At 36.7% G+C, this 288358-nt stretch overlaps 1 pseudogene; it reads right to left on the reverse strand.

Moving 5' to 3' along the window:
- Window positions 1-90204: 90204 nt before the first annotated feature.
- LOC110213540 (actin-related protein 2/3 complex subunit 1A pseudogene) lies at window positions 90205-91295 on the reverse strand (annotated as a pseudogene).
- Window positions 91296-288358: the final 197063 nt, after the last annotated feature.

The raw sequence follows: 288358 nt of genomic DNA on the forward strand, positions 1-288358 counted from the left end.
GACAAACTTCTTTGAAATCCTTCCTGAGATTTAGGAGGCTTTACTGACATTTAGAGTATCTGGTCCACTGCCCTATAATCATGGCAGGATTTGCATATACCGAGTCATTCCTTCCTTCTTCTTTTTCCTTTTTACTTATTTCATTCCTCATTAACCTAAGTATATAAATTTACTTCTTTCCATTTTGAATCCTCACCTGTGGGGGGGGGGAGATGTCATATGTTTCAATTAAATTATATAACTTAATTATGGGTAGCTAGGTGGCGCAGTGGAGCTCCTGACCTCCAGTCAGAAAGGCTCACCTTCCAGAGTTCAAATCTGGCCTCGGACACTTACTAGCTATGTGACCCTGGACAAGTCACCTAACCCTGTTTGCCTCAGTTTCCTCACGTGTAAAATGAGCAAGCCACTCCAGTATCCTTGCCAAGAAAACGCCAACTGGGGTCAAGAAGAGCTAAACACTATTGAAATGATTGGACTAGGGATATAAGGACAAAAATAAAATCCTTGCCTTCAAGAAGCTGATCATCTAATAGTAGAGATATGACATACATACAACTATGTACAAAGTAGAGAAGTGATAAAGGAGTGATATAGGCAAAGAACTTAGGAAAAAATATGAAGGGGGAACCATCAGTTTCACATAGGGAGAACAGGAAAGGCCTTCGAATGAAGGTAGCACCTGAGCTGAGTGTTGAAGGAAAGGGACTTTGGCAAGCAAAGATGAGGAGGCAATGTGTCCCAGGCATAGCGTAAGCAAATACATAGATGCTGGACAAAAGCTGGGAACAGATGGCAGTCCAGTTTGGAGGCAGTAGGGATCAATAAGTGTGTGAAAAGAAGTAATGTGAGATAAAGCTACAAGTATAGGATGGAGCTAGAAGCACATCCCTCTGGGCTACGTAGTGACTTATACAACCACAAGTTAACATTACCTATGCTGTATTGTATTTTTTATGGTGTTAAACATTTCCCAATTATATTTTCATCTGGTTTGGCCTGCACTTAGGAGTTTTGCAGCCTGTAGGGCCATGAGTTTGACAGCTCTGCTGTATGCAATATGGAGCCACTAAAAGTATTTGAGTAGTAGATAAAAACAGCCAGATATTGTGAGACATATGAATTAGGACTATTATATTTTGAGTTATCTAAATCACTGAATAAAGAGAAAAAGATACTTAAGGAAGGGCAACTAGTTAGGAGGCTATTATAACTATCTAGGCAAGAGTGATGAGGACCCGAACTAGAGTGATAATAGTATGACCGGACAATAGTAGATGGATATAAGAACAAATATTTTCAAGGTATGATTGTCAGGACCTGACAGCCAGGTAGAATGAGAGAAAAAAGAGAAAGGGAAAATTCAGTGATGATAGTGAAGTTTTGGGCCTGGTTGATTGGTTCCATCAAAAGAAATAGGGAACATGGGCATAAAGGCAAGTTTATCAGAGAAGATGATGAATTCCACGAGACCTTTTTTAAGTTTGAGGTTCCAACATATTTTTCAGCTAGGAAAGTCCATTAGGCAATTAGAGATACGTAAGGCTTAGGGGAGTGGTTGGGGCTATTGTTCTTGGGTCATTTTTCAGTCATACCTGACTCTTTGTGACCTCATTTGGGGTTTTCTTGGCAAAGATACTGAAGTGATGTGCCATTTCCTTCTTTAGCTCATTGTACACATGAGGAAACTAAGGCAAACAGGGTTAAGTGACTTACCCAAAGTCACACAACTAGTAAGTGTCTGAGGCCAGATTTGAACTCAAGAAGACAAATCTTCCTGACTCTAGGCCTAGCACTCTATCCACTGCACCACCCAGGTGCCGTGTGATTGGGGCTAGATATATGGATAAGAGAGGCCACTACATAGAGATGATAACTGATGCTATGGTAGTAAATTAGAGCAACAAGGCAGAAAGTGCTTGAGTGAGTTCTGAATATATATATGTGTGCGTATATATATGTTATATATATGTGTTTATATATATATATATATATACATAATATATATATATATATAATATATATATATATATATATGTATATAGGTCACACAGCTTGTGTCAAGTGTCTGAGGCTTGATTTGAATGTGAGTTCTGAATATTAAAGGAATTAGGAAATGCTTTGCAAATACTAAGAAATTCATATAAACTATAAGATGACAGGGAGATGTCTCTCTATTGTCTCTGTGGCTCTGTCTCTCAGTCTCTGCCTCTCCTGTCTCTATTTCCTATTCCCTTCCCTTGTTAACATAATGGTAAGAACACTAGATTTGAGCCAGAAAATTATGGACAAATTATTTTCCTTCTCTTATCCTCTTATCATCTGTAAAAATGAGTATGTTGAATTTCATGAATTCTAATTAGAATCCCTTCCAATTAAAAACTCCCACATTCCTTTCTGTCCTGACTTCTCCCCTCTGCCCCCAATGCTCTTTAGCCTTTCCCATGCATTTGAATTTCCCACAGACCTTCCACGGTGAAGGTGCTTGGCCCTTATACTTCTACCTAGACCTTGTTAGTCAAATATTTTCATGTAGCCAACATGGCAATTCACCAAATGCCATTTTGCCAAATTAGAGTGACATTGCAGACTGGACTCGGGTTAAGAACATCAAGGTTCAAATTAATGTCACCTAATAGCTGACAACTTTGGATAAATCACTTGATCTTCCTGAGCTTCTACATAAGGATGATAATACATTTTCAACATGGCATGAAGGATTGTTAGCCACCTCACAGCTACGAAGGCTGAGTTCAAGTCTGCCTCTGTACTAACTGTATGACTCTGAGAGATCACTTAGCATCTCAGAGACCTAGTAGCTCTAATAATTTTACAGAGAAGGTGCCAACTTGCATTGGTAGAGAGGTTTTTTCCACCCAAGGAGTTCTCTATGCCAATGAAATTATGGAATCACAGATCCTATCCGTGATTACCTGTCTCATAATACACATACTACTTATTTCACAGAAAGATGATGGTCACTTAAGATAATGTAGGTGAAGAGCATTGTAAATTACAAAGTGCAAGATGAGTGTTAGCAAACAGCTTTAAAGAGAGCAAGAGAAGATTGCTTCTGCTAGGGCTGATGCAGTGGAGAGAAGTTCCTGGAGGAAGTCGACTGGTTCTCTATCTTTCCTGAGTGAAGAGTGAGAATCGAAGGATGCTCATTACTCCTCTTCCCCACATAGAAAAATAAATAAATAAATCCTTAGTTCCCCATAATCTAATTACACAAGACTTCTTTTGTGTATAGATTAACCTTTCTAGATTCTATGCTACTTTTCAAATTCCTCATTCTGCATTATCTCTAGGACTTTTTTATGTTTATTGCTTCCCAGCTCACTGCTGCATATCCTCAGGTAAACTAGTTACAAAATTTTCCGAGTGGAAACTTATTTTCTCCTTTCCCGCCTACTTCTTTTGGCCCATCAGTCTCACTTCTCTATGTTCCCTCATGTTTATAGTACCTCCCCATTTGGTAGCATCTGCACATTTCATGAATATGTTTCTGGTTCCCTCATCCGGATCATAAATAAAAATGTTAAATAGCATGGAACCCAGCTCTGTCTCCCGGGGCACTCCACCAGGCACTGTGCCCAAATGGAAATGCTGCGGTCTATCATTATTCTCCCTTAAATTCCCTGAATGAAGTATGAACATGCTTCAAAGGTCATATGGATTTTGTTAATGGTCATCCTAGTAGTTGTTACATTCAAGATCATTCCAAACAATTGTACTCCCTTTTCTTGGCGTCCAAATATCAACATACCTAGTCTGTCTGAATGTGGTTCCCAACCCTACTTTTGGCTGCAGGAAATTTGAACTGCTTCCTACAATACAACAGACTATTAAATTTTTACTACATGCAGAGTACCGTGTTAGGTCTCTGGTCTCTAGTCAGTGGCAGTTAGATGTTACAGTGGATAGAGCATTAGGCTTGGAATGGGGAAGATTTATCTTCATGAGTTCAAATCTGGCCTCAGATGCTTATCAGTTATGTGGCCCTGGGCAAGTCACTTAACTTTGTTTGCCTCAGTTCCACTTCTATACAATGAGCCAACATCTTTGCTACAATGAGTCAGAAACTACTGCAAAATAACTGAATAATAACAAAGGCAATGCAGTAGATAGAGTGTTGGCCTCAGATTCAGGAAGACCTAGGTTCAAAACCAGTCTCAGATACTTCTTAGTTCCATGACCCTGGGCAGGTCATTTAACCTCTGACTGCCTCAGCTTCCTCAACTGTAAATAATCCCTATAGCTTCCACCTCACAGGGTTATTGTAAGAATCAAATGTGATCACATTTATAAAATGCTTAGTACAGTGCTTAACATATGCTTGTTCTTCCCCTCCCCCAATCTAGTAGGAGGATAAAATATCAACACAAACTACAATATTAGTGTCACTGACAATCCTGTTTCAGGCTAGTCCAGTGGTTTAGGTTTGGGACTGGAACAAAAGGAGACATTCACAGGCCATGCAAACCTTAACAAAAAAGTTTATTTAATAGCATGGAAGGGATACTCAGCCAAGAGACAGTACTAACTCAGCTATATAAAGTCCCACTTGTCTCCATATAATTAGGGTTACTCATAGAATGAAGACATCCAGTTCTAGAAAGGTATACATTCTTCATGAGCTGAACTTTGTTATTGTCTAGGCAACTGAAAAGCCAGAGCAATGGCTTGAGTCCTAGTTCACTGGTCCAATCAGGTCTCAGGACAACTTATCTACTTTTTTGAAGTAAAAATAGCCCAGCTCACATGGCAGAGACCCTAATAGGTAATAGTCCAACTACAAGATTAAAGTGCTTGAAAAACCACTAAGCACTATAGAAATGAAGGCAGTAATAGTGGTAGGAAGAGGAGGAGGAGTAATAGTAATAAATGTTATTGATAAGGAATTCAGAGTACCCTAAGAATGCTTCACAACTGTAAGTTTGAATAGCCTCTAGAATAAGATGCCCTCCTAGCTTCTATGCTCTTTGTTCTGGGTATTTGATACTGTTTACCACTGTCTCCTTTCTGATTCTCTCTCTTCCTTGCTTTCAATCACAATGTTCTCTTATAGTTTTTCTACCTCATTGGACTTTCTTTCTCAGCTTCTTTTGTCATTTTCTTATTTGTTTTTATACTGGGCTACTCTGGTAGATTTTCAAGCTTCTCAAGAGAAAAGACTGTTTCATTTTTGTCTTTGTAGCTTAGCATTGATGCCTTGAACACAAAATATGTTAAATAGATGGTGAACTTCACTGAACTGAATTCTGCTAATTCTGCACTAGAACTTACATATTCAAAGATTACATAAAGGGATGCTCTTTATCCTGATGTCTTTGGCCCCCTTCATCTTTGAGTATGAACATTTGAGTGAGCAACAGTTAGTCAAGACACATCAGCAGTTTGGCTATAGAGAGATGAAACTTTCATGTTCTATAATTCTCTAAGACCATTTGCTAAGCCATGGAAGAGTCATGATCTGCTTTGGTGGAAGAATTAACCATATTGGCTGAAATCATAGATCCTTTGTGCATTGATAATATTTCATCATCTGTGATTTCATTAGTAACAATAGCAGCTAATGTTTATATAGCACTTACTATGGGCCAGACACTGTACCGAGCGATATACAAATATTATTTCATTTGATCCGCAACAACCCTGGGAAGTAGGTGTTATTATTATCCCCATTTTAGAGATGAGGAAAGTAAGGTAAACAGGTGAAGTAACTTGCCAAGGGTCACACAGTTAGTAAATGTCTGAGGTTGGATTCAAGCTCAGAACTTCCTGATTTTAGTCCTGGCACTCTATCCACTACATCACCTGAAAAAGTAACTCCTTCCGTGACACATGGCAAACTATTACCACATAGATCAGTCTCACACAATTGCCTAAAGCTCAGAGAGATTAGGTGACTTGCCCATAGTCACATTTCTAAAACAATGAAATTGAATTATATGATGTCTAAGGTATTTTTTAACATCTTAATATATGATCCTATAAAGTGTCACAGGCAAGATTTGAATCCAGGTCTTCCTTGTCCATAATTGAGTACTTTATCCATCAAACTGTACTACTCCTGTTACTACTTTACTATTATTTTAGTAATTACTAATATCAAAGTATATCTAATAGATAATCATTAATATGGATATTATTTAAATTTATAGCACTTATAAGTACAGATACATATGTATTACATACATATATACATACCATATATATACATACATACATACATATATATATGCATATACATATATGTGTGTGTGTGTGTGTGTGTGTGTGTGTGTGTGTGTGTATATATATCTCATACCATTGATTCTCACCACAACCTTTTGAAGTAGTGTAGGTCAAGCATTTTCCATCTGAAAGAGTTGAGGTTTAGAAAGAGTAAGTGATTTACCCTTTGCCACAACATTCTGTAGCTGCAGGTCAAGGATTTAAATCCAGATTTTCTGGCTTCAGATTCTATATCATTTTACCACATTACCTAAGATAAATGGATAACCAAACATTGCTTCTGCCTTCATTTATGCCACCAACTAAATGGCCAATTTAGATCAGCCTAAACAATTAGGTCAACTCAGCCTAAAATATAACAAATCACATGCTAGTAAGCTCATTGTTATCAGACCAATAATCTAAAATAAGCAGTCAATCTTGACAATGTGATGTTCACTGTTCCAGAGACTGAATTTTGCTTGATGCCAATCAAAAAATCAATCCAAATCATTCATCCCAAATAATATCTCAAGGTCCAGGTCAGCAAAGAAAAATGTAGGATTATAATATAAACTTAGGGGAAAGAACCTATCAATTCTGGGACTATGATTCCTAACATAACCTCTCCTTTTTCAGTCATGGTGCCTCTACAACCAATAAAGATGCTGAGCATAAGAAGGATACCATATTTCATAGTATCACAGTGTCATAGATTTAGAAGCAGAAGTGATCTTAATCTCCTCCTTTTACAGATGAAGAAATTAAGTGGAGTCCAACGAGTGAAATGACTAAAATTATGTAGTGGCAGTCAGATGGACACAAATCTAGGTCCTTCAACTACAAGCCAAATATTTGCCATGGTACCATGTTACCTAAGGGGCAGCTAGGTGCTGCAGTAGATAGAGCACCAGGCCTGGAGTCAGGAAGATCTCAGTTCAAATCCAGACTCAGATACTTTGTGACCCTGGGAAAGTCACTTAGTCCTTATTTGCCTCAGTTCCTGATTTGTAAAATGGGGGTACACTGGGGAAGGAAATGGCAAACCACTCCAGTATCTTTCCAAGAAAATCCCACGGACTCGTCATGAAGAATCGGACATGACTGAATTACTGAATAACAACCATGCTTCCTTAATATAATAATATAGAGACTGGAAGGGATCTAGTCCATGGTTTCCTAACAAACAGTTGGTCACAGATCAATTTTTCATAGTTCACAGAGTTTCACAACTCTTCACATCTTAAAATCTATAATCTTAAAAAAAAACCACAAACAAAAAACTAAGTGTTCCTTTTTCCTTGCATCCTATACCTTCTGGCTTCTTCCTTCTCTCCAGCTACCTGTCTGACCCTCTGAAACCCAGACCTACTTTGCTGAAACTGTGGAAGGCAGAATAGTTTAAGGTAAAGAAATAAGACATTTTATCCGTCCTTAGTGCAGTTTGAGTCAGGAAATGCAGATTAAGTTCAATTTCTTTACTGATACTCAGAAAGGAAAAGTGACCTGCTCAAAGTCACACAGCTGATTAGTGACCAAACTAGAAGGACAATCCAGACCGCCTGACTCCCACTGTATGGCTCCTTCCTATACACTACTCCACAATGAGAAATGACTAAACACTGGCTTCCTTTCTCAAGCATCAAATATGAGGACACAGGAATGCTTATTTTCAAGGGGAATGGCCTCATCTAGGAAGAAGAAAAAAGTCCTTCTCAGAACCCAGAGCTGATGTGAAGTCTAAGAAAATTGTTCTTTGATGACTTCCTTCCTCATGTCTTTGCATGTTCCCTATATCTCCAGGCCAGAACAGGGGTAGCCCTTCTCAAGAAAGGCAGGCCTCGTTTATGGCACCACATTTCACAGGGCAGCCGCTGAGGTCCAAACCTCTGGTTTACAAACCAAAGAAGGTGGACCAAATGCTCCAAGGCTGGGCGAACATCCAGATAAACATCTGAACCTCAATGCTTTCAGTGCGGGGCCATTCCTTAATTGGGATTCCACTCCTTACCCTGTTTCTCTCCTTGCCTCCTTCCCCCATCAGATACACTAATTAAATGTCTGTTCTAGAGACTTGGATTTTACCCTCTTCTGGAGAATATGCCAGACCGAATAAAGAATTGAGAAGACTATAAAGAACTTCACAATAATCACTGCCATTTAGGATTGTTATCCCAAATGGGCTGGGGAAGTCGGCTCTGGTGATAGGATAGATTTGACGCACATACATGCTGAAAGCCCATATCTTTCTACAGTTAAATCCTATCTAATGAGCTTACAAATGCAGCCCATTTTCCTTCCTGTGGTGCAAGCATCTCTGGCTGCTGCCTCTGTATCAAACATCTGTGGCACTTGTCACTGTGACTTGTTTAGATAATTTCCCCTTTCTAACAAGATTTTACTCTTGAGTAAAATAATTTTTACTCAGTGCGTTTTTAGATTTTTTTATGACTGTAATCAGTTTTCATTGGAGAGTGTATTTTTTTCCACATTCAGAAGTAATTTATATTAGGCGTTTAAAGAGGGAAAACACAGACACATTGTTTTCTATTAAAAAAAAAAAAAGAAAAGAAATCCAACAACAACTTGGAGTAGATTTACAGTTCCTCAGCCTTTGCTCTTGCCCTGGGGCCTGATGGGACTCTGGTGTCCTTGGAGGAAAGGCAGAAGGAAATGCTAGGGGCCAATTGCTGATTTTATCATTCAAACACAAAATTTGTTACACCACTTTATCGGTCACAGGGAAAGCAATTATATTGTGGTTCAATTTTCCACTCAATGGCTGTACTGGGGATCAAAGTCAGTTTTTATGATGGGAAAAATGTTTTCCTATTTTATTTGTTACTTAAAATAAAATAAAAAATGGCACCACAAGTATAGTTAGTACAATACATTCTGAGGGTAGTTTTCCCCTTTCATGAGATACACTTGATTATTTTGGCTCTCTCCCTCCCTTTGATTAAATAATCAGTTTTCTTCCCATCCTCTGACTAGAAGCACAGTGTTATATTGTAATTGGCATGGTTAAAGGTAATACAATATCAGAACCAAATCACAGAGACTAAAGATGGAATCTCCTCCCATACCCTCCCCACCCCCATTCAGCACCATCTTCTGTCCTCTGAGGTGGTAATTCTTCTAACAGAAGTAGGAGTTAAAATGCCCATGTTTACTCATATATTCATAATCCCTGTGAAACAATTAACAAATGCTTTTATTGTAATTAACTGCTTTATTAATGCATAAAACATGTAGTAGTTGGAGGAAAAAGGGGAAGGGAGAGAGTAGCTCTTAGATAAAAACTAGACATTTTAGTTATTTTCATAAACAAAATCCTCACCCTCAATTGTGTCATATTTTTTCCTCTAATACTACTTCCAATTTATCTTTTTTCACATTTTCAATCATTAGAGGAAACAAAATAGAAGATAAGAGAACACACTGAAAAAAAAAGATACATTGTCTTTAGACCATACTAGATTGCATCTATAACCTGACAAAACATGTGTCATTGGCATCACCTTCAAAAACATGGAGGTATCTACATGTCATGATGAAGTCTGAACTATCCTTAGTTCAGTTCTTGGAAAGCTCTTTGGTCTCAGTGATATGAATATTCCCATCAATGACTGAGATTGAAGCCCAGGTTCTGCTGCAGTCAACTCCTATTTCCATGTAAGAATCAATTATTAAATTTTCAGTGTGAGCACGAAAATAAGCAAATGATATAAGTGCCTCATGGAAATCAGCAAGTGACACAAATCACAGCTTGAGTTATTGTTTTTAGTGGTTGTCTAGACTTAAGAAAGTGATAGAGAAAATGTTAATAACTCAGATTAAACTTTAAAATGTGTCAGATGAAAGCTAGTTGTTAAACATTTACCAGCCATGTCCCCATGGCTCATTGATATTTGTTCATTGTGTTTGACACTTGTGTGTACCCACCCATAAGTTTTCTGCAGGGGATCAATCTAACATGTAGGGAGCAGAGATTCAGTGAGTTCTCCTGAAACTGAAGATACCAGTGGAACACATAGGTTGTAAAAGACTATTGTTATATGACTAGCCCATCTTTAAAAAAAATGTATTATTATATGTTTCTTTCAAGTTATTCTTTACACTGATTCTCCACCAACTGGCCCTGGGAATAGTAAATGGTCCAGTCTGGCTAGAATGTTGCATGAGTAAAGAAGAATACAAGGTCATCTCAACTGAGATATCACAATAGGACTTTATTGTGGGTATTACTAAAATCTTTTCTTAAAAGTTAAATGTTAATATCTTCTTTAAAATGGGGATGCAGAAGAAGAATGGTTTCACGTAGCAAATGCAGCATATGTATTCATTGAGCTAAACCTATCATTACAAATGGTTCTTTGATAATTAACCACAATGATCCCTTAATTGGATATCTCAAAAGGAAGCCACATCTCACAGGAGAAGAAGTCATTCATTTGAAACTAAGGTTTTTATTTCAGTGTGATATAGTAGAAGAACACTTGACACAGAGTAAGAAGACTTGGGTTCAAATTCTGACTTTTCCATACACTGGTTACGTGACATTTAATCAGCCAATTTACCCTTTTTGATCTAGTTTCAATTAAATTAGGTAGTTAGACTATTTAGTCTCTAAAGTAACTCCTAGTCCTGAAATTAATTCTACAGTTTCATGATTATTCTGTTCTGAAGAACATTCCATTCATTCCTTTCTGTGTCTATTCTCAACATGAATGCTGCCATCTTGAAATCTTGAATCTCCCAAATATAAATATTTCAATTAAAAGATTGTTGCAATGCCCAGGTGCAAAGCCCTAAATCATATTATTAAACTATTAATCTGATTGAGTTTCTTGGCTAAGATAACTGTACAAACCCATTTCATGTTCCTCTTACTTTGCTGGTTAAAGTGAGCCAGACTGCCCATGTGGTGATCTAATCAATCACTTGCTGATTTACCTGTGAATGGTCAGTCTAACTGGCCTGACAACCCCAGCCACAGGCAAAATGACCTGATGTCGGTCAGGCCGTTGAATCAGTAATTGGAGTGGGAATAAGTTTCCTAACTTCCAGTTCAACATGACCCTTTTGAAATAGAACTCTCTGAATGAAATGTGGTGAACACAATATTAAGCATAGCACCAGGCTCCCAGAAATTGCTTTATACATATGTATTGGTTGGTTTTCATAATGATGCAATATTTAATATGTGGTTTTAAATGAAGTCAGTTAGAAGAATCTATACTACGTTTAACCTATGTACTATTTCTACTAGGTTGCTTTCAAATAATATTTCATTTAATTTTCTTTCAAGAGCAAATTAAGTTCATACCTGGAATCCATTAAATATATTTTCCACTGAAGAATTTTATGGGGACTCAAAGGTAGAGTGGATGCATGTCAAACCACTGTTCAAGTCTGGATAAGTGTGAAACAATACAGTTGTACTCCACTTTAAGAAAATTGATATATTAAAAGATCTAAATTTTAAGAATAGGGGACAGTAGGGGGTGATTCCCTCACAAAGGAATTTTTCATGCCACCAAAATGTTTCTAATAGCAAATTTTCCATAAACATTTGAGATGTAATTAGATGTATAAATATTCTTTTTATCTTTGCTTTTCTGGGGAATAAATCCTTATGTACACTGATGTTTATACCTTAACATATATAAATACATGCATATGCATATATATATATTCACATAAAACAAAAGCATATTTTAATTTTATATGGATACAACCAGTTTTCATTACTTTTATTATTATAAACTTAATAATACTTCATAGTTTTTCAACTTTTATGTAAGAAAAAAATCCATCAGAAATCCAAGCAAGATCTTTTGCTAAATTCATTCTAATCTTTTCCTCTAAACTGTCATATTAGAAAAGATATGTACAGTAATTTCCCCAAAAGAATATCATGGATCCAGAGTCTCTCTAGAGTTTCTCCCTCTAAGAGGATTCCTGTGGTGTTACAGGGGGAGAGAACAAGGCCAATCATTTTCTCCTACAGTTTTCAAAGCAAATGCTTCCATGTTATTTTCTCCCTGGTGGGGGAACAGAGAAGGTACCAAAAAAAAAAAATTTACCACCCAGAATGTTTCAGAAACCCTACAATAACAAACCTCTGTTTACGGACATTTGATTTCAAGTAATGTGTGAATTCCATTTCAAGTTAAAAAGTAGAACTGGTGAGAGACATGATAATTGCTTAAAATATCTGAAGGGGTTGAAAACTAAAGTGAAGAAAGAATTATTTAGAATAACTAACCAAGAAGAAAGGTGGAAAGTGTAGTGGGAAAATACTGTGAAACTAGAAAAAGGAAAATCCCAGGCAAAAGAACCCTATTTAAAAGGTCCTCAAAGTTTCTTAGTAGTATATTGCACTATGTGATTGACTTTAATAGAAAGTGGTAGGGAAAAATCATGAGAATTTAAAGAAAATGAAACAGTGTCAAGGACAAAAGAGAGGTATGAATAATGTCATACAGACAAGAGAAATGATTATTTTTCCTTTGTAAACCTGAGATTTCAAGATGTATAAATGCCAATGTTTGTCTCAAATTGATTTTAGGATAAAAGAACTAGTTTTATTAGCTTGATTTTCAAGAGACTATTAAAGTTGAATTCCTCCTTAGCATGCACAAATGTGATAACTAGTCTACACACACACACACACACACACACACACACAGAGTAGCACTTTTTGTGTGTGAGTGAAGAAACTAGGGTTAGCATCATGTCCAAGCTAAGCACCCTGTATTCTACAATAGTAACTGAATAAATACAACTCATTGTCCTTGGATTTTTTTATTTCTAAAATCAATTTCCCTCTAATATATAAGCCTACTTAGAGTGAAAGAAGAATAAAGATTCATTACTTTTTCCTCCCTAACCATAAAATCCCCAAGATGCTTCAGTCTGACAAATTTAGATGAGTTGAAGGCTTCTCCCACATGGGAGTCTGTAGCTTTGGCCTGTGGTCAGAGATAAATTTTTCAGTGAACCTGCACCTAGGGTGATGAAAGAAAGCCTCCTTGATTTTTTCCCCTTTCTCTTTTTCTCAGGCTGCAGAAGAAATAAGCACTGACTTTCCTTTTCCTTTCAATTCCCAAAGGTGTCATGTGGGAAAAGGTCAGTGACTTGAAGTAGCAGCTAGAGAGATAGACTGAAAGAGGTTTAGAAGTCTATGAATGTGAGCAGAGCAATGGTATTCATCCCTGTGCCACTGGCTAGTTAGATCTGCCTCCTGACCCTGAACCTAATAATATCCCATTAAAATGAAGGCATTGATGATGAGACTGGGTAGAAAGGGACCAAATAGATTGACTTGTGAACTTGAAGGGAAGGCTTCTACTAGGTTTCCATTCTTTCCCATGGAAAGAAATAAATATAATCCATTCTCTTTGAATTATATATTTTTTTCTTTGTCTGGAATCCAGCTGTCTGTACCAGCTATCTTTTGAAACCATGTCATGTTTTCATTGTTCTCCCTGCTTCCTCTTATAGGTTTTTATAAAGTTCATCTTATTTTCTTTATATGCTTACCTGAGTTCTGTCTCTTTATGAACTGAATTAAATTAACCAGTTCATTCAATCAACTAATTAGTTAAAAGCCCAGTCAGACTGACTATACTCATTTTTATTTTCGGTGGTTGATTCTGCAAGAACTGTTAAACTGATTGTACATGTGTACAGTAGACTTTCTTGGGTCTATTATTATCAGGGTATTACCTAGCCACACTAATTGGAATGGGTTATTTAGGAAGGAAACAAGCATTTATTACATGTCTACCATGTGCCTGACACTATGCTAAGAGTTTTACATATATTATTTCATTTGATCCCTATAGCAACCACGATCTCACAGCAAAGTTAGGTACTATTATTATCCCAATTTTACCACTGAGACAGGAAGAGGTTAAATGATTTGCCCAGGATCACTTCAAACCCAGTGCTCTATCCACAGCATCAATAAGATGAATAATTCAAGCTCCACATCCGTCTTTCATCTGAAGATGAAGATATTTGAGAAAAAGCCTAGATTATTTAGCTAAATATTTTAATCCTTTCTTTTACTTTACATGACTAGATATTCTGTCTTTTTATGCTTCCATGCTAATGTAGGCTTATGTGGGTTCCATGGTAAGGATGCTTTCTTTATATATGAAGAGATTAGGAGGTAGCATGTGAAGTCAAAGTCAAACTGCCACCACTACCTCAACTAAATCCTCCCCTCAGACCCAGATGGAAACAGCACAGGACCTTGGGCAAATGAGCTGCAAGAACAGCAGCATAGTCTCCCCATCCCCATGACCCAGACCACCACCCCTGCTTTCATAACAGCCAAAACAGTCATCCTCCAGGGAATCAACCTTTGTGGAGATGTGGCCTGGAAACGGTTTCTGCAGGTTCTGCAGAACTTTTCTTCTCAACCACCATAGGTATTGAAGACCTGAAAAAGAAAGCACTTGTCATCCAAGTTCTCAGCACTGTCAGAAAGACAGACAGACAGACAGACAGACAGACAGACAGACAGACAGACAGACAGACAGATAGATAGATAGATAGATAGATAGATAGATAGATAGATAGATAGATAGATAGAAACAGATAGCTAGAGGGCTGGATGCATGATAGAGGGACGGATGAATGAACAGATGTGTGGATGGGTAGGTGGATAGATGGGTGGGTAGATGAATAGATAGACAGATAGATAGATAGATAGACAGACAGACAGACAGATAGATAGAACAAGTGAGAGAGGCATTACGTGCTGAGCACTATACTAAGCACTAGAAATACAAATATAAGAAAGCAAGATAGTTGCTGCCCTCAAGGAATTTACAATATATTGGGGGAAACAACATGTATTCATGTAAATAAAAGGGCAGCTAAGTGGCCCAGTGGATACAGTGCCAGGTCTGTAGTCAAGAAGACTCACTGAGTTCAAATCTGGCTTCAGACAATTAATAGCTGTGTGACCCCAGGCAAGTCACTTAACTCTGTTTGTCTCAGTTTCTTCATCTGTAAAAATGAGCATCATAATAGTGCCATGAGATAGAGAAGGAAATAGCAAACACTTCAATTTCTTGGCCAAGAAAACCCCAAATAGGGTCATGAAGAGTTGGACACAACTGAGAATGAGTGGACAATATAAGTAAATATAGAGCATATACAGTTTTATTGCAAGTCATTTCTGAGCAGACTAACTGAGGGGAATCAAGAAAGACTTCATGTAGGAGGTGGCATTTGAGCTGAACATCAAAGGGAACTAAGGAATTTTTAAAGGTGGAAGTGAGGAGGGAGTACATTCCAGACATGGAGGACAGCCTGTGCAAAATCATGGCTCAGAGGCCAAGACTGTCAGGTATGGGGATTAGCAAACAGGCCCATTAGAACAAAAAGTGTATGACCAAGAGTCAGACTGTGAAGGACTTTAAACATTGAATAAAGGAGGTTGTATGTGATTCTAGAGGCAACAGGGAGCCACTGGAGCTTTGGTCACAGGGGAACCCGGTGAAATGCGTCAGTCCAAACCTATCGTCACAAAGGGAGACTCAGCTCAAAATATGTATTTCTCTAACGGCCCATGCTAGTGGTGGGTCATTAGGATCTTACTTACAAAGGAAGGGAATTAGCAGAAGAGAAATCCTCAGATTTCAGTTACAGTCTGTTCAGAGTTTAGTGAAGCCATAATCAAAAACTGATATAAAGAAGTCTTATTTATGTAAATTAATAGTTATAAAATGTCAGAGCTAGCAGGGTCCAATTCCCTCCCTTCTCTTTTTTTTTTTTAACAGATGAAGAAACTGAGGCCCAAAAAGTATAGTAACTTGCCCAAAGTTATCCAGCTACTTAGTAGCAGAATCAGGATTTCAATTCAGGTCTCCTGGCATATCTTCCAGTCTTTACCATGACTGGAGGAGAGACTTTCCTATCTGTTTTCCAGGAGATAAGAACTTCCCTCTACTTCATAAATAGTAGAGATGTGTTTCTCTAGACCAACGTCAGAAATTAAACTTCCTGCAAGACAGAAATGTTAGTTGTATTTGGCTGCAATTCCAAGGTACTGGAATGCTCTTCACTTCCTGTTATGAGAAAGAGAACATAGAATTATAGTATCTGTTTACTGGCCAAGATACAGGTAGGAAAAGTTCTTTTGGTTAACATAAATAAACTCCTCCACAGCCCTGAGGGCCCTTTTAGTATACTTAAGTCTTTGGTAAATGATTCCCAGGAAACATTCATTTACTAAGGTAAAGAAAAAATAACAGTTTATATTTCTATAGCACTTTACATAGTTCTTTTCCATACATCATTACAATAGTCATTATGCAATAACTGACATTTATATGTGATCTTAAGTTTTGCAAAGTGCTTCATATGTCATTTGGACCTCATGACAACCTTATGAGGTAGATACTATGGGTATTATTAACTCCATTTTACAGATGTTGAAACTGAGGCTTAAGTATGGGTAAGTGATTTACCCATGATCACAGAGCTAGCAAGTTTAAGATGCAATATTCCAAATCAGATCTTCCTGACTCCACGTCACACATGCTATCCTGCAGGCCAAATACCTTCTCATGATTTTGTTTGACCCCACAACAACCCTGCAAAGAAGAAAATTCAGGTATATTAAGATCTCCATTTTACAGATGAGGAAATTAAGATTCTAAAAAATTATATGTATTACACAAATTCACAAAGCTAGAAGGTGACAGAAATGGGTCTTTGTAACAAAGCTTTTATGGTCCAGTCAAGTGGTCTTTGCTCTCTCTGTCTCTGTTTCTCTCTGTCTCTCTCTGTCTCTGCATTTCTGTCTCTGTCTCTTTGTCTCTGTCTCTGTCTCTGTCTCTGTCTCTGTCTCTCTCTCTCTCTCTCTCACACACACACACACACACACACAAACACACACACGCGTGCGTGCACGTGTGCACACTTTCAAATAGCTTAGCAACATCATCTCTGATCAATTTTCCTAAGTTACATGGAATAATGGAAGACAAACAGGATTTTTTTTTGGCCAGGCCCTTGGTTCAATTTATCTCATGAATGTGAATCAAAATAACGCTTCCAGAAATTCAAAAGCTAGGAAATCAATTCAGTGTCGTATCAAACTAGTGACAATAACTTAGTAATAATAAGAATGCTTTAAAATCTTGAATTTATCTTACAAATGTTACCTTCTTTTATCCATACAACAGCCCTGGGAAATAAGTGTAATTATTATTCCCATTTCATAGATGAGGAAACTGAGACACAGAGAGGTTCAATGACTTTCCTAGGACCTCACACCTAGCAAATGTATAAAGCTAGATCTAACAACCTCTTTGCTTTTTGACTCTAAGTCCAACACTTTACCTACTGCATCACCTAGCTTTACTTCAAACCACTATTCACACACACACACACACACACACACACACACACACACACATATGTATAATGAGTAGAAGACTATAATACTATAAAATTCTTCTACGTGAGCTCTTCTTTTCCTAAATAAGAATTGGAAAGTGTTTAGCACCATTTGGGGACCAGCTTACTTTGAATAAGTTAAGGCATTATTTCAAATCAAGAGGGGATAATTCACCCACCAACCCTACAGCTAGATGGCACAGTAGATAGAGTATCAGGCCTCGAGTCAGGAAGACTGATCTTTCTGAGTTCAAATCTGACTTCAGACACTTACTAGCTATGTGACCCTGGGCAAGTCACTTAACTCTGTTCGCCTCAATTCCTTATCTGTAAAATGAGCTGGAGAAGGAAATGGCAAACCACTCCAGTATCTTTGCCAAGAAAACCCCAAATAGGGTCACAAAGAGTCGGACATGAGTAAAACAACTAAACAACAACAATACCCCCTAAATACGATGATGGAATGCATCCTATGTATATCAAGACCACCAGACAGGGAAATATCAGTTCTAACACTCCAATCAATCCACAAACATTTTATTAAGCACCTGCTGGGTTTTTAAGTTACTTCAAAATGTGTTTTAAGAAATGAAAGGTACCTTTCAATATAGCATCATTTTATTCTCACTATTTACAAATTATACTTACAAGTTCCTTCCCTGTAACAAAAGTTTTGCCACTAGAATTATTACTTTGGAAGTCATCAAATCATCCTGCAAATGTGTAGAGATGAAGAGTTAAGAAGGACACGCAGTGCTACAAATAGTATCTTGGCTTTACTAATCACAAATTCCTTCTTTGCACAATATAATCTCTCTCTCTTTTTTACTACTCCCCAGGCTGCATTCTATACCTCCTCTATAATACCTCATCTCTTCATTCTGAAGCCTCACTCTAGCCCTGGGATTCATACACTGGAAATACCTTCTGAGCCTGGGACCTCTCTGTTTGATTTGACAGCTCTCCCAAAACCTACATTTAAACAGGGCACTCAGGCCACATCTCATTTATCTCCAGGCTACACAATGGGTACATCCTACAATTCTCCTGCCCCCAGTATCTTTCCTTTCACCTTCTCCAGAATGTTCAGTTTTCTTTAATGTCCTCCTGCATTAGAATGTAAGCTCCTTGAGGGAAAGGACTGGATGTTTGTGTGTATTTGTGTGTGTGTATGTATGTATGTATGTGTGTGTATATGTATGTATATATATGTATGTATATATATATATATGTATACACACACACACACACATATATATATGTCCCCATGGTTATATTTTTGTATTTCTTGTGCTTCACATAATGCTTACACAGTTAGTGTCAAATAAATGTTCACTGATTGACCCAAATGTCCTACATTTTCCTTGAGGGTTTTAACATCACTTTCACTATGTGCCAGGCATTGTGCTACATGCTAATGATACAAAGATAAAATGAAAACTGTCTTTCTTTGAGGACTTACGTTTTATCTTTATGAAAGAGAACTGGAATAAATGATGTTACCAAAGAAATATATGTGTGCCAGAAAAAAAAAAAAGATGGACTGGCCACATGGTGAGATTGACCTGGACAGCCTATTGTTCCCATTATTTCCTTGGGTGAAGTACCTGTGCAGCCCACGAGTTGTGCATGCCCATATGAATGATTCTAGGGCAGGCACTGACAGATCTTTTTGAAATTTTGTACGCCTTTCTCCAAAGATAACTGTTTCATGCCAGGGGTATAAAAGGAGAAGAAGTCACAAAGCTGGCTGTTCTTTTCTTTGAAAAGAGGGAGTGCCAGAATATATCCCAGAAAATACACAGAGTGAAGGAGTTCTCCCACTGGGAGCAAGATAACTTAGCTCAGTCACGATAGAGGTGCCAATCTCAACCAAGGGGAATTTCCCTGACATCTCTAGGGAGAGAAATTGGAAATCTTCAACCTGTTGAGGGGCTGGATTTCCCGAATATGTTTGTCATTTTCCAAAGTATTTTTTTCTTTCTCTTCGTGGGTTTCTCCCTGAAATCTCCCAGATTTCTCCCTGGATCCATGTGTGTATCTAAGATACATGAATGATCAATGGATAAAAGTGGTACAAAATGCTATAAGAGATCCAATGAAAGAAACATAACTTTGAATTGGGGCTGTGAGTAGTCAGAGAAGACTTCTTGGAAGAACTGACATTGAGCTGGGTATTGAAGGATGGATGGGTAGTATTTCAATAATTGGAAATTGTAGGTCAGTTATTCTAAGCATCAGTGTGAACATGGGCAAAGGCATGGAGGTAGAAGAGGGTCAGATGTGTACAGGACTGCAGTACTTATGATGTGAAATAGTGTGGGATAAGGCTACAAAAAGTAGGGTGGCCAGATAGTAGAGGACCATGAATGCCAGGATAAGTTATTCAGAGACATGCTTCAGTCTGGCCTTTGCGTTGCCAACGGGGTTCCCACCTCCGCAACTTTGCTCGCATATCATTCATTCACTCCACCCGAATGATCTCCCTCCTTTCTGTTCACTTAATCCAAACCATGTCCAGTTTTCACCTTACTTCTTTCCTGAATTTTTCTGACTATCTTGGCCTACCATGACTACTCCTTTCCTGACTTCCCATAGACTTTGTTGTCTGAAACACCCATTTTGGCCCTCAGTTAAGGTCTCTCTTGTATCATCCTCTAATTAAATTTTTTTTTTAAATAAATGCTGGTCTCATTTCCCCCAACTAGCTAGAAAACTCCTTGTGGCAGGGAACGTATCTTATACTTGCACTAAATCCCCTAAAGTATCTTCTTAGGATAATACATTTAATAACGATAAAAATAATAATAATAGCATTTATATAGCAGCCTAAGGTTTGCAAAATGCTTTACAAATATTATCTTTCTATCTTCACAACAACCTTGGGAGGTAGGCACTATTATGATCCCCAGGAAATTATTTAAGAAAGATACAGGTAGGGGCAGTTAGGTGGTATAGTGGATAGAGTACCAGCCCTGGAGTCAAGAGGACTTGAGTTCAAATCCAGCCTCAGACAATTACTAGCTGTATGAACCTGGACAAGTCATTTAATTCTGATTGCCTCCCAAAGGGAACAAAAAGAAATCTATAGGTAGTTAAATTTTTTTATAGGTAGTCAGTTTTTTTCCCCAAAATAATTCTATTCACTATACTTTGAAAGGAGGAAAGAATAAATATTTGTAGAGCACCTACAATGTACTTCACTGTGCTAAGGAGGTACTTTCATAAATATATCATGTGATTCTCACAACAACCTTATGAGGTAGCTGTTATTATTATCCCCACCTAACAGTACAGGAAACTGAGGCAAAGGAGGGTAAGTGACTTGCTCAGGGTCACACAGCTAATAAGTGCCTGAGGCAGGATTGAACTTAGATCGAGGTGACTAGAGAATGAGTGTTCTATCCACTGCACCTCCAGTTGCCTCGGAAGAGAAAGCTAGACTTTCCTTTTCACTAAGATTAATATTCAAGGCCATGGGAGAATCAGTGGCCTGTCCTTGAGATATCTCTAATCACATTGCATTCATGCAATTTCAGAAAGTCATCGTGCCATACTTATACTATTGATTTTTGTACAGTCATTTCAGTTATATCTAATTCTTCATGACCCCATTTGGGTTTTTCTTGGCAGAGATTCTGGAATAGTTTGCCATTTCCTTCTCCAGCTTATTTTACAGACTAGGAAACTGAGGCAAACAGGGTTAAGTGACTTGCCCAGGGTCACGTAGCTAATAAGTGTCTGCGGCCAGATTTGAACTCATGAAGATGAGTCTTCCTGATTCCAAGCTTGGCACTCTATCCACTGTGCCACCTTAGCTGCCCCTTAGATTATTGCAATAGCCTTTTAATGTCTCCTTACATCCTATCTCTCCCTTGTCAAATCCACACAGCTGCCAAATTGGATATTCCTTGAACTGCTTCATTCTCTCGCTCAAACAGGGAGCTTCAGTAGCTGTTTAGGGTCTGTTCCAGTATAATAACAACAACAATAATAATAATAGGTATTTATATAGCTCCTTAAAGTTTTGCAAAGCATAAATATTATCTCACTTTAGCTTCACAACAACTGGGTGCTTTTATTCCCATTTTGCAGTTGAGGAAAATGAGGCAGATTAGAGGTTAAGTGACTTGCCTAGGGTCACAAACTAATCACTGTTTGAGGCTGGATTTGAATTTAGATCTTCATAACTCTAGTTCAGTGCTCTATCCACTGAACCAGCTAGCTAGAAGAAAATTTAAAAGTCATTGAATTTAATTCTCCATTTTTACAATAGAGAAAGTGTACCAAAGAAGTGAGTTATTAAAAATCACACACGTAGTAAGCACTCAGATTTGAACCTAGGCCTTAAGATCATAGATTTAGAGTGAAAAGGATTTTAGAACCCTATCCCATCCAACTCTCTTATCTTAAAGGTAAGGGAACTGAGACTCAGAGATATTAACTAACTTGTCCAAGGTCACACAAACAGTAAATGGCAGAGCTGGGATTTGAAGACAAGGGGCAGCTAGCTGGCACAGTGGATGGAGCACCGGCCTTGGAGTAAGGAGAACCTGAGTTCAAATCCAGTCGCAGACCAGACACTTGACACTTACTAGCTGTGTGACCCTGGGCAAGTCACTTAACCCCAATTGCCAAACAAACGAACGAACGAATGAATGAATGAATGAATGAAATGTTTAAAAAAATGAAAGACAAACGACAAAAAATAGGGGAGACAATATAAACTTTGAAAAATAAATATAAAATATATAGCAAGTAATTTGGGAGGAAGGTTTATTGCGGAGGGGTGGTGGAATTGAGATCTAACAAAAAGAGGTAGCAGCACCTAGGTGGTGCAGTGGATAGAGCACCTGCCCTGGAGTCAGGAGGACCTGAGTTCAAATTCGGTCTAAGACCAGACACTTGACACTTACTAGCTGTGTGACCCTGGGCAAGTCACTTAATCCCAATTGCCTCTCAAAAAAACAAACAAAAAACCAAAAACAACAAGATACAGAAAACATCCAACAAACTCTAGCAACTTATTTTAAAAGTTCCATTACTTTCTACTTTGGGGTAATTTGGATAGAAAAACGTAATGTAGTACAGTAGAATGTAAGCTATGTGAGGGCACGGATTTTCATTTTTGTCTTTGCATCCCCATCACCTAATACAATAGCAGAGCACAGGACAGGCACATAACACATGTTTGATGAATATAAAGAGCACACAATTCTCCAAAATTAGGAGGGCAAGGTCAACGAATCCTCCTAGTGAACCAGCTCTGAGTCCTTTTCAAATTCTCATTGGATCATAGATTTAGAGATGAAGGAGAACTTCAAGGTCATTTATTCCAACCTCCTCATTTTACAACTGAGGAAATCTGTATAGATGATAAGTGGCAGAGTCAGAATTTGAACCCTGCATCCTTTCATTGCAAATTTACTATTTTCGGTGACTGCTGCCTAAGAGACACAAGTGCTTCTGCCACTGTGAGATCATTAGGTAACTCATGCTACTAACCTAATTTAGAGTTAGTGGCTTGGTTTGTACTTTTGTCTATTTTTTTAGGGTTTTTTGGTTTTGGTTTTTAGGGAGGTTTTGTTTTTCTTTCTGTTTTTTGTTTGTGTTTTTGTTTTGTTTTTGCTATGCTCCAAGGAATGCTCCAGATGGTGCTCCAGGGAGGTTTTTATCAAAGCCACAAGTAGTTGGCTGCAAGGGAATATTCAGAAAAGTCTTGGGAGACAATGTTTTTCTCTTGTGTTACTACGTAGTTAATCACATATTCCTTTAGTAATTTATGATCAAGAAGGATGTTGCAATAATAGCTCACATTTATATACAAAGACTAGTCGTTCTGTTATGAGGCAGAACAGCCTAGGAGGTCCCTTAGTCCTTCCTCTGCTATTGTCATGGTTTGGAGGAGGGCCAAGGGTCCTTCACAGGCTTTTTTTTGGTTTGTTTGTTTTGTTTTGTTTTCACCTTCGTTTCTTTTTTTGCAACACAAGAAAGCAATAAGTCCTTTCAGCACTGAGCCACCAATTCTTCAGCCCTAAATGACAGGCATACATGAGGTTAGCTGAAAGCAGGCAGGGAATGTGTGCTCCTTCTCTGTATAACCAACATTATATAGCACTTTAAGAAAACTTATTTAATGTTCTATTTTCCCCAATTACATGTAAAAACAATTTTAACATTCCTTTTTTCAAATTTTGAGTTCCAAATTCTCTTCCTCCCTCCTCCCCCTCATTGAGAAAGCAAGCAATTTGACATAGGTCATACATATATGTAGTCATACAAAACACATTTCCATGTAAGTCATTCTGTGAAAGAAAATACAGAACAAAAAAACTAGAAAAATAAAGAAAGTAAAGAACAAGTATCTTTGATCTGCATTCAGGCTCTACAAGTTCTTTTCTGGAGACAAACAGCACCTTTCATCATAAGTCCTATAGAATTGTCTTGGATCATTGTTTTTCTGAGAATAGCTAAGTTATTCATAATAGATGATCATACAATATTGCTGTTACTATGCACAATGTTCTCCTGGTTCTGCTCGTTTCACTTTGCATCAGTTATTCTAAGTCTTTCATGTTTTTTCTGAGAGCATCCTGCTCATCATTTTTTTAAAGCACAATAGTATTCCATCACAATCATATACAACAACTTGTTCAGCCATTCCCCAATTGATGGACATCCCCTCAATTTCCAATTCTTTGCTATCACTAAAAGAACTACTATAGATTTTTGTGTACATAGGTCCTTTTCCTTTTTTAAAAATCTCTTTAGGATATAGACCTAGTAGTGGTGTTGTTTGGTCGAAGGGTTTTGTAGCCCTTTGGGCATAATTCCAAACTGCTCTCCAGGATGTCTGAATCAGTATACAGCTTCATCAATAGTACATTAGTTGTTTTTTTTTTTTTAATTTTCCCATATCTCCTCCAATATTTATTTTCCTTTTCTGTCATATTAGCCAATCTGACAGGTGTGAGGTAATAGCTCAGAGTTGTTTTAATTTGCATTTCTCTCATCAGTAGTGATTTAGAGCATTTTTTTACATAACTATAGATGGCTTTGATTTCTTTGTCTGAAAACTGCCTGTTCATATCCTTTAGCCATTTACCAATTGGGGAATGACTCTTATTTCTATAAATTTGAATCAGTTTTCTACGTTTGAGAAATGAAATCTTTATCAAAGAAACTCACTGTAAATTTTCACAGTAATGATTACCAACTATATATTTCCCTCTATCCTACTCTCCCCATTTATGTTATCCTCTCTCTCTTTTTACCCCTTCTATTCTGAAAAGTTACTTATGACTTTTACCTCCCCAAAACTGCCCTCCTTTCTATCAGCTCCCCTCCCTTTTCTCTGATCCCTTTCCCTTCCTGCTTTCCAATATGGTAATAGATTTCTACACCCAATTGAGTGTATATTTTATTCCCTCTTTGGGCCAATTCTGATGAGAGTAAGGTTCATGTGCTTCACTCATTTTCCCCTCCACTGTAAAATCTCTTTCAGGCTACTTTTATGTTAGATAATTTATCCCATTCTACCACTTCCTTTCCCTTTCTCCAAATGCATTCTTCTTTCTCATCCCTTAATTTTAGTTTTTTTTAGATTACTATACCATCATATTCAACTCATATCTATGTATATTCCTTTTAACTCTTCTAACAATGACAAAACTTTTAGGAGTTATAAATATTATTTTCCCATGTAGGAATATAACAGTTTAACCTTATTGAATCACTTATGATTTCTCTTTCCTGTTTACCTTTTTATGCTTCTCTTGTATGTGAGAGTCAAATTGTCTATTCAGCTCTGGTCTTTTCATTAGGAGTTTTCATTTTGGGATCTTTTTCAGGAAGTGATCTTTCCATTTTTATTTTACCCTCTAATTCTTGAATATCAAAACTGCTTTCCTTGATAATTTCTTAAAAGATGATTTCGAGGCTCTTTTTTTAATCATGATTTTTAGGTACTCCAATAATTCTTAAATTATCTCTTCTATATCTATTTTACAGGTCAGTTATTTTTCCAATGGGATATTTCACATTTTCTTCTATTTTTTCATTCTTTTGATTTTTTTTTGCTGTTTTATAAAGTCATTAGCTTCTACTTGCCAAATTCTACCTTTTAAAGAATTATTTTCTTCAGTGAGCTCTTATATTTCCTTTTCCATTTGGCCAATTCTGCTTTTCAAGGAGTCCTCTTCAATAAATGTTTGCATATTTTTTTTTCCAATTTGGCCAATTCTGCTTTTCAAAGCATTCTTCTCTTCAATGGATTTTTGTGCCTCTTTTACCATTTGACCTATTCTGTTTTTTTAAGGTGTTATTGTCTTCAGTATTTTTTGTGCCTCCTTTATCTCCTTCATTTTTACCTGTTAACTCTTTTTTCATGATTTTCTCACATTACTATAATTTCTTTTCCCAAGTTTTCCTCTACCTCTCTTACTTGATTTTCAAAATTCTTTTTGAGCTCTTCCTTTGCCTAAGACCAATTCTTTCATGTATATGTATATGTATATGTATATGTATATGTATATGTATATGTATATGTATATGTATATGTATATGTATATGTATAGGTATAGGTATAGGTATAGGTACAGGTATAGGTATAGGTATAGGTATAGGTATAGATATATGTATATGTATATGTATATGCATATGCATATGCATATGCATATGTATGTGTGTATGTATATATATATATATATGTATACGTACACATGTATGGATGTACATATGTATGTGTGTATGTATGTATGTATATGTGTATATATGTATGTATATGTACATTGTGAGTATATATATATGTGTGTGTGTATATGTGTGTGTGTGTGTATACACACACATATATATACTCACAATATACATATACATACTTTTTTGGACATGGCCAATACTAGAATTTCATTCTCTTGACCACGCATGTCTGTTACAAGGGATTTTTTTTCCCTTTTGATTTAATGGGGAAGGGAAGAAGGAGAATCAGAAAATAAAAGCTGTTTTTTAAATAATTATTTTTTTAATTAAAAATAATAGTTTTTACATAGAATAGGAGGTGGAACACACGAAGCTGCTTGTTGGCAATGTGTGTATTGCTATCAGTCTGTCTTCATTGGCTCCTTGTGTATTGCTACTAAGCTTTGATGTGGTTAAATTGACTGTTGTGAAGATCAGTTATATTTCATGCTCTAAATTGGAGACTTAAATATGGAATAAGGAAATTTCATGAAGTCAGGGTATTTTCTTTGCCACAAGTGCCCAAAAATGTATGTAAAAAAGAGAGTGCATTTCCTTTCTTATTTTTAAAGCAGAAACTCTTGAGATGAATCCAGTGGAATGTGTTTCTCAAGGGCCCCATATCTACTGGACCCTGGATTCTTAGACTCCTCACCAATTTTTACTACCCTTCCCCCCACTTCATGTGATGAAGACAGAGGACATCATTGATTGTTTTCATCGTGGCTGATATTGGAGCAATTAAAAAAAATTCTTCCTGAAGCCATCTATTCAAAAAGACTTCATTTGCCCCTGCCCCAGGTCATGTTTGGTCAAGGCCTGAAAACTTTCAGGATAAGGTAGGTCTGATGTTCGCCAATGCGGTTGAGAAACTCAGGAATTAGATGAATATGCAGTGAGAAAGCTTCAGTCAGGGAACAGTTTAAATATCTCAGTAAGCCAACTCATGTTCCTCCATGATGGAAATGTACCCCCCTCCTCATCTCTGTCTCTTAGAATTCATAGTTTCCTTCAATGTTCAGTTCATCTTCTACTAGAAGCACATCCTTGTTCCCTTAATTGTTAGTACTTTCTCTCTTTTCTTAAAATGAATTATCTATTTACTTGCTTGCTTTACATGTTACATTCCAATGCCCCTCTCCAATGTAAGTTCCTTAAAGAAAGGGGGTTTTTCATTTTGTCTTTTTACATGCAGTAAAAAACATAGTGCCTGACACATAGTAAGCATTTAAAAACGCTTCTTGGATTAGATTGGATGGATATCCCTAGGTATTCATTTTATTTCATTTTGGTTCCTTCGGTTCTATCTGGCTCACCCATAAAATCACTATGTAATCTCAGATTACTGATCTTCTCTATCCTTCAATCTTCTTACTTGTGAAATGGGAACATTAGACTAAACTAATAGCTAAGTGGCATTGGCAGTAGCTAGGTAGTGCAGGAGATAGATTGTTGGACCCAAAGAAAGGAAGCCCTGAGTTTAAATCTGATCTCACACACCTACTAGCTATGTGTAACCTTGGTTAAGTCACTTAATCTCAGTTTTCTTCAGTTTCCTGATCTGTAAAATGGGAATAGTCCCTACTCCCTCAGGTTGTTATAAGGATAAAATGAGATCATATTTGTAATGTTCCTTGCAAAGTTAAAACGGCATATAAAAACTATTGGAGCAATTGATCTTGAAGGTCCCAATGACTGATATTCTATGATCTAAGATTATTTATTCCATAGAGTATAAAGTGTTAGATCTATATCAGGAAAATCTAAGTTCAAATCCTGTCTTAGATACTTTCCCTGAGATCTTGGACAAGTCATTTAATGTTTCTGTGTCTCAGTTTTTGCTTTTGTTTTTTGGGGGGGTTTTTTTGGGTCTGTAAAATGGGAATAATAACAGGGCTTACTTTACAGGGCTATTATGAGAATCATATAGGGTAGTGAGGTGGTGTAGTAGATGGAGCAACCAGCCCTGAAGTCAGGAAGACCTGAGTTCGAATCTGACTTCAGACACTTGACACCTACTAGCTGTGTGACCCTGAGCAAATCACTTAACCCCTATTGCCTCAAAATAAAAGGGGGAGGGAAGAATCATATGAAATGATTTATTAAAGTACTTTGCAAACTATATATGAACTGTTATTATTTTTGAGGGAGATAATAAGAACATAGCTCATCCTGTATCTACTCCATATTATTCTGTAATATTATTACAGTCATGATAGCTGCCCAACAAATCTCAGACTTTATCAGAAATACCAGGACTTTATCTTCTTGGTAAAAGAAGAAAACAATATATGTAAATAATCTAGCCATTTTTGAAAGACCGCTTCAAGTTCTATCTCTTCCATGGAGTTTTCTTTGACTAGTCCCATTCACATTGATAATTGGGCCTTACATTTATGAAGTTCTTTGGGATTGTCAAAACACCTTCAATATTTCCATACTTCCATACTTTCTCATCTGATCCTCCTAAGAGCCCTATGATGTAACTAAGAAAAATATTATTATCCTCAATTAGGAAATAAAGAAAGCATGTTTTAGAGAGGTTAAGTAAATATCTCTAAGTCATACAGATAGTGTAAGAGACAGGTCTCTAATTCAGGTCTTTTAACTTCAAGTCCAGTGTTTTTCAAGCCTCCCCTCCTTTGAATAACTATATATAAAACTTATTTGTACCATTCATTTAGCACTTAGTCACATATGTCCTTGCAGTGGCTCTAATATTATTGTCTAGCATTACTTTTTCACTCTGGACTTGGTGTCTGTTATAGTAGACTTTTTAGGTCTCTGTCTTTGCCTGCTGATCTCAGACATGTAAGACATCCCATCTTCCTGAATTCAAATCTGGCCTCAGATACTGATTAGCTGTGTGACCCTGGGCAAGTCACTTTGCCCTATTTGCCTCAGTTTCATCATCTGTAAAATGAGCTGGAGAAGGAAATGGCAAATCACTCCAGTATCTTTGATAAAGAAACCCCAAATGAGGCCATGAAGAGCTGGGCACAACTGAAAACGATCAAATAACAAATGTATGGGATATTTAACAAAAGTTCTGTGTGAAAATTTTACTGCACCCGTAGAGCATGCTTTACAATTAGGAGACAGGAAAGGAAAGGGTTAATTAATAAATCCAGTCCATAAACAAACCCAATGGCACTTTTAAGCTTTTTGTTTTACTTGTCATTTACTAATCATTAATTTCTTGAACCACAAGATCTCTCACCAAACTCTCAAGAAATTATAGCTATACAGATAATGGTCTCACTATCTATGTGACTGGTCAAGTCACTTAACCTTTTAGCGCTGTAGGCAACATTCTAAGATAGTGATTTGAAGAGAAGGTACCAATTTTCATTGGCAGAGGAAGCTCTTCACTGGAGCCCACCCATACAAATTAAATTGTAGGTATAATGCTTAATTCATTCATATGTAAAGTTGGGCTCACAGACTCTGAGAAATTAAAAAAATAGAAAAGTTGCATAGACTCCAGCCAAAAAATATGAGACTAGGCACAAAAACTTTGCAGTAAAGTTAATTATGGTCTGAATTAGAATGTTATCTTCTTTTCCCCCCTCCTTCCTTGATACCTCCCCCAACTAATTGTAATGTTCAAATATCCTAAAGCATAGAATTGGGAGCTGAGTCAACAGATAATGTGTTGTTTCCCCTCTAATCATTGTCCTAGAACCTCTGAGAAGAGTCAATAGTCAATAAACATTTATTTAGCATTGACTATGTGCCAGGCACTGTGCTCATTGCTGGGTATACAAAGAAAGACATAAGACAGTCCTACATTCAGGTGGGAAATGGCACGAAGAGGTACAAATTTGCAGATTGATTTCATTTTGTGAAACGATGAGTTTCTGGAGATCATGAAGTCCAGGAGGTTAGCCTGGTAGGAAATTATAAGGTGAATAAGAATAGAACAGAACTGGTGAACCTTTTTTGTTGTTCAGTCTTTGTTGTTTGGTCTTTGTGACCTCATGGACCATAGCACATCAACACTGTCCATGGGGTTTTCTTAGCAAAAATGCTGAAGTGGTTCTCCAATGGATAAAGGCAAACATAGGTTAAGTGACTTGACCAACGTCACACAGCTTAATAAGTATCTGAGGCCAGATTTGAATTCAGGTCTTCCTGATTCCAGGCCCAGGACTCTATCCACTGAAGCACCTAGCTGCCTCTTTTTTCTCTTTGTTCATTTGTTATGTTTGTTTTTGTGAACATTACTAGACTTCATAAAGGGGGATCTTCCTTTAGATGGTAGGAATGTTGAGATGCCACTACTGTATTGTTGCATTTCATGAAATAATATGATGTACCTATATGGGGCTGCACAAATAGTTGTCGTAAGTCTCTTCTACATGAGGAAGGCCCAAGGCATAATTGTCATAGGAAAAAAAAACACATTTAAAATTATTTGGATTATGGCCTTTTTGAGAAACAATACATGGACCACAAGTACAGCATGTCCTAACGCAGTTTTAAGCTAGTAAAGCTTAAAACTGCACTAGGATCTTTAGGACACCTATATTTCTTCTTTATTGCATCTAATCATGGCCACAAAAGCAGAATTAGCTCACTATCAATGATACTGCAGTACAATTGCATAAATGTCTTGTTTTTTATTTGTTGTACACCTGTGCCAATAAAATCTGATTCTTGGTTGACAATAGTCTTAATAAAAGTTAGATTACAGAAGTTGTAGTAAAACCCATCAAGCATGATTAAATATGGAAAGCAAATTAACATGGCATTGTTTTGATGGGGGAAAATTTCTTGGGTTGAACTGGAATCAGTGAACTTCTATACATTTCCAGTTAAGTTGCTTTTTTATGGCATAGAGTAGACAAGGGAATGTCAAACCTTGGAAAACGAAAGCGGGAAAGGCGTGTATGTCTCTGTGAGCACAATGTAATATGTTCATCATTCTTTTAATCAAATAGAAAATACATTGTGAAATGCTACGGTTGTAGCTCTGCATACTTTAGATTTCTTTCAGAGGTAGGTTGATAATGGAGTGCTTTGATTCTGGGAAAGCAGGATTTTGGCACATTTTCCAAGAAAGAATGCTAGACTATGAAACTAAAACCTACTTAAAGTAAAAATATCCATAAACACATAGACACCCACACTTTTTCTTCGCTGGCCTGTGAATGACATTGTGGTGCAAGGGACAGTGTGCTAGAAGGAGATCCATGACACATGTTCTCATCTGGAATTTGCCATTAACTATCTCGGTCCCACTAGTATAGGTTACCCCTCAACCCCAATTCTCTCATCAATAAAAAAGGTTTGAATAGATAATGTAGAACATCTTTTTTAGCTCTAACATTTTATAATTCTGTAGTAGCCATGTGGTAGTTGCAAGCAAAGAGACACAAGTCTTATGTAAAAGATAACAGGATATGCCAATTGAAGGCAGAATTTATTATAACATATCTTGGAATGATTAAAAACCTGTGCATAAAATTTATTGCTAAATCATTTTGGGGGACTCAATAATTTTCCAATTACTTATGCACCACAGTAATTAATGATGGGAGGGGCAAAGCCTGAAATTTACATGTAATGCATATGCCAGTTACCTAGAAATGAATTAAATTGTAAAGCTGCCGCTTCCTCCCTTTTATGGTTCAGCAGTTATGCCTTACACTCTACCGTAATGCAAGCTTTCTTTTTTTTTCTCTTTCAATTTAGACTTTTCTATTCCATTCCTGAAATGCATTGATCAAATAATCTCTGGCATCCATACATTTTTTGTTGTTCAGTTGTGTCCAAATCTTTGTGAACTGATTTTGGGGGGTTTTCTTGGCAAGGATACTGGAGCGGTTTGCCATTTCCTTCTCCAGCTCATTTGACAAATGAAGAAACTGAGGCAAACAGGGTTAAGTGACTTGCCCAGGGTCATACAACTAGTAAATGTCTGAGGCCAAATTTGAACTCAAGAAGATGAGTCTTCCTGACTCTAGGCATGGCACTCATTTCACTGTGTCACTTAGCTGCCCTTGTTATCTACCTAAGGTAATATCAGAACCTACATCATGGAATATTTCAACTCAATTTATTAGTGGGAAAATGTAAAATATCTTTTATTACATTCGCATCCTTAATGACTTGATTTATATTTATATTCATTTATTTTCCTTTGATTTATTTCAATAAGCAGGTCTTTTCTGGGATCTGTGAGAAAAGTGACAACCCAGGTTTAAGATCTTTGAAAAAAAAAGTTTTCATGAGTCTCCTAACCTGACTAATCTCACATTTTAGTCTGATTCATATTTGTGATAATAGCAAAAGATAAAGAGACATTTCATTTAACTGCCCAAAAGTTCATTGGAGACCTTTTCTGTTTGGCTTAGGGCTTAATCAGCCTGAGGCAACATTGGGAGGTATGTAAAATTTTGCTTTGGATAAGAAGACTACAGAATGTTATCTCTAGACATTCTGCCCTATCACTGGATCTTCAGCCCCCTCTGCCATTTTCCTCCACAGACTTTCTCAACACAAATACATTTCAGACCTCTAGAACCTTCTCTTCTCTCCTCTCTCCCCCATCAAAACCTTCTCTCAAGAGGAGGAAAAGACTCATTCAAACCAATATATAAATAATAAGGTCTAATGTATTTCCTTTTCTGAGGTTACTTGATTTTTTTCCCCCAGACCTGCAATTTGATCATAATAGGGGATTGTCAGTATGGAAACTTTCCCCACCAATGCAGATCTGAAACTACTCTGTTACATCTAGCTTTGGAGAGTTGCCTTTGGCAATGGAGAGACTTGTTCATGGTGACACTGCTAGCATGCATTAGAGGTGACACTTGAGACTGTCCTCCCAGCTCTCAGCTTGTCCTTCTATTGGTTCACCATGCTATGCTGCCTCTCATCTACATTTTAATCGAGACAAATATCTTCACTGTAGGCTGGAGGAAAGGGTGTCTTTATGCAGCATGGCCATCAGCTCTACCTACAAGTAAGGTCAATTACTGTCCAGAAGATATTACTTCAAGAGAGAGGTATTTGAGGCCAGGTATAGGGTAGTAGCAAAGAATTCTTCTGGCCATTTTTCTTTTAGTTTTATTTTGTCCCCAAACCTGACCTTAAGAAGAGATAGTAAACTCAGCATTTCCTAAAGAGGTGAAATAGCTGAGCTTAGCTTTCCCAGCCACTAAAGAAAAGAAAAAGGTATCCTACTTGTCCCAGCATTCCTTACTGCCTCCAAGGGATTCAGTGAAGGTTTTAATGAAAGCCAAGGGGGGCCCTTTAATCTGCACAGAGATGGGTGCTATGTAAACATGAAGTTCTATTATCTCAATTATCATCATCATCATTATTATTATTTCTGAACCATCAAAAAGGTTCTATTCAAACTGAATTCCAACTTGAGATTACAATAAGTCTCTTTTTAAAAATAAACTCAGAACTGTGGTCATCCTTTTCCCTAACTAACTTCTAGTTGAACTGATTCCACAAAATGTTATCAAGGGAAGGAAGAAAGGAAAGAAGGAAGAAAGGAAAGGGAGAAAGGAGGGAAGGAGGAAGAAAAGAAGGAAGGAAGGAAGGAAGGAAGGAAGGAAGGAAGGAAGGAAGGAAGGAAGGAAGGAAGGAAGGAAGGAAGGAAGGAGGGAGGGAGGGAGGGAGGGAGGGAAGGAAGGAGGGAGGGAGGGAGGGAGGGAAGGAAGGAGGGAAGGAAGGAAGGAAGGAAGGAAGGAAGGAAGGAAGGAAGGAAGGAAGGAAGGAAGGAAGGGAAGGAGGGAGGGAGAAAACACTTTTCTCAGGTGCCAGACACTGGACTAGGCACTTTGTAAATATGATCTCATTTAATCTTCACAGCAACCCTGTGAAGCAAATGCTATGATCTCTATTCTACAATTGAGGAAACTGAGGAAGTCAGAGGTTAAGTGATTTACCCAGGGTGACACAGCTAGTAAAGTATCTGAGGCTAAATTTGAACTCAGGTCTTCCTGACTCCAGGCTCAGCACTCTATTCACCATAGCACCTAGCTGTTCACTTTACAGCTGAGGAAATTGATTCAAAGTGAAGTTCAAAATCTTGTGGCACTTCTTGATATTTATCATTACAAATTAGAGAGTTGTTCTTTGGGATTGAACTCTTTTGTTCCTTTTAAAATGCCTCAGTACCAGTCTTGGAACATATGTAAGCTCCTTTGATTTCACAACCATAACCCTGCCCTAATGAAAAGCTCCTTAAAAGACAGGGTCATGTCTTTCTAGAGATTATGCATTGAGTGCATATGACCTTAATACTCAGCAATCATAGTGACTCAGTTTCTCAGTATAAAAATATAATTGAGCAAATTGTGTAGGGAAAATAGAAGTCAGATAAATGCTCAGTTGTTTTTTAATTGCATCCAACTTATCATGACCCTATTTGGTGCTTTCTTGGCAGAGGTACTGGAGTGCTTTGTCATTTCCTTCTCCAGCTCAGCTCACAGATGAGAAACTGAGGCAAATAGGGTTAAGTGACTTGCCCAGGGTCACACAACTAGTAAAAGTCTGAGGCTAGATTTGAACCCAGGTCTTCCCGACTCCAATCCTAGTGCTTTATCCACTGTGCCACCCACCTGCCCCTGATAATAGTCAAATTTTATATAGTGCTTACTATGGGCCAGGTACTGTTCTAAGCACTTTACAATTATCTCATTTTACCCTCACAACAATCTCGGGAGAGAAATACTATTATTATCCTCATTCTACAAATGAGGAAACTGAAGCAAACAGGGTTAAGTGACTTTCCCAAGGTCACAAATCTAATAAATGTCTGAGATCAGATTTGAAACCAGGTACATTGAGTCTTCTTGGCTCCAAACCTAGCGCTCTATCCACTGCACCCACCTAGCTGCCTCACAGCTCTTATTATTTATATAGCACCTTCCTCACAGTACCCTTTTATACATATAATCTTTTGACACAAGAACAAAATGGAACTTAGATTAAATGACTTATTCTGGTCACATAGTTAATAATAGAGGCAAGACGTGAACCCAGGTCTTTTGATTCTGGATTAAATGCTCACGTCGTAACAGAACACAGCACTCTGTCATTCAAGAAATACAGAATATTACTATTAGGAGGCACTTTAGAAATGGTTAAGTCCACACTCTTTATTCTACTGATGTGGAAGACAGAATCAGATAAGGAAAGGGACCAGTAAGTCAAGAACTGACATTTTTTTTTCTTTCCAAAGCATTGTTTCAACAAGTACAAAAGAAAGCTCATTAAGCCTGATTTACTGTCTTCTGTAAATGAGTGACGAAATCTGTCTGTCTTTCTGAGGGAAGGAGAAATTGCCTACTTTTTCTTGCTGTTGTGCAAAGCAGAATCACACTATCTTATTGAGATGTGAGTTTTACATCAGCATTTCAAGAGGGTGACTGGAGATAGGAGAAGTTTTGTGGCCAAATTCCTTTGAAGAAGCCAACTAAAAATATTTATTTTTGCATACTGAATTTCTTTTTTGAAAATTTTATTTATTTGATTCTGAACTTAAGAAATAAAATAAGCATTTCCATAGAGTAGAATAAAAAAAAAATAAGTGTACATGAAACTGCAAATCTATTATGTGCAATTTGTTATTCCTTTAATATATGTAATAAAGTTGTCATTTGACTTTTTTCCCTTTTTTTCCATCCCTAGACTCTCCTCATCCCCACCTCCACCCCCACCCTAAAGATGGCTACCATTAAACACAAATGTGTTAAAAAGTTGAGAAGTGGGGCAGCTAGATGGCGCAATGGATGAGAGCTGGCCCTGGAGTCAGGAGGACCTGAGTTCAAATTCAGCCTCAGACACATAACACTCACTAGCTGTGAGGCTCTGGGAAAGTCACTTAATCCCAAATGCCTCATCAAAAAAAAAAAAAAGGAAGGAAGAAAGAAAGAAAAAGTTGAGAGACAGGTTCCAGTAGAGGCTGAGTGTTCCTTTAGTGCTTCTTTTCATTGGTAGCCTGGATACCTTAAGGAGACCAAAAAACAATTAGGAGTATGTCCTCTCCTCTCTGGCCCTCTGCAGGGGTGGGTGGGATGCCAAATAGGATATAAGATAAGAAATGCCAGAATGAAGAGATCAGTTTAAGGCAGCCTATCACCTAGCCATGGCCTCAATTCAGTAAAAAAAACTCATTTAGAAATAGAATATTTCTCTAGACCACAGAAGGCTCAAGTTAGTTGTAATCTCCAGCAAGGTTAAAGGATTCAGTCAAGAAATCTTTGTATGCAGAGAACTTATAAAGTAGCAAGCAGATTATTCGAAATCCATTCTGTAGCAAAAATTGAGCTACTCACCATAGAGTACAGAGGGCTTTCAGCAGAAAAGATGCCACGAGGAAAATGCACTGCAGCCACTTAATACCTCAGTCAGAGGAAAGAACAGCAGAGATAGCCCTACAAATATTAAGAAGAGGGATGTTTCTAGGTGCAGAGATACTACCTATGCTTAATAATAGCTCTGATGATAATGACTATATTCCAGCAAATGATGTGGGAGGTAGGAAAATCAATAAGCTTCCAGCAAAGTAAAGCCTTTGGATTTGTGAACATGTGTTTCAAGACTGGATTTTTTTAACATTCCTGTACAAAAGTTAGTTTACACATACACATTGTTAAAAATGAACATACACACACGATTGAACTTTATGCCCATTTATCATTTAATGCAATACTTGTCATTAGCCCCTAGAAAAGTAAATATGTTATACCATAATTAGCCATTCATTTTTATCAATAGGTTAGTTCACTAATTTTTTTTCTAAATGAATTTTCATCTCTCCTCAAGAAAGCTTGTAAATTCTTCTACTATTTTCTTGTTTTTGTTTTTTTTTTTGGCTAGGCAATGGGGTTAAGTGACTTGCCCAGGGTCACACAGCTAGTAAATGGCAAGTGTCTAGTCTGAGGCTGGATTTGAACTCAGGTCCTTCTGACTCCAGGGCTGCTGCTCTATCCACTGAGCCACCTTGCTGGCCCCTCTCCTACTATTTTCTACCACATATTTGGGTGAGCAAGTATTTTCACTTTATTCTTGTTCTAAATTAAAATAAATAAACTTGATGAGGAACCAGATATAAAACTATTTGCCTGGTGTTGAGTCTAACATTGTAAACTTTTGCTGACATAAAAAAGTCCAACATCAAAATTTAATTTATATATAGTAATCTTATATTATTTTAAACACTTTAAAGCTCTAACTCATTTCATTACAATTTTATTTTATTCAATAAAGTTATCAAAATAAAAAATTAATATGAATTCTTGCAGATAAGATTAAGAATAGGAGGTCATTTTTGAGAATTTCTCAATAAAATATTTGTAATTATTTTATAATTGTAGATTTATAATTTTATATTTAGTTTTCATAATTATAGGTAGATTATATTTTAGATTTTATAGTTATAATTATATAATGTAAATTTTAATTGGGAGCTTTGGGGAGCAAAAATTATCATTTTAGTTGTTGTGAGTACTTAATGAATAAATTTAAATGAATATTATGAGTAGTATATTAAATTACCCTGAGGGTTAATAACATTTTTGTTGTTGTTGTTGTTGTTGTTGCTGAAAGGTGTTCATGGAGCAAAAAACATTGGGAACCACTGGGTTAAGTCATAATATTTATGATATAGGTTAACAAATGATCAAGCATAGCCAATGAAATATTTAGGGACAACACATACTTCATTACATGGAAGATGCCACATCCTCATTCCACCATCAAAATGAGATCAAATGAGAATGTTTGTAAAGCCCTTAGCACAATGCCTGAAACACAGTAAGTGATTAATAAATGTTTATTACCTTCCTTCTTCTCTCTCCCTCCCTCTCATCCTTCCTTTTCTCTTCCCTCCTTCTCTACTTCTTTCTTTTTTCTTTCCTCCCTTCCTCCCTCCTTCCTTCTCTCCCTTCCTCCATTCCTCTATTCTTTTTTCCCTCTATTCCTGCCTCCTTTCCTTCATTCCTTCTCCCCCCTTCTTCCTCCCTTTCTCTCTCTCCCCTTCTCCCTCCCTCCTTCACTCCTTCTCCCTTCCTTCCTTCTTTCCTTCCTTCCTCCAAAACTCTTCCTACCCTCTCTCCCTTCTTTCCTTCTTCCTTCTTTCCTTCCTTCATTTCTTCTTCCCTTTTCCTTCTTTTTATCCTCCTCCTAATGGTTATGAGGGAGCAGGAAAGAAGGAATGAGTAGTAAGACTTTGCCACCAAGGCAGGAATTAGGGACAGGCTGGGGGTGGCAATAATTACGAGAATAGGAGAGGCAAAGAAAAGAATGGCAGTTGAAGGAGTTTGTCTCCAGGTACAGCTTGCCCTTAACTTTTTGCCACCACCACATTAAGGAGCAAGCCAGAAAGAGGAACTGGAGTACTGTAAATCCTAGCCAATGACAAGTCTCATCAGGAAGTAGTTGGAGAGCACTTTGAGAGATTTATGACAAAAGTATAAGCACAAAAGCAGTGTCTCCACCTTACAGACTTGACTGTTACTCCCTGGATTCCATGAATGGAAAATCCAATGGATGATACTTAGGCAGTACATACAAAAGCTTTGGGTGACGTTTGCTAAAGTCAACAAGTATCTGAGAGAGTTGCTTGCTCCTTATAGCAGCAGTTAATAAGTAATGCCTATACCCAGAAACCTGGGATTGTCTTTCTTAAGGCCTGGATTTGGGACATGCCTTTAGACTAATTAAAGACTGCCTACATCTGAAATTAGCTGCCCCACTTTGCCCTATTCTGTCCATGTGATTCCAAGGTATGGGGTTGGATTTATAGCCATTGTCAAGGAGATGAATGCAAATGTCTCCTCGGATATGTTTAGCAACATCCCATGGTCCAAACCTAGTGCCCGTTTGTGTATTTGAATGAGCCCCATAGGTTCGTCCAATGTGTGATCACTAAATAGTTTTGTCTTTTTGTTTTTTGTCTGGTCTCTAGTTATGTTGTTTTTGTTTTTCCTGTGGGATCCTGTACTCCAGTAAATGATGTGTGAGGTAAAAGAATCAATAGACTTCCAGCAAAGTAAAGCCTTTGGATTTGTGAGCATGTGTTTCAGGACAGGATTTTGGTTTTGAATTGTGAGAGGACACATGTATAGATTTCCTTTTTTCTTGTGTTAGTTTTGAAACAGAAGTGCACCTAAATATTGGAGAGTTTTCTTTTAAAAAACTCACTCCAACACTCTTAACAAAGGTCTAACAGAGAGTAAAAATATAGGATCATAAGACATAGGAGGGACTTTAAAAACCATCTAATCCAATACATTCATTGTATATAGGGAAAGAAAATATATTACAGAGAGGAAAAGTGACTTGCCCAAGGTTATGGAATTATAAGTAATAGAGCAAGAATTTGAACCTTGATCCTTTGATTTATTGAGTGCAACTCAACTTGATTTGGCAAACTATTATGAATTCCCTACTTATAAAGTAAAAATGAAAATTATATTGCTACTGCCCTCAAGGTGCTTATACTCTACTTGGGAGGAGGTAATAAGCATAGCAGGCAGGCAAAATATAATGGGGACAAAGAAGAGATACAAATAAACAAGGCTTCATGGAGGAGATGGCAACAGCAACCAGTGAACCCAAAAGTAAGAGAAGATTTTTAACAAATGTAGACAAAGAGGGAATGCATTTACACATAAATACATATGATTGGAAAGGGAGTGGGGATTGTTGGAACTTAAGAGTGCTTGACAGGCAGTAATATATAATCAGGCTGAAAAAGTAAGTTGGACCCAGAATGTAGAGGGCCTTAAATTCTAGGCTAAGGGGCAACTAAGTGGTGCAATGGATAGAGCTCTGTCCCTGGAGTCAGGAAGACCTGAGTTCAAATCCAGCTGTAGACACTTAGTAGCTGTGTGACTCTGGGCAAGTCACTTAACCCTGTTTGCCTCAGTTTCCTCATCTGTAAAATGAGCTGGAAAAGGAAATGGCAAATCACTCCAGTATCTCTGTCAAGAAAACCCCAAATGGGGTCACAAAGAGCCAGAAATGACTGAAAAACAACTGAATAACAACAAGCAAAGTTGTACCATCAAATGATACTCATACGATAGAAAGAACATTTAGACAAATGTGTGAAGGATTAGGAAGAGTAGAGTCTAGAGGAATAGAAATCACTTAGGAAGCTATTGCAAGAATCTAGGCAAGAAGAGAATGAGCCTGTGAGTGAGGGTGGTGGATATGTGGGCAAAGAAGTGGGGAAAGTGAGAGATGTTGTGGAAATCAATAGGGTTTAACAACTATGTGGATATCAGGATTTCACAAGAGGGAAGTCTAACTCTGAGATTATGAACTTGAGTGACCAGGAAGCTGGTAATGGCCTCAACAGAAATAGAGAAGTTTAGAAGAGAAGAGCATGTAGCAGAGAAAGATAATCAGTTGTCTTTTGGCCATGTTGATTTGAAGTACTAGTGGTATACCCAGGAGATATTGAACAGATAGGTAGAGATGTGTGACCAGTGTCGAAAGGAGAGCTTTGAAGTCATGGAAATAGCTTAAAAAAAAAAAAGACAGACCCTAAGACAGAAGCTTGCAGGACACATATGCTTAGGAGAAAGGGGGAAGATGATTAACTAGTGAAAGACACCCCCCATCCTTTGCCAAAGCAACCAGACATGTAAAAGGAAAACCAGGAAAAAACAGTATCTCAGAAGTCAAGGAAGGCGAGAGTATTCAGAAAGGGTATGGGAACAACAGTGTGGAATGCTTCAGAAAGTTTTTGCCAATACTCTATGACAAATGGCAACAAAGCATGGAGAAGAAGGAGTTAAAAATTATCATTTGGTTACACATAGCATTTACCAATGAATAACAAACCCATTCTCACAACCAAATTATTCATGTAGTGCAACTAAACTGAACACTGATTCCTGTCTAAAAAGTGCATCTACAAGTTCTAATTTATAAAGTCCAATACAAATGAGTGTGCAAACAAATGATATCACAGATAAACTTGAGTATTTTTTTTTCAAAACCACATCCAAAAGATGGGTGTCAGACAAGCAATGAAGGAATGAGATTTTTTTTGCTTCTAAATGTAGTATGGTGAGGCAAAGTTCTCTAAATAAGAGTACCATAATGCTAAAGCTCAGAACAAGGTAAAAATGGTACTGAATGATAGAGACAACAAAAGACACTCATGAGATAACCTAGTAGATGTCTAGCAGAGTTAGAGACGCATGACTTGAGTTCAGGAGATAACGTACAGCAGGGTTGTAAATGCAGCTATGGGAAACATCTTTGCAGGGATGATATTTGAACTTCTATGAGTTGATGAGATCATCTAGGTACAATAAAGATTGTTTCTAGAGAAGAGACAAGGTTAATGACAGAATCATGGAAGACAACAACACCAAGGGGTAGAAGATGTATAATGTTTCTGCAACAGAGACTGAGAGGGAATTAAAAGACAGATAAGAGGAGAATCAGGAGAAAGCAATGTTATGAAAACCAAAGGAGTAAAAAAGTATCCAGGAGAGATGACAGAGAATATTCAGAAATATTTTATTTTATTTTAGATTAGTTTTCTTTGTGAAAAAATTGCACTTGTTCTAGAAAGGCTAGAACAAAAATACATAACAAAGAATTGAAACCCTTGAAAAATGAGGAGTCAGTTATAGAGAACACAGCTACCCACAATGAATTCAACCTGTAAGGCCTGGATCAACAACATCTTAGAATACTGAAATAACTGATTACTGATAAGCTGCTAGTGATCTCTGAAACTGAACTGCACTTCAGTTAAGGATATGTCTGAATTTTCAAAAAGAGGAAGAATGTGTATTCTTCAAACCTTAGGTCATTGATGTTGACTTCATTTTTTTTGCAAATTTCTAGAATTTAAGTCATGATTTGTGAATAATTAGAAAAGGAAGCAATAATCAATGGATCAATATAGATCTATAATGTCATACCACGCTAAGCTCACCTCTCTCTCTCTCTCTCTCTCTCTCTCTCTCTCTCTCTCTCTCTCTGACTGACAGAGACAAGGAAAACTATAGACATGGTGAGGGGAGGAAACAAACATTTATTCAGTGCCTACTATGTACTAGACATCAGGCTAAGTGTTTTTAAAATATTATCTTTTTTAGACAACAACCCTGGCGAGTAGATGCTATTATTATCCCCATTTCCCAGATTAAGAATATGGGGCAGGCCGAGGTTAAGTAATTTGCCCAGGATAATATAGCTAATTAGTATCTCAGGTTAGATTTGAACTCAAGTTTTCCTGACTCCCATCTAGTGTTCTACCCATTTCACCATCTAGCTGCCTCTAGCACATCTGGATAGCAATAAGATTTTTGACAAATCAATCACAGTATACTTAAGGACAAGATAGAGAAATGTTGTCCAAGTGGTAGCACAGTTATGTGGATTTCAGAACCATTCAGTAGTAGACTGAACCTAAGGATTACCGAATCACACATTTAGAGTCAGAAGAGAACATAGAAGTCATTTAGTCCAACCCCTTCATTTTACATAAAAGGAAAATAAGTCACTTTTGTTCAGTAATTTTCAGTCATGGATGACTCTTTGTCATCCATTTAGGTTTTCTTGGTAAATATTAGAGTAACCATTTTATTCCCCAGTTCATTTTACAGGTGAGGAAACTGAGGTAAAAAAGTGTTAAGTTGCAGAGGGTCATATAGCTAGTAAGCATTCGAGGCCAGATCTGAAATCAGGAAGATGAGTTTTCCTGATTCCGGGCCTGGTATTCTACCTACTGTGCCACCTAACTGTTCCAACTAAGGCCCAGATATGTTAATTAACTTACTGAGGGTGATTCAGCCTTTAAGTGACTGAAGCAGAATTTAAGCCCTGGTCTTCCTGACTCTGAGTTCAAGTCAAGCCAACAAGTATTTATTAAATATCTACTATGTATAAGGCACCGTACTCAGTGCTACGGCTACAAAGAAATGCAAAAATAGTCCCAGATCTCTTCAGACCTATGCATTTAGGAAGATCACTCAGAGTGGAGGATGGATTGGAATGAAGAGAGATTTGAGGCAGGGAAACTAACCAGAAGAATATTGCTAAGAGTGCAAGGTGTGAGGCAATGAAGGCCTGCATCAAGGTGGTGGTAGTGTTACAGGACAGGGGTGAATGTGAGAATGTTACTAAGAACTTGGAAACAGACTGGATATGGAGAGTGAGAAAGAGCGAAGAGTTGAGAGCTACACTTAGATTGTGAGCCTGGGTGACTGGGAAGATGTGGTATCCTTGGCAGCAATAAGAAATGTTAGAAATAGGGTGGAGTTAGAGTGGGAAAGATAATGAGCTCAGTTTGGGATGTGTTGATTTTAAGATGTCTTTGGGACATCCAAATTGAAATGTCCAATTGAAATGTCCAATAGTTAGTTGATGATGTGATACTGGAGGTAAAAGAGAGAGGTTAGGGCTACATAAATAGATCTGAGAATAATCTACATAGAAATGCTCATTGAATCCATGAAAGCTGATGAGGTCACTAAGTGAAATGCTTAAAAGGGAGAAGATAAGAAGATTCAGGAAAGAGTCCTGAAGAATACTCATGGTAAACATGCATGACCTGGATGAAGATTCACTAAAGGAAACTGAGGAGTGATCAGACATGTAGGAGAAAAATAAGGAGAGAGTAGTGTCATGAAAGCCTAAAGAGTAGAGAATATCCAGCAGAAGTAAGTAATTAACAATGTCAAAGGCTGCAGAGAGGTCAGGAAGAATGAGGACTGAGGAAAAAGCCATTTGGCAATTAGAGATCTTTGATAACTTTGGAGAGATCAATATCAGTTGGATAAGGTCAGAAGCCAGACTGCAGAGCAGGAAGAAAAGAGGCAGAGGAATGGAAAAAGTGACCAACTGCAGATGACCTTCTTGAGGAATTCAGACACAAATGGTAGGAAAGATATAGGATGATAGCCAGTTGGTATGGACAGATCAAGTGAGGGTTTTTGAGGATAGGGGAGAGAGCAGCCACTAGACAGAGAATGACTGAAGACAAATGAGTTGTTAATCCTTCATTCTCAGAGAACCAATGATATCATGGGAGTGATGTCTTAACTTGCTTGTGAAGTGGGTGTAAGTGAGGCAGAACTGCACAAAGTCATCAGACTTACTTTCTTCTCCAGGGTCATTAAAGTCCAATGGCAAGACAAAAGTCAAGATGACTGGTGATAGCCCAGGATGCAATGGGTGACCTTGGTCTTTCTAAATTAAGGTATTTCCCAGGTCTGAGTTTGTCTGAGGCAATGCCCATTCAATGACTAAGGACAGGTATGAATTGAGAAAAAAGATGGTTCAATTTACCATCACAAAAATATCAGTCTCAGAGGGGAAGAAAGACCCTTGGGGTTTCTAACCAGGATAGGAAAAATTTGTCACTTACATTCATTCTAAGCCATCAAAACCTAAATTATGAGCCACAAAATGATGAAGCAGTAGAAAAGGGAGCAAAATAAATCTCGGCTTTTCCTTTGACCCTGCAATACCACTACTATGTCTGTATCCCAAAGAGGTCAAAGAAAAGGGAAAGGGACCCATATATACAAAAATATTTATAGCAGCTCTTTTTGTGGGGGCAAAGAACTGGAAATTGAGGAGATGTCCAATTGAGGAATGGCTGAACAAGTTGTGGAATATGATTGTGATGAAATACTACTAAGGAAAAGAAATGACAAGGGGGATGGTTTTAGAGAAACCCAAGTAGACTTCTATGAATTGATGCAGAGTGAAATGAATGAAACCAAGGGAACATTGTACACAATAACAGCAATATTGTAATGATGATCAACTGTGAAAGACTTAGCTACTCTGTTCAATACAATGATCCAAGACAGTTCTGAAGGATCCATGATGAAAAATGCTATCTCCATGGAGAGAGAATTGATGACTTTGAGTGCAAATAGAAGCATATTTTTTCACTTTCTTTATTATTCTTGGGATTTTTGTGAGATGGCTAATTACAATATGCTTTACATGATTTCATATGTATAATTGACATCATATTGCTTGCTTTCTCAATGGCAGCCGGAGGGAGAGAGAATTAGGAACTCAAAACTTTTTAAAATAAATGTGCAAAATAAATTTTTAAATAAATGATATTTTTAAAATAAGAGGGAGCAGAACATACCAGGAATCATACAATTTTTAGTCTGGGAGCATTAATTTAACTGTTGGTACTCTATATGTGAAATGTTCGTCCAATAACCAAACAGGTGATGCATTATTGCAAAGGCTAAAACATATCAACATTGACACTCTTTGCTACAAATGAAACCATTTGATAATATTCTCATAACCATCAGATTGGCAAAGATGATAAATGAGAAATAGTGGGGTTATAGGAAGGAAGGGATTCTAATATACTGTCAGTGGAACCAAGAAGTGGTCCAACCATTACAGAAAACAAACATGATGCAAAAAAGTGACTAAACTTTTTATACCTTTGGCCCCAGCCATTTCAGTACTACTGGATGTATCTCCTAAGTCTGTTAAGTATAGGAAAAAAGGTTGTGTATGTACCAAATCATACACAGCAGTATTTTGGGTAGTAGTAAACAACTGGAAGCAAAGTAGACAGCCATCAGTGAGGGAATGGCTAAACAAATTTTTATGTATGCATAGAAATGAATACTAACTACAAGAAATGACAACAACAAAAAAGGAGAAATTCAGAGAAGCGAGGGATGACGGTTTACTATGGAGTAAAGAAAGCAAAATCAGGAGAACAATATACAAAATGACTACAATAAAGTAAACTTCTCTTAGTTTTATGTTGGAATTGATCTGGCTTGAGTCTTGTGTCAATAAAAGTGAGAGGGTGGGAGTGATGGAAGGGGCAATCTAACCACAAACCCAGGCTGCCTCTACATGAGATGTGTGTCTTATGCCTCAGGGATTAATATACTTCAATAACCTAAATAATCTCTGATCTAAGAGAAGGGTTAGGTATGGTTGTGGGAACATAGACAGGAATAGATGTGAGAGGTCACAATCCATCCACACCATCTCATCTTGGGTTGCTTTTGTCCATATCCTTCCATTAATCTTCCATAAAAAATGTACAAAGCCTCTTGGAAGCCTTGCTCAAGGCCTGTTTTTTACCTTTTAGTAGATACAATTGCAGCATTTGGGCTATCTATCTGCTATCCCTCATTCTCTTTACATGATTGGTCCACATTCTTTTCTAATAATATATTTTCCTGATGATCTACTTTGTGCCATTTGCACTCAGTCATCTTTGGTAACATGCTACAGTCTCTTTGCACTCATTATGCATCTTTCCATTGACCTCTAGGTCATCCACAATTTTGATCCTTCAGATATCATGGTGTGCTGTGATTCATAGCCATACAGCATAACTGGGAGATTATTAGTGGTTAAAAACATGGGTTTCTGCATCAGGAAGTGACTTGGGATCATCAAAAATGTGAACTATTTCCCAAATGTGTTCCTGCCTACTCTCCTTGTCCTATTCAATTCTAGGCTTCAGTTCATTGACCATCTGCTAGGCTTCCCTGAGATATATGTCCTCTGGAATAATAATACTTTGCCCATCCAATTGCATATCATAATATGGATAATACACATTTTTCATCTACTTGATTCTTGCTAAGTAGATTTCCAGGCCGCATTCTATGGGAGACAAAATAGACAGTAATATTCCCAGAGATTCCCTGAGTAGAAAGGTTCAAGCCAGTAAGATTTTCTGAGTCAGATACCCCAAAATTTTACATAAAGCCATTATATCAAGGTCTAGCGACAAACTGACCAATGGATTACAAAATCTCTCAGCCTTATGCCTCCTATAACATCTCTCTGGCTCATGTCCCCACCCAGATAAACCCTGCACAGAAGTATGAGAGCCACTTTACTTCTCCAAAAGGGGCCCTCAATTTCACTCTCAGCACTCAGTCTGACAAAACAATGAGCAAAGGACAAGATTTGTTTGATCAAACAAACAAGAATTCAGAATGGACCCATACCCATGCTCCTGAACCACCAAGAAAAGACTTCTTCCCTTCCTAGGGGGACATCAAGTAATCATTCTCTCTTTTGGTACTTCATGCCTTCCCTTGGAAACCACTATATACCAACCAGATGATTCACACTAGCAATGAAGAGGTAAGTGTAGATTGTTATTCAGTGAATGTGTTACCCTTCTGTTCTGATTCAGTTTATCCTTCAGGGCCACTCAGGTGGTGTGACCAATAGTCTTTTCAAATTTGGGCAAGACCAATAATCTATATCTCCTCCTTCATCTTCTCTTATCAAGACTCCAAGTATTTTTTTTATCTCTACCCAGGACAATGCTAAGCATCAAATTTCTTTCTTCTCTCTCCTATTAGGGCTCTGGATCACTTTGTTCTCTTTGAGCAAGGTTCTATATCACCTTTCTTATTTTTATTACTTTCTTGACTTACATCCTATCGTCCTTCTTTAAGACTTCATCTCTCTGGATCTCTCTCAGGCATCAACCCCTTACTAATCATAGTTCCCTGTACAGGTCACCTGGACAACAGGTCTCTTTCCAGGTATAGCTATAACTAGAGCAGGAACACCAGGCATTTTTGCATAGGTGGAAAATTTAGAGAATATTGTCCTTTTTTAAAAAATTTTAGTAGCCTACAAATCTCATAGTATCCTATGGTCTCACTTTTTTGTCTTCCTCAGCAGAGGGGAGACCTCATGGCATTGTGGAGAGTATAGGAAGACAAGGAAATTCATAAGAAGTTCAGAATTCGCCTGAGACAAATTGAAAAGGACCATTGCTCACATATGGCCTTGGAAGAGAAATAGATGGCTAGCAAAAATTGGAAGTTAGAGACTCAACTAGGCTGGGGTACTGTGGGAGAAAACCTGCCCCAGGACCTCCACAATCTCCTTACTAATAGCTAATCCTTCAGTAGCATAGAAACCTCATGAAATCCTGGAGTAATCCTAGGCTACAGTCCAGGTAAGTTTCTCTTCCAACTTAACCCAGGTATGAATTTGCTAGTTAGGATTTTATCTCTCAAGGTCTGAGAATAGTAGTTTAAGATCCCTGTCTCTTCTGAGTTAAGGCCAAATATAGGAAGCAGGCTCTTTCAAGTGGTCTTGGGCAGGTCATGTAGTTCTAGAAAAGAGAAAAAAAAAAGACACATATCCCCAAGGCCCTCAATCTACAGATAAGAAAACTGAGGCAGCAAGTAGTTTGTGCAAGGTCACACACATAGTAATCAGCCTAACTAGAATTTAAACCTAGGTCCTTTGTCTCCAAACACAGTGTTCTTTCCACTGCACTAAATTGTCTGGGACCAGGAAGCTATAGCTCTTAGCCAAGTATCAACATGTATGGAGTAAAGCCAGCAGTTTCATCCTTGGGGGCATCGTGGACACATTCAGGCTGAGTACACTGAGCATCCTCCTTGAGCTGCAAGGTTCCTGGAATGCTATTAAAAAGCTTTGGATGCAAAATCTTCTTGAGATTGTAATTATGTGGTTCTAAAACTTCATAATTCTTGCTAATTCATATACTTCCTTGGATAGCTTATTCTCAGAGGCTCAAATCTGATTATCTTGTATACTAGAAGGGCAACCTTTCCCAGAGAACTTCTCCCATAATGCTTTGACTTCTATGGATGTTCATTTTTTCTTGAATAAAAAATAGCATGAGTAAGGTTTTTCTTCTTATTCTGTTGGTGTCTGACACCTCTGAGATATCTTGAGAATCAACCCTCAATGGCCTCCAAAGCTGTGTTTACTTGGTCAAGTCCAGCCACTTTTCCAGACTTCATCTTCTTAAGTAGCATTTCTGATTCCTCATATAGCACAGTGGGTTCAAATGTGGTGGTTCCATTGTCATAAATTATGAGACTAGATCACTATAAAAATGCTATAACATATTTTTCTTTTGAATTCATTTGTTGTCTTCCTTCTGGTTTCCTTTTTAAATGCTTTTGGGATGCCATAACTTAGTTGAGTCCCCCCCTCTGTCACTGCACAATCATCTCACATTTAGATTCCTTATGGTTAAAATAATGTGTATAAGTGGTCTAAAATCACCATGATTCTTAGTATTCCTTTCCCCCATTTCTACCACTATGGCACTATTAGGATGGAAACAGAAGGGACTGAGAAGCATCTTGTATTTTATTTCATGGTTTGCCATGATCAAGGATTCTGTCTTTTACTACTCTTACTACCTACTGATGGTTAGGCTATATGTACTTACCTAAGCTGATCCTCCAATAACTGTCAGCTAATTATTAGAAGAGCACCTAAAACCTTTCCAGTGTGATAGAAAATCTAGGGTCACCTCTTTGCCATGATGAGACAATGTCCTATAACATTTCTAGAGAAAATGTTGCCTAACAATCAGAATTGTAGAAAGTGGAATGGGCCACTTTGGGAAATAGTGAATCCCTTGTTACTGGTGATCTTAGAGAGGTAGATAGACTAGGAATGCATTGAGGAAAGTTCTGTTCTAACCTAGTTTGGACTACATGGCATCTGAATTCCCTCCCATTATTCAGATGTGGTGATTCTTCAAAAAGAAAGCCATTGACCAAATTCATCCTCCTTTCATTCATGGTTAAAAACCATGCCAAAGATCAAAGGAAGATTTTTTTTTTGTCCTATCACAGAACACAACCTGAGCTAAAACCCTTGAATATTCAATTTCCGTACTCCAATAATTTCATTAACATTTCTTTGGATGTGGCTCCATTTTAGGAAAATCCTGTGTCTACAAATCTGACCTTGCCATACAAATACACAAGGGAGTAATTATTCACAAAAGAGTACCTTTGAAGAGCAAGCTCCCCAACTGAATTTGAGGAGTGTACAAAAAAATTAATTTCCCATTCAACTTTTAAAGGAACCGGCCTAATACATAAACACACACCTGTACATGATTATAAGGCATACCATGGTACAGAGACATGTAACCATGAATAGGTGTGCCTATCATTTAGATGAATGAAATACAATTTCAGACTGAATCATTCTTTCAAAACTTGGATCTTAATGATTTATTTGCATTTGGGAGGATTTGGTTTAGTTTGGGTTTGTTTTATCTGGCAGTTTTGGTGACAAAGATTGGTTTTTTTGGTATTAGTATTACAGCTGTCTGAGGTTTTTTTTTAATTTAATGAGCATCAATTTAATATTTTGGTCTCCTCTGTTGCCTCTGTGCTTTTATATATACACCACAAGTACCTCAATGTTCCATTCTATTTTGACTATAAAATATAATAATGCATTAAAGGGTGGTGGTAACACTTATCATAAAGTTATAGCTTTTTCCACTTTGCTTTCCAAAACCATTTAAGTTAGTGGTACAAAAACACAGTTCTTTTATAATAGGTGTGTTCATTGCAAAAGCATATAAATATTTCATTCCCAAAAATGGTTCATAAAGTGACTGTTATTGGCAGGGATATTTTAGGTAATGACAACACACATATATCTACATGTATACACACACACAAACACATACACTCACAAACACACAAACCCCAAATAAATCAGACCAGAAATTCATACAATCTCAAATGCTTTGTAGAGTATATTCAACCTTTACAATTAACAAACCAATCAGGAGACACCTGCCAACACCCACCTTCATCATCTTAGTGGTGGTATACCAGATCCCTTCCAGAAGCCTTCTCTCTTAGTAGAAAGCAAACAAACATTTATTAAGTACCTACTAAGCACCTACTGTTGTGCTAAGTACTTTACAAATAGTATCTCATTTGATCCTCACAATGACCCTAAGAGGTAGGTGCTATTGTTACCTTCATTTTACAGTTGAGGAAAATGAGGTAGGCAGAAGTTAAGTGATGTGCCCAGAGTCACACTACCAGTAAGTTTTTGAGGCCACTTTTGAACTCACTTTATGCCACCCAGCTGCTTTCAAAGTATCTGTGATTTCATCATCGTGGGCCTTCCCTTCATTGATACAGATCTGAAACTTTTCAGAAATGGGCAAAATCGCTTATCATTAACTGCCAACCTTCTGATGATAAATCTCTTTACACTTAGGGATATTTCTTAGAAAAGAGGTACATAGAGACAATGTACTATAGTGGAGAGATTGCTGCTGGCCTTAAAGTCAGAAGGATGCGGATCAGAATCCCACCTGTGATACTTAGCTTCATGATCACAGGCAAGTCAATTAAGTGAGACTGTTTCCTCATATGCAAAATAGGGATAATAATATGCATAATGGCTACCCCTGGAAGGAAGGAAAGAAGGACAGAGGAAAGGAAGTCAGAGAAGGGAAGGAGAGAGGAAGGGAGGAAGAAAGAGAGACCTTACAGACCTATTTTAATTATGATGCCTGTAAAATACTTTGTAGACTTTAAAGTATTATATAAATAAGAATTATTATTATCATAAGCTGTCATGGGGCACATACTTGAAGCTTTTCCAATTTGGTAGGACCTATCCAAACTTTTGCAAAGCCTGGGTTACCTACATACACAGGAGGATGAGGAATCAGAGTCAGACTTTAAGTTCATTAAATTCACTCTCTCCTTCAGAATCATAAAAGTCCAGTGGTGAGATGACTGGCTATGATCCAGGATGCAATGGATGACCTTGGTCTTTCTAAATTAAAGTCTTTCCCAGACCTCAGTTTGTCTGAGGTAATGCCCATCCAGTGGACTAGGTAGTTTCCCTGGGATGTCTCCTGACTGAAAGTAAGGTGAGTTTCCTAGGGGAGAGAATGGCAGATGTCCCCTGGGCTATATGCAATGGTAATATGGGAAAATTCTCCTGTTTTGGTAGAAGTATGGAAAAGTGATGGGGTGTTCAGGGTCTAGGACAAATCATTCTCTGTGTAGGAGTGCTGAGGAGCAATAACATTATTTTGCAGCTAATTTCTAGTCATCTGGTCTACTTCCCTGAGTCACTGATACTACTCTGGTTATTCCTTTAATGCTAATCTCAAAAGAGAGACTGATCCTTCGGGCATTATTATCATCATCAACAGAACCATCTAGGTGGCACAGTGGGTAGACTACCAAGCCTGCAGGAAGGAAAACCTGAATTCAAAGCTGGCCCCAGACACTTATTAGTTATGTGAGCCTAGCTAAGTCACTAAACCTCTGCTTACCTCAGTTTTCTCATCTGTTAAATAGATTGAAAGTACTTTTCAAATGGAAATTAAAAACCTAATTGTGTTCTAAATTTCCCCACCTGAATTGACTTCCTGGCATGAGGGATTATATGTAAGCCTGTATATGAATACATGTATGCATATACATATAGAAAATGTCTGCCACGTAACTATTCAAGTGCGTAAATGTATATGTATATATTCTCACACGTACATCTTTCAATCTTCATCTCCTTCTTTTATATTACTTTTTTAATACCCCTCCCCCCAACACACACACATCTTATAATGAGAATGAGTTGTATTGCAGGATCCCCTCCAAAAGCTCTGCAAAGGCTAGGGCTCAGAGATTCAGTTTTTCTTTGAGACCCATGAGCAATTTCCATGCAAGGGAAAATAAGGAGATGTGTGTTTCCCAAGCCCCAACCTCCAGGATGGGCCTATGCCCTTGTCAAATTCTGGCAGAATAGTTGAGAATCAACCTCCTCTGGAAAAGGTATTTTTGTTTTTGTTTTTATGCCCTAGTGCTCTATTGTTTTATCCAGAGACATGATCTAAAAATCTTCAAGGACAAGGAGAAATTTTCCAGCTAATGCTACTCTTCTGTGTAGCATCCTCCATGGAAATGCACTTAAAACATTCATGTCTTACTCAAGCATGATGCAACTCCTACATCTCCCTCACCAAGAATCCTCAGTTTCAGCAGTTGTGTGTAATCCTTAAAAGGCTACATGTGTATAAGGTGTTATTACTCAGTGTGAAGGAGCATTCCTTCAGCATGAAAGGGAAGGTGCTTGGCTCATTTTGATCAATTATTTTAGTAAGACTTGTGACAAAGGCAGATTACCTTAATGTGCTTGAGCAAACATGTAGCTACCCTGAGACTGACTAACTCCTGAGGCCTCTCTCTTTGCACTTTCCATTATTCATGAACTAGTAGATCCCTAATTTATAGTTTAATCTTCCCCCCCTCACTCCATCCCCACTTCACTTTCCTAGGTTCTAGAACCACTCTGGGTTCATTTCAAACAATAATTATTGGTTTAAATTTCGCCACTGGCCAAATTAAATATCTGTATTTTCTGAAATTACATATAGAGTGGCACGTGAGTCCTTGAAGACGACAAACATGGTAGACTGCTCTATAATTTTAGCAGCCTTGAGAACAGCGTCAAGTACATAATAAGAACAGAAATTGTCTACTTTTCTAATTGTATGCCCACTACTTAGCTGCAGTAAGTGCTAAATAAATGCTTTTATTCATTATTAGTTTATCCATCTATCCCTTCAATGTGTGTTCAGCAAATGTTCATTGGATCAAGTCTGAATTTCTAATTATGCATGAGTAATAGGGTAGCAAGGCTGGGCAAAGTATTTATTAACCAGACTCAAATAAACTACATCCCAGGATACTGAAAAAGCTGGCTACTGAGCCACTGGCAGCGACCTTTGAAAAATTATGGAGAATGGGACAAATAAAACAGGATTAAAGAAGGCCAAATGTTTTTCTGCTTACTATTTTTTAAGAGAAGAGAATGGAGACTACAGACTACAAGTCAGTAAGCTTGACTTCAGATCCTGCCAATGAACTATTATATTAATTAAAGCTTAAAATAATTAGTTCATTATTAAAGGGATGGTTAATGAACATCTAGAAAAGGAAACCGTGATCACCAAAGCCAATACAGTTTCACAAAGCCATATATATTGTCAAACTAACCTCATTTTTTAAAAACCAGATTACTAAACTAATAGACTAGGAGAAGGTGTAGATAATTTACCAAACCAGATTACTAAACTAATAGACTAGGAGAAGGTGTAGATAATTTACCAAGATTTCAGCAAAGCATTTGACAAAATCTTTCATGCTGTTCTTGTTGAAAAAATGTGTTGATGTGAGCTAGCCAATGGTACTGTTAAGCAGGTTTGGAACTGGTTGAATAGGCATACCCAAAGAGTGATGCAACTTTAGAGAAATGATTTGCCATATCTTGGCCTCAGTTTCCCCTTCTCTAAAATGAGTTCTTTGGATTAGATGCCTCCCCTCCAGCATTATTTCTATGGTCCTATGATCATATCCACTAGGAATGTTTAACCTACAGAAAAGAAGACTTATAAGGGACACAGTATCTGTCTTGAAATATTTGAAATGCTATCCCTTAGAAGACTTCTTCTTTGACCTCAGAGGGCAGAACTAGGAGGAATAGGTGGAAATCACAATGGGTAGAAGTCATAAAAAAATAAATTTAGGCTTGATGTCAGGAAAAATTTCCTAACAATTAGAGCTATCTCAAAGTGCAATGGGCTGCCTTCATGGACTAAGTTTCCTCCCCCTAGAGATCTTCAAGCAAAGGCTAGATGGCCATTTGTCAGATAAATATGTTGTCAATAGCATTCATCTTTAGTCAGACGAGATGGTCTCTGAGGTTCTGTCCAACTCTGAGATTCTGAGATTCTATGGAGAAAAAGGGAATCATTTCACTGTTCTCATTTTAAAGATGGAGAAACTGTTCAGAGTTCTCCAAACTAGATGATAGAGACCATTTTTGAGAACCTCTCTCCAGATGTGTTGCTCTTTTGGGAGCTCCCTGCTGCGGAGGTAGCTAGCATTGGATGAGCTTCCTTCAACCTAGATAACTACTCATTCATTATAGCTGAAATAAACACATCTTCATCATCCTATTCCTCCTATACTTTCTTCCCTTCTCTGACTATTGAAAAAAACTATTAATCCTTCTGGCCAAGACCAAGTACCACCTTCTCAATGAGTTCTACCCTAATGTATTCAGAAAAAATCAATCTTTCCTACCCCACATTTTATTTGTTAAAATTACTAAAATGTTTGACTCAGAAGATTCCACTATTATGCTTATACCCCAAGGAGGTCATTGATATGAAGAATACATACCACAATATTTTTGGCAATATTTTTTGTCCTAGAAAAGAATTGGAAATAAAGTAGATGCCCATTAATTATGGAATACCTAAACAAATTATGATATGTGAACATAACAGAACACTACTTTGCTGGGAAATAAAACTATGAATATGAAAAATACAGAGAAATAGAAAAAATTTACATGATATGATGCAGGGGGAATTAAATGGAGCCAAGAAAACAATATTCTACAGTGATCACAACAATGTAAGTGGAAAGAATAACCTCAAAACAATTAAAAGTGAATCTTTGAAATTACAAAGAACAAGCATGGGCCCAAAGAAGAACTATCAGAAGACATCTCCAGTTCTCTCCTTTGCAGAGCTGGGAGATCCATGGGTATAGACTATAGAACAGTGTATTTATTTTTAGGCTTTTTTTTAAACAATCATTGATTAGTTCTGCTGGGTTATTTTTTTCTTCTTCCTCTTTTTCTTTTGTTTTACTTTAAAAATTGTATTTGTTATATGGGACAGTTCTCTGGGAGAGAGGATAGGGAGGGACAATGGGAAAAATTCTGGTGATGGAAAAAAAAAGAAATCCGTGGAACTATTTTTAAAGAAAAGAATTTTATTCATATCCCTCTAAGAGAGGAGAGGCAGTCTGGTAACGGAGACAGATCTTGTCTGTAATAATAGCTTTTCAATAAGTCACCTAATTTCTTTTCATCTCAGTGTCCACATCTGGGAAATGAAGAGTGTTAACTAGTTGGCCCTTTTAGCTCTAAATAGATAATAATATGTATCCTATCTTATTTAAGATGTAAATATTATTTAATTAAATTAATAATTATTTTTATCATATTATATTATACTTTTATTGTAATATATCATCACAATATAATATATTATATAATTATATTATAATAATACATTAATATTTAATTAAATAAATTATTAATATTTGTATGCCTGTTATGTCAGTCACCTATTTGATTATGAACTCCTCAAGGAGACTGCTTTTGAAATCAATTTTTATTGATATATTTTGTTTCTGTATTGCTGAATTTGCCCCTGTAAAACTCCCTCTACCTCCACCTAAAGAGCCCTCTCTTACAAAAAGAATTTGAGACTGTCTTTTTCATCTTTTTATCTCCCCCAGCAGTCTAGCAAATAAGAATTACTTAATACACATGAAATGAATTGAACTGAAATTAAATGAATTGAACTACAGTTTTGAGTCTTCTATACCAGAAGTGTCAAACATGTGGCCTGTGGGCTGAATGTAGCCTACAACATCCATGAGTGCAGCTAGAACTATTTTAAAATGTAATTGGAAAATACTTAACAAAATAAACAAAAATACAATAAAACGCAGAAAACATTACATTTTAAAGCTAAGTCAATATCTGGCCCACAGGGATCCTTATATAGCTTTTGTTGTTGTTCAGTCATTTCAGTCATATCTGACACTTTTGTGACCCCCTTTGGAGTTTTCTTGACAAAGATACTGGAGTGGTTTGCCATTTCCTTCTCCAGCTTATTTTACAGATGAGGAAACTGAGGCAAATAGGGTTAAGTGACTTGCCCAGGGTCACACACCTAGTGACTGTCTGAGGCTGGATTGACTCCAGGCCTGGCACTCTTATCTACTGTATTACCTAGCTGCCCTACATATAGTTTAGTGGTACCCATTTCTATTTGAGTTTAACACCACTCTTCTACATCATAGGTTCTCAGGGTGAATTTTAATATCCTCAGGGAGCTTATTGAATTTGAGAATTTATAGTCAGTCTGCAAATCAAAAATGTTTACACAACACCTACAGAATGTTCCATTCTCTTCTACGTACTGTGAAAAAGAGAGAGAGGGGGTGGGTGGGGGGTGGGGGACAGAGAGAGAGTAAGAGTGAGAGATAGACAGAGGAGAGAGAAAGAGAGAGAGAGAGAGAGAGAAGAGAGAGAGAGAGAGAGAGAGAGAGAGAGAGAGAGAGGGAGGGAGAGACACAGTGCTTAGCACAGTATCTGGCAGGAAACTGCCCCTAAATAAACATTTATTTACTGACTTAAAAAAAGGAAGGAAAGGAGTTGAATATGTAAATTGGGGATTAAGAGAGAGACAATAGTCTTTCAGCATCACATACCTTACATAGTTTTACTAATGGTAAAGATTTCACAAGTATTCTTGTCTCTGCATCCCTCACTCCATCCAGTTTTATAGATGAAGAAGCTGAAGCCTTGACAGTTTAAATGGAAATATGTTTACATGATTGCACATATATAACATATCAAATTGCTTACTCTTTTAGGGAGAGGGGAGGGAGACAGGGAGGGAGGGAGGGAGAAAATTTGGAACTAAAAAAAATTTTTTAATGAATGTTAAAAATTGTTTTTACATATAATTGGGAAAAAATAAAAGTTTAAATGATTTGTCCAAGTTTTCACACAGCTAGTAAACAGAAGTGCTGGGATTTGAGCCCAGGTCTGGTAGTTCCAAAATAAGCACTCTTTCCAATGTACCAGCATTCCAATGCCCCCTTCCCCACTCGCATTGAAAAATCCCTATGAAAATACCATTTTAATGGGCTGTGTCCATGTCTTTCTCAGAGGGAAGGTAGGTTCCTCCAGAGTGCATTTTACTATATCACATTTTTTTTTCATTAAACCACATCATCTACAAAAACAGAACCACCCACATCCCCTATCCTCCACCTCCCACATGAAATTCATTTTTGACAATCAAAAATTAAAATAACCATAACTCACATTTATAAAGTATTTTCAGGTTTCTAAATGCCCTTATCTTATGACCCAGTGTGGTAGGTAATACAAACACTATTATCCTCATTTTTTAAAAAATGCAAAAACTGAACCTCACATGGGCCAAATGATTCCTTCTCACATTTATACAGCCAGGAAGTAAAGATTCTATAATTCAGACTTAGGTCTTTTGACTCCAAATCATATTCTCTTTCCACTAGAAGAGATATACTACTACCCACTGTATCACAGGCCCTCTCATCATAGCACACCGACTGTGCAGAAACTGCACCAACAGCCTCATCTCCTACATAGAGTTGATGTTGCAGAAGCTAAAACTATGTGTTCAGCTTGCCACAGACATGGGAAGAAAAACGGTTAGGTCACAGATTTAGAGGTGAAAGGGACCTCAGAGGCTACTAGTACACTCCCTTAATTTTTGCTCATAAGCAATGACCAGGAGGTTAATTGTTTTGCTAAGGGTCACACAGAGGCAAGCATCAAAGCCAGAATTTGAACTCAGTTCCTCTGAATCTGCAGCCAATGCTTTCTATTCTTCTACTGCTGTTTTCAGTTTTTTATTTCATTTAAAATTTTCTAAACCTAAACAGATAAATGCACTTCTACCGACGTATAAACAACTTAACAATTTTAAACTGAAATAAATGCATGCATCGTCTAAATATAATAGGAATGCAGAAAAAATAGAAAGAAACAGATATTTGATATAAAATTGGATGCTAGCATAGCCAACTTAGAATTTATATGTTTCCTGATTAACCATAAGCAAGACCTCAAGCCAGTTGGGCTTCATTTACGCTATTTACTTTTTCCTTCAATTAAGATAAGTCATTTTAAATAATATTCTGTTGCTATCATTTTCCTCATAAATATTTAAATGCATGCAATGTTAGAACAAATAGGTCTGAACACAACACAAAAGCTTTTCTAGTTGGAGCGCTTGGCAGAATCTTCAAATTCCTTATCAAGCCTGGTCCTGTGTGGTCAGGATAACATCCCCCACAGGAAGCTGCTTCAAGTTACTCTACAGATGTCCTATAATCAATAGGAAAAGAGATTCCAAATGAAGGCTTCAGTTACTCTCCTTGTCTCTTAAATGGAAAAAAAAAAGATTACAACCATTTATTCTTCCAAGCTTTAATTTCCTCTCCAATAAAATGGGAACAAAAATGTTACTACTGCAGCTTGCCTCTCAGGGCTCTTGTGGAACAATTGTTTAGCAAACTTGAAAGTGATATTCAGTATTCATAAGTGATTCCACAATAATTAGTGAGTTAAGTTACTGGTTTTCATGATGGCAGGCAATCAGAAACCTCTGTCTACAACTTTTGACCAGAAGTTTTCTCTTTGGAGAGCAATGAAGCCTGCCTTGTGAGGGAATGACATGGCAGGTCCCCAAAGAGTCCACTGTGAATCACCAGGTTCCAAGGCCCCCATTCCTCACACTGATGGGGCCCCCAGCACTACTTCCCAGGGAGTTCCTAAACAGCCCTTGGGCCTGCCTAGCCTTCTTCCCCCTTGGCCCTCTGAGGGCAAGCCCCAAGTCACAACTGTACAGTGAATCTTCATATAAACATTCCTTCAGAGCCTACAGGCCAATTCTTCCCCTCCCCCTAAGATACTGGTTCTCTTTAAGTTTGCTGAGAACTACATCTTCATAAGTGCCAGTGGACAGCTTGGAAGCCTACCCTATCTTTCCTGACTATGACCCTGGCTAAAGCAACAGGATAAGGAGTATGATGGATCTGATCTGAAAAATTCCTTTAAAAAAGCTATTATTGCTATTATTATAATTATAATTATTATTATAATAAAGCATTCAAGGAAATAGTAATGGAGAGAATTAGAGAACTTTCTCTCTCTCTCTCTCTCTCTCTCTCTCTCTCTCTCTCTCTCTCTGAAGGAAGCAGCAGTGTCTCCTTGCAGAACGACAACCCCGAGGATACAGCAGTTGTCTTCAAATCTGTGACCATAAAAAATCATTATCTCTGTGAAATACAGCAATTTGGGAGATAATCAAACAGTGACCAGGGGGCAGAGCTGCCAATCTGAAGGATTATGCTCTGTGCACGCCTGATTCCGCCTGACCTTCCTTGGAGCCAGCTGTCAGCATGGCGAAAACGCACACGGATCCACTCCGGGCACATTCATTAGACTGTCTTCGGTGAAGAAGTCATTTGCATAAAACCCCAGCTTTCTTAATTAGTACTTCATTTTTCCCTTGACTTATTTTGTGGCTAAGTTCACTGTGTTGTGTTTTTTTTCCCTTTCTTTACTGAAAAATAAGAAGGAATAAAGAAGGTAGAGAAAGGGTGGGTGTAAGAAGGAAAAATAATAAAACTTGCAAATTAACTTAGTGGTAATTAGCCTATTAACATTTTCAGATATGTTGAAGGTTTTTTTTTCATTTTTTTTAAAGGGAACTATTTTAGGAGAGATTTGTCATAGTAACTTTTAGTCTCCTACATTCCATTATATTTGCCATCTCTTTTCCCTTTCAATGAATCCAGTCAGAGTTGGGTGAGTGAGATTTTTGCTCTCAGATTCTCCAAGAGGACAGCAGCTATTAGAGGGCCAGGATCATGCCTGCCCTCTGATCAGCTGAGCAGGTCTCAATTTTTGATGGATGGTTGAGCAAATTATTTTCTACTTGTTCCTGAAAGCACCTTCCATCCTGACCAGATCTCTCCTTGACCGCCCTGCATTCTCCAGGTACAACTGTTCCCATAAAGGCAAAATGAAGTGAGTAATATCAGGAGAATGTAACCGACATAGCTAATCTGAATAATCCAGACCAAAACCAAACCCTCTTTTTGAATGAGATCATTTCCCCCTAAATTATCTGAAGAGTAGAATATCCCACTTCTTTCCTTTGCCATGGTCACCACAGCCTATGAAAATGTTAGTACATAATTTCCAATTGCAGAGAGAACACAGATTTCTAACCTGGAATGGGTTACATGGGCCCAAGGTGGGGGTGGGGATGGGGATTATGACTTCACAGAAGGAAAGAAGAATCATTTATTAAAGGCAAAAAAAAAAGTCACATAATGCATGGAGTCACATCAAGGAAATTTCATGAACAGACTGTTTTCCCAACAATCTCTCCTTAAGCGTCTACTTGTTTTTCCTTTGTATCTTGTGCAAAAGGATACTAGACTTGGAAATAGACACCAGGTTTTAAATCCTGTCCACAACATGGATTATCTGTGTGCTCTTGGGCAAGTTTCCTAGCCTTGCAGAATCACCTCAGTCCCCCTTCTTTAAAATAGAGATTATCACATTTATATTACCTGCCTCATAAGGTTACCATAAGGAAAGTGTTTTGTAACTCTTCAGGTGTAACAGAAGTGTGAGTTACTATCATTGCTTTCTGAAATGTCTAGTTAACCTAAGATTTAATTTGTGTTTATGCCATGATATTTGAATAATTATTAAATCAACAAGTATTTATTAAGTGTCTGTTATGGGTAAAGTAGTAGGTGAAAATACAGACATATAAGGAAATGATAACCCAGTCAGAGAGGCTAACCATGAAACACTATGTTCATTAGTTTTTCAGCTTTGCCTGACTCTTTGTGTCCCTATTTGAGGTTTTCTTGGCAAAGATAATGGAGAGTTCTGCTGTTTTCTCATCCAACGGATCCATTTTATCAGTCAATCAGAGGTTAAGTGACTTGCTCAGGGTCACACAGCTAGGAGCTGTCTGAGACTGGACTTGAATTCAGGACTTCCTGACTCCAGGCTCAGTGGTCTATACTGAGCCACCAGCTGCCTGCATGAAACACTATACAAAACCATAAATTATATTAAATTATATTAAAAATTAGCACAGACAATATAGGAGTTCTGGGAGGGAGAGATTATTTCAAACTATAATGGCTGAGTTCTCCAAGGAAAGAAGTAGAATTTGAGGTTAACAATGAAGCATAGTCAAGCTTTGAAAAGACAAAGCTAATATCAGAAGGCAATAATACCAATAACAACAATAATAATGAGTTGATAGGTGCCTAGAACCTGATGGTTTGCAAAGCACTTTGCATGCATTATCTTGTTTGATCCTTACACATTTCACACCTCATACCTCACCACACCACACCACACCTCACACACCTATGAGGTAAATGTTATTATCATGCCCATTTTACAGATTTAAATTTTAAAAATCCTTTATAAGTAGGGAGAGTATAAGCAAAGTCAGACAGCAGAAAACACAAGGCATCATAGAATTTAAAGGCACAAGGGGCCTTATAGGTTGTCTAATACACCCCCAGCCCCTCATTTTATAAAGGAAGAAACATATAACCAGAAAGGAGACAAGCATGGCCTAAGGTCACACTGTTAGTGAGTAGAAGGGTCCAGTTTCCTGACTGTAATTCTAGCACTCTTTCTGCTTGTCCAAAGGACACTGAATAGATAAAACCACCTAGAGTAAAGGTTTCTCAAAAGATGATAAGAAGATAATATAATATATGCATACCATATACACAAGTATAGCTATTTATATATATATATGTATATATATATATATACACACACACATATTATACATGTGTATGCCTATATGTATATGCACATATATACATACTTGCATACACATATGTTTACATACTACATTTGTGTTTGTGACCTAGTGGGTAACATTTAGGGGTTGCTATTGTTTGTTCAGAAATAAGTAAGTCAATACAACTTTCTTCTTGCTGTGGAAGACCATGGATTTGTTACCAGGGTTAGCACTTTGGTCACATTTTGGTTCACTGGACAAAGAGAGTGGTGATTACCACTTCGAGACTGCTTCTACCTATGACAAGAAAAAGGCACTTCCCCTCAGAAAGAGACTTTCTCTTTAGCAAAATTAAAAAAAAAAAAGACCCCAACCTACCTGCAATGGTTGCTGAAGACTGTAAACTATTCACTCCACAATCCTGCCAAAAAAGATAATTAGACATTATATAAACTCCTGAAATGCTAAGGAAAGACTGTTACTTTCCTTGGTTGTTGAGAAATCCCCATATAGAAAGGCCAAATCCTAAACACAAGCACCTTTTAAGTACAGCTGTTTAAATGAAAGAACTCTTTAATCCAGACTTTTAAACTGATTCAGCCGTTTAAAAAAAAAAGGAACCAACTAGATTTCTATTGCTCATGTGCCAAACATACTACTTTAAGCCATCATCACTTTGAAAATGCTTAACCAATTTTCTTTAAATTTGGCTTGATTTTCCTCTTTCAGTGGGCAGTGTAACCTTGCCAAATGTAAAGTTTATAGGTTCAGTGCAAACAGCATCTTGACGATTCCTGGGAAAAGGGTATTTTTTTCAATCTCACCTAACACAAAGCCAGCTGAATCTATTTTATTCCAACTATTTAATCACCAAAAAATAAAATAAAAAGAGGCTTTGAACTTGGGCCAAGGGAGGAGAGTTTCAACCTCCAAACCATTATTTTTGGGGAAAGTTATAAGCAACTGAAGGTGGAAGTTAAAATAAAAAAAGGAAGGAAAAAAAAACAAAGGTGCTCCTGTATTAGGCATACTTAAATATACATCCAAGATGTTTCATTCCAATACATTTTTCTGAAAGTGTAAAAAATTATGGACAAATTATATGACTGTTAGTTTTATCTCCATATACATGCACATACATTTATATGTGTAATAAATAAAAATGCATTTATATATTTATCATGTGACACACAAAATATTCTTTTATGACTAGCAAGTATGCTTCAGTATATAATCATGCATATATACATAATGTATAAATAATATATACCCATTCACATTTATAAATGTCTTTTTAAAAACTCCCTCTTTTCCAGTATTTATTTGCAACTGAAATCATTCCTTCACTTGGGACTCCTTTCCTTCCATTTTAGAAAGCAAGTGAGGTGATTTAATTCCCACAATTAAATCAGGGCAAGAATTACATATGAGAAGTTAAAAGCACAAAGGTCAGGATGGTCCAAGAAGTGATGTTTGCAATAAGAAATATTACTCATGAGCAATAAGGGGGTAAAGAGGTATCCGAAAGGGCAGTTTTCAAATGTTAAGCTTTGAAATGTTTGCTCATAATATTATTTTAACATAGATTGTTGCACTGAATAGATACAGGTCTCTGTCCCAAGTGATATTTGTATGAGCATAAAGTGTCTGCAGGTGTTTGCCTGCAGGTAGGTCACTGAAAGACAATGCAAATGAGGACAATTTCCCCAGTAGCAGCAATCATAGAAATTAACCAGCAGGAACCTTGTAGACGCAGCTATAGTTTAATATAGGAAGATAAGTTGCAGGGCATTTTAAAATTTGCCCTCCATTAACTCCTTGATTCTCCAACTCTCCCTTCTTCCTCTCCCCCCACCACCCACAATAGCTACCAGTCATAAGCATGTAGCATATGTAGTCAACTCTCAATTATCTGCATGCAGAGTGTCTGACCTTGTGTTTTAGGCACAGCAAATTTAAATCCCAGTCTGGCTTTCCCCTGTTACTCAACATATACCTGAACTACTGCTCTGCCCAGTCAGATGGCAGATGCTAAGGGAATTAAAATTAATTTTCATTTTAGACTAAACTGAAAGTCATTATGTAAATCTCAGCCCTTAAAATGATATAATGCATACTAAAGAAAAATAAAACTTCTTTAATTGATTCTTGAATTATCAATGCCATCCTAGTCACTTTTCTCCTTGTTCTCTTTCAATGCAGATCATTGAGTATTCATTGGCTTTGTTGTTTTGTACATACAGTATTCACAAGGGTTTTGCTTAACTGAAAAATAGTCATCTGTGTTTGCATCCTATCCTACTACTAGACTTTAAACTCTTTTGTTTTTATTCTGTTTTTTTGTTGTTTTAGGCAATGGGGTTAAGTGACTTGCCCAGGGTCACACAGGTAGTAAGTGTTATGTGTCTGAGGCCGGATTTGAACTCAGGTCCTCCTGAATCCAGGACCAGTGCTCTATCCACTGTGCCACCCAGCTGCCCCTAGACTTTAAACTCTAAGAGGGCAGGAACTATATCTGACAAAAATGTTGCATCACCCCAGGAATCTAGTCCATTATTCTGCACACAAAAAACATTTTTAAAAAATGTTAAGCAGTGGCAAGGAATTGAAAGGTCACCTCCGAAGCTAAGCTGTGTGTGACAGAATCACTTTGACAAGACAATACATTGTGTTACAGTTTTAGACACATTGGCACTCTTCAGATAAAACTCATGGAATAGAATAAAGACCTGACAAAACATAGTCTGCTTATAAAGTAAACTTTAGATCTGTCTAGGGAACATCAAAGTTGCAAAGAGGTTACTCTTCTGTACATGATCCTAGTCTTCTGGTCATGCTTTCCTATTCATTCCCTCACAAACAAAATCCATTCATGATAATAACATGTGGATTCAAATTTGAAAGACCCTTCAAATACAAGACTCATGCAATGAAATGTCCCTTTCTAGGTCTGCATCACAGCAGGTCTGTGGAAGGTCTGTGACAGGACAATTAAATACAGTACTTTCCCTGCAGGGCAGTATTGATCAAAGGAACAACACACATACATGTTTCATCATTCAAATGCTAATGAATCTATAAACCTCATTGCTTCTTATCTATCTTTGATTTTCCATAAGAGTGTTCAATGATAAACCGTGTTTACTCAAGCACACTCATTATGCCCCACCAAAAACAGGCATGCCACTGGTAGTGAAGGAGGCCTATGGCAGGAATAAAATGTTAGAAGAAACACTAATATCTTCAGATTGGACATAGAAGCTAACTATACTCAAGGGGACTATTGCTTTAAGCTGGTGCTCCCTTGTCTCTTCCTCAAGTTCCTCATCTGTCAAACAATGATGATTATGGTCCAACGTACCAAACCATATTTAAAATGCGTGCTTTCAGATCCTCGGATGGTCAGCACTGTGTACATTTTTGAAGTTATATTGTTTCAGAAAGAGTAAGAGGCAACCACGCACAAACACACACACACACACACACACACACACACACACACACACACACACACACACACACACACACCCCTGCACTTCATGTCTCAACAGAATGTCCAGCCATGTGTTAGTCATTGCACGTTTTTCAAAACTCTCTCTGCAGAAAGATGAAGAAAGGGAGTGAAAAGCCATAAGCATACCTTGAATAACATGACTCTAATCAATGCCATTTTGAAATAATACACAGAATACATTATAACCAAACTCCATTTATAATGCCACAAAGCCTTTCCATAGATCCTATGGAACTAACAGCCCTTCACAGAAGCAATTAACAATGTTAAGCATAGCATGTAAAATTCCTTTACTAAGTTACTAGTATTCAATAAATATGAGATGGGAAATGACTAAGTAGGAGTCTTTTAATGTCTCATGAAATATCACATTTATTAAAAATTATTTTTTCTTTAATTTTCACATTTATTATGTACTATGTACAAGGCACCATGCTAAGTACTTTGCAAATATTATTTCATTTTATCCTCAAAACAATCCTTAGAGGTAGGTGCTATTATTATCTCAATTTCCTAGATAAGGAAACTGAGGCAAACAAAAGTTAAATTGCTTGCCTAAGGTCACATAGCTAGTAAGTAGATGTCTGGGACCAGATTTGAACTCACTTCTTCCTAATTCAAAGTCCAGGGCTCTATACACTGTACCACCTAGAATAAGTTTGTACCCCTTTCTACCAGCAACCTATTTCTTTCTTATTTTTTTTAAATGTATACAACATCTGACTTTCCCCATCATGGTCTTGATATATCACCAGTTGGCATAAGAAATCAAATGAGAATTTTTTGGGAGTTTTGTAGAAGCTGCAGACGTCATGCAAAGGCCAGGAGATGACACTGAAAAAGTTTTTTTTTTTCCTTACAGTATCTTTACTTAACATTAACCTACATATAGACTATGAACAAATAGTAACCTCCAATTTCACAATAAGGTATTGTAAACACCCCATGAAAGAAAAACAAACATTTTAGACTTCTCTGGCATGAAGGGAGGACCAAAAATTTTTATGTGGATTTTGCAGATTACAGGGGTGCTGAACCCCTAACACCCAAAGTGTGCAAAGGATAACAGTACAGTGTCAACAATGCCTTAATTACAACACAAAACAGAGAAGGAAACATGACCCTTTGGCTTCACAATATATGTATCAATGGCATATGATTTCACAAGTATGGAAACTCCCTCTTCTGAAGATCACAGTCCAGCTATACATTGGCAGGGAAGTTTTAAGGTGTTATAAAGGTTAAGTAATATGTCCATGGCCACCCAGCAAGTATGTCAGCAAAATGAAGCAAGTGATCAGTAAAGCAAGTTCCTATACAGATAGGAGCTACCTTAACTGATTAAAATTGTGAGATCACAATTTAGAATATACACTCTTAAAAATATAAAAATAGGGAAACTTAAATCAAATTCTATATCAAACATCCCATATAGACCATCTACTTCATTCCCTCCTTAAACTAATTTTCTAATTCTGCCCTAATACATCAAGTTTCTCAGACAGGATTACTAGCTTAAAAGCTCAAAAGGTCTTCCCTCCCCCTCACCTCATTAATCATGCAAATTAGCCAAGTTCTTCCATATAACAAGAATTATTTATAAAAAATACAAAATAGATAAAGAGTTGAAGGTGATTTAGTTGGAGAATGTGAAAGAATCAGATCACCATATTTCCACCTTCCCATAGATAAAACTGACTTAAAGCACAGACCATCATACTTAGATGACAAGATTTATTTATGTACTTGTTTCTTTAATTATTTCAAATTATTTTGTAACTAAGATATATTTCTAATGATTCAGGCTTTGACAACTGGATGGATACAAGGGAACTGGGTAATGTTTTTGGTTCAGAAATAATTGAATCCATTTTTTAATACGGTGGGTAAAGGAAGTTTGGCAAAACCCCAAAACTGTATTACTTATCACTTTTCTCTTTAATTTTTAAGCCTATGTATAATTTAAGAGAAATTTATTCCATCTGTTTTTGATTTCTCCCCATTTAGCTCACAAAATACTACTTAGATAGAACTATGCTAATCCTAAATGAGTTTTTGTTTCCTTTCTTTAAAAGGAACTAGAAAATATGCACTATTCTCCTTTTCCTCTTCTTACCTCCAGCCCTACCCCATCCCCCAATCCACATGCATGGACAACCCAGCTTTTTTTCTTCTGCCCTGGAGGTTTTGCCAGGAGAAAATAACCATGGCGTCTAGGTGGAAGCTCATTTCTTAACTTGACCTGTTTTATCGATTTGTCTATCTCGTGATTGTTGTCATAGTGGCAATTCACATTGATCAATCCTTTCCTTTCCCTCCCCATCTGTGGTGTGGTATAGGGATTTGGGAAAGGCATCATGTATAATACCTTGCATAGAGTAGGTGCTTAGACAAAATATTTGCTGATCTAACTCCTCTGGTGTCAAAAGCCTTGGCCGGAATCCCAACTCTATTAAGGACTTGGTACAGCACCTTGGCAAATAATGAGAATGTATTAAATGTTTTTTTGATCAATTGATTGGTTGTGTTTCATTGGATAAGTCACTTCCTCTTTCTGGCACGCAGTTTCCTTATATACAAAGTGAGGGCACAGAACTCGATAATTTCTAAGGGATCTTCCAACTCTAAACCCAGTGATTAAAACTCATCTTCTAGGCAGAGTATTCTGAAAAGCTGGATTTGGAATTTTTTTTTTTCTCCTGACCTCTCAGATAAGGGCTGTTCTGACAAAGTGAAGAATCAACATGGAGTTTTTAAAATAAGAACTCTCCATAGAGGGACAGCAAAGACCAGGATTTCTACAATTTTTCATTACTGTGAAAGAAACTTGTGGATTGAATAAAGTTATTGAATGTGACAACCAGGAAGTTGGGACATTTTGGAGCTATGGAGAAGACTGAGAGAAGAAAGATTTATTTGTAAACTGTCCTATTTTGTTTTTCATATTAAATATAAATTTATTCCTATTTCTAAAATTCTGTGATTTAGATATTCTAGGATAGTAACAACGAGCTTAAAAATATTGATCCAGTCGAGGGAGCAATTAAAGTCGTCAGTACCAAGCATTGTTTGAAGTCCTTAACTCTGTTTCTATGTGTGTAATGCCTACTAATGAAAATACAATAAATGTCCCTAGATTCTACTATGAGAGTCTGTTAGGTGGCACAGTGGATCAGGTGCTGGGCCCGGAGTCAGGAAGACCTGGGTTAAAATCCAGCTTCTTATAATTACAAGCTGTGTGACCCTGGACAAGTCACTTAAACTCTCTTGACTAGGTTTCCTAAACTATAAAATGGAGATAACAATAGTACCTACCTTCCAAGGTTATTGTGAGAATCAAATAAGATATTGGTAAGGTGGCCCACTATAGTGTCTGGAACATAGCGAGCATTTACTAAATGTTTGTTCCCTACCTTTCTTTAGACTTGGTGAGAAGAGGTTATCAGTATAAATTTTAATACTAACACATTGACAATTAAATTGTACACAATTCATCCATGGATGGTTAAATGAAAATGGCTAATATAGATTAAAGCAGAAGAGTCAAACCCATGAACTATATGTACCCCACAACACTCCAAAGAGATTCTCCAGACACATTAAAATGGAATTGGGAAATATTTAACAAAAATAAAGAAAAAATACAATAAAACATAGATAATGTTAATATGCTGTTTTTAAGTCAATATGTAGCCCACAAGGAAGATTTAGGCTCAATGTAAGTCAACTGAAAGTGCAATAGATCTAGGGAGGTTCTGGGTTTCCCCTCACTGGGGTACTTAAAGGGAATGATGAACAGTTATTTGTTAGGATACTATAAAGGTAACTCTGAAAAAGGAATAGGATATATTAAATGGCCTAAAGATTCTTTTTCCTGTGGGAGTCTGTTGGGCTTTTCCCAATCTGCACGTACATAGAAGTCAATGGGGGATGTATCATCATTTGACTGGTGTCTTATTCTATAATGTCTATGATTTGCCTAGGGTCACAGCTAGAAAGGATGTGAGGTCAAATTTGAACTCAAATCTTCTGACTCCAGGCCCAGCACTTGATCCATTCCTACCACAATAACTGCCATTAATATGGAAAGGTTGAGTTATCCACATATACAGTTGGTTAGTCTGAGCTTCAAATTCCCCCACATGAGACAATTTGCTGCTTCTTTTAATGGTTTTCCTCTCTTCTTCTGCCTAAACATGTTCTCTTAATTTTTAATCTTAACATTTTTTCTCACTATTATCCACACCCATGACATTCTGTTCTGTTCTTATGAGAATTTTAATAAACTATTTTTCATCATAAATTACCTTCTAAAACTAAACTACAGCCACCAAATCTCATTGTTAAATCAAGACTTCAGGTTCAGAAGGGTCTATGGTCCAGCAGTGAAATAACAGGTCTTTATTTACTACCATCTTCAGACTATTCATTGATTTTTATTGGCATTGAAATAACATTTGGGAGAGATTATATTGCAGATCTCTTTTAAAAAAAATTTTAATATGGCTGTTTAAAGCCTCACAATTAAATAGCTTCCATTAATTCGATCATTTCTGCCACTGGACATGATTATCACTGTTCTACCATTTAGGGAAGAGTTGGATTTCAGCAACATTTTTTTTTTTAAGAATTAGAAGAAAAGGGGAAGAGGAAGAGAATAAGCATTTATGTAGCATCTAATATGTGCCAGCCACTGGGCTAAAAGCATTTATGAATATTATCTCATTGGGAGCTGGATTTTCAGTATGACTATAATTCTAGACTAAGGATAACAGGAGAACAAGAGCCAGGGAATGATGACAGAAGTCAAAGAAAACAGAAAAAAGGAAGGGAGAGAAAAGAAGAAAAGAGAGACAGGAAGGAAGAAAGAATGGAAGGAGAGAAGGGAATTTTTAACAATTAGATTTAGTTTTATAAAATATAGGATCTACATCTATATCTACATCTATATCTACATCTATATCTATATCTATATATATCTATATCTATATCTATATCTATATCTATATCTATATCTATATCTATATCTATATCTATATCTATATCTATATCTATATCTATATCTATCTATATCGATATCGATATCTATATCTATATCTATATCTATATCTATCTATATCGATATCTATATCTATGTCTATATCTATATCTATATCTATATCTATATCTATATCTATATCTATATCTATATCTATATCTATATATCTTTTGAGTATATACTTTCTGAAGTGTTGCTCTCAAATACAGTCCTTAACTTTCATGCCCAACAAGGATTAAATACGTTAAAAAGCAAAAGACCACACTTACTTGGTTATTGATCATTGTTCTTAGGTTATTCCATAATCTTATAAGAGTTCTCTACATCTTACTTGCTAAGCTGCATGCTTTCATTTTGCATTGTGTAACCACAAGTCTCAGCTAAGCCAATAAAATACTTTGTTCCCTGATAACGAGTCAGTTTGTGGCTCTGCCTTTACTTTTCCCTGTTATAGAGTCACTATGAACATTTCCTGATCAAGTTAGATTTAATCACTGAAAATATTAAGGCATATATAATAAGATGACTTTTTTTCTTTCAAGAATTTGAGACTCTCTTTGACTTAAAAAGGAATGTCACATGTAATAACACATTACATGGATACAGCTCTGTTAGCATTACCAAATATTTTCATACACATTATCTCACTTGATCTTTACAACAGCCTGGTGAGGCAGGTTATACAAATATTACTATTTCCATTTTACAGGTAAAAAAAAAACCAAAAACAACTATGGTTTAGAAAGGGAACTTCCTTAAGATCACAGAGCTAGGAACCAAGCTCATACTTTCTGCCTGCCTCCTTGTCCCTTCTTTGGATAAAGCTATTGAGATTTTAAATATAAGAATGTTGTGTGGAAAGAAGTTCATATATATTTTGATTGCTGAAACTAGTTCCTTGCTAGAGGGTCCTAATAATGATAACATCAGCGGTCCAGTCAAAAAACACAGTAAATGGGAGGGGGGAGGGAAGCTACATTGAAGCACAAATAGAATATGGTAAACAAAGGATAAGTTAGACATAAAAGATTCTTAAGGGCAAGAAATATCTTTGGATTTTTGTCTTTATTTCCCAGGTCCAGCAAGGTACCTTGTAGGCTCTTAAAAAGTGCTTATTTAATTCATCTGAATGGGTGCATTCATGAATGAATGAATGAATGAATGAATGGGTTCATTCACTAGTGACCAGTAAAATAAACTATCATAGAAATATTAGTTTTCTATTAGACACTGCTACAAAATTTTTAACACAGTTCAATTTTTTCACAGTTCAATTTAACAACTGTCTTGCTTTTCTCCATACTGATTACATTTAAAATCTTAAATGACGACTCATATCAAGAGCTCAACATTTATAAGTCATTTTCTGCATTCCCTCATTTGATCTTCAAATAACCCTGTAAGGTATGTTGAGGCTTGTATGATTATCCCCATTTTGCTGATGAGAGAACTGAGGCTCTGATTACTGAACTGACTGGTCCACAGTCACACAGCTGAGAAACAAACCCAGCTCCTCTGATCTGAGATAATTAGCTAAATCAAAACTCAGAATCAGGTCCCTAACTCCAAATCCAGTACTTAGATGAAACTAAGGAAAATTGCCATATAAATACCATTACCTGAAAGTTTGACACTGGAAGACTTCAAACTGGTTAATTAATTACATTATCTGTAGCATTATCCTGGCTACATTCTGCCTGCAGGGCATATGGATCCACTCAGCTGCTGAATTTGAAAGAGCTTTGTCTTTTTCATGCAGAAGAAAAACCATCTGACATACCCCCTCCCATTATTCATCACAGTCCACCCCCCTCCCCAACCCATCCCCTAACATCCATCAAAATTGTTGGAGTAACATACTATTCCCTCTTTACCTGAGAGTATATATTTCCAGAGAAAGCAGGAAAAGAAGCCACATTAAGTAAGTAAAATCTACCCCACTGCAAGATAGAAGAACTCAAGAGAATACACTGTTTGTAAATTAAATTCATGTATATCCAACAGGCATCTTACAGTCAGGAAAAGAATTCAGGCATTGTTAGACAAGTATATTGGAATGGAAACTACTTTGATCACCTAAATAATTTGATTGAAATAGTGAAAACTCAAAAGTATGGATTTTTCAACTATGTGTATATCTAGTAAGAGTGGGGAAGAATTACTTAGAGAAGAAATCTCTTCTAAATTTGATGACAAAGTACTACTACTAATAATTAACATTTATATAGCACTTACTATATGCCAGGCCCTGTTTTAAGTACTTTACAATTATTATTTCATCTGATCCTTACAACAACCCTGGGAGGTAGGCACCATTATCATCTCCATTATACAGATGAGAAAAAGGAGACACACATTGGTTAAGTGACTTGTCAAGGATAACACAACTAGTAAGTGTCTGAAGCTGCATTTGAACTCAAGTCTGCCTGACTCCAGGAAAGCGCTGTATTTACTGCGCCACCAACCAATAACTTGATTTCAGACCTTATGACTTTTAAAAACATGAACTTTGTAAGAAAATGTGTTTGATTAGAAGCATCATGGTGAGACTGAATTGGATAATTTGAAATTACAGTTACAAAGTGACGTGTTGGTTAATGTTTACCAACAGAACTCTGAAAAGAATATAAATAATAAACAATAAACTTTTAAGTTTCATCTACACTATTAACATTTTCTACATCACTTTCTAAAGTCTAGACAATTAATCTCTCTCTCTCTCTCTCTCTCTCTCTCTCTCTCTCTCACACACACACACACACACACACACACACACACACACACACTCTGATTTGTAACATTTGCAGATCTAAAGTTTAAATGTTCACTCTGAAAATTTAACAATCAGCACTGTGAGCTGGTACTAGCTAACTCCAGCCTACCTCTGGTTGTGTTCTTCCTTCTCCAGCTCTGCCAGCGTCCCCAGCTACATCTATGTGTGCACTGAGATGCAATGCTGTTCCATAGTAGCACTGTATCTTAGTGCAAAGGGATAGGTATTTCCCCTCATTACTTGAGTTAATCCACCAGAATCTTGATTGTATAAAGCTAGTATGCCCAGCTCAAATGGGATAGGGGCATTCATTCCACCAAGACCTACCAAGTACCTACCTTGTTCTATGATGAGTGAATCAGACTCACGATGTTATTATCACTTAGATTTATGTGTGTATAAGATAAATAGATGCATTAAAAAAATATTCTGAGGTTGAACTTTTATAAAGTAGCACAGGATTCATCTTGCAAAACTCTGAATTTTATTCTTACTCCTATCACTGACTCTGTGTGTGACCCTAGGCAAGTCACCAAAATTCTGTATTTTCATATCCTTTTCTTGCAAATGGATCAACTGAAATAATATTTATCTGGCTTACAGGGATGCTACACAGAATAAGAGATACATGATTATTCAGTGACTGAGAAATGTAAATGTCATTTTTTTTTCCTTCTGGAAAGTCAAATATCCTTTGAAACTCCCAGATGATCCATTTTTATGCTGGTAACTTAATAGGACAGTATCACTTCAACTAGATAAATTAGTTTCTTTTAAATTATTTTTTCATTAACAAGCATTTATTTTTTTCTCCCATCCCTACTCTTCCTGCTAGAAAAAAGGAAAATCAAAACCAAAATCAAAAGTTATAGTCAAACAAAGCAAATTTCTACATTGATCACGTCTAAAAATATGTATTTCATTCTGTATATTTAGTCGATCACCTCTGGATATAGAACTTAAAATGCGTGACATCCTAAATAGATATATTAGTTTCAAACAAACCCAGGGAAGATAGGATAAATTTGAGTTTATAGAGTGCTGAATCTGTTGCTTAATTTGGTGAAACTGTAAGTCAAACAACTGGTTCGAGTGAATTTTTCTTGAATTGGTGGGATTCTCAGGTGTTATGTATTTCCAACTTACCTTTTCACTGACAAGGCCCACTGACATAAAGACAAAGGTTCTCTCTCCACACAGTTCCCAACCATGACTCGGTTCAATAACTTTAATGGACAAAGAGTTGAGTCAACTCACTGAAACTGATTTAGTGCTCCATAGACTAGACAGTCAAATGAGTGGATGATTTTTTTTTCTTAAAAGATAATTGATATCTTTTGTTTTTACATTAGCTATATTTCCCAACATAGTCTTTCTCCTAAGCATTGTCAGAGGGCCATACCTTATAGCAAAGAATAAAAAGGAAGAGAAAAAGTTCAATAAAACTAATATATCATTTAAGAACATCCCACATAGTATTTCATACTCATAGTGTTTTACTTCTGCAAAGAAGGGAAGTAGATGCATTCTCATTTTTCTTCTTTAGGTTGAAGATTGGTCATTATAATTTCAGTTCTATTGCTTTGACATTGTTCTTTCTATTTACATTGTTATAGCCATTGTATATCTTATTTTCCTTGTTCTACTCATTTCACTTTGCAACAAGTTCGTAAGTTTTCCAAAGTTTATCTATATTGATTCTATTAATTATGAATTAATATGAGAGAATACATCAATGAATCCTTGCACTAGGACTCACAAAAGGATTTCCCTCTTTCTAAATACACTATGTTGACATACCTCACCCCTGCCCATCACTACCCTGGAAAAATAAGAAACATGTACATATTCTGCCCAGCAATGTGAGTGAGGAAGAGATGTAGGGAGGAATCTCAATGTCTCTGCCAACAAAGGTCCTAAGTTAGAGAACCTCAAGATTTCAGAGACTCTGTTTAGAATATTTTTTCTGAGGCAGCTAGATGGCACAGTGGATAGAGCACCGGCCCTGGATTCAGGAGGACCTGAGTTCAAATCCGGCTTCAAACACATAACACTTACTACCTGTGTGACCTTGGGCAAGTCACTTAACCCCATTGCCTGGCCAAAAACAAAACAAAAGAACATTCTTTCCCACTCTCCCTCAAGTACAAAACAGTAGAAGCCAAAATCGGAAAAGATAAGAGCTAGAGAAGGCATGGGACCAAAACTCAGAGTGTGTAGATGCACCAGGCCTAAAAGAGCAAGGACTGAAATCTAGCTCTAGCCTTTCCTTTTCCCCCTTAAGCTATTTAGGTCAGGACCTTACGATGGTTAAAAAATAAATTCTCTAACACGGGAGAAGTCTGAGACAGCTTTGCAGTTAGCCCAGAGGTATATCCACTACCAGAAATGGGGGAAAGAAGTGTTTAGAAGGTGAATGACATAAAAAAAGAAGAAAAAAGGATGAAAAAAATCCGAAGATTTCAAGAGGAAGGAAGATCAATTTTTTAAAAATCTAGAGAATAACCAGAAAAATTAAAAGAGAGGATATTAAAATTAGAAGGAAAGATAAGTACTAAATCCTCAAAAAATCCAAAAAGCTCTATTAACAAACATTATAAGAAAAGCAATTGAACTCACTACAGTGAAAATCAGGACCCTGTGGAATCTCAAGAAAGTACAAAGCAACAACAAATATTCCAGAATGGTTCAAAAGAAAAATAGAAGTTAGAATGTATAAGGTTCATGAGAAGAAATAATTAGCAAACTAGAAAAAGCAAAAGAGAAAACAGCAAAAAAAAAAATGTCGAGTAAGAATAAATTAAAAGAAAAGCAAAAAGTACTCATTTGAAATGAATACATGACATCTATACTAGCAAAAGCCACTGACTTTGAAGATAGGCTGCTGAAACAACCTAATAATCATGTCTTCCAGAATAACATGGCAAAGCAAAACCCCAAATACCATAATGAAGAAAAAAATCAAGAAAACTTTCCAGAACTTCTGAATTTAAAAAAACTAAATACCAACCAAAAAAATCCAAAGATTACCCCCAGGGTAAAAAGGTATGTTTCAAACTCTAAGAAACATAATGGTTAAATTTAATAATTCCAAGTTGTTCAAGAGGCCAAGATAACAACAATCTTTAAATGTAAAGGAAAGGAAACTTGAAAAATAGGAGACTAATCTGCAACCACTAGAAAACTCTAAAAGAAATGGAATAACCTTCTGAAAATCAACAGAGCCCAAAATAACTTTTCTTACAACATAGTCTAATTATCAATTAAAAAGATGGATATTTAGTAAAAGAGAGGCAAAGCAGAATACTCAAATTCCAAACACTCCACACAACAGAAACACAAGAAAAATAAATGAGTAAAATGAGTATCACTATCAAGAAAACAAAATAAGTAATGTAATCATCATCATCAACAACAACAATAACAACAACAACAAACCTTTGGGGATAATCAAGAGTTATTTTTTTTTCTAAAATATACTATGGAATGAAGATGAAAGAAATTTAAAGAAGTAGAAGTAAAGGTGGAGGAACAGAACCGAAGCACAACGCATTTAATGATCTCTCAGGTTTGGATAAATCTAAGAGAAAACTAAGCAAAAGGATAAATGAAGAATTAGACAATCTGTTGGAGAATTTAAAGCTAAAAGATTTATGACACCCTCTGACTTGAAACACTAAAGAATGTTCATATAGTTCAATATGCTGTAGAATTTTTACAAAAATAGAGCATATACTAGGTTACAGAGAAACTGCAAGTGAATGTGAAAAACGCAGAAATATCAAACATGTATGTGCAGACTATAATGCAAAAATAATAATAAACAATTCAGGGAGAACACACACACAGAAAGGAACAGAAATATATGGAGATATAATGATGAAATCGGTAATGACTGTGCCAAAGAACAAATTATAGAAGGAACTAATGACTATGTGAAAAACAATGATAAAGAAAGCACAATAGACAAAAATATTTGGTGTTCAGAAATTTTGTAGGTCTCAGAGAAAATATTATATTCCTAAAAATGTAACACATAAAATAGAAAAAGAGAGGATCAATGAACTTCAGATGCATTTTTAAAAGCCAACAAATAAACAAACCCACTTCAGTACAAAAGAGGAACCTTTAAAAACTATAAGAGAAACAGAGAAATAAGAAACCAAAATGACTATAGAACTGAGAAAGAAAATTAAAATTTAGTTATTTACAAAATTAACAAAAATGATAAACCTTAAGTAAGCGTGAATGAAAAGGGCAGAAAATAGGAAAGGAAACAGTCTTCCTATATCCTTTTTTTGAGACAAATGTAGTTTTTAGTACCTAAGCCAGGGAAGGGTAAAGCAAAGAAAGAAAACTATATTTCAATGTCACTAATGAATACCAATGAAACATTTTAAAATATAATCCTAGCATAAAGATAACAGCAATTTATCCAAAAAATAATTCAATGTGATGAAGGTGAATTTTTAACAGGGGCACAAGTATGGTTCAATGTTAGGAAAACAATGTAACAAATCATATTAAAAACAAAAACATCCAGAACTAGACAATTATCTCAATACATGTGGAAAGTTTTTGATAAAATATAATGCTAATTTATGCAAAAAAAACCTCTACAAATGAAACAAAAGGGCATCTTGTTTTAAATTAGAAAAACTTTTGAAACCAAAAGCCAAATATTATGAGCAATGGAGAAAAATCAGAAGTTTCCCCAATAAATAAAGGAATAAAGCAACTAACTGAGAAAATTAATAGCTTTAGCAAAGTTGCAGACACCAACATAAACCCACAAAAATCAACAACATTTCTGCCTACAATAACAAAATTCATGATGCACTGATAGAAAGTGCAATCCTATTCAAAAATAAATACAAAATGAATAAAATGTTTGAAAGTCAATCTACCAAAGCACACTTAACATCTATATAAATTTAATTACAAAATGTTTCTTCAAAAAAAAATAAGAACTTAAATAGAGGAATGTTCAGTGTGCATAGCTAGGCTGTGCTAATAATAATTAAAATGACAATATTACCAAAGTTAATTTACATATTTGGTATAATATTAATCAAAGTACCTAAGGGATCCTTTACAGAGATAAAGTAAATAATTTTTAAAAATTTGGAGTAATGAAAATGTATGAATTATGGTGAACAGTACTTCCAAACCTCAAACTATTAATAAAGAAGTAATTATCTAAAATCATTCAAGAATAGCTTTAAAATAAGGGGGGGGGGAGTAGAACAATGGAACCTACAAGATGAGGAACAATTAGAAATAATTGAAATCAATAGCTAAAAGTTCAATAAACTTGAAAAGTATAAATTACCCAAAAAGAACAGCTCAGAAAACTGGAAAGCAGTCTGGTAGACATTTGGCATAGATCACGATCTTAAACTGTATTCTACAATAAATGCAAACTGGGCAAGTGACCTATCATAACAAAAAGAAGTCAGAAAAAAAAGCATTTCATGGGTAAGAAATGAATTCTTCAACAACAAGAGATAGAAGAAATTATGTAACATAAAATAAATCATTTATTTACACAAAATTGAAAAGTTTTTGCTAGAACAAAATTAATGCACCTAATATAAGAACTAACATGGTTGACAGAAAAAGAAATCTTTGTATCAAATATCTCTGATAAGAGTATGATATCCAAGATATACAGGGTATCTCAAAAGTCTTAATGCAGTTTAAACTTATTACAGCTTAAACTGCACTAAGACTTTTAGGACACCTTCTATAGATAACAGAGATATTTAAGACTGAATGTTCTTTTTCAATAGATTTAAAGTCAAAGAATACAAACAGTTCTTGAGAATGCTTCAAATCATTAATAAGACAAATGTAAATAAATGCAACAATAAGATTTCAACTAATACTCACTTAGTTGGCAAAAATGACAAAAGAAAGGAATATTAAATGTTGGAGGGGAGGCAGGAAGATGTGTATGAAAGCATTGTTGATCAAATTGTGATTTGTTACAACCATTCTGGAAAGAAATTTGGAATTCTGCAAATATGGTTACTAAATTGTCCCTACCCTTTAACCCTGAGGTTGCACCTAGTCATATACCCAAGAATGCCAATGTCAAAAAGAAAGGCCCCACATATGTCAAAATATTTATGTCAGCAACAATTTTTAAATGACAAGGAACTGGCAACAGAGTAGAATTCCAGAGATTGAGGAAAGATTAAGTAACTGTGCAACAAATGTAACGAATACACAAAGGAATGGAAAGAATTGAACTAATATTAAGTGAAGTAAGCAGAACCAGGAGAAAAATAAATGAAATGACTACAACAATACAAATGGAAAGAAAATAAATAAAATCCTTTAAAACTGAATATTTCAAAATTGTAACAATTAAGGTTGGCCCCAAAAAAGATATGAGGGAAGACATTTCCTCCTGATCCTTGGCAGAGGTGGGTCCCTGGATGTAGCCACTGAATATAACATCAGAATTTTTAGATGTGTTGATTGATTTTGCTGAGCCTATGGGTTTTTTTTCTTTTCTTCCATATTTTTTATCCTTTGTTTTAAACGAAAGTGCTAGGGGAAAAGATACAGGGAAGAATGTAGGTAATGTAAAAAGAAAAGACATCAACAAAAATGTATTTAGTAATATTCCATTACATCCATGCATCACAATTTGTTTAGCTATTCCCCCAAATATGGGTATCTATATTGTTTTCATTTCTTCGCTACTACAAGAAGTATTACTATAAATAATTTGTCATATATGAGGCTTTTTATTTTATCATTGACCAAGGGATACATGTCTAACAATATTATATCTGATTCAAAGAGTATGGACATTTTAATCGCATTCTTAGCACAATTCCAAATTTTGTTCTGGAATCATTGGACTAATTCACAGCTCTATCTACACTATATTAGTGTGTCTATCTTTCTACAATCTTTCTAAGATTGACTATCCCTCATCTTTTCTCATCTTTTAATTTGCTGAATTTGAGGTAAATTCCCAGAGCTGTTTTGTTTTTCTTATTAGTAATTTGGAGTAATGTTTCATATGATTGTTGATCTGTGATTCTTTTTAAGAACTGTTTATTCAATTACCTTGACTACTTATTCATTAGAAAATGGCTCTTGGTCATTTTTTGGTCATATTTGTGTTAGCTCCCTACGTAACTTGTATATCAGAAATAGATTGAAATTTTCATTTTCCAGTTGGGTGCTCTGGCTCCAGATAGAAAGAGAAAAATGAAGCATTGTGAGATATGTATTTTAATTTCCTTTCTCCCACATATTCTGGACATTAAAAACACTTCCAGGCTAAGTCTGCTCTTATGTTTGCATTTTTAGAGAATTCTTCAGGTACTCAGTTTCCTCACCTCCAAAGAGAGAAGCATGCTTGGAGGAGGAAGTGGATGCCACTATAGCAAGTGTTTTAATATCTTTTCCAGTCATTGTGTTGCATTTATTGAGCACCCACTATGTGCTAAGCACTAGACAAACATGAGGTGTCATATTAAAAAATCGTAGCCCTCCTGGCTACATTTTTTTTAAAAAAAAAAACCCTCAGTTCTATTGATATTCTATGCCAGATGGTAGAGAAAGGTCTAAATTCTATTGCATTTACTTTTACAGATAATTTATGAAAAAAATGAAATATTAACTAGGAATGTTATAGAATGGCTTTCTGTTTCACTAGGAAATGACAAATGAAGTAGTGTCGGCATACATTTGAATAAGGAATTATCAATCAACCTCAAACTTGACCCACAGCTGTCGTCCCTATAAATTAATGTTTACCGTTCTTAAGTATGTGCAGGACATCTGGAAACACACAGGCTGTGGCTGGTGAGAAATTTCCAAGAAATACTATATCAAAAGCTAATTATAGTGCCAGCAAGTCCAAGTGTCATTTTGTTATGGTGAATTATAGACGGGAAACTCTGCCGCTGCAAACTGTTATTCATAACTAAATCATAATGCTTTTAAGTTTTAATTAATCTGCTTAGCTTTAGTTGCAAGGGGAAAGCTTGCTTAACTATTAAGCCACCGAGGTTTTCTCTGCCTTCTCTTGAACTGCCTTTAAGCACCTGAGGGAGCAAGACCATATTATCAGACTGACATTGGGGCCTATTAAGGAGAATTTCTTTTAATATGCTGGAGTCTGAATATTTCTTTCTATTTCATTATCAAAAACCAATTAATTTTCCATAAAAGCACCAAATTAATTACAAAATACTATGGAAATCAGAGATGTCTTTCTTTTCCCCACCATTATGGAAATGCCAAGCCCCTTGGCAGCCAAGTCCTTCGAAGGTACCAGGTTTCCTTATTTAATATTTTATTTGTGGTGTCAGGAGGGCCCTGAAGAGCTGGGGCTTTCGTCTCTCTTTTCAAAATGGGTTATTTTCTCCTGCTATACATCCCAGATCTCTCTGACCCTGAGGGCTGGCATTAACTTGTGCAGGTCATCTGGAGAAGGCTGGTTTTCCGTGAGAGGACAGCATATATGTTTCTTGGACTGTTTTGTAGGCTAATTATTTTGTCTGTGTTCTGTGGTGCAATGGAAAGTGTGTTGTGCTGGAAGGGAGTCAGAGGAATTGGGTTCAAATCTCAACTCTGCCCCTTATTATCTTTGTAATCTTGTGGGAGTCAATTAACTTCTTTGGGACTCAGTTTCTTCATCTGTAAAGATGAAAGGGTTGCTTTAGATGGCCTCTGAAGTCCATTTTGTCTCTAAATTGCTAATTCTGTGATCAATAAAAATACTTGTTAATTGGATAATTGGTTTTAATTAGAAAAAAGGAAATACAGACTTGTAACACACAGTAACAAATGAAGAATAGCACCAGTGATATAACTTTGAAATTTAAACATGGGAGAGACCTTAGAGATCTAGTCTAACTTTTTCTCATTTTCCAGATGAGTAAAATGAAGTTCAAGAAGGTTGTCACTTGCCCAAGAATTGACATAACATATATCTAGGAAGGGGCAGCCTGGAGTGAAATCCATGTCTTCTAACTTCAAAACTAGTGGCCTTTCTCTTACACCAATTCACCAGCTAAAATGTTTCATCAGTTAAGAGATTTTCTTCTGAGGAAAGAACAACTCATAGTCATTGTTTCAGTGAAAGAATGAAGAAAATGTAGTTATGTCTGAACTTCAATTACTTCATCTATAAAATGAGGGGGTATGGTCATTGTTTCCTGCTCTTTATTTTACAGATATGGAAACTGAGGCCCAGAAAAAGTAAAACAACTTGGCCTAGGGTCACCAGAATGGTAAGATAAGTTGGGATTTAAATCCAAGTATTCTGATTTTGTCTCAGCTCAACAAACATTTATTAAGTGCCTACTGTTAGTACAAGTCATGATAGTAGGTACTGAGGATACACAGGGGGAAAAAATGCTCCTTGTCCTCAAGGAGCTTACATTCAAGTGGAGGGATTTAACAGAAGCAAAAACTAGGTAACTGGAAGAAAGAATCATATGGTGGGAATCAGGAAAGGCTTCCCATAGAAAATGGAACCTGACCTGATCTTTCAAAGGTGGTAAGGAAGAAGATAAAAGGGAATGAAGGCTAAACATATGGTGTAATTTGAATAAATACAAAGACCACAGAGTTTGGAGAACTCCAGTTCCAGTAGGTGAACTTTCCACTAAACTCCAGATACAAGGAACATAGATTTAGAACTGGAAGATCTAGAACTCATCTAGTCCAACTATCATATTTACAAAGAAGGAAACTGAGTGTCAGGGAGGTAAAATGACTTGTCTAAGGTCACATGACTAGCAAGTAGACTAGCAAGTAGGACAATCAGGAAACAAACCCTAGCCCTCTGACTCCAAATCTAGCATTCTTTCCAGGAACCCTACTTTCTTCACCATCTTTCCTTTTGTATCCACCATAGTACCTAGAGCAGTGTCTGGCTGAGGGCTTAATACATAGTTTACTGACTGAACATGGTGCTTTAAAAGGATATATACATAGATGAAAGAAGGCCTAAATGTAAACTAATAATTTGTTTGCCCGTATTTATACATACTGAAATAAAACACATTGGAAATATTTTCCCCCACAGGGAAGTCCCATGACTTGTGTCATTACTTAACTATAAAATATAGCCTATATAAATCCAAGGCCTTTCTGAAGATTTTGGTAAGGTTAAAAAACCATAGTCAATTTATGTGCTTTTTAAAACAAGTTTATTATGGGGCAGCTATAGGTGGCACAGTGGATAGAGCCCAAGCCCTGGATTCAGGACGACCTGAGTTCAAATCTGACCTCAGACACATAACACTTACTAGCTGTGCGACCCTGGGCAAGTCACTTAACCCCATTGCCTAGCCAAAAATAAATAAATAAATAAAAATGAAACAAGTGTATTTTTCCCCTTAAGGAAAAAAAACGGGCCAATATGTACAAAAATATTTATAGCAGCTCTTCTTGTGATGGCAAAGAATAGGAAATTAAGGATATGCCTATCAATTGGGGAATTAATGAAGAAATTATGGCATATAATTGTGATGGAATACAATTGTGCTATAAGAAATGATGAGGGGGATGGTTTCAGAAAAACCTGGGAAGACATATGAACTGATGATGCAAAATGAAGTAAGCAGAACCAGGAGAACATTGTACATAGTAACAGCAATACTATAATGATGATCAACTGTGTAAGACTTAGCTTCTCTGGTCAAGACAATGATCTATGACAATTCTGAAGGATTCATGATGAAAAATGCTACCACCCCCAGAGAAACAACTGATGAACTCTGAATGTAGATTGTGGCATACTGCTTTTCATTTTCTTAATTTTTCTTGCTTTTTTTTTGCAACATGGACAATATAGAAACATGTTTTATACAACTCCGCGTGTATAATGGGTTTCATTTTGATTGCCTTCTCAATGAATAAGGAAAGGGCTGGAAGAGGGAAAGAATTTGGAAAATTCTTAAAAATATGAATGTTAAAAATAAATATACATTTTAAAAGAATAGTTTGGTTTATAAAAAAAACCCAACAATGGTCCATTTAACCTTTTTTGGGGGGCAGCTGGGTGGCGCAGTGGATAGAGTGTGAGGCCTGGAGTCAGGAAGACTCATTTTCATGAGTTCAAATCTGGCATCAGACATTTATTAGCTATGTGACCCTGGGCAAGTCACTTAACTCTGTTTGCCTTAGTTTCCTCATCTGTAAAATGAGATGGAGAATGAAATGGCAAACTGCTCCAGTATCTTTGCCAAGAAAACCCCAATGGGGTCATGAATAGTCAGACACAACTGAAAGCAACTGAACAACAATCCTTTTTCCCCCATAGTACCAGGGAGCCCTGAAAAATCTTCAGTGATCTGTGATAGATTGCAAATTACAGGGTTTTTTCAACATTATTATTAAACAAATATTGTATCAATTTTTCTTCTTTCTCGTATCACTTTCCCTTCCAACTCTACCCAGAACACATCATTTGGACAAATAATTCTATCTAAGTAGAACTAATAAACACTCTGAGCATGCTTGATAATATATGCCATGTTTTACTATGGTGGTTTGCCACCTACCTACCAAGAAGTGGGAGATATGTTTCACTGTCAGTCCTCTGAAGTCATGATGGGTCACCGTTCTCAAGAAATGTTCTAACATCTTTCAGAATTATTTTTCTTACATTATTGTGGTCATTATGTAGCTTATTATTCTGTTTCTGCTTCTTTTGCCCTGCGTCTATTCATACAAGTCTTCCCATATTTCTCTGGATTTGTCATATTTGTCGTTTCTTACACTGCAGTAACATTCTACTACATTAATATATTGCATTTTGGTCAATTATTCCCCAATCAATAAGCATTTACTATTTCCCTCCAGTTCTTTGCTTCCACAGAAATGAAATGGTTTTACATTTATATTTCTGTCTTTGAGCTCTTTGTAATAAATACCAAGGAGTTTTATTGCGGAGTCAAAGCTTAGCAACTTTTCCAATTCCATAGCATTTCCCAGAAAACTGGGATCAATTCACATCTCTACCAACTCCACATTAGTGTGCCAATTTTCCCTCCACCCCTTCAGCAGTTACTATTTTCTCCTTCTGACACTTTGTTAACAATATGGATGTATAGTAACATCTCAGAGTTGTTTGCATTTGCATCTAGTATTAAAATAATGAGACTGAATCTCCTTTCCTTAATACTAATTGAATATGGCCACACCTCCCCAGGCTTACCTCCTAAAAGAAATATATGAGATTTCATATTATACAGGATGAATATCAACACATTTAAGCCTTCATTCAAATCCTAGAAGCCAGAAGGTTTACTTTGCCATTTTGGGGTAGGTTTTTTTTTTTTTCTCCACGGGAACCTCTTAATGCCTCTAGGCAGCTTTCTAAGACTGTAAGTTGCAGAACAATTGCTGACATGCATGGGTCAAGGGAGTTTCCTTAGTGAGAGTTTGTTAAGTATAATGGTTAGGTTGTGAAATCAAAAATCTGAGCCACCCTCCTCTCCCCAAAATGAAAGCTAATATAGCACCTAGTACTATGTCAAGTATCTTCTGGAGCCTCAGTAAATAATAAATGGAAACAAATTTAAAGAATTCTTGACATAATACTTCGAAATGCCATGGTATTACCCTTTTTTTCTAATGAGGAAACTGAGACACAGAAACACCTCCACCTCCCCTCAAAATACAAGTTAATATAGCACCTAGTACCATGTCAAGTATCTTCTGGAGCCTCCTTAAATAATAAATTGAAATTGATTTAAGGAATTCTTATCATTATACTTTGAAGTGCCATGATAGTCTTTTTTTTTCTAATAAGGAAACTGAGGCACAGAGAGGTTGAGTGAACTGCCCAGGGTCATGCATGGAAAGTGTGATAGAGCTGAGATACAAATTGCTTGGCCTACTGAGCCTTGTTTCCTTCCAAAATAGTTGCTGTCCCTAAAGAGCTCATTTCTTCAGGGTAATTCTTTTTTTTTTCCCCCCTTCTTTTTCTGTGTCTCTGTTGACAGGGATACTTAGGACCTTCTGAGTAGTTTCATGCTTTTGCCTTCCTACATTAAACTTTATTTTTTTTTATCCCTGTCATGAAACAAAAACAAATTAAAAAGAAGGGAAAAAATCTTTTGATTTGATTTCTAATACAGAGGAAAAGCTAATGCTGGCATAATAATTGCTAAAATGCTGTTTAAATCTGCATCTGACTCGGGGCCAACATCAGAGGACAAGTTGAAACAGTGGTAGATAAATAATTAAAACATTTGAAGACATTAGAATCATAGTTTTCTCTTAATAAAAACTACATTTTGGAGACTATGAGGATAAACCCCTCAAATTTGCCTCTGCAAGGAGTTCTCTAGGCAGCCACTCCCTTCTTGTTCTTATTCATTTAATTTTTTTAAATCAACTATGGTCATAGATAGTTATCTCCTTTGTATAATCCTTTTAAATTCATGCTATTAGGGGAAGTCTGACTCTTCCTCACCTTGCAAAAAGATTACATCCTTCATTGGAATCTGCAGATTTCCATCTTGCTTGAAAGTCATGGTCCATCTAGTCCTGTATTGTGTTACCACAGAAACTCCAAAGGTCTATCCATGGCCCCAGTTAACATCTCATTCACTTCAAACTTAATGGTTGCTCTTGGGTTTCACTAGATCGATAAACCAACTGCAGAAGGATACAATGGAGAAGATCTGGATTTATAAGCACAATTCATGGGGGAAAATGGATGGATTTGGAATTAAGAATTTAGATTTAAGAATTCTTGCCATAAATCATTGAAGTGTGGTGTTGTGGAAGCACAGTGTGAGCAAAAATAAATTCTCATGCAGTATTAAACTGCAATAGTTTTCTAAACAAGGAAAGGACCTCTGAGCTGGCCATACCATAACTGGAATATTGTATATAATTGTGGCCACCATGTTTTAAAGGAGTGAATATCCAGAGGAGGTGATCAAGATGGCAAGAAATATAAAAATGATGCTCTAGAGATCTAGATACATGGTTCAGGAAACTTAGGATGTTTACCTGGAGAGTCAAAAAAAAAAAAGGTTTGAGGAGTATATGATAATTGTCTGCAAGTACTTGAAAGTTTATTCTGCTAGAGAGCTGTGGATCACCATGACCTCAGAAAAAAAATCAAAATCACAAATAATCTAAGGATTGATAAGAAGTCATGAGTGGGAATCAATTGGCATGCTACCAATGAATACTTGAGCATATGAAGCGTTTATGAAAGCATATATTACTGGAAAAAGACACGTATTTATTTTGTAAGAGCAAGAAATAAAGCACGTAGGTAGATGATGGAAAGGGCACTTGACTTAAAGTCAAGAAGACTGGAGACAGAATTCTTCCTCATATACTTAATAGCTGTATAACCCTGAACAACTCACTCAATCTCTCTGTCTCAGTTTGTCCATCTATAAAATGGCTGTAACAACAGTGTCCACCACAGAAGGTTATTGTGACAATGATAGTATCTAACATTTATATAGCACTTACTATGTGCCAGGTACTGTGCTAAATGTTTTATATTATTTCTCATTTGATCCTCACAACATCTCTATTACAAGATGCTATTATTATCCCTATTTTATAGAATAGGAAACCAAGGCAAAAAGAAGTTAAGTGACTTGCCCAGAATTACAAAGCTAGTAAGTGCCTGAGGCTGAACTTGAGCTCAGGTATTCCAGACTCTTAGCCCAGGCTAGGAGTATTATAACAAATGGATAGCCCAAATAGCATTTTTAGGTATCCCTGAAAAAGTAAGGGAATAAGGGGAAAGCCTCTAGCATACAGAGTCTTGTTTTTATGGAAAGACATAGATGAGAATCCCACACTGCTAATGGCAGGAGTACTCACATGAAGCCATTAATGTACAAATATAGGAGAAGGATTAGGTTTTTTTCTTCTATATAACCTGAGAATTAGAGAATTGGGGCCATGAGGTAAAATTTACTAGGATTTAGGTTCAGGATAAGGAAGAACTTTTTTAACAGTTATTTCAAAATAGAATATGCTACACGTTAGGTACAGGGGAAGTACTCAAGTACAGTCTGCTAAAATTTGCCATGGAATTATGGGATTTAGAGCTGGAAGGGTCCATAACGATCATTTAGTCCTGTGGTTCCCAAACACGTGGAACAGGGATTGAGGTCTGAATATCCATGTTGGACAGCCAGTCCATATAATCCCAATCTATCCTTTTTTTTTTAAATCCTCAGTCATATATTTCCCCGATTATACCTTTTAAACTACTTCTTTGCACAATTCCTCTAGTATGTCTCAATCCCGTACTTACAGTGAATAGCTGATGTCTTTCCCTTGAAGGTGTAGGTGAAGATATCTGCTCAGGGAGAGGGAGACAGCAAAGGCACTGAGGCTTTATGAGAAGATATGTTTTGGAACATCTGCCCGAGAGGAGTGTGTTAGAGAGTTAATCAGGTAATAATTAAGATTTTGTCATATAGCATTGAGGGTACAGCTGATATCAGACAACATGAAATTTTCATAGGTTCACTCAGAACAGTGATATGACTTTGTTTTGGTCCAACAGCATAGGGCCACATGGGATTATTAACAGAAAATAGATGGTAGGAGTGACTTAGGGTTGAGGATTATTGTCAGGACATCAATGAAGAAAGGGGCAAAAGAGTAGAATAGTAAATGTTAGAGTTGGGCAACTGTTGTGTCAAGGAGAAAAATGAGGCCAAAGCAAGTTTGATGAACTGAAAGAATGTGAGTGGGGAAGGGAAGAGGTATTAGAGGTTGTGGTGAAGATAAAGAGTAGATCTAAAGCTGAGGTTCTTAACCTTTTTGTCTATAGGCCCCTTTTCTAATCTGATGTGGCCTATGGAGCCCTTCTCAGAAAAAATGTTTTTGCATGCATAAATTAAGACACACAGGGTTACAAAGGAAACCTAATATTTTCTTTTTTCCCTGTTTTTTTTTAAATTTTTCCCAGAAGACAATTTACATAAAACCCCTCTTTAATTTAGTGTGACAACTTTCTAAGAAAAACTACTTAAAGAGCAGCTTTGGTCAAGAACGGAATGAAATAGCCAATCAGAAAGACATCACTGCTGATTTTTTAAAAACCAATACATTCACCCATTATGTTAAAAAAAAATAAAAAAACCCAAAACATCTGCAAGGGATGTTTTCTCAGTTTTGACTTGTGGTAGGGTCTTTCCCCTCTTCATGCAAATGCTGGAGCTGCATTCTGTCAAGTGTCCGTCATGCTAAAGAATGGAAATACAACTTCACATCATTCATGGCCCCTGGATTGAAGACTCTACAATCTTGAAATCTCAAACTGTCATTGCTCCATCAATGCCAGTGGTGCAAAATTTGCGGCAGTCTTGCTTGTCTACTTTATAAATAGACAGTTGGATGATACTGTTTTGGTGTAGCATGTCCAGAGCAATGTTGCAATCCTCAGTGGTGGCTCTCTTGTCCATGTTATAGAAGCATTCCACGGCATTGGGTCCTCTGTTTTGGAATGTCTAACTTGGAGACAAAGTTCAACAAGCTATGATCATCATAATTAAACAGCACTGGGCAGCAGTCATGGCCAGCAGCCACCATGCTATTCTCAGAGACAAATGACACACTCAAGAGTGGGAAGAACTGTTTTCAGCTGTGAAACCATCATGTTTTTGGAGGCATCAGCAACTGATACAGTACTCTCATGGCTGAACCAAGAGAAGCAGTTCCCACTGGCAGAGAAAATAACCCCATGGGCCCAATCACCACTTCCGGTACCACCAAACTCTGACATCAGTTGTCCAAAAGGCATCTTGGTACCCCATGGAGTACTGGCTGGCTTTTCATCAACTTCTTTAATGTAGGCATAAAAAACTGTGCTTTTGAAGTCCTAAGATCCAGTAGCCAGAAAACATTGTTGGGGTGCCAGTCCAAACTAAGGACAGTAGAATGAATTGGTTTTTTTATGTGTTTGCTCACCCACCAGTCATTTTGAGATTCAAAGCAGCACACAGAAATCAGTCAAACTCTGCTACCTATGGCAAATTTATTCTCCAAGGGAGATCATTTCACAAAGGTGGCTGCAAGATTAATCCTCAGGATCAGGAGGGTTGGTTTCCAGATGCCATCTTTCTGACTCCGGACATAGGCATTATGGTCTGCACCACAAGGTATAATTCCATTGTTCTTGAGAGCCCAATCAATACTTGTATTTTGTCCACTGCATTCCTTCAGTTCATGGGGCTTTCACCCATTGGTTCCCATTCTTCTTATAAATGTGGACTTCATGATTATTAGGGCTAAGGGCAATCTGAGAATGGTCTCTGTTCCAGGCATGGCAGGTGATTGGCTCTAGTAAAAACTGATGTAAGGACATTACTCTTAGTGTTTTCAACAGGGAAAAAGCTGGGATAAGGAGGGTGCGGATGGGCCCTGGAGTGGAGGACTTGTGGACTCTGATCAGTCGACCCAAATAAGTTCTGGCAGACAGGAGGGAGGAAGACAGAGGCCAGGAGCAAAATCTAATATTTTCTTGGCATTGTGTGGATACCAACAGAGTACACAGGTTTTCCATATATTCCCAATCCATCTTTTTTTTTTAAATTTCCAGTTATGCCTTGCATAATTTCTAAATTCTAATATGTTGCAAACGGTTCATGTGTACCATGTACCTCTCCATTGCTTTTTAGTTAATCCTCAACATCAATTCTTTGTTTAAATTTTATTTCCAAATTCTCTCCTTCTCTTTACCTCCTAGCTTACTGATGAAGAAAGCAAGAAAAACAATACTGATTATATGTATGAAGTCACATAAAACATATTTCTGCCATTAGCCATGTTCTGAAAATGAAAAACCAGAAAAATAAAGAAAAAATATGCTTCAATCTCCACTCTGAGTCCATTAGTTGTTTATCTGGAGGTGGACAGCATTTTATATCACAAGTCCTTTAGAGTTGTGGTAGAACATTGTGGTGTATCATTGATCAGAACATTGTTATTATTGTATTCACTGTTTTCCTGGTTCAGTTCTTTTTTGCACCAGTTCATCTAAGTCTTCCCAGATTTTTCTGAAACCTTCCCTTTACTATTTCTTACTGCACAATAGTATTCAATCATACTCATATACCACAACTTGTTCAGTCATTCTTCAACTGATGGGCATCCCCTCAGTTTCCAATTCTTTGCAACACCAAGAGTTGCTATAAATATTTTTGTACATGTGGTTCCTTTTTTCTTTTTCTTTGATGTCTTTGGGATGTAGATCTGCTAACAGTATTACTGGATCAAAGGATATGCACAGTTTTATAGCAAATTGGGCATAGTTACAAATTGTTCTCCAAAATGGTTATACTAGTTCATAGCTGTACCTGGTTTTCCACATCCTTCCTGTCCATACAATTTATGTCAAAAGAGACCAAGATAGATATAAAAGAAGAGAGATAAATTAGTGCATCATGGGATATAAATTAACTTGGTTGGCCTGAGATGAGAGTTTTTAATCTTTTTTGTGTGTTACTCCTTCGGCATTTTGGGGAAGTCTGTGGACCTCTTCTTAGAATAATGTTTTTAAATAAATAAAATACTCAGGAGACAGACAGAGAGAGGGAGAGAGAGGGAGGGAGGGAGAGAGAGAGAGAGAGAGAGAGAGAGAGAGAGAGAGAGAGAGAGAGAGAAGAGAGAGAGAGAGAGAGAGAGAGAGACTTAGGGATAGTTAGTGTATAGAAGAGTTATCTTAAGGGAAGACCAATATATCTAATTAAAAGGCCAATAGACCTAATTCTGTCTTATTGCAGGGAAGAGAACTAATGACCATGGGTGGAAGTTCCTGTGAGGTAGACATGGAAACTCCACATAAGGAAGAATTTCAAATTAAATTTATACAATTGATCTTCATATATTAAAATGTTGGATTTCCTTACTTCTTAAAATATGGCAGTCGAAACAGAACATCATACTCCAGATGTCTGACCAAGGAAGGGTACAAGTGTAGTTATCATGATCCTTGTTCATGACACTACACTTACATTGTTGTTGTTGTTGTTGTTGTTGTTGTTGTTGTTGTTCAGTTGTTTTAATCATATCTGACTCTTTGTGATCCCATTTGGGGTTTTCTTGACAAAGATATTGGAATGGTTTATTATTTCCTTCTCCAGCTCATTATACAGATGAGGAAACTGAGGCAAACAGGGTGAAGTCACTTGTCAGAGTCACAGAGCTAGTAAGTGCCTGAGGCAGGATTTGAACTCATGAAGTCTTCCTGACTCTAGGTTCAGCACTCTATCCTCTGTCCAAAAAAGCACCTTAGTGTTTGTTTTGTCTTGCCACATCACATTATTAACTCATATTGTACTTATAGTCCATTTAAATCCCTAGGTCTATTTTCACATGACCTGCTATCTAATCATATTTTTTCCATTCTATTCTTAGGTGATTTATTTTTCCAAAGCCAAGTGGAGAATCTGCTGCTAGTTGTAATAACAATAATAAAATAGGGAGACATTGCTACCTCCCCACCCCCTTACGTTCCCCAGCTCAAAAGAACAGAGACAGAACTCATATCAAATGAATGGAACACATTGTCCAAAATGCTTGAGCTCATTAATCCCTCGCCTTTGATCTTATGTTCTGCATATCTCTGAATTGTTGACCTGTTACTTCTGATGTGGTCCCAGATTTAGACTAAGCCCTTCTTAGAAGTCATTTGCTGCTTCCTGATTGAGCTCTATGCTACACTTAACAGACAACTTTCTCACTATTACTCCCTTGAACATTACTTGATCATCAGTTTCTTGACCTGTGGCTCCATGTATGGATAAGTCCGGGGCTTTGCCGTCTGGAGCTGTTAACAGCTTCTCTTAGAGTCCCAGTAAGCATAGCCTTTGGCCCTATCTATAATGCTACCTGGAATTAGGAAATGAAAGGCTTAACATTTATTCCATCTCTTTAGATTGATCCCATTATTCCAGTATCTCAGGAACTTTGTGGATCCTGATCCTGCCATCTGGTCAATCATTCAGTAAATCAATAAGCATTTATTAAGCCTTTATTGTATGTCTGGCATTGTGCTAACCACTGGAGATACAAAGAAGGGAAGGGGAAAAAAAATCAATCCCTGCTCCTGATCTCAAAGAGTTCACAGTTTAACGGGGGAAGTAATTTACCAACATATATAAATAAATATATGTATGTATGTATGTATGTATGTATGTATGTATGTATGTACGTATGTATGTATGTATGTATATATGTATGTGTATGTATGTATGTATATGTATGTGTATGTATATATGTATATATGTATATATGTATGTATATGTATATATGCATGTGTATGTATATATGGATGTGTATGTATATGTATATATGTATGTGTATGTATATATGTATGTGTATGTATACGTATATATGTATGTGTATGTATATGTAAATATGTATGTGTGTATATATGTATATATGTATATATGTATGTATGTATATATGTATGTGTATGTATATTATATATGTGTGTGTACATACATACTATATATATGTATATATACACACACATATGTTAGCTAGATACATGCAGGTTAAGTTGGAGATAATTGTAGAGGTAAGGCACTAAGCTAAAGGAGAACTGTGAAAGACTTCTTGCGTAAGGATGGAATGAGCATATTAGCTTCTTGTTACATGTAAATCTGAAAAAGTACGTCATCCACATTTTTATCAAAGTTACTGATAAAAATGTTGAACAGAACAGGACTGAGGACAGATCCCTGGGGAACTTCAATAAAAACATCCCTCCAGGTGAGCATCAATCTATTAATCAATGTTCTTTTGGACCAGTCATTCATTAGTGACCAAAATCCAAATAAAATAGAGATTGGACTAGATGATCTCTAGGTCTCTTATAATGCCAACGTTTCTGTGGTTCTATGATTTTCTGTGACCTTGAAGCCTCTTCCAAGCACTGTGTCCAGTGTATTAAACCAAGCTTCTGGTTTTCCACTCTCATTATAGTCAGTCAGTCAGCTGGTTAGTTAACAAATATTTATTAAGTTCTTACTTTGTGCCAAGCACTATGCTAACCACTAGGGATACAAAGAAAAGCAAATGTACAATCCAGGAGTGTGGATCCTGCAGCCTCAAGGCCACATATAGCCCTCTAGATCCTCAAGTATGGCCCTTTGACTGAATCCAAATTTCACAGAACAAACGCACTTCATAAAAGAATTTGTTGGGGCAGCTAGGTGACACAGTGAATACAGCACCGGCCCTAGAATCAGGAGGACCCGAGTTCAAATGCGGCCTCAGACACATAATACTTCCTAGCTTTGTGACTCTGGGCAAGTCACTTAGCCCCAATTGCCACACTAAAAAAATAAAAAAAAATTTAAAAAAAAGGATTTGTTCTGTGAAGTTTGGATTCAGTCAAAGGGCCACACTTGAGGATCTAGAAGGCCACTTGTGACCTTGAGGTTGCAGGTTCTCCACCTCTGAATTTATAGTCCTTGGTCTCAAGGAGTTCATATTTTAATGGAGGAGACCGTGGAAATAAAAATATATACAGGAGATACATAGATATAGATGCGTGTGTATGTGTGTGTGTGTGTGTGTGTATATATATATATATGTATGTGCATATATAAGTATGTATGTGTATATGTGTGTCTGGGGGGTGTATATGTGTGTATGAAGTTGATCTCACAGGAAAGACATGAGCAGTGTGTGTTAGAGGAAGAGAAGTTACAGAGAGGACAAATAATGACAGGTACAAGGTAGGATTTTATAGTAAATTTTCAAGCCTTTCTGAAAACTCTCCCTTTATGCTGAAACTCCCTCTGTAAACTGGAGTTGGGGTAATGGTTAGTGGAAGTCATGCTCCCATTGTACAGCAACTACCAGGGTCAAGTTAATGGTTCTGGGTTCCCCTAAACCTATAAAGAAGAAAAGGTTCCTAGACAGAGACCTATGCAGAGAGTCAGGCAGGCAGGCAGGCTAGACAGTATCCTCTCAAGCATCCTTGGTAAGTGTATCTGTCAGCAACTCCTCTGCCCCACTGTTGGCTTCTCCCCTGCAATTAAAGACATCTCGTAACCTTATGATAGGAAAGATGCTACACAGCAATAAACTAATGAAAACTACATAGCCCTTGCCCTTGGCTCGTTTTTGAAAGAGAAGACAACATAGATGCTGACTAATACAAAATAGATGTACTTTTTTTTTAAACTATTCAGTGGCTCTCCGGTAATAATAGCTCACATTTATAGTTCACTTTATAGTGTTTGAGGTGTTTCCCTCACAACAACTACATGAAATAGGAAATGAAAAGATTATCCTCCCATTTTGCACATAAACAATCTAAGACTCAGATTAGCTACCGATCGATCACAATCAGTAAGCATGGAAATAGGGACTCACATTTTTTCCATTGTTAAAATGGAGTCATGGGATTTGGGGAGGCACTTAAGAGATTAAAGAGTTCAATCCTCAGCTTTTATTAAAAAAAAAAAAAGGAAATGAAGGCCCAGAGAAATGAACTCAACTTTACAAGCACACATTTATAGTAAAAAGCAGAGCAGGATTTGAACCCAAGTCTTCAGAAGCCATATTCAGTGCCCTTTCAACACTTATCCCAATATCCCAACACCAATATATCATTTCTCCGCACACTTATCTTAGATGTTCTTTAACAGACGATTTAGTTCTTAATTACATACTATTTTCTATCATCCCCTTATTTCTCTAGTGACATTATAAATTCCTTGTGGGGAGAAGCCATGTCTTCAATCAAGCAAAGATTTATTAAGTTATTACTATGTGTCTAGCACTTTGCTAAGCAATGAGAATACTATAACAAAAAAATGAAATGCTCTATAGGAGCCTATATTCTGTCAAGGAGATAACATAAGCATATATAAAAATATGTAAGATATTTTTGCTATACTGCTTTGGTATACTCACACTGCTTTCATGTGACAAAAAATAAAATGTTGATTGGCCTATATCTTCTCTCATTTATAAACATTCTCAGCCTAGTTTGAATTCTTTTAACTGACTTTCATAGTATATACTTTTGTGCTTGAATATATGAATGCCTTAAATTATTCTCTAATTGCAGCACTTACATTAATCTTATTTCCTCAAGAAATCTACAAACTCCTTAAATGGCTAATCTTTTCTTGCATCCCTTAAAGTCTCTAGCATTGTTAGCTAAAATGTACTATTTGCAGACATATCTTGACTGTCTTTCTGTCTCTTTCTTTATGTCTGTGATGTTAAACACATTTAATCAATTCAGTTTTTTTTTAATCAAAATGGCTTTTTTTTCATACTTGATAAGCAGAACATCAGTTGATCAATATTTTGTGTTCTGGTGCCTTTCATTCACATATACACATACATAATATATACATATACACATACATATATGTATATACCCACACATTTAAGCACATATATACATATATGTGCATGTGTTTTCAAAGATCACATAGATACAAATAAAAATAAAGAAAACTCACTTGTGTCTCATTTTTTCTATGTCAAAGTTATATGTTAGAATAGGAGCCCTTAATCTTGTGTCATGGAATCCTTTGACAAGCCACATGAATCCTCAGAATAATGATTTTAAATGCATAAAATAAAATATATATGATTATAAAAGAATCTATGCTGAAATAGTTATTAAAATATGGTTTTCTTTAAAAAAAACACAACACATTCATAGGACTCTGCTTAATAATCTTTCTATTAGATCCTAAGATCATTGAGGACAAAGACTGTGCTTAATGACGCACAGTAACATGCCACATAGTCAATGGAGGACCAGTCTTGGAGGTACAAAGATTTGGGTTCAAGTTTTACATGTGACACATGTTTTGGGACCCTGGATAAGTCACTTAAACTCTTAATGGCCCAAGAAAGTCTCTAAGACTTATAAATTGCAGATTGCTTGTCTGAGTTTCCAACGTTGGTAAAATTACAGACCTGGAGAGGGAGGGAAGGGAATACCTAGTTTGGCTTTATGCACAGTTATCTGAGGATTGTTTTTTGTCCCCCATCTCCAAGTCAGGAAGCTATGGATGGGGGAGGGAGGAACTAGCTTAAAAACTGCATGAAGTCTTTTGTGACAACCTTTATTAGTAAATATCTACTCGATCTATTTGTTTCCAAGCTACCTAATTCCCTGGGGCATCTTTGGGAAGTTCCTTTGGCCATCAGAAGACTCTAGTCCTGGCTGTGCTGCCACCAGTTAGCTGTGTAAATTTGTGCCTGTAACTTCTGTCTGTCTCATTCTTCTCATACATAAAATAGTGTCCTAGAACTCAACCTACCTCTCTGACAAATGTATGTATGTGAGCTTCAAAAAGATAAAAATTCTATACAACTGCAAGGCATTATTATTAACATTCCCTTTATAAGGCTACCTTTATGCATATTGACAATTTGGATACAAAAATGGCTTTTCTCATAGCTGCAAATGTGATTGATACAGTAGTCAAACTTCTTTCAATTATAAGACAGTATTAGACAGAAATAGACAGAGAGCCCTCTCCTCTGCTGAAAGGGTGAGTTAATGCTGCTGCTCCAGACAAAGGAAGAAATTGACAAGAAGAGGAAGCATAAGATAGACAGAGAACTGATCTTGGGGTCAGGAAGACTTGGATTTATCCTGTCACTGATACTAGTTAGCTTTGTGATCCTAGACAAGTCACTTAACCCTATTTGCCTCAGTTTCCTCACATGTAAAATGAGTTGGAGAAGGAAATGGCAAACTACTCCGTATCTTTGCCAAGAAAACCTCAAAAGGGGTCATGAAGCATTGGACACAACTGAAAATGACTAAGCAACAAATTCACAATCCTATGACTTCATTGATAATTTGGATATGTTGGAAAGCATGCCAGTTCTGTAACAAGAGGACCTAGATCAAATCTTGCTTCTGACTCTTGCCCTCTCTGTGACATTGAAAAGCAAATTAATTTTCCTGGGCTTGAGTTTTCATCTGTAAAATGAGAGGGTTTGACTAGATGGATTCTGATTTCCTTTTAAACTCTGGATCCAATGAAATTGAATAAATATGATGCAATAAACGATCAACTTAATGTGCTCAAAATTTATAAAAAGATACTAAATGATTATGTAGAGAATCACTGACCTTGTAATCTTGGCTCAGCTTTCTCAGAAACACCAATCATCATCATTTCAATAGGTTTTGAACCCAGGTTTTCTGCCCTCCAAGTCCAGTACTCTCTCTACTACTTCATGCTGCCTCTACTTATCATTCCTTCCCTTTGGCTGTCTCTGTGAATCTTCATTTTTGGTTTCCATAAGAGAATCATAAGTGAAAAGAGAGCTTCTTCCCTTCTTTTATCCCATTCATTGATTGTAGCAGGGGAAGGGTGAGGAAGAGTTATTAATCTTACATCTTTACCATTGTTTTTCCTTTCACTCTTCACACCCTTCAAGGGCAGAATTCCTTCCCAAATCAATGGGAGCTCTCAGAGTGGAAGGGATAAGGGAGAGGCATGTGTTGTCTGTAGTGGGGGGAGGTGCTAGTACTGGTGATAAGCACGGGGAGAAGCTAGCCTTAAAATCAAATAAAATTTCAATTGAATGACCTGAGCTAGCAGTTTTAAGAAGCAAGTGATGAGGTTTGGCATGGAGGTTAGAGAAATGCAATCATCATTGAATGATTAAAATTAACATTACACTGACTCCTCCTCCTGCTCTTCCTCCCTATTCTTTAACCCTCCCCTCTTCTCCTGCCTCTCAATAAATACACAAATCTACACGGGCACACACCATTTCAGAGGGTAATTATCCAAACTGTCTAGAACAAACAAAACAAGTGCAAATGTTATGTCCATGTTTAATGAAGACTTTGGAGTGAATCAGTGAAGTGAAACCCATTCAGCTCCACTCATGCTTTCATATCCTCTGACTTTTAACACGTGCACAACCAATATGGGATCTCATTTTGAAGTCAGAAGCTCAGAGCCTGGGATTAAATAACAAAACTGGCACCTGTCACTTTTTCTCTATATTGGTTTCAGTCAACTGCTTTAACTATTAAAAATATCTCATCTGGAAAAAAAAATAGATGTATTAAGAAAAAAAAACAGCTAAGGATTATTTTCTTTAGTTTCACACTAACCCATTAAGAAGTTGAGTGTTGTACACCTAAAGCTATAAATAGAAAATAACTCCAAAGAAGTCATTAGGGTGATTTACTTACATTGTGATTTTCCATTTTTATCTGAATATGTTAAATTTTAATATGGACTTGGAATATTTTTTTTTGCACACCTGACTAAATGCATCTTGGTCATTACAAAACAAAGCAAGAACAAGTATACTTATGTATGAACTATATATGTCTAAGAGTCAGGACAGTTCAATGGAAATAACAGCACATATGACTCAGAAGACTTGAATTCAAATTCCACTTCTACCACTTACCAACTGGGTCACCCACAGCAAGTCACTTCATTTTCATAATTCTCTATTTCCTAATCTATGAAATAAGAGCATTAGACTGTATAACTTTTGTGATCCCTCCCAGCTTTAAATTGATGATTACATGATTCTCCATTGCTATGACTGAATGGGAACAAATTGAAAACATTAGTTGGTCTGACTTGTTATATCTTTTCTAAATATCCTGTCCCACTAACAGAGTACATAAGAGTAAGGGTTTTGTAGATAAAGCAATATCACTTGGGCCTCTTGGACAGTATGGACACATCACCCAGAGAGTTGAATGGAAAAATGTTTCAATCCTGGTTCAATTCAGTTCTGGAAGTTCTAACATGGCCTATGTGTGAGTGTTTATGGGTGTCTAAAATGAAAGCATACTTAGTTGAATAATCCAAAATTTCTTTTGAGATAATAACTACCTATGACCATGTAAAGTGTTCATTTTACTGTTACAAAATGGATTTCAACAACGTAGGAAGCCAGCAAATGGACATAGGCTCAAAATCCACTTTGGGCTTCCATTTCCTACTGTGGCTGTGCTCATAGGCTTAAACCGAGTACAGATTAGATGAATTACTATAGTTCTCCATGGAAAGTCCCTTTCCATTTATTCAAATGAACCACAACATAATACAGTAATAATATCAAGCATTAAGATGCACGTTGGTGATCCATGTTTAATGACTGCCACATTGAAGTCTCTGGCTGGGTATAAAAGTTAACTGTGTATCAAAATCTATACTTATGGTTACTCCATATACTGAACACTTTTCTGAAAACTTTGAAGGTAGCTGAGGGAAAACTACAATGTTTAGAACAATGGCCTTGATTTAAATGAACAGAAGTACTATGTACACGGAACTATGTCAGGTCTCTCGCACATATTATGTACCTAATAAATGTTTTTGAAATTTACTTTCAGAACTATCTTAGTAGGATAAGATTATGATTCCTTCCCCCTCAAGCAATAGTGAGAAGAGGAAAGAAGAGAGGAGAGGAAAGTAAAAAAAAAGAAAAGAAAAAGAGAAATAGATTTGTGCTAGGTCTATGCAGCTCTATCCAGTATCACAGATTCAGAATTGGAATAATCCTTTCAGGCATGGCCCAGATAGGAGAAGTAGCTTGCTCAAGATGACACAGATGATATGCCTGGTCCTCTGACCAATTCCTGCTGTCTCTCCACTATACTATATAGGCCCAACACAGAATCTTGTGAGCTGGACGACTATATTTCAACTCTAATGACATAGTCACATTATGTTCAGTTTTAAGCTACACTTCCTAACTGCTCACCTAACCCTAAGGTGATCAAAGCAAATCTAAATTACCTCCTATTCTGACATGCCATTTATTTTGCTGGCTATGGTACAGACATTTACCCAAAACTTTAGCTGGATCTTGGATGACCAAAACAAAAAACCAAAAACAAATTCTGTCTTCTTGTCTTGTCAACTGAGGTTAATCTTGTCATTATGAGACAGTCAGATCAGTTCTTTCAGGGACTCAGATTTTGTAGGTCCAACTTCTCTCGTTATGGTTAAGAGGAAAGCAGGAGGTAAATGGATGAAAGTATGGGAAATGATAACATGTGAAGTCTATCATATGGGCAGTCCCACAACTTAGACTTTCTTATAAATAAACCATCCATTTCTAGAAACACAAAAGGTAAGAAATGTGACAGCCAGAAATCCTGACAGGAAACTTCCAAGCTTAGGTTCTCTAAAGACTTGCCAACAAGGCAATATTGAGCACACTCATGTGTCTTCTTCCTAAATTAACTTAACCTGTTAATGTCTTTGGTCAAATGCTTGTCAGTCAATTTTATGGAAAGTTTAATGAGGCCTGGTTAACCTTTTGGTTAAAACTTTAATCTGGGTATTTCCTGAATGCTTATGTAGCTTAGCTTCCACACAATCAGGGCCCCACAACTGCATCTCCTCTTAATCAAAAGAGGAAAGAACTTTCTCAGTCTACAGGGTACAATCTAATCTAAAAAGTTTATCTCTTGCCATTGGTGAGAACAAAGCAATCTTCTTCTAAGGAGTATATACAAAAAATATTGACAAAGGAAGTCAAATGAGGCATTGAAGGCAGGAGGTACAGTGGAAAGAAACTGGTTTTAGTGCTAGAACACCTGGCTCCACATTTTATACTTGGTACTCACCACCTGTGTGACCTTGAGAAATTCATTTAAACTTCCTAGGCCTCAGTTTCCTCATCGATAAAATGAGGGGGAAGCCAGGCATGGTGATGCAAGCCTAGTATCTCTGCCATGGGGAATCCTGGGGCTAAGAAACCCTCCATTGAGGATCAGTGGAATAGATTAGGTACATAAGACATAATAGTCAATGACTATAGTAATCTACTGTTTGATAAACCGAAAGACCCCAGGTTCTGAAATAAGAACTCACTATTTGGCGAAAACTGCTGGGAAAACTGGAAAAGAGTATGGTAGAAACTAGGCATAGACCAAAATCTCACACCATATACCAAAATAAAGTAAAAATGGGTTCATGATTTAGATATAAAGGCTGATACTATAAGTAAACTGGGAGAATAAAGAATAGCTTACCTGTCAGATTTACAGAGAACAAAATAATTCACAACCAAATAGGAGATAAAGAACATTATGAAATGCAAAATGTATAATTTTGATTACACTAAATTGAAAAGTTTTTTCACAAACAAAGCCAATGCAACCAAGATTAGGAGGGAAGTAGAAAACAAAAAATTTTTTTTACAACCAGTGTCTCTGATAAGGGCTTCATTTCTAAAATACAGAGAGAATTAAGTCAAATTTATAAGAATACAAGTCATTCCCCAACAGATAAATGGTTAAAGGATATGAACAGGTAGTTCTCAGATGAAGAAATTAAAGCCATCTATAGTCATATGAAAAAAATGCTCTAAATCACTATTGATTAGAGAAATGCAAATCAAAACAACTCTGACATACTACACCACACTTATCAGAGTGGCCAACATGAAACAAGCAAATTATAAATGTTGGAGAAGATGTGGGAAAATTGGAACACTAATGCATTGGTTGGTGGAGTTGTGAAATGATCAAACCGTTTTGGAGAGCAATTTGGAACTATGCCCAAAGGGCTATAAAAATGTGACCCAGCAATAGCACTTCTAGAGCTATATCTCCAAGAGATCATAAAAATGGGGAAAAGACCCACATGTACAAAAATATTTATAGTACCTCTTTTTGTGGTGGCAAAGAATTGGAAATTGAGGGGATGCCCATCAATTGGGGGATGGCTGAACAAGTTGTGGTATATGAATTTAATTGAATACTATTGTGCTATAAGAAATGATGAGCAAGCCAACTTCAGAAAAACCTGGGAAGACTTGTATGGACTGATATTGAGTGAAGTGAGCAGAACCATGAGAACATTGTACACAGGTAACAGCCACATTGTGTGATGACTAACGTTGATAGATTTAGCCCTTCTCAGCAATGCAAGGATCTAAGACATCTCCAAAAGTCTCATGATGGAAAATGCTATCCACATCCAAAGAAAGAACTACGGAGTGTGAATGCAGATCAAAGCATACTATCTGCTATTTTTCTTTCTTCTGTTATGCTTTGCTTCCTCTTTCTGGTGGTTCCTCCTATTGGTTCTAATTCTTCTTTATCACATCACTAATGTGAAAATATGTTTAATAGGAATGTATATGTGTTGCCTATATTAGATTGCACGGTCTCAGGGAGGGAGGATGGGAAAGAGGAAGAGAAAAATTTAAAACTCAAAAGCCTATGGAAGTGATTGTTGATAAACCAAAATAAATAAATAAATAAATAAAAATTTTTTAAAAAGACTTGAACCTAGGTCTTCAATTCCATCTCTTAATCCACTATTAATCAATAACAGTCAGGTAACAAGTATTTATTAAACATCTAAACAAATATGTCAGACACCTATTATTTGCCAGGTCCTGAGTATAGAAGAATGAGATAGTCCTTGCCCTAAAGGAGTTTGTAGGTTTGTGTGTGCATGTATGTATGTGTTTGTAGTGTCAGATATAACATGTTCACAGATAATTAAAAATAAAATAGTGTTGTGCAAACTGAGACAAAATAAAATGATTAAATTCTTTGACTTATTCAATGAATCTTGCATCTATTTATGGTTTTAAAAATTTTAATGTTCAATAGATTCTCCTTTCAACATTTTTAGACAATTTGGTATTGAGTTCACGAGATTTTGAAACATGTTCTTTTATTCTTCATCATGAATCACACTTTTACCATAATGGATATTAAGCATACTTTGGACAAAGGATACATTTTTTTCAAGAATAGCCTTGATAGGGTTTTCAAAGGGGTTAAAATCAGGTGAGTTCCCAGACCACTGAAGTATGTTTATCTTCACCTCTTGGATAAATATCTGAACCTTTCATGTTATGTGGCATAACTTGAGAGTTGCAACATGTTGCAATATTCCATCCTCCATTTGGGAATTTCTGTAATTCTGGAACAATTCTTCTTTTAAGCATAGCAATATATTTATTGGAGTTCATCATTCCTAAAATAGGGACAAGACTTACAAGTCCACTGGAAACAAAACCATTCTCAAAATATTTTTGAATGCATATTTTAAAGTCTAATGAAAATACCCAGATCCTACAGCTTCACCTGGGCTTCTGACATAGACTTAAGTATATGCTTGAATGAAAACGTGAGCTCTCTGAGTAAAAATTATCATTCCCCAGTCTTCAATACTCCAATCTTTGTATTGTCTTGCCCATGAAAAGTCTTTTTTAAATTTTTTCTTCATTACAATGATCAGTAGTTATTTGTTTTATCTATCACTGTTATTCCAACTTCAAGAAACAGTTTCTGCATTGTAAAGGAATTAATTCATTTTAAATGCTAGATCTTTCTGAGGGTCTTTGCAGATTTTCTAAGAATTAATTAAAGAATTTTGCAGCATTTTTTTTTAGTTCTTGGTTCCTAACAACCCTTTGCTCTGTGATGCAACTGATCTTGTTTCATTGTGGACTTGAATGATCCATGAAGAGCTGCTATAATATTTCTAATGGTCCCTGAAGTACAATCTTTAAGAATTACAACTGTGACACATTTCCTTGGAGTAATACCAATTTTCAAACACCAAAAAATTAAAAACACACAAAAAAAGAGCAATGAAGTGTGCGTGTGTGTGTGTTGCACAAAACTCAGCACTTAACCAACAGAGAATTAAGTAAAAATGGAGAAACTATTGTAATGCCATTTTATATTGTTTAAGTCAGGCATTCAGTATCAGTCTGGTATTGGTAGATATACATACTTATGACCATTATAATCATAAAATGAAACAATATCAAAATTATTCCATGCCCAAAATAATTCACACATTAGTACGCCTACATAATAAATACAATCCTATCTCTCCCTTCTAGATTGTAAGCTCCATGAGAACAGGTCTCATGTTTCATTTACCATTATGTCTCCTCTAGTGATTATATAGTGCTCTGTGCATAGCAGGTGCTTAATAAATGGCACAATTCAATAAATTTAATTAAGCTTACATTACATTGTGGTAGGCCTGAACACTATGCTAGGCACCTAGTATCAAGTTATTAAGTGAACAGATAAACTAATCCATGAATTCTTTCTAGTCAGTTAATACACATTTAGTAAGTATCTACGAGTTGCTAGGAACTGAGCTAAGTCTTCTACTAATATAATACACATATGCATATATTACACTTTAACTGACTTTCTGGAGATAATATAGCCACTTTGGCTATTTAGTCTGCTAATGATTCTACTGGTGAAAAAAGTGAGGGAGATATTTGGGGCCAAGAGCTGTCAGATGACATCACATAGGCACCCTCCCTCTATTTATGGAGTATGCTCTATATCTTGTCTTCATCTTCATCATGGAGCCACGAGACAGATACGTTGTTGCCATTGTTCAACCATTTTCAGTGGTGTCCGATTCTTTATAACCCCATTTGGGGTTTTCTTGGCAAAAATACTGGAGTGGTTTGCCATTTCCTTCTCATTTTACAGATGAGGAAACTGAGGCAAACAGAGTTAAGTGACTTGCCCAGGGTCACAGAACTAGTGAGTGTCTGAGGTCAGATTTGAACTCAGGAAGATGAATCTTCCTGCCTCCAGGCTCGACACTCTATCCACTGTACCACTTTGTAGATATAAGTCATGCTTTTGGCAGGATGATTCTTCATTTCAGTCAAGCTTTTGCAAAATGCAAAAAGTATCTAATTGTGAAATGGAATAGAATGGAATGTTCTTATGCTCACATAAGAGAATGTGAGATATCAATAACATCTTCTTAGGCACAAAGAGAAGTGAGTCCCACAGGTGATCATGAAAATGAAAAAGATAATACAGCAATAGCTGCTGACCAGATATGTTATATGCATACAGTTGAACCACAGAAGTCCTGAAGACCTGAGCCTCAGGAAACTAGGAACTACAGAGGGCCTTTCTCATTAGGGCTCATACTTATCTAAGTTCCTGAGCAGATACATCAAACATGACAAACCTCAAGATGCCATGGGTTCTATGAATTTGGGATTTCACCTTCTGGGGACTCAGACAGAGTTTAGTATGAGGTTGCTTTTCATGTAGGCTGTATTTGACTAGTATCTTATCTTTTATTTTCAATTCCCCAGCCCCATCATCTTAAGATAAAGTTATCTTGGTGGTACAAAATGAGATTTTTCATCTGGTCCAAAGGACCAGAAGGGAAAAATCTATTACAAATACATATATAGTTATGCAAAATTACTTCACACATTAGCTATTTTCAGAAAAAAAACAGGAAAATATGCTTCAATCTGTACTCAGAGTCCATCAGTTCTCTATCTGGAGGTAGATAACATGTTTCATCAAGAGTCTTTTAGAATTGTGATTCATCATTGTATAGATCAGAGTTCTTAAGTTGTTTGTCTTTAAAAAATTGTTTTTATTGAATAAATTTACTATGCATCAATTCGTATGTCTTCCCACATATTTTTGAAAACATCCCTTTTATCATCTCTCACAGCACAATAGTATTCTATCGCATTCATATACCACCAATTATTCAGCCATTTCCCAATTGATGGGCATTCCCTGAGTTTCCAATTGTTTTCTACTACAATAAAAAAAAACCCTGCTCTATGTAATCTTGTATATATTGGTCATTTTTCTCTTTCTTTGATTTCTTTGGGGTATAGACCTAGTAGAGGAATTGCTGGATCAAACAATACGCACAGTTTAATTGTTTTTTGGACATAGTTACAAATTGTTTTCCAGAATGATTGGACAAGTTCACAGGTTCACCAGCAAGAGCAATAGTGTATCTGTTTTCCTAACGTCCCCTCCAGAATTTGACATTTACTTTAAAAAAAATCTTAGCAAATATTATAATAGGAAGGTGGTGCCTAAGAGTTGTTTCAATTTGTACTTCTCCAATCATTACTTAGAACATTTTTTTATATGGCTATTTATAGTTTGGATTTCTTTAATGAAAAATTGTCTATTCATATAATTGGATAATGGCTTTTTCTTGTAAATTTGACTTAGTTTTTTATAGATCTTACAAATTCGATCTATATCAGATAAATTTGCTTTAAACATTTGTGTCTTGCTTTTCTAATTTCAGCCACATCATTTTCATTTGTGCAAGATAATTAATTTTACATAATTAAAATTATCCATTATACCTTCTGTCAATCTCTGTCTTTTCTTTGGTCCTGATCTCTTCTCCTATCCATAGATCTCACAAGTAATTTCTTCCAAGTTCCTCTCCATTTGCTTATGATGTCAGTCTTTGGTATATGGTCTAAATCTAGGTCTAGCTTCTGCCATATTACTATCCTATCCTCATATTACTTCCAAATAATTTTTGTTAAGTACTTGTCTCAATAGCTAAGATCTTGGGTTTTATCAAATAAATACTAGGTTATTGTGCTCATTAGCTTTTGTATGTGTTATGTAACCAATTTGTTCCACTGTTCAACTTCTCCATTTCTTACCAAGTATCAAATTGTTTCAAAAGAAGTTTGAGATCGGGTACTACTTGGCCTTTTCTGATTTTTCAAAAATTGATTTTCTTAGTATTCTTGACCTTTAGTCCCTCCAGATGAAATTTTTTAGAATTTTTTTTAGCTCTATAAAGTAATTATTTGGTAATTTGATTGGTATGGCATGGAATAAATTAATTTATGTTGTATTATAATTTTTATTATATTTGTTCAAACAACCCAAGAGCACCTAATATTTCACCAGTTGTTTAAATCTGTCTTTATTGGTGTGAGGAATGTTTTCTAATTGTGTTCATATAGTTTCTGCATACATCCTGGCAGTTAAGATGTCCAATTATTTTATATTGTCATAGTTATTTTATTTTAGTATTGTTCCCTTATTATGGTAATGTCTATATATAATATAATAATATGTATCATCTACATATATACATACATTATAGTATTATAGTATTGTCAATCTTTACTCCATCAATTTCTTTTGAATCTTATTGGTACAGCTAGAATTTTTATTAAAATATTGCATAGTAATGATGATAACAGACAACCTTACTTCACCCCTGATCTTCTTAGAAAATCTTATCCTGATTACCATTAATGCTTGCTCTTGATATTGGATATACTACTTATAATTTTAATGAAATCTACATTTATTACTATAATTTCTAGGTTTATTAACAGGAATGCAAGTTATATTTTATCAAAAGAATTTTCACATTGATTTAAATGATCATAACATTTTTGTCATTTTGTTATTAAATCAATTACATTTATGGTTTTCCTAATATTAAAAAAGTTCTGCATCCAACCTGGTCATAGTATATAACCTTCATGATATATTGCTGTAGGAGTATTCTAAGTAATATTTTTTAAAAAAATTTTTGTATATCGCTATTCATTAGGGAAATTAGTCTATAATTCTCTTTCTGTGTTAATATTCTCTCTGGTTTAGACATCAAGACTATATTTGTGTCATAGAAGGAATTTGGTACGCCTCCTTTATCCATTTTTTTTCCCAAAGAGTTTATAAAGTATTACCGTGAATTGTTCTTTAAATGTTTTGTAGAATTCACTTTTACATCCATCTGGTCATTTTTTTCCCCTCTCTCTTTAGGAGTCTGTTTACAGTTTTTTCAAGATCTTTTTCTAAGACGGTGTTATTTAAGTATTTTATTTTCTGTTTTGGTATTCTGGGCAAATTATATTTTTTGTAAATATACATTCATTTCATTTAAATTTTCAGCTTTATTGGTACACAATTGTGCAAAACAGCTACTGATAATTACTTTTATTTCTTCTTCATTGGTTGTAAAATGTTTTTTTCATTTTTATATTGTAATTCAGTTTTCTCTCTAAAATTAAATTAGCTGACTTATCTTTTTCATTTTTAAAAGGCTACTTTAATTTATTAATTCAATGCATTATTTTTTACTTTCAATTTTGTTAATCTCATTTTGGGTTTTTAGGATTTCTATTTTGATATTCAATTGGGGGTTAATTTGTTGGTTTTCCTTTTTTTTTTTTTAGTTGCATGGTCAGTTCATTGATCTGGTCTTTCTTTACAGAGGTAAGTTTTCAAAAATATAAATTTTCTTCTGAGTACTGCTTTTACTATGTATGTTGTCTCATTATTGTTATCTTCAAAGAAATTATTGTTTCTATTTAGCCTTTGATCCATCCGCTCTTTAGGATTACATTATTTAATTTCCAATAAAAAAAAAAAGCTCCCTGAAGAGCACCTGTGATAAAGTTCTATGTCATCTCCCTATATAAGAATGTAAAAAGCTTAACCTTGATTCATCCCTTATAATTTTGCACTTCTCTTGATTCCTTTATTTGAATGTCAAATTTTTACTCTGATATTTTCATCATTTTATGCTTGAAAATACTCTATTTCACTTAAAGGTCTATTTTTTGCCCTGTAGGAATATATTCAGTTTTTCTGGATATATTATTCTTGGTTCTAATGCTAAAACCTTTGCCTTTTGTAATATCATATTACAAGTTCTCTGCTCCTTTATAGTGGTGACTCATAAATCTTGTGTGATCCTGATTGTGATTGCATGGCAAAAAATGCTTCCCTTCACTCTGCCATTTTGATTCTGTACTCCTATAGAAGTGTTTTAATGTAGCAATTTAACATACCTACTATCTCAATTTCTGTAGAAAACTAAAAGGCTTCACTGTGATTACCTTATAAGCATAATATCAATGGAGATGCTCAGAGAAAGATAATCATAAAATAAAAAATGTCACGCCAGTTCCGAGAGCTCTACCTTCCCCTCCCACCCCCCCACCAAAGCTCCTGCAGTAAAGATTACAGAGTACTTTATACCATGCAGGAACAGAGGAAGTCATAGAGAATACAAGTAGCAGTTAGAAAATAAGCCACAGAATGCCTATCTTCTGTTTAATTCCTAAGGCTGTAATATTATATTTGCTGAAGTTATATGATCCTGCATTTATATTTTATTTGGATTTAACACTGGTATATTATGATGAAATATTTAATAAAACTGTAGTCTAAATGAAACAAAAAAAGACCAAAAAAATCTTCTAAATTGCCTTCTATAAAAGTAAGGAGTCTTAGAGACAAGTGGATTTAATAGACTCAAGAATTAACATATGTAACACCTCCTTTGTGATTTGTGATTTCTTTTACAAATGTTTCTTTGGTGAATTTAAGTAGTCTAAATTCATTGAATGATTGCAAAATAAAAATTCAGCTTAAGGTTTGCCCACATATCTTCACAAAGCTAGAGAAGATTCCATATCACTTTGTGTCTGTTCATATGTGTGTGTATTTGTGAGTCTATATGTGTAAGTGCACATGTTTTGAAAGTTCTTTCCCAACTATAGTAGGCTGTACATAAGAAACTAATATAATTCAAAAATTAAAGAGTCAAATACCCCTAAAATCTTAACTGGAATATTTCTCAGTCTTCTTTGCTGACTCATCACCTTCAATATGTCATAATATATGTATGTATAATGTTTATATGTGTTAATATAACATATATTTCATTAGATATTTCCTAATGACATTTATATTTTGGTTGTTTTTGGTGAAGCAATTGGGGTTAAGTGACTTGCCCAGAGTCACACAGCTAGTGAGTGTTATATGTCTGAGGCCACATTTGAACTCAGGTCCTCCTGACTCCAAGGCCAGTGCTCTATCCACTGCACCACCCAGCTGCCCCACACCCAATGACATTTAAAAAAATTTTAGTATTCATTTAAAAAAATATCTGAACTCCAAATTTTCTTCCTTCCTCTCACCCCTCTCAAAGGTCAAGGGGTGACCCTTGAGAAGGGGAGCAATATGATATCAATTACACATGTGAAGTCATGCAAAACATTTCCTTATTAACCAAGTTGCAACACACACACACACACACACACACACACACACACACACCCCAAGAAAAATAAAGAAATTTTAAAAGTAACCTTCAATCAGAGTTCATCAGTTCTCTCTCTGGAGGTAGATAGCATTTTTCATCATGGGTTATTAGGATTTGTCTTGGATCGTTGGCTTGATCAGAGTAGGTAAGTCTTTCATAGTTGATAGTTGTGATAATACTGCTGTTACTGTATACAATGTTCTCCAGGTTTTGCTCACTTCACTTTGCATCGGTTCATGTAATTTTTCCGAGGTTTTTCTGAAAACATTTTGCTTGCCACTTTTCATAGCAAAAAAGTATTCCATTACAATTATATACCACAAGTTGTTCAGCTATTCTCCCCCAATGGGAATCCTCCTCCCCCTAATTTCTAGTTATTTGCCACCACAAAAAGAGCTGCTATAAATATTTTTGTACAAATCAGTCCTTTTCCCTTTTCTTTGATTTCTTTGAGATACAGACCCAATAGTAGTATTGCTGGTTCAAAGGTTTACACAGATTTGTTACTTTTTGGGCATAGTTTCAAATTGTTCTCCAGAATGGTTGGACCAGTTCACACCAATACCAACAGTACATTAGAGTCCCAATTTTCCCACATCCATTCCAGCATTTGTCATTTTCTTTTTCTGTCATATCAGTCAATCTGATTCATGTGAGGTGGTATCTGAGTTGCTTTAATTTACATTTCTCTAAACAACAGCTATTTAGACCATTTTTTTTATGTAACCATGATTTCTTCTTCTGAAGAGCCCTCATTCTTCCTCACCCCACACATCTAATCAATTGAAGTCTTGTCATTCCTATCTTAACAACACTTCTCACATCTGACCCCCTCTCTCCACTCACACAGCTACCACCTTTGTTCAGTCCTTCATCACTTCTCCCTCAGATTATTACAATAGCCCCTTAATTGACCTTCTTGCCCCAAGTCTCTCCCCAGTCCAGTCTATCTTGTACATTACTGCTTTTTTTTTCTTAAGTATGGATATGCTCATATGATTCCTCTACTCAACCAACTCTAGTGGCTTTCTATTGCCTCTAAATTAAAATAAACTCTTTGGTTTAGCATCTAAAACCTGTAAAACCTCAATCTGACCTATCTTTCCAACTTTAATGCACACTGCACCCTCTCCTGCATTCTGCAATTCAGCCAAAATGGTTTTCAGTTTATCTTGCAGACCCAGGCCGCTCCGTACTCCATCTTGGTAAACTGAGACAAAAATTCCTCTCTTCCTTTAAGATGCAGCTCAGGCACCATCTCTTCTGCATACCATGAAATGACACTATATTTTTTCTAATTAGTTTGTACAATTTGTGTTTATTAACTTCATATTAATATTGCATGTATTTTGTATGTGCTTTTCTATCTGTCTCACTGGAATGAAACTTCACAGTGAGTAGGAATTGTTTAATTTTTTTATACATGTATGCTCAGCATCATGTATATATGGGTACAATGGGTACAAAATAGGTGCACAGTAAATAAATACTTGTTAATAGATTGATTTTGACTTCCATGGAGTATTATTCTAGTTAATTTAATCTTCCTGGGGTTTGAGGTTTAAATATCTCTCCTCAAAATATGTTATTGTACTTCTCTGCCTTAGTCAATAGAGTATAATGGACACAAATCAATCTTTATTTAATGATTAAATATCTTTGGGGGCCTGGAGTTCATCATTTTGGTCATCACTTCTAACTTCACAGGACTAAAAATGTAGATGATGTAATAGATTGAATTGTCTCTGTATCGAGCTCAAGATAGCTTTTCATCCAGGTCCCTAGATTGACAAGAGGCAAGAATGAGAGGCAGTTATTACACTGAACTTTTGTTAAGGTGAACAAAATTATCTTCCACCTACAGAAAACTCTCTGCTATTCTACTATTATTTCTATTACATAGAAAAAAAACAAAAAACACTCACATTTCCATGGTTTTCTTACATTTGGCAACATATCATATATGCTCCACAGCTGGCTTGTCATCAATTAGTAAAAGTTGTGGCTGTTCCAGGCCCCCTAATTCATACTTTTCTAATTCTCCCCTGGAGGCCATGTCTTTCAGATTTGTTAGACCAAGCTAACACAAATCATGAGGCATCTGTGTATAGACCAGCATGAAAAGTGGCTCTGCCTTTGCACCTTTGTACCTCAGACAGTTTACTTCTGTGATTCTGCAATCTCTAGTTCTCTGCTTGTTAAATTGTATGTTGCACTTTCCAAAATTTTAATCATTGTTTATCCTTCATTTTTGAAGAAGAGCAATGACATCATGGGTGATAGCTTGACTCGTGCATGAATTTTAAGTGAGGCAGAGTTGCACAAAGTCATCATCCTCACTCTCTCTTCCAGAGTTGTTGAAGTCCAGTGGCAAGACAAAAGTCAAGATGACTGGCAATGGCCTGGGATGCAGTACATGACCTTGGATCAATGTCTTACCAAGCTCTAAGCTCTCCACAGTACCTACTTCAGCCACCTTCAAGGCTGTTGGAATAAACTGTTCTCATCTGCCCATTCCTCCTGGGGAAGTCTTCACATGCTTGGGGTAAACACCGCCTAACTCACCAATGAGTTTGAGGCCCATTGGTTACACTTAACCTGATTTAGCCCGTATGCCAAGATGGTTTACTGGAGTGTAGCTGTTCTGCATGCTACAGCTTTGTGGAGCTACAGGTGAGAATTGAGTGCAAGGTAGACACCACAGGTAGATAAGCAGCCCTGAAAAGGACTAAATTTTTAGTAAATGAAGAAAGAAAGTGATAGTTCTTGGTTTTTCTTCTAGATCTTCATATTCTATGTCTTAAAAACCTTACCTGGACAAGGGGGATCAAAAGACTGTGGTTTGGCTTGGGATTAATCCTGAAAATTTTTAAATCCAGCAAACACAATGAAGGAGGGTGGAGGAAGACCCCACTATACATGGCCTTGACACTATCTCATGTAGATAGATAAATAGATAGTTCAGATGGATGAATAAAGCATTTACTAAGTGTTTACTATGTTTCAAGCACAGTGTTAAATGCCTACAAAGAAATAGAATAATTGGGTGTCTCCTCTATCTCTTTCCATTTTCATATTAGTGTGTATTAGCTTATTCATTTAGTTAAGGATCACCATAGAAGGAACAGATAGACTAGTCCAAAGGAAAATGAGATAGAAGATGTATAAGCTTATATGGAAAAAACAGAATCACAGAATCATGGACATAAGCTATATTATTTATATAGTATACAGTATGTTTTTCCTATGTTACCCAGTTCCACACATACAGAAATAGGAATCACTTTTATAGTAGACAATGCTAAGGCTGGAAGGAACTTTAGAGACTGTCCTAAGTCTGGCATTCTTAACTTAGGGTCCATGAACTTGTTTTTAAAAATATTTTGAAAACTATATTTCAATAAAATTGATTTTCTTCTTAATCCTATGTAGCTTATTTTAAGCAACTCACCTATGTCACATAAGGAGGCATCTAGATGGCTCAGTGAATAAAGTGCTGGGCCTGAAGTCAGGAAGATCTGAGTTCAAATGTGACCTCAGATACTAATTAGTTGTGCGACTGTGGGCAAGTAACTTAATCTTTGCTCATCTTAATCCATTGGAAAAGGAAATGGCAAACCACATCAGTATCTTTGCCAAGGAAATCCCATGGACAATATGATGCAAGAGATCACAAAGAGTCAAACACAACTGAATGACTGAACAAGTTATTCAACAGGGCTTGGTTTATTAGTGTAACTACCCCAACCTTTTCCTCTGACAAAAATCTGCTTTCCATTCCCTGCCCTACCTCCCTCATACCACAGTAGGAAAGAACTATGTAAAATCTGAGATAAATGCAAAGCACCAATGTGAAACAGAACTGGTCTCTATCTCTAAACTTCATGGCTTCTAACTTTCCAAACACAAGGAGGCTTAAGGAAATTTTTTGTTTGTTTGTTTGTTTTAATATATATCTTTCTATTGCTTAAAGAAATTTCTCCTTCCTCCAGTTTTCTTAGAAGCTTACATCTGGATTTCTTCTTTGTTCCTAACATAATCTACCTTGCATCATTATTATTTGTGTGGCCAACACATCCTTCTGATTGAATTATAAGTGCATTGAGGAAAGGAATTGGGTCACTTTTCTTTGTTATATTACCACCATCTAATACCACTAGTTTAATACATAGCTAGCACTTAATAAATATTTACTAAATTGAATCCTTTCAAGTTCCAGCTAGGTTAGAATCATCAACAGAGGGAGGGGTGTGTGTGTGTGTGTGTGTGTGTGTGTGTGTGTGTGTGTAAGAAAAGAGAAAGACATGGAGACAGAAATAAGCAGACAGTAAGGGGGGAGAGACAGAGACAGAGACGCAAAGAAGGAAGAAGACAGAGAAAGACAGAGAAGAGACGGGGGAAGAGACAAAAAAGGAGGGAGGGAGGAGAGAGACAAATAGAGAGAGAGGGAGAGAGAGAGAGACAGAGAGAGAGAAACTAATTAGTTGATATTTACTGTAATTTGAAAGCAAAAGCACCACAGAGCTGCATAATACTGTTATTGTATAGTATTAACAATCCCTACCTGAAAATAGTTTTAGTTTTTAAAATTCTGGATTAGAAAAGGGCAGATACGCTATAATGTATATCACAAACTGTGTAACCATGGGCAAGTCAGTTAATTTCTCTGAGCCCATTTCCCCATCTGAAACATGAACATAACACCTGTACTACCTACTTCATAGGAATATACCCTCCACTGGCTTATATGCTGGATAATTAGATTCCCTATAAATGTAACTTGCTTATTAGAGAAACAACTTCTCTTTAAGAAGCTTCTCAACTATACTACCACAATCAATCACCAAACAATAACAGCCTCACTAGCAGCATATCACCCCCTTCTTTAAAAATCTGTTAATAATTTCCATTATCCTGCCCATCAATATCAACCTCCTCTCCTCTGTAATTTGTATTTTGGGTGGACTGTTTCTTTTTCTTTAACCTTCTTATCTTGTTTAAAAGCCTTCTATACGTTGAAAACCTGAGAGTCTAAAGTAACATTAGTATATTCAGCATTGAAGTTCGATGGGATTGATGACACAATGGAAAGATGACTAGATTTGGTGTCAGAGGAACTGGCTTCCACTTAGAACATGTGTGACACTGGGTAAATCACTTTAGCTCTCTTGAGTTTTTGTCTTCATTGGTAAATAAAATGAAACAACTGAAATCAGAGGCCCTCTAAAGTCCTCTCCAGAACACACTCTATGATACTATGGCTACACCTGGAGCGAATCAGACTCCTGCACCTAAGGGGGGTAAAATCCAAATAAACGAAAATATACATGCCTGCTCAATGATTTAATAAGAACTACTCAAATCCACACAGTTCCCACAGAACCTCTTGAGTTGAGTAAATAACTCTAATAAAGTCACCCTGAATCCTAGGATCAAGGTGACTTTAAAAAAAAAATCTATGACTATATGGGATAAATTCCAGTCAATTTGACCAACCTGGAAAAGTTCTGCATAGGGAACCCATGAGAAACTAAATCTAAGGATTTAGATTTAATAGATAGATAGATAGTAGATAGATAGATAGATAGATAATATTTAGCTAATAATATATATTAGAAAATTAGATAATATATCATATATATAAAACAATATTTAGATGATATATAGATTTCATATTGATAGACAGACAGACAGACAGGTAGATATAGATAATACTGAGGATTAGCCTAAGTATGGAGAAGCTTCTCAAGAGAAAGTTAAACACGAGGTAGGTAATATTTTGTTCACAGCAACTCATGAGGCCATCTACAAAAAAATATAAAGGGGCTTTTGATTTGCTTCACTGGAAGAAGAATATATACAAATGAAATCACTAAACATTCAAGTATTAGAGGAGAGTAAACAAATCAGTAAGATACAAGTTCAATTTACCTAGAAATAAATCCAAGTTTAATATTAAAAAACTTTTTTGAAAACACATCTGGTATTTCAATAAACCAAAAAAAAAAACTGGCAAGATATTTTGAACTGTTCTGTAAACAGAAAACATTTCTAGATTTCATCATACTTCACAGGTGTATGATCTATGAGGAAGAGGGAAAAACTGCCAAGGTAATGTGATACTGGGTTTTTAATAAAAACAAACCTCTCAATAAAAGAGAAGGAAGGAAACAAAGAAAGAAACAAAGGAGGGAAGGAAGGAGAAAGGAAGTGAAAATGGAAGAGGAGAAGACAAAGAAGGGAAGGGAAAAAAAGAGAAGGGAAGGGAAGGGAAGTCAGTAGACTATACTTATTAGTGACACCTCAGGTTCTAAGCTAATTGTTTTATTAAACTAATAGCTTCTGTCTTCATTAAGCAGTTCTTAAAATAGCAAAGACATTTGTTGAACATAAAAAGAAAACCTTTATTAGTAAAATATTTATCCTTTATTTTTTTCTAAAAACACTTTTTGATGTGCTAAGTCACTATTTCTTACAATAAATAAAAATTGGGTTCATAAGAACAAAAGCTAAATTTAGTAATCTGCCAAAAATTGATGGCCCATAAGTACTATTTATGTACATTATTCTTTCAGATTGCAGGATCACAGGTTTAGAGATGTAAGGAACATTAGGAGATTGGAGATTCAAGAAGCATTTCAATTCAATTAAATAATCCAAAAACATTTTATCAGACACCCCCTATGGGCAAGATCTCGTGCTAAAGTCCTGGAAGATAATACATGTGTAATAGCTATTAGCAGGTAGGAACAATCTACTATTTCCCAAGGGTATCCAGGTCATTGACAAGAGAACATGAATTTGATCACCTACTGAATCCAGAGGATGGAAACTCATTTGTTCTGGTGGGGACCTCAGACAATCTGGCATTCCTTAAAATTTTCAGGTAGGAGGCCCATCCCCAGGTTTCCTCAAACAAAAGCAGGAAATAATCTGAGCACACCTGGGAAGTGGGCATCTGTCTCCTGCCTACAAATGAAACAGAAAAAAAAAATATAGGAAAGTTTACTCTTTTCCCCCAAACTGTCAAACTGAGATAGGAAAAATAACATAGTGCAGTAGAAAGAGAACTGAATTTGATTCAGAGGATCTGAGTTCAAATCCTAGCTCTTTCACTTAATAACTGTGTGATGTTAGGCAAGTCATTTAGCTTTTGTGAGCCTAAGTTTTCTCTTCTAGAAAATGAGGAGGTTGGACCAGATGACCTCAACCTTTTGTTTTGTTTTGTTTTGTTTAATTTATTCTAGCTCTGTGATCAGGACTTATTTAAAGCAGAAGAAATACTCAGGGGAACTTTAATCTCCCCATAGCTACTAGTTGGAGCACAAATGTTCAGGTCTCGTAAAAGGATTCAGCACCGAATTCATTTCCTCCAGTGGTGGATACAAGTATATCTTGATCACAATTTTGATGGCTATAGTTTTGAAGAATAACTTAAATTAAGATGGAGAATACTTCATATACTATTTTAAATTATCTTTTAAAAAATTAAAAATTTTAAGTTATTTTGATCCTTTTGCTTTGTTTTATATCACAATCATTTCCAACATTTCAGCAACTTAGGTTTGGGGCATCTAGATGGCACAGTAGATAAAGCACCAAAGTTCACACCTGACCTCTGACACCTACTAACTGTGTGACAATGAGCAAGTCACTTGGCCTCTGCCTCAGTTTCCTCCTCTGTAAAATAAGGACAATAATAGCATCTACCTCCCAGGGTTGTTGTAAGGATCAAATGTGAGCTACTATTAGCTATTTCTAGAGATTATCCTTCTTCTCTTCCCTTTCCCACATTAAAGTTTCCATTATAACAAAAGAAAATAAGAGAAACAGTCAACTTAATGGGTAACATTATAACTGAGTAGTTTCTTACTTTCTGCCAAAAGGAGGGAGGTATGTTTCATTATGAGAAAACTTTACCATGATAATAACCCTGAAATGGATGGTTCTGTGGAGATCAGGCTCCAAGGGGAAACTCAACACAGACTAGACAATGAATTTTGGTGTTTCACTGATTAACCAACCACTTTACTACCATTTGGCATTTGCTGTGGGAGAGGAGGATAAAAGATATCACACCCTTTCTGAATGTCAACAAAGAGTTCAATTATTCAAAAAGGATGATAGGTTGGCAAGGACCTCCAAAGGCTTATCCCCCAGCCTCCGGGAAGGGCCACACCTAAGCCATCCCAGAAAGATTAGTATCTCTCTTATATTTGAACTATCTCCATAAAAGAGATTCCATAATCTGCTTAAGTAATCCATTCCTATATTTCCCAAGTTCTTTATATACACACTTTTATTTTCTATTGAAATGTACTCCAAATCATGTCATGCAAGTATCTGTTGAAAGAACTAGGAACGTTCAGTTTGAGGAAGAGGAAGCCTAAATGGGATATAAGCACAGTATTCAAATATTTGCAGTGTTGTCACATGGAAGAATTATACTTGCTTTCCTTGGTCCCATAAGGCAAAACTAAGACAAATGAATGGGAGTTAGAGAGAAATCATTATAAAGAACGACTTCCCATCAAGTAAAGCTATCCAAAAGTAGGAGAGGATGCCTTAGGAAGTAGGGAATTTCCTATTACTACAGTTTGCAACCAGAATCTATATCATCACTTGTCAGGGGTGCTGAAGAGTAGGTGATTCCTACATTGGAAGAAAAGATGTACTGGGTAACCTCTAGTTTCCCTTACAAGATTTTATGATTTTGGGGAAAAGCCTACTTAAGGAAAGGGTACTTATTTTGTGTGTATTGTGGACCCCTTTGCCAATTTGGTCACATCTATAGACCCCTTCTCAAAATAAATATTTTATGTACCTAAAAATATCCATAAGATTACAAAGGAATCCAATGTTATCTAAATAATAACTTAAATAAACAAATTCAATAATGCCACTGGTTTAGAGTCAGAACATGTTTCTGTTATCAAAACACTGCAGTAATCCATTGTTTCTCAATGTGAGTATTATACTTACCATTCTTACTTTATTCCTCACATCTTTCCCTTTGTGATTCTTTAGCATTGACCAGCCACTACATGGTGTTCGCAGTTCAATTTCTGCAAATGTTTTTGAATGCCAATTATCTTATCTGGCCAGCTTTCATTCTTTTGTTTAGATTTCAGTTTTTATAGTTGGGGTTTGGGGTATATTTGGAAATCAATGAGTATACAACACTATAGGGCACAATACTAACCTTGTATGCCCTCGTAAAGTTATGATTATTGGCAGAAGCTACAGATCTTTTCAAAGCACATAAACTGACAAGTTGTCAGGAACTGCCATTTATTCCCCAAATATATTTCCTTCCTCACCCTGGCAAGGTGCTTATGACTAACTTCCCCTATAGACTTCCAGGCTTATCTGACATAGGGATTGTTTCTATCCAGCCATAAGAGGAAGAAAAGCTAGAAACAAACTTATCTCAGACATCAGTCAAGGTCCTCTTGTGTGTTTCTTTCCCTTGCCACTGGTGTGTATCACTTTTAACACAAGGCCAGGAACATAGTAAGTGCTTAATAAATGCATTTCATTCATTTATCCATTCTTCCTTCATTAGCTTTACTTCTGACTTTCTAAATTTTGGCAACGTGTCTCACCTGTGCCTCAGTAGCTGAGGCCTTCTCATCCCCAAGTCCTGAGCAGAACCAGGAGAACACTGTATACAGTAACAGCAATATTATAACGATAATCAACTGTGAAAGACTTAGATACTCTGATCAGTACTATGACCCATGACAATCCCAAAAGACTCATGATGAAAAGTGCTATCTACCTTCAGAAAGAGAATTGATAACTCTTGAGGGCAGACTGAAGCACTTTTTTTTCCCTCTTTATTTTTCTTTTTTCTTTCTTTTGAACATGGCTAATATAGAAATGTTTTGCATTACTTCACATGTATAATGGGTATCATATTGCTCGCCTTCTCAATTGGTGGGGGAGGGGCTAGAGGAAAGGAAAGAATTTCTAACTCAAAATAAAAAATGTTAAAAAAACACTGCTACTACTGCTACTACTACTACTACTACTAGTACTACTACTACTACTACTACTACTACTACTAATAATAATAATAATAATAATAATAATAATAACAACAACAAAGTTACAACAAAACCCAAAGAGATTACTAAGTCATGCTGGTCCTCTCCTCACTTTGATAAATTCCTCCTGCATTTGGGAACCTGTAGGCTGGACATCCCTTATCTGCTTCTCAGTTTTGCTTTGGATTTTCTGGACATAGACACTATACATCTGTGTAGGTAACTCCTCCCCCTTCTCCCTCCTCACTTACCCCATTTCTTCTTGTGTTAAAGTACATGTTCCTCAGGTGTATTGACTGTATTTCTTTTTTCCTGCATTTATATTGACCATATTTCTTTTTTCGCGTATTTGAATCTCCAGCCCTTAGCACATTGCCTGGAACACCGTAAGCACTTCACAAATGCTCACTGCCTTGCTTTGTCTTGCCCTGATACCTAACTACTCCCTGTTTTATGGCCACCAGTCTAGAAGCTGGATTTCTTTACCTATGTGTTTCTGTGGGCCTTACCAGTTAGTTTCTAGTCTGCCCATCTGATCTCAACTAGCTCTTTGGCCTAACCTTGCATATACAGAAGTGGCCCCTCTGTTGCTGACTTCAAAGCCATAAGTTTTTGTCTTTTCTCCCATACCAGGGCTCTGCACATAAGAACACTTCAAAATACTTGTTGAATTTGTTAGTTGTTGTTGGCTGCTGCACCTCCTCCAAATAAGCTTTTTTAAAATTCTTTCAGGCTCTATTTGAGCATCCTCAGCCCCTATTGTCCATTGAATATCCAAAGTGGATCACCATCTGTGCCCTGATGGGTATGCCAAAAGTATGGCATTAAAGAACTTGGATAAATCAGGGTTGATTCAGAAAATCAACCTTGTTTTTGCACCTTCTATTTCTGGTTGCAAGCAGATGAAAATATAGCACAGGATTTAGAATCAGAAGACCTGAGTTCAAAATCTCAGCTCTGAAACTTAACCAGCTGACTGAACTCATTGGGCAAGTAACTTAACCTTTCCGGGAACCAGTTCCCTCATCTGTAAAATAAAGGGAATGGAATAGATGATTTTTTAACGTCCCTTAAAGATCTAAATTCTATGGTCATATGTAGGTATTTGTGAAGTCAATCTAATATTAGGCTAATTAGTTAGCTGAATTTTCCTTGGGCAGACTTTTCTATAGAGGAGTAGAATTTAAAAAGGTTATCCTATACCTGTGAGTATTAGCATATTCTGGATATAAGAATTCTTAGAATACAGAAAACCCAAGGTAGAAACAAAAAGAGTGTCCCAACTCTGAGTGGCTTTCTTTTTTAAAAAAGTTTTTATTGATGTCTTTTTTTTTTTAAACATCACCATAATTTCCCCACCTTGGGGCTGCTAGATAGCACAATGGATGGAGCACTGGGCTTGGAAGACTCATGTCCATGAGTTCAAATCTGGCCTCAGACACTCTCTCTCCAGCTGTGTGACCTTATCTGTAACATGAAGTGGAGAAGGAAATGGCAGAGCACTCCAGTATCTCTGACAAGAAAACACCAAATGGGGTCACAAAGAGTCAGACACGACTGAAAAATGACCAAATAATTTCCCCCAAGATCTCTCTCTTCATGGTGTTCAGAGAGCCATCCCATATAACAAATAGTATTTGTTAAAGACAAAAAAAAGGAAAAGAAAAAGAAAAAATGAACTAAACTGACTAATACATTAAAAATGTGAAAACATGTGCATTGTGCAAAACTAACGGACCTCCTACCTCTGTGAAGGAAGGGGTGGGGATGGGGGTATATTCTCATATCTCTTCTTTTAAGCCATTCTTGTTCTTTATAATTTTTCAACATTCAGTTTTTAACAGTTCTGCTTATTTATATTGTTCTAGTCATCATATATAGTTTCTTGACTTTTCTCACTTAACTCTACATCAGTAACTGTAGCTTTTCCCATGCTTCTGTGAATTTATCATATGTCACTTCTTACAGCCTAGTAATATTCCATTATGTTAATGTACCACAACTCCCCAATCAACCAACAATGATGCACTTTGTTTTAAGTTGGTTGCTATCATAAAAATTGATGCTATAAATATTTTGCCATATATGGGGATTTGCTTCTAACCAATGACCACCTTTAGGTATAATCCAAGGAAGAGAATCTCTGGATCAAAGGGTATGAAAATTTTAGTCACTTTATTTGCATGATACCAAATTGCTTTCCAAAGAGGTTGTGCTGATTCATATCTCCACCAGAAGTGTCCTCCCATAATTGCTCCACTTCAGTTATTCTCATCTTTTGTCATCTTCCATAAAATCATCACAATAATAGTTGAAACTTATATAGCACTTTAAGATTTAAATTTTTCATTTACTTTATTTCATTTGATTCTCACAACAATCCTGCAGGAAAAGCGCTACAGGAAATATTCTCCATTTTGCAGATGAAGAAACAGACTCAAAGATTAAACAACTTGCCTATGGTCACAGAAGGAGACAGTGAGGTGGTCAACGGATACAGTGCTAGGTCTGAAATCAGAGAGACCTGAGTTCAAATCCAACCTTGGACATTTACTAGCTGTGTGACCCTGTGCAGGTCACTCAACCTTTGTTTGCCCTAATCCACTGGAGAAGGAAATAGTAAACTGCTCCAGTATTTTTGCCAACAAAACCCTGTGTACAGTATTGGTCTGCTATGGTCCATGAGGTCATGAAGAGTTGGACATGGCTGAATGACTGGACAACAAATGGTCACATAGTTTGTATCAGAGTTGGAATTAAAACCCAGGGCTTTTTCAGCTATGTTACCCTGTTTTCCTATATCATTACTAAGTACTATTGTCTTCTGGAATAAAGCAGGTTCAGGGTCTAGCTATACTACCAACTGGCTCCGTGACCTTGGGTACATGGTCTGGGGACACCGTAGAACCATTTCCTTATACATAAAATGAGAGGCTGGGGTTAGGTTGGAGGTTCTTAACCTTTTTTTATATCATGGACCCTTTTCCATACTGGTGATGACCAAGAATTCCTTGTCAGGATAATGTTTAAACACAATAAGATAAAATACATAGGATATCAAAGGAAACCAAAAGTTAGTAAAAAATGAAGATGAATTTTTTTCTTCCATTCAGCTTTATAGACCCTCGGAAATCTATCCATGTACCCCTAAGGAGTCTGTGGGCTCTTGATTAAGAAGCTCCGGGTTAGATAATCTCTCAGAGCTCTTCCAGGTCTAAATTCCTGATTCCTTGATATATTCCAAATAGTTCTCTCACCATAAAATTGTTTATGGGTCCTCAATGAGATGTTAGACAGTAGATTAGTCTACACAGAAGGCATTTATCTACCCAAGGGCCAAATAAAACTTCCTACCTGGCTTTAGGAGTCAGTGTAGGAGGCAGATGTCTATATGTTGTAGTTTCAGGACATTAAGGAAATCTCCACCTGTCCCTCAAAATACCTTCCCCACTCAAAATCAGATGTTTGAAATTTCATAGCTAATAAGAATAACAATAATAGCTAACATTTACATAGTCCCTTAAGGTTCATAGAAAGCTTTACAAATATTATTTCATTCGATTCTCACAAGTGTTGTGAGATATTATTATCTCCATTTTAATATATGAAGTAACTGGGGCAGATAAGTGATTTGCCTACAGTTAAATAGCTAGTATGTCTGAGGCTGGATTGGAACTCAGACTACAGGTCTAGCTCTCTATGCAGTGAGCTACCTAGATACCTTATTTATACCTTGTTTAAAAAAATCAACATAAGGATTCCACTCCTGGGGGGGAGGGGGAAGACGAGGAATACACACACACACACACACACACACACACACACGGTGGCACAGTTGATAAAGTGCTGGGCCTAAACTCAGAGAGATTTGTATTTGTGAGTTAAAATCTGGCTTCAGATACAAGTTGTGTGACCCTGGGCAAGTCATTTAACCCTCATCTGTAAAATGAGCTGGAGTAGGGAATGGTAAACCCCAAGAAAACCCCAAATGAATTCACAAAGAGTTGGACACAACTGAAACAACTGAACAAAACACTACCTCCACTTCTTCTTTTGTCCCTCACTCCTTAATTCTTTGTGATCTATCTTCTGATCTTAATATTTGACTAAATCTTCTCTTTCCCAAGTTACCAGTGACCCCCTAATAGCCCACATTAATGGCCTTTTTTTAATCATCATCCCTTTTGATCTGTCTGCTGCATTTGACACCATTGATCACTCCCACTGGAAACATTATACTCTCTGAGATTCCTTAACACTATTCTTTTCTGGTTCAAATCCTATCCATGTGACTGCTCCTTCTCAGTTTCCTTTGCTGGTTCATCATTCAGATCATGCTGCCTAATTTGAATGTTCCCCAAGTCCTGTCCTAGGCCCCATGACCTCCTTTCTCTATCTATACTTTATTGGTAATCTCACCCTCTATTGGTTTAATTATCATCCATGCCAATGACTCCCAAACATATAATATAATATGTGATATGACATATGCTATGCTATGCTATGCTATGATATGATATGCTATTACGCCCCAATTTCCTGCCAAAACGTTAATCTTGCTTCACCAACTGCTTATTGGACATTTCAAAAAGGATGTTCCAGAAACATCTTAAACTCAACATGTTAAAATAAAATTCATTATCTTTCCCCCCAACCCGCCCACCTCCAAATGTCCCTATTTCTCTTAAAAGCACCACCATACTTCTAGGCTCCACTTTCATAATCTTGGTGTTACCCTGAATGCTTTCCTCGTTCCTCTTTACCCCACATATCTAATTAGTTGACAAATCTTGCCATTTCTATATCTACAATATCTCTTGCATCTGACTCCTTTTATCATCTAATACCCTAATTCACCCCTTTCTTAGATTATTGTAACATTTTCCTCATAGGTCTTTTTGCATTGTCTCGCCTCACTTCAATCCATGTTTCACAGTGCTACAAAATGCATTTTCATGTATAGATCTACCCCTGTAGATAGTCCCTCCCCTTCTCAATAAATACCAGTGACTTCCTATTGTCTCTAAAACTGAATATAAGCTCCTCTGTTTATCTTGTAAAACCATTCACAACCTGCCTTGTATACTCTCCACCTCCCCACACACAAGCATTCTGATTTAGTTTAAGCTGGCCTTCTTTCTGTTCCTCAGCATGCCTTTGCATTGGTCATCCATCATGCCTGGAATATATTTGGTCTTCACTTTCAACTCACAGAATCCCTCTTTTCCTTAAAAATGCAGAGGAATCACCTTCAACATGAAGCCTGTTCTAATCCCCTCAACTGCTAGTGCCCTCTCTCCCAAACTACCTTATCTGATTTGTATTTATTTGTATTTATTCTCTTTATATTCTCTCTCTCCATATATTTATATATGTATATATACATATATCACATACACACACATACATACATAGACATATATGTATATATGCGTGTGTGTGTATTCTATAAAGACTTTTATAACATCTTCTAAATTAAATTGGAACATAATAGTTCGCGACTTCAATGTAAAGGTGGGCATAGGGGAGGATGGTGAAAATAATGATGAAAAATATGATTCAGGACTGAGAAATGAAAAGGTCAAAGGCTCATAGACCATGAAAAAGCCTCACACTTACTTATGATGAATACTTTTTTTTCAAGGCACATTTGGGAGGTACTGTACATTCTGAGCACCAATTAGGATCACGCGCAGAAAGAAAGGTTTTGTTTTACTGGGATCTGTTAGGAAATGAGTGACTACCAATTTGGGAGTCATTTCTGAATGAACTGTGTATACATTTGAACAACACACTTGTCAAAGCAGACATCAAATGCAATATCTCTTCAGCTTTGCTTTGTGTAGCTTGATTCAGTTCCCAGAAAAGTGGAGTCATTTATCACTAACACTACTCTCCCATGCCTGTAAAAATTCTTTCTTTAGTTCTTCTTATTGCTATTTTCCTCAGTTTCAGAAGATAGAGGTGGGTCCTTTTCCCAGAGGTCTATACTAGAGGGGGAAACTACTCAGGTTTCTATCATGGCCAAATGTGTTTACAACTTAAAATATATATACCTCTGGACTCCATTCTTTTCAAGTTTTCTTTTTTAAAAAATTTAATTAGCTTTTGTTGTTATTACATTTTAAGTTCTGAACTGTCTTCCTCCTTCCCTCCCCACGCCAAGGCCACCATTTGACATGTTTTTCTTTTGCATAGCAATTCCTACAGCCCCAAATCTCATGCACAAGGGGTATCCTAAGGGGCTACGGAAACAATCTCCTCCTGTAATGCTAGTTAATCTCTCTAAACAATGCCACATAGGTTCATGAGGAATCGTTACCATTCACATCTTCTCACTCCCACTACCTGGACATGCCACTAGGTCAGAGTTTGGGAAGAGCAACCTACTTTCTCATGCTTAAGCCTGAGTGGGTTATTGAAATTATTCAGGCTTGCTTCCCAAAACAAAGAAGAGGGAAGAAGGAGATGCAAACTCCTCCCAGTTCTTTCAGCAACAGAAATGGGAGGGAGAAGATTCTCTGGAGCCTTCAAGTATAAACCAATTACCTCAAAAAAATCTAGGAGCAGAATAATATAAACAAATGACTAGTATGCAGTCCTTTCAAGTTTCTAACATGCTTTAAGTAAACAGCATTATGTCATGTGAGCCTGACAATAACTATGTGAGATAGATACTTCAGGTATTTTCATCTCCATTTTATAGATGTGGAAATATGGTTTCAGAGTAATTATATACCTAGTAGGCAGCAGAGGTGGTATGTGAATTCAGGCCTTCCAGATCCTAAGTCCAGCACAGTATCCACTATCCCTTCTCATTTCTACATGTAGGTAAAAGGCAGATTGTTATTAGTATCCCCTCTAAAATGAAGAGGAAAATTAAGCCTAAGGAAAGTCTGAGAATACAGAGCAGTATCCTAGGCACCCTGCCAAATTAGAAAAGACACGGTCCTTTTCCTCATCAAGAACTCTCTGAGATTAGTTTCATCATGTACAAAATGAAGGGTTCATTCAGATTATAAGACCAGAGATTTAAAGCTGGAAGGGATCTTAGAAGTCATGCAGTCCAGAGGTGTCAAACTCACATTATGCAAACTCCAAGTGTGGCTGTAATTGGGAAAAGTTTAACAGAATAAATAAAAATATAGTACAATATAGATAATGTTCATTTCTGGTTTTCTAAGTCAATATGTGGCCCTCAAGGATCTGTTTCTTTTTTTAGTCTGACAACATTGATTTAGTCTAACTCTCTCAGTTTACAGATGAAGAAACTGACGATCAAGAGAGGAAAAGTAATTTACCCACAGACATACAGATAGTAAGTAGATTGTAATGACAGGATTCAAACCCTGGTCTTCTGAATCCACATTGTGGAATAAGACAAATGTGTCTGATCTCTAAGATTCTTTCCTGCTCCAACAGCATGTATGAGCTTACATCATAAAAGTAACCTAAAACTATCAGCAAAAAGTTAAGAACACATATATAATGATGAATTTTTTCCTGATTTGATTAAGAGGATTTAAAAAATTAATTGTTAATAATAATTGTTAAAATAAATTTGATAACAAATAGAAATCACCCAAATATGGAGTAAATCCTGAGACAAAACTCATTTTAAAAATAAACTATTTATATTCTGAATAATAATAATAATCATGTAAGTTATCTGTGATTAGAATGGTACATACAATTTAATTTAGATGCCTTTCACAACATGAGAAATGAAGGGAAGGGAAAAACCATTTATTAAGTGCCTGCCATGTTTCCAGGCATGTTTTAAGTGTTTTACAAGGCACTCTCATTTTCTCCTCACACTGTGAGGTAGGTGCTGTTATTATCTCCACTTTACAAATGAGGAAAGTGTGTAGGCGGAGGTTGTAACTTGCCTATCGTCAATGGCTAATAAGTATCTGAGGATAGATTTGAACTCATGCCTTCTTAACTTGATCCAGAATTCTAACTGCTGAATGAGAATAAATATCTCTAGCTAATGGTAGTACAGTAGGTATACTTTTATTTTTGGGGTGGTGCTGATAGAAATCCAGAACTATGATTTTTGGTATAGGGAATCCTGGTATGGAACTTCCATCTACTGATACTGATTGGCAATTCACCTGTAATTTAATGTCATAAAGAGTTAAGTGACTTGTCCAGGGTTACAGTTAATATTTGTCAGTGGCAGAAATTAAAATCCTGTCTTCCTGACTCTAAAACCAACCCACTCTCCACTAGGACACATTACCTCTTTTTGTATAGTAGTTAAGCAGGGTAGTCAGTGGAGAGAGCCCAAGGCCTGGAGTCAGAAAGACTTGAGTTCAAAATCAGCCTCATACACTTACTAACTGTGAGATCCTGAACAATTCCATTTAACTTTTTCTCAGTCTCAGCTTCCTCATCTATAAAATAGAGATAAGAGTAGCACCTACTTTATAGAGTTGTTAGAGGGATTTACTGTCGTTGAAGCATCCTTCGGTGGAAGAGAATCCGAATTAGATGCAATTTCATTGGCTCCACAGCTCCCCGATGACTAAACTTCTGTCAGGGCAAACTGACATTCTCTAAGGTGTTAGAGTGACCCTAGAGCACTAAGGAGTTAAATGACTTGAGCAAAGTAGTGTCAGAGGCCACATTTGAACCCAGGTCTTTCTGGCTCTGAAGCCTGTTCTCTATCTATTTTCATGGTGGCACACGATTGTTGAGACAATAGAAGAAGACAATACACATAAGGCACTTTGCAAATCCTGGAACATTTAGGTAAACTTTATTCGGCTCCCTTTCATGTGTTCCCTTCCCCACTGGAATGCAAGTTCCTTGAACTCAGGTACTATCTTTTTACTTGTATTTGTGTTCTGAAGGCTAAGTCCAATGCAGGGCACAGAGTAAGTGCTCAATAAATGTTTGATTAAATGTTTTCTACTATCATTGTTGTTAATTAAAACAGTAACATAGAATACCTTATTACCCAGTATAGTGGGAGCTTTCTCACTCCCCTCCCTCCACATCTCTTACCCCACAAGGGACGGTCACTTTCTCCTGCTGTGGTTTCTTTCTCCTCAACCTGCCTCTCGTTTCCTCAGGAGGAAACAGCTGCTGTACCAAATATTCTCAGGGCCATGTGGATGAACCTTAGGTGACTATTCCTACTAACATTGTGGCTCATGAATCCTCACTGGTGTATTTCCCATAAATAAGTCAGCACTTAATATTCATTTAACATTAACCACATACATATTTACTTAAAATGGAAAGCAAACACATAATGTTTACAAAAAATCCCAGATACAAACCAATAAATTTGGTTTACTCTCCCCAAAATGGAGAGAGACAGAGATACAGAGAGAAGGGGAAAAGTAGATTCAGGGAGAGAGACAGAGAGAGACATAGAAAGGAGTGTCAGAGACAGAGTGACATAGAAACACAGAGAGACAGAGACAAGGAGAGGAAGAGAGATAATGTAAGGGAGAGAGAGAAGTAGGAAGAGAGACAGGTGAAGGAACAGGGGCAGAAAGAGGGGAGAGAAACAGAAGGAGAGAAAAAGAGAAGAGAGGGAAAGAGAGTGGGAGGGAGGGAAACAGAAAATAAAAACAAAAAGAAGATGAAACAAAGAAAGAAAAAAGAAAGATAGGAAGAGCGAGAGAAAAGGAGAGGAGAGGGAAGGAAGGAGTGAGAGACAGAGAGAGCAGAAGAGAAAGACTGGCAAACAGAAGAAAAGAAAAGAGAAGAGAGAAGGAAGGAAGAAGAGACAGGAACAGGAGAGGTAGACAGAGAGACAGAGAGAGGAAGAGAGAGAAAGAGAGAGAAATACACAGAGAAACAGAGACAGAGAGATGGAGACAGAGAGCATTTTAAGTTCCAGAGTAGTAACTCATGTGCTTAGAGAATAGATGTAGCAACTCATAATTCTGAAACTGAAAACTCCAATATGCTTTCTCCCCACCTCTATACAAGTTCCTTTATGAGCATAGCTTCCATGTGAACAGAGGATTCCATTGCTAAACTGTGCCTTCCTAGGCGTGGCAAGTCAGCTGGATTCAATCTTCTAGTCTTCTCTGATGCTTCGCTTCTTTGCCATGACTCCATCCTTAACAGCAACTGTCAGAGGCATCACATCCAGCTTCAAGCTTAGATGAGGCCTTTAATTAAGTCCTGTTGTGCTACTTTAGGACATGGCTGCTACTCTTACCCTAACAGTAGGAAAAAACACGTCCAATTCGTTTCCTGGACAAGATTCTTCCTCTCCGTCTTTCAGCAACAACAGGTAGAATGTAGGAAAGTATCCCTATCCTGTTCAATCCTTGAGATGTATGGGGCATAATCATACATCCTGAGGCACACCTATTCCATCCTCTACCTCCTTTACTCAAACCTTCTGAGAATCTCCTTCAAAGCTTCATGTAACTCTAATCCCTGACCTGAAGATTAGATAATTGAGCTCAACAAAAAACAGAAGATGAAAACATAAGCCAAAGCACTCCACATGCAGTCATTTGGTACCAAAAAATTACCTGCCTTTGAAGTCTGGCTCGAGGAGGCAAAAGTATGAAGCATTTGAACTTTGTCTTTGGTGTTCCTCACCTTCCTTTTCAGGGCCATCCTCTCTCCTCGGAGGTATCCTCTTACATCTTCTCTCAGGAATGGATCTAAAGAACTTAGTCTTCGTCCTCAAGGCCACATTCTCTCATTTGATCCCCACAGCAACTCCTGGAGGGCGAGTAAGTACAAGACTGATTATACCCATTTTATACATAAGAACACTGAGGGTCAGTGAAGTTAAAATGACTTTCCTGCAGTTACACAACTAGTAAGTAGCAAAACTTGGGTTCAAACTCAGGTTTGAAATTCAAATCCAGTACTTAATGGTCCTTTTCTATACACACATATTATGATACTAATGTTAATAATAATATAATTAATACTTCAAGGATTGCAAAGCACTAACTGTACCAGCTTCATTTTACCCTCAGAGTGTGAGAAGGGCTATTCTTGTTATCAACAGTGTCATTTTAGAAAGGAGGAATCAAAGGCCCAGAAAAATTGAGGGACTTGCTAATATCCTGCAACTAATACCTCAATCGGGATTGAATACAGGTGTTCTTGATTCCAGATGGGTACAGTACTCTCTCTACTACATCATGTCCCGCCTCTGTAAACAACTGGGTAAACTTAATATATCACTCCTCCAAGGGGTACATGCACTTTATAAAAGGGACAAAAGCTTTAATCTGTAATAACAGAATTTCAGTCCTCCACAACAGGGGAAATATTATGGGGGGGGGAGACTTAGATCTTCTCAGACCTCCCTCTAATCACTCTACAGAGGTGACTTACTACTCTTCCTATTTATAAGGTCACTCTTGCCCCCTCTGGCTGATGGGGACACTGAGGTTTGAATAGGTCAAGTCATTTCCTTCAGAACTCACAAAGAGCTGAGATTAAAATCTGAAATTCATGACTTCTGGCCTCTAACACTCTATTCATTGTTTCTCTGGACAACTTTCTCTCTGATCTCTTCCCCTTGCCTAGCATATCTACATAAAATCCCCTTTTCTCTTTAACCTTGTTGCTATCATTAATTGATTCTAGATGCCCTGCTGGTCTTATCTTTTCTGTGGCAGCCTTAACTGATATAGTATCCTAGCATAACCATGGACAGTCTTGTCATTACCCACATCAAACTTCAACAAACCCAAAGCCACTATAGATGTTCATTGTTTTGTTTTGTTTTTCATTCTTCTCTTTTCAAGTTTTTGCAGACTAGTGAGTTTTACTTAGGATTATCCTTAACCACACTTTAGTTATCCAACAGACTGAGTTCAAATATTTCCTTTTGTATTTATCACACTTAATATGACTCCTTATCTTTAGACAGCAGCAAAACTGAGGGTTTTTTTCAAATGAACACCACTGGCACTAGTTTATTAAAATTAAAGCACCTAACCTTACTTTTTTTTTTTGTCAGCTAGTAAACTAGTACAGATTACTGTTACAGGTACTGATTGCCTACTACTCTGTTCTAATGCTTTACTTAATTATTCAGGGGATTAAATGTCCTAGGAGGTGTGACTGAGTTTCACAGGGTTTTTATGCTTAGTCAAAATAAACTATAATACTGAAAATACTTAATTAGAGTTTAATTCCTTTGCAATATTTCATGCGTGTATGCATATGGGAGGGGTTTCATTTTTACCATACAACGAATAGTTGTGTGTGGATATTGGTATTAACCTAGCTATGATTTTCCTATTTTAGCCAATCCTTACCTGCCAGTAAGCATTGAGTCTAACACATTTTCATTTTAGCTATATTTCCCATTGTTGTACTATAAAGTCCTAGATCCCCAAATTTAAAAACTTCTTTGATCCTTCATGGGTTTTTAACCCAGCAGATGTCTGGGGAATTCCCATCCCCCAGGAGTTTGACACTGTGAGAGTTCAAGTGACCTCAGCAGCTGGTTCTCCCTCACCTACCCTCATCACAGCCCACAGCAGATGCCCATAAGACTCTCTTTGTTATGTGTCCTCAATCCTAAACCCAAAGAACTCACCCATCAAAACCTCTATATTATACTGCTATTTTGCCCACTTTGGAAAACTTCGTCCTTATTACTCTTTCAATATTCATTATTATTGTTGTATTGCCCAAATGAACTCAAAACATGGAAGTGGAATTATTGGTCAAGAAAAGTGAAGAGGATGATAGGATCTTTTTTAAAATTTTAAGAATTTTTAAAATAATTATTACTCTATATACAGATTATGGACTGAACTTATGTTTCCCATGAGGAAAACCCCTGTTGATTTAAAAAGGGAGAAGCATTCTGAAGCCATTTGAACAAATGGAGAACAGCTTTATCTTGCAAACTGATTCCTTGCTTCCCATAATGCCCTGGGTAACTTAGGGCTACACACATGCTCTCTGATATTTACCAGGAATATAGTAAAGGTTTCTAACCAGGAAGGCTGTGTGTGGTATTAAGTGGCAAGAGGGTTGGACCTTGAGTCAGAATTGACCTGGTTTCAAATTTTGGTTTTGTCACTTTGGGCAAGCCACTTAACCTTTTGAGTCTTATTTTTCTTATCGTGTAACGAGGACAATGATACTTTCACTATCTGAATCAGAGGCTTGTTGTGAGAATACTTTGTGAATATTTAAGTGTTATGTTAATGAATTATTATTATCACTACTCAGGCAGGTTCCAAAATGTGTTCTTAGTCAACCTATTCTTTGGAAATTATGGTACTTTTTTCTTGTGATGGATTTGAACTAGATGGAATAAAAAACAGAATTATAGTTCTAAATTCTAAGACAATTTTATCTGGTTCAGTTTACAATATCATAGACTTAGAGCAGAAAGGGTCTTTAGAAGCCACAGAGTCCAACTCTCTCATTTTATGGATGAGGAAGTTAAGGCACAGAGATGTTAAATGGCTTGAACAGAGTCACACAAAATAGTAAATTTCTGAGTCAGGATATGAACTCAGATTTTCCTGACTCCAAAGCTACTGTTTTCATCTCAGTGTCTAATACATGTTATAATAAAATGTCACCAGTAAAATTTCAGTTGCGAATTAATTTTCCTTTGCATGCAGATCATCTCCTCCTTGTACAAAATCCTATTCAACACCTCAAAGAGAGCCTGAGAACTCCAAGGCCATGCCAGTAGAGCATAAGGTCTGGCTTGGTTCTTCCATGCTGGACAGGCTTCGAGTACCATTCATCCCCACAAACAGACAATGACTGTTTTCCAAAGATCAGCATAGCTAAGTGTAGAGAGGGCAGTAGGCTAGACATTTGGTGATGAATTACTGGATCATGACCACCATGAAATGAGGAAATTTTTTTTTAAATGGCTCTCAGTACCATGAAGTTTTTTTCTGCTTCTGTAGGGAAGGTGGAAGAACAAAGGGAAAGAAGGCAGAGGGTGCTTAGAACTACAATTTTTGGACTACTTACAAACATTCATTTGGCCATGGATACTCTAAAGATGAGGCACATGTCCAGTTGAAAAGGACATACTGAAGGAACCGAATTATATCAAATCCTAATAGTCTTGCTCCAGATGAAACTGGATTACATCATGACTTACAAGCTCTCCTTGGAAAGGCAAATAAATAAATTGATGAAGTTGGTAATAGGGTGTGCCCAAAGGTAACAAAAAACATCATTTGGTGGGACATTTAGCCATATTATTGCTTATTGTAAATATCTGAAAAAACAACCACAAAAGGAATTATAGCAATATGCCAACATCTGTTATAGATAATGAAGAGGTACAGGAATTCTATAAGGAACTTGATAAAAAAAATAAAACTTTCCAGATTAAATCAACATATACTTTGATATTTAGTGACTTTAATGTATTTAATGCAGACACTGAAAAATATGTTTGAAAATATGACTCAGGAGTAAGAAATAGGAAATATTCAAAATTCAGTGATTATACGAAGACCTTCCTCCTATATAACATTAGTACTTTTTTTGAGAAAAATTTGGAATAGGCTATATATTTCAATAACTTAATAAAATCACAAAAAAATTGATTATATTTTTAAGGACAAGAAATGGCTTTCTATTGAACTGGTAGTCATTCCTGAATTAGGTGTCTATGTGCAGTGAGACCACTGATTTGTTAGAACAAAAATCAAAATTAGTACTAAGATTAAAGAGAAAAAATAAAAAGATATATTATGTAATTAAAACTCCAATATAATCCATTCAAACCAGTTATTGGAGGCCAAACATTAGGAAAAGGATGGTGGGAAAAAAAACATTACTACTCAGTAGTAACAATTTTATACTGAATGCTAACCAGTGTAAATCACTTGCCACAATGAGGAGATCCAAAATGCCTAAAAACCTCCTTAGTTAGCTAACACTTGACTTACTTGCCAAAAGGAGAAATAAGGCAGCCAACAGCAACACTGGTTTATATATTAAACTCGTTTATAAAACCACAGGATGGGCAACCATTAATGGGTTTTGATCTGAAACACACATCGATGAGATCACAGATCCATTTTGGTACGTAGAGATTCTTGCCATCACTATTAGTTGATACAAATACAGAAAACACTGAATGAATTTAATATTCATTTTAAAATAGCACAGGGCATGTTAAAGCCAAGTGAAAATTATTCTGTCATTTTTCAATATCTGGAATTATCCATTCTTTCGTTTATTCATGTTAAAAATGGAAAGTTGGCCATCTTCTTAAAAATAAGCTTACATAGCATAACTTATCCAAAGGCAAATTCTGTTCTTGGTCATTCTAATATATTCTTTGCCCAGAACCACAAATAGAATCATACCAGCTTATGACTGCTCTCTATTGAGTTGCCGTGGAATTTTAGAGCTGCAATGAATCTGAAAGATCATATTTATGTAGATTTTATTGTTTCCTTAAATTTATTTATTTTATGATTAATTTTTCCTAACAACCCTCTGAAAAAAGTTCACATTCTCATAAACCATTACTATAATGTGAGGCAACTGAAGGCCAAATGAATTGGAAGACACAACTTCCAGTCCATTTCAACACTCCCATCTCAGGACCCTGAATCCTACATCCTATAGATTTAATCATTCTAAAGGTATGCCCAGGTAGCAGAGAGAATGAAAAGTTGGCAATTAACTGGAGATTTTGTGCTATAGAAATTATCTGCTCCACAGCTACACCAACTACCACAGGGTATTTACCTCTGGAGTGGCCAGTTTTCTAGGGATAGATTCAAGGTATTGGGGCCAAGATAACAGAAATAGCCTGACTCAAATAAAAAGCTCTGCCTAGTACTCTGGTACTATAGGAATTTCCTAAGACTGTTCAATGAAGCCAATCCAACACTGGTGTGTGACCAGTAGTCTGTCTGGGACCTCTTCAGTTCATTTAGTTATTGGTATAGCGCAAAGTAGAATTATGGGGTTATAATTGATATGAATGAGAACATTTGTAAATAGACTCTGGGCTGTCCATAACAAGGAGAAAAAGGAGTAGTATGAATAATAGGAAATTATGAAAAATTAGAAAACTATTAATTTTAGCCTCCTATTTCACTAAACCTTTTTAGTATCAAAAAACCAACATATTCAACATTAGCCTCACGTGAAGCTATTTCTACGTGACCAGTTGTCTAATAGACAGACAGGAAGAAAGGACAGAGGGAAGAGGCTTGGATTCTTTTAAACGTTTGAACAAGTTTAAGATATATGATAAAAATTAATTGTTAATTCGTGTCCCTAAACTTTGAGTGGAGGTAGCCACATGGCTCAAAGGATGAAGCTCTGGGCCTAGAGTCAGAAAAAACTAAGTCCAGATGCAGCCTCAGCCATTTATTAGCTGTGTGACCCTGGGCAAGTCTCAACCTCTGTTTGCCTTAATTGATTAGAGAAGGAAAATGGTAAACCACTCCAGTATCTTTTGCAGGAAAACCCCCAGGACAATATTGGTGTGCTATGGTCCGTGGGATCATGAAGAAACAGACACAACAGAATGACTCAACAACAACAAACTTTGAGTAGTGAGATGCAATCAAGAGAAAGCACCAGGTTCATAGCTAAATATGTTCTTTTTAAAAAAAAAGTGTACTGTATATTTTTTCAAGTAATTCCATAAGATTTTGCCCATACAAATCCTTGTTGCAACAGAAAGAACAACTGGAAAGCTCATAGAAGTTTGTTTTTTGTTTTCTTTTTAGTAAATGCCAACATACATACATACACACATATGAATAGACACATAGATACCTACAGACATATTTCAATGTATTAAGTACCTACCTACATATATATATATGTATGTATACATATATATAAATCAACATATTATACATATTTTTACAAACTTTTTATCCCTAAATTCTGCATTTTAAAGAAGAAAGGGGGCTTGCATGTTTAGGCTTCTACATCACCTCCTGAGCTTTTTACAACTTACAATTCCATTGATAAACAGCTGTTAAGTGATGTGATTTTTGTCCAGTTTATTGCTTAAGGGCTAAGACTGGGACCGTCCCACAATTCCAGCCCAAACAGAAAAAGGCAGCACCCTGATGACCTCCTCGTCTACTTAGCTCTTTATAGTTCATTGTGGAACATTCTTTTCTTTATGAGCTGTGTGCTATAAAGAAGGTGTATAGAATGATGTTTAATGTGTCGTCGAGAGAAAAATTATTACATTATATATGATGCAGTCATATAATAAAAGAACTGAAAACTTGTGTTCGCCCTTATAGGAGATGCAGTCATATAATAGAGAGCCTTACAGCTAGGGTTTACTGTACTTTGAGAATTAATCACATAAACTATAAATTGGGTTCAACAGGCTGGCTGGGTAAATAGGCGCAGCTAATGAGGACACTATGAGATCTCATAAGAGAGCTGACTGCCCCGGGACAAATATGCCGTGGCGCACCTGATGGAAAACTAGGAGACATCAAAGCGTAAAGGATTAGCGCTCTCACAGTGTAGAGAAATGGCCAGGGGGGGAGATTCACCAACTTATTACCCACATCCAAGCTAATCCTGTTATCTGCAAAATATAACTGTGTTCAGGAACTGCCACCACCTAAACTTGCAGAAGGATAATTTGGTGTTTACATGGACAAAAGTGCAGGGAATTTTCATCTGGCTAAAAGAAAAAAAAAGTGATGAATGCTTTTAAATTTCTCTGTGTTTGCAAATGTGCACCAATTCCTGTGTATTTGCTCATGTATACACATAATACATATCACCATCTGCATAGGTGGGAAAGAGAAAAGAGGAGAGAATAAGGGTGTATTTATTTTTTAAAAATACCTTAAGTTTCGAAAGTTCCTAATTTACTGGAAGCCTAAAATAAATGAAGGATTATCATTTAATTTCTGCTGTTTGCTTTTTTAAAATTAAGTTTCATTGATGTATTTTATTTTTATACCACAGTACCTTCTGGAAACATTCCCTTTTCCTCTCATCAAATAAAACAATTGGCCAAAAATAATCAGGATGGTGACACCGAAAATGTATGCAACATTCTGCAGTCACAGTCCTCTGCCTCTCTGCGGAATCTATGTTATTTTCAAATGAGCTGTTTACCCCCTTCAAAGCATGAATCCAAATGCTGTATTTTAAAGGTAAAATCCGTAAGAAACAGAGAATTCAGGAAGACCCCATTCCCATCGTCACATACCATCTACCGCTCTACTCTCCTCTCCCTGGGCAATCTAAGGAAATTGATTGCTCAGATAGACCCACCTGATCCCAACAGATGATCCCTGCAGGGGAAAAGGAGGAAGCTCCCGGAGGTCCTGGACAATCTGCCTTGGGGAGAAAATGGCTTCTCTGGACAGATTTGATGTTCAGTTTGGGCTTGTTTATGCAAGCAAAAATCACACGAGTTGGAAATCAACTGCAATTTATCTCTGAGCACCTGGGAGACTTTGTGGCCTAGTGATCACAGCCAACGGGCTATGGAAGGGAAAGCCTCTGAGTTCTGAAGCAGTTTCTTGCCACTAACTGTCCTTAATACCCTTCAGGCAGTAACTCACTACCTCTGCCTCAGTTGCTTTCTTTGTGTAATAAGCTAATGATATGTGCCTTGGGCAGTGGTGGATGTGGGGGGTTGAGAGGGTAGGAAGGCAATGTGGGTGGGTGAACTGAGAAGAGAACCCAAGAGGAAACTCAGGAATTCTAATTCTGGCAAAGCCACTAACCTGTGGGTGAGACCCAGAAGAAGGTCGATGCCTTCAGCAGCAAAAGTGTAAAAAATAACAAGACCTGGAATTTACCTTCTTTCTTCCAAAGAATACAAAGGCCAAGAGTTATCCTTTCTGGAAGACAAGAATGAAAGAATGTTGGAACTAGTCAGGGACCTGGGAGCCCAACTTGTTCAAACATCTCATTTTGCGGGTGAGAAAACTGAGGCCCAGGAAAGACAAAAGCCTTTCCTAAGGGTACAAGAGCTAAAACTAGGACCCAAAGTTTCCTGACTCCCAGTTCAGTACTCCATCCTTCATATCATGGTGCCTCTTTATATATGCATTGTGCTGCTTACAGTTATTTTCTACCTTAACACAGATCTTATCACTCCAAACAGTTTGTAAGGCTGGGTGAAAGCAAGGACTGGATCTCATGCTTCTTTGAATCTCCCACAGCATTTCAATTTGACCAACAATTCATTGTGTTTGCTCTTATATAAGACACAGTGCAAGGCACATAGTAGCTGCTCAGTAACTACTAGCTAATTGATTTGAGCTGGATCTATTAAAGAGCATTATGGCAATGAGATGTTGGGGTGGATAATATAGGGTGATTTTGGAAACTCCTTCCCTAGAGATCCTAAAAAGTTATGTCATTTACATTTGAGTAATGGTAGGCAGGAGGACATATTAAGTAACTTGTGTTCATCATTATAGGCTCACAGACCTACAGCTGGAAGGACCTAAGAGTCTTTTCCAGGTCCCACCTTCCCATTTTATAGATGTGAAAAGCCAAGAAAGGTTTAGTAACTTGCTCAAGGTTCACAAGTAATGAACATCCAAGTGTAGGATTTGAACTCATTATAATTCCAAGATTGTCTTACAACCATGAAAAGAGGGGAAAACTGAAAAAGTACCATAACTCAGTGCTAGGGACCCTGACCCTCTTACTCCCTGCACAACAAACACATTCTTAATCACCACTCTTGTTATTTATTGCCTTGCATTAATAGTCAAGAATAAATAAAGCAATTACTTCTGTGCCAGGCACTGGGGACAGAAATGCAAGAAACAAAGACAGTTTTGGCTCTCAAGGAATTTACATTCTAATATGGGAAGACAATACAGAAATGGAAGCTGGAAAGGAGGTAGGGGGTATACACTGTGTGGCACAGGCCTAGACCCTTGCAAGATAAGGCAAAATCTGGCCTATCAGACCTGAGGGACTCAGGGACAGAATCCAGGTTCCTGGTGGGGAAGAGGCAGAGATGACAGCCCCAGGAGAGGTGGCATGATGATGTAGTATGGTCTGGGAAGTATGCAGAGTACTACTATCTGGACCTATGGGATAGTCACCTTTAAGGTTATAAATGAAATTGAGGAGAGACCAGGAATTCCCAAGGGTTGTTGAGGTTCTCTATAACTGACCAAGGGAAATGTGGGACTGCCAGGAAAATTGTTTATGTAACAGGAGAGTGAACTGTCAATGGGAGTCTAGTCTTCCTGCTGTAAAGCCATGTGGAAGCTGTTTAAGCCATTTTCTGGACAAGTACAATGGAAAAGGTCCTACTCCCTAACTCAGATCATGTATTGTTACTGCATGACTATATCCTGCCCATTCATTGAGTAGTGAAAAAAAAAAAAAGAGCTGCTGAACCAGAGATGGGGCAGCTAGGTGGCACAGTGAATAGAATTCTAGACTTAGAATTAGGAAGATGAGTTTGAATTCTGCCTCAGACACCAATTAGCTGTGTAGCCTTGAGGAAGTCATTTAACCTTTCTGGCCTTAATTTCCTCATCTGTAAAATGGGTATAATAATAATACCTGCCATCCAGGGTTGAGGGGATCAAATGAAATAATACATGTAAAGAATTTTGCAAACTTTGAACCACTACATAAATGTTAACCATTGTCATTATTATACAAGAGACTTACATGGGGGCAATTCAATCTCTTTCATTTTCCATCTCTTTTTCTCTCTCTGTTTCTGTCTCTGTCTCTCTGTTTCTGTGTCTCTCTGTCTCTGTCTCTGTCTGTCTCTGTCTGTCTTTCTCTCTGCCTGTCTCTTTCTGTCTCTCTGTCTCTGTCTCTCTCTCTCTCTGGCACTACCCTTAGTTTGACTTCTCACAATGGCAATAGACACTAAATTATCTGAAAGAGTCTCTTGGGTGGTTGGATTCATGCCTGGAAGAAGGAAAAGGATGAGAGGATGGAGACAGGCTCTCCAAGTAATTCAGATGCCCTCTGTTCTCACTGGCCTGGCCCCAGGAAAGTTAGGTTGACTGATTGTTCAGGTTGATACAAGAATCAGTCTTAATCTTCTGACTTTGTAGGCCCTTTCTTTTGATCTTATCTATTAGCTCATGCTATCTCTTTGAGCAATGGTGTTTTGGGTTTTTTTTAGGTGAATCTTTTCAGAAATAATAATGAAGTTTACGCTCATGTTTTGTTTTGTTCTGTTTTGTTTTTTTAACAAGTTTTCTCCCAGCAGGGCAACAAAAGGAAACAAATTAGAGAAGCATGATCATTCTTTTCATAGAGTCATCAAGATGTAATCTGACTAAGTTTGAATTTGAAAGTCTGTAAAAAGGAAACAATTAATAATTTTCCAAAATATATTTCTTTTATCCTTCCAGAAAAAAACTTTGTAGAAAAAAAATCATCATTTATTAAATATTTCCTCATCATCAATACCCTCAACAAAAATGTTTTTTGTTGTTGTTATTGAATTCTAGATTTTGCTTCTGGGGAAACCAAGTTCAGTTCTTTTTTTTTTTCTCAGAGGGGACACAGTATTTCATTGTGCATCATGGAGAAGAACCTTCACCTTTGGTCTACTCACCTCTTTCTCAGGCTTATCATGACAACTATCTTCCTCTTGAAGTGTTTTCCTGGTTGAGTAAGGTGGCTTGCTCATGGAAACTCTCAGTTTTGTTTTTATTTTTCATCTGAAAAGCACTAAGTTTGTATTAGATGAAAGGCAACTTCATTTTGTTGAAAGTGCACTTTTTTTGGTCTTTTTTTTTTTCTGGGGGCAGTTTGAAATCCCTGGTCTATTACAAACTGTGTGGCCGTAGGCCAGTCATTTACTTGGGAGTGTAGGATCAGAGCAGGATAGGACTTTTCAGTTCATCTAATCCAATCCCTTCATTCAGATGAGGAAATTGAGGCCAGAGGAATCAAATAATTTGTCCAGGTTCATATAAATAGTAAGTAGCAGAAATGACAGTGAAAATCTGCAAGAATGTGAGAAATGAAGAAAAACAAACAAACAAACAAACTCAGAACTAACTCTCCACAAGTGGAATAGACTGCTTGGAAAGGTGGTGGGTTCCCCCTCCTTGGAGGTATTTGTACAGAAGTTAGATGACCATCTGTTGGGTATGTTGGAGCGGGTCCTTTCATGAATAGGTTGGACTAGATGGTTGTGAGGTACCTTCCAACTCTCAAATTCTGGGATTCTGTGAAATTCAGGCTCTCTGGCCTCAAACCCAGTATTCTTCCCATTATACTACATATGTACTATAGACTTCTGTGGACCTCAGTTTCTTTAACAGCAAGAGGAAGAATTTTGACTAGATGACCTTTAAAGTTGCTTCCATTTCTAAATCTATGATCTAGGTAGCACAGTGGATAGAGCACTGGGCCTAGAGTCAAGAAAACCTGAGTTTGAAGTTGGCCTCACACACTGATTAGCTATAACCTTGGGCAAGTCACTTATCTTCTGTTTACCTCAGTTTCCTCATCTGTAAAACGGGGATAATAAGAACACTTTCCTCACAGGGATGTTATGAAGAACAAATGAGATAATAATTTTAAAGCACTTAGCATAGTGCCTGATACATGGTACATGCTTTTCCTTCTTCAGCTCATTTTCCAGATGAAAAAAACTGAGACAGAGTTATGTGCCCAGGACCACATAGCCAGGAAGTGTTTGAGTCCACATTTGGACTCAGGTTTTCCTGCCTCCAGGCCCAGTGTTCCATCCACTGCACTACCTTGCTGCCCACACTATGTTAAGTGCTATACAAGTGTTAGCTATTCTTATGATTATTTTCACTAAGATATCTTCTAGTTCTAACATACCATGGCTTTCTTCCTTTCTGTCTTTCTTTCTTCTGTCTGTGTTTCTTTCTTTCTTTCTGTCTGTGTTTCTGTCTGTCTGTTTCTGTCTGTGTGTCTGTATGTGTATCTGTCTTTCTGTGTGTCTGTGTTTCTGTCTGTTTCTGTCTGTCTGTCTATTTCTGTCTGTCTGTGTGTCTTTCTGTCTGTGTTTCTGTCTGTCTGTTTCTGTCTATCTGTGTTTCTGTCTCTTTCTTTCTTTCTTTCTTTCTTTCTTTCTTTCCTTCTTTCTTTCTCTTCTTTCTTTCTTTCTTTCTTTCTTTCTTTCTTTCTTTCTTTCTTTCTTTCTTTCTTTCTTTCTTTCTTTCTTTCTTTCTTTCTCTCTACATAAAGAATATGAGAACCTGGTAGTCAGTGCATGCTTTGTAGGGATGGGGTTGATTCCTGAAAAGAGTACTCCTGCGCTTAACCTAAACTCCTCTGATCAGTCTCCTCTACAGCTGATATTAGAATATTTCAGAGAAATGTTGCCCCAAGGGTAACAAAAGGGAAAGATCAGTATAAATAGAATGAAGATGTGAAAGAAATAGGAGAAGGAGGAAAGATGAGCAATAAGATAATCAGGACACATACATAGGAATTCTACACAGTTGCCATGTGGGAAAATGGGCAGCACTTTGTTCTATGAGGCAGGAGAGCTGGATTTAAGGTACAGATCACCCACTGACTAGATGTGTTACTACAGGCATGTCATTTTGATCTTTCTGGCTTGATCATTTATAAAAGGAGCAGATCACACTAGATTACTTTAGTCCCTTTCAGCTCTGACAATTTAATATTCCATATGGGCCAATCCAGATGATAATAGGCCAGTTCTCCTTGCAGAGGGGGATTACTTTCAATCAGTTCTGGCTTGCAGTCTCCCTTAGAATAACTTACGGCTATCAAATACCTTTGAGGGGCTTGGAATGTTTCATCTTAGGACTTCCTTTTCAAGAAAGACAATTTGGGGTATCCTATCTGAAGTTATCATTATTGCTATTTTTGGAACTGTGAGGAAATGTTTATCAATTCAAATCCTGCCAGTGAATGGGGTTACATCCTGAGAGTAATTTCAGCTCTTATAGGAGCCTCATTAATTCTTTCAGGCCATCAGAATTCCATTTCATGCTCTAATACAGTGTCATGCACCCTGTGGCCACTTGGTAAATGTTTGATGATGTCAATAGACAAAAATATGTCATTGAGGACAAAAGCTGAAGATATCATTTTGGGCCCTGAAGGATTCTGCTGAGATGGACGAAGATATAAACCAAGGGTTCTTAACCTGGGGTCTGTGAACTTGTATGTATATGTAGGTTTAATAATTTGATAACTCTATCACAATATAATTGGTTTCCTTTGCAATCCTATGTATTTTATTTTATGCATCTAAAAGCATTATTCTAAGAAGGGGTCTTCACTAAACTGCCAGAGTGACACAAAAATAAAGGTTAAGAATCCCTATTCTAAACTCATTGAAAGTCCACCTCAGTGCTACCACTTGCACATTTCATTATCCTTATATTGACCTTGATACTACTAACATACCTAGGTGTACTCTTAACTCTACTCGATCAGTAAACCTTCCTCCTTCAAATAATCTTTGTGGTAGGATGAAAGAAAAAAAAACCTACAGTACTTAGGTGATAGGTCCCCCCTGGTTCATTGAAGAATTGCATCAGAAATCTCTGCCAAAAATCTATTTTCAACTGGAAGGGAACACCCTTTTGCGCTTTGTAATTCATGGGTGGACCACAAGAAAGTGAAAACAGCTAATGTCTATGGAACTTTGCCACTCACACATAGCAACGGCCTTGTTTTCAGATACAAAAATCATTATTTATTTATTTTTTTATTCTAAAGTACAATTTTTATGCTGGGGGGAATTTCTAGTATCTCAGAGACACAAGGCCAAAATTTCAAGGTGGCTTTAATCCAACCGCTAAACTTAGAACAACAATGTTGTGCACGCGATTTCAACAGTCTTCTCACCCTCTCTCCCACTCCCAAACTGATTTTGGCAGGTGCTAGCTAGAGGAAGGAAAGAAGTCCCAGGCCTTGAGTTGTATGCTCAAAGGCCATCAGGAAAAGAATGTCCATTTCTGTGCTCAAAATTTGTCCTGGCTTGGAAATGTCTTGAGTAGAAAATCAGAGACCTTAGTCCCTTTAAGCATGAAGGAACAGGCTGTTATCAGCCTACCAGGGGAAATGTTTTTGGTTTCGGTTCCAGCAGTGGTTGGCTTTGTGTCCTTGAGTCAGCCTCAGTTTTTCAATCAGCAACAAAAAAGACAGCATCTGTCCTACTGTCTCTCACAATTATGAGGTCCAAAAACAGTAGAAAATAGGAGAGGTAGAGAAAAGCAAAGTGATAATAGGGCATTGTATATTGCCAACTACCAGTTAAAGCTGATGCAAAGTTATATAGTAGGAGAACCAATATCTGCCCTCAAGAAGAGTGTAAGGGGCAAAAAAAGCCTTTTAGAGTCAATCGACCAGAATTTTAGGAAAGAAAGAGTAAATAAGTTGTGGCTTTAAAAAAATTTTTCTTTTTGAAAGATACAAGAGTAGTACAATAAATGAAAATTGGAGTATAAGGAGTTGATATATTATTAATTGATTTGAAGATCTTTTATATTGTTTGGTGGTGGAAAAAGAAATGTAAATATAAATCCTTGGTATATACCCTTTCAGAATTTAATAATCTTGTATATAAAAGTGGTTTGACAATTACAAAATGCAAGACAAGTATAAGACATTTTTTCATTCATTCTGGGCTGAGTTCCAGGTGTTCTATTGATGGAAGGTTTAGGTTCCATTCATCCTGCAATTCACCACCCAGTTTTTGCTCACAGATTTAGGTAAATGTTAGGAAGAATTCTGTGTCCAGTAGGGCTTATATTATCCCCGAAGGATAAAAAATGCTTTTTTTTCTGAAGATCTTTAAGCAAAGAAGAAACTCATTGCTTTACATGGTCAGGTAAGTGCCTAAATAGAAACTAGTTATGCATATATATATATATATATATATATATATATATATATATATATATATATATATATATGTGTGTGTGTGTGTGTGTGTATATATATATATATATGTGTATATATATATGTGTGTATATATGTGTGTATATATATATATATGTATGTATATATATATATATATGTGTGTGTGTGTGTGTGTGTGTGTATATATATATATATATATGCCTCACTTAAATCCAATTCAGGAGCAAGTTAAGACATCACCCTCATGATGTCATTGGTCCTCTCTGAGAACATAGGATGAACAACAATAATATATCTAATCCCCCTTTCTAGAATGTAATCTCCTTAAGGGCCGGATTTGAGTTTTTTGTTTGTTTGTGTATTTGGTTTGTTTTGCTTTTCCCTCCTTACATTCCCTAGTACCTAGAGTTGTGTCTTGCATATAGCAGGCACTTAAATAAATAGTTGGGGAATTAATGAATAACTCCAAAATATTCAGTTCCACAGTAATACTGATTGATAGGGAGTGAGTGTAGATGGAGAAAGGAACAGAGTTTGCACATCGTCCCCATAAAAGAATGTTGCCCAAGGCAGGGAAGTCCTATGAAACAAATTATCTTCCTGATATCTCCTGCTCCCTTTTGTAGTATACTCACCCTGAGAAATTTCATGCTGAATCCCCAGCCTTGACACTACTGTTATGAATTGTTTCTTGCCTCCCACTACGCATTTTGAGTTTTGGCATTCTGATAAACTCTGGTTTGACACAGTCTGACTTCCGGATTACTTTCTCTTATGGTAGTTAAGACCATACCCTTTTATCCCTCAGGGTTTTTCCCTAGTGCCCAGTAACTTCCCTTAATCATTAAGAGCAGGTCATCTTATCCCTTTATGGCAGGGGCTGTTAACTTGGGGCCAATAAACTTTAAAAAACTGATAACTGTATTTCAATATAAGTGGTTTCCTTTGTAATGCTAAGTATCTTTTTTTTTTAACTAATTACGCATTTAAAAATGTTATTCTGAAAAGAGGTCCATAAACTTCAACAGACTACCAAAGGTATCCATCACACACACACACACACACACACACACACACACACACACACACACACATTATGAACCCTATTCTAAACAATTCACTGCATAGGACCACTGAATCGTTGAACCTTATTTTATCAATGAGGCTTTTCATTTTTCTCCACCAGGGTGTACTCCCTGCTGCTCCCTGCTCAACCATTCTGGATTTTTTTATAGTTCACTCTTATATGTTAGTCAGAAAAATATTCCTGATATCTGACCCAATTCTTCTTGTTTCGTTTTCTTTGCTCTTAACAGAGACAGAGAATTACTGATTCTGTTTCTGTCAACATATTATTTGTATGACCATGAACAAGCCTTAGTTTCACAAGCCTTTGTTTTCTTAGCTATAAAATAATGATGAAGAAAGGTCGGGCTAGGTTCTTAATCTTTCTTGGTGTCATGGACGCCTTTGGTCGTTAAAAAAAAAAGTTCACAAACCTCACATTAGAAATCTTGGGATAGATGGTCTCTAAGCTCTCTCACAACTTATGATCTCTAGGTCATAACCCTTCATTCATATAGAGGGCTGCTCATCACCCCCCTCCTGGGGACCCAGTAAAAGTAAGTACTATCAAACCACAAGTATGGATAAATATGATACTTTTGATAATGACCAAGAGTAGTATGTGATAAAGATACCAAATTATTACTTCTTAGAGAAAAGCCTATTTTCTTTGTTTCTGCCCTTCTTTGGGAAGATTTTCATATGGGTATTCTACCCTCTTTTGCCTAGGGCTAGGGTTGACAAAAATCAATAACAAGATCATAGAGTCATAGATTTGTATATGGAAGTAACAGAGGTTATTTAGCTCAACTCCCTCATTTTGCAAATGAGGAAACTGAGGTCCAGAGAGAAGTGACTTGATCAAGGGCACAGAGGTAACAAGAGACAGATTGGAGCCCAGGTTCTTTGGCTGCAAATATAGTACTCTTTTCATTCTATCGAGCTGCTTCTAATCAATTTAGTCCTGGACCTGGTAAATAGGAGGACTATGCCATCTGCCTATGCCCTCCATTCGGAATCCTCTACCATTTGCAATGTTGGACAGAAATACTCATGGCTGGAGGGAATACATTTGCCCAGAGGATACTGGCACTACCTCCTTCCTCACTCTCACAGGCATTTTCAGGGAAAAGGGAGATTCACCCAAAATACATAAAGGTTGAAATACTGGTCACTAATGTCATGCCTTCCACAACCTGCCTTGCTCCTACCTCCCCATTTCCCTGTCATCAACACCTGAATATGTAGCACTTCAAAAAAACAATGACAACAACAAATAAAAGGCAGGGAATCAGTGTGGGCAGCTGTCTTCACTTTGAAATTTCTGCGATGCAGCATGATCTAAGGGGAAAAGCACAGGACTTGGCATTAGAAGGCTTGAAGCATTTTGTGACTTCAACCTTTCTGTGCTTCAGTTTCCTCATCTATAAAACAGGGAAAGTAGCTCCCCTTCAAACTTCACCAATATGATTGAGAGGATCAAGTTAGATAGCATGTGAAATTCAGTGCAATTCAACTTCCTTTTATTTGCTATCTACTATTGCCATTCTAGTGGCAACGACATAGTGATGGAAGAACTGAACTGGAGATCAGGAATATCTGAGTTCAGTTCCTACCTCTGACACATACTGGCTGTGTGACTGTGGGTAAATCACTTAACTTCTCAGCATTCCAGTCAACTCTCTAAGACTACAGCTTAGTGTTGACCTGCATTGTTAAAGAAGCTCCTCATCTGGCTGTTTCCCATATAAATGAAGTCACAGACCTAGTCTCTATCCCCATCCCTTCCCTTTCCCTACCCATCCTATTCCTTTCCCTACTGCTACCCCTATCCCTATCCCTAACTCCTTCCCTATTTCAATGCCTATCTTTATCCCCATCCCATCTCTGCCCCTACCTCTACCCATATCCTTTTCCCTATTTATACCTTTATCCTTATCTCCATCCCTATCCTTTTACCTATCCCAATCCCAACCTCATCCCCGTCCCTATCCCTTTTTTTATTGTGTCCCTATTCCTACCCTTATTCCTTTCCCTATCCTTATCCTTATCTCTATCCCTACCCTTTTCCTTTTCCCTATCCCTATGCCTATTCTTATCCCTTTTCTATCCCAGTCTTTATCCTCGTCCCTACCTCTAATCCTACCCTTCTCCAGTTCCCTGTCCCTACCCTTATCCCTGTTCCTATCCCTTTCCCTATTTCTATCCTTGTCCCTTTCCATATCTCTATTCCTTTCTCTATCCCAATCACTATCTCTGTGCCTTTCCCTATCTCTATCCCTATTCCTATGTCTTTCCCAACCTCTATCACTATCCTTTTTCCTATTCCTACCCTTATGTGCCAGGCATCATGCTAAGTGCTGGTGCTATATAAACAGTCCTTGACCCTAAGGAATTCACATTTGCCTTGAACTTGGGGGGGAAAAAAAAATGAAAGCACTATGAAAAACATAAGATGCTATAAATATAAGGAAGTTTTTTTTCATTGAAAATTGCTTAGGACAAGTGCAACATAAGGACATTTGAGTTCAGCACAAGAAGGAATCCAGTCTAACCTCCTATTATATGGTGTATTTATACATGAATAGAAGCTATCTGTGATAGTTGGTTATTATTCTACAAAGGGTTAGAACACTTTGGATGTTGAAACTGAAATCTCAGGGTGGTCTGCAGTCTCCTAGAAGAACATGAGTGATTAGAAGATAAACTATGGATGAGCTAACTTTTTTGACTCTTGACCAAACACAGACGTTGCAGCTTTGGAAACATGCCCATCTCCAAAGCTTGTGTCAGAACAAAAGAATGGCAAATAGAGGATGGAACTGGATTTTTTTAAGAGAGCTCTCACACCTGGGACTTGATGGCAAGGGGGGTGGAGGGAGGAGAAAGCTTTCTTTTATGTTGAATTAAAAACAATAAAATTAAGCTGCATGTGTATACTTCCCTCATCTGATATAGCAAAATGTCTTCAAGGGTAAAACAAAACAAAATGAAACCAAGTGTAGTCCAAGTCACTTGACATCTGGGAGGAGACTACATCAAGTTACTATCTGAGTGAATATCAAGCTATGTTTTCTCATGATTCAGAAGTGAGAAAGTAAACAGATGAGTTGAGAAGTGTACCATGTGCTCACTTCCTAAGTGCTTCAACATACAGTAGCAAGGGAAATCTTCTCAATGGTGTCATTGGGTGGTGTACTCTATATAATCTGCTTAGCTTCCAGGGTAAAAGACCATTATTATCTTCTTGTTTGTCTGGCAAGGAGAGTCAAAGGCCACAGATAGAGTGGGCCCAGGTATTAGCCCTTAACAATTAAAACAGGATTCATCTCAGCCATACCCTCAACCTTACTAGAGAATGCAAGAGACCGAGACTTTAATAGAGGTCTTAGTTGACTCAGCAAATGCACACACAAAGGCATGGACAAATACATAAAGAAACTGTTTATGACAACTTAAAACCTGACACAATAATTCAGATTTTCACATAAATTTCTGATGTTTATCTTTATGAGGCTGTTAGTAACATTACTTTTGATGTAATCTCCTCTATACTGCAACAGGGTGATGGCTGAATTCTGAGTTACAATGGAATGATTTTGCAATGTGCCATAAGATCTGCAAGACAATGTCAAGATTAACTGCTGTATTCAAGCACAAAGTAATTAAAAAGGTGGGTCCAGAGGCCAGGAAACAGTATCATCACTTCTCCCAAGTTGAAATGCAGTAGAATTTGATTCCATATACCTCTGGAGGAGTTATTCCATGTAACTCCAGAATTAATTCACTCAAAGTATGTCATGAAAATGAATTCACAGCTTAAATATGTGAGTGATCTGAGAAAATAGCTGATTTCCCTTCAGTTTGCTTAGAACTATTAGCTGCACTGGTGTTCAAAGGTTTAATCTCTGGTTCGTAAGTGTTCAGGTGCTGGTTGTTCTGTTCAGTGACTCTTACCATCAAGAATGTAATTTAGTGGAAAAAAAGAAGTACTGGACTCAGGGAAGGCAGATTTGGTTTGAAATCTATGTTCCGCCATTTACTAGCTGTGGAAATATGAACAACTCACTTCTTTGAACCTCAGTTTCTTTATTATCGTGGTATGGTATTCCTTTCCCATCTACTTATTATAGCTGTAACTGGGGATCAAATGAGCTACGGAATATACATTATTTAGTCACCCAAATATTAGCTATTATTACCATAAGCAGCTGCTTTGCCCATCAGGACTGGAAGAGACAGGTTCATACCCTGGGGAGAATAGAGGTACAGTGGTCTCACCATTCTGGGGACTCTCCTTAGTATCCAGCAAGACATGAGTTAAAGACCTCAGTACCTGTGGCTACTCAACAAACTGCAAGAGAAACAAGGGTCTGACTTCTGTGACTTGAATCCTGAGTCATGACATGACTCAATGGAAATCCTTAACAGACTGGGAATACTGGATATGTGTCTCCCAACTCAAACTGCAGGGACAAAAACTGAACATAGTTTATTGCCCTCAGTTTCTCTCCCCATCCCATATCCCATGGCTGATTCTGTGGCACCAGTGTCTACAATCCAGCCCTGAAATGATAGTAGATGATATATTATACTGATTAGGCTAGTAATGTACTAGAAAACATACAATGGATTAAGACTATCTTCTCTCCTCCTGCCTCTAATTGGCTGTGTGATCTAGGAAAAGTCATTAAAGCACTCTGTGCTGTGGTTTCCCTATCTATAAAATGTTGTTAATAATGCTTGTACAACTTACCTCCTGGGTTTCTGATGTTAGCCTCTAACAGAATAGATTGATACCCAAGAGAAGTATAATGATGTATACATAGACACAAGGAATAGTTATTATCACTATCACCAGAATTCAGTTTCCTGTGAACAGAAGGCATAAATGCAAATGACCTTTTTTCATGTCCCCATTCAGGATTAGTAGATAGATAGATAGATAGATAGACAGACAGACAGACAGACAGACAGACAGACAGACAGACAGACAGATAGATAGATAGATAGATAGATAGATGGATGGATAGACAGACAGACATACACAAAACATATATGTATGTATGTATGCATAGTTGTAGGATATATATGTATACGCACAAAATATATATAATGTGTTATATACATATTATATATGTATGTATAATTTCTAATCAGTGTCTCAGCCATTTGTCCAGACAGGTTTAATCCCTTCAGTATAAATTTCAGAACAAATTCACAAACTCACATTTATTTGTTTTATTTTGTGATTTCTTTTAATAACACTGTTTTGGTAAAGACCTTCCTTCCTGGACCCTCAATGATTAAAAGAAAACTGGATGTGGACTGTGATTAGGTCTAATTAATTCCACCTAGATCTTGGGCAAATCCATTCTTAACCTCTCAAACCTACCACCCTGTCCAGACTCTGGCCCATATTAGCTAGCCACCCCAGACCAAAAGATTGGAGAAATGTTCAAAGGAATAAATGGGTGAAATCCAAGAGGGAGCTTTAAAGGCAGACCATGGAAACCCAGTGGTTGCCTGAATAAACAACCTTACCATTACATGTGTTTCCCCCGCCTCCTAAAGACCCCAGGCTTAGTTACTATAAATCTGTCTGTTACCCACATAGTGTTGGAAGAATGTCTTTGAGGTAAGACCTATCACCCAAATAAACTTACTTTCTGGGACAACTGGGGAGTGAAAAGTGTTGGAACGAGACTGGTGGCTGACTAAAAATGAGAAGAAAATATCTGGAGAAGGGGAGGAGGGGAGAGCCGAACTTTCTGAGCCGAGAGGGTGAATAGAAAGGGCCTGAGGTACATCCTGTCTGCTGAGCAGTCAACAGGCACTGTAGGCCTGCTTGCAGGCCAAGTGGGGTTGGAAAGCTCTAATTAGATTAGTGATGTTTTGCTAGAAGGCAGAGAGCTTAAAACATTAACTTTTTAAACAAGTACATCAGTTCTGAGTAAACATTATTCTTTTATTTAGTCGTATGGTCTGAGTCAGCCTATTTCCAGGACAGTGGTAATGCATGCGTTTGATTCTTCAATGCAAATATGCTTTCAATTTTACTATGCAAATAACCAGATTTTGGTATGCTTCTCCAGGGCTTTCAACTGGCTATTTGTGTCTCCCTTCTTATGGAATTTGGGGGATGGTAGACTGTTGCTATTCCCCTCTAACACTCTGGCATCAGGAGATGTGCTCTTTAATTTGAGGCAGTTCTTACTCACAGGAGAGCCTAGTGAATAGAAACTGGCTTTGGAGACAGAAAGATCTGAATTTCAGTGTTGTATCTGACATATATTGACAATGAGACCCTGGGCAAGTCAATTAACGTCTCAACATTCTAGGCAACTCTGTAAGACTAGAAAGTGCAGAGAAGGCATTGACCTGCATTAGTAGAATGAGTTTTCTCATCTAGGAGTTCCGAATAACAAAATTACGGGTCTGTCTCTATGCCTATCTCATTTCTGTCATTGCCTAGAGCTATCTCTTGAAGATGGTCATGAAGGAAGCAGGGCAGTGGGGGAGAGGATGATGATAGTAAATGACCTATGTGATTATTAAGATTGGTATTATGGAACTCTTGCCACTCATACCATGGGTTCACAACCCCGGGTGAGACGTTGTCTACAATGATTTCAAGATCATATTTAAGTAAATCCCCATCAAGTAAGCCTTTCCCTCATTCTGGATAGAAAGCACTTAGTCAAGAACTCACTGAGAAGACAGAACATCTTTCCCATCCTGTGTAAGAGAATGTCTCTGTGTCCCCTGAACAGCTGAGTTGGTGGGCTATGTCGGGGGGGGGGCAGAGCCCAGCTACTCTCTAGTTGTTCCACAGCAGCTGCTGCTGCTGCCTACTCCATTCCCCTTCACTTTTCTAAAGCGAAAGAGCAAAGCTGCTTTGCTAGGAGTCACAGGAGCTGATTATTTTAGGTGAAGAGTTCTGCTACAGCTAAATATTCTTCAGAACAGTCTGAACAGTAAATCCAGAAGGAAACATAGGCCAATGTTCTTCCCTCTAGGCCTGGGAGAGCACCTTGCTCACTTACTTCTTAGGGCAGGGAGACAACTGACAATGTTTCTGGCCTCAGTTTTTGTTTTCTCTCATCTATAAAATGAAGAGATTGAATTAAATATCCAGTAAGGTCCCCTTCCATTCTTGACCTATGATATGATGAGTTTCCTGCCACTGCGAGAGCAATGTCATCATCATCATCATCACCAATAAAGATAAGGAAAAGGAGACACAGAAAACTCATTACAAAGGAAGGCATAGCTAGCTTAGTTGCAGTTTTGCCTAGAGATAGGGGAGTACAGTAGATGACCATCCCAAACCCCCAGATGTCTAATCTTTTATATTTTATTTATAACACACAATAGTTATCCTTTGTTGAGCAATAGTCAAGCTTATCCAAGAATGAGTCTTGGTTTCCTAATGGCAAAATTGTACTATCCATGCTAAATATTTCTGCTCCTTACTGTCCATATAGTCTTTCATCAGTTGGACATGAAAAAATTCTTCCTGAATTCAATGGGCCATATATACCCAAGTCAAATTACAGACTTCATATTTCTAGAAGGCACAAACAAAACTTAGACCTAAAAAGGGCAAAAAATAACTTTTTCCCCTTCTTTTCCTCCTTTTCATTATCCTCTTCTTTATCCTCTTTAGCTTCCTTTTCTTTCTTCTCTTTTTTTCACCATGAGAGTTTATGAGAGCTCTTAAAAACCCAAGAATAGCCATTAATCAAAAACATAACTATTCAATCTAGCATGTTCTATCTCTATTATGGAAGATCATTCTTCATTACTCAGCTGAAGGAAGAGTTTAGGATAGCCCCCCAAATACTGTCTAGTTTCCTGCAATACTTTGTTATTGTAAGACAGTGCCTTGTACGTAGAAAACATTTAAGAAATGCTTATTAAAGTGGAAGTTGTGGAATTTTCCTCTAGGAATTTCTCGAACCTTATCTATATTTGCAATGTACACTTTCTCTTGGGTTAATGAATTTTCTGGTTTTCTGTTTATTACCCCTTGTGTAAAATAGCAGATCGTGCAATCACAGAATGTTAGAGCTGAGAGAGTGCTTAGAATCATCTCATCTAAAATTCTCATCTTATTGACAAAAAAACTGAAATCCAGAGAGAACCTGATCATTTATTTGTTTATTTCTTATTTGTTCATTGATTGACGTGATTTAAAAAATTTTCCATTACAAGACAATTCTTAGTACTGTGGGGATTCAAAGAAAAATGTGACAGTCCATGTGTTTCAGTATCTTTCAGTGTAATAGGAGAGATGAGATATGCACACACACTCATTTTTCTGACAATTACCTGGCAACCTCAATTATTTGACATAAAATAAGGTAACATTACTAGCCAATATAGTACTTTAAGGTACAAATTATTAGCAACAAGCCTCTGAAGTAAGCATTCTATTATTATTTCTACTTTCCAGATTAACAAACTGATGCCTAGAAAGGTAAGTAGAATGATGGGCATAGAACACTGCAAAAGATGTTAGTCCCATTCCTGTGTTAGTTGGTTTTGCTTAACTGTTTTTCTTTTTTAAAAGAAATGACCCTTGTGTATGGTAAAAAGAAGGGGCATCAATAAAACTTGGGGGAGAAGGTTAAGTGACTTCTTCAAGGTAACATAACTAGCCTCAGAGCCATCCCTCAAAGTTAGGTCTTCTGACACTAGGTCCAATATTTGGGGATTTTTTTTGTTCATTTTTTTGACCCTTTCATAGAAGGGATTTGCAGCATAGCTGGAAATCAAGAAGAAAGCAAAAAAGACATTTGAACAGCTAAAAGAGACCACCAAGTTTATGCACGAAAGGGATACACAATTCTAATTAATCTATTTTTCACGTTTCCCAACATATATAAAAGTAAAAGGAATAGAGAGACTGAGGGCAGGTACAGTGGCTCTATATTAAGAAATGGCAGCTTAAAACTGAAAAGAAAGAGAAAAACTACAAAAAACAGACCAAAGAACTCAAAAAGCACAGTAGTCTATGACCAGTTCTATAAAGACAATCAGCTTTATACATATCAGAAATAAAAATCATAGGCTATCACTATATTACAGTTCATATTTAGTGATTAAAATTGCCCTGGGCTAAGTAAAAGTTAAATTATATTCAGTGTACACTGATTAAGGGTATCAGAGAATTGTACAATACATTTCTGAAAGATTTTCATTGAAAATGGTTAAAATTTTTTTACAAGTGTTGATACTTAAAGGGATAATCTTTAGTTATCTGGAAAAATCACTCATGAATTTTCAAGGCCTGTTAAACAAGGCTCTACCATATGTGACAGTCAAAAAAAGCAATCAACAAGCATTTATTAATGATCATTATGTGTCAAGAACTGTGTTGGCTGCTAGAGACAGAAGGATAAAAATCCACCTCTACCCTCAAGGAGCTTATATTTCCTAAGGGAAACCACATGTGCACATAAATATATAGGAAATACATGTTGCTGTGAGAGAAAAGGGCTTTGCATATGTGTGTATGTATGGGCCAATATGTGTGTATGTTTATGATCTAATGTACATGTATACCACACACACACACACACACACACACACACACACATTCCATAGTTCTTGCGTATATGTGATTTTAACAGTATAGGGGGCTCCTGTTGAAGAACTTTCTCTACCAACCCAGAATGGAATCTTCTCTGCAACTTACAGGTTTTTACCATTGCCTGAGGGTATTGAAAGGTAAGTGACTTTCTCAGAGGGACAAAGCCAGTATGTGTCAGGTGCAAAACCTGAAGCTAATCTTACTGGTTCCAAGACCACATCTTTATCTACCATAGTGTGTTGCTTTTCAGAAGCAAGCATAAACAAAATAAATACTAGGGTTTTTAAGTCAGGGAGAGGAGGAGGCACTGGTAGCTGAAGGGATCAGGAAAGGTTTCTTTTAAAAGGTGGTACTTCAGTTCAGCTTTGATAGAAATTAAGAAGCTTGGACATGGTATGGACACTCACTCATTTTCTCAACTGGGTGCATTCCCACAGGCAGGTCTGGGATTCCCAGACAGGGGTATATCACATGAATAGTTCGTACACCTCTTTCTTAGGGTCCTGGGGCAACACCTGATGTGTGTGTGTGTGTGTGTGTGTGTGTGTGTGTGTGTGTGTGTGTGTTTGTATGTGATGAGATGAGAAGAGAAGGGGGAGGGGGACATTCTCCTACTAGTGTTGTAGCTTATGAGCACCCATCAGTGTGCTTCCCATTTATATAAAATTAGTCACCATAACATCATTAACCAAAGGTGTGCCGGTAAATGTTTAACAATTGACTCTCTGAAAAAACTATATATGTATGACACACTTTTAAGTTTAATCTTCGTTATTGACATTTTCTTTATCACTTTCTTAAGTGTAGAAATCAATAAAACAATGAATTAATCCCTTATTTGTAGTTTTGAAGTGTTTACTGATTTCTGTGGTACAAATGCTCATGTTGCAAATTTAATCATCATGTCTTGCAAGCTTGTCCAAGCTAGCTCCAGCATGAGCTACCTTGCTATGAATTCTTTTTTTTTTTCTTTGAGGCAATCAGTTAAATGACTTGCCCAGAGTCACATGGCTTGTAAGTGTCTGAGGCTGCATTTGAATTCAGGTCACCTAGCTGTCCTGCCATTTATTCTTAAATATAAAATATTTACTTTACAATAAGCAAAAAACAATAATCATAACATGTATTCACTTGAAGGCAAAACCAGAAATAACTACAGCCTTTATTTAATAGGAGAAAAAACCTAGGAAAAAATCATACTAGGGGCAGGTAGGTGGTGCAGTGGACAGAGCATTGGCCCTGGAGTCAGGAGGACCTGAGTTCAAATCTGACTTCAAAGACATAACACTTACTAGCTGTGACTCTGAGCAAGTCACTTAACCCCAACTGCCTCACAAAAAACACCCCAAACTATTTTCTCACAACAAGGGGGAGGGACCAGGAATAACGATAATATAACAGTCCACCCATAAAACCTGGATCACACTTCCCCATCAATACCTACCATGTCCATGAGGAAGGGTTAACACTTAGAGAAGAATGTAGCAAGGAGGCATATGAATTGGGAAATATTCTCAGGGTGACTCTCAACTCTGGACTGAAGGCCTCGATGTCTTTGGTGCTTTCCAAAATAACCTACACTGTAAAAAGATGTTTCTCTGCTAACTGCTCAGCATCTAGTCCTCATTGTTCTGCTGGGCAAAGCCATTCATCTGCTCTCAAGTCAATGAAGCCATGACAAAAGGAGTGACACATTCTTTTAATTTACAGTTACTCTTAACAGGCTACTGGTAAAGTGTTATGCTATTCTAATGACAAGCAATTTCCTGAAGCTAAAGATCTGCCAAGCTCTTTACATCTGCAAACAGGGGATTCTGTTTTGTCCAATCATCCCTGAGCCTCTTCTCACAGCAAAAAACAACTCACCAAAAAAAAGGGGGCAGCTAGGTGGCATAGCGGAGAGAGCACCAGCCCTGAAGTCAGGAGGACCTGAGTTCAAATCCGGCCTCACACCAAACACTTGACACTTACTAGGTGTGTGACCCTGGGCAAGTCACTTAACCCCAATTGCCTAAAAAAAAAATGCTAAGCCCTTTTCCCACTCAATTTCTCCCTATTAAAATCATAAAGGGCAGCAGAAGATAACCAGGCACCCTTGAGAAAATTCCCTTTTCTTGGGCTTTAAATAGCACCAGAGAGCAATAAACAGAAACAGCTCTAATCAGCTCAGTAGGATTCAGCTCTCCTCCAATCAGCTTCTAGCCATTACTGCCAGACTCTCTTCAGCCAATCAACAAAGTAATACCTATTTTAAAATCAAAGAGTTCCCAGGAAGGCATCTGAAGAGTCACTTATCTTGTTTTACATCTTTTGTTTCCAGCTTCCTGTGACTGCTCCTGAGCTCAGTTTAGTCTCCTGCTTCTTCTTCTTCTGTCTCTCTTGTCCTATTATTTCTCTTCCTGATGGCTTCTTAATATTTTTAATGACTCAAATTACAAATTTCTGGGGGTCAGTGACTCATTTTTACCTTATGAGATATAATTTAAAAATCCAGATTTCTGCCAGGTATGAAACCAAAGGTTCTTAAATAATCTTCCCATTCCTCTACTACTACTACTACTACTACTACCAAACAGTTATTTCATTTAAAATTTTGTCAGTTATAAAATCCAAAACAAAAGAAAAAATCACATACAAATGAGTTGATAGAATATAATTCCCTGTTGCTGTTGTTACCTCAGCCATGGTTCTACCTTCAAAAAGGTCCTCTCAGTAAATTCATTGAGGTGCAGTTCTCTATCTAGTGCTCAAAAATCTATATCTCCTCAACATTTTATCTGAGACTTTCTTCACAACTTTATTTTTGTCATTTTCCTTATACAAATGTTCTTTTTCTGTTCCTTTAAGCAACCAAATTGTTCACAAGTAAAAGAGGTCTTAAAAACACTAAGATGCACAGGTGAAAATGGGGTGCATTCCATTCATTGGGATATTCTGGACAAAGCCATATGAGTGGAGACAGAATGTTATATATGAGGTATATCAAGAAGGCCCATTTGGGAGGAATACAGAACACATAAAAAGGGAGAAATGTATAACAAACCTAGAAAAGTAGATTGGAGAAAACTTGTGAAGGACTTTGATAATAGTAGTTTGTTAGTTATTTTTCAGTAGTGTCCAACTCTTCATGACCCCATTTGGGATTTTCTTGGCAAAGGTACTGGAGTGTTTTGCCATTTCCTTCTCCAGCTCATGTTATAGATGAGGCAAACAGAGTTAAGTGACTTGCCCAGGATCACATGGAAAGTGTCTGAAGCCAGATTTGAACTCACAAAGATGAATCTTCCTCAGTTCGGGCTGGGCACTCTATCTACTGTGTCACCTCACTGTCCCAATAATAATAGCTAGAATCCCTTAAAGTTTGCAAAGAGCATTACTTAAGCTATTACAATCAATTTGGCTTCAAATCATAGAGAAGAGTTTGTCTCTAGAGACAATAAGGAATGTCCTGTAGTGACCTAGGCAGACCTGTGCTTTAGAAATTACATTTTGGCAGCTTGTTGAAGAATACACTTGAGCAAAGAGACTTGAAGTAGGGATACCAATTAGGAGGGGATTACAATAGACTAGAGAAGAGGCAATGAGAACTGTGAAATACGATGGTAACCTTACGCATAGAGAGGACAGGTGTAACAGATGTTGTTAATATGTTAATATAGTATGCAATCACGCATACTATATTAGAGAAATATAAGGTTATTTCGTGTGAATCAATCTATGGTCTTTCTTAGACAAACTCAATGACTTTGTTCGTCGGAGGGAACAGCTTTTGGTTGAAGTTTTGTTTTGTTTTCTCTTTGATACCTTCTTTCCCTAATTTTTCTTATCTCTCATACTCACTTTCCCCTCTTCCTCAGTGCTGCAGGCCACAAAAGCACCATTTCCCTTCTCTCTGAGGAAAATATCTTTCTGAAATTACTGACTCTCAAAGACCTGAGACCCTATGATCTCTATGATTAAGTAAAAGTTAATTGCCTCTCATTTATGCCCTAGCTGTATTGTCTAAGAAAGAGGAAAAACAAGGTTAATCTACCTGCTGTTATTAGGAACAATTATGGGTGTGTCTATACTTGTTCACCAAATCTGCATTATGGCAAATAAACCCCCATTAGTCATCTAGCATTCAGAATTGCATTATGGTTTGTTCATTTCAGCGCCTAAGCTGGGTTGAGAGGTTCTTGATTCACAAGAGGGTGGGGAAAGTGGGTGGGTGTTGGCAGATGAAAGCAGTTTCAAGTTTAAAAAAACAAAAAAGCTGAGTGGTGAGAAATAAATAAATAAATAGTCCACTACCAGAATTTTCCCATATTTCACAGAGAAACCAATATGGAATAACTACATGCTAAAGTATAAATTATTCCTCTTTCTCCAGAGAAGTTTACTTCATAGCCCATGCAGATGTCCCCTAATAAGAAACAGTTGGCCAAATCCTTTTTAGTAAGTTTCACCTTTTTGAAGCAGCAAATATTTGATATACAGGCAGTCCAGAATTACAAACACCTGATCTAAGATTATGGGTTTAAGGATCTGGAAGAGAACACTCTGCCAACCCCCTCATTTCATAGATGAAAAAATCAAGGCACAGGGAAAGGGAAATCACTTGCCTGTGCTAGTAAGCAGTAGCACCAGGATTTGAGCCCAACTCACCTGACTCCAAATTCAGTACTCTTTCTACTACACTAGCTATTCTCAAAGTATGATCTATAGACCCCTGGAGGTCTCCAAGGCTCCTTCAGGGGGTAGGCAAAGTTGAAAATACTGTCATAATATACTAGGATATTATTTGCCTATTAAAATACTCCCCCTTTCCCAAATTTGTACCTGGGTGAGGACAGATTTTCTTCAATAAAAAAAGCATCACAACAGATAGATTACAGAAACAGATAAGACAATTCAACTGGCTTCTACTAAATAAGATATTAAAGAGATTTGCAAAAAAAAAATAGTAAAACAATACTGCTCTTCTCACTATTTTTTGTTTTTGGAAAATCTGTCCTCAATAATTTTTATAGTTGTAAAGGGGTCCTGAAACCAAAAGTAAGAACTGCTGCATTATACTGTGAAAGATCCTCTATCTGTGAATGACCAATGCTCAAACACCCCAGTTCCCTAACAGAACCACAGTTCTTGGCTCCAGTAGAAGCATCAGGTCCCCATTCACCAGTCTCTGGCCCTGAAGCTATCAACACAAGAGCTAGGGAGAGGTTCTACTCCTGCTGCCAAGGCAAAATATTTCCAGCAACGTGAGTTGGAATTTGGCCTGAATTTTCCCATAAAAGCAATATGTTTCACCCAGAAGTTAGTGCTTTCTTTCTTCCTCCTTCTCTCCTTCCCTCCTATCCTCCTTTACTTTTTCTGTCTCTTCCCTCCCTCCTCCTTCTCTTCCTCCCCCTTCCCCTCCTCTTCCTTCTTCTTCTTCTCTTCCCCCTCCTCCTCCTCCTTCTCTTTCTCTTCCTGCTGCTGCTGCTGCTGCTACTACTACTATTACTACTAGTACTGCTGCTGCTGCTGCTGCTCCTGCCATTACCACTACTACCACTATTAATATACTAAAAACTATTAATTAAATATTGGCATTTGGGGAACTAATCTGTAAACCTCACCATTATGTATAGAATTTTTCCATAGGTAAATCTGTTGTTGAATTGAAACTTTCAATTTCAATGTTTCAAAGGCTCTGTGATCTCATCAATGCAGGTTTTGTCTATAAATATGCAGGTTATAATCCTTTCATTTGTGCTACTCTTGTCCATGTCCTCACATAATCTCTGGACAAGGTAGAGGTTGGGAAACAAGGTTGGGGATATACCCAACATTCTTTTTTAATATAATATTATATTTTTCCCAATTACACATTAAAATAATTTTTTAAAAATTTTATAAAGTTTTGAGTTTTTCTATCCCTCTCCTCTCTCTTCCCTGAGATTGTAACAAATCTGATATAGGTTATACATGTACAATCATGTAAAACATTTCCATATTAGTCATTTTGTGCAAGAAGACTCTAAAAAAATGAATGAATGAAAGTGAAAATAGCATGCTTTAATCTATATTCAGAAAGTATCTGTTCTTTCTCTGGAGGCAGATAACATGGGTCATCATGAGTCCTTCAGGATTGTACTGGATCACTGTATTGCTGAGAAAAGCTACGTCATTCACAATTCCTAATTGTACAATTTTGCTGTTACTATGTACAATGTTCTCCTGGTTCTGCTGACTTGACTTTGCAGCAGCTCAGGTAAGTCTTTCCAGGTTTTTCTGAAATCGTCCCTCTTGTCATTTCTTATAGCACAACAATATTCCATCACAATTACATGCCAAATGACAAAATCAATTTGTCATTCCCCAATTAATGGTCATCCTTTCAATTTCCAATTCTTAGCCACAACAAAAAGAGCTACTATAAATATTGTTGTGCAAATGGGTCGCCTTTCCTCTTTTTTTTTTTTGATATCTTTGAGATACAGACCTAGCAGTGATATTGATACTTTTATAGCCCTGTGGGCATAGCTCCAAATTGCTCTTCAGAATGACTGGATCAGTTCACAACTCCATCAACAATACATTATTGTCCCAGTTTTCCCACATCCCCTCCAACATTTATCATTTTTTTTTTGCCATATTAGCCAATCTGACAGGTATGGAGTGGTATCTCAAGGTTGTTTCAATTTTCATTTCTCTAATCAATAGTGATTTAGACTTTTTTTATATGACTATAGAGAACTTTGATTCCTTCATCTGAAAAGTACCTGTTCATATCCTTTCATCATTTATTAATTGGGGAATGACTTGTATTTTTATACATTTGACTCAATCACTATATATTTGAGAAATGAAGCCTTTATCAAGGATACTTGCTATAAATTTTCTCTCTAGTTTTCTACTTTCCTTTTAATTTTGGTTGCATTGGTACTGTTTGTGCAAAAACTTTAATTTTTTATATAATCAAAATTATCTATTTTATATTTTGTTATGCTCTCCATATTTTCTTTGGTCCTAAATTTATCCAACATTCTTGATGCCTCCTTCTACATCCCCTGACATTGTGCACTAGGAAGCATTCATTAGTTAGCATTTGCTCTCATCACACGGCTAGTCTACCTTCTTTTCCAATTATACATTTCTCTGGTGATTTTATGGCACTTCTCTTGCATAGCTTTTGTTCTGAATGTGTGCAATATTCTCACAGCTAGCATTTGCAGCATTTGCCTCTCCAGTGCATTTCAGGAGGAGTGCTAAAGCTGATGGCTACTAAGGAATGAGGTCCCTTCCTGGGTTAAGGGCCAGAGCAAGCTCTGAAAGCAGCAGCAAGAAAGGACTGAGAAGCTTAGAACAGTTTCCCCTCCATCCTGAGAGCAGAGCTCAACTTTGGCATAAAGTTCAGAGTCAAGAAATAGGCTATAAACATGAGCAAACAAAAATAACAACCATAAAAGAACCTCGCCATAGAAAGTTACTAGACAGAGAAGACCCAAACTATAGAGAGAGGGAGACACAAATCCAGAAGACAACAATGTCATAGCAGCTACATGAAAAGGTCTGAAGAAAAATGTGAACAGATCACAGACTCAAAAAAGAATTTGCAGAAGAGCTCGAACAAGATTTTAAAAATGAAATAAGAGAGGCAAAGGAAAAATTGCAAAAAGTGAGAGTGATGCAAGAAAATCATGAAAAGAGAGTCAACAACTTGGTAAATGAGGCACAAAAAATACTAAAGGAAATTACACCTTAATAAAACAGAATTGGCTAAATGGTAAAAAAAAAAAAAGTCACAAAAAAACACTGAAAAGAAGAATACCTTGAAAAGCAGAATGGGCCAAATGGAAAAAGAAGTAAAAAATTCATTGAAGAGAAGAACTCCTTAAGAAATAAAATTGGCCAAATGGAAAAAGTGCAAAAACTCACTGAAGAAAGTAATTCCTTAAAAATTAGAATTGGGTAAGTAGAAACTAATAACTCCATGAGACACCAAGAAACTACAAAACCAAATCAAAAGAATGAAAAAAATAGAAGAAAATGTGAAATATCTCATTGGAAAGACAACTGATCTGGAAAATAAATCAAGGAGAGATCGTTTAAGAGTTGTGGGCTTACCTGAAAGTCATATTTTCTTTAAAAAAGAGCCCAGACATAATTCTTCAAGAAATTATCGAGGAAAACTGCCCAGATATTCTAGAATCAGAGGGTAAAATAGAAATTGAAAGAATCCACCAATCCACTTCAGAGAAAGATCACAAAATGAAAACTCTTAGGAATGTTAGAACCCAATTCCAGAGCTCCTACTTTAAGGAGAAAATATTGCAAGCAGCCAGAAATAATTAAAATATAATGAAGCCACAGTCAGGATAACACAAGATTTAACAGCTTCTACATTAAAGGACTAGAGGGATTAAAATATGATATTCTGGAAGGCAAAGGAGCTAGTATTATAACCAAGAATCACCTACCCAGAAAAACTAAGTAAAATTCTTCAGGGGAAAACATGAATGTCTAATGAAGTAGAGTACTTTCAAGCATTCGTGATGAAAACACCAGAACTGAATAAAAAATTGGACATTCAAACAAAAGACTCAAGAGAAACATAAAAAGGCAAACAGGAAAGAGAACTCATAAGGGCTTCAATAAGGTTGGACTGTTTCCATTCCTACATGGGAAGATCCTTATAACTCTTAGGAACTTTATCATTATTAAGGCAATTAGAGGGAGTATACATAGACAAAGAGTGAGGTGTGAGTTGACTAATATGGGATGATTTCAAAAAACAAATTCAAGGAGTGAAAAAAAGGGATGCACTGGGAGAATGGGGAAGGAAGAGGTAGAATGGGGTGAATTATCTTTTGTAAAAAGGAACAAAAGAAAGAGTTTTTACACTGGAGGGTAAGCTGGAAGGGGTGGATAACACTTGAACTTTACTCTCATAACAACTGGCTCAAAGAGGGAATATCATACACACTCATTTGGGTATAGCAATTGATCTTACCCTACAGGGAAGTAGGAGGGATAAGAGATGAGGAAGCAAGGTGTGGGCTGATAGAAGAAAGGGCAAATTAAGGGAGACAGTGGTCAGATGCAAAACAAATTCATAAAGACAGATGAAGAGGGAGAGGAAAGAATTTAATGGAGAAAATAACATGGAGAAAAAAACACAATTAGTAATCATAACTGTGAATGGGGTGAACTCACTCATAAAATAGAATTGGATGGAAAAATGGATTAAAAACCAGAATCTAACAATATGGCATTTACAATAAACACACTTGAAATAGAGAGTCACAAAGACAGTAAAGATAAGAGGCTGAAGCAAAATCTGTTATGCTGCAGCTAAGGTTAAAAAAAAAAGACAGGGGCAGCAATCATGATCTCACATAACAACAAAAGTAGACCTAATTAAAAGATAAGCAAGGACACTATCTTTTGCTAAAAGGTACCACAGACAATGAAGTAGTATCAATTTTAAGCTTATATGCACCAAATGGCATAGTATTCAAATTCGTAAAGGAAAAGTTAAATTAGTTCCAAGAGGAAGTAAACAGTAAAAGTACACTTATAGAGAACCTTAACTTCCCCCTCTCAGAACTAGATAAATCTAACCACAAGATAAAAAAGAAATAAGTTAAGGAGATGAATAGAATTTTAGAAAAGTTAGATATGATAGACCTCTGGAGAAAGCTGAATGGGAATACAAAGGAGTATACACTTCCTCAACTATACATAGCACCTTAACAAAAACTTACCATTTATTAGGGCATAAAAACCTTACAACCAAATGCAGAAAAGTAGAAATATTTAATGTATCTTCTCCAGGTATAATAATAAAATTATATTCAATAAAGGGTTATGGAAAAATAGAATGAAAATTAATTGGAAAACTAAATAATCTAATCCTAAAGAATGAATGGGTCAAAAAACAAATCATAGAAACAATCAATAATTTTATTAAAGAGAATGACAACAAAGAGACAACAGACCAAAATTTATGAGATGCAGCCAAAGCAGTATTTTGGGGAAAATTTATATGTTCAAATGCTTACACAAACAAAACAGAGAAAGAAAAGATCAATGAATTGGGCATACAATTTAAAAAAAAGTAGAAAAGGAACAAATTAAGAGTTCCCAATTAAAACATCAAATTGCACATTCTGAAAATGAAAGAGGAGTTTAATAAAATTGAAATTAAGAAAACCATTGAAGTAATAAATAAAACTAGAAGCTGATTTATGAAAAAAATAATAAAATAAAGCAATGGTCAATTTGATTAAAAAAAAAGAAAAAAGAAAACCAAATTCCTACAATCACAAATGAAAGAATGAATTTACCACTAATGAAGATGAAATTGAAGCAATTTTAAGAGCTATTTTGTCCAATTACATGCCAAGAAATCTGACAATCTAAGTGAAATGGAAGAATATTTACAAAAAATATCAATTGCCCAGATTAACAGAAGAGTAAGCAGAATGCTGAAATAGCTGTACTTTTTTAAAAAAGAAATTGAAGAACCATAAATAAGCTCCCTAAGAAACACTCCCCAGGACCAAGTGGATTCACAAGTGAATTCTGCCAAATATTTAAAAAACAATTAATTCCAATAGCATATAAACTATTTAGAAAAATATGCAAAAAAGGAGTCCTACCAAATTCCTTTTTTATTTTTATTTTTTTCTTGTTTTAGGCAATTGGGGTTAAGTGACTTGCCCAGGGTCACACAGCTAGTAAGTGTCAGGTGTTTGGTCTGAGGTCAGATTTGAACTTAGGTCCTCCTGACTCCAGGGCTGGTGCTCTATCCACTGCTCCACCTAGCTGCCCCTCCAAATTCCTTTTTTGACACGAATATGGTGCTGATACCTAAAACAAGAAGAGCAAAAGCAGGAAAAAAACTACAAACCAATTTTTCTAATGAATACTGATGTAAAATGTTTAAATAAAACACTAGCAAGCAGATTACAGCAACATATCACAAAGATAATACACTATGATCGTGAAGGATTTACACCAGGAATATAGGACTCCTTCAATATTAGAACAACCGCCAGCATAACTAACCATTTCCACAACAAAACAAACAAAAATCATATGGTTATCTCAATAGATAAAGAAAAAGCTTTTAACAAAATACAATACTCTTTTCTATTAAAAACATCAAAAAGCATAGAAGTAAATAGAGTTTTCTTTAAAATGGTATGTAGTATCTAAAACATCAGTAAACATTATTTGTAATGCAGTTAAGCTAGAAGCCTTTCCAGTAAGAGCAGAGATGAAACAAGGATGCCCTATTATCACCACTATTGTTCATTATTGTACTAGAAATGCTAGCTATAGCAGTGAGAACGAGAAACTGAAGGAATTAGAATAGGCAATAAGGAAACAAAATTATCACACTTTGCTGATGATATGATGTTATACTTCAAGAATCCTAAATAAAGAATCAACTAAAAACTAGTTGAAATAATTAACAACCTCAGCAAAGTTGAATGATACATAATAAACTCAGCATTTCTATATATATTATAACAAAGTCCACCAGGAAGACATAGAAAGAGAAATTCTATTTAGAATAACTGCAGACAATTGGAAATACTCGATAGTCTACCTACCAAGCCAAACATGGGTACTACATAAACACAATTGCAAAACACTTTCCACACACACAAATTCAGATCTAAACAATTTAAAAATATTAATTGCTCATAGTTAGGCTAAAGCAATGTAATAAAAATGACAATTCTACCTAAATTAATTTACTTATTTAGTGCTATACCAACCAAATTACCAAAACACAAAAGAAAATAAAATCATTTTATGGAGCTAGAAAAATCATAACCAAATTCATCTGGAAAAACAAAAGGTCAAGAACATCAAGGGAATGATTTTTTTTAAATGTGAAAGAAAGTGGCTTAACAGCACCAGATCTCAAACTGTATTACAAAGTGGTAATCATCAAAACCATCTGGCACTGACTAAAAAATAAGTGGATCAGTAGAATAGATTAGGTACACAAGGTGGGCTGTTGTCTTTCCTTCTCAAAGAGGACCAAAATGACATCACTATGTTAGAGTCAAGTTACAGTGTGTCTGACTATGGTTGATCAGACCAATATGAGCTCAGAATACTCTACAACAGGTTATGCACAAATAGTCCATGTGAATATTTGAGGTGGGTTCTCTAAATTTGCACATCTTACATTTCTTTTGAGCTACATCAATTCTGTTTTGCTGAGAGAGTATAACACCTTCTCAGATTAGGGCATTCCATGCTGGACAGTCCGGTGCCAGTGTCTCCCATGTCACACAATCAATTCCAAAGTTCTTTAAAGAGACCTTGACAGTGTCCTTATATCACTTTTTCTGACCATCATGTGAGTGTTTACCCTGTGTGAGTTCTCTATAAAATAGTCTTTTTGCCAAGCATATGTTTGGCATTTGAACAAGGTGGTCTACCCATTGGAGTTGCACTCTCTGCAGTAGAGTTTGAATGATTGGCAGTTTAATTCTAGAAAGGATCTCAGTGTCTGGTATTTTTTCCTGCCATGTGATCTTCAGAATCTTCTTAAGACAATTCAAATGCAAGCCATTCAGTTTCCTGGCATGGCACTCGCATACTGTCCAGGTTTCACAGGCATACAACAATGAGGTCAGCACAAGGGCTCTGTAGACCCTGGTATGGTGGTCAGTCTAATACCTCTTCTCTCCTACACTTTCCTTTGGAGCCTCCCAAACACTGAGCTAGCTCTGGCAATGTATGTATCAACCTCATTATCAATGTGTACGTCCCTAGAAAGCATAGTGCCAAGGTAAGTGAATTTACCCAGAGTATTCAAAGCTTCTCCATTTGCTGGAACCAGTAGTTCCATATATGGATGGTGTGGTACTGGCTGATGGAGCACTTGTGTTTTTTGGTGTTAACTGTTAGGCCAAAATTAGCACAAGTAGCATCAACCCATACTTTTGTTGCATCTCAGTTTCAGAGGCTGCACTGAGTGCAAAATCACCTGCAAATAAAAAATCATGCACCAATACTCCTTCCACTTTAGTCTTGGCTTGTAGCCTCTTCAAGTTGAAGAATTTACCATTAGTGTGGTAATTGACCTTGATGCTGTGCTTGTCCTCTCAAAAGCATTTGATAACATGGCTGAAAACATCATGCTAAAAAGCATGGGAGCAAGCACATGGTTTTGGTTCATTCCATTGGTGACTGGGAAAGTACAAGAACATAGTCCATTATCCAGAACCCAGGCAATAATGCCATCATAAAATTGACGTACAATACTGATAAACTTCTCTGGGCACCCAAATTTTGCCATAATTTTCCATTAACCCTTATGATTGACAGTATCAAAGGCCTTGGTCAGATCTACAAACACTGTGTACAGACCTCTGTTCTTCTGACATTTCTCCTGGAGTTGCTGGGCAGCAAACATTATATCAACCATCCTTTGACCTTTTCTGAAGCCACACTGGCTCTCAGGTTGATGACCATCTTCCAGGTGAAGGATCAGCTTATTAAGGAGGACTCTGGCAAGAATCTTGCCAGCAATGACTAAGAGAGAGACCCCACTGTGACTGTCACAGGACAATTTATTTCCTTTATCTTTATAGAGATGGACAATGGCAGCATCCTTGAACTTCTGGGGAATAATCTCCTCTTGCCATATAACCTGGAAAATTCCCGTCAGATATTGTATGAGCTATGGACCCCCCACCTTGTAAATCTCAGCCGGAAAAGAATCAGCAGGCACTTTGCCACATGAAAGGAACTTAATAGCATTCAAAACCTTTTCTTCAGTTGGAAACACAGCTAGAGAGGGACTGACTTCAATGTGAGGTAAATGGTCAATGGCATCAGCATTGATTGATGATGGTCTGTTGAGAACACTATGGAAGTGTTCAGCCCATCTCTCTAGGATCATGTCCTTATCACTAATCAATGTGGCTCCATTAGCACTGAGTAGTTGAGATGCCCCATAGGTCTTTGGCCCATAAACAGCCTTCAGGGCATCATAAAAGCACTTTGGATTGTTACTATCAGCATAAAACTGAATTTCACCTGCCATTTTACTGAACCAAGAATCCTGCATCTCTCTAAGCTTCACTTGTACTTTACTTTTTATGGAATTAAATGCTTCTTTCTTGGAAATGGATGAATTATCCTGCTGGTAAACCCTGTAGAGTCCTTGTTTTTCAGTTAGCAGCTTCTGAATTTTCTCATTTTTTGGTCAAACCAGTCTTGATGTTTGTGAGTGTTCTGACCCATATGAGCAGAATTAGTGCTATACGCTAAATCTCTGAAAGCTGCTCACTCCTTTTCTGCTCCACTATTGCCAACTGTGTGTTGGCTCAACTTTCCCTCCTTGTTAGCAGCAAATTGTTCTCGATCAGAGAGCCTCTAATCTGTTGACATCAACTCTTCTGGTAGTCATTTTGCCTTGGGGTTTTGCTGAATGCGAATATTTAGCTTGGAAGGGATAAGTCTATGGTCAGTCCAGTAGTCCATGCCACACACTGACTTTGACACTGTCATATCCTGTCTGTCTCTTCTCCTTACAATCACATAGTCTATTAAATGCCAATGTTTGCTGCGAGAGTGCATCCACAAAGCTTTATTACATTTAGGTAAATGGAAGATCGTGTTGGTGATGAGAGGTCATGAGATGCACAAGTCTTCAGTAGTAAGTCATCATTGCTGTTGCTGTTTTCAACTCCATTCTTTCAAGGACTCCTTGCCATGTCTGGTAGTCTGAGCCTATTCTAGCAACAAAATCATTCAGAATTATAAGCTCATCCTCTTTGGTACATTGATGATGAGGTTATTAGGGGAAAAATTATAGTAAGTTTCTCTGACAAAGCCTCATTTCTCAAATATATGGAGAACTGACTCTAATTTATAAGAATACAAGTCATTCCCCAATTGACAAAGGAATAGAGGTAATGAACAGGAAGTTTTCAGAAGAAAAAAATCAAAGATATCTATAGTCATATGAAAAAAATGCTCCAAATCACCACTGATTAGAGAAATAAGCTACCACTTCACGCCTATCAGATTGACTAATATGACAGAAAAGGAAAATGATAAATGTTGGAGGAGATGTGGGAAAAATTGGGACACTATTGCATTGTTGATGGAGTTGTGAACTAATACAAACATTCTGGAGAACAATTTGGAACTATGCTCAAAGGGCTATAAACTATGCATACCCTTTGATTCAGCAATGCCACTATTAGGTCTGTATCCCAAAGAGATCAAAGAAAAAAGGAAAAGGACTTACATGTACAAAAATGTTTAAAGCAACTCTTCTTATGGTGGGAAAGAATTGGAAATTGAGAAGATGCCCCTCAATTGGGAAATGGCTGAACAACATGTAGTATATGATTTTAATGGAATACTATTGTGCTATAAGAAATGATGAGCAAGTGGATTTCAGAAAAATCTGGACTTACATGAATTGCTGCATATAGAAGTAAGCAGAACCAGGAGAACATTTTTTTTTGATAAGTCACCTTGCACTTGAAGGCTAAGAACAGGGGGCCCAATTTTCAAATGTGGCCTATGGCACACAGATGCCTTATCCAGGCTCTGCAAAGATGTAATAGCTGAAGATGACAGAACTGGAGTAGTTTGGAGAAAGTCTCATAGAAAAGTTGGCAGTTCCATTGAACCCAGAAGAACACAGAATTTGGACAATTTAGGGGGACACATTCCCAGGAAAAAGAGTGAAAGGAAGGAAACAGGATAAACATGGCAGTCATGGTAACTTTTAAAAAGACAAGGTATAGCATAATGGAGTTAAAGGATATTGCTTTTAAAGTCAGAAGATCTGGATTAAAGTTCTAGCTCTGACAATTATTTGCTGAGCAGCCATGAGTAAGTGACATAATCTTTCTGGGTCTCAGCTTCCTCATCAGCAAATTGGTGTAATAATAATACTTGAAATAAGAATATGATTCACAGCATTGATATGAATGGGACCTATTATTTTTAACCTAGTCCAACAAACATGTATAACATGTTCTATGTACAAGTAATTATGAATGAAAAGATAAAATTTTTAAAATTCAAATTTAAAAATGGACTGCTATTTGCAGAAAAGGTATTGGATATAAAAAGATGAAAATAAAAACCAGCATATTTTTTTAAAAAAAACTATATAATAAAAAAGGGCCTCAGTAGGCATCTGGTTCAACCTATGCCTGAAAAGGAATTCCACTACAACCTGTATAACAAGGGAATATTCAACCTTCACTTTATTTGAAGATTTCTAATACAGAGAGAACTAATTTCCTCCCACTTTTGGTTAGCTCTGAATGGTACTGTTTGTACTGACATAAAGCATTTATTTACCTCTTTATACTTCCATTTTTTGCTCCTAGCTCCTCCCTCTGGGGCCAAACAGAACACACCTGATCTTTCTTTTACAGTACTACAAATACTTTAAAATAACTATCATGTCCCTCCTGAGTCTTTTCTTCTTCGAGGTGAACATCTCAAACCTTTCAATCAATCTTTTTTATACCAATATACTTAAGGAAGGTAAGGACTATGTAATTTTTGTCTTCATGTGCCCAGCATCTAGTATAGTGCCTGGGGCATACATAATAGGAGCCGAATAAGTGCTTGTTGACCGACTGATTAAATATGACAGAGACTTAAGGTCTCCCATCCTGATGGATAGATAGATAGATAGATAGACAGATAGATAGATATCTCCATCAAAAAGGAAGGAAGGAAGGAAGAAAGAAAGAAAGAAAGAAAGAAAGAAAGAAAGAAAGAAAGAAAGAAAGAAAGAAAGAAAGAAAGAAAGAAAGAAAGAAAGAAAGAAAGAAAGAAAGAAAGAAAGGAAGAAAGAAAGAAAGAAAGAAAGAAAGAAAGGAAGGAAGGAAGGAAGGAAGGAAGGAAGGAAGGAAGGAAGGAAGGAAAGAAGGAAGGAAGGAAGGAAGGAAGGAAGGAAGGAAGGAAGGAAGGAAGGAAGGAAGGAAGGAAGGAAAAGAAAGGAAGGAAGGAAGAAAGATCAAATGATTACTATATGTCAGGCACTATGATAGACACTGAGTATACAAATTTAACAAAATAAGATGTTCCCTCCTCTCAAGTTTACATTGGTACAAGGGAAGACAAAACACAAAAAGGAGCTAGAAAGGGGCAAAGGGTAGAGAAGAGTCAGGTAGGGAAGAAGAAAAATGGCAGGAAGATGTAACAATCCAAACGATGAGTTGAATTGGGAATGAAAGTAGCAACCTGGTTGGTTCTCCTCAAGAAATGGCAATTCTGAGCTAGGTCTTACTTTACCAATCAAAGAGCAAGCCTTCTGTTGGAGTCATCCCTAGGTGGGAAGGGAGGCTGGTAGGGAGTTAGAACAATCCACCTTTTCCTTGATATTCTCTAGTTTATAATATGAAACCTTATCTTTCCAGTCTGCACAATGCCTGGCACAAAGGTAGTAATTAATAAACACTTTTGGACTGACTGAATGATAATTAATGGTAGGCCAAACAAAACTACTTCCACAGCATAAGCTTCTGTCCAAGGCAGATTAGGTCTACCCAACTTAAAGGCAACACCTCTTTGTTCCACACTAAGCATGTTCCCTGTACACTACATTCTTGCCTTTTATGGCTTTACATAGACTATATCCCATGACTGGAAGGCTCTGCCCTCTTACCTCTGCCTATTAGAATCACTAACCCCTTTCAAGGCTTAGCTCAACTTCTACCTGCTAAAGGAGGGCTTTGCCTATACATAGTGGATAGGGCACCGGGCTTGGAAACAAAAAGATTCATCTTCATGAATTTGAATCTGGCCTCAGACACTTACTACCTGTGTGACCTTGGGCACGTTATTTAACCCTGTCTGCCTCAGTTTCCTCATCAGAAAAATGAATTGGAGAGGGAAATGGTAAACCACTCCAGTATCCCTGCCAAGAAAACCCCAACTGGGGTCATAAAGAGTCAGACAAGATGGAAATGACTGAACAACAACAAACCCCAGATGCCAAAATATTGTTTTGAGGATCAAGTAAGAAAAAAAATGATTTGCAAAATTTAAAGTGTTACATAAATGTTAGCTATTATTTTTATTATCATTAGAGGCTTTTCCTCTAAAGATATCTTCCATTAATTCTATTTTTTTTTTGAGGCAGTTGGGGTTAAGTGACTTTCCCAGGGTCACACAACTAGTGTCAAATGTCTGGTCTGAAGCTGGATTTGAACTCAGATCCCCCTGACTCCAGGGCTGGTGCTCTATCCACTGTCCCTTTCCATCACTTCTAAATAGCTTGTGTGACCTTAATTATTTACATGTTATCTTCCCACTAAAATGTAATCTCTGTGACATCAGTGACCATGTTTTTGCCTTTCTTTGTATCCTCAGTGCCTGATACATAAGAAGCACTCAACAAATGCTTGCTTGATTGATTTAAACCTGTCTTGATCCTTCCAATTATATAACATTTGTGTATTTTTAACTACTTATTTTATGCATACTGTTCCCCATCCTTCAGCACGCAATTAAAATGTAAGCTCTATAAAGTCAGGGATTATTTTATTTTCAGCTTTGAATCCCCAGTGCTTACCACAAAGCTTGGCATATAGTAGGAGCTTAATAAATGAGAGTGGAAGTGAATTAAACATTGGAAAGCCCAGTTATGCGTCTCCCCAGTCCTGGAATAGAAGTGCAAAAGAATGACCAGAGTCCACTTACCAGCTTGATTTCCCCCACACAAAAGTGGAGGATTGAAGTAATTAATTGCAGTCTGCTCCTTGTCAAGCATTTTCAAACAATGAACTGTTCAGGAGTGTGAGGGTTGCCAAAGCATATTCTCAAAGAAAACCTTAACGGTTCTTTGAGGGTGTCTGGGTGATTGAAGCGCCACTGTGAATCCACTTCTAGGCATCTTTACAAAAGAAAAGAAATAAACACAGCATTTGAGTTGTGCCTCAACTTCAAAACTGCAGGCTTTTGCCAGTTTTTAAGTCATTTGTAACCTTTAACATCACTTAAGCTCTGAGTTTCTCTGTTGTAATTATCTGAGGAGAACAGATAAGCCTTTAGTTCTCCAACCAGCATGACACAGTTTTAATGTTTCATCTTGGGATGAATCATTTGGAAGCCTTTTTTTTATTCTTTTCCATTATATCTCTGACCATTGTTTAAATGTAATGTCAAGGATAAAGAATGGGATTCTGAGTGCTGATCTTCTGGCAGAAATTCCCGGATGTCTTGTGAAATCAGCTGCTACGTGAGTACATGTGTATTAGCACATCTATGGGAGAGTGAAGCTAACAATATGTAGCACTGATTTAACAACTTTCTCTGAGGAGCACTGATTCTCACAACAGTCCCGTGAGGAAATGGGATGGGGGGAGTCTTGTGACCTCAGTTTTACAAAGAGGGAAGTTGAGATGCATAGCCCCAGAGGAAACCACAGCAGGGCCCAGAAAAGAGCCTCAGGTCTTTTCAATCTTAGTCCAGCAGTTCTTTCATGAGATACTATCACCTCCTCCATGGGCACTTTGCCAGCTGGGATCAGATTCACGGTTGCTATGTGAGTGCAGAGCCGGTTTCCTCATACTGCTAACGAAAAGTTTCTACCTCAGTCTTAATTAGCATGCAAACCTGAAATGTCATGATTTGCTCAGTGTTGTGTACATGGTTTTAAAGATTGCGACAGCCAGGTGGTTTTCTTCATGCATGTCACTTGGCTATCCTTTTCACTGGTAGAAGGGGGAACTATGGTAGCAAAGGTACCCATAATTCCTCCAGCTCCTGTGCCCAGTCGAGTTTTAGCAATAGTAGCTGACAATGTAATACTCATTCAGCAGCTGATTATAATTAAAAATATCAGAATAATTAAAGTCCTCAGCTTGACAAGCAGAGCCATAACTTTGCCTTCAGACATTCCTCTCTAATTAGTTAATTAATCCTAATGCAAATTATAAGCAATAATTAGTCAGCCAAGCTTGACATAAAAGTCTGCTGACTTACAGCTAAAAGCCTTTCTAGTTGATGGTTTGTAGCTTCTAAAGGTGTCTTTTGTCCACTCATGGTTTCTGTATCCATCTTCCAACTTTCTGCAGACATACAGCTACTCAAAGTAATTTGAGCAGAAGAAAAAAGCATGGCTATAAAAACCTGTATCACCACAGGCACTTTTTCGGTTTTACATAATAAACTGGATGCTCAGTATCTGTTTTGAGTATAGGGGAGGGGGTCAGAGCCAGGGAAAATACAAGATAGGAGAGGAGGAGGCAGGAACAATGACCAAAAGCTGTTTTTCTGATATGTTGAATATTCACATCCAGTGGGTCATAAGGATGCTTTCTAGTACGTGCCTAGAAATTAAGTCATCTTATAGCATATCCAAAATTTGACCTCCTTGTAAAGGAGAGCTAATATTTAATCCAGATTTTCAGTGTGTTTAACAGATCAGAAATCTGTTAACTGAGATAATGTGAATTATCTTTAGATGAATCGAAATTTGAATATTGCATTTTCAACATATCTTTACTACTAATGAGCTCAATTCTCTCCTCATTTGGGAGGGGAGCAACAAATGTTCTCTGAGGCCAGGAAGAGAGGAACCTTCCTGGCTTCTGAATTTCTGACACCTCCCAGGGTATTTGTTCACCACCCATCACCACCAACCTCTTGATTGCATACAGGGTCAGAAAAACTGTAGCAAACTGTTTTTTCTAGCATGTCTTTGTGGCTTGAATACTCACTGCTGGTTTATCCCTAGACTGTACAGGATAAAAAATCAGTCCCTTAAAAGGTGGCCTCAGGAAATCAATAATAATGATAATGATAATAATAATAATAATAATAATAATAATAATAATAATAATGACTATTATAATAATTAGTAGTAGTAGTGATAGCTAGCATTTTATATAGTGCCTTAAGCACTATACAAATAATTATCTCATTTTCTCCTCACAACGACCCTGGGAGGTAGGTGCTGTTATTATCACCCCCATTCTATAAACAAGAAAACTGAGGAAAACAGAGGTTAAGCATATTGCCCAGGGTCACACAGCTAATAAATATCTGAGGCAGGATTTGAACTCAAGTCTTCTTGACTTCTCATCCAACATTCTATTCACTGTGCCACCCAGCTGTCTGAAATCAAAAGAAAGTTATGACAGAATATGAAATAAAATGTTTGCAACCCTTCTCCAAACCAGAACTCTAAACAGGAATATACAAAAGTGAAAAGTGCATAGGCAGAGCAAATGTCTTCAGAGCCTCCATATTCTTCTGTTAGCAGAAGTACATTTATCATAAATAAGCATCAACTCTCAGAAAGATTTCCTAGGTCTCCTCTTTCCAGATCTCAATGGAGAAAGGATAACTGAGCATATTTCATTGCTTTGAGATGTCTTTGGCACAACAGGGAGGAGATATTGGACAGACAGCATAGGTTTTCCTAGAGCACAGGAAGGTCTACCTCTTCCTATATGTAAGAGTGAGAATGTGTTCTTCAACCCAAAGGGAGTGGGGCTGACGAATGAAGGAAACTGGCAGAGGAAAAGATGGAGTATAACACTAAAGAGGAGAAATATTATAAATTCGGGAATATTTCTGAAATGCATGGGCAATGTCTTTGGCCACATGTTTATTATGCTGATCTTAGTTTTTGTGCTTGGCACCCCTTTCCTATGCCTTTAATCTGAGCCAGCATACATGCCCTGTGGCCAAAGACATTGTCCATGCATTTCAGTATTATATAATGCCAGAAACTAGGATAATGGAAGGCTTTGGAAGGCATTGAATGCCAGGTTAAAGAGTTTACATTTTTTAAGAGGAAGCATTGGAAAGCCACTGAAGAATTCTGAACAGAGGGGTGAACGTATTCACATCTATGTACAAGGAAATATAACAGTGCAGCCAGGAATAATGTTACACTGGTGACTAGATGCTGCTTGTGGAATGTCTGAGAAGGCACAAAAATAGTTTGGGCTATCTTGGAGAACCACAGGGGGGAAAGAGCAATATGGCACTTCTTTTCTTCATGACTCCCACGAGAGAACTACTGCAGTTTCTCAAGCTGAAATTGGAGACTTGACTACATAAAGAAGCCCCGTGTTTAGGTTACCTGGCACCTCCAGGGGAACAAATTCTCATTTTGTGGAGGAGATAGAAAAACCCACTCAAGAGATTCCCGCTTATGACATTTTCCCATAGGGTCTGCTTATTTTTTATCATCATCCTTATCTAAGAGTATTTATTAACTGTTCAAATTTGCATGGCAACCTATCTGCAATTTTCCATTTCTCGATTTGGAAGCTTTCCCAGTTTAGAAGTTTTTAATGGATGCTCCTTTGAAAACATCTTAAGAGGGCTTTTACTGTAATTCCTTTTCCCCTAGCTCTTATTTAATAGGTACCAATGCCTATCTTTTGCCTCTGGTGTTAGGCTAGGGAGAGTAAGATTCATTAACCATGGTGAATTATGGATTTCAATGCCCTGGCTACTTCATTTCTTATATCCAACACGATCATTTCCTCCCAAACCCTCCTGCAGCCCAAGAATGCATACATTGTAAGTAGCCTTAATCCGCCTCATTAGTACTATTCCTTACTTAAAGTGAAGGCTACTTCCAAGATTACCATATTACTTCTGGTTGTCCTGATGTGTCAACCCAATTATACACGTCCTAGATTGCAATAATGGTAGTAATACTAGTATTGGTAGTATGAGCACTAGGATCATAGAATTTCAGGGCTTGGAGATTATTTAACCCAATTTTTATATATGGTTAAATAAAAACAACACTGGAATGGGAATAAGGAAGCTAGATTCTATTCTAAGGGGGGAAATATTCTATGTCTAAAAAGACCAAGAGTGTGATTTACCCAGAGTCACAGAATGATTGACACAGGACTAGAACTTAGATCTTCTGAAAAAAATTGGTTTTCCTCTCTATCACATGTTAAGTATCAGAAAAAAAAGTAGGGATGCTCTGGTGAAATGATGAGTAAGAAGTATCCTTGAAACAAAAAAAATATACGAATCTATCTTTTCTGAGAAGCATCATAGGGGTTAGAAGGCTGGACCCTGAATCAAGATGAAGGGTTCAAACACATTCTCTGATACTAGCTATGTGATCATGGAAAAATTATTAACCTCTCTGGTCCTCAGTTCATTCTTCTTTAAAACGAGGTAGTTAGACTAGATAGCTGATAAAATCCTACTGTATTTAAATCACCAATAATGCAAAGCATTAACACACTGAGAAATATATGTATTTTAACATGAAACTCTGATTGACCCAAAGGAATCTCTAAGGGTCGAATTTCAGGCACCATCACAGAGAATATTATGAGAAAGGGAGCCTTAGTTGAAATCACAATACATAGGTTGGACTTTCTTTCTCCTCAGAATGGCAAGACTGACTCTTTATTTGCCTTGTCTTTATTCCCTTGAGGACATAGAATAGTGCTCCAAAAAGTAAGCATGCAGAAACCATTAACTTGTTGATATGGAGTCCAAAGAAACCCTTATTTGGCACTGTGAGACTATAGAAAGGACTATGTCAGGGGTGGTAGCCTTGAGACCACATGTGGCCTTTAGGTCCTTCCTTGGGTGCGGTCTTTTTACTGAGTCTAAGTTTTACAAAAAAAATCCTTTTATTTAGGGAATTAGTTCTGTGAAGTTTGAGGCAGAGACCTTCCAACCTTTTATCAACCAACTCTACTCCTGGAACATTCACCAGCACAAAGTCTTCAATTCTTCCAAGGCTAAATCAGTTCCTCTTTACACCAAACCATTTGAAAAACTTGTTAAACTTATTGAATGGTACTCCTCAGCAGGAAGAGAAAGAACAATTGAATTCATTAAGCATCTACTACGCGCAAGGAAGGCATTGTACTATACAATGGGGATAGAAAAGCAAAACCTAAACAAATTTACTACTCCCAAAGAGCTTACCTACAGAAGGATTACATCATGCACAAGATATAATGGAAGTGTCAAACTCTGAATTTGTTTTGAATCAAGCGGAGGATGATTTTTCTTTTACTGAAAACAGGTGATTTTCAACTCCCCTTTCAATCTTCCCCTGGCAGGAGGCTCTTGGCAGAAAGGTACATCTGGTTCTTCCTAAGTCTCTCCAAATATAACCTTTTTTGAAAATTGCTAGTGACAATCTTAGCATAACTCAAGCATTTTTTCTCTCCCAATCAAACCTAATTTGTTAGAAACCCAAGGTCATTTAATTAAGCATCTACTGTGTGACAGGACTGTGTTTGTTTCTGAGAATACAAAAACAAAAGTTAAAGTCAATACATGCATGGAGGAGTGGGTAGAAGTTGAAAAGAAATTTATTTTGATCTGTCAATGAAAACTAATAATTAGAGTGGTCCAAAAGTAGAATGGGGTGATATAGTGTGGATACATTTCATGTATGAGTTAGACTAAATGACTCTTAAAATCCCTTCCAACTCTTAAATTTTGTGATTTTGAGCTTATGAACTATGGGTTGGAAACCATATGTAACTAAAAGAAATGTAAAAAACAAATAAAAGATAATGGGGAGAAGGTACCAGCTGGTAAGGGGGAGCAGCAAAAGTTTCACAGAAAAGAAGATGGTGCTAAAGCTGAGCCTCGTAAGTCAAAGGTTTAAAAAGTTACTTTTGGGGCAGCTAGGTGGCACAGTGGATAAAGCACCGGCCCTGAAGTCAGGAGGACCTGAGTTCAAATCTGGCCTCAGACCAAACACTAGACACTTACTAGCTATGTGACCCTGGGCAAGTCACTTAACCCCAATTGCCTAAAAATTAAAAAAAAAAAGTTACTTTTGTGCTGGAATTAGTTTACAACCTTGACTCTGTGATTTTATAACTGAGTGCATTGTCCCCCATTAGACATTGAGTTCCCCCATTAAATCATGAGCTCTTCAAGAGTAAGGATTCTCTTTTGCCTTTCTTTATATTCCCAGTGTCTGGCCCATAGTAGGTGTTTAATAAATGTTTATTGACTGACTATCATCTTTTGAATTTAACAGCAGACACTTAAAACTTTTAAGTTCAATTTTTAAAAATGTAAATTTAAAGAATTTAAGTTTAATTTTAAAAAAAATATAAATTTAAAGAATTTTTTTAAAAATTAGATACAAAATGAGATCTTGCTGACATATAAAAGCATCAAATAATCAATCAATTAACAAGTATTTATTTATGTACTAGTCACTGGTAAGAGCTGAGGATAAAAAACCAAAAATGAAACAATCCCTATCTTCAAGGATAATGGGGGAGACAACATAGAACAACATATAAACATATATGGCATATAAAAATATATAAAGCTGGTGATTAGCTGGGGAGCTTAGACAATGTCATTGTAGGGAATCAAAACCCCCAAACCCTGCTTTTTCTTAAGCGTTTAATTTATAGGAGACAGGAATGGATTTGTCGTTTTAGCACAAACTGTCCTGGCCATGATGGTTGTAAACCAAGCCCAAGTGCATGTATAATAGGCTTCATATTAAAATTTCACTAATGATAATGGTTCATATTTATTTGGCACTTTGCAGTATACCAAGTGCTTTCCTCATAACAATTCAGTGAGTTAGATAATGCAAATATCCTCATCTGTATTTTAAAGATGAATACACTAAATCTGAGAGAAGTAAAGTGACTTGCCCCCATTACTGCTTCATGGTGTTTCCAAGTCTCAGACTTAGGACCTCTGACTCTGGCAACTACACTTTCTCTGGGTTTGATGAGGTGTTCAGGGAGGACTAGCTTGCCAAGCCCTTTCCCAACTCTCACCTGTTCCTCCATGAAGCTATAGCGTGCACAGCTGCTGCACACTAGTAAAACCCTCTTGGCAAACAGGCTAAACCAGGATAACCAACAGGCCTCAAACCTGTCGATGAGTTTGGGGGATGTCTGCTTCCCTGGTGGAATGGATGGATGAGGACAATTTGTTCCAAAGGCCAAAAAGGTGGCTGAAGCAGGCACTGAGCTTGGTCAGACATCATAGACACCAAGGTCATCCACTGCATCCTGGGCCACTGCCAGTCATCTTGACTTCTGCGCCATTAGCCTTTGACAAAAGAGACAGTGAGGATGATGACTTTGTGAAACTGTGCCTAATTTATGCCCAAGTCGAGATATCACACTGTGATGGCACTGGTCCTCTTCAGGAAGGATGAATACTAATACTTTCTCTAAATGAGGCAACTGGGTGATACAGTAGAGAGAGTGCTAGCCTAGAGTCAGGAAGTTAGTTCTAAATTTCAATTCAGCATCAAACACATAGTAGCTGTGTGACCCAGGACCACTCATTTAACCTCTGTCTGCCTCAGTCTCCTTAAATAAAATGAGGATGATAACAGCACCTACTTAGGAGAGTGGTTGTGAGGATCAGATGAGATTTGTTAAGTGGCTAGCACATAGTAGGTACTCAGTAAGTGCTTGTTTCCTCCCTTCCTCTAAATAAGTGAAGGTCATTTCAAGACTGACCAAAACAAGTTATTCTCTTTCCTTGCATGTGTAATTCAATTACATCAAGTAAGTAGTTACTTAACATTTACTATGTGCCTTTCACTGTGGGAGATACAAAAGTCATATGAATACAGCTATTATTTTTCCTCATGGAGTTTACAATATGAGGAAGATGAGACATTGCATGGCAAATAATTGAAGCATAATATAAACCAATATGAGAGGTAATATGGCATGATGGAAAGACTTCTGGACTATATAGAGTAAAAAGACCTAGGTTCAAATCCTACATCTGCCTTTTACAATCTATGGCCATGGATAAGTCACTTATAATTTCTAAGCCTCAGAAATTTCCATGAAACTCAAAGCTAGAAGGGACCTCGTTGTTCAATCATTTTTCAGTAGTGCCTGACTCTTCGTGATCCCATTTAGGGTTTTCTTGGCAAAAATACTGGAGTGGTTTACCATTTCCTTCTTCATCTCATTTTCATAGTTGAGGAAACTGAGACAAACAGGGTTAAATGATCTGCCCAGGGTCACACAGCTGATATGTGTCTGAGTCCAGGCTTGAACTCAGGAAGATGAATCTTTGTGACTCCAGAGCTGGCACTCCATCCACTGAACCACTTAGCTTCCCATAGAAGGGACTTTAGAGGTCATTAAATCTAACTCCCATATTCTACAGATGAAGAAAATAGAAAGGGGAAGTGAATTGCTTAATGTCATATAGATAATAAATGGAAGAATCATGATTTGAACCCAGTTCCTCTGATTTCAGACACAGCATCCTTTTTTTAAATCTTATTTAATATTTTATTTTTCCCAATCACGTGTAAAAACAATTTTAACATTTTTTTCAAATTTTGAGTTCCAAATTCTCTCCCTTCCTTACCTCTCCCCCTCATTGAGAACGCAAGCAATTTGACACAGATTATACATGTGTAGTCATGCAAAACATGTTTTCGTGTAAGTCATCCTGTGAAAGAAAATACAAACAACAACAACAAAAATAATAAAGAAAAAGTATCTTTTAACCACATTTTGGTGCTACCAGTTCTTTCTCTGGAGATGGACAGCACTTTTCATCATTAAGTCCTACAGCATTCTTTACACCTGGTATTTATAAAATAGTTTCTTTGTAATATCAATAAAATTTCACATTAAAAACAAGACAAAATAAAAATAATTACATGAGCAATTGTGATGACATCTAAGTTTCAGACTAGATGCAACCTGCTGTTTATAGTTCCCCCCACTGACGAAATCATAGGTCCTTGATGGTATGAACTCTAAATGGTATGTATATGCTGAAGTGAATATTACCAAATATCAAAACATATGATGTAGAGAATAACTTCCACAGGCAGTCAGGCCAGGGAAAAATCAATGCTGGCTAGAATTACGGGGGATAGCTTCATGATGTTTGCTATAGGTCTTGAAGGATGGGTAGGATATGGGTAAACAGATTGGAATGGCTAGTTTCTTTAAAACTTATGGGTGACATTCTATTTAGAATTCTGTCTCAGCTACCTCATTATTATATATCAGAGCTGTTTGTACAGGTATTATTGTTAACCTTTGCATGGTGAGGTTTCCTAAAAAAACAAAAACAAAAACAGGGAGCCCCATGACATAGGAGTCAGCAGAAAAGGAGTAATTAACAACCATCTCCCTTGGAGGCCTGAGAGTAACTCTCTCTGGTCTCAGTAGAAACTACTGTTATCATATCAAGGCTAGAATAGGCCCCTTAAGCACCTAGAAACATATGCCACAAGAGAAACAGTTAATCCTGTTGACAATAGCAACTTTTCGTGTGTACAAATGAGAAGGAAGGTATTTTGTATAGTTTTCCTCATTTTACATGCAGAGCAAGATTCTGTTTCCCGTCCTTTAATCTAAGTCTTTATTAAGTAAAACTTATAAATGCTATTTCAAGAAAGAACACAATTTTCAAAAATAGAATCAACTCAAATAAACTAAGCAAAAACATGCAAATGGGTGACATGACCCTAAAAGTATGAAAATTCTAAGAAAAACATTATTTCCTAAATTCTATTAAACAGAATCTTGGCATACCATGGGATACAAATTGGGGTGAGGTGATTTCAATGCTTATTTTCCCTCTAAAATATCAAATATGAAATTTTGTACATTCAAATATTTAACTGTGTTTAGCAATGCTTTGGGCATGAAAATGGGCTTGATTTTTCTATGTTTTACTTTAAAATTTCCATAACTCACATTTATTTATAAGATTATTCAATATCCCCAGACCAGTATTTACATTGTCTTATTGATATACTTCAAGCCCAAAATGGTTCCATGGTCAAGTTAGTTTGGGAAAGGTTGAGATGGGATATAGACAAATTTTCAATGGCAAACAGGTAATATTATCTGATATTGGAAATAATACTCATCTAAGTCCTCCCCCCAACACTCTTTTCCCAATCCCAAAACTCCCTCAAAGGTTTAGAACTGGAACCATTACCAGTTATATTAGCAATGTATCTCACTCCAACATGAGTCTGTTAGTGGAGCTACATTTCTTTAGGACCAACCTTCCAGTAGACTACAGTTCTCCCCAGATACTCTTGTCATTACCATAAAGGGACAGAAATTTTCTCCCATCTAGGCAGTCCCAAATCTTCTACTGCAATGTCCTGCTTGAATTACAAAAGTGCTAACAGTAGGGATACCCCAAGGTTCTGTCCTAGACTCTATTCTCTTTTCTGTCTGCCTTCTCTTTTACAGACAACATCACTTGCCACAGGTTCAAAATCATCTCTATTCAGATGACTCTCTTTTCTATATTTCCAGCCTTAGTCTCCCTTCTGTACTTAGTCTCTCCTGAATCACCAACTACTTCTTATACAGTTCCAACTGCATATCCCACAAGTACCTTGAATTCAATAGGCCCAGAAGCAGAACTCATTATGTCTTTCCTTTAACCCACCTCTCCTGCAAACTTCCCTTTTTCTGTTGAGAGCACCATCATCTTTTTAGACACCCAAGTTTGCAACCTTGGAGTCATCTTGACTCCTCACCCTCCATATCCAATTAGTTTCTAAGTCTTGTGAACTCTATTTCCATAATAGCTCCTAAATTCATTTCCTCTCCACCCACATGGCCATCACCTTAGTCCAGGACCCCATCACTTCTTACCCAGATATTACAATAGCCTCCTAAATGAAGTCTCAGCTTTCAGACTCATCATTTTCCATTTTGTGGCTGCTACCATAATCATCATAAAGAATGAGTCTGACCACATCATTCCACTACTCCATTCCACCAGTGGCTTCTTATTGTCCCTAGGATGAAATACAAATTACTCAGCTTAATATTTAAAACCCTTCACACACTGGCTCCAGCATATTTTTTTTTCTGTATATACTGAACAATAGTCCCCTTCATATACCATATGTTCAAGTCAAAGTGACCTGTGTTCTGTTCCCTGAAGTCAGTATTCCACATTCCACATCTGCATTTTTATACATACTATCCATAATACTAGAACATGCTCCCTCATCACCTCTACCCTTAAGAATCTCTAGCTTTGTTCAGGGCTTATCTCTTATGTCATCTTCCATGGGAAGCTTTCCTTGAGCCTTTTAGTTATTAATGATCTCTCCCTCCTCTTCTTATTATCATGTAATACTTATCTGTTCACATGTTCACACTAAATGGGCTAATATATATGACACTTTTTAAACTTTAAAATCTTTATGTTAACCATTATTATTATTTTTTTATTCTGTTTTATCTCTTCATTAAACTATAAGCTTTTTAATGACAGGGACTTTTTTTTTGTCTTCTTACCACCCAACATAGTACCTTATATAACTAGACATTTATTAAATGCTAGGTGGGTTTAATTGTTAGGTTAGTCTGGGTAATCTACTGGTTATTGATTAATTTACTCAAAAGTCTGAACCAGCTGCATCTGTTGCCAGAGGATCACTGGAAACAGGTCTTTGTTATCTGCTCAAAATGTGGTGCTACCCCTTCTAAAGCTCATTCCTGTCCTGGCACTGACTAAGCATCTGAGTCCCCTGCTACTGGGTCCTTCAGCCTTCCTCGGCAAAGGACAGGATATCCTCTCCCAGTAAAATTTTAGATTCTATGGGAACAATAAACCACCCCAAATAATGCCATGAGGCAATTAAGCACATTAAGCAAATCAAGAGGGTGAACAAATGAGCTTAGATATTCATAAACACAAACCCTAAGATCCATCCAAGTTATCAGTAAACAGATATCATAAGACAACATACAGTAAGTGCTAACTCAATGGTATAGTTTTGCAGGAGGCTATATCTATAAACACAAAGTGAAATAAAGAATTCAAGGCAAAAATGATTTGTTTTAGTCTGTATCATCTGGATAGTTGACTTGCCCATATTATATACAACAAACATTTATTAAGTACTCCTTAAGCTCAGACACAGAAAGAATTTCCTACCCTCAAATGCAACAAACTATATGGGATTATACATAAACTGAATGTAAATTCCTTAAAAGAATGTAAACGCCTTTGAGGAAGAAACCATGTCTCTAAGATTTATCATTAAAGTGCCTAGCACACTTTGATCAGGACCTAGTCAATTAACTCATTGCTTCTGTCTTTACTTGCTATCAATCATCATTAAACCACACTCGAACTATCATTTTCTATCACTTGCTGACGTACCTGAATGAATGGCACACTCACTCATTTTATTTTTCAAAAACAGTTCTTTTTTTTTTTTTGGACATGAGACACTTCCCAAGAAATAACCAAATGCTCATTAACATTGGCCTTTGTATTTGGCCAGAATACTGCTGCCTATCAATGTTGACTCTATTTCCAACATTGTGGTCATACTGCATGTTGTCTTTTTGCTGCAGCTTTATTTCTTCTGCATCACTTCATGCTATTCTCTGACTTCTGCAACTTCTTTCTTGTGTTTAGTAGTAATAATAAAAATACTGATAGTATTTATATAACACTTTAAATTTTTATAGTGCCTTATAAACATCTCATGTAAGGTAGGTACCATAGGTATTATTATTCCCATTTTACAGATGAAGAAACTGAGCCTCAGGTAACATAAATTATTTGCCCATGGTCACACAGCTAGTAAATTTCAGAAGCCGCATTTAAACCCAAGTGTTTCCAGCCTCAAGTCCAGCATTCTCTGTGAAGGGCCATGCTGTATCAGTAATCCCTCACTGCATCCACTGCTTAGACACTTCCCCAGTCCCTGGGCAGGTAGTTAATTTCTAGTTTGTTTATTTGTTTGCTTTTTTGTTTAGTTTCCAACAAAATGAGGCTATGAATATCTGTGTATGTGTAGACATTTTCATGTTATCAATAACGTCTTTAAGGTACAGTTCCATGGGTAGATTGTATCTAAAGGGTAAGAAGAATTTGGTAACTTTTCTTCTATGATGCCAAACTGTTCTTTCAAAACTATTCAATTAATTTGTAGTTTCACAAGCAGTGAATTGGAATTTATATATGTCTTCCTACAGCCCTTCTCCCTACTCCCATCAAAAACGTTTTAACAACTTTTAGTACCCTGTACTTTTGAGGATTATGGGATGATATTTTTTAATTTTAATTTCTTTGGTTATTAGGAATTTTGAACATTTTCTCAGCAAGAAATTAATAGCATTTATTTCAAATTGTTTATTCACAAGGGACCGGTAAAGATGGCAAAGTAGGAGAAAGCAGCTTCCTTCCACAACTACACTAAAGACATAAAAAAATAAAACACACTACACCAAGTCATCATCAAGAAATCCAAGTAAAATTCAGTAAATCATCCAGCCTAGGTTGGTATAAAAAGCCAGACAGAGAACTGTAGGCACTGAGGATAGTGTCTAGCCAGGAAGGTGTCACACTAAACTTACCAATGCTGGGACAGAACTGGGAGCTCTGGCTGTGTATTGTGACATAATTTGTTCCCAGATATATCAGTGACAGGACTGATGTTATGCAGGGAAAGAACAGTAGCCAACTGTTAGCTCTGTCAGTGGTACTCCAGAGCTGGGTTAAAAATCTAATGTGGAGTGAAGAGGGTACATGTACCTAGGAGGTAGTCAACTTGTGATTGCTTCTCAGCATAGAGTGGTCTTGGACGAAGGCTGAATATTGGGCTTGGAAAAGGAACAGAGAGCTGCAGTTAGGAGCAACTAACTAGGGTGAGGAGATGGGAATGGAGTCTGAGAACTAGCAAGGAGCTTTGGCCTTGGAAAACAATCTCAGATTCAGCCCCCAATATAGTCTGGGGCCTGCACTTGAGTAACCAAGGCAGGGAGATCAGAACAAGGGAGAACCTATAATCTGTCATACGAACTTGAAGAGCCTTCCAGCTAGCTGAGAGGGGAGCTGGACCCAGCAGCAGGCCTCCAATCAGGGCCAAATCTATAGCTCTGTCACCTAAACACAAACACAGGCAGAAGTTTACAGCGTTCAGACAAAGAAACAATCAAACTTCTTCTTAGATCATATTGCTTTGGTTTCACTGAAAGCTAGCAGGTGCCCAGTGTGAGCAAAGCCCAAGACCTTTGAAGATCACAGCACTCAATACCCACAGAAAGCAACAGCAAAACTATAGAGAATGCAAATCAAGTTCAAATAAGAACCAGACATTTCCTCTAGAAGTGCAAGAGGATGACCTTAACAAAGAAAAAAAATTCCCAATTCAAAAAGTAAGGCTGGAAGAATGAGTAAACAAAACTATTTGTTTATATCATTTGACCACTTGCCTTTTGAGGAATGGCTTTTAGTCGTAATCTTAATTTCTGTCAGTTCCAAGAGATTATGTATCTTATAGTTTTATCAGAGTTATGTAATACAAAGATTCTTTCCTAATCTGTATCTTTTCTTTTTGTGCTAGCTGCATTGAATTGAAAAAAGCAAATTCTAATTTTACATAATTAAAATTGTCTTTTTTTTTTCCATTTAAAATCCGTTCTATCCCATATCTGGTTACTAATTCTTCTCCTATCCATAACTATGAAGCTCATAACCTTCCATTCTCCTACAATTTTTTTATGTTATGACATTTTAAATTTAGATGGCTTATCCATATGGCATCTATTGTGATATATGGTTGCTTTCTGTTTTTCCCAAACATTCTTCCCCAATATTTTGTGTTGGATATATCAAACACTAGACTACTATGTTCATTTGTTTCTAAGTCTTGCTTATCAATTCTATTATACTGATCTATTTTAGATTTCTATCTTTTACCCAGAACCAAGTGACTGACAATTGTTGATTTGCACTATAGTTTAATGTCTAGAAGATTCAAGCCCCACTTACTCATTTCTATTTTTTTCCTTTAAATTACTTATATTGTTCCACTAGAAGAATTTTGATATTTTGTCTAATTCAATAAAATGTCCTGTTAGTGACCACAACTCACAGAACACTACAATCTCCAAATAATTAAAAATAAATATCACTCAAAAGTCAATGAAGTGGTGTACTGTGAGCAAAGGCAGACTGCAATACACAAAACATAAGAAACTATGAAAAATAACTAGATAAATGAAATGCATGATTGAAAAACATAATGGGCTGGCCACAGGGTAAAAGAAAGGGATAACCATTGGTTAGGCTCCATATTCCACTGGTATCCTTGAGAAGAAAAAAAGAGAAGGGCCTCCTATACAATGGGTAGATTCCCCAATCCCATTCCCCATTGCAAATTTATTGGAGGTAAAGGACAATGATTGCCCAGAAGGGACAGGCATGAATGAATTGCAATCTACATCACTGGAGGAACATCCACATTCATGAGATCACATGTAAGTAGACTATACTAAATCAGTAATTTGAGCAGTATTGTCATTTTTACTATATCAGCACCACAACTCATTCTTTTTACACAGACATTGCCCCTGAATGTTCAGATATTTTAAAGATAATTTATTATATGTTATATAATAAGCATACTCACACGTACACACATACATACACAAACACTCACACACATTTTTCATAACATTTTTTCCATGACAAATCACAGCACACTTGAAGGTCCACAAGTTTTTAACTATGTCACTTCCTGAGAGAGAAAAGAGTTAAAATGAAAGTAAATGTGTTTTTATATCAGTTATGGAAATAGTTATTTCAGGTTAATTATTGTCAAGATCAGTGAAGGTGGCAAGTATGCAATTAAACATTAGCTTGTAAATATTTAACAGTGGGGTTCTACAATAAAAGTAGAAAATTGTCCTTTCTTGCTTTTTTAAAATCTGAACAACGCCCAAACTCAAAGCTAATGTCTAGGCAATCAAACTATATCATTATTCAAAGTAATATCATTTGACAAAATTTGAGTATCAAATACTATGGGTTTTTATGGGATGTGTTGATTCAAGTTAAATCTAACATCAATTAATGTATGTAAATATATATACACATACACACAGAAACTATATATATATATATATGTATGTGTGTATGCATATACACACACATATGCATGTCTGTGTATTCATGGAAAATATGTGTGAAGAGAAAGCAGAATGGATAGAGAGCTAGTCTTAGAGTCAGAAAGACTTGTGTTCAAATCCTGCCCCTGACATACCATCTGTGTGACCCCAGGCAAATCATTTAATTTCTCAATGCCCTAGACAAATCTCCGAGATTATAAATTAAAGTTGCCAGTATATTTTGGCAGAAGTTTCACACCAGGAATTCCTTATATTAATCAGATCACAGATGCAGTCCTCCAATCCCCAAATGTATTTATGTCTTAATTATTCTAGGAAGAGGAAGATAGGGAGCCCTGTTTTACAGATATGGAAACTAAAGCACATAGTCACATGACAAAGCTAGCCCTAGACAAATATGTAAAGCGGGTACAGTTTATCGTCAGAGATCCTAGTTTCCCCTTTCAGTTCCCCTTTCTTCATTCAACACTTTCGGCACTTGTGTCTTTCCACCTGTCAAAATCACTTCGAAGAAAGGATCAAATATTAGTCACCTACACTTCAGCACCATTTGAAGTCATCATGTTTCCTATCCCAGAGCTTTTTGTATTTTAAGCCTTATCTTTAAATGGGGAATGAAATGGTTTATCTCCTATAAAAGAAATTTCATAAATAAGCAAATACAGCAATTAAATTTTGTGCACTAAAATCTACCATTGTAGACAGCTGTATCCTTGAAGCACTAATCTGAATCCCAAACACTATGATAATTTTAACCGTGAACCAACACACCAACAATAAGTACATGGCTCAAAGAATAAAACAACATTTTTCAAAAGAGACCTCGGAATTTCTTTTTTTACTGGCTCTGTTCTCCCCTTCATATCCAAAAGGGCCATGAAAACATTATTGACCATTATTGGTACCCAGAAAAGATTGCCCCTTGCCTCAACCACATTCCTACATTTTCCTTTCAGGTCCTTAGTCCCATTCTCCTCAAACCTCTCCCCCTCCCATGTCCTACTCTAAATCTACCCACCCTTCCACTCTGCTCTCTCCAAGGTTTACGTATAGGTAACCCTGACTTACTTTCATCAAAAATATTTTCTTTTCCCATTCCTTCCATCTTTTGACTCTTAATAAGATCTGACTCTCCTAAAGACAGCTTCATTGGCCACCCTTTCAGTGATGATTTTGCTGTCACTCATTCGCTTGAGGTGGGTGAATCGGAATACTCCTTGCTCTCCACTGTCATGTTCAAGCACACCCTCTATCACTATCACTCAGTAACTTTTCCTCTTTGAGGTCCACTCAATCCATATCTACAACCAAAATAAAATTCTAGTACCTGCTACTGTCTAGTGACATCCAGGACACTCCTCCTCTTTCCTCAATGAGTTCAGTGTCTGGCTTATAGTCTTTCTTCCCTAATGCCTGACATTATTCTAGGGGACTACAACATGCATAGCATTACTCCCTCTAGTTCACCTCACCGTTCTTCAACTTACTCATTTGCTATGACCGATTCCCCCATTCCACATCATTTTGCACAAATAAATTCAATGCAGCTAGGATTTTAAAAAGATAAGGATTGGGAAAAATTTGTATTGTATATCTCTGATAAAATTATGAGATACATAATTTCTGGGAACTGACAGAAATTAATAAGATTAAAATCCATTCCTCAATAAGGGTGGAGAGTAAGAATGAAGAACAGAATTTGAAATTATAAGGCAGAGGGAGAGATGGAATAAAAATAGATTGTGATCAGATAAGGGAATTTCCATGTGACAGTAATACCCTTAATCTTTCCATCACCCACAAAAAAAACATTTCCATGTTCAGGAACTTTGAAATCCCCTTATCTGATCACAATCTATTTTCAGTCTATCTTTCCCTCTGCCTTGTAATTCCAAATCTGGTTCTTCATCCTCACTATATCCTTCAGTTCCCTGGGGATTCACTTCTTTCCAAGGCTATCACTTTTGCACTGGCTATACTCTTCCCCCTTTTCCCATTTATACTCCTTGGTGAACCATTTCAACTCAACATTATCCTCTTTTTCTAATCCCTTGTTGCCTTAACCCATCACCAATCTTGCCTTGCCAGACTTAAGCTATGGGGTACATGGGATATTCAGGGAAGACTTATCTTCAGTTTTCCCCTGTCTACTGGCTACCATCTGACACCATCTCTTCTATCTCTGCCTCATATGAAGAACTGGCCTTTCTCCTCACCAAGAAAACCTCTTTACATGTACAAGTGATCCCATTCCATCCCCCTCTCCAGAAGATTGCCCTTTCTATCATCCTCACTTTTTCATTTATCTTTAATCTCTCCCCGTCTACTGGCTGCTTCTCTGTTCTCTACAAACATGCCCATGTCTATCTTTTTCTCAAAAAGCCCTCACTTACCAAACTGGCTAACAATATAAAAGGAAAATTACAAATTCTGGAGAAGATATGGAAAAGATAGAGGAACTAATGCACTGTTAGTGGAGTTGTGAACTGGTCCAATCATTCTGGAGAACAATTTGGAACTATGTTCAAAAGGCTATAAAACTGTACATACCTTTTTACCCAATAAATACTAGGTCTGTATCTTAAAGAGATCAGAGAAAAAGGAAAAGGATCTATATGTACAAAAATATTTATAGCAGCTCTTTTTGTGGAACTGGAATTGGAAACTGAGGGGATGCCCATCAGTTGGGAAATAACTATATAATTTTTGTTATATGATTGTGATGGAACACTATTGTGGTATTAAAAATAAAACCAAGGAGTATGGTTTCAGAAAAACCTAGGAAACCCTATATAAATTGACACAGAGTGAAGTGAACAGAACCAGGAGATTATTTTACACAGGAGCAATAATAGTGTAATGATAATCAACTGTGAAAGACTTAGTTACTCTGATCAATAAAATGATCTGAAAGACTCATGATGAAAAATGCTATCCACTTCTAAAGAAAAGACTGATGGACTCTAAGTGTAAACTGAAGTGTGTGTATATATATATATATATATATATATTTTCATTCTATTTATCTTGCTTTTTTGCAACATGGTTAATATGGAAATATGTTTTGCATGATTCCACATGTATAATTGATATCACAGTGTTTGCCTTTTCAATTGGTAGGGAAAATGCTAGAGGGAGGGAGAGAATTTGAAGTTCAATTTAAAATAAATAATTTATAAATAAACAAACAAACCAATAAATAAATAAATAAAATTATATATTTTTTAAAAATCTGGTGAATCTAGCCACACTGGCTATCATCTCACATCACCCTTCTATCTTGTACCAAAATTTCTTGAGAAGTCAATCTATAACCTCTCACTCTCAAGTCCCTACAATTTGGCTTCTGACTTCACAATTAACCAAAACCACTCTCTCTCCAAAGTTACCAATAATCTCTTAATTGCCTGATCTAATGACCTTTTCTCAATCATTATCCTTCTTCACTTCTCTGTAGCTTTTAAAACTATCGATTTTACCCTCTTCTGTATACTCTCTTTTTTCTGGGTTTTTGTGACCCTACTCTATCCTCATTCTCCTCCTTCCTGTCTTATATTTTCTTCTCAAATTCCTTTGCTGGATCTTTGTCCAGATCATGTTAACTAATGATGGATATTTGCTAGGCCTCCATAATCTTTTCTTCTCTCACTATAATATTTCAGTTGGTAACCACAATTATCTCCAATGTATTCAAGTATCATGTCTATGCCAAGGATTCTCAAATCTAATTATCTAGTCCTAACTTTTCTGATGACCTCTGGTTTCACATCTCCAACTGTCTATCGTATGTCTTGAATTGGATGTCCAATAGACATTTTAAACTTAACATGCCTAACCTGAACTCTTCCCTCACCCCAATAAACTCTCCCCTACTCCTAACTTACCTACAACTATCACCATCTTCTCAGTCACCCAGGCTTACAACCTAAGTATCATGACTCCTTAACTCCTTCTCAACCACCATACCCAATCTTTTTCCAAGCCCTGTTGATTTAACCTTTATAACATCTCTTGTATATGCCCCCCTTTTTCCTCTAACATTTGCCACTACATAGACATAGATACTCATCACCTCATTTGTAGACTATTGCTATATGCTGCTAGTTGGTCTCCCAGTCTCCTCTGTTTCCACTCTAAACTGTCTCCTACTCAGACGTCCCCAAATGGGGTTACAAAGAGTTGAACATAAATGAAATGACCAAACAACAAAACAACAAATAAAAGACAAATATTCATTGTTAAATATTAAACTTAAAAGAAGATTCACTTTTAATTAAATCAAATAATAACAAAATGTGAAATTAAGTCAGTTAAGCATACGTCTTTTTAGACTTACATGTAAGACTGACTCTCGTACAGCATTTTCAGAGTTAATTTTAAAAGAAATTCCACTTATAATTCCAGATTAATATTGTTTTTGTACTCCTTACCTTTTGACCCACAAGGGCAGGTATGCTTCTGGTTGACATCTTCTTCTTAATTAAGATTATAAGCTCCATGGAAGCAACAGTCATGTCTTAGCTAAACACTGTGCGGTCATGGGTCAGAAATACCTGAGTTTAAATCCAACCTTAGACACTTAAATGTTTGACTTTGAGCAAATCACTAAACTGCTGTTTGCCTCAGTTTCCTCAACTATAAAATGGGGATAATACTAAAACCTATCCCCCAGGGTTGTTATGAGGATCAAATGAGATATTTGTAAAGTGCTTAGCAAGGGGCCTAGCACATAGTAGGTGTTATATAAATTCTAGTTATTACTGTCATTGTTGTTATTTTCTGACTTTCTAGACTTCACCACTACATCTCAGCTGCAATCTCACCTTGGAATCTCCTTCAGCATCTGGGGCTTCCTCACTTCGGAATATACATCTTTCCCTGTGACCTTCTCACTCTGGAATATCTCTCTACTGTGATGCTACCCCTCTTCTCCCAGTGGTGAATTCTCAGTGGCTCCATTTTGGGTAGGGGTCCAGGCTGGCCAACCTGCATTCCCCTCCCAGCTGTGCTTCTGATTTTCCAGACTTCAGTAGCATAGCCTTATGCAATTACTTTCATCTCTGCCCTCACACATCATTTTGTGTATTGACTTCACCTATTAGAATATAAGGTCTTGTACTCATTTTGGCCTTATCTTGATAAACAGAATAAGATATTGGACTATGACCAATATCTGCCATACTGCTTTTGAGGTTTCCCAACAGTTTTTACCAAATGATGAACTCTTATCCTAAAAACTTATTTGTGTCTAATGCTAGCCATCTTTAGGGCAGAGGGAGCAAAGGGAAGGAAAAAAGGGAAAAAAAGAAATTTGCAGGGTAACTTTATTATATATTTAAAAGGAATAGCAAGTTGTACATAATAGATTTGTAGTTTCATGTGCAATTGTCTTTTTTAAAAAAATCTATTTTGTGAAGGAAATGCTTGTTTTATTCCATAAATTAAGAATAAAATAAATAAAAATTTTAAAATAACATAAGGTTTTTGAAGGCAAAATTTAATAATAAGAAGAATACTATTCTTCATTACCTGATATATAAGGTAGGCACAGGCTCATGGGATGATACATCTAGAGCTGGGTTCACCCAGGCTAGGCAATAAGCACTTAAGTACTTACTACAGGACAGGTACTCTGGCAATCACTGAGAATACAAAACAAAAAAAAAAAAAAGGAAAAAGTTCCTCCCCTCAAAAAGGAAGTCCCTTCCATCCTCCACTGTGATGGAGGAGACAACACGTGCACTATGTTTGTTGTTGTTCAGTCATCTCTGATTCTTCATGATCCCATTTGGGGTTTTCTTGGCAAAGATACTGGAGTGGTTTGCCATTTCTTTCTCCAGCTCATTTTCAGATGAGGAAACTGAGGCAAACAGGGTTAAGTGACTTGCCCAGGGTCAAACAGCTAGTAAATGTGTGAAGCCAGATTTGAACTCAGGAAGATGAGTCTTCCTGACTCCAGGCCTGGCACTTTATCTACTGTGCCACATAGCTGCCTACAGGTTATGTACAGAATAGTTGAAGACAACCTGAGAGGAGAAGGGTAGGAAACACTTCCTGAAGAAGGTGGGATTTCAGCTGAGTACCATAAGAAGCCAAAGAATTAAGAGGCAGAGGTGAAGAGGCAGAGCATTCCATGTGAGAGAGACAGCCAGTGTGCAAAGGCAAGAAGACAATACATGGAATGTTGTGTTCAAAAAATTTCATTTACTGCCCCATCGTGCTACTGGATCATGAAGTATGAAAGAGAATAAAGGCTAAGAAGAATGGAAAGGTAGGAAGGAGCCGGATTATTAAGAGCTTTAAATGCCAATTAAAGTTTACATTTGATCCTAGAGATAACAGGGAGTTACTGGGACTCTTGAGCAGGGGTTACAGATCTTCCCTTTAGGAAAATCACCTTGGTCACTGTGGGGAGGATGGATTGGAGTTGGGAGAGACTTTAACAAGATCAATCAAAAGGCTATTACAATAGTCCAGGCAAGAGGTGATGAAGGCTTTTATGATATTCCTCTGCCTTTTTAACTACCTTCTCATCCTACTACCTAAATCTGGGCATTGCTTTGTGGTTCTCTATTTTATCTTCTTTTCACTGTAGTCTTTCTCCTGAAATGATCGAATTTCTATTGCTTATATTATAATTTTTATGCAGATGGCTCCTAAATTTGTACATTTAATCTCAATCTCTCTTCCAATCTCCAATCCAAGCATCTACAACTCCCTACTAGATAAATCTTCACCTAGATTTCCATGTAGCCTGTCAAGTTAGATATGTATAAAACTGTCTTTTGTCATTATTCTTACAAACCAACTCCTACCTCTGGTTACCTTAGACTTTTAAATGGCATCACCGTTGTCCTGGTCATTCAGGCTGGAAAACTTGGAATGATATCTTTCTCTCACCCACAATATCCAGTTTTCAAATCTTTCATATTCTTCCTCCAAAAATGCCTCCAATGTCTATCTCCTCTCCTTTCCACTCCGAGTTCTCCTTTGCATCTAGTAAACCAATCCAATGATCCAAATACCACAATGCCTTCAAAGTCTACTTCAAGTCTCATATGCACCATAAAGTTTTTCCTAATTCTTCTGACCTTCCTTTTCCTCTTCCCAATATTTCTTTTATCTAAACTCTTGCTGCATTTAGAGTTCAGCACTCATCCCCATTGAGTATATTTTCATCAATAATGAATTCATTCCTACTCCTTATATTATTCTTATTTTTAAAAAACTTTATTGTTTAAAGGGATCTCAACAGCCATGTAATTCAACCTAATTAAGAGTCTCTTTTATAATATTGCCAACAAATTTATCTACAGGACCACCCATTGAAAACCTGAGGATGGCAGCTGGAGTAAGACCATTCCCTCTCCCTACTCCAGAAGAGCTCATTCCACTTGTGAACAGCTCTGGTGGTTGTTGTATGGTGGTAGTTGCTGGGGGTGTGGTAGAGGTGGTAGCCCCAGTTTCTCAGTATTAGTAGTGGTTTCTGGGTGGTGGTGATCCTTGCTGGGTGGTGACTGTGGGTAGCTGTGATGGTTGCTGGGTGGTAGTTGCTGTTATTGTTGCTATCATTGTTGATGTTAAGATTTTACTTTCAGTCATCTGAACTTCCATTCACTGATCCTAAATTTGTTCTCTTTCATCTCTGAGCAGCAATAGGTTAGCATACTGGTGGTCCACAGTTGAGTGCTTATGATTAAATATTGTATTTGCAATGGCCGTAGGATCTTCTTAAGGAAGGTGCTCTTTTTCTTGACTTTCCCACATCACACGGTCATTTCCAGACATTAGTCAGGTAAAAAAGCTTGCAGAAGTTACTACCTAATATACAGAATATCAAATATCTGAATAGCTAATATCAAATGTACAGAAATGGTTTAACTGATTTCTCTACCTTAAATTGTAATGCCTTGCCTTAGTAGACTGTGGACTCTCTCTCATTGGGTATTTTCTTTTTTTTTTAATTTATTTATTTTTACTTTTCAACATTTACTTCCATGAGATCTTGAGTTTTAAATTTTCTCCCCCTACCTCACCTCCCCCCTCATAAGACATCATGCAATCTGATATAGGTTCTACTTATACATTCATATTAAGCATATTTTCCCATCAATCATGATGTAAAGAATAGTCTATTTCTTATATTACCATTAAAACTTTTATCCCACGGCTACCAAAGGAGTTCAGAGTACGTGGTGCAGTGAATAGGGTGATGAGCCTGGAATCAGGAAGCCTGGAGCTCAAATCCAGACCTAGACACTTAACTAGCTGTATGACCCCTGGAAAGTCACTTAACCTCTGCCTCAATTTCTTCAACTGTAAAAAGGGATAAATAGTTCCTATCTTCCAGGGTTGTTGTGAGGATCAAATGAGATATTTGAAGTCCTTAGGTGCTTAATAAATGCTTATTTCCATCATTCCTTTTACTGAACTATTACAATAGTCTCCTAACAAGTCACCCTGTGTTTCTTCCCACTCCAATTAATTTTGTACACTGCCACCAGATTAATTATTAGAAAGCACAGTTCAGCTGGTTACTACTGGTAAACCCCTTCCTGTTTTCTAAGTAAAGTCTAACTTCCTTAATCTAGAAGGCCTAGACTAACCCCTATTTCCAATGTTATCTTCTATGCCTTATATTACACTCAAATTTTGTTCACTATTCCCTGAACATACTTTTTGCTCCTAACATTTCCTTCATCTAGAATGAGATTCTTTTGTTCTCCCTCTATTTAAAGTTAACGCACCCTTCAAAATATACCACAAACGCTATCTTCTCCACGAAGCCTTCTCTTAACTGATCTCTGAGAGTGATTTCTCTCTTCTATGAATTCCTACTCATGTTATACCTTGCTTATGGCTTTTACGATAATGACTTTTATACAGTTATTTTCACACATGTCTTATGTTTTCTACTAGATTGTAACTTCCTTGAAGGAGTATCATTTGTCTTTGAATTCTCCACAGTGTTTATTTAGCACAATTTGTTAAATATACATGGAGAGAATTCAATAAATACTTGTTGGAAGAATTAAAGAATACATGGATGCATTAGCCATGCTGGTGGATGCCTGTAATCCTGGCTACTGGAGGAGGCCGTGCCTGGTGGATAACTTGAGCAGTGGCAGTAGGCTAAACCCACTAAGGTATACGAACTCAGTCTATCTTCAATATAATGCACTCCTATGAAAGAAGGACTATAAGGCTACCTAAGAATGAGCAAAGTGGTCAAGGCTAAAAATTGAGCAATTCAAAGTTGCTCAGTACAAGGACGCATGACTTCCAATCTGGGTGAAATAGAGAGGACTGATTTAAAAAAAAAAATGAATGATTGAATGGATGGATGAATGAACTCAAGTCCAAATCTCTGACTTCCTATGGGGCCCTTTAGTCAGTATCACATAATCTAGCATTTATTGTTCACTAATTATTTCTTACACCCAAGTCTTGTTTCTTAACCAAATTTGAAGTTCCCTGAGGGCAGGAATTTAATTTCACTTTTCTCCTATAACTCACACATCATCTAGCACAGTGCCAAACACCCTTATTACTCAATAAACACTGTTGATTAGTCAACTGAAATCCCTGAGCATCTGGTACTTTCCTCATTGGCCCCTATCCCTTACCTTCTTTCTGCTTTCCAGGTATTTTTATGTTACTCTGGCAATTTTGGCCCTGATTTTCTATCTTAATGAAGTTCCATGAGTAGGACTCTGACTACATGTTCTAATTTGGAAGGGCATTTCACTGAGGATAAACCATTTGACAGAAAGCTCTGGGTTTAGTGGGGTATCTATATTCATCAGAATTATATTATGTTGTCTACAAAATAAGGTGATTTCTCTCTCTGCCTAATTTCTATTCATATCATACCTCCACGTGGCTCTTCTGATGGTGCTTTTTATGTGGTCATATATGTACGCCTGTACGTTACATATGTCTAAGCTTTTGAACCACATCCCAGCTGACCAACTTCCATTTGATTTCTCAATTGTATCTGGATAGAATGCATATTGTTGGTCCTATTCCTTTTGATAATTTTATAAATGATCAATAAAACCATAGAGAGCACTTTATCAAATCTTCAGGTAACACAAAGCTGGGATGGAAAGCTAACACAACTGGATGACAGTCAGAATTCAAAAAAGATCTTTATGAGTTAGATTACTAGACCAAATATAATAAGATTAAACTTAATAGAGATAAAGGTAGTTTTACAATTAGCTCCCCAAAAATAAATTTCACAGCTACAAGGTAGGGGAATCACTTTAAGGGAGCAATTTTCCTGATGATAATCTGGAGCTTGCTCATTGGAGCTCATTTCAACTTATATATAAATGAGTACAGAAAAATTCTCAAAATGAATTAACAATGTGGCATATCAACCAAGGAAGCCAATACAATCTTAGATCGAATAAAGGAAGTATACTGGCAAGGGCTAGGGATATGATAGTCCTATTGTAATCTGCCCTGGTCATACCACATCTAGATTATTGTGTTCAGTTTTGGTGGCACATTTTAGGAAGGACATCAATTAGATGGAGAATATTATGAATGAAGAGGCTCCCATTCATGCTATACAGAGATCAGTAGAAAGAAATGGGAATGATTAACCACGAGAAATGAAAACTCAGGAGAATATGATGATAGTTTTTGAATGACCAAGGCACTGAAGAGAAACTAGATTAGTTCTGCTTAGTCCTAGAGGACAGAATTAGTATCAGTGAGTTGAAATTGTTGTAAAGACAAAAAGATAATTTTTCTAGCAATTAAAGCTATTCTTAACAATTAAAGTGGAGTGGCCTGCCTCAGGAGCTAGCAACACAGACCTCCCACCCCAACGAAGGTCTCCAAGCAAGGTTTGGATGATTACTTTATTACTCTGTGGAAGCAGGAATTCTTGGTCAGTTGAAAGTTGGAATGGAGGCTTTCAAGGTCCCTTCCAAACCAGAGACTGTATAATTGTAAGTAGTAACTAGCTCTTCTCCTCCTGCAGGACATTCCAGGGCTAGAGAACACAAACAACCTCAAATGTTTATAGCCCCCAAACATTTTCCCATCAAACCTATGTTTATTTAAAGGGAAATAAAATAAGCATATTTCTTAATTAATTGGCACTAAAATCATCAAAATGTCATTCAGTAATAGTTTTTTGATGTTTAAGTTGTTGGGGTTTTTCCCCGCCATAGATTAAGAAAAAAAGTATTTAAAAGAGACTTTAGGGTTTGTTTGTTGGTATATTTGTTACTGTGTGTGTTTTCACCCAGATAATGGAAATCAATTTTAGCCTAAGGTAAATTAATTGCAATTCCTAAAGAGTAGAGTTCAGTTTGAAAGCTCAGGATTTTGTGGTGATGCTTCAATTTTGCTGAGAGGTCGGTCATTTTTTGTTCCAAAGAAATCATCTCCTTTTCAAATCTTTCATTGGAAATCCCTTCTCCCATTGCAATTCTGTGAAGACATCCTCCATGACAACAGTGTAGGTACCACTGGCAAGCATATCTAGCTCTTTCTTATGCCTTGACTCTATCAAAATTTAGAGCATCACCTAGAAAAGTTAACTCTGCTGATATATCTTTCAAGAAAATGAATATGATCTTAATACATGAATGAGAAAGAATATGTTGGAAAAGAATGTTTAAGGTAGTATTTTTTTCTACTGAACCAAATGCTTTGTTATACTCAACAGATAATAGCCCAGTGAAATATTGCAGTTTCTGTACCTTTCAGTCAATTTGGTAAATGTAAAGATGTGGCCTACTCAGAGTAAAATGAGTAAAAATGAGAGATTCAAAGAAAATATATTATACTTCAGATGATTCACCCCTCAAACAAACAAACAAACAGGAATTGCAATCATGACTGGATAAGGGAACAATAAAAATTAATACTGTCAAGAGAAATAAAAAAAGAACTATCATTATACTTAAAGGCAACATAGACAATGAAAACATTATTAAAGATACACACATGCATATGTATATTATATGCATATATGCATGCATATATTGTATGTAAACAAATACGTGTGTTCACATATACATGCATATGTCATATATTCTTCTGCAATAAGTTGTGTGATCCTAAGTATTGCAAGTGCCTTCCTTCTGAAATTATCTCCAATTTTTCATATATAAAGATACACATACATACATGAGCTTTTGTATAGTTAATTACATGTCATTCCTCTCCCCATTAGACTATAAGTTCCTTGAGAGAAGGGACTGTTTTTATTCTTCTTTGTATTCCCAGTGCTTAGCAAAGAACCCAGCCCATAATAAGGGCCTAATAAATGCTTGTTGATGACACTGAATTTCATAGCACCTAATTTCTCAAAGGAAAAGCAATCAAGTAGTAAAAAGGCAATGATAGTAACACAATAGAAGCAGGATAGCTTTAATATTCTGTTTTCAAAGCAAGATAAATTTAATAGATGGAAAACAATAAAGAAAATATAGGTCTCAACAGATTGTTAGAAAAATCATTTTGAAAATATCTATGATTTCTGAATGAAAATATTGAATAATTATAAGATTACATAGCTTCTTTACAAAAATTAATCATGTGCTAAAGCACAAACAAGTAATAAATGAATGCAAAAAATAAGACTATCAAATATATCCTTTGAAAATACAATGCAACAAAATAATAATAAATAAAGGATATATGAACAAAAAAATCCTAAATGGAAACAAAGAAATGACATTATAAGGAATGCCTGGGACAAGGAACAAATAATAAAAACAATAAATACAATTTTAAAAGGATAACAAAATATTACACATGTGACTAGAATGTAATTAGAGCACATTCACAAGAAAATGTATATGTTTTAAAACATACACTAATGAACTAGACAAAAGAGAAGATTGATGATCCTGCTTTGTTTTTAAAACTTAGCTCAAAAACCCTAAGATGTCAAAAATCCCAATGTGGGCTTAGCAGAAGAAATTTTGAAAATCAGAAAAGAAATAGATAACATTGAAAAATTTTTAAAAAACTATTAAACCAATTAATAAAACAAAAGCTTTATAAGAGACTAACAAAATTACCAAAGGAGCAACAGTTAATAGGTAAAAGAAAATCAAATTACCAAAATTTAAAATAGACAATATTTCACAATAAATTCACAACAAATGAGGAAATATAAAAAGAATTATGAGAAATTAATAGTAATAATTCTACATTATAAAAAATTAAGAAATGTGACTAGCAGCAACAAGTAAAAGGATCATATTAACAAAACAAGAAATAGGAATCTTAAGCAACCCTATTTCATAAAAAGAAACAAAGCAAGTCATACACGTATCTACTGGAGAGACAGAAAAAGAGCTCTGGTTTAGATATACAAATAAAATCTACTGGTATTATACATACTATTAAAAAACCAATCTCAATAATAGAGAAAGAAAGCAATCTACCAGGGAGGAAAAAGGCATGAAAATAAAACTATAGACCAATACCACTAATAAAATATGTGACAGAATATAAGTGTTTTCATATGTTCAGCTGATTTCTGTGCATGATTGAAGACTTGTATTTCTTAGGAACAATTAAGATGGTGAGAACAACTGTGGGGGCTACACCCTGAACCTGAAGCTATACAACAAGGTAAGCTCTCTTCCTATTCAAAAGCAGTAGTGTAATAGCCACCATAAGGATGAGAATATTACACCTATCAGTAATAGTTACAAAGAACACATCTTTGGACCACTAAAGAGTTATTATTGTTATAACAGTAAGAGGTAAAGTCCTAGAGACAATCTTATGTTTGTATCTGATCTATTAAAGAACCTTACTCCTGGAGTGTACAAGGCTCCCTTTAAATTTTGTAGTGTGAAATTTAAAAAAAAGTTAAAAATCAACTTATTTCTCCTTAAAAAGGTAGACATCCTTCACAAATTTCTGTGAAGAGAGGCAGGTTGGTATAATGGAAAAACTGTTGAATTTGAAATCAGAAAACCCTGTTTATAAATCTTACCTCTGTTCATTACTAGCTGTTTAACCATAGGCAAGCCTTTTAACCTCTCAACGTTAGTAAAGCACCGATAATAATACTACCCTGCCTAATAGAGTTGCTGTCCGAACACTTGGTAAACTTTAAAGTCATTTACAAAGCCATTTAAAATAACATCATTACTATCTACATCTGAACAGACCTAGAGAAATTCAAAACAAGTCTTGATTGAGCTAGCCAATTTTCCAGGAGCTAATGAGCATTGATAATAGTTTACCTCAACGTTTTCCATAGATTTAGGTATGAGATGATGTTTTGAGGTCCATGTCCAGGCTTATAAGAACAACTAGAGGAGATACATTAAAGTGATTCCCTCCCCTTTCCTCCCATTTCAGGGATTCAACTAACAAAAAACTCAAAAGCATAGAATGATTAATAAAGATTCTTTTTCTTTGCTTAGCCCATAAGAACAGCAGAAACAAGTGAGTGACAAAATTAAAGTGGTTGTGGACAATGGGAAAGGTGAAATTTTAAATGTGTATGTGTGTGTATACACACACACATATATATGTATATGTATATTAGATAGATTATAGAGTTAGAATCAGTACCTTAGAGGTCATTTAGTCTAACCACTTAATTTTACAAAAGAGGTAATCAATGCCCACAGAAGTTAAATGATTTACCTAAGAGCAGACATAGGTAGTAAGAAAAGCTGGATTTGAACCCAGATTCAGTCAAAGGGCCACACTTGAAGACCTAAAGGGTCACATGTTGCCTTGAGGCCACAGATTCCCTACCCCTGGCTTAACCATTACAAGGACAGAAATATGTGCAGAAAGGCAGACATGGTAACCATAAGTAAACATAAGTAACCATGAGGCACTGCTGAATACAGAGGAAAAAATAGGTTGATATTTCTAATATTCAGTATTTATAAAATTCTAAAAAGTTCTTTATTCTTTTTGAGTGGTAACAAACCCCTAGTTTCAGAAATATATGTCTAGTATGACGTTTTGCATCCTGAGTCATAACTAAATCCTATCCATTGCAAATATAGTAAATTCGAACTATTACAAGATCATTATGTAAGAATAGTTTCATATCCTTCCTGAATTTGTTTGCCTTCTGCCTGTGAGCAGTGTAGCTAAATCTCTTCCGAAACCAATGAAATGGAAGTGACTGGTTTGGAGGATTTGAATGCATTTAACTTTTTTTTTTTAATTTCACTGAATTAAATTTCCATCAACTGTATACTAAAAAGATTTCAACACAAACTAATCTGCATACAAGGTCCAAAAGCATCTTTTCTGTGGAACTTGGGATTTAAGGAAGGACCTGGAGCAGGTAGTTTATTAATACTCAAAAAGCTATAGAGAGTTCATTGAGTTCATTGACCACTCACAGGAACTGTGTCCAAGTTATACTTGGCCTATTTGTCTCTTATGGCTCTGGCAATAGCAGACCTCCTGGAGTTAGAGAAGGAGGCAATCCTTCCTCTACTTTTCCCATAGTAAGTTGAGAAATTCCCCAACCTAAATCTATCACTTCTTTCTATGGGTTTACAGTAACTCATTCTCTAACTTCATGATAGAAGACTATATAGCACCATCCATCCTTTCATGTATGAGTAGAATCTTTGAAAATATTATTAGAACTGATACAGTATGGGAAAAATGGTTTCAAAGTGAGAAAGAACTGGATTCAATTCTAACCTCTGCCACACATGAGCTATGTAACTGTGGATAAAATCACCTGATTCCTCTGGGCCTTAGTTTCCTCATCTGTAAAATGGACATAATAATATCTCTCCTGTCTACCTCAAGGGTTATTGTGGGGATTAAATAAGATAATGTAAGTGAAAGTAATTGTAAAATTATTTTCCCAAATACTTTAATAGTTCAAGTATCTATACGTGATTTCAATTGTATAGACCTTCCCATCACTAATACAGATTACAATTACTATATGACTTAATGGTTGGTCTTGATAGTTGCTATAGCCAAAAAAAAAAATCATCTTCCTGCCACCTGCTAGTTATGAGTCTTTAAAAAGCTATCATTGCTGGTCCCTGAATTATGGTTCTTGAATGTACCAATAATATATCACTGGGTCCATACAAAGCCCTTCCAGTTTGGTAGGACTGGACAAAGCTTGAGCTCTGCTGAACTCAGGGACATTTCTATGAAACAAGGGCTTAAGTGGACGATTGTAATTATTTTAGATTTCTTTCATTTTTGTCCATATTCTCAAAAATTTGGTGTATCTGAAATGTTGGAAAAAACATTTTCCAAGGAGAGGAGATGGAAGGGGAGGAGAGGGAAGAGGAAAGAAGGGAAGTGAAGGGGAGGAGAAGGGGGAGAAGGAGGAAAGAAGAGAAGAGAAGAGAGAAAGAGAGAAAGGCCTTCAGTTTGACTGGATTTCTCAGTGGCAGGAGGAGGGGTGTGGAACTGAAAATAAAATTGAATTAATTTAATTATTTTTGACATTTGTTGAATTCAATGGAATCATAGTTCTTAGATATATAAGGACCTTAAAATAATCATTTTTGGACATATAAGATCATAGATGTATAGCTAGAAGGTACCTTATGAGTCACCTAGTATAACACCTTTATTTTACAAATAAGAATTTTAAGCTCCAGAGATATTAGATTACTTGTCCAAGCCAAACAAGTACAAACATCAGAGCCAAGATTCCAAGTCAGGTCCCTCTACCTTTAACTCTACTTCTCTCTCGACTACAGAATAATAACAACAATTGAGAACTTATATGAAACAAAAGAGGCTATATTTGCCCAACTTAGCAAGTGATGAAAAAGAGTATTAAAAAAATAAGGCACTAAATAATAGAATCTTTCTTCCAACGCTTACTAGTTATGTGACCCTGGCTAAGTCACTTAATTTCTATCTGTCTCAGTTTCCTTGATTGTAAACTGAGGATGATAATAGCATTTACCTTGAAGGGTTTTTGAGGATAAAATGAGACAATATTTCTAAAGTGCTTTACAAACCTTAAAGTGCTATATAGTTACTAGCTATTAAAACCTTTATCTACTGCCACATGGAAAAAAAATAAGTGCCATTAATATCCCCATTTTATAACTAAGTAAACAGGGTAAGTTACTATATTGGGATGCATGGGTGAGGGTGGTATACCTTACAGGAATAAAGTTATATTCTCACAAAGGCTGAGTCAGACTCCATCTGGAATTTTATGTTCAGTTCTGAGCTTACTAAAGAGATTGATAAACTAGAAAGGGTAAAAAGGATAGCAAACAGAATAGTGAAGAGACTCAAGTATATACGATATGAGGATCACTGGAAGGAAGAAAGAAAGGGAGAGCAAAGGAAGGAAGGGAGGGAAAGAGGGAGGAAGGTAAAGGAAGGCAGGCAGGCAGGAAGGAAGGAAGCAAGGAAGGAAGGAAGGAATAAGGAAGGAAGGAAGGATGGAAGGAAGGAAGTAAACATTTATTAATTTCCTACTAGGTGCCAGGCACTGTGATAGGTGCTATACAAGTATTATCTCGTTTAATCCTCACAACAACCCTGAGAAGTGGAAGCCATTATTATCCCTATTTTACAGGTATTGGAGATGTTTAGCCTGAAGAGAAGCCTTGAGTGGCAGAAGGAAGGTAGGGAAGATGATAACTACCCTCAAGTGCTATCACATTATCATGTGAAAGGATTTGATTTAGTGTATTTGGTCTCAAACAGTAGCATTAATTGCAAATTACAAAAAGACAAATTTAAACTTGATATAAAGAAAAACTTGCTAATAGAGTTAACCAAAAGTGGAATGAGCTGCCTAAAGAAGAAAACCAATTCCTTTTCACTGGAGGTCTTCAAGAAAAGGCTGGATATTTATATTCTAGTTTTTGTCATTGGAATTCTTTTTTTATATATGGATTGGTTCAGGTTGCTGATGTTGTCCATTTGAACTGAAATCTGTAATTCTGTAATGGCTTTCATTGAACAAAATCTACTATTTTAATTCATCTGGCTCTCAACAGTCCTGTGGAGGCAATATAAAAGATAACCTTAGCATCAAGGGCCTATACATGAATCCCACTTTTTCTTTTTAAGGTGAATGGCATACTGTATATTAAATCTGATAATGCACTACATACATATGCAGCCTGTATACATTTTCTTGATCATATGATTATAGGTACCCCAGATTTGGTAGTAAAAGGGGCCTTAAAGATCATCTTGAACAACTTCATTATCCAGGTGAAAAACCAAGTTTCAGAGAAGGAACTTGATGAAGGTCATAAATTCCAAATCCAGCACCTTTCTTATGCTACATCATTATATTAATCTAATAATTGTGGAGGCTAAAGAAAGCTATACTCTGTGGCTACATTCAGAAAAGTCTTTGCCCAGAATAAGGTTTTACAGACTTTTTTATCCTTTCATCACGTGGCTTAGAAATTAAAAGTTAATTTTCAGACCTTTCCCAACTAATACAAGCTTAGGCACTTTGTACTGCTCAATGTCATACTTTATATGGTTTCATTAGCATGTAAAAACGCCACATGAAAAAATGGCCATTAAATGATTCAAAGTGGAAAAATAAAGCATCATAGAATTTCTCCCTGGAAAGATGTTACTAAAGTTCACCTACTTACACTTAGCCAGGAACATATAATTTTACTGCTTGAGGAACAAAGGTGGGGAGCTTAACTGATAATCAAGCTGTTTGAGTTTTCCTTTGAATGGGTTTATAGTCTGATTTCATGAAGTTTATGGAAAAAAAGGAATAGCTAGAAGAAGGGAAGAAGAAAAGGAGCAGAAGAAAGGGGCAGTTTCTCTCTCCTCAAGTTAAATAATTACACATGTAAGGTAACACTAATGGGATATTTCTAAGGGCTTTGGGAGTCAGGATAATAAATGCTTTGAAAAGTTTCATTTTTAAAAGTGTGAGATGAATGTAAATCATCTTCTTATTATTACTTGTATGCCTCAAACCTCTCACTACTTCCTTCCATCCATACCCAGCTGCCAAAATGTTTTTCCTTAAGTGCCAATCTGACCATGACTCTCCTGTACTCAATGAACCTAGTGACTCCGTATTGTGCTATAATAAAATAAACTCCTCTATTTATCTTTTAAAGCCTTTCACAATGTGGCCCAAACCTATATTTCCAGACTCATTGAAAATTACTCCCTCTCCCACATTCCAAAAAGCAACCTAATTGATCTTCTCTGTTCTTCACACAGGACACTCTATATATATAATTTTCCAAATGTCTTTACACTGACCCTCCTCCATGCCTGGAAAGTATTTGGTCTTCACCTCTACTTCACAGAGTCCCTCTTTTCCTTCAAGACACAATTTAAGCAACTCTCTGCATGAAGCCTTTCCTAATTCCCCCAGATGCTACTACCTTCCCTCTCCAACTATTTTACATTTAACTACTTTGTATTTATTTGCATTTACTCATTTTTATATTTACTCTTCACACAAGAATATTTTCGTACCCATTAGAAAGTAAGCGTTTTGAGAATAGGCATTGTTAACCAAAGATCCTACTGACTGGGGTAAGAATTTATTATTCAACAAAAACTGCTTGGGAAAACTGAAGAAAAAAAAACAATCTGGCAAGAATTAGTTATAGACCAACATATTATATATTAGGATAAGTTGCAAAAGGATCTATGACAGGCATAAAGAAACACATCATAAACATATTAAATGGCTAAGGAAGAAATTGCTTTTCAGATTATGGACAGGGGATGAATTTACAATGAAACAAAAGATAGAAAAGATAACAGAAAACAGAAAATTCTGATCACATGAAATTCAAAGTTTTTGCACAAAACCCCCAAGGTAGCCAAAATTAGAAAGGAAATGGGTAATTGGGGGAGGGGGAACTTTAAAGCAAGTTTCTCTGATACACTCATTTCATTCTCAAGATACATAAGAAGCTGATTCAAATTTATAAGAATAAGAGCCACTCATCAATTGATAAATGATCAAAGATATTAAACAGGCAATTTTTCTAAGAAAGGAATGGAGCTTATCAGTGCTCATATGAAGAAATATTCCAACTTACTACTAATTAGATAAATTCAAATTTATCTAAATTTATCAAATTTCAGCAGTTATGATGTTCTACCTCATATCTGTCAGAATGGCAACTAGGTCAAAAGAAGAAAATGCCAAATGTTGAAGAGGCTGTGGGAAAAGTCATATTAATGTACTGTGATGGAGTTGTGAATTAGCTCAAAGAGTCTGGAAAAATCATTTGGAACTGTCCACAGAGTTACTAAACTGCATACACTTTGACCAGATATAAATGTTAAATAAGATTAATCCTTGCTTACGTTTTATATTGTCACTTTTATTGTGGCAGCTAGGTGAAGCAATGGATGGAGTGCCAGGCCTAAAGCCAGAAAGACTCATCTTCCTGAGTTCAAATCTTGCCTCAGACACTTGCTAGCAGAGTAACCCTGGGCAAGTCACTTCACGTTTACCTCAGTTTCCTCATCTGTAAAATGAGCTGGAAAAGGAAATGGCAAACCACTCTAGTATCTTTGCCAAGAAAACCCCAAATGGGGTCACAAAGAGTCAGACACGACTGAAAAACTTTTATAATACTTACTTATTTACCCTACTTATCTTCCTTCTAAAACATAAGTTCACAAGGGAAAGGACTATGTTAAATTTGGTTTAGTAATATTAGTTGCAATCATTTATATGAACTGATTACCACTGGTCACTAAATAACAGGCAGCACAATAATAAAGATATGTGCTATTAAATATGTCAAAGGACCTGAGTTTAGATCCCTCCTCTGATACTTACCTGTGTGACTGTAGGGAAGCCATTTAACCTCCATAAGCCTCAGTTTCCTGATGCGTAAAAGGAGATGGATGGACTAGATGACTTCTTACATTCCTGCCAGGTCTAGCACTAAGATACTGTGGTCTACTATGTCATTAATTTTGTTATTAATTGTGATTACAACAGCAAATATGAGGCTCAGTCTTCCTAGTTTATGCTGATGGGTCATGGTCAAAGAATTAGATGGAACATTGAACAACTACCTGATCTTTAAGGTTCTTTTCGATTTTAAAAGTCTTATGATTCTGTGATTTTATCTTAGAATCTTTCTCTTCTTTTGTCAACAGCAGAAATAAGAAAAAAAAAAGGGGGGGGTGGGGAGGATTATATCCACTTATGCTTTACATTTACAAGCATGAAATCCCATGACTGTCTTTCCCACCATCATTGATTTTTCTGCCAACTACTTTTCAAGACTTTCTTTTTGAGGAGTCTCAATCCCACTCTGTCCCATCTGGTACTTGCTCCAAATCTACACGTAACATCACAGAAACTGTTTTAGCCTGCACCATGATGAAGACATCCATCTGAAAAGGATTTGGCATTAAAAATTTCAACTATGTAATTATAAAAAAAATCAATGGGACAGAAAAAAAAGGATTAAAAAACAAAGATATATAATAAGGTTGTTGCACTACAAGGCCTATAATTTCTACTGTTGCTAAATCTATTAACATCCCCACTTCATCCAACTACTTACTGTCTAAATTCTCAATTATCTTGACAGCATGCTTTGCTATTTATGTGCAGTCATCAGCGACAATGGGTCCTCTTTGTCATTTCGTGGGGCCTTCGTACACACATCAGCAAATGCTATGAAGGAGCTCCCTTTGGGCCAGTTTTAGAATGGTAAGGGAGCTTCATAATTTGGAACAAAAAGATGTGTAGATATAGCCAAAACCATTTGAGCTGTATCATTTAAGGATTTTTTTTAACGTACAGAAGAGAACAGAAGGTAGGCCAGAAGGAATCACAGACAAACAAGACAGCTTTGAAATTTACATGTTGAATTTATCATATATTTAAAAGAAAAGCAAATGGTACATAATAAATTCTCAGTTTCATATATAGTCTTATTTTCATGTTCTACTACATATGTGCAAATGCTTGTTTTATTTGGTGCATAAGAAAAGATTCTAAAAAAAGATTAAACAAGATATAAGAAAAATGTTATAAATAACTAATAACAAGAGATATGAAAATTAAAAAACTCTGAGGTTTTACCTCAAACCACAAAAACTGATAAAGGTAACAAAAAAACTGGTATGTAAGAGGGTCTGTGGGAATATGGGCATATTAATAGAATGTTTATTGGTGGGGATGTGGATGGGTGCAACAGTTCTAGAAAACAATTTGGAATTATGGCAGAAAAATGAATAAACTGTTCACACCCTATGACATAGATATCTCCAATAGTGAGTGTATCCCAAGGAGATCAAAGATAGAAACATAGTTCTAATGCATACTGAAATCTTCATAGCATCACTTTTTGTGGTAGCAAACTCCTAGAAACAAAGTCAGAGACCACTGACACAACTAAAACTACTACTGAACAACAAACAATACAATTTTTTTTAAAAAAGTCATTAAAAGGAAAATGATTACCTGAAAATAGCAACAATAGTCTCAAATTGATAAATAGTCAAAGGATATGAGCAGGCAGTTATCAGATGAGAAATTAAAGCCATCTATAGTCACATGAGAAAATGCTCTAAATCACTATTGATTAGAGAAATGCAAATCAAAACAACTCTGAGGTACCACATCACACCTATCAAATTGGTCAATATGACAAAACAGGAAAATGATAAATGTTGGGGAAGATGTGGGAAAATTAGAACACTAATGCATTGTTGGTGGAGTTGTTAAATAATCCAATCATTTTGGAGAGCAATTTGGAACTATTTACAGATGACAAAACTGGACCTCAGAGAGGCAAACTGGTTTGTCTAGAGTAGCAACTCACATTCCTTAGTAAACTGATTTTCCTGAGTTGCAGAGGTGTTTGATACCATCACCCCATATCCAGCCTTCTTGTGGTGGGATTTTTTGGACTTACATCAAAGTCCAAAACATACCCTTTGATCTCGCAATAGCACTCCTAGGGCTGCATTGCAAAGAGATCATACAAATAGAAAAGGACCCACATGTACAAAAATATTTATAGTAGCTCTTTTTGTGGTGGCAAAGAATTGGGGTTTGACGGGATGCCCATCAATTGGGGAATGGTTGAACAAGTTGTGGTATATGAATCTGATGGAATACTATTGTGCTATAAGAAATGATGAGCAGGCAGACTTCAGAGAAACTTGGAAAGACTTGTATGGACTGATGCTGAGTGAAGTGAGCAGAACCAAGAGAATGTTGTACATAGTAACAGCCACATTGTGCTATGGCTAACGTTGATAGACTTAACCCTTCTCAGCAATGCAAGGATCTAAGACATCTCCAAAAGTCTCATGATGGAAAATGCTATCCACATCCAAAGAAAGAACTATGGAGTTTGAATGTAGATCAAAGCATACTATTTGCTATATTTTTTTCTGTTTTCTTTTGTTTCCTCTTTCTTGTGGTTTTTCCTATTGGCTCTAATTCTTCCTTACAACATGACTAATGCGAAAATATATTTAATAGGAATGTATATGTAAAGCCATCAGATTGTGCACTGCCTTGGGCAAGGAGGGGGAGAAAAATTTTAAACACAAAAGCTTATGGAAGTGATTGTTGATAAATCAAAATAAATTAATAAAAAAAATTTTAAAAAAGAATTATATGCAGAAAAGTATATTTTCAGCAATGGTAGAGAAAGATTATAGTTTTGGATGATTGTAGGAACCTCTCCACCATTTCCCAAAGGTTAAATTTATCAACATTTGTGGTTTTTTTTACTTTTGTGCCATTTTCTAGGAACATTACCTCCTCAAAAGTTGAGGTTTAACTACACATATCTTATTATTAAAGGTTTTGAAACCACCCTACATGAAGTAGTATCACTGAATACTAAAGAAAAGAATATCAATTGTGCTAGAAATCATGATATGCATATCTCAGAATCTTAGGGCAGTGCAGAAATTTGTGACCAGGGGTATACTGTGCCACTGAGAGACTCTGAAGACAGTTTACCAATGTTAAAGAACAATTTCATTGACTTTACAATTGTACTGTATTTATTACCAACTATATAATGCAAAAAAAAAGTAGCTGTGGAGGCAGTATGGTGTAATGGAAAATCCAGAAATTCTTTGAACACTGGCCTGGGAACAGACTATGTTTATCATCAGAAAACCAACTCATTTAAGTCCAAAAAATCCCACCACAAGAAGGCTGGATATGGGGTGATGGTATCAAACACCTCTGCAACTCAGGAAAATCAGTTTACTAAGGAATGTGAGTTGCTACTCTAGACAAACCAGTTTGCCTCTCTGAGGTCCAGTTTTGTCATCTGTAAATGGAAATAATTCAACTCCAGCTATCTCACCAAACTGTAAGAAAAGAATGAGATCATAAAAAATAACATGTTTGCAAGTCTTAAAGCACTAAATAAACACTGATCATCATTATCACTGTTATGGAGGTCACCCCAACCCTCTTGGATCTATCATGAAGGAACAGCTTTATAATCTTTAAAGCACTATATAAACAAATAACACTTAACTATTTGCTTGACCTTAACCTCCTTGGGCTCCTGTGTCCTCATCTGTGAAATGACAGGGTTGGACTTAGATGACCTTTAAGTTCTTTTACAATTCTAGAATTATGATCCTGGAGTGGGGGGAAGGGGGAGAAGTTATCATTGCTAAAATTTGAAGGATATTATTATATGTTAATCATTTACTAATTTATTTATTAATACATTTCTTTTTAAGAAAACATTTACTAAATGCCTATTATGTTAGGCATTGTGCCAATTGTTTTAAATAGGCAAAAAAATACGATACTAAAAAAAAGCAAAAGTCTCCGCTCTCAAGAAGCTCACAGTCTAAATACAAACTATTTATAGACAACATGAATACAGAATAAATTGGAAATAACCAACAGAGGAAAAGCATTAGAATTATGGGGTACTGAGAAAGGCTTCCTGTAGAAAGTTGGATTTTAGCTAGGACTTGAAAGAAGCTAGGCAGCTAGGCGGTGCAGTGGATAGAATGGCAGGCCTGGAGTCAGGAAGACTCATTTTTCTGAGTTCAAATCTGGCCTCAGACACTTACTAGCTGTGTGACCCTGAGCAAGTCACTTAACCCTATTTGACTCAGTTTCTTCATCTGTAAAATGAGTTTGAGAAGGAAATGACAAACCACTCCAATGTCTTTGCCAAGAAAACCCAAATGGGGTCACAATGACTCAGACACAGTTGAAATGACTGAACTACAACAAAGGAAGCTAGGGATGCCAGAGGTGGTAATGAGAAGGAAAAATAATCCAGGAATGGGAGTGGGCCAGGGAAAACATCCATAGTTGGGAGATACAGTATCTTGTTCAAAGACCAGCCAAGACATCACAAATCTTTGGAAGGAGAACTAAGTTGAAGTAAAATGAAGTTAATATGTGATTGCAGTTAGTGAGATGAAGTGATTATTACTATCTACCTCAGAGAGTCCTTTTCAGAAAGGGACTTTCTAACCCTTTAAAGATTTTATGTGTATATACATGTGTGTGTTTGTGTGTGTGTGTATACACACACATATATACACACATATATACACACGCGTGTGTGTCTGTGTGTATATGTGTGTGTATGTATTGTGCATGTGTATATAAACATGTATGTATGTATATTGCAAATATATGTGTATGTGCATGTATATATGTGGGGGGGTAATTATATCATGTGCATCTATGTACATGTTGAGTTTAGTCTCAATATTATCATTTTATATTATGACTTTTGATACTTGACAGCACTACTTCATCTGTGTGATAGAGGCTTGATTTGAAAAATTTACTTATGAAGGATTCTCATTCCCAGAGGATTCATTCATAGAGATTCCTTTGTATAAAACCTTGATAAGAACAGAATTGCCATAGCTACCTCCCTCACTGGTGGAAAATGTGCTTTGGCCAAACCTATTTCTGCAGTTCCCCAAAAAACTACACTTGCTTCAAACATTCACGGAACTCATTTAAACTTCAGTTATCTCACAAGTCATTGAAAATGTCTGGAAGAGCCATGGCCATTGATCTGGCGAGTGGCAATACACCGAGTTTTGTATGTATTTTTTAACCACAGACTAAAGCCTAACCTCAAGACCACCTGCCCAAGTAAGAGATAGAAAATGTCAAGGGCTGTTGAGCACTCTGCAAATTTTCACAGTGGATCAGTAAGATGTCATTTGGCACAGGTGTTTAATTATGATGCACTTGGGAAATGTGCAGTGCTCAATGGCCCTGAAATTCACACCTCCACCTGTGTAGAGGTCTAGTGTTAGTGAGTCTGAGGGGCTAGATTATCAAAGGAAGCCGTTTTGCTCCAAGTTTGCTCAAGGGGTTTTCCTTCTTGGTTGGGGAAACCAAGTTCATTGCCAGAAAGCCACGGGAATTCACCACAGGAGCAGGTCCATCATGTGGGTTTATAAACTACATCTAGGTTATCCCTACTGGAATTAGCTGCTTCTGAAAGCAAGTAACCCACAATGCCATGCGGAGAGTGCTGCTCCTGGTATCTTTCCCAAATTCTTACTTCAAGTGGATGGGAAGAAAACAAAGTCATTGCTAAAGAAAGCCAACCAGACTTATCCTAAAAGCATGGACAATTCAACTAGCCTGGAATACAGAGGCTTAACAAGTGATAGGATACTCTATAGAAAGGTCCAGCTCTCTATAAAACTGTTAAGTTCATCTTCGGCCACTCCTGCTTTTATTTCCTATATGCTTTTTTCTTTTCTATTTTATGCTCTGCCTTTTGCTTTCCTTGTAGCACCTAGTTTTGCCTAGCTGCTGCTCTATTAGGAAGAAAAGAGATTTAATAAGTTACTAGCATTTTTTTGTTCATTTGCTCAATCTATTTCCTTCCCTAGGAGTGTCTACGTGAAAAAAAATATCAAGTGCAGAACTGGACTATTTACTGTGTTTTTACCTTCCCTTTCCCCAGTGTATCCTGTATCTCCTCTATCCATGCTCAAGCCATCTTCTATGCCTACAATGCCATCCTATCTTTGTCCCACTCTCCTCTAGACTGAATAAAGCCAGCCCTGCCTATGTTGGTGCCACATTAGTTACCATTTCAGTCACAGTGGGTTTCTTACATTACACTGAGGTCTGCAAATTAGCTATCTTCAGCTTGCTGCCTTTAAGCCTGAGATGTACAAAACTTCTGGTTTAATGGCTCATCGTAGCATCCTGGAAGAAACAATAAACTGATAGTCAGGAGATCAGATAACAGAATCTCATAATCAGAAGGGACTTCAGAGACCATCGAGTCCAATCTGAATAAGAAAGAACTCTTTTTTTAATATCCAGGAAAAGTGGTCACCCAGTCTCCACTTGAAAAGTCCAGGAATAAAGAAGTATCTCCATTAATCCCAATTCTGACTTTTAGAAAGCTCCAACTGTTAGGGAGGCTTTCCTTTTATTGAACTTTCTGCAAACTGTCACCCATTGCTCCTTGATATGCTCTCTGGAGACAAAAAAATAAGCCCAATTTCTCTTCCTTATGATAGCCATAAAAAAAAAATGAACACAGCATGTTCTACCACCACTACCACCTCCATTCACCCTTGTCCCAACACACAACACCAAATCTCTTCTCCAAGATGAAGGTTGTCATTTCCTTCAATTGAACTCATATTTCCAGTCCTTTCACAATCATGGTAGCCTTCCTTTACTAATAATCTTTGCAAAATATGGAGCTCAGACCTGAACAAAACTCTTTGCCTCAATATGGTTTTAGTTCCAACTCTGTTAGCTGTCTTATTGTACAATCTTGGGCAAATCAGTTAACCTTGTTGGGCCTCAGTTTACTGATCAGTTAAACAAAAAGGTTGCGGTAAATGATCTGTAAGGTTCTTGACATCTGTTATATCAATCAAGTCTTTTAACTGTAAAAGAATTTTATAGAATCATCGAATCTTGGAGCTGGAAGGGACCTCCCCATCCAGTGTCTAAGCTATACCCAAAAGGAATCACCACTTCAACATACCAAATATTACCAATCCATCTTTTGCCTAAAGAGATTTTAATGCCTCTCTCTAATAGCAGTAGGCTTATAAATCAATTTAATTATGAATCAATGAATTAATTTTTTAAATCTAGATTTATCTTTCAAATTAAATGTGTTTGAATAGGCACTTTAGCTCAGGAGCCCACATAACACTATCACATACTCAATACATCGCTATGTCTGATATTCCAACTGTTTTAAGTGTGTTCTGCTGGGGGTAGGTACATTTGTGGTAACCCATCTGCTAGCTCTGTTAAAACAAGACGAAGTACTATAGGGGAAGAATCTGTAAAGTTAAGCAAGGCTGTCCGCCTTGGTAATCAACACTTTTTGTGGGAACTTTGAACAGGACTAATGCTTTGAGAGTGAACATGATAGAATATATAGAGTCCAATGATTTGTAATATGTAAGACCTGGATTTGAATCTTGCCTCTGATAGATATGTGCCCAAGGACAAGACACTTAACCTCTCTCAGCCCCAGTTCCCACATCAATAAAATGGGGATAAGAATAAACCATACTATACAACTCCCCAGACTATTTTGAGGATAAAATGAGATAATGTAACTAAAGAACTTTGTGAACTTTTATCTTTGTTATCTATTATTACCAACTGATGAATGATAGAAAAGTATTCATATGTTTGGTTCAAATGTTTAGAAATCTTTGGCTTTTGGCAAGGAAATCTTTGCCCCATCTACACATTTCAAAACTATATGGATCTGAAATTTCATCAGTGAGTACTGTTTTGAGTTGGCAAGAGAGATTAATCTATTATTCTTTAAAAGACTCTCCTCAACTTTTGCCAAGATGAGTAGGGGTATTCAGTCATTTCCCACCTCTGAAATGTAGACCTTATTTTTAAAAATGTACTTTGAGCAGGGGAATAAAGTGATGCATAAACTAATGTGTCCTTGACTTACTTTAATTCAGCAACATATAAAGGGCACATGCCCACAGCAATTAGTGCTTAATTAAAAATAAGGTGTTACTGTCACTGCCTACTCTCCCCTGTCCCAGCCTCATGTGCTTTTTCAATTCTCTCTAGAGAACAGGTATTCTCCTGACATGTATAGCTTCAATCTGATGAAAAATGTGGATGTTCATGGGGAAAGGCAGCACACATGATTCAATGTGGGTCAATGTCTGGGCCTTTATACCTCAGGAAACATTCTTTTGCGGGTCTTCAATTCCCCACTCCTCAATCTTTGCAGGCTTTTTGTTGGTGAGGAGAAAAAATGCCATGTCTTGCCTTTCATCAGGAGTTCTTAAACTGGGATCAATGAACTCACTTTTAAAAATATTTTGATAACTGAATTTCAATATATTTGGTTCCCTTTGTAAACCTATGAATCTATTTTATTCTTTAAAAACATTATAGAGAAAGGACTCATAGGGGTTTTTTTTGTTTTTTATCAGAAAGCAAAAGAGGCCATGATACAAAAAAAAAAAAAAGGATTTAAAGCCCCTTTAAATCTACTCCCTTAAAAGGTTTTTGACACTTAGTAGGTGCTTAAAAGCTTGTTGATTGATTTCTCTACCAGTACATTGTACAGTACCTTGAGGACAATAGGTGCTCAGTTAAGTTTGTATTGAATTGAATTTGTTGAATGAGGAATTAGAGTAGGATTTCAATGAAAGATACAGGGTAATACATGTTATTCATTTTGCCATCAATAAAACATCTGTAAATATTTTAAAATTTCCATTCCTAATTACCTAAAAAATATAAATATTCAAAAAGGTTATAATGTACTTAGGACTGGTAGTTGTTAGATAGCATAAACTCATGTGATTAAAACCGGAGGCTTAAACATCTTTTAGCAGTGTTAATGGAGCACTAACCATCTTCCTATTATTAATCTTAAGGGAATCAAAGAATATGATATTCAGTACTGGGGTTAGTGACATGCTGAAACATTTGAATTCCCCCATTTGATGAAGCACCAGCTTTTTCCCCCCTTAAATTCTTTTATGTGACTGACAGTTTCATCCATTTCTTCCTGAGGCCACTATTGAAATTCCTTTGTACTTGTAGAAGCAAGTTTGCTGGCTCAAGAATTTTGTTTTAACTCTGCCTCTAAGACTTGTCAGCGGCAAATTAGGACAAGGAATTCTAATTTATGTTTCAAAGGCCTTGATGGTGGTGAGAAGTACTATTTTTATTTACATTTTTTCCCAAAAGTGTCAAGTCAGGGATGATGTACCACAAAATACCACTGAGCAATTATTAGAGAATTTCAGGAGGGGCTGTAAAATGTGCAGGATAAGGGCAAGTGGGTATAGCTCCAAATAGTGCCAGCAAGAGACTGAGCTCCCTGCAGCAGCTGGATGGATCTGCTGAGGAGTGGAGCTGTGCATTTGCCTCTCAGCTGTTCACAGCCCCTCAAAAGGCATGAAGGGCAGAGATGATCCCACAGAAGGTTGGGTAGAAAAAAAACTGCAATGTTTGAACCACTTTGGCCATACCTTATCGTGCCAGGATTTCCTTCCACACAGGATGCTTGCTACCTGCACTTGAAAATGTGGGTGTATGCAAGTGTTTTAAAGATAAATTCTAAAAAAAATAAATAAATAAATTCTTGCTTTTTTAGCCCATTCCTGAATATTCAAGTAACCAAATGCTAGAAGCCTCATGAGGGAATTAATGGGTTAAAATGATGTACGATATGGAGGACTCTACTCCTATATAACATCCCTAGTCCAAGTATTAGTGGCTGTTTTTAGCAATAGCAGTGGTTTCAGTCCCTGAGGAGATCCAAATATAGTTACAGTAGACACAATGTACCATGTACTGCTTTTGTTTTCTCCTTTATCCTGACACTACATTTGCCACTAAATCATACCAAATTTCAGGAAGATTAGTGCTCCTAGCTCCTTTTCTCAGAATGTGTCTTCTCAGTATGAAGCCTGTTTGAATGGAGAAATGCCGCTTGGTAGATCCTTCTCTTGGCAATACTATGGAGAATATGCAAAAGGAGAGAGAGGAGGATTGGAAGCTTCATACAATGTTTCTGTGGCATAACTGATTGTGAAAAATGGAAATAAGGCTTTCATACCATTGGGTTATTAAACAAGAGACACAGAGACTAATTTATTAGGGTTAAATAGTTACAGCCAGGGTGGAAAGAAAATGTGACCTTAGACCAGACTAGAAAATTCCCAACACCTGACATAGACCTGCTCTGTGTTTGATGACTGAACCCAATTTCGCCTAATCTGTAGGGGAGGGCAAAAGAGAGTCACTCCACAGTCATCCCGAGGAAACAGTTTTAGGTTATTTCAGAGACCTAGGTCTTTCAATGGAGAACTCACTGACCATATCTGTGTCCACTCAGCCTCAAAAGATACACTACTCAGTGGAACTAATCATGCAGCTGCCAGGACAGATCATTGACTGTTGAACTGTGATGTTATCCATATGGTCACATACTATACTTGTTCATTCAAAATCAATACAAAGGCATAGCCAGTATTCTAACTAAGATGTCTTAGGCCACTGCAACAACATTTTTAGCTTCTATGTTATTTATTGGAAGTTAATCTGAGTAAAATATTAGACTTCATGGTACAGAGGAAAGAGCATTGGATTTGAAGTGAAAGGACCTGTGTTCAAATTCCATCTCTATGAAATACCACCATTGTGACCACCAATTTCACCATTGTGAAATACCACCTTTGACTAGTCACCTCACTGTCTGGGTCTTAAATTTCTTCACTTTTGGCTCTAAATATACAATCCATAAACTCAGCTGAAATTGAAAAATGAAGAAATAGCAACGAGTTATTTTTTGTGTTGTGAGATGACCTAGTCTGTTTGCAAAAGTATCCAATAGGATCATATTAGCATCGTCTTAACAGTATAATGGGAAATGAGAAGATCTGGGTTCAAGGTCTGTTTCCGATTTGCTAGTGGTATAACATGGCATATACTGCTTAACCTCCATAATAAGGTGTTTTTTTTTAATCTATAAATTTGGGAGAACACTGCTTATTGCTACCTAACAGGGGAAAGTGATTTTTAGGTCTTAAAGTTCTATATAAATTTGAGTTAGTATCTGTACCTAACTTTCCATCATTTTTAATGAAAAAAAAGCTAATATTATTCACTCAATAACAAAATGGAACCCTAAAGCACATACATGAAAAACAAAGTGGCAAATTGCAGTAAAGGAATTTGACCAGCATAGTAATACAATCCAAATAACTGATCTTGAGATTGTTTTTCAAATCCTGACTGGAATAAGAAGATATCAATGAAATCAGTCTTCAAGGGATCAACTGAAATTTCCAATCTCACAATCCCTTTTCTGTTGATGGCAAGGTTTAAAATGCGGTCCATAGGGGTCCCGATTTTATCCAAACTCCTTGGGGGCCATAGTTTTTATCCATAGCCCACTTCATATGAGGCTATGCACATAAGAGCAACAAGATGATGCCTTTCCAATGTGGTTCTTGGAAGGCATTACTTTATCACCTATAAATCAACTTTTGAAGAGTCATTCTTCTACTAGCCTGAAGCAAGTAAAAGTATATTCCAGATGAGAGAGAGGAAAATGGACTCTTCCATTCATCTTACTAGCCCTGCCAAGTGACAGAAGAATAGTTATCAATCAACAAGTTTATATTGAGTGCATACTAGTGCTCAGAACTGTACTAGGTGTTTCAAGGGATGCGAAGGAAGTACAAAACATGTTTCTTACCCTCAAAGAGTTTGCAATTAACTAAGAAGACAAAACCAAGAAAGATAAAAAAAAAACCCAAAAACTAGAGTATGATTAAGGGTATGATACACAGGTATCACTGACATGGGGCATATCTACACACACACACACACACATATACACATGCATATACATATGTGTATATGTTTACACACATACATATACATATACACATACATATATATACCTATATAATATCAAAGAGACAAAATTTAAGTCATCACTATGAGACTAAAACTGTTCTTATATTCTATAAAATTGTAAAAATGACATTTTAGAAGATGAAATAAAAAATAACACTTAGAATAACGCAAGGCAATGCAGAAGCACTATGCTAGACTCAACACAATTTGAAAGCACTAAAAAATCATTTTTCAAACTAGCACAAAGAGGGGAAGATATTATACAATTATATAAAATCATAGACAGTAATACTCCCCAAAAGGGCAACCTAGAGAATAGGAGGATTTTTTTTGTTGTTATTCAATCATTTTTCAGTCATGTCTGACTCTTTGGGACCCCATTTGGAGTTGTTGTTGTTGTTGTTGTTGTTGTCTTTGGCAGAGATACTAGAGTGGTTTGCCATTTCCTTTTCCAGCTCATTTTATAGATAAGGAACTGACACAAACTAAGTTAAGTGACTTGCCCAAGGTCACCCAACTAGTATGCCTCTGAAGCCAGATTTGAACTCAGGAAGATGAGTCTTCCTGACTCCAGAACTAGTAAACTATCAATTGTGCCACCTAGCTGCCAAGCAGGAATTACAATATGATTTCTTTCTAATTTTGATAAAATTTTATGATTTTACATATATATATATATACACACACACACACACACACACACACACACACACACACACACACACACAGAGTTATCACTGATGAAAAGGTAAGGCAGCTTTCCACATTTTTTTCTATAGCACTCCACATCTTCATAGTTACACAACTAACCAGAAGGCATAAATAACACAAATAACAAAACATATACTTAAAAAAACAAAATCCTTCTTTATTTCTTGATGACAAAAAAGCAACTAATTCAATAGAGCAAAACACAACCTTAAAAATCTCTCTTCCAAAACAGTCTCTTCCATGCACAAGTTAATATCATAAAATATCCCTCAATATTGTAGAGGTAAATTTGTCCAATGATCCTATGATTGTCATCAAGTGACGTAGTTTAAAAAGAGACATGTAAAGGGGCAGCTAGGTGGTGCAGTGAATAGGGCTCTGGCCCTGGAGTCAGGAGGAGCTGAGTTCAAATCTGGCCTCAGACACTTGATATTTACTAGCTGTGTGACCCTGGGCAAGCCAATTAACCCCAAATGCCTCACCAAAAAAAAAAAAAAAGAAAGACACATGTAAGCTCACCAAAAAGAGTTGTATCATGAAGCATATTCTATACAGACTTCATATGGAAGAAGAATTACAAAGAATTGCATTCAGCCCTGGAATACTATAAGACCTCCTCAGGGAGATCCAGGCCTACTCAAAAGAGAAAAGTTTATCAATCCGTATAGTAAAAACAAATGGATAAAAATACTTGTGCCCAAACAAGGATAAGCAGCTAACTTAGTCCTTAATTACATATATATTGCACAAGCACTACAGATGGTGAGCTGGCCCCAAAATTGGGATTGTATTCAGGAAGCTGTATAGTATTTTCAAATACCCTAAACTGCTCTCTGCTACAAAATCCATTTTAATATTCTTCTGGTTGTGCTATAATATTACAATTCGTGAGACATGCAACTGGAAAATATAAAATTGTTAGTGACTCAAGGGCTGTGGAAAAATGCATGGCAGATATAAGAAGTCTATAGCATATGACCAATGATGACTTGCACTCAAAAAAAAAGATACAAGGCATTGTATCTTAATTCATTCAATAAGCATTCATTATAATGTGATAGGCCCTATGCTAGGTAATTGGGATACAAAACCATTCTATTGGGGAAGAAAAAGATGTATAGGGTAAACAGGAGACTAGCACCTCTGGTATGAGGGCTTACCAAACCTTTTGCAGGGCTACTTGTATACCTTTGGTAATGACCTATCATCCAACTCTGACTTATGGCTTCAAGAAGCTGTAGTATGCATAGCAGCTACACTTCTGTAACTTGGCAGACTGGCCAAATCAAGTTGATGGTAACTGATGGGCCTTCAAACCCATTGGTGAGTTAGGGGGATATCGACCCTAGGCATGTGAAGATACACCCTCCCAGCAGAATGGACAAATAAGAGCAATTTGTTCCAATGGCCATGAAGGAGTGCTTAAGGCTTGGTCAGACATGAAAAATGCCAAGGTCATGCACTGTATCCTGGGCCATTGCCAGTTCTCTTGACTTTTCTCTTGTCACTAGACTTTAATGACTCTGGAAGAGAGAGTGAGGCTGACAACTTGGCACGATTCTGCCCTACTTGAATCCAATTCATATGCAAGTCAAGACATAACTCTGCGATATCATTGGTCTTCTTCAAAAATGAAGTATGAACAACAAAAATTATGGGAGACAACATACACTTAAAAAACAAATACAAAAGATATAAAAGTAACTTGGGAGAAAGGGGTTTTGTCAGGCTATCAATAACCCATCAGGGAAACATACTACCCACTCCTGGCAGAGGGGAGGAATTGAGGTCTAAAACAAGACATATATTTTTAGACATGACAAATGTGTGGATTTGTTTGCTTGACTGTGTCAAGATAGACAAAGGTTCACTTTGTTTGCTATAAGACTACATCAAGCAGAGGGTCACTGAAGCTTTATTTTTTAAATGTTCTGAAGAGAACCAAAGGAAATTCAAAAGGAAACATTGACAAAAATGCCAGCTTTGAAAGTAACTTGTTGAATTTATACTATCAGCAAGATATAGATAATAAAGATGAATGATTTTGCATAAAATCTATTTTTCTATTCTGATTTGTATATGGAATTATAGGTTGCAATCTGTACAATGGAGGGAGCACCCACATGAATGAAACCATGGATCCATTAAAGTACAAAAACATGAAAGACATTTTTTAAAAATTTATTTGACTTCTTTACAAGGATGAAATATGAATTAACATATGTGAAGTATTTTGAGAACCTCAAAGCACTATATAAATGCTACACACACACATATAGATGGCTCAATAAGGACAAAAATAAAATTATAACATGATTGAAAAATCAGTCTGATCAACTAGTAACAGATAGATCCATATTTCTATGCCCTTTCCTATAAAGCACTGTGAACCAATAGAGATTTAGCCAGAAATGAGGTGTAATTTTCTCTCATGAATAAAGTTACCAAAGCCTTTAAAATACCTTGACGGGGTGGGGCAGAGCCAAGGGGGCAGATTAAAGGCAACCCAGCCAAATTCTCTCAACATTCTCTTCCCAACAATTTTAAAATAATGCTTGAAATCAAATTTTGGAGTGGACAGGCAAATAAAAGGTCAGGGAGAGACATTTTTCTTGCCTAAGAAAACTTAGAAGGTCAGCAAGAGAAGTTTGTATCACTGTAGCAGAAGCCTTTCAGGAGCACCACCCCTCTCCTCCCCCTCCAAGAACAACAAGAGCAGCTGGCAGTAGCAGTAGCAGCTCAGTAAGAGTAAGCAGTAAGAGCATCACACAACTGGTCAGAAAAAGATTATGGGGGCACTTTGCTGGCACTGGTTACAACTGGCACTGATTGGCAGTTCTGTTGCCCATATGCAGTTCTTGGTCACAGTTCCAGGAAAGAGAGGAGACCTGAAGGTGGGTCACAAGGGACATGGGGCTCTTGTCATCGTTCCAAGGCAAAGAGAGCACTATTGCTTGTGGTTGCAAGGCAGTAGGGGGCCCTTTCTGGGTAAAGACCAGAGTGCAGACCAGGAGAACAGTGACCATTCCTATCTCAGGATTATCCTTGGAAGCATGAAAACCTTGCAGACCCCCAGAACTCACTCTGAAAACAGCAGCATAAAAAAAACTTGAAGCTCGAGACAGTGCCTTCCCATTCCCAGGTGAGCAGAGCCCAACTTTGACATAAAGTTCAATGTCAAGAAATAGGCTGGAAAAAATAAGCAAACAATAGAAAAAAACCAATTTGACCATAAAAAGCTATTACAGTGACAAGGAAGACCAAGAGATACACTCAGAAGAAAACAATATGAAAACAGCTATAAACAAAGCCTCAAAGAAAAGATGCTAATTGGATCCAAGTCCAACAAGAATTCTTGGAAGAGTGAAAGAAAGAGCTAAGAATGGAAGAGGAAACACTGAAAAAAAATTAAAGTGATGGAATAAAATTATGAAAAAAAATAGTTCATAGCTTGGCATACAAGGCACAAAAATACTAAAGAAAATAATACCTTAAAAACAGATTTGCACTAATGATAAAATAGGCACAAAAATTTACTGAAGAAAAGAACTCCTTAAAAAGCAGAGTTGGCCAAATGGAAAAAGAGGTACAAAATCTCACTGAAGAAAATAATTCCTTAAAAATTAGAATTGGGCAAGTGAAAGCTAATGACTTCATGAGACATCAAGAAACAATAAAAACGAAGTCAAAAGCATGAAAAATAGAAGAAATAGACTTTCATTTCTGCAAAGAGCAAAGAGAGCTACATTTTCTCAACTCAATTCTCTAGAGCCAAATCTAGTCAACATAATTATACAATGTTCAGTGTGACACTTTATTTCCATTTGCATTATTATTGTCATTGTGAATACTCTTTTCCTACTTCTGCTTAGTTCATTCCATGTCTTTTTCACATAAGATTTGCCACAATCTCCTGAATTCTTCACTTTCATCATTGCTTATAGCATGGTAAGGTTGCATCACTTTCACATATCACAAATTGATGCATGTTTTGCCATTCTCCAAATGATGAGCATCTACTTAATTTCCAGTTCTTTGCTACCACAAAGCATTGCAAGGAATGTGTGCAATATTTCTTTCTGTCTTAGACATCCTAAGGTTATAATCCTAGAAAAGACATCTCTCTTCAAAATACTTTAAAAGTGATTAATGGTCATGAGAAAAGTTTATTCTAATCTTTTTATAAGCTTGGTTTTTAAATTTTCTTAAGGTTCTAGATTGTATGGTCTTTGACTTAATATAACACAGACATTCACAAAAACGTTAAAGCTGGAAGGAATTTTAATTAGATACCATATAGGCAATCACTTCCCTCATTTTACAGATGAGAATGTAGAGGCCAATGAAGTTAAAGGACTGACTCAATGTCCCCCAATTAGCTAGTGGCAGGGCTGGAAGTCTCTTAACTTCTAATTTGTTGTTCTTTCTACTAACCAGGATACTGTCCTGTTCATTCAGAAGCAAATCAATTGCTGGACCAGGACAGCCTTTCCAGCTTGTGACTCTAATCATGAATGCATGAATGCCCATAGCATCACAGAGATTTATTTTTCTTTTCTTCCTCACTCCTTAATTAAACTAATGATAAAAGATGTGACTTATGGAACAACCATCAAAAAGTTGAAATAATGAAATAAATATTATGAGGTTATGGGTTTGGCTTTAGATCAAGTCATTAGTCTTCATTACACATATTTAGAAAAGTTTGGATTTTATCCAATGAGCTCAAACTCTTCATTCTAATTCATTATAACGGTAGCTTCATGGACCATCCAATTTTAAACAGAGACATAAGATGTTTCTGCCCAAAACACAATATATGTTTAATAGTTTTTCTGCTGTGCTATGTTCCTGGTTTGTAAGGAAAGCATATAATACCAATGTGTCATATAAGAAAGAATGTGGTGTGATAGAAAGAGCACAGACTTTGGTTCCATATCTAGTTCTGTAACTCACTATAATAGAGTCACATCATAAGTGAATAGAACAATGGGAGAGGGATGAGAGAGGAGTTAAGGTTAAACAGTATAGACAATTCAATCTGTCATTGCACTCAATAAGCAAATGCCCCAGAATGAATATGTGATGGGAAATGTGAATTTGCTGTTTGCTCAGTCAGTCCTCAAGACCCCAGTGCTTCCCATAATGTGAACTTCTAACCATGCTAAGTGGTATTCTAGAATTTCTTCTTTCTCATAGCCAGTCTTTTCATCTTAGGCTGGCAGAGAGCCTTAGTTAGCCTTCCTAGCATTCCTAATCAACTTAGTCTGCTGTGCTCACTTTTACTTCCTTTTATCCTCCCTTACCGGATAATGAAGTAGGAAGAAAAGTTAAGCTATATGATCATCCCTTAGTGTTACCACCCTTACATATGAAGCCTTTTCAAGACCATTTTTCTCTGGTGAGTTTTCACGCAAATCAAGTCTTTACCTATTTTTTCGTCTTCTTTAATTTGAGAAGCCTGGTATCCACATCTCCCCTAATCCATAGCTTTACTTGGACATAATGAAAAATAGAATTTATATTCCATTGTTTCCATATCAACCATCTCAGATTCATCTGTTCTCTAACATAGACTGCCAAAAACAAACCAAAAACCCAAAACAAAACAAAAACCCTAGTTCCTTCCTAGTTACAACAGTCTAAAGATACTCACTATATGGTATGAGCAATCCCCCGCCCCTTACTGTGGAATCTAATCCCTCTACTCTATATGATTGCAAACAAAGCTCTGAGGAGGAAGAGAAAAGTAACAAGTAGGGGAGAAGGAGAAATCAGAGGAGGCTTCATGGAGGAGGTGGCACTTGAGTAGGCACCTAAAAGGAAGAGTAAGATTCCAAAAGGCGGAGGGAAACTAGTAGTACATTTCAGGCATTCAAGATGACGTTCAAATTCACAGCAGCAGGAGATACCACATAGAATTCATGGAATTAGTAATGCAGTTTGGCTGGAACTCATGGTACAGGATTCTGGAGTTATTATTAAAGGGATGGTAAATAAATGCCTAGAAAAGGAAGCAGTGATCACAAAGGGCCAAAATTGCAATATCAAGGGGAGACTATAACATGTTAATCTTGTTTCCTTTATCAACAGATTACTATATTTGTTGATCATGGGAATTTTGTGGGTATATTTCACCTAGATTTTAGCAAAGTATCTGATGCAGTCTCTTGCTATTCTTGTGAATAAAAAGAAGCGATGAGTTGGAATATAGTACAGTAAGGTAGTATCAGAACTGCATTGAACAACCAGGAAGAGACCTCTAGTAGAGTATTTGAATTATATGCACTTAGTCCTATTCAGTTTATCATTTTTATCAATGTCTTGGACAAAGGCATAGATGGCATACTTAGCTAATTGGCAGACATAAATCTAAGAGGGAGTGTTAACACATTGGATGATAGAGTCAAGATATAAAAAGATCTTGAAAGGCTAGAATATTGATCTGACACTAATATGATGAAATTAAATGGAGGTAAACATAACATTTTATACTTGGGCTTAAAAAAATCAACATCTGAACAAGATAGGTGAAGTTCATCCTAGACAGACCTTCATTTGGAATAACCTGGAGGTTTTAATGAACTATATGTCAATAGTGTGATTTGATAGCTGAAAAAAAAAACCTAAAAAAAAACTTAGTCTGTATGGCATTCTAACATGGCATTCATGTTAGAGAGTAGTCTCACTGTATTCTCTCCTACTACATGTCTGAATATTATATTTTTTTCTTATCCACATTTTATTTGGGACATTGATAAGATAGAGAACATTAAAAGGTGGGCAACCAGAATAGTGAAGTGCCTTAAGATCACATCATATCACAAAGATCAAAGATCTTGATCCTTGAAAAGAGATCAAGGATCTTAATTCCTTCAAGATCAATTGAAGGAATTAAGGATGCTTAGCCTGGAGAAGGAAAGACTTAGGGGGGACATGATGTTTGTCTTCAGGAATTTGAAGAGGGATTAGACTTGTCCAGCACGGGCCCAGAGGGCAGAACAGGTTCAGTGGTTGGAAGTTGTGAAGAGGATAATGAAAGATTGATATAAAGACAAATTTTCTGAAAAAGGGAGCTACACAATAGTGGACTGGATTGTACCACTCCTGAAGGTTTTAGTAAGGGCTGGCCATTGGTCCAGGATGGTCGGGAAGAGCTTCTTTTTTAGGAACTGGTTGAACTAATTAGAGTCTAAAGTCCTTTCCAACTCTGAGATTTTGTGATTCAATAACTTGAAGGCATTTGCAAAATCTCCCTATTCAAAAATAGCCTCTAGTCATCTAGTTATGCTTAGAGACCTGAAATTCTCACATGAAGGTGAAAATTTCCTTAGGCTAAGTGATTGAAAGGTCCTGTTAAAATGTAAATATTATCCAAAAAAAAACTATTATCATCCATTAGCACCTTGACTTCTATCAGTTAACCAAGTTAAGTAGACATTTCAGATAGTGTTCTGAAGAAATAGAACAGAAAATAGGTTAAGTTTTGGAAGGACAAAAAAAAGAAAGACTAATATTTATATTATCATCACTGAAATAGTTACAGAAACTGAGGACAGTATCATTAAACAAATTTCCCAATTGCAATGATGCTTATTGCGTGGCTAGGCCAACTGACTTCTAATCTACCACTATTCTAGATACTGTAACATATGACCTTGTTGTGATTAATTTTCTATACAATAACATCAATTTGCATATATAGTTGGCTAGTTCAAGGTCAAGGTAAGGTCAAAAAATGGACATGATGCTCATATAAGCCAGATATTTCTACTTCATTCCATAATTACGGATGCTTCCTAGGCACCTGACAAACACATCCTGAGGATGAGAAGGGGAAATAGGTAAGAAAGTACAGACAGACTGCAGAGGTATTATATCCTCACTTCTAGAAAAGAAATGCAGAGAACATAGCATAAATTAAGACAAGGGCAAATCAAGCCAACTTGAACAAAGTGTGTTTGTATAATAAAATATCCATAGAATCCAGCAGGTTCAAACCTAGATTTTTTTTTATCTTACCTTAAGATAAACCTGTTAATATTTAAATAACATATCATTCTAGGACTCTTTCAGTGCATATGAATCTGATAGTCTTTTCCCACTGAGAGGACTTGGAAAGAAGTTATTGTCAAATATATAAGGCCCAGTGCATCTTAAGCATGACAGCCATATGACTTACCCATATGGTGAAGACACAAAGCTGAGGAATAGGAGCTTCCACAAAGAAAAAGCAAGACAAAATTGTTAATGTCAGCTTGGCTCATTGAATATTGCCAAGACCCTTCTCCTTACAGCAAAATTGCTGGACTGTGCCATCGAGGCTAGGTTAATTTTCACACAAAATGACATTTCATCATATGCCTCTTTGACCCAGCAGAAGAATCTGAGAGGCGACAACAGATTTGCTTTGTTAAAGACCTTCCCTTCTAAATGGTCAATGGCCAGAAGAACAAGGGTAAGAGTGGATCATCCCATAGATCATCCCAACAGGAACCATTTTTAGTGAAACAAATTGGCAAACAACTTACAGGTCATGAATCTAGTCTGCCACATTTAATGGTCTGTGAAACTACAACACAGAAAGGGACTCTTGCATTTTCCTTCCTCATATACAGATCGCAACCTTTCCTATGCTTTTTCAGTTTTCTTGGCATTAGTAATAATCACTGTTATGTCAATTTACACTGACTGAGGACCCCTAACACACAAAGTCCTACACTGCCCAACAGAATTCAGGGGGGCATAGTCTCTGTACTGGGATAATCAAGATGAGTAAGATTTATCTCTCTTTGGCAGAAGGGAAGCACAGTATAGTGGATATAGTGGACTGGAGTTTCTGGATATAACGATTATTAGCTGTATGACTCTAAGCAAGTCACATCCTTTCTTAGTTTCAGTTTCCTCATCAGTAAAATGAAATTAATAATACCTGAACTGCCTCATAGGACTGTTGGGAGGAAAAATGCTTTTTAAACCTTAAAATAATATAGAAATTTGAGTTATTGTCATGTTAAATAATGGTTTTGGCTGAGGAAGGAAAAGGTTCTTGGTAAAATACAGCTGGATTTTTCAAAGTCCTCAGATTAAAGAACCTTGCACAGAAAGGGCGACCCACTAGACAAATTACTCCAGATTCCATGAGATCACCAAGGCAATAAACACTTATTAAATTTACTGTTTGCTAAGCATTGTAGTAGGTAGTAGGGATATAAATACAAGTAAAACAGAAATAGTTCTTGCCCTCAAGGAATTTATATTCTAATGAAGAGCTGAAAAGGGAGTGGGGATGGGGGAGAAATTACCTTTGTGGAAACATGGACTAGAAGTCCAGAGAGTCAGAATTACAACCAGAAGGGGAATGAAGCACGTCCAGCTTGGGTTCATTCCCAAAATGGAAGCCTCCAGGAGGAAGTTACCAAGGAGAAAAGAAGGTTAGCATGGTGGAGGGATGTTTCAGAGTAAGAAAACCTTGAGTCTAAATAAATATAAATTTTGTTGTTGTTGTTCATTTGTTTCAGTCATGTCCTATTCTTCATGACCCCATTTGGGGATTTCTTGGCAAAGATACTGGAGTGGTTTACCTTCCTTCCTAAAAATCTACTTGTCAATGTTAAGTATTCTTAGCTATCAGATCTTCTGACATGTTACTTACACCTATGTACCTCAGTTTCTTCCTCTGCAAAATGAGATGTGTGAACTAAATGATCTCTTAAGACTCTTCTATCTCTGGCATTCTAAGATCTTACATATTTAATTTGCTTTGTATTATGAAGTCATAGGGAGGAGTTCTAAACTTAATCCTTGAGTAGAAGGCAGACAGCACGGTAGAAATGGAAGGGACAGTAGATATCATTTAATCTAATCTCGTCATTTTACAGCTGAGTCACTTGACTAAGATCACAAAGATATTAAATGGGAAAATGAGTATTAGAACTCAGATTTCCTAATTTTGAGTCCAATATTCTTTCTACTCCTCCATAGGAACATGGGAACCTATAGTTGCAGAGACCCCTGGTGATGGTCTCTTCCACCCCACATCTTATAGAAGAGGAAATTGAGATCCATGGAGGTTGAATCACTTCCCCCAAGACACAAGTCTGGTTAGCAGAGAAATCAGGACTAATGCCTACATCTGCTGACCACTACTCTAATATATTTCTTCCTCTACAACCATGCTACCTACTCATAATCACTGTCCAGTTTAAGGGAAAAAAATGAAAGAAATTCATTACATAGTTATTGTCTCAGAGATGGAAAAAAAAACCAAAGAGTATTTTTAATTAGAATCCTTAAAATCCCTTTCGATAAATAGGGCAGAGCCAAATCCCTAATTTTTTTTTTTATTTTTTATGTCTTGATGAAAAAGCGCCTCAATTTCAATTGTGTTTTAAGCCAGACTGCCATTCTGGTTTGGGTCTGTTCAGTATTATTCTGATAATGTTATACATTGGCCCTCTGGCCTTTTGGCAATGAACGTATTTAATAGCTGTTCTCCTGCGCATGTGTTTTTAAATAAATTAAAAATCTTAAGTGTATTATACCAAAAAAAAATGACAGACAGTCACAAAATGAGCTCAGCAAGTTGATTCTTGTAACTGAGAAATACTACAGAAGCTGTACTCTGAACTCTTCTGAACTAAAGTTTTGATTAAAAGAGTCTGTCAGGTAAGACAGGATATCATGACAAGCTACCCATCACCTGCCCCAGGATATATTTGGGGGGGGGGAGCAGGGTGAAGAACTACTTTCAAAATAGAATGTCCATTTTCCAGCCATTCTCTACATTCCTTTTGTTCTAGCAAATGATTTAATTAAAAGACTACATAAGAAATCAGTGAACACATAAAAGATTTATTCTTATAACACTCTTATTTAAATTTGCATTTACTCATTGTTTTAGATAAGGGGATATTTTATGCCTTCCACCAATTTGAATGTCAAAAAAAATGGGTTAAAGAATTTAGTTTCTCTCTAACACAGAGGCATAAGCCTGAAAATTGGTTGCATTGCTCAAGAGCTAACATCACGGGTCTCAGACTCAAACTGAACTGTAATTTTAATGTATTTTCACTCGTATCTGAATCTTCATTTCTCTTCATAAAGACCAGCCTGCACATTCCCCTGAACAAAGAGACAATGGGCTACATAACATAGGGTGAGATTGGGGAGGGATGTGGTTGGGGGAATGTAATTCTACTCAAACAGTAACTCTAACCCATCCATCCAACCCTAAGTAGGGCAGGAGTCCCAAAATCTTTAAAGTAGCAGGCATCCCTAATGGAATATTTTAGATTAAAAACAAACAAACACACAAACCCTTCAGTTCTTCAATATTGACTTCTCTTGGTATCACTAAAGTGCACATATCTCATTTCCCATTACTTCTTTGCTTCACTTGAAAGCTAGTACTACTGAACATACATTAAGCCAGGCTTTGTTTTTCTTTCTTTTTTTTTTTCTTTTAAAAAAATGTATTGAGTTAGTAGAATTCTATTCCATCCTTATTGATTCAAAAGCAATTTTTTAAAAAATTCACTGATTCATAAATTAGATACGGGTATATTTACAAAGATGTATATAGCTATAATTCTAACTAAGGTAAATATGCATATCTATATTATACATCACTATATATTTCATATGTGACTTCACACTTCACTTCAAAAAAGGCCACATCTGGTGAAATATAAAAGAGATGTACACAGTAATTCTTCGCAATATGTTTTATTTTGCTTTTTGGTTAGACAATGGGATTAAATGACTTGCCCAGGGTCACAGCTAGTAAGTGTCAAGTGTCTAAGGGCACATTTGAACTCAGGTCCTCCTAACTCCAGAGCTGGTGCTGTATCTACTGGGACACCTAGCTGCCCCTATAAGCTTCTTAAAATATAGTTTTTAGAGCTGGCAGGAGCCACAGAGACCATCTAGATTGGGGGTTCTTAATTTGAGACCTGTGAACTTTTTTGAAAAACATTTTTATAATTATATTTCAATATAATTGATTTCCTTTGAAATTTTGTATATTGTATATTATGCCTATGAAATAATTATTCTTAGAAGGGTTCTGTAGACTTCCCCAGACATCAAAAGAGTCCAGGAATCAAAAAAGTCAAAAAAGTCCAACTCCACTTTATAGATAAGGAAAGGCCCACAGAGGTGAAAAGACTTTCCAAAGGAAACACAGGTAGTGACAAAAGCGAAATTCAAACTTAGAACTTTTTGATTTAAACCCAGGGCTTTTTTCTACTCCACTATACTGTTTAGTTGGGGCAAAATGAATGAAAAGCATATGGTAACTGTTTAGTATGGATCAAGCACTGCGGCTAAGCTCTGAAGATGGAAATACAAAAATAAGATAGTCCTTGTCCTCATAAAAGTCACATTCTAATAGGAGGGGACAACATAGAGGATAGGTGTCCAGAAAAGAGTATTTTTCTCTGTGAAATCAGAACTGTTAGTAGAGCCACAGGGGAGTCAATTAACACACCCTTTTCAGAAGCAATGGTATTCTGATTTGATTACTTTTCCCCTAGGAAGAGGATTAGGGGGAAAATGGGAGGACATGAGGCAGCAGTAGAGATTGTAGAAATGCTAGAAGTCGATGGACAGCTAGAAGCCTAGTCTGGTTCTCTGGGATCAGCTAGATATAGAAGGCTATTTGGGTTTGTGTTCACTTACTTGCCAATCAGTACATAATAAATCAGACAAAACAGAATCTATTACTGAAGAATTGAGAGGCATAAATTATCTTCTCTCTCCTCAGGCCATAACTACCCATTCTTACAACTGCAGTAGTCTTGCACTTTGTCTTCTGGGTTCCAATTCAATTGTCATACTAGAACCTCTGCCATCCCTTGAACTTTTGCCTTCAGCACACAGGGAACTATAGAGGCAGAAACAGCCCCAGAGAATTGCATCAGATAATTGAAAATAAAGTAACTAAGATTGTTTCAAAACTATTTTTGGTTATATAATGGAAAGAACTCATTTGGAAGAATCAACAGAGAGAGAGAGAGAGAGAGAGAGAGAGAGAGAGAGAGAGAGAGAGAGAGAGAGTCCTCAAAAGAAACAAAAGCTATTTTAGCAATTTTTTTTTATTATACGCAACCTCTTTATATTGTAATATTCACCACTCTCCATTTTACAAAAGCTGCAGGGGTATTTCACCCAAAGGCAAGGTCAGTTTTCTTCACTGATGAAGAACAGAGTATCAGTAGGGTTCAAGAACTACTGATGGATGCTCTGGGCATCCATGGCAAAGGCGGGATTAGAATTTAGGCTTTCTCTCTGGCCCCAAGTGTTCCATGGCCACAGTGCTTTCCAAATTTGTCATCTTGTAATGTGACAAATAGCCCTTCAAAACTTCGAAACCCTGCATATGAGGAGGTTAGCACACAATTCACCCTTATTAACATCAAGGCAGTTCCCTGAAAATTAGCTGCATTGCTCACGAACTAACAAACATCTCTCGTTCACCTTTCTGTCTCAGCAGGTCAGTTGGCATTACAAATCTACAGCCCAATTTTTCTTTTTTAAAAACAGGGTACCCTTTTTTCCAAGGCACTAAACAGAAAGAAACTTGCTGATATATTCCAAGTTGAGTATTATTGTTCACTTTGCTAGTGATCATTAATTTCAGTCAGACAGTTATTCATATAAGCAATTTGCCACCATGATGACTTAGAAAAAATATTGAAGTGCTAGCCTTTTAAAATGGTAATATGTGGTGAGAGCTACAATTCTCTTGGAAAACATATTCCTCAAATTTTATATTTGGTCTCCTGTGATATGATCCATAAAATCACGCTAGCTGGTCCAGGCTCTGTTTTCACTGAAATCTTGGTTTTGGATAACAGGGGATCGAATCTTTTAAGAGCTCATTTGGAACACAAACACTTGGGCTGTAGCTACAGTATATTTATAAAGATATCTGGAGCTGAGGAAGCACTAAAAAGAATATTTCTTGGATTCAATTTTCTCATGGAAAATAGCACACAGGCAGCAGCAAATAGCTATGACTGCTTCAAGAAATTCTTCAAGAAATGGCCTCTCTGAAAAGGGTTTTTGCTTCACTCATCCTGTTTTTCTTATGTTTAGAGCATATTAGTAAATGTACATGGAAATGAGAGATGTCAACAGCAGCACAGAGGCAGTACATTACAAACTTGCCTTCTCCTGGCACCACAACAAGCTTTTCAACTGTCCTCATTAAACTCATCACTGGCTCATTCCTGGGTCTTTCTGTGAAGCCTAAAATAAGATGAAGCTTCAAAATACCCACGCCTGTTTCCTCAAAGGCTAATCGTGGCACATATGTCAGATAAATTTGATTTTTTTATACCGCACAGCTCTATAGATGAGCTGAAGTGAATCATACAGAGCAAATATTTCAGTGCCATCTGATTATACCAAGCTTCTTTTTCTTTTAGAAATATGTCTTCTCCCATAGGTTATTTTAGTCATTGAAAAAAATAACTATCCTGGATAAATAAGAGACTTAGAATGCTGAGTTAGTTTTAGAGACAGTTAAGTCCAGGGCCTTCAATATATAGGGGAGGAAACACAGTTCCAAGGAGGTGAATTACCCTCACCAAGGTCATACAATAAGGGTCAGGACTGGGACCACAAATCACGCCAGTGGTCTTTACAGCATATTATGCTGCAAAATGATTTCATCATGTCCTATCTTTTCTGTATAAGAAGACCAAATATTAATAACAATTGTAGCAATAATAATGATGATGTACACCCAGGAACTGTCTTACTTATTTACAAGGTAAGGATGACACATTGAAAAAATGAGTCTTGTTTTGTTTTTCAAATCCCATTTAACTTTCTTTTATCATCTGTACAGCAACAATACTAACTGCTGGGAAAATGTGTTTTTCTATCATGTTCTGACAATCTGAACCACACATTAATTGGGAGCTTAAAGAATTATTGTAATCACTTACTATTTCTTTTTAATGATTTTGGGATTTTGAGGTGGAGCCAGATACCTGAGTACAAAAATAGAGCAGTTTTCAGAAGTGATGGAAATTTGGCAAGGTTTGCAAGAAAAATAGATTTCTATACATGTACCTATTCAAGGAGCAACTCAATTACAGGATAATAGAGCCATCACACTTGGAAGGAAGCTCAAGTAGTACAATGGTCATGAAATTAGTCAAATCTGTTACTTTCAATTCAACAATCATTTATTGAACATAGCACAAGTAGTATGGAATAAAGGAAAATATGATGGACTTAGAGTTTGAAGACCTGGGTTCAAATCCTGTCTCTGCTACTTCCTTTGTGTATAATGTTGGGCAAGGCATCTTACTTATCTTGTCTCAGTTTCTTCCATCTACAAAATAAAGGGGTTAAACCAAGATCTCCTTCAACTCCAAATCTAGTAAATATTTCATTAATGCTTGTTGACTGATTGCTGGACTCAATGTTTGCTGAAATCTCTTCTATCCCCAGACTCATACTACATTACATGAAAAGCTGTTGTTTTTGTTTGCCCTTCATTCTCAAAGAGGACCATAACATCAGGAAGGCGATGCAATGACTTACAAGTAAATTGGATTTAAGGGAGAGAGGCTGTGCAAAGTCACCAGCGTCACTTTTTCTTCTGGGGCCATCTGAGTTCAGTGGCAAGATATAGGTAAGGACAACTGGAGATGACCCCTGATGCAGTGGGAGACTTTGGCCTTTTTAAGATAAGATCTGGTCCACATCTCATTTTGACTGAGGCAATGGTCATTCTGTGATTAAGGCTGAAACCTCACAAGATATTTTGGGGTTTACAAGTAGATTTCTTTCTTAAGGGCCATGCCTTAAACCTAAATCACTCTGGCTCACATTGACTGGTCAACAATAGGTCCCAGCCCAAGCCTCACTCGGTCATTGTTTGGGCCCTGATGGCTCTGAATGAGTTTAAATAGCAATTGTGTCTGTTTTAGTCACAAACCCAGACTGATTTTTTTAAGTAAGTAAAAGAAGCCACTTCTTTGCCTCATTTCTTAGCTTTCTTAGATAAAAAGAACTAATGATGAAAAGATAAAAAAGTACCATCTTTCCCCTGACAGAGTTTATGATCTAAAACTTAACTTTGGGACTGAACTTCTGGTTCCATAAATCTCCCTCCATAGTTTATGGGGCACAGACAATACAATTCAGGCCATCTATTTTTTTGTAATTTTAGAACCATAAGGGTTAAAGAGTAACCAAAAAGACATCCATTCTATCCCTTCTTTGATGTTGAATTGACCTGAGTAACCCCAAGAGACAAGGTGCCTAATCTATTACAATAACTGTTCCTTCTCATTTTTCATTTGGTCCAGACAGATCCATCTGTCTATCAGTGTAGATCAACAGCTTTTCTGCAACTTAAAGTCTTGAGAAAGTTACTTGTGACACTAAGATGTTACATGACTTGTTCAGGGTCACATAGCAATATGTGTCAGAAGAGGGACTTGAACCCAGGTCTTCTTCCTGACCACCCAAGATTAGATCTCTATCCACTAGGAACTGAATTCAAAGCCTCAGATGGCCACTAATTGTGTGACCTTAGACAAGTCACTTAACCTTTATCTGCCTCAGTGCTAGAGATGATGACAATGATGATGTTGATGATATTGATGATGGACCATGGGACCAATTACTGTGACAATTCTGATTTTCTTTTGACCACAAAAGAATCTATTAGAGCAGGAACACTATTAATAAGAACAGCAAACTAAGAAGCCAGAAGGGTCAGCAGCACAAGATTTCTGCCTGTAGGACATGAATGCTTAGGCAGCCCTGGAATGTCCTATAGATAGTAGCCATGGTCAGGTTGCAGACCATCTACAGTTTTCTTGTTTTCATTTATTTCTTATTTTCTATTTGTTTTTTTCAACACCTATCAGTTAATCAAACAGTTATTGAGAACTTACTATTTATAAGGCACCACGAAGGATACAAAAACATGTAAGACATAAGCTCTTATCTCAGGAGTTTATAATCTAGTTGGAGAGACAATCAAGCAATCAACCTATTAACTTTTGAGCACCTAACCAGGAACTGTGCTAGGCATGGATAAAAATAAAACAGTCCCTGCATCAAGGAGCTTATATTCTATCAGGAGTGACATGTAAATATATAAATATGTACAAAATAAATTCAAAGTAATTGGAGGTCAGGGAAGAGAAGCACTAGCAGCTGAGGAAAACCAAAAAGACTTCACAGAGAAGAGGCTGATCGAATTGAGGTTTTATATTCCTCAAATTTTGTTTTTGGTCTCTTGTGTTAGGATCCATAAAATAATTCTAGTTAGACCAGTCTCTGTTTTCATTGAAATCTTGGTTTGGGATAACGGAAGATTGTATTTAGAGATTTGAGAGGTAAGGTTGTGAAAGCCATGAATTCTGGGCATGAAGGGCAGCCAGCGCAGAGGCACCAAGACAGGACATAGAATTGTCACACAAGAGGAACAATAAGCAACACAATTTCACTGGACTCTAGAATGCAACTCATAAACACAAAAAGTTAGCAAAGCAAAGCAGTAGAAACTAAATGTCAAATGGGTGATAGAAAAAGATCTATTTCTTTAGAACTCAAAGTATATCACAGATGTGGCCACATGAATCCTCTCCAAGTTCTTTAGCTATACAGGCATCTTATGTTTAAGTACTCCTTATTCATGAGGGATCTCCGGTGTTTGATTAATTCCCTACTAATTCACTCATTCATTTACTCAGAGAATAGTCACTGGTGGCCAACTAACCACTGTGCATTTCACTAGCAGAACCATCTCCCCTTTTACCCTCCACAAGTGAGGGACACAGAGGGAGAGATTCCCTCCTACTTTAATACACTTAGACAAGGCTTTAGACTAAAGTTGAGAGTAATTAAAAACCCCTCTGCCACCAACATTGATGAGGAGATGAGCTGGAGCTCTGCCTATTTCCCTAGAACCTACCCCTCCAAAAATTTATGGATTTTGAGCATTTTTTTTTCAGAAGAAGATCTTCTCTTAAGCTAAGAGGGTTTGTTCATTTCATAAAAGAAATCATGTATTTGTTCTTTGTTCTTTGCCTAACATAATATGTTGTACTATATTTTATATTACATATATTATAAATCACATAAATATTATATATAATATGTATCATATATTATATTACATAGTACATATTGCAGGTGCTTAACAAATTCCAAATTGATTTCAAAGGATGTGACCAGAGGGAAAGGAACAGAACCTGTTCCTTTCTGTTATGTTGCCCATAAAATTGCATGTTTCTCTGAAAGCAATAGACTTCCAAAAACTTTAGTTCACAGCCAAACATATTAGGAAGAAACATCACCCTGTTCCCACTTCTATTTGGGGAAGGAGATGGTTTTGAGAGAGTTGTAGGTTCACAAACATCTGGCACCAGCTATACTCTACTTGCCTGTTTCTATGTATGTCTCAGACTGATGATGGATTGGACTGGAAATAACAGACACATAGGTCAATGCTTAACTTCAGCATCAGCCATAAGTTCATCTGTTTTGCCAGATGATAAATGCAAACAAAATCTGGAAGCCTCACCCATCAAAGAGCTGTATTATGGATCTAACATCTTTGACCTTTGTTATAGGTTATAATGAAAAGACTTAGCTCTCAGTTCCTCCCAAGAATGTACAGGCTTAGGCTTAGTCCAATTCAGTCACTCGACAAATATCTATAAAATGTCTACAAGGGGCAAGGTTTAGTGTTAAAGACTTTGCTCTCATGAAACCTACCATCTAATAGGAGAGAAATGTAGGAACATGAATAACTATGATACTGGGGAGAGCTAGATAATGTATATTCTAAACTCTTTATTCTTACTACACATATCCATTCAGTAGTCAAATCTTGATGTTTCTGCTCATACAATGACTATCACATCTGTCTTCTCTTCCACTCCCACATTAATTTCAAGCTCTTATCACCTCTTGTTCAGACTATTGCAAAAGCCTCTTACTTGATCCCCTTGCCTTTTCTCTCCAATTCATCCTTTCCATAGCTACCAGACTGCTTTTTCTGAAGTATAAGGTTACTCCTTCTCACCTCTATCTCTCAGAATCCCTAGTTTATTTCATGCCTCAGCTCAAGCATTATCTTCTATATAATCCAATCCCCTTCCCTAGAAATCATCTTCTATCTATTTCCTATACATTTGTAATACACATCTAATCCTAAATATCATCTCCCCTAGATAGATTATAAGTTCCTTGAGGGAAAGGATTGCTTTTTTTTTTCTTTTGGACTTTGTATCCCTAGAGTCTAGAAAGGTGCCTGCCACATGGTTCTTTAATAAATATTGGTTGATTGAAGGAGGGATCCAGACAAAATGCTGTAAGATATTTATGTAGGTGAGGTACATAGACAAAGATTCACAGAGGAGGTAGCACCCAATCTAGATTGCAGAAAAGAAATTGTGTTGAAATGTGTGTTGAAATCAACACACAGAATTTCAAGAAAATCAAGGACAGCTAATCCCATTGAGTTTACCCATCTGTAGAAGGGTAATTAGACTTCTTTTTAAAGTAATCTGAGCTTCTTCGCTTATAAATATATGCCAAGTCCTATTATATTTTTTAAAAAATTACCCACGCATCTTTCAATTTTCTATTTAAAAAAAACAAACTCACCTGCCTTGTACAACAGAACTCCAGGGAAAGAGGGAAGCTGTAGTTGTTAATTAATTCTTGTCCACATTCTCATAACTAAATTGCCTTAGATGAGCTAAGCATCATTTAAGTTGACCAGAAGCTTCTACCTGAACACAAGCATATTAATGACAGTGTCAAAAGAATAGTCATCAAAACTCTCTAAATGAATCAAACAAATTCAATTTTTACTTTATGAATCTGGCTCTGTTTGCTGTTGTAATTTGTACACCAAATCAGAAAATTAAAAACCTGCATTTAAACACATTAATTTGTATCTTACCTTCCCTGCTTTTCTCTCTTCCCCTTTCCCCCCTCTGTCTGTCTCCCTCCCTCCCCGCCCCCAACTCAGTTCAACTCCATTTGTTAATGTTTAAGATTGAAAATAAGATTCTACCTAGGTTCTCATTTCTTTGGTAGGATATCCCTTTGCAGTTAATTCATACAAAATTGCTATGCAATCTCACTGTACACTGAATCAATCTTACAGTGATGAAATGGAAAATCTCATCCTATCAGACATTTGCAAGTACCTCCCTACAGACATTCAGGTTAGGCTGGATGGGAAACCCAAAAAAAAATTGTGAACAGAAACTATGAGCTTCTAGTGTCTTGAAGGTTTGCTGAAACCATCATGTTTTCCCTTAGGAGCTAAAGAGTGGAAAATGGGTAACCTCAAATAAAACATGGTAAAACTCTGGTTAAGTCAGGCATGTTCCATAGGGCTAGTAATACACTACAGAAAACCAGGCTGGGTTTTTCAAATTTGGTGTTATCACAAAAATTTTCAAGACCTTTGATTCAGGGAAAAGGAAAAGGAAACAAAAATTACTCATCCCTCCCAACACACACACACACATACACATACACACACACACACACACACACACACACACACACACACACACACACACACACACCCAGTCTCTCGGCTTTTAACTGGACAAGTTGCTATAAGATCATTGTCTGACTTTGGGTCCTTGGCAACAGCAACATGTAGACCTATTGCTTTAAAACGTCACAGCAGAAGAAAGTTTGCAAGATTGTAAATTTAAGTCCAAATACCATTTTTCAAAAGAAAAATTTTTCCTAATTATTTTCTGTTTCAGAGGATGGTGTCCAAGGTTGTGTTGCAGCCAGCTCAAACTGGCTCTAAAGAGCTAATGATTAAATTTTCATCATGAGCACTTATACTTCAAAAATCAGTAAATGTTACAAACCATGTTTTGTTCATTATCTAGATTTAAATAATAGAAAAATTAAGCCACCTGACATGTTGAGATTCAATATTCATCTTTAACAAAGTATGAATGGTTCAAAAGTGTTCAGGCCCAGAGACACTCCCTAAACATGTCATGGAAATGTCCTCAGTCATCCTAATTAAGTATTAATGGGCATGTCTCTTCCTTCATTAGAGACCTCTAATCGAAGACCCAAACAAATGCCTTGTTTTCTTAATTTTATTATGCATATATTCTATACTTATATACAATTTAAAAAAACTTGTCTGATTTCCGCAAAGAAATGGAATTTTAAAAACCTATTAAAAGGTAACAGGCAACAAGAAAAGATGATTGACAACAGATATAGCTAATACAGAGCACTTGATAACAAAGGAAATTTCAAAAAAAAACTACAAAACTAGACACAACAGATAAAAGCACAACTATTTTGCTATCAGGATAAGCAACCTCATGACATTCACTTCAACCAATGTATATAAAATGCCCATAGTGTATAAGGTACTATGCAACCTAACAGTCCTTGAAGATGATACTGTATTACAACAGAACCTAATAGTTGATAATAATAAACACTGGAACCTTAAAGCCAAAAAGTCTAAAAATGATCATTTTCCCCACCCCACTACTAGCTCCTCCTATGATGAAATCCATCAACAAGTATTTATAAGGTGTCTACTCTGTTCCAAGCACTGTGTTAGCCACTGGGGATACAAATAATAAGAAGGAAACAATCTCCACTCACAAGGAACTTAGAGGTTAATGGGAAAGAGAATTGCATATATAAATATATGCATCAAAAAGTGAATAATACTAACATATACAAAGTTGTTAAGTATAAGGTACTTTGGGTTGAGACACTAGCACTTGAGGGAAAGATCAGGAAAGGCTCATGCCAGAGCTGTGTCTTGAAGGAGGAGAGGGACTCCTTCAGGTAGAGGTAAGAAAGAAGTGTGTGCCATGGGAGATGGAGAGGTATGCACGAGGAGATGATGGAGAGGTTTCTGCAAGGCACAATGGTGATAGAAAAATGAATTTAAAAAATCTCAGAATTCAAAGGAACCTCAGAGGTAAACTAGTCCAATCTAAACCTAAACATGAATCCCCTCAAAGCATGTGTGACAGGTAAGCACTCAGCCTACGTATAAAAATTCTGAGTGAAAGGGAACTAAGGGGAATTTCTTGCAACAGGCCTTGCAAATTCTGAACAGCTGTAATTATTAGGAAGTTTTTCTAAACATCAATTTGAAATCAGCTTCCTTGTAATTGTGTCTGATCTTGAGGAATTTATAATCTAATAGAAGAGAGAAGACTGGGCTGTGAACACATAACACATGTTGGAATGTGTTAAATACCCAGAAATGGTACAAGCAAAGTACTATGAGAAATCTGACCAGGGAGGGAGATTGCGCCTAGTTGGAGAATATCAGGAAAGACTTCATGGAAGTCTGACTCCTCATGGAAGAGTTTTAAAGATAGAGATTGGCAGTGGGCAGAAGCAGAGTATCTAACAGAAAGGTAATTAGTGAAGTAGAGTGGCAGGATCTGGCTTTGAACTCAGAGGACCTCTGTTCAAATTTCTCCTCTGTTACTAACCACATAATCCTGGGTAAGTCACTTAACATTTATGGCACTCTGTTTCCTCTTCACTGAAATAAGAAGATTGGACTAAATGACCACTGTGGTCCTTTTAAGCTCTAGTCAGAAGTTCTTTATCTCCAGTCAATGAATATGCATTTAAAAATATTTTGGTAACTATATTTCAATATAATTGGTTCCCTTTGTAATCTGATGGATTTTGTTATAAACATCTTAAAATATCATTCTGAAAAATTGTCCATAGACTTCACTAGAATTTGTCCATGACACACAAAAATAGTCAAGAACTTAGTGTTGTTTCTATGATCCTATGAAAGACATGACTGAAGTTTTCCGTTAGGTTCTGCTTATGGCATAACCATGGAGAGCCATTATCTCTCTATACTTAGTTGTTGGGGTTTTTTTTAGTCAAATTGACAACAGGCCAATAGAAAAGTAAAAATAGAACTATCTCCAACAAAATTTAAAAAGGCAAAGAAAAGTCAGATTCCCATGATCCCACAGGACACCTTCAAAGATAATCTGACTCCCTATACCTTTTCTCCCTCTTGAAAAAGTGACTATTTTCTCAAAAACAACTGAGCATATAGGCCTGACTGCCCAGTGGAGTAGTCTAATACTCCTAAGACTGCCAATTTTCCTGAAAAATTGATGTTCGGTAACCCCTGCTGACCTTTCTTCATTCTCACATGGGGGTGGGGGTGGGGGGTCACCTGCCCAACCTTATTTGACTTTGGAAGCCTGTGAGAAGGATAGAGTTAAATTAACTAATCACCTACCAGTTTTCTGATTTGTGTCCTCATTTCTTTATGGTACTATGGTAATAAGAAAAGATGATGAATAAAGTTAACTACAACTATGCAGTTAGTTTCCAATGATGAATGTTCCACCTGAGGCTACAAATGGAGCTGTTGCACAGTCAGAAAGTTGCAGGTGGACATCCTCTATTAGAAAGTGAAGAAGCTAGTGCTCCTGCTTGTGTCTAAAAGATTGTAAGACAGTGTATTTCTAGGATGAAAAAGGCAAAACTTCATGTTCTTGACTGTATCACAACTTTTTAACAGTCCCAGTTTGATATACTCAGATTTAAATTAAGTTAAAAATATTCATTCAATCAATTAGCAAATATTTATTAAGCACTTAGAAACAGGAAACTCAAAGTTCATATTCTAATGGGGGAGACAACATGCATATATATTTGTGTATGTAAGATACCTGAAGGTTTCAAGTAAATGTAAAATTTCTTTTTATGGAGCTGTGTTTAGATTCTTTTAGTGCAATGAATACTAAGCCTGACAAAATGGTAAGTTGTGGTAGATGACTGTGGTGGAATACTGTTGTGTTATAAGAAATGATAAGCTTAATGATCTTTAAAAAAGAAAACATGGAAAGACTTGCATGAAATAATGAAGGGTGAAATGAGCAGAACCAAGAGAACATTGGATATAGTAACAGCAATATTGTTTTAAGAATTACTTTGAATGAATAAGTCATTTTGATTATTATAAATATCCAAATTAATTATAAAGGATGTATGAAGAAAGATGCTATCTCCATCCAGAGAAAGAACTGATAAATAGAAGTATGCGTAGAATAATTTTACATATATGTATTTATATATAATATATATACATATATGTATATATACACATATATACATATATGTATATATACATATATATATACACACACATATATACATTATACACACACACACACACACACACACACACACACACACACACACATATAACTATTTGTGTCTAATGGTGCCCATTTCTGGAGTGAGGGGGAGAGAGAAATAAAAAGAAATTTACATGATAACTTTTTTGGTATGTTTGAAAGGAATGCAGAGTTAACAGTTCAATGTGCAATCATCTTTATTTAATTATACTATGTTATGGAAATGCATGTTTTATTCCATAAATTAAAAATACAATAAAACAAACAGATAAAGAAACAAACAGTGGGTTTGGCAATGTGGTGTAATAGGAGGGGTCAGGGAACCTATGCTTGACTGAGCTAGACCAGTAACTAGCTTCATTTGTCTTTAGAAAAGCGACTTTAGGGGCAGTTAGGTGGTGCAGTGAACAGAGCTCTGGCCTTGGAGTCAGGAGGACCTGAGTTTAAATCCAGCTTCAGACACTTAAAACTTACTAGCTGTGTGACCCTGGGCAGGTCACTTAATCCCAATCGCCTCACCAAAAAAAAAAAGCCAAAAAAAAAAGTGACTTTCCTTCTCTAGGACTCAGCTTTGTCATCTCTAAAATGAAGGGGTCAGATTCAATGGTCCTTAAGTTTCTTTCTAGCCTTAACCATTTTATCATCTTCGTGAGGCTGACTAACTAGAAATCAGATCCTAAAGCACGGTTCTAATTACATCAGCCTTTTCTCAAGAGCCTCCCATGGCTCTCTCTTGCTTAAACAAGTTGAAACTCCTTAGCCCAACATTAAAAACTTTTGGTAACCCGGCCCTTACTGACCTTTCCAGGCTTGCTTCTTGCTGTTCCTTACACTGCAAACTAATTACTACTCACCATTCCCTTAATACGTCCTTATACTTTCCCTTTCCCACTGTGAATATTAGTTCTTATACCTAGACTGTCTTTCTTCTCCATTCCTGTCTATTGAAACCATACTCATCCTGAAGATCCAATTTTGGGAAGGTTTCCTCTTCCCTAAAGGTTTCCTGATGCATCTAATCACACTTGATCTTATCCTCCTTTTAATTTTTATAACACTTTGTACCTCTGAGATATTTATTTTAATCTACTTCAGCTATACTTGCCTTGGGGGCTGTGACCTTGTGTTTTTTTTAATATATATCTTATAACTATTTTAATATAATTGGTTTTTTTGTAATCATATGTATTTTACCCATTTAAAAATCTTATTCTGATGAAAGCCAGACTGCCAGAGGGGTCCAAAACTCAGAAAACATTCATAATGATCTACTTGTATTTAAGTCATCTACGCACATGTTGTGGCGGATTAAACGTTAGACAAAAGGACTAGCAAACCAGGGTTCCAGCTCTTCTTGTGACAAATTGTGTGGACCTAAGCAAATAATTTAACCTATCAAGTTATAAGCAACTCACTAAAACTTATCCACTAAATTGGTTTTAGGATGCCCCAGATTCATCTATTACTGGATCATAATTCCTTGAGGGCAAGTACCTGATCCAAAGGGTCCTTCCACTGTAACCAAACTGGCCTATTTGCCGTTACAAGACATTTCATCTTCAGCCTCCATGTCTATTTATAGTCTATCCTCCAGGACAAGAATTTTCTTCCTTATCATCTCTGTCTCCTCAAACTCCTAGCTTACATCAAACTCATTTTGACTAGCAACTTCCTGTAAAAGGCTTTCTTAATTTCCCTTTCTGTCTTTAGTGCCCACCTACAAAAATTACTTTTTATTTATTTTATATATGTCCTATTCTACACATCTATGGACAAGTCATATATGTCCTTCGACATCTTAAATGTAAGCTCCTCATGGGCAAGAAATGTCTCAGTTTTGTCTTTACATTCACAGCTCCTAGGCACTCTATGTGTTTGGCACAGATTAAGTAGACATTTTTTAAGAGCTTGATTTGAATTGAAATTAAATTGATATAATCATAAACTCAAGCTTATTGGTTTTATGCAGATTGACTTTTCACAGTTACAAAAGCCCTTTAGAAGCTACTCTCACTTCATCTGTATTTCAAAAATGCAAGTATGGTGGCATGACTATCTCTCTTCAACTGGCTCTTTTTTTTAGGCAGTCCTAAATGTGGATGGGAAGGAGGAATTAAAAAAGTATTTGTGATCATAGGGGGAGGTAGGAGCTTCCACAGAAGAGAGTGGCAAAGAAAAGTCTTTCCTAGGGCGATTCTGTTTCACTCTCCAAAGGGCAGTGGGAGGGGAGGGAGGTTCTTCATTATTTATCCTTACTGACAAGTACAAGCACTTTGGGCCCTAACTGAATGTGAACATTGTCAGAAGGAATCTGGGCTCAAGGGGTACGTCTGCAGCTCCATTCTGATTGTGCTTGGTGTAGGGGTCATTTCTGCCAATGTGGCAGGGAGGCTGGTGGGCAAACACCCCTGCAGATGGGATGCTCACATACTGTATGCATCATGACTAACTATAAAAACAGTCACAATGAATCAGCTGTTCTTCAGAGAGTCTCCTAGGAGCTTTCACATTTGATTTCCATCCAGCTGACATCCACAGCTTACAAGGGCCTGTTGTGTTTAAACAGCAGTATGGAACTAACACAAGTCCATGAGGCTTTACAATGGCATGGCCAATGATAAGCCCACTGGTCCTGGCCAGTGGTTGGAAGTTTATACTGATTATAAAGCATTTGTGATAACAGGACTTTATATGTAAATGAAGAAGTTTTCTTAAAAGTCTATAGTTCAATGCATGCTCCATGACCGCTTAAACATAAAGTTATAAGACAAAGGTGCTTCAAGGTAAGGGGAGGGGGAAGGCATAGGCAAGAATCTCAATTCTATATTCCAATTTAGTGATCTAGCTAATCCCACCTTGACAGCATCTTGTCACAAAAAGGAATTAAGCATAAATACAACTTTTAAAAATTAGAGGGCCCACAATTTACCAGCATAAGGTTTCATCAAAGAGAAAACTGATGGAAGGCAGCAGCACATTTCAAATGACAGCTTGGAATTCACAGGTTCCTCTCACTCCACTCAGGTAGAGGTTTGACGGTAACACGAGCTTTCCCAAAGTGTTTCAAACTGAAGTATTATGAAAAGGTAAATTATGTTTTGTATTCATGACTGAAAGCATTTTACTTTAAAGCCAGCCTGGCTGATGCTGTCAAGGTGGAGCTGAGAGTTTTATGTACAATGCCTCCAGCCCAGCCGATGTGAGTGAGGCAACATGACAGCTTGTAATAAGTAATTTTTATACAGTTACATTTATCACTCAAGCAGGCCTGGCAATATTAAACACAGACCTTAAAATGCTGCTGAAGAGGAGGACAGAAGCTGGAGGCCATGTTTTTTTTTCTTCCCCTACCCTAAGCGCGTGTGCACTGTTAAATTTTTTTTTAATTTTCCAGAGTAGATTCCTGTTAATGTGGCACTTTTTAAGATATGCACTCAAATGCCTACACACTGTTAATACATCACTAAGAGGTTAGGAATGGAATGGCCCTATTTAGCCCAAAGGATGTTATTTTAGGCTTTAATGAATTAGATATTGTGACCATTTTCAGGTGAAAATCAATTGCCTCAATTAACAAATTTGCACCAATCAAAATATTTGCAAAATGGAGGACCCTGAGCCTAGCATCTACAATTCCTGCATGGTTCTCTTTCCCATTAAGCAGTTTTCTTCATTAACTCCTCAATCTCATTAAAACCATGTGGAAGTGGCCGGCTCTGTATCTGTACTTTGAGCAGGGCTGGCATGGAGACTTCCAAATGCTGATGACTTTGTTATTCTTTACCATTCCTCTCCCAAAGCATCCCCCTCACCCCCCCCACATACATTTTATATTAGAACATGAGTTTGCCCTTCATGAATAATTCAAGTCAAGCATTCCATGCCAAAAAATGAAACAAAACCAAAAAGGGATGGGGGAAGGGAATGTGACAAGTAATAGAGGTTGAAAACGGTTTGTTTCTTCTTTCCCCATTAAACAGTAAGGATGTCATCTAAACATGGTACATTAGAGCAAACACTCACTTTGGAAGTAGAATGTGGGTTCAAATCTTACCTATACTACTGACTTTGAGGAAGTAATTTTTTCTCTTTGCAATTCAATTTCCTCATCATTAAAAAGGTGTTGGGCTAATGGATCTCTAAGATTTCTTCAAATTCAAAATCCTGCTAACTACTTCCCACTATAGCACATCTACTACTCACATCAGTAAGCATTAGTAGGCCATGCCCAGAGAATGCAGCCATTGGCCTCTTCCTGGAGTAAGGAATATATGAAGAGACTTTGACTGAGATCGAAGTTGCCTCAGTCATAGTCTCCATATTATTGATGCTTTGTGTCTCTGCTGCGCTGACTGCTTAATCTGGTTCTTGACTCACTACTCTGGCTGCTGCATATTTCCTTGTTCCTACCTTCAGACCTCAATTTTGTCTCTTCCATGCTTTGTCATGACCTCCAACACCTGTTGTTTTCTGATTCCATTACATCTGGCTTCAAACACATGGCAATGTCTTGGCCTCCAGTTCCCTGCATTGCCATATGATGGCTTTCTTAATCTTGGCTTCCTGTTCTATCTAAAAAAATCATCACTTCCTATAACACTTAAATGACAGCAAGTAATACTTTGTTTAAGGAGAATATGCTCTTATTTTGGTTGTCTCATGTCTGTGCAACACTGAACACTACAATCTCAAAATAAGTGTAAAAAAATCATGGTAGGCAAAAAAATAGGTCACAACATGTTACCAATGACTACTTATAATGAATTAGAATAGAGACAAGATCTAGTGGATGGAGTGCAAGACTTGGAGTTAATAAGACATATCCTACCACCGTCACTTAACTACATGGATGACTGTGGACAAGTAATTTTACCTAAGCTTTCATTTCTTCATCAGTGAAATGGTGATAATAATACCTGTATTTAACTCTCAAGGTTTTCATTAGGCTTAGAGGAGATAGTGAGCATGAAATGTTTTTTAAACTTCAAAGTACCTCAAAATACCATTTAATATCATTTTTATTCTCTCACTATTCTTACCTTTTTCAATGTAGTTCAGACAAGTCACTACATTGCTATTATTATTGTATATATTTAACATTCTGGGGATAATACATTGCAGAAGTGGATAAAATTACTTTACTGTCATTCATTAAAAGTACAGGGATGTTAAATCCATTTCTTTTATGCCCGATGAAAATATTTTAGGAGAACTCTAGTAGTAGCCAGATGACACAGTGATATATATCTTATGCTATTCCCATAGAATTTTGACTTCTTCTCATAAAAAGCTTTATAATTTATGCAGCTTAGAGATGATGAGTTGTTAGTATGGCAACATCTATTTACAACATTCTTACTTTGTAGGGATCAATGTTATATACGGACAATGTTGCAGTCAGTGAGAGATAAGCTTGTGGTTCCAGTACAGTTTGTTGGTTGAGTTTTCAAAGATATATTTAAGTCTATATTTGTAATAAGGAGATTTATTGTTGGTCAATCCAAGGAAAATAGAAAGCTTATTTTAACCACCAAGTCATATTTCACTAGGTATTTGGTAGGTGGTAATTTTTTTGAGTTTGCAGTCATGTGTTGCAGAATTTCTACCTCTTCTATAATTTGCATTGATAAGTAAATCTGCGCTTCTTAAGGATGACATATCTCTGATTTCTAGTAGCAATGACTAGATATAAATTTATATCATTAACCACTCCATTTCTATAAACAAATCGAAATGATAACCATTTCTCTAACATATCTTTGTCAACATATTTTTGTTGAGTTTGTATGTATGTTACCCATAGAAAGCCTTTGGATTCCACTCCTGAATCTTGTTTTTTTTGTAGGTTTCTTACTTACTAGCTGTGTAACCTTGAGCAAATCACTTAACCTCTATTAAGTGCCTCAGTTTCCTCTTCAACGGTAAATTAGGTATAATAGAGCTTACTTCCTAAATTTATTGTGAGGATAAAATGAGATAATGTTTGTAAAATGCTTAGTATCATACCTGGTACATAGTAGGTATAATGTAAATGTCAACTATTATAATAACTATTATTATTCCTTCTAGAGGTAAAGCACTTTGAGTTACACTTGACAAATCCAATGGAATATACCTATTATCAGCCCTTACCATTGCTCAATGAAGTAATAAAGTATTTTTGTAATTTTCTTTTACCACAATATGATATATTCTGAAGACATTATCAACTCTCTCTTTTTTGATGAAAAAGTGTTAAGGTAAGAGGATGTGCATTTCCTAAATATGGTGCAGAATTTTGTTAGAAAACTTTCTAAATCTGTTATGGCCCCTTTCATAATTCAAAAATTGAATATTAGACCCGGTACTGTGTAAATATTAGGTGATTTGAACCTGTTCTTCCTTTCAGCTTTGAATTCAGGATGCCAATAAATCCCTTAATGTTTTCAGGAACAGATTTCTCCTTGACAGTTTATGCTCAGCGTGTCTTACTTAGAAGACACCAAGGTATTTATGCTTTGTCTTCATCCAAAGTTAAAGTTTTCTATTTATTATTTGATATAACTTGCGTTTTCCTTCTGCTAGACTTCTCACAACCTTGAGTAAACAGAAACTTTCCACATTCTTCTTCAAGTATTCTCCCCTCTGATATCTTTATTTTTGAAGATTCTATAGTGAAGTTTTTTTTAAATTGATTTCAAATCATTTCTTTTGTTCTTTGTGCTGGTTGTGTCACTTTAGCCTTTGTATTTTTGCTCCTAATTGACTAAGGGATTCTAGAATTATTATTAAATTTTGTTTTCTGGATTCTGTTTCATGTTATTCTTTTTCATTGCCTCTAGCTGGACAATATGCCATCTAACTTTTCTAAGGTATGTGCCAGCTAGACGTTGCAGAAATCTGCCAATGCCTTTCTGCAAGTCTTAATAGCTTTCTCAAGTCATTTTCTGTCATGGTGGTTCTGGATGACTGTCCTTAGCAATGTTCCTTGATAACTCTACATGTTCCTCCTGTGATTCTTAACAGTAGCAATGGTGACTACATATATAGACAGGGTAGCCCCTAAGTCTTGGTAGTGTAATTTAAAACTTACACTTAAAAAGTTTGTGTTTGCTCAAGGCCACACAACTACCTTTGGAAAGAGCCAGAAATTATTAGTGTAAGAAACAATATCACCACTAGATTCAAAAGTACTCTAGATGACAAAACATTTTGATACTGTTATTGATTTTGTCTCTTTTATCATTAGACAGACTTTCTAGAATTTGAAGGCAACTAAGTGGAGCAGTATATAGAACACAGAACTGCAAGAACTGAATTTGAATTCTGCTGTGGAGCCAGGAAGTAAGAAATAGGTTGGTTATGTAAATGAGATACTCCAAAATAACAATATTCTGTTATCAAGTATGAGGGTCCTAGGAAACCAATGACTGCCTTCATGAGCTGCACTGCCTTCAGTACAGCAATTAGATGGAAACAAGTTCACAACACCAAGCTCCAACATAATTTTGCAATAATATTATTGATGTACTACAACCTCACTTCACCATACCCTCTAAATCCTTCTAAAATGTTATTCTACCAATCACTTACATATAACCTTATTTCTACCATCTGTCACTAGCTGTGTTATTATCCTGGGCAAAACACAATCTCTCTGTGTCTCAGTTTCCTCATCCGTAAAATAGTAATAATTAATAGCACCTATCTCCTGGATTGTTGGGAGGATCAAATCAGTTAACATATATAAAGTGCATTGCAAACTTCTAAACATCATGTAAATGCCAGCTATGATAATTATGCATATTAATCATCATTATTATTATTGTTTTGCCCAGTGAAGCTTTTCAATGACCTCATCCTTCAACTTTTCCCTCTTCAGATTTTAATAGTTCTTCAGTTTCACCTATTACTTCATTTAATCTGAGCTTAGGGATAAAGTTGTCTTGTCATTTCCCTGCATTAGTTCACAATATGATAGATAACCAGATTTTTTCCAGATCCTTATTCTTCGAGGGTTGTCTCCTCTGATTTCTTTGCTTCTGAAGCTTATGTAGTGGTTTCTGATTGATACCGAACATTGTTTTGTGACTTGGAGCTACAGGTACTATTGACAGAAAAAGCAGTATTAAGCCCTTGCCTGTAAGTGGTAAGATCTGTTCCCAATTCTATTATGATACAGTACAGAATCCCTCACTTCCTTCAAAATGCAGTTCAAGAATCACCTTCTACATGAAGTCTTTCCTAATTCTCCCAACTACTGGTGCCCCCCTCAACTACCTCGCATTCATTTTGTGTGTATTCTGCATATACTTGTGCATACATATAGTCTATCACAAAGAGAATGTAAATTCCTTGACAGCAGGAGTTGTTGTTGTTGTTGTTATTGCTGATCTTTGTATCTCCAACACCTGGGACGGTACGTGGCATGTACTAGATACCTAACACATATCTGTTGATGGATTGATCAGTTGTTATAGTCAGCCTAATTCGTGTGTCTTGTGGTTTGCCTGCTTCAGAGGCCAGCAGCAATTACACTTGAGCATTTCTAGAGGGTTGGACATCGAGATTTCTAATTTGTTCTTGCCTACTTGTGGTACCAGAACAAGAGGATTATCCTTCGTGTCAAGCTGATAATCAAAATGGTTTCAGGCAGGACAAGTCTGTAACTCTCTACCAACCAGTCTATTCCCCTGCACTTGGAAGCAGCTGTACTCTACCGATTGGAGCACTAAACCAATCAAGATTATGGCCAGAGCCCAATTTGACAGTCATACAAAGTTGCAGAGTCACCTATTTTGTCACTGCCACCCTCCACACATCTTGGGTGGTTGTTGTTACTTTCAGTTGTTCCAGTCATGTCTGACTCTTCAAGATCCCACTTGGAGTTTTCTTAGCAAAGATCCTAGAATAGTTTGCTATTTCTTTCCCCTGCTCATTTTATAGATGAGGAAACTTAGATAAACAGGATTAAGTGACTTGCCCAAGGTCCACAGCTAGTAAGTGTCTGAAGCCAAATTTGAACTCAAGAAGTTGAATCTTCCTGACTTCACACCCAATGCTCTATCCAATGAGCCATCTAACTGCCCAATTATGGGTTGAGAGGGATATTATTAATGAGTTATTATTATTATTATCATTTACATGCAAAGAAAAAGGAAAGGGGAAGAAGTAATGTACCTTTAATAAGAGGCAATAGATAAATAGCACATAAATGCCTAAAGTCTTTGCATTCCTAGTGCTTAGTTGGTGATCAAACAGTGTTTTCTTGAATTGAATTGGAGTACTTCGGAATTGCTTACTAGTATTATTCCTAAGTATAACCTAGGAATACTGGGGTTCAAATAATCCAAATCATTCCCCTATCACCCAATATGGTATAATGGAAAGCAAACGAAACAGAGAACTAGGTTGGAAACCTGAATCTTCTAGAAAGTTGAGCAAGTCAAAACCTTTCCGAATTTTAATTTCTTCATTAGGAAAATAAAGGGATTGGATGAGATCCTATTAGAACTCCCTTCTAGCTATGAAAATCCCTTGCAAAGGGAAATAATAAAATCAAACCTAACCAATTTTTCCTTGACTCTTTAGGATTATAGAGGAGAGCTAAACATCTCATCTGCAAGACTTTGTTTCTTGCAATACATGATGGGCACACTCTCCACCAGACTGCTGGAACTTGGTGTGATTCCAACTGTTTAATACCTTAACAATCAATGTAGATCTGGAAGTGATTTGTATTTTGAATATCTCCAAACCCTACACGTAGATAAGTCTTACAGATGACTGAGGGTTTCTTCTCAAAAGCTGTCATGCGGCATCTTATGGACCTCCGGGTAATGCTGATAGAAAGTGGTCAGAATGCAGGAAATGACTCCTAATTAACAGTATCCTCAGAGGATACCACTGTTGAAGACAATTTCCTGCGCCCTCATCTGATGGGAGTATTAATCTGTTACCACATTCCAGATGAGGAAGATTTTCAAAAGTTTCAAATACCAAGAGGGTAGCCATGGAGAAGGCAATTATATTCAATTTGTACAGTATTTTACAATCAAAATGTAAATACAATGAGTTTATAGCAGTAAATTCATGCAGTGTGTTTACCTTAAATGGCATCAGGCTACAGAAATTCTAATGGGATCTGACAGTTGGCAAGAATTATCTTTTCATATTGCAATTTTGATCTATTACAAGGGGGTGGGGGAAACCAGAAATTTACTCCCAGGGAATTATTATCTGTGTTCTCTTCTGATAAGCAGCAATATAGGTAAAGGACTTTGAAGCGATGGGTATCTGATAACTTCACCATGTTAAGCAGAATTATCTGCACTGAGACAATTAATTTCATTGCAGCTCCAGCATTCTGTACAACATCTAAAATACCATCAGTCACTCAGTAAATGTTTTTTGCCATCATACAATAATGTATAATGTTCTATGCCTTTTGTCCATATAACACTCAGTCTAGTTTTCCACCTTGCAGGTCTGCGGTCAGGCTGTCAAAAACCTTCAGAGTGAAAATCTCTGTTAAATGTACTCAGAGCCAGGGAGCCCGTCGTGCCTCCTCAACAGAAACACAGAGGAAGGGTTTTCTCTTGTCTTTTCACTCCAGTGGATGGGCTGCTGAACCTGGTGGAGCCAGAAGGTAAGAACTAGACTGATGATGTAATGAGATACTCCAAAATAACAATACCTTGTATCAAGTATCCAGCTCCTAGGACATAGATGAGAGTACTTTCATGAGCAGCACTGCCTTTGGTGCAGCAGTGAGATGGAAACAGAAATGTTCACAACACCAAGCTCCAAGTTACTGTCTTCTTTTCTACCTCTTCGCTTCCTTTTGTGTGCTCAGTAACCCAGAACTACCCCACATGAGGCTGCCCTGACCAATGTAATTTTATGATATTAATTCATTACACCTCACCTCACCACAGTGATGGAATCTCTCTACAATATTATTGTACCAATCACCTATGTATAATATTATTTCTTCCATTTGTCAGCTGGTATACATTGTTTTGTCTAACACTGTGGAAGTCAGAGGACCCAAGTTCAAATCCTGTCTCTCATGTTTATTACCTGAGCAATCTTGGGCAAATTATTTTATCTCCTTGGGTCACAATTTTCTCATCTGTAAAATGAGAGGTTTTGGCTAGATGGCTTCTGTGGTCCTTATCAGTTCAGTTTTATGATACTAACAAGAACCAACTAATGATTGGGGAGCGGGGATGGGCATGGTTGATGCTTGTAATTCACAGTAAGGATCATGCCACCTATACTCTATGCCACACTTTAATTATGAACTTCAACTGCATTAGAATTAACATCCTCATTGTAGAACTTCCATCATTCATATGAGGTAAAAGAGCTTCCTTTACTTTGCAAAGAAACCACAAACCAACCAACTTGATTTAAAAAAAGAAAAAAGTAAAAAGAATTGAGAGCTGAAAAGAAACTTAGAGGTCATCTTTGATCTATTCATTTTACATATGAAAAAACTTAGGCACAGAAATTTTAGATGACTCATCCATTGTTATACAGCTAATTTTTTTTAATAGTAGTTTTCCCAATTACATGTTAACACAATTTTTAGCATTCATTTTTACAAGATTTTGAGTTCCAATATTTTCTCCTTTCTCTCCCCCCAAACCCCGCTCTTCTGAAAATGGTAGACAATTTTACATAGGTTATACATGTGCTATCATGTAAAACATACTTCCATATCAGTCACATTTGTGAAAGAAACAGATCAGAAGGAAAAAACACAGACACACAAAAAAAATAAAGTAAGTGAAAAAAATATGCTTCAATCTGTATTCAGAGTCCCTCAGTTCTTTATCTGGATGTGGATAGCATTTTCCTTAGTGAGTCCTCTGCTGGATCTTTGTGCTGCTAATAAGAGATGAGTCATTCATAGTTGATCATCACACAATGTTGCTGATACTGTTCCACAGCTAATTTCAACAATTTGGGGAATTCCTGGCAAAGACAACAACACTGTCACAAGTGACTCGCTTGATGAAGGCCAGTCTAAAGGGACCCACACAAAATATAAAACATCTCAGCTGTGATAATATTCATGAGCTTTACAAAGAAGTCAATTACCCAATCAAAGGCTTTTATGTATGTGTGTGTGTGTGTGTGTGTGTGTGTGTGTGTGTGTGTGTGTGTGTGTGTATATATATATATATATACACACACACATATATATGTGTATATATATACACACAGATATATACATATACATATATATACATATTTTTTTTGCTCTAGTACCTAAAAGACAAATCACTTAATAAAAAGCAGTTATTTTGTTCTAGCAAACTTACTCTGAAAAGTGAGTGCTTTGAACATAGTAAGCACTTTAATAAATGGTGAATTAATAAAAAGTAGTGTTGAGAAAGTTTTAATTCTTTCTTATTAGAAATATAAAATGATAATAGAACTAGTCTAAAGTTATTTACTAAATAACTTTAGAGATAGGGATAGAGAATAGATCTGCAATTTCCCTAATATAGATGGGGTACTCTTAGATAAAGAAACTGCTTCAATGCAATTCTGCACTTCTTTGCATCTTTTAGTCTATGTGGACTGCCTAGAATATGGAGAGATTAAGTGACTTGCCCAGGGTAATACAGCCAGTATATGTCAGATGCAAGGCTTGAACACAGATCTGCCTAGTACTAAGGCCAGATCTCTATATGATACATCAAGACTGGCTCTCACTCCAGAGATAATGGTATGAAGTATAGAACCACAGATTAATATAATATAAGAGACCTTAGAAATCATCTCATCCAACTGCCTTATTTTGTAAACCAGAAAGTGGGGTCCCAGACAAGCAAAGGGATTTGGACAAGATCACACAGTTATTTAATAGAAGAAGGACGGCATAGTATTTAGATTTTGTGACTTCAAGTTCATGGCTCTTTATTAAACCATTCTACCTTTCATTTTGTTTGAATAAAGTGCAAAGACTTTTTTTAAAATGTATTTGTTTAACTTGTGGGGGAAGGGTAAAAAAATGTTTTTTGAGGGAAATAAAAAATGGGCTTTCTTAGGCCACAGCCTAACTCTACCATTTTCAAAAATAGACTTGAACTTTCTTTCATTATGTGTTTTTTACTATGCCCAAAATGACACTTGTAATTAACATCTGCAGTATCTTCACAGTTTAAATCTCATAGTTAGATAGACAGATCAATCTCTGTATATATGTATGTATATATATATACATATATACACATATGTATATATGTATGTATGCATATATATGTGTGTATATATATATATGTGTGTGTGTGTGTGTGTGTGTGTGTGTATGTGTGTGTGATATATATATATGGAGGGATACGGAGAAAGTATTTCTCTTTCTCTCCTTCCCTTTCTCTCTCCTCCCAGCTCCCTGACCCACCCAACCTCTATCACTATAGGTAGAGTAAGAAAAGACAGAAAAAAGAGAAGATGATTATAGTGAGTCATTTTTCCAGACCAAGATGGCTTAGGGAGATGGATAGAGAGCAGTCAACTCTGGGGAGAAGGTCTGTCTAGGAGCAAAGGCATGTGCAGTATCAGTGGCTGCAGCTGTGGGGAGTATTCCAGTGCCCATGGGCTAAGTGAAGGCTGAGAGAGGACACCAGAAAGAATCCCAGGGAATCTTTGAGAAAGTGCTGGTACAGGAACAGGGTCCATCTGGCAGTTCTGTCACCACCACCCAGTGCCAAATCACAGATACAGGGTGGAGAGGACCAGTCCTGAGCTTTGGACCTAGCTATGACTTGCTATGACTGAGTCATTGCTCAGTCTTTGCTGTGACTGAGCACAGAACAAGTTCTGGGAAGCACATGCAATCCAGAAGCATGGTGCAGAGTTCCAAGCCAAAGAAGAGCAGATGGTTCAGGTGCTACAAAAATTCAAAGCCTACTCACAGGCCAATAGAGAGTGAATCAAGCAGCAGGCTGCTGAAATTCTCAAGCAGAAACAAGTCAATAGACACAAACCTGTGTTAGGAATTTACAGAACTCATACTAGGAGGGCAATGAACAGACATCTCCCCACCCCCTGCCAATTCCATCACTTTGGGAGCACTGAAAGCTTGCAGGCCTTCTGCTGAAGCTGTGAAAGCAATAAAACTTTGTAAGAGGCCAGAATCTCAGGCCAGATATCCCTTCCATAAGTGTGCAGAGGCAGGCATTAGCATAAAATCAATCCAAAGTCAAGAAGTAATCTGGAAGAAAAAGCAAACTTGTTCAGCCATTCCCCAATTTATGGACTTCCCCTCATTCTTTGCCACCTCAAAAAGAGCTATAAATATTTTATGTACATGCTTAGAGTATGTTGTTGTTTTTATTTATTTATTTATTTATTTAATTTTGCTTAGTTCTAGCCTACTTCTACAAATTCCCCCTTCTCCCTTTTCTTACCCTTTTCCTTGTTGAGTGAAATGTATTTCTATATGTAAGTGTGCATCCCTCCATGTTTTGCCCAGTTAAGATGAGAGTGAGGTTCAAGTGTCAGCCACTCCCCCGCCACCCTCTTCTCCTTGTTTGTATAGATAACTACTTTCACACTGAGATTATATGGGCTGATTTTCCCTAATGGTCTTTCCCTTCCCCCTCTAGTATATTCTTCTTCCACTTTCTTTACATTCTTCTCTCATTAGGACATAAGAGAATCACTCCTAGGTCCTGTCTGGTTACACTGCCTCTATAAACCCTAATGATAATAAGCTTCAGAGGTTGCCCACGTATCATTTCCCTGTATTAGAATGTAAATAATATGTCCCTGTTTATTTCTTCATCATTGTTCATTTATGTTTATGCTTTTTATGTTTTCCTCTTAACAAAGCATTTAATAAGGTTGTTCATGCTACTCCTGTGGAAAAAATTGCCTTACATACTCCAGGCACTATGATAGGCTTTGAGGGTAAAAATGGAGAGTGATACATACTCTGACCTTCAGGAGCTTACATTTTGCTAAGGGGGATACATCCCATTCATAAAAAAAATCCACATGGGGTAGATATAAAATAAACACATAATGTCAAAGGAAGGTGACACTCACAACTGTGAAAACTGAGAATGGCCTCATGTAGGATGTGGTACCTAAGACGAATCTTGAAGTGAAATAGGGAGCTCCAAGTGGCAGAAGTAAGGAGGAAGAATGTTCTGGACATGGAGGAAGAAGACAGACAATAATCAGGCTGGAACACATAGTGTACATGTGGGAAAATAGTGTGTAATCAAGGAAATGGTATGGTCAAATCTGTGCTTTGGAAATATCAGTTTGGGAGTTGTGTGGAGGATAAATTAGAGGGAAGAGAGAATGGACATAGAAAGACCAGTTTGGAGGACACTGCAATAGTCTGGCTTGAACTTCGGTGGTTGTGATGTGTGTACAGTGAAAGAGATAGATATGGGAAATGTTGAGGAGATAGAATCAAAAGGATTCAGCAATTAAATGGATCAAGAAAAAGGGAAGAGCAGTGATATGCAATGAAGAATTGAGTATGACTCCAGGTTTGGAACTTAGCAACTTTTAGGATAAAAGTGGTACCCCTGGTAAAAATGGAAAACTATAAAGACTGTATGTGTGTGTGTGTGTATATATATATATATATATATATATATATATACATATATATATTTTGTAGTGAAGTGATACGGATTCAGAGTTGGTTGAAAGGCTGAACCCAAAGATTAATTGAAAATGCTTCAATGTCATCTTGGAAGGAGGTCTCCAATGAAGCATACCAGGGACATGAGTTTGTTTTTATATGCCTGCTTTTGTTTGATGTTACTGAAAGCAAATCAAACAAAACAGAAATATTCTTTCATTGTTAATGACATAAAATAGACAGCGGTGAGATGTGCAATTTGAAAATAGTAAATAATGGACATGAATGTGTGTATGGGAAACTAATGATTGTACCTAACTAGTCAAAACAAAATCTACTAATCAATAAAAACTCACAGAATGCCTATTAAAAACAAGACATTGTATGGAACAAAGTATAAGCCATGACTCCCAACCTCAAGTAGCTTCCAACCTAAATGGAAAAATAGTAAATTAACCCATGTAAAATAAAATTTTGCATATGACTATAGTGATATTTTGATATTTAGATGAAACTTTGAACTCATTAATGTAACTACTCCTTTTATCTTTACAGATCACAATACCCCCACCCCATGTCTTGTCATTCTATGAGATTTCTCTTCATGTCTATCTGTACAGTATATTTTCCATAGATGATAAAACATAATCATTAAATAACAATGCAATTGAACAATTAAAAAGAGGCCATCTGCTTTCCTAAATCTTGCTGCATCTTTCCTGTTCTTGACAATTTTTTAAAGATCACTGTTTCAAAATAAATTAGCACTTTCCCCACAGCAGCAGTTCCAAAACCTTTTCTTTCCCCCTAAAGTTTCTCACATTGCTCCCTCCTCCATAATCTCAGCTGAGGATCTTACTTCATACTTCCTGGAGGTCATTCACTATGAACTTCCTCTTCTCCCTTACTCTGCAATTCAAAACCCTTTTACATTATCCCCTAGCCTATTCTCCTCTACTTCATTCTCTGGTGAAGAAATGATTCAGCTCTTCACCAAATTCAATCCTTCTGGTTTTACCCTTGATTTCATCACCTCCCATCACCTCTAGCCAATTGTATCTGAAATCATCCTCTTCCTCTCCTTAATATTTAATCTGTCCCTATCTACTGGCTCTTTTACTCCTGACAACAAAATTTTCAGACCTCTCTATCCTTATTACTTCTACGGTCAAATACAAACTCCTTTGTTTGGATTGAAAACCCTTCACAATTTGGGTCCAAGTCAAGTCAATTGAACAAGAACTTATTAAATACCTACTTTGAGCCAAGCACTAGGGATACAAAAAAAGGAGAAAAAAAACCCAGTCCTATCTCTCAAGAAGCTCATAGTCTAATGGGAGAGATAACACGCAAACAATTTCATACAAATAAGAGATATATATATAGATACATAAATATATAGATATATAGATATATAGATATATCTATATATACATATATAGATATAGAGGATAAATTAGAGATAATTTCAGAAGGAAGCCACTAAGACTTTGGAAGATTAAGAGGGAAAAAAAAAACTTCTTTCAGAAGTTGGGAATTTGAAGGAAAGAAAGGGAGTCAAGAGTCAAAGAAGAGGAAGAACATTCCATGCATGGTAGACAGCCAGAGAAAATGCCTGGAATCCATAAATGGAGTATCATGCATGAGGAATGGAAAAGAGGACATTTTTACCAGATTGAAGAGTATGAGGTGGGCAGGGAGGTATAAGAAGACAGGAAAAGTGGGAGGAAAGTGGCTACAGAGGGCTTTAAAAGCCTAACAGAGGATGTAGTATTTGATCCTGGAGCCTCTGGAGTTTACTGAATGGGACAGTAGAAGTGACACAGTCAGACTTGTGCTTTAGGAAGATAGCTGTGTGAAGGATGGACTGGAGTAAGGAGAAATTTAAGATTAACTAGCAGACTATTGTAACATTTGAGGTATGAGGTGACAAAGGCATGGACCAGGATGGTGGTAATTTCAGAGGATAAAAAGGGGTTTATTCCACATTATAAAGGTAGAAATAACAGGACTTGGCAACTCATTGGAATATAGGGCGAGTGTGAGAGAGAATGAGGAGTCTAGGATGACAGCTGTTGTGAGCTAGAACTCCAGAATATACTTCTAGGCATCCTTACATATTACTCCCTTTCCTGCAGTCTATATTCCAGCTAAACTAACCTACTTATTCCTTACACACAACAATCCACCTTGCATCTCGATGTCTTTGAATAGGTTATCCTCATGCCTAGAATGCATTCCTTTGTCTCAGAATTCCTAGCTTCCTTCAAAGCCCAGCTCAAGTGCCATGAAGCCTTTCCTGAGTCTTCCAGCTGCTAGTCCCTTTCCTTGAAACTACTTTTTGTTTACTTTAAATACATTCAACATTAATTTGGGTTCTTAGGAGCATATATTTCAAGACTGAAGGGGTCTTAGATGACCTCAAGTCCAACCCCCTCATTTTACAGATAAGGAAAGTAAGACTCAGAGTTTCCCCAGATCAAAGGTAAGATGCAACATAGCTAAGATTCAAACCTATATTCTAACTCAAAGCCCAGCACTCTTTCTACTGTATTATGCTGTACTATATAAAAGTTATATCCTCCAATAGAATATAGACTTCTTAAGAGCAGAGACTGCCTTATTTTTTTTCTTTGTATCCCTAGCATCTAGCAGGTGCCTGGTTCCTAGAACAGAATTAGCAATTTAAAAAAAAAATGTATGTTATTGATTGATAATCTGTTAGCTCTTTCAATATGGGAATGTAATTTGTCCAGATCTGATGATTTTAATTTGTTAAGACAATTGAGGTCCTTTCATCTTATCTCCTCAGATCTCTTGGGTTTCAATTCCCTATTAACTATTTCTGTTCTTTCCTAGTCTAAAGATTGCTCTTTTGGATAGAGAAAAAAAAGAATAAAAAATAAAAATAGAAGAGCTGAAAAGTTTTCCCTTCTCTCTGTTATCTGTTATCATTTACTTTTTGACTAAAGGCTGTCCACAGCCTAGAAAGCAGAGGAATAAAAGTTAAATGAAAATTAAAGCAAATAACTTGAAATAAACATAAATGTCTGCATGTTACATGTATGTATATGTGTACATGTATATGCATTTGTGTGTATATATATATGTATATTTATATATGCATGTACCCATCTATATATTAATGAATATCTATCTATATGTAATTATGTGTTTATATATGTATCATGTCACAATTTTTCCTAGGGAATACAATACGTTTTCAAAAGGTCTGTGGCAGAATTTATCCCAGGAGTTAGTTTAGGTAGGAAGAACAAAAACAAAACAAAATTACATTAAATTTTCATCACAATTATGCTTCACCTATAAATGAATTTCAGAGAATCTTAGAATTGAGAGGGACATTGAAGGCTTTCTAGTTCAACCCATTTCTGAACAGGAAGTCTTTCTAAAATATACAATATGGCAAATGATCATCCAACTTTCTCTTAAAGATCTCTAGTAAGAGTGAAGAAACTTTCTCCAGAGTCAAGGTAATCCACTTTGAAATAACTCTAATTGTTTGGAAGTTCTTCTTTTTATTATGCCTAAATTTGCCCTTTTTTGACCTTTACCCCATTGTTCCTAGCTTTACCCAATATGGATTTCAGCAGAATAAAACTAATTCCTTTTCCACACGATAGCTCCTTCTTCACATAACCAAGTGCATTTATCATGTCCTCTCTCCCCTAAGCTAAACACCACCTAAACACTAAAAAGCTAAACACTTTGAGCCAGTCCTCACATGACATGATCTCAAGTGCCCTCACCACCCTGGTTATCCTCTGTCGGTCACCCTTCATTAGTCTCTCTTGATCCAGAGTCCTCTCCATAGAAACAGAAGGCCAGGTTACTATGAGACTACATTATAAACAGGAGGCATGAGTTAAATATGATACATTGGAGAAGAGTGAAAGCTGATAAACATGAAGGTAGATGGAGTCCCCATGTAACCCCATTGTTCTGATGTCTTTCTGTTTTACATGTGTAAAGAAGGAGAATACAAAAGACTTCCCTGAGGGAGCACAAATTACACAGGGCAGAGTGGAAACAAACAGGCTTTCCTTTATAGCCTGACCAATAATGCATGAACAAGAGCCACTTGACTAAAATTAAAGGGCAGCAAATTGAGAATGAATAGAAAAGAAAGAATGTATTACATTTCTTCCTCTTTTTTTTTCCATGTAAAGTCAATAAGAAACCATGACCATAAATTGTCATCAAGGGTCAAAATTTTCAATGTGAGAGGAAAAAGTGAAATGAGAAAAGGCAATCGAGTCATAACCCCATATTCACCCCCTCTAAGTATTCTCTTAGCTCTCCCTCAGTCCCATCTACCCCATCTCATCCAAATTACTCCCCTCTTCCTAGTTAAGGATTTCCAGATTGATTTAGACAGTAAGGTTAATTGGGTAAGATCTGTATTAAGAATTTTCCATGTCAAATTTGGATTTTCCCCTTTTTCTCCTTCTTTGTCTTCCTTTTCATCCTTCCCTGCACTAAATCATTTTAGTTCCTTTCACTATAGCTTATCATAAAAATTTTGGTCCAGTCTGATTTTCATTCAGTTACCTATAACAATAACAACAAAAGTATAAATCGTATTTATATGACAGTTTAAAATTACGAAGTATACTTGTCATCCAGTCACTTATAACCATCATCATCATTATCATCATATTTACACAATACTTTACAGTTACAGCTCCAATGGTTAAAGTATGTAAAGTGCTTTGTTTATCCTTTCAAATACACTTAGATTAAGACACCATCCAGCATGACAGAATATTTAACCCCTTTAAGAATGAAATTGTCTTTGGTACTTCATTAATCCTGGTATGAAATCTAATAAGGATTTATCTTAGATTTAATACTAATCCACAGGTAGAGATAGTTTAATATCCTTTACAGATAAGAGAAGAAAGACTCAGACAGATTAGGTATATACATTGAGATCATATAACTGGTATCAAAGATGAGAGTCTAACCAGAGTCTTGTGATTTCAAGGTAAGTACTTTTTCCTCTCCATTTCACCTATTTCAACATAAGCAGAAGTGGTCCTAAGAAAATATTGTGAAGTTTATGAATTGACTTATCAATAAGCAAGAATTTCTTAAGCCCCTAATGTGTGTCAGGCACTATTTTAGGCACTGGGGATATAAAAGGACAGAAAAAAGTTCCTACCCTTAAAATAATAATAATTATTATAATAACTACTGTTTATATAATACCTGCAATGTACCAGGCACTGTGCTAAGCACTTTACAAGTATTATCTCATTTGATCCTCCCAACAACCCTAGGAGGTAGGAGCTATTATTATCCCCACTTATAGATGAGCAAACTGAGTCAGAGGTTAAGTGACTTATCCAAGGTCACAAAGTTTCTGAAGCCAGATCTGAAAGCAGATCTTCCTGACTCCAGTTCCAATACTCTATCCGCCATGCCACCTACCTAACTCAAGGTGCTTAGATTCTCAAGTAAAACAATATGTACGTGTAAGTAAATGTAAATATAAAATTTATACAAGGTGGTGTTTGTTTTTCATTTTCTTTTTACAGTCCCACTGCTCAGGTGACTAGAAACTCCTCTGGCAGTTCAGGTTCTCCACTTACTAGTCTAACCTCTTTAGGCAATGCTTCTACCATCTCTGCCTATCACTCTACCCTCTCATCAAAATTTAACTGACCCATTCATTTCCTTAGGGCCTTGCAAGGTCACCAAACTTGCGAAACAAAACTTTGACAGTCATACCAACTAACAGTTATTCATTCATATGAACCAAATCATACTATAGTGTTAATATCTAATAGTTCAATGTGTTACCCTTCCCAGAACCATTTTAACAGACCTCTACAATAAGCCAAAGAAATTATGGAATTTCATGCAGTATGGCAGACTAGAAAGGTTGCAGGGGTGGGGGGGAGCCCGAGGTTATGAAGGGCACTGAAGGCCAAACAGAGGATTTTGTATTTGATTATGGAAATGACAAGGAACCACTTGAGTTTACTGAATAAAGGGGGGACATTGTCTGACCTTTGCTTTAGGAAAATCATTTTGGCAGCTGAATGGAGAGAATGGACTGGAGAGAAGAGAAACTTGTGGCAGGCAGGGCAACCAATAGGCTGTGGCAGTGGTCCAAGTGTGAAGTGATGAGGACCTGTATCAAGGTGATGGTAGATAGATGTTGCAAAGGTGAAACTGATAGGCCGAGAAATAGATTACAGGAGTATGTGTGTGTGCGTGTGTGTGTGTGTGTGTGTGTGTGTGTGTGTGTGTCCAGCAGGGCTCAATCCTGGACCCTCTTCTCTATATCACTTCACTTGGTGACCTCATCAGCTCCCCTGGATTTATCATGGTGATGATGCTTAAATCTACCTGTCTAAATCTCTCTTCTGACCTACAGTCTCTCATTTCCAACTGCTTTTCAGACATCTGAAACTAAGTGTCTAGTTGATGAAGACTTAAGCTCAAAATGTCTTGTTAACTTTCACCCTTAAACATTCCCCTTTCCAATGTTCCCTGTTACTATTGAGGGTACCAGTATCCTTCCAGCCTCTCAGGCTTACAACCTACATGTCATCCTTGACTCTTCACACACACACACACACACACACACACACACACACACACACACACACACACATACATCCAACACTTCACTACATACTCTTTGATCTAGTGATGCTAGACTTCTTGCTGTTACATAAACAAACCATTACATCTTTTGACTCCAGGCATTTTCTCTGACTGTCCCTCATGCATGGAATGCTTTCCTTCCTCATTTTTGCCTCCTGGTTTCTCTAGATTCCTTCAAGTCTCAGCTAAAATTCCACCTTACAGGAAGCCTTTCCCCATTCCTTGTTAATGTTAGTGCTTTCCCCCATTAATTATTTCCTATTTATCCTGTTAGCATTAAGAATGCTTGGGCAGGGACCCATTGTTATCAAAGCAATGAGATCCAGAGTGAATCAATGAAAGGCATGGTCTTTGAGAAAGAAATCTAGCCAGTAAAACCTAAGTTAACTAGGTAGGTTTTGGCCATCAAAATTTACCTTCCTTAACACCCTTGGGTAAGGGCAAGATGTGAGAAGAGAGGAAAGGAGAGGAGAGGAGAGAAGATGAGCTAAAGATAAGGATGTCTACCAAAAAACGTAAAACAGAATGTGTCCAGGAGTTCCATAACCAACAGTCAGGAGAGTCTTTGAAGATAAGGATGTCCTCTTGAAGGTCCATAAACCACCAAATGTCTCAGGGCCTGCTTCAAAGCTGGACACCCACAATTAGTGAGCATGACCCCGTAGAGGATCTAGCAAAAGAGAATGAGAAGAAACAGTCAGATAGGTAGGAAGAAAACCAGGAGACAACAGTGTATTGAAAACCTAGAGTATCAAGGAGAAAAAAAAGGTGACAGTGTCAAAGGCTGCAGAGAGTTAAAGAGAATGAGGATTTGGCAGTTAAGAGAACACTAATAACTTTGGCGAGTGGTTTTATTTGAATAATGAAGTCAGAAGTCAGATTATAGGGAATTAAGAAGAGGGTGAGAGGAAAGGAAATGCAAGCACCTATGACAGACAACCTCCAAAAGTTCAGCTACAAAGAGCAGAACAGATAGACGATGATAGTTAGTGGGATAGAAGGATCAAGTGAAACAAATTTAGAGCTGGTGTAAGTGTAAAAGGTGGAGTGTGGAAGGTCAGTTTCCTGAAGAATGCCTTTTTAATCCCCAAGAATTTACTTGTGGTTTGGGTTAAATCCACTTTTGGCTCAGCCCTCATTCCAATGGTAAATTCTCATATCCAGCAATTAAAATCATTTTGACCATCTATCATAATAAAATAAGAACAATTTGCTTAATTAATATTGATATATCACCCATATCAAGAAAGCCTATCATAAGCAAAACACTGCCAATACCCATGGTTATAAGAAAATTATCTTATCTTCTTGGGAATGGAAAGTTATGAATACATCCCAGCCTTCAATCTAGGAAAGCCAGAACACTAGGATAACAACTTGTGCATCACCTTAAGAATGCTGAATCTGCAGAATCTGTAAACTACTGCAGCTTAACACAGAAACACTATCCTAATCTCAGCAAGAAGTTAGGGGAAGTCTCAAAATCCCTCTAAGATGATAGCAGAATGCAATGTGCTGTACTCCTTTTCTTCCCCCTGCTTTCTCCTTCTTCTCTTCTTCCTAGCATATTTTTTTCCTAAGACAATGGCTTATCCATGAGCTTATCCAATCCCACTCCTACTAGGTCATATCATCCATTGCTTTGTCCCTTTCACAAGGAAAATCTTCCTAACAATGACAGCTATCCAATGGTGGAATGAGATGCCTTAAAAGTTGGTGTTTTTCCTCTCAGTGAAGATCTTCTAGAAAAAGAAATGGCAAACCACTCCACTCTCTTCGAGGCAAGATAAGGGTGGACATGGGTCAAGAAGAGTGGACATAACTGAAACAAGTCAACAACAACATGAAAGTCTTCAAGAAAAGCCTAGATGACCTCTTGTTGGATACGTTATAGAGTAGATTCTTGTTAAAGTGATTCTTCCCCTTATGTCCTCATTAATTTTCTTGGCTTCAGTCAAGTACATTTTCTGTATGTCCTTACTATTCTCTATATGCCTGTCTTAAGTAAATGCCTAATAGATGTCAATGACATAGAGAAAAAGAAATGCTAAGGCATATCATGGACTTTTTCTTCTTTTGTCAGTTCATCAATTAACAAATATTTATTTGTTCTCTATGTGAAACACTGTGTCTAGACACAATAATATTTTAGATCCTGCTGGCTATCACTCATTTCTTTACCCAGAGCTGGGCAGTATCGCTATCACCACCACCAGACCTAGATCTCCCCTTGGATCAAAGCCAGAAGCCTGTAGCCATTCCAAAAGGAGATGCTTCTGCTTTGTAGGCTTGTTGGGACATGGGGTCAGTTGTGGGTCTCAGGCATTGTGAGTTAGTGGCATTGTCTGAAGGATTCTAATTTGAGGCAAATTATTACAGGAATCTACAAGAGCATCTCATGTCCATGGGACAATAGGATTTAGAGCTGAAAAAGACCCTGTAGTTTATCTAATCCCCATCTTTTTATAGTAGAGAAAACTAAAGTTCAGAACATTTGTAACCTGCCTAAAGTCACACACATAATAAGTGGAAGCTTGGATTTTAACTCACATCCTTTGACTTTAAATTTAGTGCTCTTTCCCCACTGGGTCACACTTTCTGCCTCTAATGATAGGGATAAAGGGGAAGTGGGAAATCTTAAAACTGACCTAATACCATACTAATAGTATGAGCAGGGTGGAGGGCATTGGATGACAGTATCCTTTATATTTTATGGGGCTGCCAAAATTGAATTTGGCCTGACAGCTACCTGTTTCTCAGCCTCCTTTGCCCATTCATTCCCCACCACATCCTGACACAACATCCCTGAATTGGTACAGGACCCTTCAAATTTATGGCCAAATTCAGAAAGTAGACAGATGTACATAACATTAGAAAATTGGGTTTCCAAGCACTCCTTCCAAAGTGAGGTAACAAGGCAATTTTCTCAGTTCTTATAGCAATCATCAGACCTTTGGTCAGGTACCTACACAGAAGAATCAATTGGCCAAAAAGACAGATGAATCAATTGGGGCAACCGTTTTTGGATCTAGGCTTTTGTTTTTTTAATCAACCTAAAAAATTCTCATATTGCCCAAAATAGCTTGGGAACAATCTGATTAATGGCACAGCATTCAACCCATAAACAATAGGACTGGTTAAGCATAAAGAGATGGCTTTGGCGGATACCATATGTGTAATGCATTAAGAAAATTGTTAGAGCCAAACAACTCATCATTACAGAGACTAAAGTAGATAGCAAATTGTGTTATATTTCTTATTCAACACCAGCTTCCTATATGACTCCAGGAAAGTCGCTTGTCACTGGTCTTCTCAACTGTAAAACAACAGAGATATTTTTTTTTAAATCACAGTATGATAGTGATAGTGCTAAAGCATTTCCTGATCCCTATACCAGCAATTGGTGTCTCACTTCTTTGAACTATGACAGCATTTTCACTTCTCTTGCTATACTTTTTTTGAGGGGAAGCAATCAGGGTTAAATGACTTGCCCAGGATCACACAGCAAGTTAAGTATCTGAGGCTGGATTTGAACTCAGGTCCTCCTGACTCCAGGGCCAATGTTCTATCCATCTTACTATACTTTCATATTCTATTTTATTATATTGTCTGTTTAATAGCTGCAGTTATCTATGTACATCACGTCTTCTCTCCCTTTGTAAGCTCTGTGAGGTCAGCGAATAGGTTTTATTCTATATTCTAGGTTTTATCCTATATTCTGTTTTCCATAGTAGAGGACTGTGAAAGAAGAGACATATCCTTTACATGGCAGAGAGACACAATGTCTTGTGCACAGCAGGTATTTCGTAAAAGCATTTAAGGGAAGCCAAGAACAAGAATGAGATCAATGCTCTCTTCCACCTATTTTTCTCCTACTTTCACTCCTCATATATTTTTATGATGTTCTTTCTGCCCTAAGATAGAAAAGAATATCAGAACAAATAATAAACAAGTTTGCATGATTAAGGAAACATTGCATAGTGAACCTGAGTTCAAATCCTACCTTGACACTTACTAGCCATGTGACCATGGGTAAGTCATTAAAACTCAGCTTCAGTTTCGTCATCATTAAAATGAGAATAATAAATACTCTTGGACAGGAATGGGGAACCTGCAGCCTCCAGGTCACATGTGGCCCTCTAGGTCCTCAAGTGCAATCCTTTCACTGAATCCAAACTTCACAGAACAAATCCCCCTAACAAAAGGATCTGTTCTGTAAAACTTGGACTCAGTCAAAAGGCCACAACACCCAAGGACCTAAAAGGCCACATGTGGCCTCGAGGCCACAGGCTCCCCACTCCTGCTCTAGAATCTACCTTATAGTATTATTATGAGGTTTAATAAGAGAATTCATGTCATGTTCTTTGTAAACTTTAAAGTACCACATAGATTTCATTCCTTATTATTAAAAGTGATATGAGGAGAATTGAGATGTTACCTGAAAACTGCCTGGGAAAAATTAATTCATTTAAAAACTGATTTTGTTTATAATCTGTCTTTTAATGTGGTAAAGATTTAGGTCTTCCAGCTTTTTATCTGTTGAACTGTAACCTGGGAAAAAAATCTTGTGAAAGCATGTTTTGAGTTTGTTGTCTCTTATAGAATACGCTTTGGAAAATTCCTCTTTCCTAGAAGATCATACTCTGTTATTGAACAGTAGTTGACAGCATCTCTTTAAGCCTACATGCCAAGTCCCTGAACGAGGTATATTTATGCAGCTGCAACCATGCATTCTTGGAAACAAGGCTAGACAACAGAATGAAAACATCGACAGATGTAAGCAGGGGCTGTTATAATAAACTCACTCACCTGTCCATTGAACAACTTTTTCTTCTAAAAGAACCGGATCTCACTATGAGCCAGAGAAGCTTTCATTTTAAATCATCTATTTTATTTCATGCAGGATATATGGAAAACTCACCAATTTCCAATCCATTAAAACAGATTTTGGAGCTGTGTTGTTTGAAGCTACTTTACTTCAGAAACAGCTCTTTTCAATTAGCTCTGAAACCTCTTTCAACAGCCTTTCATAAATAGGCCAACATCAATGGCATGTTCTGAGTCAGTGTGTGTCTCTAATGGAAATGCACAATGGGACTCACGCCAATGCCTGCAGGGGCAAACATCTTCCATTTCAGACAGATTCAATGAGAAGTTTTGCCAGCTATTTCGGGTCTCTCACTTTTTGGTCTCAGGTTTAGCTCATCACTGATCAATGGCTGTGCTTTTTAATTACACTGCATGGTCTGTAATGATTTGTCACTCATTGAACCCGGGCATTCTCCTTACCCACCACTGATGTAAATAACAGCAAAGGCAAGGTAAGCTTAACCCTTAGGATGCCAAATGTAACATGTTTTATGTACATTATGAAAGAGAGAAGTCTCTTTCGGCAAATGGAATATTTGAAACTGAATAGATAGACAAGAAAATACATCTATATTTGATAAGCACCAATACTGAATTCCTGTCCCTATGCTATATGAACTTCCACTTTCCTAAATTCTCTAAAGGAAACGCAACCAAGTTTTGAAATTCACGTCCACCAACACATGCATAACTCCTCATATGTGTCCCTGTCCTGAGTGATCTTTTTCATTAGCCAGTACCTTATTCTGACACCTGTGACCCACCTCATCTTTCAAGATGTTACTGATAAATTAATTTCTACCTATAAAAGAGAGACTAAGTGATGAATCAAGCCAATATTATTATCATTATTATTATTGCAGCTTATTATATATTGAAACCATAAGTGCAACCCCCATTTAAGGAGACTCCTTTCCTAAGTAGAAGAAACTTCTGTATTAAATATTATTTATTGTATTCCTTCTACTTACAATAAGAGTGATTGTTTTAAGCATAGCTACTTGTACCCCAATAAATTTGCTTTTCAAAAGTAAAGCAATTTTCTTAACTTCTGCAAAAACCCTTCACTCCCCTCTCACTGCTCAAGCTAACTGTAGCCTTTGTCAAAGTCATTCTCAGGACATTTATCAGAATTTAAGATTTGCAGCTTGGTGATGCAGTGGATAGAGTGCTGGGCCTGGAGTCAGGAGGACCTGAGTTCAAATCTGCCCTCAGAAATTTACTAGCTATGTTACCCTGGGCAAATCAGTTAATCTGGTTTGCCTCAGTTTTATCATCTGTAAAATGAGCTCAAGAAGGAAATGGCAAACTACTCTAGTATCTTGGCCAAGAAAACCCCAACTGGCATCATGAAGAGTTGGACATGACTGAAATGACTCAACAATAACAATAAGATGAAGTAGACTGCCTCACCCAAGATAACCACTATCTTCCAAAGTCACCAACTGTATCTTTAGGGTAATTATGAAAACTAGACCATCATAGGTTTTCCCCCCAGTTGACAGGTGTCTGCATCTAAGGCTGCTAATAGTTTTTAATATGTGCCATGCCAGAAATGCTTCAAGAGACAATCATAAGCTAGGCTCATGAGCCTCAGCCAATTAGCATTCAGAAAAAACAAATTGTTCACAACCTCAGGCACATCTGCCTCACTGGTTAGTGCTCTTAAAACATATTTATAAACACGTGAGAAGTAGGGACCTCACTGGTAACTGACTTCAGAAGCAAAACTTTTTCACTGCATAAACAGAAGCAATACAACCTCAAATTACATTGCTGCCCAGAACTATTCCTGAGACTTTTGTACAGAAACTAGTCATGGAGAAGACTAGTGTAGAACCAGAAGAAACTATACAGACCTAAGTTATTCCCTTCATCAGGAAGTACCCAAGGAGGCCTTTGGCAACTTTCACACTCCCTGCACTATCTGAAAAATGACTGGTTGTAATTTATCCCCACTGATCCCACTAGATGATACATTACTTGTGCATTGAGTTGTGCTTTCACCTATTGGTATGGGAGTAATGTTTCCCACACAGGTATTCATTTAGAAGGCATTAACTGCTAAACGCTGAGTAATGCTCAAGAGAGAACAAATGCCTCTCCAATCCTGGGAACTGGTTTTAGCCCCACAGACCCAGAACAATCCTTTCACATTGTGCAGCAAAGAGCTGGAAGCATAACAAATGGCCCTTTAGTGACTTATACAGTCACAAGATCCTAGGATTTAGATTTGGATTTGAATTTTTTCTAATCAAACTACTTTATTTTACAAAGAAGAATACTAAAGTGTCAAAAGGTTAAGGTAAAACTTGCTCAAAGGCAAATATGTGTTGGGTAGTAGAGTCCATATTTAAAATGTACCTAATACATATCTTTTGAATATTGTTAATAAACATTTATTAAATATTGTTGAACATCAACTGATTTTTATTCCAACATTTGACAGTCATATAATCGAAACTAAAAAAATAGCAATAACAATAGCATTGATTTATCCATGAGAAGTAAAGAACAGATGAGTGTTAAAAGTTCGTAGTATTAACAAGCTTCTGGTTCCCTGAGCCCTCACATTACTCTGAAAAACAATCTAGAGCACAGTATATAATGGATTATGTTCATGCTACACAGATCATCCAAATTGTGTATTTTTAAATTTTTATTTTGTTGCAATTCAGGGATCTCAACCACCTACCAGGGTGGGGTCTGAAGTTTGCTAGTTATTTGAACTTTTAATATTCCTGGATGAAGATAACTCCCAAAAGAAAATGGCACAAAAGAGGCAGCTAGAGAATTCATCAGAACAAAGAAATTCAGAGGCCTAGCAGGAGTCATAAAGCGGAGATTAGAGCAGTGGTCCAATGTCAGAACAGTGCGAGACAGGTTATACTACATAGGGCACAGCAAAATGTCTCATGCAAAATCTCTGAGTAAGAATCTGTTTATGGCAGTGACATAGTAGGCACATCTCTTTACTCATCTGTATGTGTATTACTATAAAAAGACAGTCAGTCACTAGCATTCACTAAGCACGTACCATGTGCAGGGCATTGTGCTAAGCTCTGGACACTTACTATATACTTTGAACACCTTCAGAAGTACCCACATTACCTGACCCCCCAACAGTGTGGGAGGTGGGGTATATTTGGTAAACATAAGTAATCTAATTGATTCTTGTCCAAATAAGTGCTACATTGAGGCAAACAAAATGAAAAGCAAAAGAAAAGTTCTCAAGTGTCAGCTGAAACAGTATTTACAATGGATTTTCATCACATTGGGTTACTGTTAGAAAATAAAAGGACTGTCTCTCTATGAAATTCCTTATTTTAGAGAATTGATAACTAATAAAATTGGAACCAGAATACTTCCCTTAAAACAATTCTGACATGAGAATCTGAAATTCACAAAAGATAATCATTTAGGATGTGGTTATTTACTTTACCAAAAGATTATCCACTTTACAAAAAGGTTTCCAAATAATTCCTTGAAATAGAAGTACTCTTAATTAGGGTGTTTTGCACACAGTTTTACCCAGAGTTGGTGCTCAATAAATAGGGAATAAGGACTAGACTTGTGATTTCATTGGAATAGGAAACTTTTAGATGAGTAAACTATCAAAGCAGGTTGGCATCTTCATAGTGGATAGAGAGCCTACCTCAAATCTTGGAAGACCTGGGTTCAAGTCCTGCCTCTGACACTTTGGCTTTGTGGCCCTGGGGAATTCAGTCCCTCAGTGCTCTAGGAAATTGTCTAAGGCTATAGATTGCTCAATAAATATTTATCAAATAAAGGAGTAAGAAAATTAATAAAACCATGAATGAAACTGCTTTTCAAGACTGTATTTACTGCACTGAGGCACAGACCTATATTGGAGTAGTTTGTATAAATGGTCCCAAATTAATAACCTAAAACTCAGAATTTTACTAAAAAATGGATCACAACATGTTCAATAACAGATACTTATTACACATCTATTATATTAAAGGCACTGTGCTAAGTGCTGGGGATACAAAGACTTTTTAAAAAATAATGACTCAGTACCCCACCTCAAAAAAGCTATGTTTTACTAGAAAGAATACTAGATAGATAGATAGATAGATAGATAGATAGATAGATAGATAGATGGATGGATAGATAAATGGATGGAAGTAGATATAGACATATACATAGAGGTATATGTAGATGTAGAAACAGACATAGACACAGACACAGACACACAGATACAGATATAGACACAGATACAGATACAGATAGAGATACAGATAGAGATACAGATACAGATATAGAGGGACAGCTAGGTGGTACGGTAAATAGAATGCCGAGCTTAGAGTCAGGTAGACTAATCTTCCTCAGTTCAAATCTGGCCTCAGATACTTACAAGCTGTATAAACATAGACAAGTCATTTGACCCTGTTTGCCAGAGTTTCCTCACCTGTAAATTAGCTAAAAAAGGAATGGCAAACCACTCCAGTATCTTTGCCCAGAAACCAAATGGAATCACAAAGAGTTGGACATGACTCAATAACTGAACAACAACAATAAACAGATATAGATAGATATATGGACAGGGGAACAATCATGACTAAGTGACAGAGAGGATCAGAAGATAAAATGGGCAATTATGATTATGTTAAATTTAAAAGTTTTGCACAAACAAATATAACATAGCAAAAATTTGATAGGAAACAAGTTCTAGGGAAAAAAATTTTTGCAAGAACTGATTCAAATTTATTAGGATAAAAACCATTCCCCAATAGAAAAGTCATAGTATATGAACAGGTACTTTTCAAAGGAAGATATGCAATCTATTAATCATATGAAAAAATTCTCTAAAATTACTAATAATTGGAGAAATGCAAATTAAAGAAACTTTGAGATTCTTCTTTGCACCTATCAGACTGGTAAGGATGACAATGGAAAAAAAATAACAAATTTTGGAAGAGATATGGGAAAACAGTCATGTAAACACATTGTTTTCAGAGATTTGAATTTGTCCAGAAATTATGGAAAGCAATTTGAAACTATCCCCAGTTACCAAACAGTATGTATCTTTTGAAGCAGCTATACTACTATAAGACCTATATTGTAAAGAAATCAAAGAAAGAGGAAAATGTCTCATATGTACAAAAAAAATGTAAACTAAGGGGCTGACCTACTGGGAAATAGATAAACAAATTATGGTGTATGAATGTAATGGAATATAATTTTGACATAAGAACTATGAAATAGGCAATTTCAGAGGAAAATGAGAAACTTTTATGAAGGGATACTGAGAGAAGTGAGCAGCACTGGTACAATTTTTATGTAGAATAAACAAATTTGAAGACTTTAGGACTCTAATCAATGCATTGATAAACCATGAGTCCAAAAAAATTAAATAAATAAAGTGAAATATGCCACTTACCTCCTGAGAGAGAAGTGATAAATTTAAGATATCAAAAAATATACACAATTTCAAAAATGGCTAATGTGAGAATTTGTTTTGCCATACTATATAGGTAAACATTGAATGATTTGCTTGTTTTGAATTTGCTCAGATTAGGGGGAAGTAAATAATGAGAGGGATAAATAAATAAAAATGCTTATGAAAAATAATCTTCTTTTCCTTCTGTTATTAGAAATATCATTGTAGTCAAGACTAATAGTAGAGGAGAATACTGAATCAAAGTCAATGAGTCTCCAGGTAATGAATAAAATGTTCTCACTTGATACAGAAACATTTATCCAGAAAGCTATGGAAAGAGGGACTGGAAAAGGTTATATTACTTAGCCACAATTTTTTTTTCTCTGATCCATCATTCATTGTCTTCAAACAGATCTTTCTCAAGGAGCTTATACTTTCCATACTTAATTGTCACAATGTAATATGTTTGGCTTTTAGGCTATTATGATTTATAACAGAATAAGGATTCTTAACCTGGGGTCTGTGATAGATTTCAAGGAGGGTAGTGTCTGTGATCTCAGATGGATAAATGAATTACATCTTGATTTCAGTATGCTTGGTTTCCTTTGTGATCCTATGTATTTCATTTTGTGCATTTAAAACATTTTTCTGATAAGTTCATAGATTTCACCAAGTTGCTAAAGGGGTCCATGACACAAAAAGGGTTAAGAAACCTTGATCTAAAGAATCTAAAATGGTTCAAATGCCATTAGGCTGTACCCCTAAGGCTGGAATGGTGAGTTAATAAGTGGATGAACAAATGAAAAGCATTAAATAAGCATTTACTCTATGCTAGGAACCAGAGATACAAAAACAAGCAATCAATATACTCCCAGTGCTCTATGCTCCATTCTTATCTACTTGGACACTATCTGCTCAGTTTTTAATGTCCTCTCTTTCCTCAAATTATATTGCATTTATAATTGTTTAAAATTCCCTTCACTAGAATTTTGGTTCTTTGAAAGATGAGGATTGTTTTTCACCTTGATTTTGTATACCCAGAGTTCAATAGAGTGAGCTGGACACAATAGGCACTAAATAAATGCTGTTGGATTAAATAAAACTGAATGACTCAGAAGTCCCAATAGTTTCATAACCATGGGATGGTATTATATGATAAGGCAAAGTTTCAACAGACTATCTAAAGGAAAGCTGGAGCCTGGCCACAATGCCTTCTTCTTCACTAGAACTTAAAATATGTATATGTATATGTATATGTATATGTATATGTATATGTATATGTATATGTATATGTATATGTATATGTATATGTATATGTATATGTATATGTATATGTATATGTATATGTGTATGTGTATGTGTATGTGTATGTGTATGTGTATGTGTATGTGTATGTGTATGTGTATGTGAATGTGTATATGTATGTGTATGTATATGTATATGTATATGTATACGTATACGTATACGTATATGAGTGTGTAGGTATATGTGTATATACACATACATGTATGTGTATGGATGGATGTATATGTGGATGTATGTGTGCATGTATAATCTATGCTAGTTTGAAGGAAACAATCCCACAAAATTAGATAACGTCCTTACCAAATGCAAAGTCTAAATTAAAGATGTTAGTGAGGGTCGTTTAAAGTGAACTCTTTCATCCAAGTTTAACTTGAGAAAAATTTCCAATTGCCTATAACCTATGCATTTAACTGAATCAGAATTTCATTCCAGAGGGTTAGTTGAGATCAAAACACAAACCTGTGTCTAATCAGCATATCAGTGTTAGCTGGAATTATGCCTTTGAATCACTGTAACTAATGGATACGAAGGGCAAAGTTTTCACCCAAAGGATATTTAAAAATATGTTTGGTCTTTTCCCTAGCCATTGTTGATTGACATCAGACCCCCTGCACACTCCGTACTGTATTTTAAAGAAAATTATAAGATGAACTAATTTCTACCCACAGTTTAACCTCTTTTTCTCCTCAGGTCCCCTATCCTTCAATAATCTCTAAGGTGGTGAGAGACTACTTCATGGAACTTGGTAATGAGCAAGCTCAACAGATTGTGAATGGAAGGGAGGGTGGGGTGGAATCTGTCCCTCCCATCATTGGGGCATGCTCAGTAGGAAGACATTGTCCTTCCCTTAGTCCAGAAATAATGCCTTGCACATATTTATGAGTCCTTGATTGCATTTTTATTCAGCAGTACCCACTATGACACTCATTCCACAGTCAGTCACTCATAGAGGGAGTGAAACATGGCTGCCTAGCCTCGTCCTCCTCCTTTCCTAATATATGTGCCATATATCAGTTTCATTTTTTTTACTTATAATGTATACAAATGCTGCACTACTTTGCTGCCTTCTCCATCATACACCTGCATCAGGTACCTTCCTTAGTCTAAACTGTGGTTCTCTCCAGATAGTCTCACAATTACAGCAATTACCTGTACCACTTTTGATAAAGTCCTGAGAGTGTATCACACATACTCTTCATTCTCTTTACTTTGGTAAGGTATTACTAGCCTAAGGACTGATCTCTAAAGAGGAGACTATTAGGACATAGTGCCTGGCATATAGTAGGAACTTAACAAGTACTTGATTAATTAATTGCTCTTCTTCAAAATCTCATGATACAACCTTTGCTGTTAAGTGTCCTTTTTGTAAGCTCCTTATAAGTAGAAATTATTCCATTCTTTGTACTGGTATCTGGCTCATAGTAGACATTTAAAAAACATTTGTTGATTGATAGATTTCCTGGTAGGATTTAGATCAGGACAAAGGCCTCACGTTCCATGCCTAGAATCTACTCATTCCTCACTTCTGCTTCTTGGAATTCCTGTTTCCTGGTAAGGCTAACCTCAGATGCTACCTCCTACAAGAGGCCTTTCCTCATTCCCACTATTGTTAATGCCCTCTCCCCAAAAAAATTTGTACTTACTTTGTTTATATGTTTTACTTTCAGATCTATGTACATGTTGTTTTTCTACAGAAAAAAAAAGTTCCCACAGGGAAGAGACCGTATCACTTTTGTGTTTTTATCCCTGGCAAAGTGCCTGGCAGGTAAGGAAAGTGTGACTGGATTTGTGATTTCATTGGTATAGGGAACTCCCTCCACCTTAGTCAGCACATAGAATTGAATCGAATCAGCTCATTGAATCAAATATTCTTTGGCGCCCTAATAGTCCCACACTCTTGAAGAAATCAAAGAAAGAGGAAAAGGATCTATATTTATAGCATTTTTTTTGTTATAGCAAAGAACTGTACAGTAAGAGGATACCATCAACTGGGGCATTACTGAAATTATGCTAGATAAATGCAATGGAATATTATTGTGCTATAAGATATAATAAAAGGCATAATTTCAGAAAAACCTAGGGAGACTAGTATGAACCAATACATATTGAAATAAGCAAAATGTGGGCAACAATTTATATAATAACAGAAATATTTTAAAGAAATATGACTTTGAAAGACTTAGAATTCTGACCAATATAACAACCAAATATGATTTCAGAACAGCAGCAATGAGACCTGCTGCCCACCTTCTAGCAGACTGGAAGTACAGAATGAGTCGTATATTTTTGGACATGGCCAATGTCCAAACATATTTTGCTTGATTATGCAAATTTGTTATGACAGTCTTTCTTTTTTTCTTTTTCTTATTTCAATAGAGGAAAGGAGTTGGAGGTGAGAAAATGGGCTAGGTTGTTTAAAACATTGAATTTTTTTTTAAAAGAGAAGCATTTTTAAAGTACAGAAGAGAATGGAAGGTAAGAAGGAAACACAAACATACAAGAAATCTTTGAAAGTTACAGGCTGAATTTATTATATAGCTAAAGAGAAAAGGAAGTTTTACATAATAGTGATTCATGGTTTAATGTTCAATCCTATCTTTTTGTACTTTGCATATGGAAATACTCATTTTATTGTTAAGTTCAGAATAAAAATAAATGCAATTGTTCACAAACGAAAGGGTTTAGACAATACAAAAGACAAAAATGATAGGACTCTGGAATCTAGAAGGAACTTTAGAGGGCATCTAAGGCAACTCCCTCATTTTCATCTGCCTCACAATTTTTCCCAGTTTTTCCAAACCTTTTCCAACAGTTCCCAATTTTCCAACCTTACCTGGGTTCCATCTAAACACTACATATTACTCCAGTCAACTATACAATTATCACAGGTGCAAGCATTATCTAAATGAAAATTCACTTTCAGTTCAATTATATAATTTTTCTTAATCTCTCTCATGACTTCCTTTTAACCCCTGCTAGGCAGCATATGGTTTTGGGGGGTTTTTTAGTTGGTTGATTAGTCATGTCTGACTCTGTGTCTCCATTCAGGGTTTTCTTGGCAAATATATGGGAGCATTTTGCCATTTCTTTCTCCAGTTCATTTTATAGATGAGGAAACTGAGGTAAACAGTATTAAGTGACTTGTCCAGGGTCATACTGCTAGTAAATGTATGAGATCAAATTTGAACTCAAGTCCTCCTGACTCCAGAGCTGGCATTCTATCCACTATGCCACCTGGGTACCCTATTGGATGTACTACTGGAGGCCAGATGGTATAGGAAGAAGAAAATAGCTACAACTAGGAATGCTAGCAACTGGAGCAAATTTATTTGAGATGAAGTCAGGGATGGAGACAGAGATCCCTGGACAACCAAAGCAGGTGTTCAGCTGTGGTGCCAGAAAACCTAAAGATCTAACTGCAGTCATTCACCCTATGAGTACAGTGTGGCTCTGGGCTCCATCATGCCTCAACAGCACAATGCAGACAGTGTGGTCCAATCTGGCACAGTCGCATCAGTGGGGGAAGGTAGGCCTTGCGATTAGGATATGGTGACAATGTAACTTTCCCAGATGTATGGTAAAAGACAGCAAGTTGTACTACAGTAGCTGGGTCCACTGTATTGGAAATCACCAAACCCC

The sequence above is a fragment of the Phascolarctos cinereus genome, unplaced genomic scaffold (genome assembly GCF_003287225.1).
Source record: "Phascolarctos cinereus isolate Bilbo 61053 unplaced genomic scaffold, phaCin_HiC Scaffold_5;HRSCAF=322, whole genome shotgun sequence".
NCBI lineage: Eukaryota > Metazoa > Chordata > Mammalia > Diprotodontia > Phascolarctidae > Phascolarctos > Phascolarctos cinereus.